This window comes from Bos taurus, chromosome 3, assembly GCF_002263795.3.
Source record: "Bos taurus isolate L1 Dominette 01449 registration number 42190680 breed Hereford chromosome 3, ARS-UCD2.0, whole genome shotgun sequence".
Classification (NCBI taxonomy): Eukaryota; Metazoa; Chordata; class Mammalia; order Artiodactyla; family Bovidae; genus Bos; species Bos taurus.
This window is the reverse complement of record NC_037330.1, coordinates 51,209,111-51,497,468: the sequence shown is the minus strand read 5'-3', so window position 1 is coordinate 51,497,468 and position 288,358 is coordinate 51,209,111. Positions and strand designations below refer to the sequence as shown.

General features: G+C 38.3%; 3 protein-coding genes, 1 long non-coding RNA gene, 1 other non-coding gene and 2 pseudogenes across 17 annotated transcripts; 6 read left to right on the top strand and 1 right to left on the bottom strand.

Moving 5' to 3' along the window:
• The first annotated feature begins 54,454 nt into the window (after positions 1 to 54,454).
• Positions 54,455 to 111,744, top strand: BRDT (bromodomain testis associated). 4 transcript variants are annotated; one of them, NM_001075852.3, is made up of 20 exons: positions 54,507 to 54,677; positions 68,712 to 68,855; positions 69,057 to 69,296; positions 70,232 to 70,369; positions 71,791 to 71,905; positions 75,717 to 75,886; positions 76,706 to 77,059; positions 79,220 to 79,348; positions 80,176 to 80,364; positions 80,972 to 81,144; positions 81,221 to 81,510; positions 81,597 to 81,710; positions 82,127 to 82,270; positions 89,594 to 89,652; positions 93,077 to 93,248; positions 101,112 to 101,218; positions 104,355 to 104,560; positions 105,082 to 105,256; positions 109,701 to 109,829; positions 110,159 to 110,679. In NM_001075852.3, exons 3-19 carry the CDS (start codon positions 69,108 to 69,110, stop codon positions 109,782 to 109,784), a joined length of 2,808 nt encoding a protein of 935 aa, NP_001069320.2. In that variant the 5' UTR covers positions 54,507 to 54,677; positions 68,712 to 68,855; positions 69,057 to 69,107; the 3' UTR covers positions 109,785 to 109,829; positions 110,159 to 110,679. The 4 variants fall into 4 exon arrangements, with proteins under 4 accessions (XP_059740559.1, XP_059740558.1, NP_001069320.2 ...); XM_059884577.1 differs by lacking the exon at positions 54,507 to 54,677 and adding an exon at positions 56,135 to 56,220 and having other exon boundaries at positions 110,159 to 111,744; XM_059884576.1 differs by lacking the exon at positions 68,712 to 68,855 and having other exon boundaries at positions 54,455 to 54,618; positions 110,159 to 111,744.
• Positions 111,745 to 125,087: 13,343 nt separating this feature from the next.
• On the top strand, positions 125,088 to 162,118 carry EPHX4 (epoxide hydrolase 4). 3 transcript variants are annotated; one of them, NM_001075855.3, is made up of 7 exons: positions 125,088 to 125,398; positions 127,530 to 127,615; positions 135,460 to 135,617; positions 140,605 to 140,733; positions 144,959 to 145,062; positions 147,572 to 147,720; positions 161,461 to 162,118. In NM_001075855.3, the coding sequence occupies exons 1-7, from the start codon at positions 125,168 to 125,170 to the stop codon at positions 161,690 to 161,692; spliced, it is 1,089 nt and encodes a 362-aa protein (NP_001069323.2). In that variant the 5' UTR covers positions 125,088 to 125,167; the 3' UTR covers positions 161,693 to 162,118. The 3 variants fall into 3 exon arrangements, 2 of the variants coding, with proteins under 2 accessions (NP_001069323.2, NP_001300985.1); NR_132766.1 differs by lacking the exon at positions 144,959 to 145,062; NM_001314056.1 differs by lacking the exons at positions 135,460 to 135,617; positions 140,605 to 140,733.
• LOC104971636 (uncharacterized) lies at positions 149,114 to 181,735 on the bottom strand. The gene is made up of 4 exons (XR_805541.4): positions 181,313 to 181,735; positions 154,673 to 154,960; positions 153,673 to 153,732; positions 149,114 to 151,013 (listed from the first exon to the last, which is right to left on the bottom strand). It is a non-coding gene; the product is annotated as an uncharacterized lncRNA (long non-coding RNA).
• On the top strand, positions 164,356 to 166,398 carry LPCAT2BP (lysophosphatidylcholine acyltransferase 2b, pseudogene; annotated as a pseudogene).
• Positions 180,431 to 274,358, top strand: BTBD8 (BTB domain containing 8). Of its 8 annotated transcripts, NM_001424789.1 has the most exons (18): positions 180,508 to 180,878; positions 188,443 to 188,637; positions 204,441 to 204,676; positions 210,902 to 211,019; positions 223,127 to 223,216; positions 233,989 to 234,069; positions 235,431 to 235,527; positions 242,547 to 242,635; positions 243,072 to 243,174; positions 254,951 to 255,133; positions 255,784 to 255,921; positions 256,823 to 256,952; positions 259,334 to 259,395; positions 266,661 to 267,366; positions 267,565 to 267,652; positions 268,085 to 268,224; positions 269,488 to 271,809; positions 273,087 to 274,358. In NM_001424789.1, exons 1-18 carry the CDS (start codon positions 180,730 to 180,732, stop codon positions 273,554 to 273,556), a joined length of 5,397 nt encoding a protein of 1,798 aa, NP_001411718.1. In that variant the 5' UTR covers positions 180,508 to 180,729; the 3' UTR covers positions 273,557 to 274,358. The 8 variants fall into 8 exon arrangements, with proteins under 8 accessions (XP_024844790.1, XP_010801607.1, NP_001411718.1 ...); XM_024989022.2 differs by lacking the exon at positions 188,443 to 188,637 and having other exon boundaries at positions 180,431 to 180,878; positions 273,087 to 273,948; XM_010803305.3 differs by lacking the exon at positions 255,784 to 255,921 and having other exon boundaries at positions 180,431 to 180,878; positions 273,087 to 273,948.
• On the top strand, positions 274,355 to 274,426 carry TRNAE-UUC (transfer RNA glutamic acid (anticodon UUC)). The gene has a single exon. It is a non-coding gene; the product is annotated as a tRNA-Glu (tRNA).
• Positions 274,427 to 279,984: 5,558 nt separating this feature from the next.
• Positions 279,985 to 281,865, top strand: LOC132344879 (small ribosomal subunit protein uS10-like; annotated as a pseudogene).
• Positions 281,866 to 288,358: the final 6,493 nt, after the last annotated feature.

Genomic DNA, 288,358 nt, shown 5'->3' with positions numbered 1-288,358 from the left:
AATCACAAACATCTTATTTTGTGACAGGGGGACCAAAAAAGACCAAGAGCCCCCTGCACATATATTAATATCTGTGAACATTACGAGTCTTATTACTTTCATTTAATGAATATGAGAAATGCTGAAACACCACTTGTAAAAATACCAAAATTTAATGTTGCCATTGCTATTGATCCTCTGTTATCATTGTTATTATTACCCTTTACTGAGCCCTCACTCTGTGTAAGCCCTTGTTACAAGTTTAGCCTTATTAAATTTATTTCCTAACATATTTTGAAAATGAATAACTCCATGTATTTGTTAAAATTACCTTTTATAACATTTCTTTATGTTACTCTCACAATGTTTTTTTTTTTTCCATGTAATCTAAGGAGGAGAGTTTCTCAACTGGGTCCTGTAGACATAGTCTTTAGAATTTAGTAATAAGTTGAATAAGAAATTTGCTTTCATTTTGCATTTTTGTTTTAATGATAATCTTAAAAAGCTGTGTTTATCCTTTTTTGGGGGAAGGGGGACAGGGATAATTAAAAAACAATAGACTTTCCCATAATAAAAGATTCTTGTTTCCCAGGTCAATGTTTTTTCTCTTTTGAAGTGGGAAATTCTTTCCCAGAGGTGCCAAAGAATTTTTTTAAGGGTCCTTAACTTCTTAACATTTGAAAAATTTGCTACAGAATTTTAAATTAAATTTTCCTTTACCATTTCCCCAGTTTACCCATTTAATTTCCGGAAGATGTTATCCTCTCTCATGAAAAACAAACCGATATTCACTGACATTTGCTAAGCCATATAAAGGGTCAAAAGATATATATAGAAGTGATATGAAATACAGTAAAAAGATAACTAAGGAATAGGAAAGTATTATATGTGAAGTATCAAATGTGACTTTTTTGCTAAAGAACTGAGATGATCCTTGGTCTGGGTTGATCTGAGAATATGAGAAGGGAGCCAAGGATGCAGCAGATGCAGAGGAGGGAAGGAACATTCTGAACAATGGCAAAGGGATGCTAAGGCTATAAAGCAGGAGCACCTAAGAGACTTGTCCCAAGAAAGAAGCCAAAGTAAGAACAGCCTATACACCTCCCCTAAAGAGACTAAGAGGACCTCTCATAGTCTGAAAATCCCGTTTCCTTCTGTCTCAATAAGAAATCCAAGCCTTCTTAGTCATTGCTCATCACCTGGATTCTTACCACTACATGGCTTTGAACATTTCTTAACTTATTCTGTCTTTCTCATTTTCTCAACCTTCCAAACCTTTCCAGTTTGCATCTGGAACTTATGACAAATTACCAGCAAAATCCCTTGTATATTCACCTCTGGAAAATTCAGTCACCAAAAATGAAAGTTATTTGACTGTCTCCCCTCCCGGGACCTGTTCTTCCATCCCACCTCAGTCGCCTGGAAACATGATCTTGTCCAGGTCTTTTCCATCAGAAATAAGTGCTCCACCTCCCAAATCTCAATTCCAAGCATTCTTCTCCAAGCATCAGCCTCTATTGTTCCAATTCACTGCCTCACACCTTGATTTCAAACGTGATTTGAGCCCATCAGGATCTCTAATCCATCATCCCTACTACTTTTTTTTTTTACCATCCGCAACCATGATTGCTCTCACTTTAAATTACGACCACAATCCTCAATGGATTCTTAGCACTGTTCAGCAACCCCACTATATTTTCCTTATCAGCTCACTCTCTTATTCTCCAGGAGGTTTATTTTACTTCTCTTTCTCTTTCCTCAAATCTTCAGTACCTTCTACCCCTTACCTAATGATGTTGTTTCTTATTTCTTTTTTGCTAAGAATATCAGAGGCCTCTGAAGAAAATATCCCCGGCTTCCCAACACCTCTGCCAGTGTATCTGTGTCTATTCTCTGCTCTGAAGTTCTCTCTTCTTGGCCCTTCTCCCTCCTGTATCCTGGATTATTTCTTTAGCTACTCAAAGACTTTTACACTGTAGTAATTCCTTTTTCACTTGCATCCTCAGATTTCTTTCTTTCTCTTTCTCCTCCCTCCCCTCTATCAGATCATTCCAGTCAACTTATAAACATACTATAATGTTTCTCACCTTAGAAAATTTTAATTGACTCCACATACCCATCTCACTTCAATTTATCTGCTCCCTTTATAATAAAATTCCAAAAAAGATATCTACATTTGTTGCCCATGCCTCTTCACCCATCACTTTCTCCTCAACCAGATCTAATCAGATCACAATTGTCAAGGTTACCGTGTGGCCAAACCAGTCGCCAATTCTGTTTTCATCTTATTTAGTCATGCAATAACTTATGACCCAGGAACTTACTCTCTTTTCACTGAGACATTTTCTTTGGCTACAGGAATACAGAGCACTAATAATATTTCTTTCCTTCCTCCTAGCTGAACCTTCTAAGTTTTCGATGCTAGCTCTTCTTCCTGTTCCCAGAATTTAAATGTTGACTTGTCCTGGGGCAGTGTCTTTGGTCCCCTTCTCTATTAAGACTCTCAAGGTGCTGTCAAGGACCACTCTCTTTAAATGTATCTACACATTGATAAAGCTCCTCTGGTGACACAGCAGTAAAGAATCTGCCTGCAATGCAGGAGCCACAGGAGACATGAGTTCAGTCCCTGAGTCGGGAAGATCCCTTGGAGGAGGGCATAGCAACCCAGTCCAGTATTCTTGCCTGCAGAATCCCATGGACAGAGGAGCCTGGTGGGCTACGGTCCATAGGGTCACAAAGAGTAGGACACGACTGAAGCAACTTAGCATACACACGAGCACACACTGGCAATCCTCAAAATTCTGTCTCCAGCCTGGACCTCTCCCCTAACTCCAAACTTGTGTATTTAGTTGACATCTCATCATCTTCACTCAATGTGTTCAGTAGGAAAATTGAATGTTACATGTGAAAAACTGAACTCTTGATTCCCATGAACACATCTTCCATCTCCTCATCTCAGTCAATCAGTTGTTGTTGTTTAGTCACTAAATCATGTCTGACTCTCTGTGAATCCATGAACTATAGCCCACCAGGCTCTTCTGTCCACAGGACTTCTCGGGCAAGAATACTGTAGTGCCATTTCCTTCTCCAGGGGATATTCTTGACCCAGGGATTGAAACTGCATCTCCTGCATTGGCAGGTGGATTTTTTACCATCAAGCCATCACAGAAACCCAAGATCCCACACGCTGCAGAGCTACTAAAGCCCACGCACCTCAACCCAGATCCCAAGTTCAGCAGCTAAGACCCAACACAGCCAAACGAATAAATTTGCTTTTTAAAAAAATTGACTACCAATACTATCTAACCTATACAGTTTTTCTCTTATACAAGTATGATAGCTCTAGTCTTCTTGCATTTGTAATCTTGCTTCCCACCCACTAATATACACACATGTGCACACACATACTTATTCAGTACTTTCCATGTACAATTCATGTTAGTGAATAAAACCCAGCCCCTCTTTAGAGCAGGCTGTCTGAGTTCACATTAGACTACAAAAACCACGAGGGCAGGGATCATGGCTGTTTTAACCAACATCGTGTTCCCAGCTCTTAGCAGAGCACAGTGCTCCTTGCCTCTAACAAGTGTCCAATAAACATTGAATTAATGGACAGCTTCCAGATAGATACCCACAGCTAGAGACCAAGAACAGTGAAGTTTTATAACAATCATTGAGACAGATGCCACTCTAGAGACTCAACAAGATACTGACCCAAGAGCTTTGGGTTGGGTTAAGCAAGCCAGGATTCAGGGAGCAGCAGAATACATCTGACTTGGAAGAACCAGCACCAGTTTGCCCAGGCAGGAAGCAAGTATGTGGTATAAGTAGCATGAATGAAGCTTCACCCGGAAGCCACAGGTTTAGCATGAGGAAGGGGCTTCCTGATCTTGGTCAGACCTGTTTAGCAAGGTGTAGGTAAACCAGGTGACCCGATTGAAGCAAATAAGGCTGCTGAATCCAGTTAGCTGAAAGGAGAGAAAGAGCCAGGAGCCACTAAGAGTAGAAATAATATGCAATGCCTTTGCATGTCACTCATATTTTATACTATATTGATAGAGACTTTTAAAAAATCATATCCACACTACTATTATCATTGCTGGAAAATGCTGGCCCTCTTGAAATGCTGAAGGCATGGATACTAAGGGATAATGAAGCAGATCTTTGGTCTTTGGCTGCTCCTGAAGTGAGAGAGAAAGGAAGGAAGCATTCATTAACTTAAACAGTCTCCTCCCTTCCCACTCACTTTTCCCTTTGAGAAAGGACAACACACTTCCTTCTTTGCCTCTGCTCTCTGACACTACACAGTCCCACTAGGATCCCCTTCAGCTTTCTCTGTAGAAAGAATTTCAACACTGTTTTAAAAATCAAGTAAACCAGTTGTTCAGGCCCTGTTTGAAAATCAAAAGCTTCACAGGTTTTGTGCATTCTACATGACCTTTGTTCCTCACTCTTGTTTCTTCTTTTGACCAAATTTTCTCCTACTTTTCCTTAAACATAATTTCACTAAATTTAAATGCCAAGCATGAGTGGGACGGAGGTTCAAGAGGGAGGGGACACATTTTGTATACACATAGCTAATTCACTTCATTGTACAGCAGAAATTAACACGTTGTAAAGCAATTATACTCCTATCAAATAAATAAATGCATGTATATTTTATGCACATTTGTAAAAATAAACATACAAATTAATAAATTTTATAGATTTTTTTCCTTCATATAAATTGTTTTCCAGTCTTTTGTTGTGGCTTTAGAATTTCAGTGGGTATTCTTTCAACTTTTCTCAAGGCCTGAAATTTTTCAAAATACAAAATTAAGAGGGAAGAAACCATTACTGGGAATGCTGAGTTATAACTTTGCATTTGACCTGAGATGTCAGTCTCAGATTTCATTCTCTTGGATAGAAACCCCTTTCAACTTTTTTTTTTTTCAGAGAGATAAGTGGTATGCACCTTAAAAAAGGGGGCGGGGAGGGGGGGCGCACTGAGACTCCCAAACTGGTTCTTCAAACATTTGACTTTTCTTAAATAGCTCTTCAGTTCACCTCAGCTGGAATTTTGAGTATCGCTGAGTGCACTTGTGTCCTTGCCCGGTTAGTTTTCTCTTTCCTGTGTTTTTTACTAACTGGTATTTCAACTTATGAGATTCCCTTTCAGAGGAGAATATAATGGTCATTTTAATAGAATTCTACAACCCTACTGCTTTAAAGATATTGTACTATCCAACTGTAGCCTGCCAAGATATAATGTGACATTTGGGTATTTATGTGATGGACATGCAGCATCAGTATTGAGTAGGGGGGGGATATACAACTTGGCTTGGAGAAGAGGTGTATTCATTGGAAAGGCTGATATGCCTGAAAAGCACGTTTGTTAACTTTAGGAAAACCTCACATAGAAACACCACATAGAAAACACCTCACATAGAAAACCTCACATAGAAACACCAGAGAAGTATCATGTCCCCAAGGGCTTTGCCATGGCATAGTTCTGGTTACAGCATATTTTCCTTGTATATGTTGGTTCATCAACTCAGAGCAGCCTCATAATTATGTGATTGTGACACAGTTAATTGATGGACAATCCAAAAGTCCTGAAGGTCAACAGAGGGACCCTCTATCCAACCCTACTTTTACTCTTCAGTTATTTTTAGGCCGGTAAAAATGTGCTAGGCTGCTATGCAGAGGATTACACACGTTTTGTTGCAAGACTCGTTCGTAATCATTGTGTGGGCTGAAATGTGCCAACTTACCAAAATCTAAGCACAGAGTAGAAAATAAAATAAAAAAGAAAACATCTTGTTTATAAGAAATTTTCAAAATACAGAAAAATACGAAGAATTTTAAAAACACCCATGTGTCAACACACAGAACTGATCATTTGTTAACATTTTGACAAATTCTTTATCTTTCTATACAAGAAATAAAATATTACATATAAAATCCAAGTCCCCTTAACCCTCCCACCTCAACTCCAGTCCAAACCAATTACCCTGCCAGTGTCTTCAGAGGAAACACTTTTATGAATTAGTGTGTATCCTTCCAGTGTATACCCTTCTAGTGCACTTTGTTATACTATTGCATAGACATATATGTGTGCGTGTATTTGTATAGTCATATGCATCTATGCAGGCTTCCCTGGTGGCTCAGTGGTAAAGAATCTGCCTGCAATGCAGGAGACAATGCAAGAAATTTGAATTTAATCCCTGGGTCCAGAAGATCCCTTGGAGGAGAGCGTGGCAACCCACCCCAGTACTCTTGCCTGAGAAATCTCACAGACAGAGGAACCTGGTAGGCTATAGTCCATAGGGTCGCAAAGAGTCAAACACAACTGAAGTAACTTAGCATGCACACTTGCATTCACATATACATACATATAGATAGAAAGCAATTCCTCATAATATGAGGGAACATATTTGTCCACTTTAAAATGTTACATGCTGCTACTGCTGCTAAGTCACTTCAGTCATGTCCAACTCTGTGTGACCCCATAGACGGCAAAGCATATAATCTACAACTGGCCTTTTTTATTCAACATTGTGATTTTTAAATCTATCTTTGTGGTATTTCGTCTAGTTGATGGATAATAGAATAGTCTATCTAATAGAATATCCATAGATAGTATAATAGTAGTCCACAGAATTACTATACCATTTTAAATTTAAGTTTCAAGTTTCCTTGAAGATGGTTATTGGAACCGTTTCTACTTTCCGTTGTTACAAGATTTCAACAAACAAGGATTGTTGTATCTGCCTCCCACTTCACACATGTGACAACTTCTCTAGTCTATGATGCATAACTAGAAGTGTAATTATTAGGTTGAAGGGTATAAACAATTAAAATTTTATAAGTATTACATTGTATACTCCACAGGGAGTATATTAATTTAGATTCCCACTGATGGAAGGGGCCATGGTGCTTGTCCAAAATTTTGCCAATAGTTAATACTATTAAACTTTCCAATTTCTTTTAATCTGAAAAGTGATTTGTTTTGCTCTGAATCCCAGTAAAATTGAACATGGGTTCATATGTTTAACTACTAGTTATCCTCCACTGAGATATATGTTCATTTTCTAGACAAGGCAAATCTGAAAAGAATTTGAAAACTAGTTTCTCAAAAAGATATCATACTAAAATTTTGATATATAGGTAGTTATTGTTTAAACTGGCATTTAATATATTTGTCTTCATTTTATTACATCATGGAGAATAAGGTGATTTAATTTTTTTTAATACAAATAAAAATATGCTTCTTAGATATGGTAGCAAAACAAATATCTTCAGTGCTCCACCCAATGTTTGGCAAATAGTAGGTGCTCAATAAATATCTGCTAAGTTGAAAAATAAAAGGAGTAGGGCAAGAGGTAATTTTAGAAGGAGTATTTCAGAACGAGTGCTCTAAAGATAAAACTATACACTTAAAAAATAAAAAATACACAGTTTATACTTCTTTCTACTAATCACACTATCTCTTGTAATGATTTAGATTCATTTGGTTCCACTTTTCAGGTTCAAAATCAAATGCTTCTAATGCTAATGTCTTAACCAAGGTGACTTACCGTGGACTTATCATCAAAGGTCTACACACAAGGCTTCCCTGCCCGCCCTCTGATGGTGTGTCCTGGCTTTGACTACAGATAAAACAAAGAAAGTTGAATGTAGTTGTAGCAACTCTGAGTTTTCAGCTGAAAAAGTAACACATGTAAGGACTCTGATAATATCAAGAAACTGCTTTGACTCTCTTCTTGCTCACTTGACTCGGATTTTATATGCAGATACTGGTAGTGGCTGTTTAAGATTTTGCAATATCCTCCCTCTAGAGATTAGTCCAGTCATATTAAACTCGGTTTTAACTAATCTGTTGACTGTTAAATGGGCCACTTCTGAGCTATCATCATTTTAGTAAGTGAAAGTGAAGTCACTCAGTCGTGTCCGACTCTTTGCCACCCCGTGGACTGTAGCTCACCAGGCTCCTCTGTCCATGGGATTCTTCAGGCAAGAATACTGGAGTGGGTTGCCATTTCCTTCTCCAGGGGATCTTCCCGACCCAGGGATTGAACCCAGGTCTCCTGCATTGCAGGCGGACAGTTTAACCTCTGAGCCACCAGGAAAGCAAGAGTCACATTTAAAATCTCTGTAATGAGAATTCAATATAAGCCAACTATAACTTCCTAATGCAGTAGCTAGCTTTTTCTTATAAAACAAAAAAGTACCTCATTGAAGAAACCACACACTTTAACCATTTTCACCTTGCAATATGTAGTCTTCTTGCTCACTCTTTTCTGTTGACACCCTTGCAAGATTGTCCAATGTTAATGCTCTGTTTGGAAAACAGCCAGTTAAAGAAAAGTTGAATCATCATATAGCTTTCAGTTCAGTTCAGTTGCTCAGTCGTGTCTGACTCTTTGCGACCCCATGAACTGCAGCATGTCAGGCCTCCCTGTCCATCACCAATTCCCGGAGTCCACCCAAACCCATGTCCATTGAGTCCGTGATGCCATCCAACCATCTCATCCTCTGTCATCCCCTTCTCCTCCTGCCCTCAATCTTTCCCAGCATCAGTCTTTTCCAATGAGTCAGCTCTTCGCATCAGATGGCCAAAGTAATGGAGTTTCAGTTTCAACTTCAGTCCTTCCAATGAACACCCAGGACTGATTTCCTGTAGGATGGACTGGTTGGATCTCCTTGCACTCCAAGGGACTCTCAAGAGTTTTCTCCAACACCACAGGTCAAAAGCATCAATTTTTCTGTGCTCAGCTTTCTTTATAGTCCAACTCTCACATCCATACATGACCACTGGAAAAACCATAGCCTTGAGTAGACAGACCTTTGTTGGCAAAGTAATGTCTCTGCTTTTCAATATACTGTCTAGGTTGGTCATAACTTTCCTTCCAAAGAGCAAGCGTCTTTTAATTTCATGGCTGTAATCACCATATACAGTGATTTTGGAGCCCCCCAAAATAAAGTCTGCCACTGTTTCCACTGTTTCCCCATCTATTTGCCATGAAGTGATGGGACCGGATGCCATGATCTTAGTTTTCTGAATGTTGAGCTTTAAGCCAACTTTTTCACTCTGCTCTTTCACTTTCATCAAGAGGCTCTTTAGTTCTTCTTCACTTTCTGCCATAAGAGTGGTGTCATCTGCATATCTGAGGTTATTGATATTTCTCCCAACAATCTTGATTCCAGCTTGTGCTTCCTCCAGCTCAGCATTTCTCATGATGTACTCTGTATATAAGTTAAATAAGCAGGGTGACAATATACAGCCTTGACATACTCCTTTTCCTATTTGGAACCAGTCTGTTGTTCCATGTCCAGGTCTAACTGTTGCTTCCTGACCTGCATTCAGGTTTCTCAAGAAGCAGGTCAGGTGGTCTGGTATTCCCATCTCTTTCAGAGTTTTCCACAGTTTATTGTGATCTACACAGTCAAAGGCTTTGGCATAGTCAATAAAGCAGAAGTAGATGTTTTTCTGGAACTCTCTTGCTTTTTCAATGATTCAGCAAATGTTGGCAATTTGATCTCTGGTTCCTCTGCCTTTTTTAAAACCAGCTTGAACATCAGGAAGTTCATGGTTCACGTATTGCTGAAGCCTGGCTTGGAGATTTTTAAATATCACTTTACTAGCGTGTGAGATGAGTGCAATTGTGCAGTAGTTTTGAGCATTCTTTGGCATTGCCTTTCTTTGGGATTGGAATGAAAACTGACCATTTCCAGTCCTGTGGCCACTGCTGAGTTTTTCAAATTTGCTGGCATGTTGAGTGCAGCACTTTTACAGCATCATCTTTTAGGATTTGAAATAGCTCCACTGGAATGCCATCACCTCCATCAGCTTTGTTCATAGTGATGCTTCCTAAGGCCCACTTGACTTCGCATTCCAGGATGTCTGGCTCTAGGTGAGTGATCACACCACTGTGATTATCTGGGTCGTGAAGATCTTTTTTGTACAGTTCTTCTGTGTATTCTTGCCACCTCTTCTTAATATCTTCTGGTTCTGTTAGGTCCATACCATTTTGGTCCTTTATTGAGCCCATCTTTGCATGAAATGTTCCCTTGGTATCTCTAATTTTCTTGAAGAGATCTCTAGTCTTTCCCATTCTATTGTTTTCCTCTATTTCTTTGCATTGATCACTGAAGAAGGCTTTCTTATCTCTCCTTGCTATTCTTTGAAACTCTGCATTCAGATGAGTATATCTTTCCTTTTCTTCTTTGCTTTTCACTTCCCTTCTTTTCACAGCTATTTGTAAGGCCTCCTCAGACAGCCATTTTGCTTTTTTGCACTTCTTTCTCTTGGGGATGGTCTTGATTCCTGTCTCCTGTACAATGTCACGAACCTCCGTCCATAGTTCATCAGGCACTCTGTCTATCAGATCTAGTCCTTTAAATCTATTTCTCACTTCCACTGTATAGTCATAAGGGATTTGGTTTAGGTCATACCTGAATGGTCTAGTGGTTTTCTCCACTTTCTTCAATTATAGCTTTACCGTATCTCAAAACAACAAATACTAAAACTGCAGCTGCCCTGCTCTCTGGGTGTTTCCCCACTGATGCTTATGGTGAAGGAGATGGGCTTCACAGCAAACTCAGGAATAATGAAAGAAAGTTACTATCTTAAAGGAAAGCAGATGACAAAAATATCATGACTTGTATGATGCAGGGGAGTATTCTCACAATGGTGTGCTGAGGACTGCTCCCTTGGTCATATGGGATTAGACCATAATATATTAACACGGAATATTGTAAAGTAATTAGCCTCCAATTAAAATAAATAAATTTAAATTAAAAAAATATATGTTAACATGGATATTAATCAATACATTAACATTAATCTCAACCTATTTAATAATAAATATTAACTTCTAATATTTAATATTGGTGTAGTAACATTTGGCAACCCACTCCAGTATCTTGCCTAGAGAATCCCATGGACGGAGGAGCCTGGTGGGCTACAGTCCACAGGGTTGCAAAGAGTCGGACACAACTGAGCGAGCAACTTAACTTAACTTAGTAACATTAATATTAATGTTAACATAGTAAAGCCTCTGAGAAGTTCTGGATGAAACAGAATCACATTTTTAACTCTTTAACCCTTCGTTTTCCAAACTTCGTGACCCCAGAACCCTTTTTTAAAATGTGATACCCATAGAACTAATGTTCTACAGAACACAGTTTAACAAACTCTGATACACAATTAAAAACACGATTCATTATTTAAATAATACATTTCATCAGTGTTTTTCATCAACAAATATTTCCTTTATTGATGACTGGCAACTACTAACATGAGGTCCTGGAATGCTTCCCCAGCTTACATGCTTCAGAGGAAGCGTTCTGGGCCAAAACTCAAATCCTTTTCTCTCCCTACATCTTCCTTTCCCCTCTACAAATGGCCTTGGATTTAGTCCTTATACACGGATAAGAAACTGTCTGACCTGGGACCCCACACCTATCCGTTGTTGTTTAGTCGCTCAGCGTGTCCAGCCCTTTGGAACCCCACAACTGTAGCCCACCAGGCTCCTCTGCCCATGGGATTCCCCAGGCAAGAATACTGGAGTGCATTGCCATTTACTCCTCCAGGGGATCTTCTGTCCCTCGTAATCTGACACAAATATCTAAGCTGCTTCTCCTGGGCCCCCATGTGAACATGCATTCCCATCAGGCCTGAAAAGATAATAAAGGAGCATTCTGAATCACCTCCTACATTAAACTGCATTCATATACAGTGTGTGTGTGTGTCTGTGTGTGTGTGTGGTAAAAAATACTTCACATAAAATTTGCTGTCTTAACCACGTTTAAGTTTACAGTTCAGTAGTGTAAAGTACATTCGCTTTGTTGTGCAACAGCTCTCCAGACCTTTTTTCATCTTGCAAAACTGAAATTCTCTACCCACTGAATAACATCTCCCCACTTCTCCCTCCCCTCAGCCTCTGACATTCACCATCTTACTTTCTGTTTCAGTGAATTTGACTACTCTATATTCTTCACAAAAATGAAATTATACAGTATTTGTCTTTTCATGACTGGCTTATTTCACTTAGAATAATGTCCTCAGGTCCATATATGTTGTAGTATGTGACACGATTTCATTCTATTTTAAGACTAATATTCCATTGTGTGGACTATAGTTTTTTAATTCATTCATTCACTGATGTACATTTGAGTTGTTTCCACCATTTGGCTGCAATGAACATGAGTGTGCAACTATTTCTCTGAAATTCTGCTGTCAATTCTTTTGAATGTATATCCAGAAGTGGAATTGCTGGACTATACAGTAATTTTATTTTTTATTTTTTGAAAAACCTCTATACTGTTTTCTGTAGGAGCTGTACCATTTTACATTTCCACCAACTGTACACAAAAGTTTCAATTTTCTCCACATGATCACAGCACTTATTTTCTGGCTTTTTTTTCTTTTAGATAGTCATATATAGTTTTATTAGGTGTATTTTTATTGGTTCTAATTCTGAGAAAAATATTTAATAGCTCTTCATTAATCTAAATATTTAATCACCTGGAACACATACACGGGGTCTCTAAAGAGAAATAAGTCATTTCTCCAGCATGAAAGAAAAGCACAGTAAGAACCAGTATCTACAAATATGTAATCAAGGGAATCTACACCCAAAACTCAGGATAATTTTCCAATTGCTTGATTTTTCCTATGTTTAAGATGATGAGGATTTAAATGTTTTCACTTAGCTATTTGTTTAAACAATAGCATTGTATATTTTAACACCACAAACACTATTGTATTCTGCATTGTAATGTGTTTGTTCTAAGTCACTTCAGTCGTGTCCGACTCTTTGCCACCCTATGGACTGTAGCCTGCCAGGCTCCTCTGTCCATGGGATTCTCCAGGCAAGAATACTGGAATGGATTGCCATTTCCTTCTCCAGGGGATCTTCCTGGGCCAGGAATTGAACCTGGGTCTCTTGCATTGAAAGCAGATTCTTTACTGATTGAGCCATGTAATGTGTTTAAAGATATTAAATTTTAAACTGACTTTTTAAACCGTTCATGAGACTTTATGGAAATAAACATATCAAAATGAATGGTGTGTGTTCCCTAATGTTCCAGGGATTTCTAGGAAGTTTTCCTGTCAATATTAACTTGATCCTTCCAGCACCTTTATGGGCTAAATATCATAATTGGAAAACTGAGATACAACAATCTGAGCAAAGATATATATTTAATAAGTGGTCAAAGCTAGGTGTTCTCGCTCCAAATCCCTACTTCTTCTCATTCCCCCATTAGAAAACATAATTTTGTTTGAATTAGTTCAATTTTGGAATTTCTTTTTACATAATTTTGGGGTCTCTAAATACACAAAACACATCTTTTCTTTAACTAAGGGCTCAATTAATTACATTTTGGACTGGGTGTCTGTGTGGAAAGTGAAAACAAACATGTGGTGCCAATACAGCTCCCAGCTGGGGAGAGTCAACATGAAAGCAAGGCGCTGTCACACATCCACACACGGGACTTGGATCAGGCAAGAAGGTTGTGACCAGGGCCGGGGCCAGGCTCTCCACTCCCTCCTTCCTGCCTCCTATGCCTCGGATCCCATCAGACCGGCAGAGAGGCCCTCCAAGTCTTTCAAAACCACCAAAGGTTTGTGCTTTCTGGGAAGAAGCAGCAACCCCACATTCTGATAGCAATCTACTGGATTGGTTGCCTGACTTTTTTTTTTTAAATGCCACTCTGGGCCTCTTTCTCTCATAACAGGAAGAATTTAAAATTCAGATATTGAATTGTTGATAGTAAATTATGATTTATTCATAGAGTTTTGCAATAAGATTGCCATGTGAATTTGTAATTCTTATACCTGGCTCAAGGTAAACTATACATATGTTTTATACATGTCAGTTATGTCCAACTGTGACCCTTAGACTGTAGCCCATCAGGCTCTTTGGCCCATCCATGGGATTTTTCAGGCAAGAATACTGGAGTGGGTTGCCAATTCCTCCTCAAAGGGATCTCCCCAACTCAGGGATCAAAGCTGCATCTCCTGTGTCTCCTGCATTGTATAGGTGGATTCTTGACCTGCTGAGCCATTGGGGAAGCCCATATATTTATATATATATATGTGTGTGTGTGTGTGTGTGTGTGTATTCATAAGAACTTATATCTACTATATATTATGTATTATATCTATATAGATATGTCTACCATTAGCCATGTGTATCTCCAAAATGTGTTGAAAAAATCAACAACGAACTTATGAACTTTGGAAACTTAAAGAGAAAACAGTGGTTAAAAGCACAGTCTTTGAAGTTAGACAAACCTGGGCTTGAGCACATTTTTTACCTTCTCTAAGATTGCTTATCTGTAAAAGGAAAACAATAACACCTACCTTTTAGACTTTCTGTGAGAATTAAACAAAAAATAATGACAGGTTTTGCACACTTCTTGGCACATAAAATGTCCCAATATGTTGTAGCTGTTATTAGCACCAAGTTTTGGATCATTTCTCATGGCATTAATTCTTGTAGAATAATCCTATTAATGTTGAAAATGTAGGTGATTAAGTTGAATCTATAATGGCACTCTGACATACCCTGAAATTACATCTTTGAATAATCCTTGGGATCAGTTAGTTTATTTAACACTTGTCTCTAGGGTACAAGAAAATGTTAGTTATTTGAGCTTTCTAAATTTAGGATCCCAAACCAACAAACACTTACTACTTATCCAAAAGAGATTTTGATAGGATTTTCTATTAGAACTGCTGGCAAGTTACTTTTGCTTGTACCAAGTTGATCATTCCCACCTTTAGATGGATAACAACATCCAAAGCTCTTTTGGTTGAAAATAATAGAAATATAACTCAAAGTAGCTTAAGCCAAAGGGAATGTACTGGCTCCAGTAACTGGACACTTTAAGGGTTGATTTAGCTTCAGATGGTGCTAAATGCTACCAGAGCTCTAGTTCTCTCTGTGTGCTGGCAAGCATTCTGCAGAGATCTTCTTCCATGAAGCCTGGGGTTAAGACCATAAGCTTCAGGCATATGTGATTCTTTCAGCTTGAGAACCCAGAGAAAAAGAACTCCTCTCTCTCCTAGCAGCTATAAATCTTATAGAAACAAATCTTGGAGAAGATTCTTCTTGTTTCAGAGCAGGTGGGACACGGTAGTCTTTTCACTAGGACCACATGGCCTAGGGAGAGGTGATTTCCAAAAGAAAATCAAGACCTGATTCCTGACAAATGAAGGTGGTAGATTGAGTAGGTAAAAACAATAGATGCCCACAGCAGAGAGTTTGAGTTGGATTGTCTGAGAAAGACTGCAGCATGGCCATCATGGCAACTATTAAAATATACGCTATTTCATGGAACCACTTAAAAATGTTTCAAAGGGATATTGGGGTGGGGCATTCTTGATTCATGCTTATTCTTTGTGCTAAGCTCCACATGTGGTAAACATCTGCAAAAAAAAAAAAAAAAAAAAAGGATAGTTATCCGCACATGTTCTCCATTCTAAGGGGTATAGTATGTGTAATTACATGAAACAAGGGGAGAATGTACCTTTCTGTATTGAAAAAGTAAATAAGACCATTAACAAATAATAATCATGTACAGTTTTGTGAAAAAGAAGAAAAGGGAAAAAATTTCACTGTATCAAAAAAGCAAATCAGACCACTATTAAATAATAGTCTAAAAATTTGCCAGTTTCAAAATAACATTTTCTAAGCAATTTATGTAATACTAAAAACAAAATAAAAGGAAGACATTAGCATTGTTTGCATCACCAAATGACTATTGAGTCAATTTTTCTAAGTGAAACAGAATTGTATTTGCAACTGAAATGAAGTTGAGTAGTAAAAAAAAAAAAGAAAACTCTACCTCCTTTACTTAGTCCGGATGCTGAAAATAACTTTTAAACTCCTGATTTCATTCTTTATTTTTTCAGCACATGAGCACGTAAAATACTGATGCCTCTCAAATTAGAAGATTCTTGCTGAGACCTCAGTGTGCACTACAAACATGATCTCATCTTTCAGCTTGGTCATGTTTCAAATCCAGGAGTGAGAGCAAGTTTATGATCAGGGAGGATAAAAAGGAAAATATTTACATAAGCTCCGTAATACAACTTTTTTAAAACCCCAAAGAAATCCACACTATATTTATATATGTACTCTCTGAACTTCACATATAGGGGTATACAATCCAAATAGGGAATCGTCACAGAATACAGGGAGTTAGAAAAAAGCAGAGATGTCTTTTGCAATGGAAGCAAAAAAAGAATGAGATGAGCTATCTGAAGATATTTTCCCAAGAGCGACACACCCAAAATTTGAAACTTTATTCCTGATAACATTAGAGTATATTCCTAAATCACCAGGATATTGCATAAAAAAACCTCATCTGATGCCAATCTCTTAACTTGCAGTTGTGTTGAAAACTGTTATGTTATGAAAGATCTTCTTTGGGGAATTGAGCAGCATGTAATAAAGTCTATGTTTATATTTTGCCTTAACAACAACAAAAAAATCTCATCTGGAAGGCATCAAATTCAAACATTAACTAATAATTAATTAATATATAATACACTGGCATTCAAGAAATGAAATATTGTCAAGATTTTTTGGTTTATATCCAGAGCCCTTGGAAAGGAGAATGGACATTGTATGTTGTATTATATGTGGTAGTTTACTAGAATCACTTTATTAAAATCTAGTTTTCCCTCTAATATTTCAAAGTATTTACTAAGCTCTAACATGAGAATTTCAGTAACTTACCAATGCCATACTAAATTACCTCAATAGGGTATAAATGTAATATCTTTCAGTGATGTTATCTAAAAGATATAATAAGAAAGGTTGTGCAATCTATTCAGTCAATATAATTAAGTTAGATATTTATTCTATCCTGGATAATTCTACATTAAATCTGTTGTTTGAATTATCAAGTTTCTTCTCTAAGCATTCTAATTTCATTGTAAACTCCCTGTTTCATTTTTTATTTAGATTTTTTAATTCATTTAAATGTGGACCAAGGTTCGATCTGTTGTAGCCTTTTTTCGCTTCCAATTTCCTGCAAAGTATACCTTTATGTCCTCCAATGTGTAGCACAGAGCCACTTCTACACTAGGTGTTCAGAAAGTATCCTTTAGCAAATGACTAAAAGCCCTGAAAAGTTAACAAAAAAGAGAAGTTACTGTCCCCAACACATATTTTCAGCCAGAATTTACACTGCTGCTAACTCCCATTTTGCTGTGCAAATGTGAGGAAACCATGTCTTATTCTTTCACTGGAACATTTAGGAAATGCTCATGACATACACAGAGAACTACTCCTTTCTGTTACCTTCAAGGTAAACACATCATTGGCCTTCCCTGGTGGCTCAGTGATAAAGAATCCACCTGCCAATGCCGGAAACATGGGTTCAATCCCTGGGTCGGGAAGATCCCATGGAGAAGTAAATGATAACCTACTCCAGCGTTCTTGCCTGGGAAATCCCATGGACAGAGGAGCCTGGCAGGTGACAGTCCATGGGGTTACAAGAGTAGGAAACAACAACAAAACACGTTATAGATCATCACTTCACCCATCCAGTCTACCACAGCCAGTTTCCAGCTGGAGCTTCCTTTCTTTAAGTCTCCTTGAATCAGATGAATGAATCCAAGGGCTGGAAAGAAAGGAACAGTTCATCTCACTGTGCATCCTATTGCGGATCCGTCTTTTTACCTATTATCTATTTGTATTCAGAAAAGTCTCCTCCTTTAAGAATTGTGTCTGATCATAGCTGCTTCTCCATGTATGTCAAGTACCTGGCTCATAGTAGATGCTAGGTAAATGTCAACTCTCACTCTCCAATTCAAAACAGATCACTCTAACAGGATTCTAAATTTAAAAGGACTAATAAGATCAAAGAGTAGCAGAGAAACATCAAAATCTATTACTAGCTCTGCCACTAATTGGGTAACAAACTTTTTGGCTTTCCTTTGTAAAGTACAGAGAAAAGCATAAATTTCCAAGATGTAGACAAATTCAGTTAAGTTATCAACTATATAGTAAACTTTAAGTGAGTTAACAGGATGAATCTCATAGTTTTTTAACAGAAAAGCAATATACTGTGGTACATTTATTCCATAGGTGTTTTTGAACTTAATCCATGATGAAATCTAGAGATATTTTCATAACATGTGATTGATTATTAGATTAAGACCTGGTTAAATTGAAGTATTTCACTTCTACCTACCAGAATAGAAGATCCCTAAGGCTAGATTTATCTCCTTAGTTCATTCATTTATGTATTCTCAACAGCTTGAATGGTGGTTGATATGTAGGAAGCACTTAAATATTTGTTCAATAAGTGAATAAAAGAGGGATGAAAAATGGTTCTTTATAACATGGACTCCTATTTCAGATTGCCTGATGTTTGAAGTTGTTGTCTTTCCATTTCTAGGCATTCTCTTCAATCCTTAAATGTTAGGGTCTATGTCGTTATAAACCTAAGTAGTACAGGTGAGATCTGTTCAAGTACACTAAAAAAAAAAAGTCTGTATGTGCAGATTATAGTATGATTTTAACAAGAAACAAAGTCTGAGGCTTTGATTCTGCAAAGTCAAAAATAACTAATTAAAAAATGTATTAATACTTTTACGGACTTCCTTGGACTTCCCTGGTGGCTCAGTCAGTAAAGCGTCTGCCTACAATGTGGGAGACCCGGGTTCAATCCCTGGGTCAGGAAGATCTCCTGGAGAAGGAAATGGCAATCCACTTAAGTTTGCTTGCTTGGAAAATCCTATGGATGGAGGAGCCTGATAGGCTGCAGTCTACGGGGTCACAAAGAGCCAGACACAACTGAGCGACTTCACTCTCACTTTCTGGCGGTCCAGTGGTCAAGACTCTGCACTTCTAAAACAAGGGTTATGGGTTCAGTCCCTGGTCAGGAAACTAAGATTCCACATCAGTTCAGTTCAGTTCAGTTCAGTCGCTCAGTCGTGTCCGACTCTTTGCAACCCCATGAATCGCAGCACGCCAGGCCTCCCTGTGCATCACCAACTTCTGGAGTTCACTCAGACTCATGTCCATCAAGTCAGTGATGCCATCCAGCCATCTCATCCTCTGTCGTCCCCTTCTCCTCCTGCCCCCAATCCCTCCCAGCATCAGAGTCTTCTCCAATGAGTCAACTCTTCGCATGAGGTGGCCAAAGTACTGGAGTTTCAGCTTTAGCATCCTTCCTTCCAAAGAAATCCCAGGACTGATCTCCTTCAGAATGGACTGGCTGGATCTCCTTGCAGTCCAAGGGACTCTCAAGAGTCTTCTCCAACACCACAGTTCAAAAGCATCAATTCTTTGGCGCTCAGCCTTCTTCACAGTCCAACTCTCACATCCATACATGACTACTGGAAAAACCATAGCCTTGACTAGACGGGCCTTTGTTGGCAAAGTAATGTCTCTGCTTTTTAATATGCTATCTAGGTTGGTCATAACTTTCCTTCCAAGGAGTAAACGTCTTTTAATTTCATGGCTGCAGTCACCATCTGTAGTGATTTTGGAGCCCCCAAAAATAAAGTCTGACACTGTTTCCACTGTTTCCCCATCTATTTGCCATGAAGTGATGGGACCAGATGTCATGATCTTCATTTTCTGAATGTTGAGCTTTAAGCCAACTTTTTCACCCTCCGCTTTGACTTTCATCAGGAGGCTTTTTAGTTCCTCTTCACTTTCTGCCATAAGGGTGGTGTCATCTGCATATCTGAGGTTATTGATATTTCTCCTGGCAATCTTGATTCCAGCTTGTGTTTCTTCCAGTCCAGCGTTTCTCATAATGTACTCTGCATAGAAGTTAAATAAGTTGCACTGGGACGGCCCAGAGGGATGGTATGGGGAGGGAGGAGGGAGGAGGGTTCGGGATGGGGAACACATGTATACCTGTGGCGGATTCATTTTGATATTTGGCAAAACTAATACAATTATGTAAAGTTTAAAAATAAAATAAAATTAGAAAAAAAAAAAAAGAAGTTAAATAAGCACGGTGACAATATACAGCCTTGACGTACTCCTTTTCCTGTTTGGAACCAGTCTGTTGTTCCATGTCCAGTTTTAACTGTTGCTTCCTGACCTGCATACAGATTTCTCAAGAGGCAGGTCAGGTGGTTTGGTATTCCCATCTCTTTCAGAATTTTCCACAGTTTATTGTGATCCACACAGTCAAAGGCTTTGGCATAGTCAATAAAGCAGAAATAGATGTTTTTCTGGAACTCTCTTGCTTTTTCCATGATCCAGTGGATGTTGGCAATTTGATCTCTGGTTCCTCTGCCTTTTCTAAAACCAGCTTGAACATCAGGAAGTTCACGGTTCACATATTGCTGAAGCCTGGCTTGGAGAATTTTGAGCATTCCTTTGCTAGCATGTGAGATGAGTGCAATTGTGTGGTAGTTTGAACATTCTTTGGCATTGCCTTTCTTTGGGATTGGAATGAAAACTGACCTTTTCCAGTCCTGTGGCCACTGCTGAGTTTTCCACATTTGCTGGCATATTGAGTGCAGCACTTTCATAGCATCATCTTTCAGGATTTGAAATAGCTTAACTGGAATTCCATCACCTCCTCTAGCTTTGTTCGTAGTGATGCTTTCTAAGGCCCACTTGACTTCACATTCCAGGATGTCTGGCTCTAGGTCAGTGATCACACCATCATGATTATCTAGGACGTGAAGATCTTTTTTGTACAGTTCTTCTGTGTATTCTTGCCACCTCTTCTTGATATCTTCTGCTTCTGTTAGGTCCATACCATTTTGGTCCTTTATCAAGCCCATCTTTGCATGAAATGTTCCATTGGTATCTCTAATTTTCTTTAAGAGATCTCTAGTCTTTCCCATTCTGTTGTTTTCCTCTACTTCTTTGCATTGATTGCTGAGGAAGGCTTTCTTATCTCTTCTTGCTATTCATTGGAACTCTGCATTCAGATGCTTATATCTTTCCTTTTCTCCTTTGCTTTTTGCTTCTCTTCTTTTCACAGCTATTTGTAAGGCCTCCCTGCTTTTTTGCATTTCTTTTTCATGGGGATGGTCTTGATCCCTGTCTCCTGTACAATGTCACGAACCTTATTCCATAGTTCATCAGGCACTCTATCTATCAGATCTAGGCCCTTAAATCTATTTCTCACTTCCACTGTACAATCATAAGGGATTTAACTTAGGTCATACCTGAATGGTCTAGTGGTTTTCCCTACTTTCTTCAATTTAAGTCTGAATTTGGTAATAAGAAGTTCATGATCTGAGCCACACTCAGCTCCTGGTCTTGTTTTTGCTGACTGTATAGAGCTTCTCCATCTTTGGCTGCAAAGAATATAATCAATCTGATTTCGGTGTTGACCGTCTGGTGATGTCCATGTGTAGAGTCTTCTCTTGTGTTGTTGGAAGAGGGTGTTTGCTATGACCAGTGCATTGTCTTGGCTAAACTCTATTAGTCTTTACCCTGCTTCATTCCGTATTCCAAGGCCAAATTTGCCTGTTACTCCAGGTGTTTCTTGACTTCCTACTTTTGCATTCCAGTCCCCTATAATGAAAAGGACATCTTTTTTGGGTGTTAGTCTAAAAGGTCTTGTCGGTCTTCATAGAACCGTTCAACTTCAGCTTCTTCAGCGTTACTGGTTGGGGCATAGACTTGGATTACTGTGATATTGAATGGTTTGCCTTGGAAACGAACAGAGATCATTCTGTCGTTTTTGAGATTGCATCCAAGTACTGCATTCGGACTCTTTTGTTGACCGTGATGGCCACTCCATTTCTTCTGAGGGATTCCTGCCTGCAGTAGTAGATATAATGGTCATCTGAGTTAAATTCACCCATTCCAGTCCATTTCAGTTCGCTGATTCCTAGAATGTCGACATTCACTCTTGCCATCTCTTGTTTGACCACTTCCAATTTGCCTTGATTCATGGACCTGACATTCCAGGTTCCTATGCAATATTGCTCTTTACAGCATCGGACCTTGCTTCTATCACCAGTCTCATCCAGAGCTGGGTATTGTTTTTGCTTTGGCTCTATCCCTTCATTCTTTCTGGAGTTATTTCTCCACTGATCTCCAGTAGCATATTGGGCACCTACTGACCTGGGGAGTTCCTCTTTCAGTAACCTATCATTTTGCCTTTTCATGGGGTTCTCCAGGCAAGAATACTGAAGTGGTTTGCCATTCCCTTCTCCAGTGGACCACATTCTGTCAAATCTCTCCACCATGATCCGCCCATCTTGGGTTGCCCCATGGGCATGGCTTAGTTTCATTGAGTTAGACAAGGCTGTGGTCCTAGTGTGATTAGATTGACTAGTTTTCTGTGAGTATGGTTTCAGTGTGTCTGCCCTCTGATGCCCTCTTGCAACACCTACCATCTTACTTGGATTTCTCCACATGGCATGCCAAAAAAAAACTTAGATTTAAAAGATGTAATTACATTATTTCAATCAAATGTTTTGACTTTTAGTTCTTCTAGACACTATTTTGTTTGGGCTGCATTAAAACTACCTTAGTTATGTCTTTTTGAGACTGTTAACCCAAGAATTCCATTTTGTTTGAGTTAAAATCTCCTTACAAATTCATCCAGAAGACAAGACATATTGCTTTTCTGTTTTTCTGTTCAGGCAACCACTGATAAGTAGCCTGCTGTTTATCCTCCAAACACTTAGGCCCCAAACAATGAGATCTATGAAACTGGAATAAGCCTTTTAAAAATGTGAATAATAAAGACAATTATGATAACAGAGTCCCCCTTTGTTGTTGTTCAGTTGCTCAGTTAAGTCTGACTCTTACCAGAGTCCCTCTAGTAAGCATTCAATGTTTTCTCATGCACACTTTTATTTTTTAAAGTACTCTACCAAAAACACGTGCTTGAAGTTTCAGCTTGCTGATTCAAAAATATCAATTGAAACACAAAAATAAGCACTTTCATTTATTTACATTTCTATATTCACAAATACATAGAAAATACAGCATCCATATACAGAATTTTTTAAAGGAAAGAAATATGTTCACAAAGGAATGTCTCTGATGTTTACATTAATAAGTGCAAATACTGATCTCTCAAAGGTTCTCAAGACTTCCTTTATGTCCTAGACAAAGAAGAATCCTCTGATTTAATATTTAGTTTGTTCATTAATCATCACAGTTCTGCATTTTTTTTAAGAAGGCCAATATATTTTAAAAGGGAAGAACTGCTCGCCTCTGGTTTACTTAAAATATGGCTGAAACAAGAATGAACGAATCACAGAAAATACATTTTAGTGATAAAAATATGGAAGATTAAAAACATACTCTGGCTACATTAATAAAACTTTCAAAGGATTGCAAACAATTCTGTTGCAGCTTCAGAAGTTCCTGTTTTGGCAGTTAAAAGAAGAACACGAAACATTTTGTGAATCTTTTTTCTTTGTGGATAATTAAACACAAGCCATGAGAAAACAAATGTACAGATGCACACCATATTTTCATCCTCTGTGGACTAGAGCCACGCACTGGAGACTTAATACTCAAAAGAAAAAACATTTAAACCACATTTGAGATATTACTGACTTTTCCCCCCTAAATTAATAGGTTTTGGTAGTTTTATCAAGCTTAGTCCCTGTGTTTTTTTTAAAGTGATTGAGTTTGGTTATCATCTTCTTTCCTCTTTCAGGGAGGCCAAATACATTCTCAAGTAATTGTTAAGGTGTGAGTGGGGGTGGGGGTGCCTCCAGAGAGGGAGGGATATTACCCTTCACTGGGGCTTTCTTTTCATTCATAAATGATTGCTGGTTGCTATCAAGAATTTCTCTTCTTCCCTTTGGGGGTAGGAACTGCTCATAAGTGAAAACTGATAGGTAGCATTATTCTCCTTCCAGCGCTCTGGGAATGAGCATTCTCCAAGAGCAGAGAATCAGACTCAATATCACTACTAATCACTTTTCAAACTCTAAAGAGCCACATAGAAAGGACCTAACCTGATCATTCCTAGAATTCATCTGGCAACTCAACTATTAGTGGCAATATATGTCCATTCATTTCTCTTCAGCCAACGTACAATGTGACTATGTCACAGACCAAGGGTGACCTGACACCAGGGAGGCCACCAAGAACAGGACAGAAGATCTGCCCTCATGAAGATTGTAAGTCCAGTAGGGAGAGACATTAATCAAATCATCTCACTAACAAAAATACAGATATATTATAAAAAGTATTATCTATACAGTTACAACTATCAGAAGGAATAGGCAGAAAAGGTATACGGTGCTTTAAGGCCAAAAATAGGGGGATTTGCTATGGTAGGGGGGAAGTCAGGACAGTTTCCCTAATGAAGTTGTGATGCTGTGTACTGAGGGCCGGGGTGGGAGATTGGTGGGGGAGGAGGAGAGAGGAGGTGGAGGCAGGGAGAATATTCCAGACTCAGGGAGCAAGGAGAGAGATAAGGAGCTGAAAAAAGAGAGAGAGCTATGGAGCTGAACGGAGGTCCCTGTGGCTGGATTTCAGACAGCAGAGTGGATAGGAGTGGGAGATGGTATGAAGCCATAAGTAGAGGCTTTATAATCTTTATGCAAGGAGCAGTGGGAAGACTGAAGGCGGAGGGGCGTGCTTTGTGTTAAAACCTCTCTCTGACAGCAGAACTAGCAGGAAGTTCTGGGGCAGGTGGAGGGTCTGCAGGGAGTCCAGCCAGGCATGAGCACCTTGGAGGTCCCAGCAGGCTGATGCTGGACTGATGATGGTAGCCATGGAGACAAGAGAAGGTAACATCAACAGGCCAGTGGAAGTAGCCTTCACCTTGGAGAGAACGGAAATGTCAGAACAGTCCTTATCTGAAGGCTGCGGAGTCCATGCAATAGCTTTATTTCCTCTTGTCGTTGTGGGAAACCATCTGCTGTGTGCCACTGGTGCTTCTCTGACTTTTCTCTTCTTTCTGGAGAAGGAGACGTCAGCTCAGATTCCATCAGTGGTACTCCAAGGGGTGAAGGAAGGAAGTCTGAATGTGAGTTTGGGGGCAGAGAAAGAATTTTCTTTCGCTGCTCTCGCCCTCCCTGGCAACGCAATGGAGCAGGCATGGCCAGGCTTCAGGGTTTCCCTTTTTCTGGTTGCCTGTTTCTACTTAGCTAGCCCAGCTTAAGCCCCAGGCTTTATGCTTTTGTTCTCTCACACTTCTGTCACCACCAGATCATAACCTGCTCTGACTAAAGCATCTGATAAACAAATGCTCATTGAAATAGATGTAAAGGAAAAGGTGGCACATGACTTCTTCGAAAGATTCTTTTCATTTCAAAACCTAAAAAAAATCTCTAATGATGAAAAGCCACCCATCTGTCAACAGATAAATTATTTGGGAAGGTAGAATGGCATTGTTTTGCCCTGAAGTTACACTGCCTTCGCAGTCAACCATGCTCTTTCTATCATTTGCCTCTCTTCCAACCTGTGGGCAGCAGAGGTGAGGGGAAAAAAAAAAAAATGAGGCAAAGGATTGAGGAATTTCCCACAAATGGACTGAAATATCACACACAGCCATTCACAAATCTTCCAAGATTCTATGGTTCACTCTCTAAGACAATGCATCAATTCCTGTGGTTTAAATTTAATCTGTATGCTGACAATGAGTTTATACCTTCCCTCTTGATCCCTCCTCTGAGCTCCAGACTCCTCCATCCATCCACCTACGTACTGACCTTTCTCTGCTTAGACATCTTGCAAGCATTTCAAATTTAACACATCCAAATTAGAACTTTTTTTGATCATATGATAATTCTATTTTTAATTGAGGAGGTACCATACTGTTCCCATAATAGCTGCACCAACTTTACATTCCCATCAACAGTGCACAAGGTCCCAATTTTCTACATCTTTGCCAACACTAGCTATTTTTTCTTTTATTTTTTTTTTAATTTAAATTGAAGTATAGTTGATTTACAAAGTTGTGTTAGTTGCAGGTATATAGGAGAGTGATTCAGTTGTATATACATATATTCTTTTTCAGATACTTTTCCATTATAGGTTATTATGAGATATTGAATATAGTTTCCTGTGCTATACCTTGTTGAAAGACCTTGTTGTTTATCTGTTTTACCAAACTTGAACTCTTGATGCCCCTCGAACAACCTGCAAGCCCATACTCCCTCAACTCAGTAAATGACATCAAACACCCAGAAACCCGAGGGTCACCCTGGATGCCTCCCTTTCTGTATTAGTTTCCTGTGGCTGTCTTAACAAATTGCCACAAACTTGATGGCTTAAAACAACAAACTTAGTTTCTTACTACCCTGGTGGCCAGAAATCTGAAAACAAGGTGTCAGCAGAGCTGCTCTCCCTCTGGAGGCTCCAGTGAGAATCCTTCCTTGCCTGGTCCAGCATCTAGTGGTTCCAGACATTCCTTGTGGCGGCATCACTCTGGTCTCTGTGACTGTCTTCACATTTCCTTCTCCTCTTTTGTCTGTGTTTATTATAAAATCACTTGTCATTGGATTTAGGGCCCATGCAGATAATCCAGGATGTTCACATTTGGAGATCCTTAATTATATCTGCAAAGATCTTTTTTTCCTAAATAAAGTCACAATCTCAGGCTCCAGAGATTAAACAAACTGTGGAAAATTCTTCCAAGAGATGGGAATACCAAACCACCTGAGTTGCCTCCTGAGAAATCTGTTTGCAGGTTAAGAAGCAACAGTTAGGACTGGACATGGAACAATGAACTGGTTCAAACTGGGAAAGGAGTACATCAATGCTGTATATTTGTCACCCTGCAAATTTAACTTATATGCAGAGTACATCATACAAAATGCCAGACTGGATGAAGCACAAGCTGGAATCAAGATTGCTGGGGAAAATATCAATAACGTCAAATATGCAGATGACACCACCTTTATGGCAGAAGCCAAAGAGGAACTAAAGAGCCTTTTGATGAAAGTAAAAGAGGAGATTGAAAAAGCTGGTTTAAAACTCGACATTCAAAAAACAAAGATCATGGCATCCAGTTCCATCACTTTATGGCAAATAGATGGGAAACAATGAAAACGGTGAGAGACTTTATTTTCTTGGCTCCAAAATCACTGCAGATGATGACTGCAGCCATGAAATTAAAAGATATTTGCTTCTTGGAAGAAAAGCTATGACCAACCTAGACACCATATTAAAAAGCAGAAATATTACTTGGCTGACAAAGATCTGTATAGTCAAAGTTATAGTTTTTCCAGTAGTCATGTACAGATGTGAGAGCTGGACAATTAAAAAGGCTGAGCACCGAAGAATTGATGCTTTTGAACTGTGGTGCTGGAGAAGATTCTTGAGAGTCCCGTGGATTACAAGGTGATCAAACCAGTCAATCCTAAAGGAAATCAATCCTGAATATTCATTGGAAGGACTGATGCTGAAGGTGAAGCTCCAATACTTTGGCCACCTGATGCGAAGAACTGACTCATTGGAAAAGACACTGATACTGGGAAAGATTGAAGGTAGGAGGAGAAGGGGATGTCAGAGGATAAGATGATTGGATCGTATCACCGATTCAATGGATATGAGTTTGAGCAAACTCTGGAAAATAGTGAAGGACAGGGAAGACTGCCGTGCTGCAGTCCATGGGGTTACAAAGAGTCAACTGAGCAACTGAACAACAATAAAGCTTTTCAAGGGCCCTCATTCAACCACTATACTCCCATTGTCCCTCACAGCCAATTCATCAAGTTCTGGAGCTCCTAACTTCAAATCTTCCCACTTAGCCAAGTCTATCTGTCTTTATTGCTTTGAAGATGTCATACTTCATGGCCTCATTGCTATGACCCCAATTCAAGATACCTTTGTCTTTCTTGAGAATTTCTGCCATGGTCCCCTAGTAGCACTGTTCCCTTGTTTCCATTCTTGGCTCTAGGACAAGGGCTCAGAAGTTGTGGATCACAGGCTTAGTTGCTCTGAGGCATGTGGGATCTTCCTGAACCAGAGATCAAACCTGTGTCCCCTGCTTTGGCAGGTGGATTCTTAACCACTGGACCACCAGGGAAGTTCCATATTCCATATTATTAATCTACCTTCCCTCTTTGATTTATACCATTTTCTCCTCTGCAATATCTATTCCTGTCTTCTGTTTCCCACATCTTAGTTGTTTTTCTACACCCAGTTCAAATCTCTCCTCCTTCAGGAAGCCCTCTGACACCACCTCCACCTCTGTTGTTCTCTCACCCCTCTGCTCTCTTCCACAAGTTCACTGCTACTCATTCCTCCAACCTGTCTAAAAGATACAAGAATAATTCTGTTTTTCACTTCACTGAATTGACATTATAGGAACTGAGACAACAAAACGTCCTGGAAACCAGCCACTGGCTATTTTTCTAGTCTCAGTTCCACCTACAACTAGCCATGTGCCCTGGAACACTTTACCTCATCTCGTGAGTTTATTTTCTTCATGGATAAACAAAAAGGTAGAGCACATTAGTTAAAGTCTCCTCTAGCTCTAAAATGCCAAGATGTTAATAATCAATCAATTTTAGCAAATCTACTTTAGAAGTGAATGTAGAGATTGAGTCAGTTAGTATGTAAGGAACTTAGACAAGTGCTGGACACTTTGGAATTCCTCAATAAATGAGTTACTGATTATTTTACCTGTCCCCACAAAAGCGGAGGTTCAGCAATTTGAATAAAGTAACCACTCAAGTTCAGCAGCTAGTAATGACAAAGCCCAAGACTTCTAGCTTTAAAAAACCAAACAACAAAAACAGCACGCTCCCCAACTCAATCTCACTGATAAAAGCAATCACTTTACATACAAGGATTTTAGTTGTACAAATATTTTGCATAACTACTATCTCATTTCATCTTTATAGCAACTCAGTGAAGCAGGTATTATTTTACTCATTTCCCAGACAAGGAAAGTGAGGTTCAGAGGGACTGAATCACTCACTAAAGATTACACAACCACCAAGTGGCTAAACTAGAACCACAATCCACAGTTTAGCCTTGTTGTTTAGTCGCTAAGTCGTTTCCGACTCTTTTGTGACACTATGGACTGTAGCCCACCAGGCTCCTCTGTCTATGGGATTTCCCAGGCAAGAATACTGGAGTGGGTTGCTATGTCCTTTTCTAGGGATTTTCCCAAGTCTCCTGCATTGTCAGGCAGATTCTTTACCACTGAGCCACCAGGGAAGCCCAAAATTTAGCCTTAAAACCTGTTATTTCTAAAATGCCACATGGCTCATGGTACTGTTCAGTTCAGTTCAGTTCAGTTACTCAGTCATGTCTGACTCTTTGTGACCCCATGACTCGCAGCACGCCAGGCCTCCCTGTCCATCACTAACTCCCAGAGTTTACTCAAACTCACGTCCATCAAGTCAGTGATGCCATCCAGCCATCTCATCCTCTGTTGTTCCCTTCTCCTCCTACCCCCAATCCCTCCCAGCATGAGGCAGGATCTTTTCCAATGAGTCAACTCTTTGCATGAGGTGGCCAAAGTAGTGGAGTTTCAGCTTTAGTATCAGTCCTTCCAATGAACACCCAGGACTGATCTCCTTTAGGATGGACTGGCTGGATCTCCTTGCAGTCCAAGGGACTCTCAAAGGTCTTCTCCAATACCACAGTTCAAAAGCATCATTCTTCAGTGTTCAGCTTTCTTCACAGTCCAACTCTCACATCCATACATGACCATTGGAAAAACCATAGCCTTGACTAGACGGACCTTTGTTGGCAAAGTAATGTCTCTGCTTTTGAATATGCTATCTAGGTTGGTCATAAAGCAAGGTGCAGTTAGTAAAGTTCATTTTGTTACATCACAATTCTGCCAATAGAAAATATTTTTACCTGTACTAAAATTACACCAAAGAACATCTAAGGCAATATTTAATGAATTTAAGTGATAGTTTTTAGGTGCAGGTGATATCCCTTGAATGTTCTTCCAGATCAAGCACACACGCAGTTCCCGTTGATACTAATGGGGATCACACACCCCAACCCTTCACAGAAAACACACCCCAAACCACCAACCATTTAGGAGGTGAAAACTTCCAAGAATCAGGTTCATGTTGTCATGTGCCTTGGCACCCTGCTACCCACTGAGACTATGTGCTAACACAGTGTGGAAGCTTCATAACTTAAACTATTTTCCCATCAAACATATTTTTAAGTCTGGGGAGACCTCCCTCCAAAAAAATGATACATTTTAGGATCTATCCCAAGCCGAAGGGGAAGGTTAGGAAGCTTTCTCATTGACTTATGAGTGCTAAGTCATGTCTGACTCTTTGCAACGCTATGGATTGTAGCCCGCAAGGCTCCTCTGTTCATGGGATTCTCCAGGCAAGAATACTAGAGTTGGTTGCCATGCCCTGCTCCAGGGTATCTTCCTGACCCAGGGATCAAACCAGAGTTTCTTTCATCTCCTGCATCAGCGGGCGGGTTCTTTACTACTAGCAGCACCTGGGAAACATATATATATATATATATATATATATATATATATATATACACTTCATTTATTTATTTGTTTGTTTTATTTTTGTTTGTGCTGGTCTTTCATTGCTGTCTTCAGGCTTTCTCTAGTTTCGGAGAGCAGGGTCTACGCTCTAGTTACAGGCTTTTTACTGCACTGACTTCTCTTATTGGTGGAGCACTGGCTCTAGGTGTGTGGGCTTCAGTAATTGCAGCATGAGGGCCCAGCAACTGTAGCTGGCGGGCCCTAGAGCATGCAGGCTTCAGTAGCTGTGGCGCACAGGCTTCATTGTTCCAAGGCACATGGAATCTTCCCGAACCACTGATCACACCTGCATCCTCTGCATTGGCAGGCAGATTCTTATCCACAGTGCCACCAGGGAAGTCCTCATTTACTTTTTAAAAGCTTAAGAGGATTTGTATTTTCAGGCTCTTTCATCACAGCAAGTTGAGACTCAATAGCAAATTTTCAGGAGGGTCACTTTCTCCCTCTTTGAGTGGAGTTATAAGAAGAGCCCTGGACTAGAAGGCCCAGGATATGGGTTCTAGGCTGTCTTTACTCCCTTGGGCAAATCCCTTAAACTCTGAGCCTCAGTTTTCCTATTAAAAATGAACAAGAATAGCAGCAACAAAAATACTTGTCTTCTTCATTTCACAGGGGGTTCATGAGATAGTTTTTGTGAAAGTGTTTCGTCTTCTATAAAGCAGTCTTCAAACATAAGTTATTAGTATCTCTGCTCCAAAAAGGTGAATCTGAGACAAAAGTCCATTTTAAAAGTATGTGTATATATTCTGCCACCTAGTGGGCACACAAAGAAATTATTTTAACTATACCATTATTGATATTAAGATAAAATTAACGAAATAAATTTTGTTAATATTTTTTAATTTTTGAATCAGTTCTCTCAGCATATCAAAATTTTATAAGCTTTTACTGACTTGATCAATGTTGTATCACTGAGGCAACAGAAAAAAAATCACCAGCAACATAATTACATAACTGTTATTTACTGGAACTAAATTTGTGATCTAACACATTTTTTCAAGTCAAATCTGTTTGTTTGTTTTCCCCCCAGTACATAGTCATTTACCCTGAGAGTAATTGCTGGGTTCCACTTTGTGCCAGAAGTACAGCCAAAAACCAAGTTCCAGCCGCCAGTGGTTTAGGGAGGGAGAAAGGCAATCAGTGGATGAATATGGAATATGTTAGTTGATGATGAATTCTATGAAGAGAAACAAAACAGAGTAGGGGTACTTAAGAGTGACCAGAAAGGCAGTATGTGCTCCACTTCAGATTTGGCAAAACTAATACAATTATGTAAAGTTTAAAAAAAAAAAAAACAAGCTAAAAAGGTGGAGGGGAAAAATCATACTAATATCTGGGGGTCAAGAGTATTTCAGGCCAAGAGAATAGTACAAAATCCTAGAGGTGGAATATACCTGATGTGATTGAAGAACAGCAAGCAGGCCCACGGAGCAGAGTAAGGAGAAGGTAGGGGTCAGGGTTGGAGAGATGGTAAGGATACCAGTTCAGTATAGGAATTCACACTTGGCATTGGGATATCTGAGTGAGACGGAAGGGCTTGGAGGGTTTTAAGTAGTGGAATGACCTAATAATTCTGAGTAACTCTCTAACAGCATAAAATACCAAATAACCTGACAGACAAGTCTAATGGAATGCCTGGAGAGAAATGTTTCCCATAAGAACATAAATTTTTCAAAACGTTTATAAAAACAGCTCTTTACTCACAAGGAGGGTTATAGAGGAAGAATGCATAGCATCTCTACACTGAAACAAGTTAAGTCAGGCAAGCCAAAGCTATGCTACTTTTATTTGATTGTCTCAAAAAAAAAAAAAGCTTTTATAACAATGGCACATAAATTCTCAAGACACTCTTCAATGAAGAAATATTTACTGAATGTCCATTATAGGCAGGTGACCTGAAAAGTTCACTTTGGGTTACAAGTCAGGGCTCTAACCTTAAAAGCACTTAAGATATATCTGAGGAGATAAAATGCATGCACATAAAAAGGTAACACAAGGTAGTATACAAACGCAGAAGAGCTGGAGCCAAGGCCACAGCATTGTGAAGAAGAGGCTGTGTTCATGTGTGAGCCACAGGAGGACACACGCCAAGCAGGAACTGAGGCAGGGGAAACGGTATGGGCAAGGTCCAGGAGAGGTGGTCTGGCTTCAGGACAGTACCCAAAAAGGTCCAGAGGTTATGCCTGGAATTGTAGACTCTGAAATTAAGTTCTGAAAGGAACTCATTACAAGAAAAAAATGTTTGTAATGATATACAGTGGTGGGTATTAACAAGACTTATTGGGATGATCATTTTGCAATACTTACAAACATTGAATCACCATGTTGGATGGCTGAAACCATACATATAATATAATGCTGCATGTTGATTTTTTTTTTTAAAGGAAAAGAACTGGAAGGAAATTTGGACATGATTGAATCCAGTGCTCTTGTTTCACAAAAGGAAAATCAGATCAAGATCGCAGTGGTTAGTGACATCTAGGCCTAGACCAGAGGCTTCTGTCCCTCACTTTTGCATACCACCATCAGGAAAATGACAGCGAGCCTACGGATTTGCTAAAATTACTAACCAAGTTAGGATGGAGCCTTGTGGAACCATGAGACCACGGAGAACACAGCCACTGTGGTGGTTAAAAGGATACAGGCCCAGGAGTTAGGTGATCAGCAAGGCAGAAAGAAGTAACTAGGTGGGAGATCCTGGAAAATATGTATCCGTCCCTGTCCCCAGTTCCTGACACAAGGCTCCTGAAACTCTTGTAACTTCCTGAGTGATGGAAGTGTCTTTCGTCCTAATGAGGCAACCCTGGTGGCTCCTGGACAGCCCCCTGAGTGGGGACTGGTCGCCAGAAAGAACAAGCCATGACTAGGAGCTTGGAACTTTCGGTCCCACTCCCCATTCTCTTGAGAAGGGAAAAGGGCTGAAAAGGGGGTTAATGATCAATCATGCCTGTGTCAGAGAAACCTTCATAGAAATCCTAAAAGTATGGGGTTCAGAGAGCTTCCAGGTTGCTGAACACGTGGATGTGCTGCAAAAGGGGTGCCCCTGGGAAAGCTCCACACCCCTTTCCAGGCACCATGGGTATCTTTTCCATCAGAATGATTATCTGTAGCCTTTATCCCCATGCTTTTTATTTAAAAGTAGGTAAAGAGTAAGTAAACCATTTCCTTGCATTTTGTGAGTCACTGAAGCAAATTTATCAAACCTAAAGGAGGGGATGGGGGGAACCTCTGATTTACAGTCTGTCAGAAGTACAGATGAAAACCTGGACTTGCAACTGGCATCTGAAGTTGGAGACGGGAGTTGGGGGTCAGGGGATGTGGGGGTAGTCCCATAGGACTGAGCCCCCAACCTGTGGAATCAGTTGCTGTCTACAGGTATATAGGATCAGAATTAAGTTAAATTCTTAGACTCCTCACTTATTGGTATGAGGGAACAAAAGCCCAACCCCTCACACTGGACTTAGGCATAGAACCCCTTTGGTCGGCCTCCAGATAGTAACTGACCAGTACTGTGAGGCATCAGTAACAATGAACAAGGATGAGGAATCCTGACCCTGCAAACATGAGCAGGAGGCTCAGAGACTGAGATGGAGAATTCAGACTATTACAAGAGGCAGGAGGAGCTCAGATGAGAAATGACAGGGGAGGGAGTCATTTCTCCCTCCCCAGGGGAGGGGAAGGTCTTTGGGGGAAAGGGGAGGAGGTAAATTAATATGCTTTGGACTTTGTTCTCTCATCGGCTACAATTCCTACATGGATAATGCTGGTAAATAAAAGATACAAACTGGGGATATCAAGATGTGTCATCTTTATAAAGTAATACCGAATAGCTTCTAAAAAAATATACCTGTCACTTTTGCTCTAGGAAGAAGTTGGTTTTTGTTTTTTCCAGTTTTACTGAGATATAGTTGACATATAACATTGTTTCAAGTTCAAGGTGTAGAACGTAATGATTTGACATATGTCAGATCAGATCAGTCGCTCAGTCGTGTCTGACTCTTTGCAACCCCATGAATCACAGCACGCCAGGCCTCCCTGTCCATCACCAACTCCCGGAGTTCACTCAGACTCACGTCCATCAAGTCAGTGATGCCATCCAGCCATCTCATCCTCTGTCCTCCCCTTCTCCTCCTGCCCCCAATCCCTCCCATCATCTGAGTCTTTTCCAATGAGTCAACTCTTCACATGAGGTGGCCAAAGTACTGGAGTTTCAGCTTCAGCATCATTCCCTCCAAAGAAATCCCAGGGCTGATCTCCTTCAGAATGGACTGGTTGGATCTATCACCACACATAGTGCCTTTTTTTTTTTTTTCCTTGTGATGAGAACTTGACAAAATTACTCTTGGGCTTCCCTGGTGGTCCAGTGGTTAAGAATCTGCCTTGCAATGCAAGGGACACTGGTTTGACCTCTGCTCCAGGAAGATCCCACATGCCTCAGAGCAATTAATCTCATGTACCACAATTTCTGAGCCCACGCTCTAGAGCCCTTGAGTTGCAACTACTGAAGTCCAAGTGCCCTAAAGCCCGTGCTCAGCAACAAGAGAAGCCAATGCAATGAGAAGCCCTAGCACAGCTGTGAAGAGTAGCCCCTGCTGACAGCAACTAGAGAAAGCACTCTCACAAAAACAAAGACTCACCACAGACAAAAAAAATTTTTTAATCTACTCTTTTGATAAACTTTCAAGTAGAAAAAGTTAATGTGGGGTTTTTTTCCCATTCCAGACTCCGCTGTTTTTTCCACTAATGTTCTTTTTCTATTCCAAGATCCGCAAAATAATACATTACTTTAGTAAAGAATCTTTTGACAACGTTCTTAATTTTAATATCATCTGGTTTATTTACATTTTCTTTTCATAGGTTTTTTGTGTGTCAAAACGTTTTTCCCTCAGATCACTTATCAGTTCAGTTCAGTTCAGTCACTTAGTCATGTCCGATTCTTTGAGACCCAATGAATCACATCACGCCAGGCCTCCCTGTTCATCACCAACTCCCGGAGTTCACTCAAACTCATGTCCATCGAGTTGGTGATGCCATCCAGCCATCTCATCCTCTGTCGTCCCCTTCTCCTCCTGCCCCCAATCCCTCCCAGCATCAGAGTCTTTTCCAATGAGTCAACTCTTCGCATGAGGTGGCCAAAGTACTGGAGTTTCAGCTTTAGCATCATTCCTTCCAAAGAAATCCCAGGACTGATCTCCTTCAGAATGGACTGGCTGGATCTCCTTGCAGTCCAAGGGACTCTCAAAAGTCTTCTCCAATACCACAGTTCAAAAGCATCAATTCTTCAGCACTCAGCCTTCTTCACAGTCCAACTCTCACATCCATACATGACTACTGGAAAAACCATAGCCTTGACTAGACGGACTTTTGTTGGCAAAGTAATATCTCTGCTTTTTAATATGCTATCTAGGTTGGTCATAACTTTCCTTCCAAGGAGTAAGCGTCTTTTAATTTCATGGCTGCAATCACCATCTGCAGTGATTTTGGAGCCCCCCAAAATAAAGTCTGACACTGTTTCCACTGATTCCCAATCTATTTCTCATGAAGTGACAGGACCAGATGCCATGATCTTAGTTTTCTGAACGTTGAACTTTAAGCCAACTTTTTCACTCTCCTCTTTCACTTTCATCAAGATCACCTATATTTTCTATTAAAAATTTTGAAGTATTGTTTTTGACATTTAACTTCTTAACCCATCTAGAATTGATTTTCAGTTCAGTTTAGTCACTCAGTTGTGTCTAACTCTTTGCGACCCCATGGACTGCCACACACCAGGCTTCCCTGTCCATCACCAACTCCTGGAGCTTGCTCAAACTCATGTCCATTGAGTCAGTGATGCCATCCAACCATCTCATCCTCTCTCATCCCCTTCTCCTTCTGCCTTCAATCTTTCCCAGCATTAGGGTCTTTGATGGATTTGATTTGATGGTGCAAATTAAAGATCCAGTGTCATCTTTTTCCAAATGGACTTATTCTCAGTTTTATCTGAGAATATATTTGTTTATATATTTTAGTATCTTCTTATTGAGTTCTATAAAAATTTTTTTGAGATATTGATTGGAATTTCATTGAAACTTCAAAACAATTTGGAAAAAAGTGAAACCATTACAATATTGAATCTTTCTTCCTTTCTTTGGTCAAATTTTATCTCTACATTTATTTGAGTCTTCCTTCTTTGATGTATCCTAGTTAAGTTTTATAAGTCTTATATGTCTTCCCTAAGTATTTAATATTCTCTGACACTATTGAAAATGGTGTCTTCTTTTGGAAACATTTTCTAATTGTTTGTTGTCATGTAGAATCTGGTATTCAGCCACCTTGCTAAAAGCTGTTACGAATAATGACAGACTTACTTCCTCCTTCCCAATCCTATGCCTCTTATTTCTTTCTTTTGGCATCTTTCACTGACTGTGCCCTACAGTCGAAGTGATGATGAGAGCATTATTGTCTTGATAGGGTTCAGGACACACTACCACAAAATACAACTCCTTGGCTCTTTGACTAACTTAAACTGAAGAAGTTTGAGAAAAAGACAGAAACTGGAAAGTCATGGTAGCTTCATCCCCTTGCCCTTCTTCCCTGAAACAGGTCTTAAAACTTCCAGGTGAGTGATACACTCCCTGTACCAGGAGGAAGGAAGAAATTCTTTTTTTGTTGTTTTCAAAATAAAACTTCAAAAAAAATTTTTAATTACTTTTTAATTGGAGAATTACAATGTTCTTTAATGAGCTTTACAATGTTGTGTTAGTTTCTGTTGTACAACGTGAATCAGCTGTAAGCATACATATATCCCCTCCCTCTTGAACCTCCCTCTCACCACCCTAATCTCATTGTTCTAGGTTATCAGGGAGCATCAAGCTGCTCCCTGTGCTATACACCAGCTTCCTGCTAGCTAACAATGCCAGGGTAGTGGATATGCTACTCTCTCAATTTGTCCCACTTGCTCCTTCTCCTTCTGTGTCCACAAGTTCATTCTCTACATCTGTATCTCTATTCCTGCCCTGTGAATAGGTTCACGGGTACTATTTTTCTAGATTCCATAGATATGCATTAATATAAAATATTTGTTTTTCTCTTTCTGACTTACTTCACTCTGTATGACAGACTCTAGGTTCATCCACATCACTACAAATGATCCAATTTTATTCCTTTTAATGGCCAAATAATATTCCATTGTATATATGTACCACAACTTCTTTATCCATTCATCTGTCGATAGACGTCTAGGTTGCTTCCATGTCTTGGCTATTGTAAATAATGCTGCAATGAACTTTAGATACATGGATCTTTTGAATTATGGTTTTCTCAGGGTATACACCCAGTAGTGGGATTCTTAAATCATATGTTTATTCTTAAGGAATCTTCATACTATTCTTCATAGTGGCTGTATCAACGTACATTCCCACCAACAGTTCAAGCAGATTCCGTTTTTTCCATACCCTCTCCAGCGTTTATTGTTTATAGATTTTTTGATGATGGCCATTCTGACCAGGGTGAGGTAATACCTCATTGTAGTTTTGATTTGCATTTCTCTAATAATGAGTGATGTTGAGCATATTTTCATGAGTTTGTTGGCCATCGGTATATCTTCTTTGGAGAAATGTCTGTTTAGGTCTGGAAAGAAGAAATTCTTACCACTAGAATCAGGGAATTTGAAACCAAGAAATTTATATAAGCAAGATTTTGATAATCACTACCCTCCTAGTCACTTATTCACCACTTACTACCCTTAGCTCAAACCCCTTTGTCTCATCAATTCTTCACAGATTTATTATTTCTTTGTTTAAAAGGTACAAAAGCTTTCTACTCTGGTCACTTCTTTGGGTTTTAATTCCCTTGTGAAGTCTCCCACATACATTAAAAATTCAGTAAAATCTGTGTGCATTTTTCCCATTACACTTTGTTATTTTAATTTTCAGAGCAGCCAGGGAACCCTAATTGTGGACTGAATTGCATCTCCCAAAAAGGTATGTGTAAGTCAGAAGCACACACATCCCCCATATCTGCAAGTGTGACTTTATTTAGAAATAGGGTCTCTGCAGACATAATCAAGATGTAAGGTGGCGTATCTATAAGACAAGGAATGCCAAAGATTGCCAGAAACACCAGAAGCTGAGAGAAGAGCATAGGGCAGTTTCCTCCCTGGAGTACATCCCTCTGGATGCCTTCATCTCAGACTCCAACTCTCTGGAACTGAGAGAACACATTTCTGTTGTTTTAAGTTACCCAGATTGGGGTACTTGGCTACAGCAGCCCTAACAGACTAATACAGCATCTCTTAAGAATAACGATCTTAAAAAGAGTAATGAGTCCACAAGACAAAGACAGAAGAATTTTTTACTTACTTTGAAATTATCATTCCTACCATTTCAATTTGTCAAATTGATTATTTGTCAAATAAATATCACATAATTATCCTTAAAGATCAACCAGAAAAGAGGAAAGTATCACCTTGATTTATGGCCTCACAACCTAAATTTACTCTTTCTGTGCGTGCTAAGTCACTCCAGCTGTATCCGACTCTTTGCGACCCTATGGATCGCAAAGGACCCTATGATCCTGCCAAGCTCCTCTGACCAGGGGAGTCCCCAGGCAAGAATACTTGAGTGGGTTGCCATGTCCTCCTCCAGAGGATCTTCCCAACCCAGGGATCGAACCAGGCATTATCTCCTGCAACTGCTGTATTGCAGGCAGATTCTGTACTACTGAGCCACCAGGGAAGCCCTTACTCTTTCCAAGGAGCATTTTAATCTACAGATAATGGCTTTATAAATGGTCTACCATCTTAGAAACTACTATTGCTTAGTCTTTTAATCCTAAGATGATGTTTTATATCCTTCTCCACTTTAGAAAACTGTTATGTTAATGGACCTTTGTTAGCCAACAACTGTTCATGGTAAATCAGTAAAGCACTTCTTTTGATCATGGTACATATAAAATATTCATTCTGCTTTTTTTCCCCTCTTTTCCTTTTTCTGAAATTGAAGTACAGGTGATTTACAATGTTGTGTTAGTTTCAGGTATAGAGAAAGTGATTCATACAAAAATATGTTGAAAATGTATTAAACAAATATAAAAAATATATTAATATATATGTATTTTATATTTTATAATATATATAAAATTCTGCTTTTAAAATGAACTTTGCTTGGATAAAAATTTCTGAATCATTGAAAGGCAGACAACCAGATCACTAGAGTTGCAGTCTCATGTTACATATTCACTTGTTAACTTTCACACCCAATAAGAAAGATAAAATTTAGAGGAATACTTTTAATTCACAAAATCCTGGCAAATTTTGTTTTTTTTTTTTTAAGTGAGATTATGGTATAATAAAAATTAAATACTTGGTCTTTGTTCCAGGTCCTGGCACAGATATCCTAAAACCCTTGGAATCTCTGGAGTGTGAAATGTCTTTTGTATGATAAAGAGATGATTCGAGTAGGAGCCCCTAGATAACTCCAAGATGGGATCCTCATCAAGAGAAAAACCAACCAGGTGGCAATAGGATTAGAACTTTTAGCCCTACTTCTCTGACCTGTGGGAAGATGAGAGGGACCTGGAGTTTGAGTTCAGTTATCAATGGCCAATGGACTTACCTGGTGGCTTAGATGGTAAAGCATCTGCCTACAATGCAGGAGACCCAGGTTCAATCCCTGGGTTGGGAAGATATCCTGGAGAAGGAAATGGCAACTCACTCCAGTATTCTTGCCTGGAAAATCCCATGGACAGAGGAACCTGATAGGCTATAGTCCATGGGGTCACAAAGAGTCAGACAAGACTGAGTGACTTCACTCTCACTTTCTTTATCAATGGCCAAAGATTTAATCAGTCACGCCTGCAAAGTAAAACCTAGCTTAAAATCCCTAAATGATGGGACTCTGGGAGCTTCTAGGCTGGTGAACACAATGATATGCTGGGAGAGTGGCATGCTTCCCACCTTGCCCTGTGCATCTCTTCATTTGGCTGTTTCAGGGTTGTGTCCTTTATGATAAACTCATAAACATAAGTAATGTTTTCCAGAACTCTATTATTTAATAAATGCTCTTCCTAGTTAAATTAGCTAGGGTAGATTCTGTTCTTTGCAATTAGAAACCCTAACTGATGCAGTGAGGTATCCTGGGCATAAGTAGGAGCTAACAATAGTACCCTTACTCCATTGTTCACTTTAAGTACATCACAGTTGCAATTAACATGGGCCTGGTTAACAGCCATATAGAGTATTATGTGGTATAAAATATATACATATATATTTGGTCTTTCCCATCCCTGGTGGCTCAGTCAGTAAAGAATCCATCTGCAATGCAGGAGACCCAGGTTCAATCCCTGGGTCAGGAAGATCCCTGGGTTGGGAAGATTCCTGGGTCAGGAAGATACTCTGGAGAAGGAAATGGCAACCCACTCCAGTATTCTTGCCTGGGAAATCCCGTGAACAGAGGAGTTTAGCGGGCTACAGTCCGTGGGGTCACAAAGAGTGGGACACAAACCACCATTCCTAACACAGAGCTCCTAAAAACCTTAGAATTTCTTCAGCAACTGAAGTGCCTTTTGTTATTCACAAGAGGCCCCCCAGGACCACACCTGAATTTATGCTAACAATGTGGCTCAGGGTAAGGCTCCTTAGATCCACAGCAGCTGGTCACCAGAAAGACCAAACACTTGATGAACAAAACACTTCCCATATCTCACCCTATGCATCTCTTCCTTGTGAGTGTTCCTGTGTTGTATTTTATTTATTTATTTTTTGGCCATGCTACACAGCATGTGGTATCTTAGTTCCCTGACCAGGGATCAAACCCATGCCCCTTGCTTGTATTAGAAGCTCTGAGTCTTAACCACTGGACCACCAGGGAAGTCCCTGAGTTGTATCCTTTATGAAGTGAAGTGAAAGTCGCTCAGTCATGTTCAACTCTTTGTGACCCCATGGACTGTATTCTGGAATTCTCCAGAATACTGGAACTGGTAGCCTTTCCCTTCTCCAGGGGATCTTCCCAACCCAGGGATCGAACCCAGGTCTCCCACATTGCAGGCGGATTCTTTACCAGCTGAGCTACAAGGCAAGCCCAAGAATACTGGAGTGGGTAGCCTATCCCTTCTCCAGAGGATCTTCCCTACCCAGGAATTGAACTGGGATCTCCTGCGTTACAGGCAGATTCTTTAACAACTGAGCTATGAGGGTGTATAATAAACCTTAAAATGTAAAGGTTTCTGTGAGTAGTTCTAATGAATTACAAATCTGAGGAGGGGGTGATGGGAACCCCTAAATTTGTAGCTGGCTGAGCAGAACTATGAGTAGCCAAGGTAACTCATTTATGGATGGTGTCTGATATAGAGGCAGTCTTGTGAAACAGAGCCCTTAATTTGTGGGGTCTGTGCTAACTACAGACACTAAATGGCAGAATTGAATTAAATTTTTGGAAATACGGTTGGTGTTGAAAAATTGGAGGACTGTGTCAGAAAATCCACACAGTATACTATCTGGTTTGACTTTAAAAGTTTTCTATGAAGGAGACACATATTAAAAATAACAATAATGCAAACAAATAATAATAATGTTAATAAAATGACAAAACTGACATAAACTCAAGCTTTCCATTAACCAAGAAAGAGTATGGTTAATTAACCAACCAAGACAGACTAATTAGATATTATAAGCAGTCATCCAACAAATAAGAAAGTAATCTGCTTTTTAAAAGAATTTCATGCTATTGAAATAAAGCTTGAAGATCGACGTTTGAAATTATTTCCATTGTTTGGTAATTTTATTTCCCAAAACATTCACTGAATATTCATTGGAAGGACTGATGCGGAAGCAGAAGCTACAACTCTTTGGCTACCTGATGGAAAGAGTCAACTCATTAGAAAAGACCCTGATTCCAGGAAAGATTGAGAGCAGGAGGAGAAGGGGACGACAGAGGATGAGATGGTTGGACGGCATCCCCGACTCAATGGACATGAGTTTGAGCAAACTCTGGAAGACAGTGAAGGACAGGGAAGCCTGGTGTGCTGCAGTCCATGGGGTCGCCAAGAGCTGGACACTACTTAGCGACTGAACAAAAATAACAAAGTTTACCTTTAAGGCATAGTATCAATAAAAAAGACTTGGATGCATAATTTATCACTTGTTTAGAAATTTCAAATGAGTTTTGAACCTGTTTGTTAAAAATATTAAAAATGCAAAATCTCCCAATTTACAAAAATATCGATTTCCACCAAGAGAGAAAAAAATTTACTAGCCAGATTTAACAAAACCTGCAAAATTGGTGGACTGAAATGAAGAATGAGTATCAAGATTCAGAAAGTACAGACAACTGTGTATTTCCATTTGACTCTATATCTTGGTGAGATAGCTCTATCAGCTAGGGCTATCCTTAAAACCAAATACCAAAGCAGACTGAAAGTCAGTTAAGTCCCTCAGTCGTGTCCGACTCTTTGCGACCCCATGTACTGTGTAGTGGGATTCTCCAGGCAAGAATACTGGAGTGGGTTGTCATTTCCTTCTCCAGGGGATCTTCCTGATTCAGAGATCGAACCCAGGTCTCCTGCATTGCAGGCAGATGCTTTAACCTCTGAGCCACAAACCCTCTTAAGCAGACTGAACTAGATCTTTATCACAAAGTGTTAACCAAGACTTTAGCAAATGTGTGTAAATATGTCATTGCTTTCATTTTATCACTCATTATGTTAAATATTGTGGGTGTATGCTAAACTCATTGTTTTTACTAATGGAGTATTTGATCATGCCAAAAAATTTTAGATGTGTCTAGGTCAGTGTTTTCCAAAATATGGTCTATAGACCTCTACATCAGAATCAGAATCCCACACAGTACTCTTCAAATGCTGTTGCGAGTACTGTTCAAGACAAACAGCAACAAATGGAGATATTCTCCGTGGGTATATTAAGAGGGACTGAAAGAGAAACATGGAACAATTTTATAACCATATGGATTCCCTGTAATTTAATGGTTTGTCTTTGACGAATTTCAAGACACTGGTGAAATGCTTCCAAAAATTAATTTAAATTTGCAGCACTTCAACATAGATTTCATGTTAAGTTAAAATTGGCATTAGTAAGAAACATGGATGTTATACAACCACCAACTTCATTTAAGGGGTTTTGTCTACTTAGTGAACTGGAAAAAGAAATCAGAGACAGGGAAGTCATGGATGGAAGGAAATGAATGAATGTGGCCAGAAGGAGAGCAGCAGAGATGGTCCTTCTACAGGATCTTCTTGCTCCCAGTTTCTGAAACTCCTAAAAAGAGACTTTCATTTCCACTGCCTTTTATCTACCCACCTTGAGTTACTGAACCAAACTTGGGTCCATTTGCCCAAGGCACAGCAAAGCCAATCGATTGACACCAAGTTGTGGTGAAGGAAAGTATAGCATTTACAAAAAGGCGCCCAATATGGGGCCAAGCATGGAGAATGAGCAGCTAATGCTCAAAAGATGGGAACTCCCTGGTGACTTTCAGGGAAGGATTTTTAAAGACTGTGAGGGGAAGGATGTGTGATCAGCTTATGCACAATTCTCTGATTGGCTGATAGTGAGGTAACAGGATGATGTTTCTGGAACCTCAAACCTCAGTAACCAGAACCTTGTTAACTTTCTGGTTCCAGCTGGTCTGGATTTACTTGCTGGTGGTCAGCAGGCAGGTAACTTCTTGCACCTAATGGGAGTTTTAGCATCTGCAGAACAATTCAAGCATATGGCTCAGGATATTATCTACAGCCCTTGAGGAGGAACTAAAGGTCCTTGACTTTGTTTACAGCTTTTGCTTGCTTGACTATTTTCCTTTGTTTCTGCATTTTCTCACTTCTCTGATTAAAATTTTTTAAAGAAATCAAGGAAAGCATAGGAGGCTAAATCTTTTCTACAAACAAAAGGCAGGGGATGTGGTAATTGACTCTCTGAATATCATACTACCTAGTAGCTCAGTGGTAGAGAATCCACCTGCAATGCAGAAGATGCAGGAGATATGGGTTTGATCCCTAGGTCAAGAAGATCCCCTGGAGGAAGAAATGGCAACCTACTACAGTACTCTTGCTGGGAAATTCCATGGACAGAGGAGTCTGATGAGTTATATAGTCCATGGGCTCTCAAAGAGTGGGACATGACAGAGGGAGTAAAACACACACATTGTACTTTTGAGAGACAACTTGTTTATTAGCCTAAGAGATCAAGATAACAGATTTATCTGATCATCAATAATTTGAATTGCATTATTTTTTTGTAAAGCTTATTACCAAGAAACATGAGCATTATTGATTCTGACTTACTTTCAAATCTCAGCCTTTCTAGGTAAATAAATATATAGATGTTATATGTTTGAGGATCTAGCTATACAAAAATTTTTTTTGGTCAAGTAATTTTATCATGTTAATATCATCAAAAATATTTTTACCACTAGTAATACTTTAAAATTTACCTGTGTGTTAATAATTATCCCTCAAAAGTACAATAAAACAAATTCAGAGGAAAACAAACCAAAATGAACAAGAATTTCTTTACCTTATCATGAGCTGTATTCCAGTTTGTCAAAATAAAATTCCTCTATTGTTTATTTGTTTCTTAGGAGCCTTTGTGTACATTATAAATTTTACCTATGTGTCAACAGTTTAAGAAATGGCCAAGTTAAAATGTACAGTCCCCCAACAGAAATTTATCCTTAAAATTTATTAGGTCTGAACAAAGAGTCAGAATTCACTAAAATTAACAATATAAAAGCTCCTAAGAAATAAAAGAATAAGCAATAAAAGAGTTTTGACAAATTGGTTTGCTTTTCTTTAAATTTGTTTTGAGCACTATAACTAATTTTGCTGTCTTAGCTCTTTCTCTGATTTGTTCAGAGGGGATTTTATTCTTTTTTTTCCCCTTTTCCTAGAATTGTAGAGAAATTCACTCAGTTGTGTCCGACTCTTTGTGACCCCATCAACTGTAGCCCGCCAGGCTCCTCTGTCCATGGAATTCTCCAGGCCAGAATACTGGAGTGTGTAGCTGTTCCTTTCTCCAGGGGATCTTCCCAACCCAGGGATCGAATCCAGGTCTCCCGCATTGCAGGTGATTCTTTACCATATGAGCCACCAAGGATGCCCCTTATGAACCCTTTCCCCCCTTTATGGACCACTTATTTTAGTTCTGATCAAAGAATTCAGTTATTGGAAAGACTCATTGGATTACTGAAAGAACTTTTTCAGCCCCTCTTACATGGATCATGATTGTCAAAGACAGTCAAAAGACTAGGTGTAAAGTTTTCCTCTGGTTTGTTCGCTTTCTCAATACAATAGAGAATACATTTGTAAACTTTCAGTCAATTAATGTGTTTAGATACATAGGGTTTATATAATTTCAATGATATTTGAAAGCTGGCTGCCCATTTAAATTGCTGGAACCCCACAAAGTATTAAGGGGCTCCCGAATTCACTCTTCCATACAAGATAGTCTCTTCTGCAATCAGTATAGAGCCCTGTCAGGGAACTTGAGGCTTCTTTCCAAGCCCAGTTAAAGGCACTGTCTCCTACTTTTACTTTGGCAAGTGGATTTCTCTGTTCCCTTTATCTCTTTGTCTCCTACATTTTCACATTTGGTGAAGAGTGGGTCTTTAGACCTGAAAAGATATTTTCCCAAAGAAGATGTACAGGTGGTCAATAAGTGCATTAAAAAAATGCTCAGCATTATTAATCATCAGGGAAATGGAAATCAAAATTCTCACATCTGTCAGAATGGCCATCATCAAAAGGACCACAAGTAACATATGTTGGTGAGGATATAGAAAAAAGGGAACCTAGTACACTGCTTGTGGGAATGTAAATTGCTACAGCCACTATGAAAAATAGTATGGAGGCCCCTCAAACAATTAAAAATAGAATTACTGTACGATCTAGCAATTCTACTCCTGGTTATATATCCAAAGAAAATGAGAACACTAATTCTAAATGATAAATGCACCCCAATGTTCATAGCCACATTATTTGCAATAGTCAAGATATGGAAGCTATCTAAGTGTAAAATCAACAGATGAATGGGTAAAGAAGATGTGGTATATAAACACAATGGACTACAACTCAGCCATAAGAAAGAATGACATTTTGCATTTTTCAACAACATGGTTAGACCTGGAGGATATTACGGTGAGTGAAATAAGTCAGATTGAGAAAGACAAATACTGTATGTTATCACTTATATGTGGACTTGAAAAAATAAAATAAACAAGTGAATATAGCAAAACAAAAACAGAAATATAGAGAACAAACTAGTGGTTATCAGTGAGGAGAGGGAAGAGGGAGGGGCAATATAGGGGATTAAGAGTTACCAACTACTATGTATAAAATAAGTAAGACACAAGAGTGTATTGTACAGCACAGGGAATATAGGCAAAATTTTATAATAACTTTAAATGTAGTACAATCTATTAAAAATATTTATTCCTGTGTTGTATATCTGAAACTAATATAATATTGTACATCAACTATAATAATAAAGAAAAGAGTAGGTCTTTAGAAACAAATCATTTATTCATTATTAGATCACTATTAATGAACATCTGCTATTTGTTGGCTATTCTACTGGGTTAAAGAGCAAAACAGATAAAAATCCACTCTCTGAATTTCCATTCAAGGAAGATATAGATATTAAAAAACAATTATATAAGGTGTCAGATGGTTATATGTGCTATGGAGACAATTTGGGAAATGAATAGGGAGTATAGGGGTGGTGGTGGTGGTTGCTTTTTAAATATGATGGTGAGAGAAGCTGTCACCAGTAAGGTGAGTAGAAAAGTGATGGATTAAGAAATACAGTATAGGGACCTCCCCTGGTGGTCCAGTTGTTAAGACTCTGCACTTTCATTGCAGGGGCCTTGAGTTCAATCCCTGGCTCAGTCCTAGGGATTGGTTAGTTCTGGTTGAGAACTATCTGGAGATACTGGCTGGAGAACTAATATCCCACATACTGTGGGGTGCACCCAAAGAAAAAAGGAAATACAACATAATTGGCCATTCGAGGTTCATTGTCATACATTTAAAGGAATACCTGACAGCATGGTTGTGCATTTTCCTTTAGCCAAACCAGCTGCAAGATGCAGGGCAGATGTAGGCTTAACAAGGATTTTATTTAAGCTTTAACAAGGGCTTAATAAAGGTTGTGATCTTGCCATGCATGAAATGAGGAGGAAGCAAGAGGAGACAGAGGAGTTAAGGGTGATCACAAGAAGGGATTATCATGATTGACCACACAGCATCAAGTTGGATAATAAAGGAAGAGAGGACAGTAGGTGAGGGATAGTGAAAAGGTGATCGCATTGATGGATGTCTGATCCAGTGAAGGTGAAGGATGGTTGGGTTCCCTAAGTTTCTGATTCTCTTCTAGAACAGAAATCAAAGGTCCCTTGGGGTTCAATCCTTTATTTTTATTTTAGAGAGTAGGGCTCACCAATGTCTCTCTTCAGTGCCTTTGGTCAGGAAGTGCCTGAAAATGCAATCAAGCCCAAACAACAGTCATTCAGTTGGTCAGTTGATTCAAAAGGGCTAGGAATTTCTGAGGCCATCCAGATTAGGTTATTATAGTAGTTTCACAGAGACATTTTTTGTAACTTTCTACTGTACATGATTTAGATTTTTTTGATAGAAATTCTTTGTGTCATACAGTTTCACCATTCTAGATGCAAAATTAACTTTCTTTCAGTGTTTTCCAGTGTTATTTTTCCACTAAAAAAAATCTTCATCCCTGGGATTAATGAGAAAGAATTTTACAAATAAATTTTCTTAATCTGATTAAATTCTTAGGCTTTGTATTATACAAAATTTATGGCTTCTCTTTTCACAGATGGAGCCCCTGTCAACTGCCCACCCTCCCAAAATTATTTCTTTGTAATCTTTACCTATTTGAAATGATTATATTAAAATAATTACTTACTAAACATGTTCATTCACATTCAAATTTGAAACTTTTATGGTTTAATGTATATATATATATATATATACACACACACACATATAAAATATATTTAATACTATTTCCAAACTAAATAAATTTGTTAGAGAAAATTGTAAGCTTATACCTACTGGTAAATGTTATACATTTTATTGTCAAAGTCATTTAAAATCTTGTATAATTTCACTTTTTAAAAAGTGAATGGATATATAAGAGCTAAAAAGTCACAAATAATATTGATTTCTAAGGAAAGTAAATTCAAAAATTCAAGCCAACAAATTGAATAGGCAGGAAGCAAGACTAGGACTAGTCACGCCTCACCTCGAAGTTAGGAAATGTGCTATTTGATACAAAACCCTGTTTCATGCTTTGTTGACTAACTGGCTCTGTTTCTTCAAACAATTATGGAGTAGCCTACAAGCATACACAGAAGAACCATACAAAAAAGATCTTCATGACCCAGATAACCACACTCACTCACCTAGAGCCAGAAATCCTAGAATTCAAAGTCAAGTGGGCCTTAGGAAGCATCACTAGAAACAAAGCTAGTGGAGGTGATAGAATTCCAGTTGAGCTATTTCAAATCCTAAAAGATGATGCTGTGAAAGTGCTGCACTCAATATGCCAGCAAATTTGGGAAACTCAGCAGTGGCCACAGGACTGGAAAAGGTCAGTTTTCATTCCAATCCCAAAGAAAGACAATGCCAAAAAATGTTCAACTATCACACAATTGCACTCATCTCACATGCTAGCAAAGGAATGCTCAAAATTCTCCAAGCCAGGCTTCAACAGTACATTAACTGAGAACTTCCAGATGTTCAAGCTCGATTTAGAAAAGGCAGAGGAACCAGAGATCAAATTGCCAAAATCCACTGGATCATTGAAAAAGCAAGAGAGTTCCAGAAAAAACATCTACTTCTGCTTCATTGACTACGCCAAAGCCTTTGACTGTGTGGATCACAACAAATTGTGGAAAATTCTTAAAGAGGTGGGACTACTAGACCACCTTACCCGCCTCCTCAGAAATCTGTATGCAGGTCAGGAAGCAACAGTTAGAACCGGACTGGTTCCAAATGGGGAAAGGAGTACGTCAAGGCTGTATATTGTCACCCTGCTTATTTAACTTACATGCAGAACACATCATGTGAAATGCCAGGCTGGAATCAAGCTGGAATCAAGATTGCTGGGAGAAATATCAATAACTTCAGATACGAAGAAGACATCACCCTTATGACAGAAAGCAAAGAGGAATTAAACATCTCTTGATGAAAGTGAAAGAGGAGAGTGAAAAATCTGGCTTAAAACTCGACATTCGGAAAACTAAGATCATGGCATCTTGTTCCATCACTTCATGGCAAACCGATGGGGAAACAATGGAAACAGTGACAGACTTTCTTTTCTCGGGCTCCAAAATCACTGCAGATGGTGACTGCAGCCATGAAATTAAAAGACACTCCTTGGAAGAAAAGCTATGACCAAACTAGACAGCATATTAAAAAGCAGAGACATTACTTTGTCAATAAGGGTCAGCCTAGTCAAAGCTATGGTTTTTTCCAGTAGTCACATATGGATGTGAGAGTTAGACTGTAAAGAAAGCCGAGCACCGAAGAATTGATGGTGTTGGAGAAGACTCTTGAGATTCCCTTGGACTGCAAGGAGATCAAAGCAGAGAATCCTAAAGGAGATCAGTCTTGAACATCCACTGGAAGGACTGATGCTGAAGCTGAAGCTCAACACTTTGGCCACCTGATGTGAAGAACTGACTCATTGGAAAAGACCCTGATGCTGGGAAAGATTGAAGGCAGGAGGAGAAGGGGACAGCAAAGGATAAGATGGTTGGATGGTATCACCGACTTGATGGGTATGAGTTTGAGCAAGCTCCCAGAGTTAGTGATGGACAGGGAAGCATGGCGTGCAGCAGTCCATGGGGTTGTAAAGAGTCAGACACAACTGAGAGACTGAACTGAACTGACCTGAGTAAAAATTGGCTTTTGGATTAAGCAATGCAGAAGTAACAAATATTTTTATTTATTTGTTTATATGTTGGCTGCACAGAGTCTTTGTTGTTGTGCTGGCTTCTTGAGTTGTGGCACATGGGCTCTAGAACCCTCAGGCTCAGTAGTGATCCCTGGGCTTAGCTGCAGTATGTGGTATCTTAATTCCCTGACTGACAGAACCCAGATCCCCTGCATAAGGAGTGTAGAGTTTTATCCACTGGGCCACCAGGGAAGTGCCACAAATATTTTTATTTTTAGTGATGAATCAACTCCTATGTCTATATATATTTTATGGCCTCCAAATTTCTATACAAAACCGTTTGTAAAATTAAAATTCTTTTCACTGTGAGTTCTGGGGATACTTATGACCCCATGGAAGACCAGAGAGATAAGATTTCCTTTTGTTGAACATGATGATGGAAAGAAGAATGGAAACTTTAAAATGTCTTTTAGCTACATTCATGTGATATCTGACTTTAAACTAAAATGAATATTTCATGGAACTATGTTTGATGCTTTTCTTAAAAAAAGTCTCAGTCTTTTTTTGTGTGTGTGTGTGTGACCCCCACCAGACTCCTCAGTCCATTGAATTCTCCGGGCAAGAATACTGGAGTGGGTTGCCATTTCCTTCTTCAGAGGATTTTCTGTACCCAGCAATCAAATCCAGGTTTCCTACATTGCAGGCAAATTCTTTACCATCTGAGCCACCAGGGAAGACCCCCAAAATGTAATTACAACTATTTCCACTTGTCATACAATATTCCTGTGATATCCAAGTCTTAAACTATACTTTCTTTTCAATATTTCAGAAGCTACTTTTCTCTATATGTCTTTCTATCACACGTTCCCGGCACATCTCAGTATTGGATAAAAGCAACTATCTTCTCCATTACAGTCACCAATTTCTCAACTGTCTCAAATATGTCTTACTAACACACCTTTCCCTAGTCAGCTTTTTCTCCTGTTCTCTATAATTTTTTTTTTTTTAAGATTTATTTACTTCTTTGGCTGGCTGCACTGGGTCTTAGTTGTAGAACAAAGAATCTTTTTTTTTTTTAAGTTGCAGCATGCTTCTGCATTGGGAGCTCAGAGTCCTAGCCACTAGACCACCAGAGAAGTCCTCGTCTATGAAGAATGAAAGTGTTAGTCACTCAGTCATGTCCATCTCTTTGCGACCCATGTACTATAGCCCACTAGCCTTCTGTCCATGAAATTCTCCGAGCAAGAATACTGGAGTGGGTAGTAGTTCCATTCTCAGGGATGGAACTGGAGAAGGCACTGGCAACCCATTCCAGTACTCTTGCCTGGAAAATCCATGGATGGAGGAGCCTGGTAGGCTGCGGTCCATGGCGTCGCTAAGAGTCGGACACGACTGAGCAACTTCACTTTCCTTTTTCCCTTTCATGCATTGGAGAAGGAAATGGCAACCCGCTCCAGTGTTCTTGCCTGGAGAATCCCAGGGACGAGGGAGCCTGGTGGGCTGCCATCTATGGGATCACACAGAGTTGGACACGACTGAAGCGACTTAGCAGCAGCAGCAGCAGGGATGGAACCTGCGTCTCCTACATTACAGGCAGACTCTTTACTGTCTGAGCCACCAGGGAAAACCTCCTAATTATTCTAAACCTTTTCACCTTCTTAAACCTCCTTCTTGCCTTCTCCCATATTCAGCCTGGATTGTGTTTCGAACTGTACAATAAACTTCCTACTCAAAATCTCTACTCATGTATCTTACAGGCACCCTGAATTCATCGCATTCAAAACTGCACCAATGCTCTTCCCTCCGTCTCAAACTTGCTCTTCCCTCCTACAATTCCTTTCTCAGTAAATGGTGCATTCCTTAAGCCAGAAACCCCAAATCATCTTTATGTCCAATCTAACACCAAATCCTGTGAAATATACTCCCAAATTAATTCATTCTCCATATTTTTCATTTTGCAACCATTTTAAGTTATTTAAAAAATAAAAACTCAAATCTGGTTTTGTCACTCTCCCTACCCACCCCTACCCTTAATTCAAATTGGATTAAGGGCTAATGTACTCAAAGAGAATACACTTTAGAGCCTTTCAATACTTTGCACTCATTGTGCTTACTGTCTAGTGGGGAAAATAAGATATGAAATATAACAGTGGCTATATAAGTACAATCTAGTGATAAGTGCTATATAATTAAGTTGCAATGAGAGTGCCTTAAACCAAAAGATGTAATCTAGTGGAGGCCTCCTTGAGGAAGTGACTTTAGGTTGACACCTGAGTGTGGGATGGAAGGAAAAGAGAGAAGAGCTCATTACAGAAGCAAAGAGAGAGAGAGAGAGGAAACAAGGCATTTACCAAAAGGAGATGGTAATGGAGAGGGAGCACTGCAGGAGGGGAGGTTGGAGCTGAACATAGATAAATCACATAAGACTTTGTAGTTCATCTTAAGAGTTTTGATCTCTATCTTTAAATAATGGGAAATAATTGAATGGTTTTAAGAGTGTCAACATGATGACATTTAGCTTTTCTAAAAAAGATCACTCAGGTTTCTCTGTGGAGTATGCTTTTATTCCTTCCACTGGTTCTCAGGAGAAGGAGAGCCAAAAACATGACAGTGAGCAAGATTTGCACTAAGTCATTCCTGGGTTTTATTTCCTTTGACCTCTCTTAGCTCTTTCATGGTGATGGTCACACCAGAGGTCTATACCTGGGTTACACCCTAAGTCTTACCTTTTTGCTGCATGATGAGATTTTATACAATAAAAACAAGTTCAGTTCAGTTGCTCAGTCATGTCTGACTCTTTGCAACCCTATGAACTGCAGCACACCAGGCCTCCCTGTGCATCACCAACTCCCGGAGTTCACTCAGACTCACATCCATCGAGTCAGTGATGCCATCCAGCCATCTCATCCTCTGTCGTCCCCTTCTCCTCCTGCCCCCAATCCCTCCCAGCATCAGTCTTCTCCAATGAATCAAATCTTCGCACGAGGTGGCCAAAGTACTGGAGTTTCAGCTTTAGCATCAGTCCTTCCAATGCACACCCAGGACTGGTCTCCTTTAGAATGGACTGGTTGGATCTCCTTGCAGTCCAAGGGACTCTAGAGTCTTCTACAACACCACAGTTCAAAGGCATCAATTCTTCAACACTCAGCTTTCTTACAGTCCAACTCTCACATCCATACATGACTACTGGAAAAACCATAGCCTTGACAAGTATTAAATCTAAATAAAGTAAATGCTGTGATATTAACTCTTTCATACAATTCTTGGTCATTGGGTTACTTGGAAACAAAGACTAAAACAAACAAGCAAAAAAAAAAAGAAAGACTTTCTTTGAGTAAGAGTCTTTCTAATGTAAAAATGCCTACAACTCATTATTTACGTTGACCTCTAGTAGTTGTTACTTTCTTGTGAACACTTGGTCCTGATGACCTTTACTCTCACATAAAAGAGACTGAATCCCATGCAAGTTGTTAATGACCCTCAGATTTACGATTCAGGAAACTGGAGGTTGATTGGGTTTTGATGGGTTTATCAGGCAGTTCTCAGCTGTTTTTTCTCCTCCCCTCCCTCATCCACTCTTCAATCTAGGAATGAATACTAAGGAATTTAGAAACATTGTTTGCAACTGGATCCAAAGGCAACTACTGTGCTGAATACACTTTTCGAATTCACTCCCACAAATAATGAGGAGGTACTGACTGGCCAAGACTCTCAAAATCCACACTGTCTCCTTACCCAGCTGTTGTGAAATAGATCATTAAGTGCCATTTTAAACCCAAAGAGCTCATGTTGGCTCCAACTTCAGCTTTTACCAAATGCTAAACACTCACTACTTTCAAGAGAATGGAGTTTTGGGGAGGGTGGAAGGAAAAGTATGAAAAGCAATGAAAACACCACAAGTCGAAACTCATGTATCCTCATGACAACATGGAAGCTAATCCGCTGATTTGTTTTGACGGTACACGCCTTTAGGGCGGCGCTCCTACTCCTATATCCTTAGCTCTCTGTACCGGGCCTGGCTCTCAGGAGGAAGCAAGCGATCAGCAAACTTGCACTTGGTGCGTGAACCACCCAGGCCCAGCCGAGGACCTCGGAGCTCAGACATCAGGCACCCTTCCAGCGGGCTGGAGCCAGTCTGAGTCACGTGACGTGCTCCAGCCAATGGGCCCGCCGCCGGTGGAGCGTCGCGGATAAAGGCGCCTGTCACTGCCCGCTAGCGGCCGCCATTGGGGTGAGAGCTGGCGGCGACGGACTGTGGAGAACTGCTTCCCTGGACCGCTTCATCTTGTGCAAGCTGAAAGGAGCGATCCGAGAAGTCCTTTCCACAAGGGGTAAGGGAACCCCAGCGGGAAGCACTACTCTGGAATCCAGGCCCTCGCTGTCACCCTGGGTAGGGAGTAACCGTTGTTTTTTTTTTTCCCCCCTCTCCTCCCCTCCCCCATCAACATTGTGCGACAGTAAAGGCAGTTAGAGAGGCCATCCCTGTGTGTGGCTGCAGCCCAGGTGAGCTGCCAGTTCCTTTCTTTTGGTCTTCCCAGCGGCAAGCTCCTTGCCCCATTGGACCTCTAAAAAAAAAATTTTTTTTTTTTTTTTTTTTGGCTTTTCTCTTAAACGCTTGGTTCTTTTTTTTTTTTTTTTTCCTTTCCCTAAGGAAGGAGTGGGAAAAGGGAGGTTGAGCGAGGGGTTAGGGGTCTAGTTGTGCAACCTCCTCCCATTTTGAAAAACACTCATGTTCTTTGTAGTTCTCGTACATCTTGGATTGGTGGAGCGCTGCTGGTACTGTAGTTTCGTGAATGCAGGAGAGAGCAAAGAGCTTTAGATGTAGCTGACGTTTAGTTGTGTTTATTCTGGGTGTCATCATTTGGGACAGGAGATTTCCCGTCCTTGATTCATTAATTCATTCACGTTAAGTTATCAAGTAAACCCTTGGAACATATTAAAGCCTCTGTTGGGTGTTGTGGAATCTGGAGATGGGCCTGGCTTCAAGGCGCTGCGTTGTGTTAAGAATTAAAATGAGGTATGTACAGGGTGCTTTGGGACCTGTGGGAAGCGCCCGTATGGTTGGAAGGCAGCAGGGGAGGCTTCTGGATAGGGGATTACTGATCTGGGTCTTGAGACCAATAGAAGTTAGTCTAAAGAGTAAGGGTAGCTCTGATGAGGAGAAATTTTCCAGAGGCTTGGACATGGTGTGAGTACAAAGTAGGGTGGGACAGTGGAGAAGGGCAGATTTTTTAATGTGGCTGGCACCATGTTGGGAGAGTAGCAAGAGATGAGTCTAGTGAGGTAGGCAAGGGGCTGTAAGAGGATTTGTCTTGTATCATGAAAGGCTGTGGGTTGAACAGTATGATCTTAAGTGGCTGAACAAAAAAATCAAAACATCCCCATTGCATTAATTCAGGTGGGAGATTATAAGTGATTGAAGGAAGGAAGTGGTTTAGAGATAGAAAATAGGAACACTTAGATATATTCTGAATATGTAAATTTATATTCAAATAAATTGTTTAGAGGTATTTGATACCATGAAGAGTCTGAGAACTGCAAAAAGGGAGTAAACAAGACCTCGGGGATATTAATGGGTTAAAGAAGATGAGATTATAATTCCTTTGAAATTCTAATCTGACCCACCTATTTGTTCTCTTAGCACCCTCTTCTTATCTCCATCGCAGCGATAATTGTATGTATCCTGTTGTAATTGCCTGTTTGTAGATCTTTGTGAAGAGATTATTGTATCCCCATTTCCTAGCTCAATCCACCATTGTAGGCACTTTGTAGATATTTAATAAGTGAACAAACAGAATCTGGGGAAAGTGGTATCCTGGAAACCAGCAAAGAGTTTAAAGAGAATCACAATAGACTGGTGACAGATATAGCTGAGAGGTCAAGTAAGGTATAAGATTCAAAAAAGTATCCATTGGATTAAACAAGTAAATATGGTAAGTATTAACTTTAGTGTAAGGGCAGTTTTGGGCATCGCTTGTCAGCTAGTAAAGAATCCGCCTGCAATGCGGGAGACCTGGGTTCGATCCCTGGGTTGGGAAGATCCCCTGGAGAAGGAAAAGGCAACCCACTCCAGTATTCTGGCTTGGAGAATTCCAGGGACTATAGAGTCCATGGGGTTGCAAAGAGTCGGACACGACTGAGTGACTTTCACTTCACAAGGGCAGTTTTAGAGGAATGGCAGGAAAAAGTCATGTTTGAGGTAGGGAGTAAAAATATCATTTTTCAAGGTGCTCTGATGTGAGATACAGAAGAGAAGATAGAGACCCCAAGGACAGAATAGGATCAAGAGTGGAATTTTTAAAAATTGAGAAAGTTTGTCTGGATGGTAAGCTAGTATAGAAATACTTAAGATGCAGGCAAAAGAGAGCAAGTGTTATTCTAGAGTATCTGGGGAAAGAGTTCAGACAAGAAAATTGAGGGACAAGCAGATGAGAGGATTGAATTGTTGTGAAGAATATACATCATCTACAAATCACCGTTTGACCTTATTAAATAAAGCCTGAAGAAACCATTTTCTCCCTTGAACTGGAGATGTCTAGTTTGAAAGTCAGTATTTGAGCTCATCACAAGGGCAGATTACTTTTGACCTGAGTCCTAGAGGCATCAGGGTTCAAAATCCAAACTCTGCACCGCACCCCCCCACCCACCCATTACCATCACTTTTATTCAGGATATACAGGAGATAAGAGTGTTTGAAAAAAAACTAAGGATTAAGCAGCCTTTCACAAACCTAATAAAGACAGAAAGCCCAAATACAAAAAAATAATGCTTTGAGGGATATAACACCAGAGGTGTATAAGCAAAAATAAAATAGGGAAGGAAAGATAGCTTAAATTTAAGGTATACAGTGTAATGATTTGCTTTACATACATCATGAACTGATTATCACAATACATTTAGTAAACATCCATAATCTCATATAGGTACAAAATTCAATGGAAAAAAAAATTTTATTTTCATGATGAGAACTCTTAACAGAATCCAAGTTCTTTATGCTGTACTGCTTCCTTGCATATGTGAGATCTATGAACTCAACCAGAAGTGTCACCATACAACAAAATAACTTATTCTCTGACATTTTTCAAAATAGAAAATATTTTTAAACAATCTTTATTCAAAGCATCAAAAAATTTCAACTCTATTTTAAATTGAGAAGTAAGTGTGAAAAAAGTTTCTAAAAGGATACACAAGTTGCTAAGAGTTTAAGGAGGGGCATCTGGTTAACTGGAGGACAAAAATGGGAAACTGTTATGTACTGTTCAAACCATGTGGATGTTAAAATTCAAATAAACTTCATTTTTATGAAATCCATAAATGGTATATTGTCTTAAGAATTTCTCCAGAATTCCCAAGGTTGTTTTATAATGGGCAAAATGGATCTGATTTTCAGGCAACTTGACCATGGAACCATAGAAAGATTGACAAGGTGGTGCTACATTATTTTGTGATTATCAGAATAAACCAGAATTCATAATCATTTATGATACATTGTCTTTTGAGCAGTTGTGATTGGTGGTTGTTAACACTCAATTCTTAAGTGATATGAGATTTCCTCTGCCCATGCTATGTATATATCTTTGTAGAAATATATCCATGAGTAAAAAATGTTTTAAAAAGAGAAATAAAATGACAACTCATCATAAACATTAGAAACAACAGTGAATTTTCACATAGGCAGAATAGGTTACAATTTATGCATAGTTGCCAGCAGACTTGTAACTCCATAGTTCACTGTGTTGAAGTATAAGTGATTTTAGAGAAGAGTGGTTACCTTAAACTAACCAATCTATTTAAGTGACAAATTACTTCTGACACCTTACTGATTGTGACCTACCATTATGTCAATTACGGTAAATCTTTTGGAGGCTCTGTTGCTAGACCATTACGCTGGAATTTTCTGTTTACTCATAGTTATTAAGAGTAAAAGCTGGAAAGAATAAACATCTTCAGAGAATGTAAAATAAAATTGACAGCTATCTGACAGAAATTCGCCAGTTATTTTTTAAAGCCACATCAGATCAGATCAGATCAGATCAGTCGCTCAGTCGTGTCCGACTCTTTGCGATCCCATGAATCACAGCACGCCAGGCCTCCCTGTCCATCACCAGCTCCCGGAGTTCACTCAGACTCATGTCCATCGAGTCAGTGATGCCATCCAGCCATCTCATCCTCTGTCGCCCCCTTCTCCTCCTGCCCCCAATCCGTCTCAGCATCAGAGTCTTTTCCAATGAGTCAGCTCTTCACATGAGGTGGCCAAAGTACTGGAGTTTCAACTTCAGCATCAGTCCTTCCATTGAACACCCAGGACTGAACTCCTTTAGGATGGACTGGTTGGATCTCCTTGCAGTCCAAGGGACTCTCAAGAGTCTTCTCCAACACCACAGTTCAAAAGCATCAATTCTTCGGCACTCAGCTTTCTTCACAGTCCAACTCACATCCATATATGACCACTGGAAAAACCATAGCCTTGACTAGATGGACCTTTGTTGGCAAAGTAATATCTCTGCTTTTCAATATACTATCTAGGTTGGTCATAACTTTCCTTCCAAGGAGTAAGCGTCTTTTAATTTCATGGCTGCAGTCACCATCTGTAGTGATTTTGGAGCCCAGAAAAATAAAGTCTGACACTGTTTCCACTGTTTCCCCATCTATTTCCCATGAAGTGATGGGACCAGATGCCATAATCTTTGTTTTCTGAATGTTGAGCTTTAAGCCAACTTTTTCACTCTCCGCTTTCACTTTCATCAAGAGGCTTTTGAGTTCCTCTTCACTTTCTGCCATAAGGGTGGTATCATTTGCATATCTGAGGTTATTGATATTTCTCCTGGCAATCTTGATTCCAGCTTGTGTTTCTTCCAGTCCAGCGTTTCTCATGATGTACTCTGCATAGAAGTTAAATAAGCAGGGTGACAATATACAGCCTTGACGTACTCCTTTTCCTATTTGGAACCAGTCTGTTGTTCCATGTCCAGTTCTAACTGTTGCTTCCTGACCTGCATACAGATTTCTCAAGAGGCAGGTCAGGTGGTCTGGTATTCCCATCTCTTTCAGAATTTTCCACAGTTTATTGTGATCCACACAGTCAAAGGCTTTGGCATAGTCAGTAAAGCAGAAATAGATGTTTTTCTGGAACTCTCTTGCTTTTTCCATGATCCAGCGGATGTTGGCAATTTGATCTCTGGTTCCTCTGCCTTTTCTAAAACCAGCTTGAACATCAGGAAGTTCACGGTTCACATATTGCTGAAGCCTGGCTTGGAGAATTTTCAGCATTACTTTACTAGCGTGTGAGATGAGTGCAATTGTGCAGTAGTTTGAGCATTCTTTGGCATTGCCTTTCTTTGGGATTGGAATGAAAACTGACCTTTTCCAGTCCTGTGGCCACTGCTGAGTTTTCCAAATTTGCTGGCATATTGAGTGCAGCACTTTCACAGCATCATCTTTCAGGATTTGGAATAGCTCCACTGGAATTCTATCACCTCCACTAGCTTTGTTCGTAGTGATGCTTTCTAAGGCCCACTTGACTTCACATTCCAGGATGTCTGGCTCTAGGTCAGTGGTCACACCATCGTGATTATCTGGGTCGTGAAGATCTTTTGAGCTCCTTTTAAAAAGTTTTTAAATAAGGAACAAGATAGGGATTGGCTTCCCCAGTGGCTCAGCTGGTAAAGAACTTGCCTGCCAGTGCAAGAGATCCAAGTTCTATCCCTGGGTCAGGAAGATCCCCTGGAGAAGAAAATGGCATCCCACTGCAGTATTCTTGCCTGGGAAATCCCATGGACAGAAGAGCCTGGTGGGCTACAGTCCATGGGGTCGCAAAGAGTATAAGCACACACACAGGGGACCCTGGTGGTCCACTGGTTAGGACTGTCACTGCTGAGGGCTGAGGTTCATCCCCGGTAGAGGCTGGACTAAGACCTCACAAGCCTTGTGAGGAAAAAAACAGAGAACTAACATAACTTTGAACACTAAGACTGGGATAATTATAAAGCAGTTTTATTAAGGGGATAATTCCTAGTCCTCTATTGCTGGATAGTTTCACCTCACACTAGAAACCAGGACCTCCAGCCAAGTAATGCAGAGCACTTCTGAGATAATTATCAGATTACCAAATATTAGCTATTGTTTTGCCCAGTGATGATTATCAGAGCTTTTGTCCATGGTCAGTCCATCTGCAGCATTAAGTAACAATGTACTTTATTATTAAAGATTGCTGATATAGAAAAATGGATAAAATAGTACAAAGGAACCCTCTATAACACCAACAGTGTCAACGTTTTTTCTGTTTGCTTGTCTATATAGGTTTTTCTCCCAAATCTTTAAACATTTCACAAATGTTACTATTCACACGGAAGTTTTTATTTATTTTTTAACTGAAGGATAATTGCTTTACAGAATTTTGTTCATTTCTGCCAAACATCAGCATGAATCAGCCATAGGTATACATATGTCCCCTCCCTCTTGAACCTCTCTCCCATCTCCCTCCCCATCCCAGCCCTCTAGTGTTGTTACAGAGCTGCTGTTTGAGTCCCTGAGCCATACAGCAAATTCCCATTCGCTATCTATTTTACATAAGGTACTCTCTCCGTACATCTCACCCTCTCCTCTCCCCTGCTCCCAACCCACGTCCATAAGTCTGTTCTCTGTCTGTCTCCACTGCTGCCCTGCAAATTTCAGCAGTATCATCTTTCTAGATTCCATATATATGCATTAGTATATGGTATTTTTCTTTCTCTTTCTGACTTACTTCACTCTGTATAATAGACTGTAGGTTTATCTACCTCATTAGAACTGACTCAAATGCATTTCTTTTTATGGCTGAGTAATATTCCATTGTATATATGTACCACAGCTTCTTTATCCATTCATCTGTCAATGGACATCTAGGTTGCTTCCATGTTCTAGCTGTTATAAATAGTGCTGCAGTGAACATTGGAGTACATGTGTCTTTTTCAATTTTGGTTTCCTCAGGGTGTGTGCCTAGTAGTGGGATTGCTGGGTCATATGGTGGTTTTATTTCTAGCTTTTTAAGGAACCTCCATACTGTCTTCCATAGCAGTTATATCAGTTTACATTCCCACCAACAGTGCAAGAGGTTTCCCTTTTCTCTACACCCTCTCCAGCATTTATTATTTATTGTTGTAGACTTTTTGGTGATGGCCATTCTGACTGGTATGAGGTGACATCTCATTGTAGTTTTGATTTGCAGTTCTCTAATAACGAGCAGTGTTGAGCATCTTTTCATGTGTTTGTTAGCCATCTATATGTCGTCTTTGGAGAAATGTCTGTTTAGGTCTTTTTCCCACTTTTTGACTGGGTTATTTGTTTTTCTTGTATTGTATGAGTTGCTTGTATATTTTGGAAATTAATCCTTTGTGAGTTGTTGCACTTGTTATTATTTTCTCCCATTATGAAGATTGTCTTTTTACCTCCTTTATAGTTTCCTTTGCTGTGTAAAAGCTTTTAATTTTAGGTCCCACTTGTTTATTTTTGTTTTTATTTCCATTACTATAGGAAGTGGGTCGCAGAGGATCTTGCTTTGATTTATGTCATCAAGTGTTCTGCTTATGTTTTCCTCTAAGAGTTTTATAGTTTCTGGTCTTACATTTAGGTCTTTAATCCATTTTGAGTTTATCTTTGTGTATGGTGTTAGGAAGTGCTCTAATTTGAGTCTTTTACATGTAGCTGTCCAGTTTTTCCAGCACCACTTATTGAAGAGGCTGTCTTTGCCCCGTTGTATATTCTTGCCTCCTTTGTCAAAGATAAGGTTCCCATAGGTGTGTGGCTTTATTTCTGGGCTTTCTATCTTGTTCTTGTGGTCTATATTTCTGTTTTTGTGCCAGTACCATACTGTCTTGATGGCTGTAGCTTTGTAGTATAGTCTGAAGTCAGGACGGTTGATTCCTTCAGCTCCGTTCTTTGTTTCCAGCTCCATTCTTCTTTCTCAAAATTGCTTTGGTTATTCAGGGTCTTTTGTGTTTTCATATGAATTGTGAAATTTTTTGTTCTAGTTCTGTGAAAAATGCCATTGGTAATTTGATAGGGATCAAGTTGAATCTGTAGATTGCATTTGGTAGTACAGTCATTTTCACATTATTTATTCTTCCAACTCAGGAACATGGAATATCCCCATCTGTTATTGTTGTCTCTAATTTCCTTCATCAGTGTCTTATAATTTTCTGTCTACAGTTCTTTTGTATCCTTAAGTAGGTTTATTCCTAGGTATTTTATACTTTTTGTTGCAGTGGTCACACTAAAATTTTTGAGCATGTATTTAAGGTAAACTTTTTTCCCTTACATAATTGTCCTACTGTTCTCACACCTATTGAACCAATTCCCTCATTGTCCCCAGAAATGTCTTTTTTTTTTTTTTTTTAACTACACCCTACAGCACACAGGATCTTAATTTCCCAACCAGGGTTGAACCTGTGCACCCTGCAGTGGAAGTGTGGAGTCTTAACTGCTGGACCTCCAGGGAAGTCCTCAAAAATGTGTTTAATAGTTGCTTCAAACCAAAATTTGACATAGGGTAGTAAGTTGAGTTCAGTAATTATGTCTTAATTCAGAGCACTTCCTAATTTTCTTTAAGTCTTGAGTTTTTATAAAAAGCTAGGCCATTTGTCTTATAAAATCTTCCATATTATAAATTTGTCTCATGATTTTTGTTTTATTCTAGCAGGTGTCAAAAAACTCTGCTGTGATGGCAGTGTTCTATAGCTGCACTGTCGCATACAGTAGGCACTAGGAATATGTGGCTATTAAGCACTTATAATGCAGTTGAATTTTTAAAAAACTAATTAATTTTTTGGCTGCACTGGGTCCTTATTGCTGTACATAGTCTCAGTAATTGTGGTACATGCGCTTAGTTGCCCCAAGGCATGTGGGATCTTCCCAACCAGGGATTGAACCCATGTCCCCTGCATTGTCAGGCAGATTGTCAACCACTGGACCACCAGGGAAGTCCCGAGGCTAAATTTTTAATCTTGGTAATTTTGGTTAATTTAAATTTAAAGTTACATATGGCTAGAGGCTATCATACTGGACAGCACAGCTGTAGCCATTGAATTTTCTGTTACAAAAATGTTAAATCTACAAGCTTGTTACACATTTTTGGCAAAAATTCTTTATAGATGCTATGTAGACTGTATTTTGTCTTGTCTGGACATATATATATGTGTATGTGTATGTGTGTGTGTCTTTATCCCAATACATAGTATTTAAGTCTTTACTAGTTCGTACTGTTTTCCTAAATAATACAAAAGCCTCAGTTTTGGATTTGACTAATTTGGTACAGATGTCTGATTAAAATACAATTAAGAAGATGTGGACAAGTGTTGAAATAAAATGGTCATATGAGGAAGTGGTATGAGTAGTTATGGGTGTATTGGATGCAAAAGGGAACAATTTTAAGTGTTGCTAGCCATTACAGATACTACAGAGGAGTCTGGGGAGATAACTGAGGAAGGCCAGTGAGGGATTTGGACTATTTCAAAATACTTTAGTGATCTTGGGAGAGCAGTTTCAAAAGAGAGCTAGAGAAATCGGATGGATATATTTGACCTTCACAAAATTTTTTGCACCCAAGGGTTTTTTTGTTTGTTTGTTTGTTTGTTTTAGAGCAGCTTTAGGTTCACAGCAAAATTGAAATATACAGAGATTTCCCATGTATTTCCTGCCCCAACACATGCATAGTCTCTTGTTAGGAGCATCCTGAAACAAAATGGTATATTTGTTACAGTAGATGAACCATTTTGTTCATCTCTGTACTTTTCAATTTTGTTGACACAACATTATAATTTAAAATCTGATGTTTGCATTAGGGTTCACTCTTTGTGTTATTCTTCCTAAGGATTTGGGCAAATGTATAATGGCATGTATCCATCATTATGGTATCATACAGAGTATTTTCATTACCGTAAAAATTCTCTGCTCCATTTTTTTCATCCTTTTCTCTCCCTGCCTCCTGGCAACCACTGAGGTTTTTACTGTCTCCATAGTTTTACCTTTTCCAGAATGTCATATGTTGTTGTTGTATTTAATATTCCTTTATGTCTTTTTGTGGTTATATAAATCGTTTCTTTTTAGCACTAAGTAATATTCCATTGTCTGACTGTTGCTTCACAGTTTATCCATTCTCCTGCTGAGGAAAATCTTTATTGCTCCCAAGTTTTGGTAATTATGTATAAAGCTACTGCATGCAGATTTTTGTATGGAAAGGTGTTTTTAAGGAAAATAATTTTAAGATGCTGATTAGAAGGTGTTTGTGGGCAGAGATAATCAGCAGAAGTTAATAACAGATAAACACATAGAAAATGAAACCTTAAGACAAAGCAGGAAGCAGAACCATGTGTTGCATAATCTTTATTTAAGTAGAGGAAAGTCTTCATAAACATAATAAAAAAGAAACATACAATAATGGAGATAAAGGAATAATGAAACAATAGGTTTCTGGGAAAAGGGAAAGAAGATCCTTATGGAAGAGAGGTGAGGCACTTATGAAATAAGAGGAAATGGACTAGGGAATAAAAGAAACCAAGAGATTAATGTTTAAATAAAGTTTCTTATAAACTGAGATCATTTGCAAATGGAGATAGTGAGTCTGAGGTTTTTTTTTGACTGTCATGTCCCAGTTGTAGCATGTGGGGTCTTAGTTCCCTGACCAGGGCTCAAACCCATGCCCCCTGCATTGGGAGCCCAGAATCTTAGCCACTGGACCACCAGGGAAGCCCTGAGGCTGAGATTTTGAGGAGTGGAACAAATTTGAGAACGGTGTTTTATAATTGATATACGTTCATTCATTCATTATTATTATTATTTTTTTGAAGACAGATTCCTGAGCAGCAGGAACTTAGATGTAAAACATTCTTGATTTCTCTCCCCACTTTTCCCTATATAAACAAGTCACATCTGCTCTATCTCTAATATAAAATTGAACCTGAACACTTTAATTCAGCATATGTGGGCTCTGTCTTATGCATTGAATCAATGCAAACAAGGTCCATAAGCTGAAACAGCATTTACATTTTGGGGATTAGGGGGAGGGTTGGATTGGAAGACTGACAGTGACAAGTGGGTAAACATAATAGTAGTGAAGAGGGTATTAGCTGATAAATTAGAGCTGGGGAGGAGCTAGTTAAGTATGCCTATTTAAAATGAGAATGTGAAGGAAAAGTCACTCTAAGGAGCTGACAGTTTTGAATAGATCTAGAAGAAGAGCATTTCAAGCAGAGTGTAAAGGCCCAAAGACTGGAACTGGCTTGATGCAAAGAAGTGAAAAAAGAGATTGAGCTGGGAGAGTAGGAAAGGAGGTGGAAGGAACAATGAACCAGACCTTGGAAGGTTTCAGCTCAGTTTGGCGGTGATGGTGTTAGTCTGTTAAAGGATGATCACGGGTTAGGGTCATAGTGGTGGAAGAAGTGAGAATTTGAGATTTATTTTGGAGGAGGAATCATCAGAGAAATAAAATCACAGTGAGATCCCATCTTACACCCACCAGAATAGCTAAAATGCAAGCTGTCCATAATAGCAAATACAAAGATATGGAATAACTGGAAATTTTAGACTATTGTTGTGTATATAAATTGGTACGTTTTGGAAAACTGGTGGTATCTACTAAGGTTGAACATATACATAACCTTTGTCCCAACAATTTTACTTCTGGGTTTATACCCAACATAAGGCATGTACATATACACTAAAGCATTTCATGGCATTATTTGTCATAGTTAAATATTGGAAAACCTAAAAGTCCCAATAGGAATGGATAAATTTTGATATGATTTTACAATAGAATACAACAGGCAAAAACATAGATAAATCTCAAAAACAATATTGGTAAAAAAGCCAGACACAATGTAATACATAGTAAACAATACTATATTTATGTAAAATTCAAAAAACAGTCACAATTTAATGTATGGGGATAGAAGTCATCTTAGTGGTTATCTGTGGAGAAGGAGGATGTAGTGATTTGGGTATTCAAAAGGTAGGCTACCTTTAAATAATTGCAAAGCCAGGATAAGAGCCAGTTTCAGTTGCAACACTGAAATAGCACCTTCTTTCTTTTCAATGACTTTTTATTGAGTTCTAGTGCATATTTGTATAAGATGAGAAAAGTGAAATGATGAGATAAAATTGTAAGACTGATAATAATCTCCAAGTTAATTCATTTTAGTGTAGTGGTTCTTTTGCTTAGTGGCTCAGTCGTGTCCGACTCTTTGGGACCCCATGGACTATAGCATGCCATGCTCTTCTGTCCATGGGGATTCTCCAGGAAAGAATACTGAAGTGGGTTGCTGTGCCCTCCTCCAGGGAAGCTTCCCAACCCAGGGATCAAACCCAGGTCTCCCTCATTGCAGGCAGATTCTTTACTGTCTGAGCCACCAGGGAACCCCAAGAATACTGGAGTGAGTAGCCTATCCCTTCTCCAGGGGATCTTCCTGACTCAGGAATCGAACTGGGGTCTCCTGCGTTGCAGATGGATTCTTTACCAGTGGAGCTACCAGGGAAGCCCCAGTAATGTTCTTAATCTTAACTATATATCAGAATGTCCAGGGAACTTAAAAAAAAAATAAAACTGATTCTCAAGCCATATCTCCAGGGGTTGGGACCTAGAACTGGGTTTATTTAGATACACATTCTGTAGACAGTGATTCTCTGAAAAGGCAAGACGGCCTTGGGAGAAATACACTCCACAGACAGTGGGTGGGCCATCTCAGAAGGCCATTGGTATTTTTTTAAATGATCCACAGTGCCTCACACCCATTACAATGGCTACTGCTGCTGCTGAGTCACCTCAGTCGTGTCTGACTCTGTGCGACCCCATAGACGGCAGCCCACCAGGCTCCCCTGTCCCTGGGATTCTCCAGGCAAGAACACTGGAGTGGGTTTTACAATGGCTACTATTAATCAAAAGAACAGAAAATAGCACATGTGAGGATGTGGAGAAATTGGAACCCTTAAATGGTAGGAATGTAAAACAGTGCTGCTGCTGTAGAAAACAGTATGGGATTCCTCAAAAAATTAAAAATTTCCATACGATCTAGCAATTCCACATCTGCACTTGTGGGGATATATCCCTACGAATTGAAAGCAGTGTCTTGAAGAGGTATTTATTTGTTGTTTAGTCACTAAGTCGTGTCCGACTCTTTTTGCAACCCCATGGACTGTAGCTCACCGGGCTTCTCTGTCCATGGGATTTCCCAGGCGAGAATACTGTAGTGGGTTGCCATTTCCTTCTCCAGGGGATCTTCCTGACCCAAGGACTGAACCTGCATCTCCTGCATTGGCAGGTGGATTCTTTACCAGTGAGCCACTTGGGAAACCCATATGTTTTTCTTATAGCAGCACTATTCACAATAACCAGAAGGTGGAAACTACTCAAGTGTCTGTCAATGAATGAATGGAGAAACAGAATGTGTATACATACAATGGAATATTATTAAGATGAAGGAAATTCTTACACATGCTACAATATGGATGAACTTCACACCTTATGCTAAGATAGATAGTGAAGTGAAAGTCACTCACTCGTGTCCGACTTTTTGCAACCCCGTGGACTATACAGTCCATGAAATTCTCCAGGCCAGAATGCTGGAGTGGGTACCCTTTCCCTTCTCCAGGGAATCTTCCCAACCCAGGGATCGAACCCAGGTCTCCTGCATTACAGCGGGTTCTTTACCAGCTGAGCCACCATAAGCAAGTCACAAAAAGACAAATACTATGTGATTGTACTTATATGAGATTACTGGAGTAGTCACATTAATAGAAACAGAAAATTAAAACAGTGGTCGCCAGGGGCTGGACAGAGGGGAGATTTAGGAATTGTTTAATGCGTATAGTATGGAGTTTCAGTTTTGTGAGATAAACAAGTTCTGGAGATAAGTTGCTCAAAAATATGAAAATACTTAATGCTTTTGAACAGTACACTTAAAAAGAGTTAAGATAGTAAATTTTACGCTGTATGTATTTTGCCACAATTCTACAGCAAGAGTTGAAAACTAACACTGCTTTAATGCAATATGTGTGTATGTGTGTGTGCATATACTGGCTAAATGTTAACACTGATCTCTAAAAATGGACAATTTATTTAATAATCATACTTTTCATTTTGCTGATACACTTGGTAGTACCTTTGCTCTTTTATCCTTAAAGTAGTAATGTTGTCTAGGGATGTTAGATACCATCTCTCTGAAATATTCATGAAGCTCTAAACTATTCTATGTTAGTTGTAATATGCGCTGAACAGTAGCATTTTAACATTAGTCATTTTTCTTCCTAATAATTCACTTTTAAAATAAATCACTTTATTTAAATTAGCCAGAAAAATTCCTTTGCCTTTCTCCCTTCACTAATTAATAGTTGTAGAATAAACTGTATACTCACATTACCTTTAACATTCCCTATTACTTCTTTTTTTTTAAACCAGGAATTTATAGACTTTTCCTGCTAAGACCTCAATTTGTGTTTAAGAAAGGCAGAAAGAAATTACTGTAAAACATTGGAGTAACTTAAATCACCCAAAACGAAGGCATACATAATGAAACCACTTTTAGTACTTACATAGAAAAAGGTTCGTGTTTGTTTTTCAAATTGAATAATTTGCTTTTTTTTTTTTCTTTTGCTGTCCTAATCATGATATGCTTTAAAATACGAAATCTACTTTTGAAGGAAACTTTTCTGTTCCTATAGAAACCATTTTAAAGGTGCTTTGAAAATAACTTCAGTTTTTGTTGTTGTTGTTGTTTTGGTTTCTTTTTTTTTTTTTAAATAGGATATGTACCTGTAGACAACACTAGAATATAAGGATTTGAAGCAGTTGAGAATGTCTCTGCCAAGTCGACAAACAGCTATTGTTAACCCTCCACCACCAGAGTATATAAATACTAAGAAAAATGGGCGATTGACGAATCAGCTGCAGTATCTACAGAAGGTTGTCTTGAAGGCTTTGTGGAAGCATAGTTTCTCCTGGCCTTTTCAGCAGCCTGTGGATGCTGTCAAACTAAAATTGCCTGTGAGTGTGTCTTATAATTATATTTGTTTAAAACAAATAAAGCCCCGTAAATGTCCACTGACAGACTAATATTATGAAGTATGTTTAATAAGTTATTCAGCACCACTAAAGAATATCCCAATGAATATTTTTTCCTTAGCCAAAAAATTCATTTTTCTGAGGATTGAAATTCTCATTTTAGTAATTTCTGGTAAATTATAAGTATATGCTTTCTTGTTTATAGCATATGTTCCTGATTTTTGATGTAAGGTTGTCTTAAATGTCCCCTTCTCCAAGAAGTCCCTCTTGACAAATCCTGGCAGACTCAGGTGCTTCACGCACAGAATTCAACTTTAGGTCTTAGAAATTTTTGTGCATGCTAAGTCACTTTACTTGTGTCCAACTCTTTAAGACCCCATGGACCGTAGCCTGCCAGGTTCCCCTGTCTATGGGATTTTCCAGGCAAGAACACTGGAGTGAGTTACCATGCCCTCCTCCAGGGGATCTTTTCCAACCCAGGGTTCAAACCCACATCTCCTTCATTGGCAGGCAGATTCTTTACCACTAGCACCACCATTTAGCCACCTGATAGTGGAATGCTTAAGAATTTGTAATATAACTAGTAAACTGTGGAGCTGAGATTGTACTCATAAATCCTAGTTTCTTTTTCTTCATGCCCTCTACTTGTTATTTTCCAGGATGGTTCTACTCTTTTATTATTTTGTTATGCTTTCTATTTTGTTATTGGCTTTTGTTTTTCTTTTCTCTGAAGAAAAATGTCATGGTAATCAACTTTGTTTCTCATCACAAAAGGTTTTATTTCCATATTATGGCTTTTAAAGGTAATCAATTTCTGTCTCTAGTTACAGGTGTATAGTTTCTTAAAATTCTTTATGTACCAATTGTTGTGAATTCATTCTTACAACTAACGTTTAGAATTTCTTCTTACACCATAGGATTATTATACCATTATAAAAAACCCAATGGATTTAAATACAATCAAGAAGCGCTTGGAACATAAATATTATGTGAAAGCTTCGGAATGTATAGAAGATTTCAATACAATGTTCTCAAATTGTTATTTATACAACAAGGTCTGTAAGCCTTATGCCATACATGCTAATTCTTTGCTCTTACATAGAGGCGATGTATATAAATAAGTGTGTTGACTTCAAATTTCAAGTCTTGATTTGGGGTACATTATATATTTGTAAAAATACTGAATTTTACTTGATTTCCTAATTTTCACATAGCAGTATTTGTTCATTTTGCTATGTTTTTGTTTGAATAGCTATAATGGCTTATTATGTTTTTAAAAAATAAAATACCAGTGATCCTGGTTTCTGTGAGTAAAGTGTTATTTCAAAATGTTCTCATCTACATTTCTGCCATTTTAGTTATAAGATGAATGATAAATCTTATTATACATTAAACTTAGTTAAATTTTTATGGTATGGATTGCTAGCTATAACCTAAGAAGCCAAATGAATGATGTACTTCATACAACTTAACTTAAACTTCAGACATGTTCTGTTTTATCCCAGCAGTAGTATTTGTATTTATGTTAATGTGTTAGGCTGTATGATAATATACGTGGACATTGTGAGCTTAGTCTTCACTTTTATTTTTATCCATAAAATTGGATTTGTGTATTCAGTTTTCCTCCATATGGGATTCCTGTTTCCCTAAGTACAGCATCTTTTTCAAGTGGTCCTATCATATCTAGAAATTTTTTAATTTATATCTCATTTATTCAGAATCACTAGTGACACTGAAATGTAATAGAAATGTTGGTTTGGTTTCCAAGGTAATCATCCGTGCCACCTTATATGTAAGAGATTTAAGACTATAGTCAATAATGAATTTTTTAAAAAATCATAACTAATAGTGTTCTGACAATACCATTGGTAAATTCATTTTAATTTAATAATTCTAAAGAGTCCTTAATTTTTTAAAAGAAAGTTCAGTCATTTTCCTGAACTGTTAATAGCTAACTTAGAAATGTGTCTCCACTTTAGGCTTTTGCTTTGTAATTTACTTTTTTCTCAGTAGTCAAGTAAAGCAAGTTGAAGACTTCTAAGCAGATAGTTAAGATTTAAAAACTTAGCTCTACAGTGTCACTTTATTACTTAGTTAATTGAAAATTGAATTACATCAAGTCAAACCATGAGGTACTTTCCACACCCATGAATATGTTTTGTTTGTAACCCATTTGTAAGGTGGAAATTCTGATTTCTAATACTTTAGTGTATAAGTAAGATTGGTTGGATTATAACCCTTTAGTGCTCAGAAAGGTATCCCCAGTCCTTTTTAGAAGTTAAAGGGGTAGGATGATAGAATTTTAAGTGTGAGCCGCTATACTGTTTTCTAAACTTAATTTAGAAGCAATAAATACTGTTTAGTAAATACTGTCTAAGAGTACTATGGCACTGCCTTCACTAAGGTAGCCTAAATTATAGAAATTTGATACAGTGGCCATACTGTGTAAACTCGTTGCATTTTGTGTATTTTCTAGCCTGGAGATGACATTGTTCTTATGGCTCAAGCTCTAGAAAAGCTGTTCAGGCAGAAATTATCTCAGATGCCACAAGAAGAACAAGTTGTGGGTGGTAAGGAAAGAATAAAGAAAGGTAAGCAAGAAAAAATTTATGTTCTGATTCTTTCTTTCTCTGTCATACATATTTGAATGCTTGTGTATGGGTGTATAAGTATGATGACTGGAACTAAATAATAAATCCCTGGGAATTCCCTGGTGGTCCAGTGGTTAGAATTTGGTGCTCTCACTGCCAGAGAAATGTGTTTGATCCCTGGTCGGGGAACTAAGATCTTGCAAGCCATGCAGTGTTGCCAAAAGTAAATAAATCCCTGAAAGGAGATAGACATCTAGAAGTCCTTCTACATCCTGTTATATTGGTATAAAATGTCCCTTTAAACAATCTGAACCTTGAGCACAAAGATGGCTGTCAGAATGATTGTCATACGAGATTAGGATTACATAGATTATGGCCTTGCAGCAGGTTTCCTATAGAATAGTGCCATTCACGTTGTTGTTGTTTAGTTGCTAGGCTTCTTTGTCCATGGGATTTCCCAGGCAAGAACAGTAGAGTGGGTTGCCTTTTCCTTCTCCAGGGGATCTTCCTGACCCAAAGATTGAACCCACATCTGCTGCATTGGCAGGTAGATTCTTTACTGCTGAGCCACCTGGGAAGCTTTATGCCATTCACATAGTGGGCACCAAATAAAGCATAGTTGCAATTGCTATTTGAGTGGATCATGTATCTGTGTTGTATTAATTAAGAGGGCTAAAATTGCCGATAATTTCTGTACCAAAAGATCCCCTAGCTAAGAATGAAAAGTTGCTGTTGGGTTTGAAGATTCTCATTTTCTAATTCTAAACTCAAAACTCTAGGAGGGAGGGGAACTTCCCTGGTGGTCCAGTGGTTAAGACTTTGCTTTCCAGTGCAGCAGGGGCAGGTTTGATCCCTAATTGGGGAGCTAGGATCCCACATGTCTTGTGGCCAAAATAACATAAAAGAGAAGCAATATTGTAACAAATTCAATAAAGATTTAAAAGTGATTCACATAAAAAAATTTTTTAACTTTAATGGGAAATGTTTTACAGCTAATATCATATTTAAATAAGAAATTAGAAAATTAATTTTAAGTGTTCAGAAGGGTTATTGAAGAGGTAAACGAAGACTGTCACAGTTCAAATGTTGGTTTATCTTTGGGTCACTGAAGCTATAAACCTTGGTTAAGTTCTATAATCATTCCATGTTTCTTCATCTATGATATCTGGAAATTATTTAGCTTTCATTTTTATAAATATTTGTAAGGTATATGTTAAGTGACTGGGACATAGGAAGCTTGTTCCCCTTTAGGGGACGGTTGAGGTTGTTTTATTGATAGTATGATATACTTTTTTCCTAGTTGTTAATAGATTTTTAGGGTGGATCATGACTTATAGCTTACTTTCATCCATCCTGTGAGGTAGATACTTACTGATTAATAACTTTTTATTTTGTTCTTATTTTTGAAGATTGATCTTAAGTCTTACAGAATAAGCCTAAGCATTATAAAACTTCTTAAAATAATAAGGCAGTGCATTAGAAAAACTGTCAGGTGAAATTACACATAGCATGTGCTGTGGTTCGAGTGAGAAATTGACTTGCACTGGAAAAGCTGAAGAAGGCGTTAGAGGTGATAGAACTCAAGTTTGGGAAGGTGTAGATTTCCAAGTGACTTTTAGTAGAAGCTTTCTATTGCTTGCTGCTAAGTCACTTCAGTCATGTCCGACTCTGTGTGACCCCACAGACGGCAGCCCACCAGGCTCCCCTCCCTGGGATTCTCCAGGCAAGAACACTGGAGTGGGTTGCCATTTCCTTCTCCAATTCTATTGCTTAAGTCATGTTATTTTTTTTATGCACATTGGTAGGTAAACTGCCATACGATGGTAGCTAGTCTAAATAATGTGATTACATGTTGATACTTTATGGCAAAGAAAAAACTCTGCCATAATTGAATTGGTGTTGATTTATTGATTGAACAGATATTTAGGTACTTCTTATGTACCAAAACACTATTCTGTATTAGAGTTTAGATTTTAGTAGTGAAAGAGATACATACATGATAGGTTCAAAGAACATTCCAGACAGAGGGGTCAACTAGGGCAAACGCCTATAACAGGATCTTTTTCTCTTTTGTTACTTTGGGCCATTGCCTTCATTTATGATATGAATCTTGCTTCCCTCCTTACTTTCTTAAGGATTTTATTGCTTTGGTTATCCCGTTTCATGCATCATTAATCTTTCATTCTCTATCAGGTTAGTTTTATTATGCTATAAATATGCTCTAGTATTTCATCTTTAAAACTCACCTTTTCCCTGTATCCTTCCTGTTTTTTTGCTTTCTTCTTACATACTCATGAACTCACTTCAGTATAGGTTCTAGCCATACTATATCACTAAAAAGGTTCTTATCAGTAGTCTTTATGTTGCTAAATTTAAGTAATATTTTTCTATTCTCATTTGTCAGTATTTGCTTTAGAAGGCTACTGTCTCCTGAAATGCCTTTGTTTCTTGGTACATATTAGTTCTGTGGGTTTACTTTCCATTCTGTAGTCCTTTTGGTCTTATCAATCTCTAAATATTGAGGTATTTTTCAGGGCTTGGTATTAGGTATACTTTTCCTAAATTCCATCTGTGTTCTATTAACTCCTAGATGTATAGGATTTGGAGAGTTAGGGATTCTTATATGTTGTATGTCAAATATGATAATAGCATGGAAAAAAGTGAACTAGCGACTGGTGGAATAGAGAAAGGGGGTTGTTTTATACAGGTTGGCTGGAGAAGGGGAGGTGATATTTGAGAATTTGAGTAAAGCCTGAAGGGAATCGTTGAAGTGAACCATAAGGCTGTCTCCTGACCGGTGGGACAAATAGTCTGCTTATGCTTACCAAACTTGAGGACAGCAGCCAGTAGTCTGGAGTGAAATAAGTGAAGGGGGTAGGATGATAGGAAAAAGAGGTTGGAAGGAGAGCAGACGTATGGGGAAAAGGGTAGCGAGGTCTTATGGGGTCCTGAGAAGCCGTTGTGAGGACTTTAGCTTTTACTTGGAGGAAAAGTTAGAAACCACTGGGCATTGAGCAGAAGTGTCTCAATCTTATTTGAATTTGATTGTTATTTTTGAGAATAGAATACAGGATGTAAAAAGCAGAAGGAAAGAAGGCCTCTTAGGATGCTAGTGCAGTAATGCAGGGTTATTACCACCTGTGATAGTTGAATTCTGGATAAGAAGATAGAGCAAAATAGTTTGCTGATGGATTGGAAATGGGGTTTGAGAGGGAGTGGAATCACAGATGACTCCGTTTCTGACCTGAGCAATTAGAATAGAGTTAACCCTGATGGAAGGATGGGCGTTTGAAATATAGTCATGCCTCGAAATCATGAGGGACAGGTTCCAGACCCGTCCATGGATACCAAAATCTTTGGATGCTTGATGCTTGCGTAGTACCTGGTCCTTCATATCCATGGGTTGCATCTGGGCATTGTATCCAAGGAGGTTGAATCCACATGTGCAGAACCTATGGATCCTGGGTACTGATTGTAATAGATTTCAGGGTGGTGTGATCCAAATGTCTCCAGTCTTAGCACTCTCTGGGAACATACAGGACAAAAAAACATGTACAGATATTCCTCTGATGAGAAAATCATGTTCACATCTGTTCTGTGTCAGCCAGTGATGGACTAACATGCAGAGCATTCTGAAGACCTCACACAGTACCATGTAGTTGTCTCCAGTGTATCTGAAATTTTTGCTCAGGTTTACAGCTACGTGAAGCTAAAATCACAAAAGTTGAACTAAATGTATTAAAGTAGGATGCTAAGAGAAAAATTGCTTTATGTCTTACTCAGATACTGACTCTTGTTCACATTTTACTAGGTACTCAACAGAATATGACAGTTTCTATTAAAGGAAAACAGTCCCCCAAAGCACTGGGAAAACTGCTTACACAGCAAGTAATTCCTTCTGTATTTCCTGAAACATCTGTTTCTCCTTCAAACCTGGCACAAGGTGCTCCACTCAACACTGTCTCACAAACAGTCACCCAGGTAAGTTTACTTTCACTTTAAAATGTTTCAGTGAAGTTTTTTTTGTGATATCTATACCTTTTTTTGAAGTTTATAGGAAAATTGGTCTTAAGCATAGCTCATTGGTCCCTCATAGCTCATTTGGTAAAGAATCTGCCTGCAGTGCAGGGAGACCTGGGTTCAATCCCTGGGTCGGGAAGATCCCCTGGAAAAGGAAATGGCAACCCACTCTAGTATTCTTGCCTGGAGAATCTCATGGACAGAGGAGCTTGGCAGGCTACAGTCCATGGGGTCACAAGAGTCAGACATGACTTAGCGACTAAAGAGAGAGAGAGATACAGAAGTCAAAAGTCTTTTTATCTGTACACATTTTGTGAACAGAGACCTGGGGTGCAAACCAGATTATTAGGTAGAATCTGAATCGATTTATTATCTCTGTAGTATTAGTATCAGTTGTCTAGCTACTTTTTGGTGTGTGGGGGTATAACTTTTATTGGTTCACAACTTGGTGGGTTAACAATTTTCTTTTTTAAATTGTGTACCCTAGCTGATTTCAGGTATTCAGAAACTTTTTTTTTTTTTTTTAATATAACCATGACTTTCCCCCACCTTTCGTTGGTCTCAAAGTTGACCAGACAATTCTTTGGGATGTGGGAAGGAAATATTTGAACTATTTATTTTACCTATGAAAGAAAATTAACTTTTCCTAAAAACATGGATGACCTGGTGCTAAATATCATTTCATTTTTTTAACTGATAAGGGTAATGATCATAGTTTGAAAACTGTTGCTCTGAACGTCACCTTAAATATAATCTTGTTTTCAAATTGTTTCACTTTAGGTTACAAAGGGTGTGAAGAGGAAAGCAGATACAACAACTCCTACAACTTCAGGAGTTAAAGCAAGTGGTGAATCTTCCCCAACACTTACAGAAAAAAAATCAGGGAAAATGCCACTTATAAAAGAAAATATGCTAAAGAATGTTTTGCCGGATTCTCAGCAACAATATAAAGTTGTAAAGAATGCTAAAGTAACCGAACAATTAAGGCACTGTAGTGAGATTCTTAAAGAAATGCTTGGAAAGAAACATTTGTCATACGCATGGCCCTTTTATAATCCTGTTGATGTTAATGCTTTGGGACTCCATAACTACTATGATATTGTGAAAACCCCAATGGATCTTGGAACCATCAAGGTAAATGTTGTCTTAATAAGAGGAACTTCTTTTCTTGACTATAAAAGTAATCTTGTCATCATAAAGAAATTTAAAATTCAAAAAAAGATAAAAAATCACCAGTCATACCACCTGAAGTAAATGATGGGAACATTTTTTAAATAATGGGAACATTTTAAAGTGTATCCTCTTATTTTCTTCAAGCACATTCTTGGTTATTTTATCACAGTGTGTGTTATAGAATGTAATATAACTCTGTACCCTAAACTTTCACTTTGTAGATATTTTATTGTTATATATTTAAAATATTTTTAGTTTGCATAATTTTAATACAAAAAAATTTTTTGGCAAGGCATTTATGTGGTTTCCAATCCTCTGCCAGGTAAGTTTTCTTTATTGCTGATTTGGAAACTTTAAATTACTGGAAAAATTTAGTTATGTATATTTATTTTAGGGAAACTACTAAAAGAATAGAACTATACCATTTTCAAAATGATGCATTATCTCAGTGCTCTTCCTAAATAACTACTCATTGTACTCCCTGTTCTTTATTATTATCTGGAAGTTTGGTTCTTCTTTTATTAAATAAACACAGTTTTGTTTTATTTCATCATCAACATTTTTTGTGAACATGTTACTAACTTTTGTGCTCACCCTTATTTCTTGCTTATTACTCTTTCCTGTCTTGGTTTTTCTTTTTGCTGAAGTGCAAGCTTTAGTGGTTCATCCATGAGCATTTATAGGTAGTAAACTTAATAGTTTTTTCTCTGAAAGTATCTGTGCTTTGTCTATTCTTGAATGGTTCCTTAACTAACTATGGCATTCTAGACCTAGTTATTTTCCCCCAGCACTAGGACAGTATCTTTTGGCATGTTTTGTTGTTGCTAGGAAGTCTGCTATCAGTCTGCTTGTCATCCCTTTGTAGATAATTTCTTTACTCTCTCCAATTGTGTGTTTAATTTTACTCTTCTTGATCGGAAATTAGTACTTTCAAGGTGAAGCTCATTTTTTAAGTTCTGAAAAAACAACTAACCATAATCAGTTCAAAATACGCTTTTCTACTTTCCCCTAATACTTAAACTAATTCAGACTGACAGGTCATGAAACAGTACCTGAAATAGGTAAACCTGAGCTGAGTCTTAAAGGGAGGACTTAGTAAGTTACAGGACATTTCAGGCAGGGGAAGCAACTTGGAACACCCTGAAGTAATAAAAAAAGAAATTCCAGAATACAATATTTAAGCCAACATGAATGTAATATGAAAAAGTGATTAGGAGAAAATGAGTCTGGAAGGAAACTAGGACTTGAAAAGCCCTCATCGTAAAGGCCTAGAGCTGGCGTTAAAGGTGAGGATTATGTCCTCATATTTGTTTCCTATAATGACTTCTCTAGTAACAATGTGAAGACTGGGCGATGAGGCTATTAAAGAATTCCAGAGATAAGAAGATAGTGACTTTAATTTAGTTCTTTGAAATCATTCCAAATTGCCAGTGATCTGAGTGGTAGAAAATTATGCTTCTTATTTTAGTTTTGTGTTTTTTTAATTACAAATAAAGTCTGGCATACTATATTTGTTTATTGGCCTTTTGTATTTGTTCATAGATTTTATGTTAATATACACTTGTTTTGCCCAGCAGTTTATAGGATTTTCTTGTCTGATCATTTTTCATGTTATAGTAATGCCTAACTGGCTACTCTACATCCTTCCTCACTGTTCTATCCACTTTCTATGCAGCTACCTAAAAATATAACCCATCCTGATATTTCTCTTCTGTTCAGTTTTTAATGTCTTTCCATTCCCAGGAGAATTTTAATATTATAAACCCTTCATTTAGATGTTCAAGGCTGATTTAAGGAGTTTATTTACTCATTGTTTTGCTACAATCAAACTAGTCTATCCTAGATTATCTGGAAACACTCCATTTTTCCCCTGCTTTTGTGACTTTTTTTTCTGTTCTTTTCTTTACTTGGAATGTCCTCCTTCACGTCTACTTGTCAAAATTCATTGGATCTTTTTCAAAGTCTAAAAATACAAAACATGTAGCAGAGTTTTAATTTTGTCAAATCTGGATGGTGGGTATCTGGTTTTGGTATTACCTATTATTCTATTGTATGTTGGAATTATTTTATAATATAAACACTTAACATAGGTGCTCAAAATTCTGTAATTTTTTAATTTAGGCAAAAATGGATAACCAGGAATATAAAGATGCATATGAATTTGCTGCAGATGTTAGATTAATGTTCATGAACTGCTATAAGTACAACCCTCCAGACCATGAAGTGGTTACAATGGCAAGGATGCTGCAGGTGAGTTTTTACTTGTGTTCTGAAAGTGAGTTTCCTCTGAACATAGCTTAAAATGTTTCATAACTCGAGAGATAAAAAATAACACCCCCTACCCCCACTAAGTAGTAAAGCATAATTTGTACTTTTAAGATTGTGGGGGTGGGTTGTTTGCTTTATGAGGTATAGTATCCATTAGTAGTAAATGTTTTAATGAAGCTGCCCTACATATAGAAGACATTGGGGAAATATTAGTGAAGAAAGGACAGTAGATATCTGAGACAGAGTTGACTGGAGTCAATGTCCCATTCAGTGAGCCTGAACGGAAGGCTCAAGGACTTTTGAGGCTGAGTCATTGGGGATTAGTAGAATGATGCAGTCACAGGGCAGGAGATCTGAAAAGAAGTCCCCCAGTTAATCTGAAAGATCTATCTTACCTGGAAAAACACAAAAGTTGGTAGTCAGGGAAGCATGAGGTCTTAACTGTATTTCTGGTAAATCTTTTTTTTTCTCCAGTTTTATAGGGATATAATTGACATTGCATTAGTTTAAGGTATATAAGATTATGATTCAATATATGCATATACAGTGAAATGATTACCACAAAGACAATAGAGTTCTCATCAACATATGACACTGAGGGAATTCCCTGGCAGTTCAGTGTTTAGGACTCCACCACACTTTCATTGCCAGGGGCTAGAGTTCAGTCCTGATTGGGGAACTGGGATACAGCAAGTTACACAGTGCAGCCGAAAAAAAGTGACACTGAAATGTGCATTTTCTTAAAAGATGTTATTGCTGCATTAAATCAGAAATGCAGAGGCCCTTAACAGTGTCATTTTCCATTATAGGATGTTTTCGAAATGCATTTTGCAAAGATCCCAGATGAACCTGTTGAGAGTATGCCTGTATGTTACGTCAAAACAGATACCACAAAAACCCTTGGTAGAGAAAGCAGTAGTGAAGCTTCTTCTGAAGATAACTCTTCTGGTGATTCTGAAGATGAACGAGTTCAGCGTCTTGCAAAGCTTCAGGAGCAGGTAGTTCATTTTACTGATAGAAGTTTTTATATTCTTTCTATGAGCTGCTGCTGCTTGCTGATGATCTAAAATCCTATTTGTAGATTAAAAGTAGTTTAAAAGCTGTTATATTTAGATCACTTAGCAACTGTGACTTTACTTATTGGCATATACTTAATGTTTAATAGTTTTTTCTACTCAAAAATGTATACATCTTAAAATTCTGTTATTTATATTACTAACCACAATGAGTTGATTCTTACTGAAACATTTATATAACATAACCTGGATAGTTTATGCATGGGATCTTTATTTAACATTTGTTACCTTTTATGATAAAGTGTTAACCTGCTATGAGTTCAATCCTGAAAAATCAATGATTTAAGACTTAAGACTACGTGGAAAAATAATGATTCTTGGTCTGTTTTTAGATGAATATTTAAGTGTATGGGTTAAATATATAATATTCTTTGAAACACACCCTTCAAAATGATGAATTTATGAAATGAAATATCAGTCTGAAGTAAATGAATTTCATAAAGGATACTGTTGACTTTTGAGTGCCTTCATTTTTTTCTGCTCTCTTTATTTAGAATCATTAATGTTTAAAGCATTTTTCCTTTATTAGCTTCAAGCTGTTCATCAACAGCTACAGGTTTTGTCCCAAGTACCTTTTCGTAAGCTAAAGAGAAAGAATGAGAAGTCTAAAAGGGAAAAGAAAAAAGAAAAGATTGATAACAGAGATGAAAATCCAAGGAAAAAGTTTAAGCAAATGAAACTAAAGGAAAAATCCAAGCGCAAGTAAGTATCTTTAATGATGCCTTATTAAGATAACATTATCTGAAATACATTTGATTAAATTTAACTTTTGTTACAGTCTGCCAAAGAAGAAGAAACCACAGGTCTTCACTATGAAATCTGAAGATGAAGATAATGCAAAACCTATGAACTATGATGAGAAAAGACAGTTGAGTTTGGATATAAACAAACTCCCTGGAGATAAACTTGGGCGAGTCGTTCATATAATACAATCCAGAGAGCCTTCATTGAGAAATTCCAACCCTGATGAAATAGAGATAGACTTTGAAACACTGAAATCATCAACACTGAGAGAACTGCAAAAATATGTTGCTGGATGTCTAAGAAAAAGATCACTAAAACCTAATGGTATGTATTAGAAAGCAGTCTAATATTTGTGTTGTCCTCACTCTTTTGGTTGTACTCACTTTTTTTTTTCCTTCTAAATCACATAGGTAAGAGAACAATGAAGTCAAGAGAAGAACTTCATTCAGAGAAAAAACTAGAGTTGGAAAAGCGGTTACTGGATGTCAATAATAAGTTAAATTCTAGAAAACGTCAAACAAAACGTAGGTATCTTTTTTTTTTAATTTACTTATTTATTTTTGGCTGTGCTGGGTCTTAGTTGTGGTGCATGGGCTTTCTCTAGTTGCAGCAAGCTGGAGCTACTCTTCTAGTTGCGGTGCATGGGGTTCTCGTTGCGGTGGCTTATACTGGTGTGGAGGACAGGCTCTAGGCACGCAGGCTTCAGTAGTTGTGGCTCATTGGCTCTAGAGCTCAGGCTCAATACACAGTTGTGGTACACAGACTTAGTTGCCCCACAGCATGTGGAATTTTCTGGAACCAGGGATCAAACCTGTGTCTCCTGCATTGGCAGGTGAATTCTTAACCATTGGACCACCAGGAAAGTCCCAGTAGCAGTTTTTAAAATGTTCCTGTGACAGTTTAATATCTGCCATTTTTAATGTCTTTTCTTATTTTGTAGCTGAGAAAACTCAATCATCCAAGGCCATTGGAAGTGGTTCCCGACTGAGTGAAAGTAGCAGCAGTAGCAGCAGCAGTAGTTCATCAGAGTCTGAAAGTAGTAGCAGTGATTCAAGTTCTTCAGACAGCAGTGATTCCGAATCAGGTTAGCTTACTTCTGCTTGTGGGAAAATATTTCTCATGTAATATTGAGATGTACAGTGTGAAAAAATGTTTGTTACTTACCCAGAATCTACAGTGGGATGCCACACTTATTTAATTGCATGTTGACAGTCTTACAACTTTTTCTTAAAAGAGATACTGTGTAAAGTGAAACTTCTTATTATACATATGTGACCTACAGGCTTGTAATATTGAAAATAAGCTTGTACTGTTGAAAATAATTTACTAAAGGTGGGATAATATCAATATATAATTCATATCGTAATACCAAAAATATCAAATAATAAAATGCTGATCTTTTAATAAAATATTATTTGAGGACATCTTTTACTTTGATATATCAAATCACTCTAATGTTGCAGTGTGCAGTGTTGTGACAATATATTCTGAATTGGATAATCATTTTGAATTAAGAAACCAGTCATCCTAGAAATGGTGTAAAGCAGATTTTTTTTCACTTCAGTGTTTTCTTCACTGTAGGTTATCTTCCATTTGTAGAAAAATATACCTTAAATTCAGATTCTCAGTTATGCTAAAGTATGATATTACCTCATAGAGTTTATCATCAACTATATCAAGCTTAACTTATTCATTCATGTTTTGTTTGTACTCTTTCATTGACATTTATGTAGTTGACAGGTAATTGCTGCCCTCAGGATATGGTCTTGGCAGAGGCATTCCATCATTGTTCACCAAAAGGCACATTCAAATATAGGACACTTTTAGGCCTCAAATTTTGCTTTATTTTAAATAAGACATTTCTTGTTTGTCATGAGATTCAATTCTTTTTAAAACATCCCACACAAAATGTTGTCACATCAGGAATTCTTACCATTTGTAAGAATATCCTTCTTATTTTGGTCTTGTATTAAGAGTCTGCTGCCTTGCAGTATATTGTTTCACTTCTGGTTCTTTTTAGTTTGTGGTGCTGATGGCCTCATGTTGTTTTAGATTTATAAAGTATATAGTGGTAAACATTTCTGTTAGAATAAACAGAATTTTTACTTTTATTGAAATTTGTCATCCTAGAAAATTTTTTAATAATTTAGGACTCCGTATACATTATTTCCTTGTAGTTGACTTTTAAGCAAAACATGCTGAAAAACTCTTTAAAGTATTTTAAATTGTGACTAGCATTTGTAATTTCATCTAATAAAGCATTTATTGCCTAAGAAGTTAGAGCACTTTGTCTTTTATTTATAGGATAAAACTCTTATTAAATTATCTAATTTTATATTGACTACTGATCAATAAAGACCGTGAGTATTAGCAGAAAGTACTTCAGAGTGCTTCAGTGAAGTACTTTAATTTGAATTATCAGTTTCTAATAGAATCTTACAATATGTTGCTTGAAGGAAAGAATGTCATCTACTGTGTTCTTAAAATAGTGTAGTATGTGTTTTCCTAACTTTCAAACAGAATAACTCAGCCTCAGAATTCTAATTTTAAAGCACTATTGAATTTTTATTTTATGACTGACATTCTTGTTTGATGTCATCTTTTTCAAATAACGAAGTGTTTTTAAAAACACCTGTTAAAATCAAAGAAGCAAATTTTTACATTTCTGTCTACTGTATGAAGAGTGTATAGATTTATAACACTAAGGTCAGTTTGTCTTCTAAAATGATAGGATAATAAGAGTTTTTGTTTATGTTTGAAATTTTCATTGTTTTATAAACCAACTATGTACTTCATTGGAAAAACAATATATATAAGTTGCAAATGCAATGCTTAACTTATGCAGTAATTAACTTTGCTTAATGAAATAGTAAATGAAGCAATAGGACCTTTTCTCCTATTAACTTCAGTTGTACCCTTAAAAATACTGTAAGGCTCTTGATTTCTAGTGTATAAGTTAACAACATTTTCTTTAACTTTCCTGAGAACAAAAACTAAGTAAAAGCACTGCAAATTGTGAAAAATAATTAATTCAGGCTATATCTTTAGCTATACCTATTGTAAAAATAAGCAAAGCATCTATCATTCTTAAATTATGCACATGATGTTATCAAGAAACAGATGGACAAATCCCAAGTCTTAAGTTTCAGGGTGAGGGGAAATGGAGATCCGGAGAAAATAATAATTTGTGAAAATTAGGTATGTTAGTAAAAGTTAACTGAAAATATAAGTAAGACTTTGTAACTTTAAAATTTATTATGATTTGTCAAGAGCTGAAACTTTAAAAAGGAATATCTCAATTATCAGAACTAGGGTTAAATAAGAGTTTGGATTATTCAAAATAGGACATATGCGTATAATTTCATTTCTTCAAAATTTTAGTAGTGGCATCTTTTCTGAAAGCTTCTCTGAGAAATTCTTCTCTGGTCTACAGCCATACCACCCTGAATGCGCCTGATCTCATCTGATCTCAGAAGCTAACCAGGTTCAGGCCTGGTTAGTACTTGGATGGGATAAATTCTTCTCTGATAGAAGAATATTGATCTCCAGTAATTTTTCTTAATCTATTTTTTAATACTTGTCTTCCTGGATTTTTATAGCAACTTGAGATCATATGCAGTTTTCTTAACCAAGTCACAATCAATTTCTGTTATCAAGGACAGATTTCTAAATTAATAGATCTCTAAATTAGATCTCTAATTTCTAAATTCCTTAACAGTATTGACTTAAAGTTCTCCTTATAGCTTTCTTGTATTATGAGTTGCTTTCTTTACTGCTGTATTATTCTCTTCTAGGTATATTAAAATGTTTTAAGGGTGACATCTGAAAAACATTTGTATGTTATAGATAGTGGTAGAGCTGGTTATTCCACATTAAATTGTTATGTTCTGCTGCTGCTGCTAAGTCACTTCAGTCGTGTCCAACTCTGTGCGACCCCATAGATGGCAGCCCACCAGGCTCCCCCATCCCTGGGATTCTCCAGGCAAGAACACTGGAGTGGGGTGCCATTGCCTTCTCCGTGTTATGTTCTATGTAATCTTAAGTCTTATGCATGTTTGAAAAAATGGACTAATTCTGCTTGGGCTAAAGAAATTGGATTAATTAAATGGAAGAGGAGTAAGTTATAAGGAAAGATTTAATAATTCTTTAATTATTATTTCAAACCAGATATTAAATCAGTTCTAAGATAGAGCTGTCATGAAATTCCATATCTTTGAAAAACATAAGAAATCTATTGGCTGGAAGCAGAACTTAATTGAAAATTTCAGTGTGACTTGATATTGCCATTTAAATTATCTTCTTCAGTTACATTGGCATATGCAAATTATCATGTGCTGATAAGTCAAGAACAATGATGGGGAATTCCCTGGCAGTTCAGTGGTTAGGCCTCTGCACTTTTCACTGCCAAGGGCCTGGGTTCTATCCCTGATCAGGGAACAAGATGCCACAGCCATGAGGCATGGACAAAAAAAATAATAAATCCTATCCCATTTATATTTATGCCAGTGATTAAACATTGGCATAAATATAAAACCTATTTTTCATAACTCAAAATATCATCAAATGGCAGATCAAAAGATACAAATAGGCTTGACGGTATAAATGAATTCCAGATGCATATATCCTGTGTTAACTAGGCTGTACTAGAATGTACACACAAGCAATTGAGTTTTTTTAATATTCAACAAAGGTTGGCTATCTTGAGTTATGTAATAAGGAGGAGTATTAACAGATTTAATAATACTGAGAAACCATCAAATGGAGCAGCTCATAGATAATACTGCTTTTTTGATTCTAACTTTGTAGGAAATACCTTTAGGAACTGTCCAGATTTTAGTTCAAATACCTGACTAGTGTGGAATATAATATTTTTCAGGAGTGATTATCATTTCAATTGTTAAAACAGTTATATACAAAGAAATTGAATGGTTATGGCAACAGTTCTTTACCTGATTAAGACAAAATGAATTTATCACTTCATATTTTGGATTTTTTGCTTTTATTGGCTTCAGTGTAATGTTCTGAAAGTGAAATTTATGAAATTCCTTAAGTAACAATTGTTCCTTTTTTTTTTTAACTTTCTTAGTTACACTGACTTAAAAGTAGGAATAAAAGAATCATTTCTCATTTTAGCTATATAAGCCAGGTCTTCTGTAGAAGTGACAATGATGCAGTTTGTTTTTATTTTTTTCATGCAAGGAAGAAAGGAAAACCTTGGTTAAAGTTTAGATTTTAGTTTACCTTTTAAGGGGGAGGATGGTTTAGTAAATACAGGAAGTATGAAATAATGGATTCTTTACCAGCTGAGCCACAAGGGAATATTGAAGTGGGTAGCCTATCCCTTCTCCAGTGGATCTTCCTGATCCAGAAATCGAACCAGGATCACCTGCATTGCAGGCAGATTCATTACCAACTGAGCTATCAGGGAAGCCATGAAATGACAGTTTGGAGTAATTTTTCACCATTCAAGCTAGAAAGTTTAAGAGAAATGATTAGTATTCATCATTTAAGTATTTTAAACTTTCATTAATTTCCTATCAATTAAGGTGTTTTTAAAGCCCCAGAAGGAAAAATTCAGAGACCCAGGCTTGCTTAAAAATTTGTACATATTGAGGTCTGTACTTGAGCCAGGAATCTCAGAAATAGGATAAATTGTCATGTGCCTTTTAAAAACTGGGTCTTACTGAATAAACAGGCTGTCTAGAATAATGTTTTTCAACCTTGGCAGCAGTGCATTAGAAATCACCTGTAAAACTTTAAAAATAGTGTCCAGATATGAATTGGAGAGTGGGACCAGATAAATACAGTGTCAAAAGATCCATGTGACTAATGTGCTGCCATGTTTGAGAACCATCAATCTAGGCGTTTTTGTTTGTTTCCACTTTGTAACTCTAGTTAAAATGACTTTGGTAAAAGAAAGAGACAGCTTATAATCAGTTTGTTCTATATTAAAATAAGTACCACACACTTAGATGAAAATGCTCAAAACATTCTTTAAAGGGGGCAAAATTTTTTTGTTCACAGTGCTTGATTTTTATTCACAGAATATTATATGATAAACTTGGGCAGATTATTTAACATCTCTGGATATGCTTTCTTTCCAATAAAATAAGGAAATGACCTCCAATCACTTTTATGTACCCAGTCCTTTATAACAGAAGTGTGATTTGTTTTTCTAATTTAAAAATCTTCAGTAATTTTTTTCTGCTATAATGGTATTACATTCTGGTTTTACATTATGTATGGTATTATATTCATATTCAGTTTATCAAGTTTTTAAGTCAGTATTGGCTTGCTGATAATATTTGGTATCTCTGGAGCATTGATCTCAGTGCTTTGATAGATGATGGATATTATTAACAAATCCTTCAATCAAATAGTTAACCCTAGATCTCTCTTCTTTTTGATTCTGTGATTAAAATTTGTTTAGTTGGAAGTGAAAACTTTCAATCAGAGTTTTATGTTGAAGTTTTTAGGGAAATATGAAAATAGCACACATTATATACTGTGCAAAATATTCATTTGTTCAGTAGTTAACATATTTTATCCAATTGGATCCTCATAAGGTAGGTATGTTATCACAGTTCCCTGGAAAAGTTGGTTGACAAGTGTATATGTTGTCACTGTAGTGCTCAGTTTTATTAAGACCTGGGAGGGCTTCTTCATTTATTGAAATGTGGTCTTAAGCTTGACAGTGAAAAAAAAAATATATATATATAAAAATAAATATATATATATCTTTTAATTCCAAAGGCCAGGAACTTATAAACAAACAGAAATATGCACTTTTATTTTGTTTCTGGAAAGTCAACTATGTAAGAATAGAAGGAGAAGCAAAATACTGAGTTTTAGGCTATCATTATTCATATATCTATAGTCTGTAAGACTTGTTTGAGGCATCCTGTACTTGGTGTTGGGTTTGTTTTTAATTAAAATTCTTTGATGCCTTTTGCTCATGTTTTTAGATTTTGAGGTGATAGTTTTTGTAATAGTTGTGAGCTTTAGTTTTATATCAGAAAACTAAGATAATGCCCTTAAATTTTTCATCACAACACTAATGTGGTATGTTGTATTTTTATTATAGTTAAGAGTTTATATCATTGAATAATTTGTTTAGGTGCATATTTGGATAATTAAGATAGATATATGGATGTACATATATGATCATATTAATGAAGTCTGTTTTTTGTTTTTTTTTGTTCAAAGCTGAAATCATAATTTCTCTCCTAAATGTGAAAGCTACCTGAATCTATACCCTCAGTCTTTGCAGTCTGTCTTCTTGCCTTCCCTTTCCACCTAACCCCTAACACTTAAAATAATATTTAGTGGAGTGACATTAAGATGGTTCATGTCATTTTAAATACTTAAATTTTTTAAATTAAAGCACGTCCTTGAGTGGCATTTAGCAATTTTAACAATGTCCAGCATCAAACATTTTAGGAAAGAACAGTAACACATCCAGTGGAAACTGATGGCATTTCAGGAAGCAGAAGGTAACTATTAAAATTAGAATGTTAAGTTTGAATAAGATTTGGTGTTGACCAGCCTTGGTGCTCTGAAGCCTGAAGCAAATGATGCTCAGGTGGCTCATGAAAGCTGGCTTGGAGAGATGGATCAAGGCATTAACTACCAATTTGGTGCTTTACCACACTGACTTAGGCTTGTGATTGGGGAGGATAGCACCAAAATGAATTGTAGGATCAAGAAAGAAGAACTTATGAACACCATGTCAGAGAGATCTCTTTTAATATCTACTCTACTGCCAGTGTCCCCTGTAAAGGTATTTCTAAAGGTAAAGGAAGTACTATAAAAGCCATTTGTTGCTATGTAGTTGAGGCTGTCAGATAGCGCAGAAGTAAATAGAGTATTAATTAGATGGGATCTTTATTATAATGCTTAGCAAGCAGAGCAGACTTTATCATGCCTAATCAAATAGCTTCACTTTTAATAAGACTGTATTCTCTCAGATACATTCCTTTCTCTTATAGTAAATTCTTAATTATTTTAATTAAGCCTCTTAATGGCTATTTGGTAAAAGATGGTTTTAGTATAAATGGTACTGCTTGTTTAAACCCTTATCTCTGCTGTAACTTGTTTCTTTTTAAACTATCACTTATTCAAGCGGTTTACTCTAAAGTAACACATCATTCTTTTTGCCTAATAATCCAAGTTGAAATTTGTGAGGAGATATTTATTCCATTAGGTAGAAAAGAAAATATCCCTTTTCAAAGCAAGTATCTCTTTAGAAATTTTGACTGATTCCAAGAGGGCAGAAACCTCGTAAGTGTAAGAATTTCTTGATTTAAGAAGTTGACCGTTTTCTTAAAATCACTTTAATATGCAAGACCTACAATTTAGATGATTTTTAAGTTAGCAAATATTAAAGTATTTTTATATACATTTGCAGAAATGTTTCCTAAATTTACTGGAGTAAAACAGAATGATTCTCCTAAAGAGAGATTACAGGTAAGTTAATTCTTCATTTTACCTTAGAATTTTAAGATTATATGGGTTATAACTAAATGGTTATAATTGTTTGATTTTATTTAAATGAAGAGTTGTCACTCATTTTTAAAAAATATTTTTTCTTATTTTTTTGTGTTGTCACTCATTTTTTCACTTAGATGTTCATAGACTTCTTCATAAAAAAAGATTGAATAGTGAAATGATTTGGCTGCATTTTTCTAATAGATGTATTTTGTTTTAATATTACATCAAACTGTAAGTAGAACAAATTACAGTTTTGGCTAAGTCTTAAGGCTCTAAATACAGAAGGAGAGTCTTGGTGTCCCCGTATGCATGCAGTAAGGTGTGCACAGTAAGGTGGAATTTCTCCCCAAAAATTCCCAAGTAGGGCAGTGGTAGTCAGAGTTTCTAAAACTTATAATTACCATTTATTGATTTTAGCACATTTATGTTTGATTAGTAGTTGATATGCTTTGAAAAGGGTAAAAGTAATTTTATCTTTTACTACTAATTCTAGTTGTCATCCTCATAAAACTTTTAATCCTTTGTACCCATTTCAAATACAGAATTATAGGTATATACCTTTTATTATTCCCCTGGAGAAGAGAATGGCAATCCACTCCAGTATTCCTGCCTGGAGAATCCCACAGACAGAGGCACATGGTAGGCTACAGTCCATAGGGGTCTCAAAGAGTCAGATACGACTGAGCAACTAACATCTTTTATTAAGGGCTCCTGGTAACTCAGACAGTAAAGAATCCACCTGCAATGCAGGAGACTGGGGTTCAATCCCTGGATTAGAAAGATCCTCTGGAGAGAGGAATGGCTACCCACTCCACTATTATTGCCTGGAGCATTCCATAGAAAGAGGAGCCTGGTAGGCTACCGTCGATGGAGTTGAAAAGAGTTGGACCCAACTGAGCAACTAGCACAAACACCCCTTTTATTAGATCATAAGCTTATGTAATAATATCTAACTCCAAGGGGAACACAATATAATACTATCTTGATGGAGCTCTTAATAAGACAGATAATCACACAGTTAAAGAGATTGTATGGCTAGTGCTGTAATCATCTATATTCATAATTTATTGAGAAAATGAAGGAGGAATATATATCTATCTATATACACACACATATACTACATGAAGAGGAAATGCTTAAAATAGGTTTTAAATTACAGAGAAAGGGAAGAAATGGTTAGTATATTGACATACTGATTAGAGACTTTTTTTTAAACAGAGGTAGTAGCATGAAGTGAGTCAAAAAGCATAGGAGGTGTGTTCAGAGAAATATGGTAGCAGATGGTGTTTGTATGGGATTAGTTGTCTTTGGAGATGTAATGGGGGGTGGGTTTGTACACCTAGGTAAAGTGTTAATATTTAATTTGCTAGGTAAGCATTAACTCTCAAAGGTTTTTGAGTGGGAAGAAGATCCAGATGATCTATCTTGCCATAGGTATTAGTGGAAACAAAATTATGTCAAGTTATAAACAAACTTTGGAATAATTCTCAATATAGCACATAGAATGCTATCTTTATGATCTGTTTGTGACCAAGTTTTTCTCAGTGTCACTCACTGAAGAATTTAATGCTTATTCAAGACATAAAAAGAAAGTATATTTATAGAATAATGAATAAATGTACATACTTATGTGTTTCATAAAGTAATGTTTTGCTGATTTAAATCTCAGCATTTGACTTTAAAACTTTGGGCTTGGGTCTCTATTATTGTTGAGATAAACATTCCTATGGCCTTAATTTTATTCAAGCTAGCATAAGTATTCATACACTTCATTTATGCCTTATCAACTAATGATAATCCTAACCCTTTTATTCAATGGAGGGGTCTGTAGTTTAGCAGATAAGGTACCTGGGCTTGGGCACTGTAACTTATCTTGCCACTGAATAAATATGAACATTTAAGTTACATCTAAGTCCTGTTGTCAACTGTGAAAATGAAAGTCATTCAGTCGTGTCTGACTCTTTGTGACCCTATGGACTGTAGTCCTCTAGGCTCCTCTGTCCATGGAATTCTCCAGGCAGTAATACTGGAGTGAGTAGCCCTTCCCTTTTCCAGGAGATCTTCCCAACCCAGGAATCAAACTCAGATCTCCTGCATTGCAGGCAGATTCTTTACCATCTGAGCCACCAGGCAAGCCCTCTGTGAACTATAAGTGGGGATAATAACTATACCAAACTCATATGATTATTGGAGAAGGAAGTGGCAACTCACTTCATTTTTCTTGCCTGGAGAATTCTGTGGACAGAGGAACCAGGTGGGCTGCGGTCCATGGGGTTGCAGAGTCGGACATGACAGCAACTAACATAGGATTATGGGCGTTCCTGGTAGCTCAGCTGGTAAAGAATCCGTTTGCAATGCAGGAGACCCTGGTTTTACTTTCACTTTCTCTCTTTTCATAGGATTATTGTGAGAATTAACTATATAAAAGGCTCACCCAAGTATTAAATAAATATTTATTATAATATAGTTTTTCTTAATAAGTAGTTAGTGAAGTGAAAGTGGCTCAGTCCTGTGCAACTGTTTGCGACTATATAGTCCATGGAATTCTGCAGGCCAGAATACTGGAGTGGTAGCCTTTCCCTTCTCCAGGGGATTTTCCCAACCCAGGGATTGGACCCAGGTCTCCTGCATTGCAGGCAGATTCTTTACCAGCTGAGCCACAAGGGAATCCCAATAAGTAGTTAACAGAATACTCAATCAGAATTTGTTGATAATCTGTGCGTCAACCACCATGTGATTTTTTTTTTAATAAACACACCCTCCATTTATATCACTAATTCACTAAGGAAAAGGAGGTAAAGAAAGTGGATTAGTCTCTGCTGCTGCTGCTAAGTCACTTCAGTCGTGTCCGACTCTCTGTGACCCCCATAGACGGCAGCCCACCAGACTCCCTTGTCCCTGGGATTCTCCAGGCAAGAACACTGGAGTGGGTTGCCATTTCCTTCTCCAATGCATGAAAGTGAAAAGTGAAAGTGAAGTCGCTCAGTCGTGTCAGACTCTCAGTGACCCCATGGACTACAGCCTACCAGGCTCCTCCATCCAAGATTTGGTATAAAAGCTCAGTTTTTATTTTCAATAAGTCACAGGAAAGCATTTGAAAATAGGCAGCACTGTTTAATAACATATGTGTTAAGTCTGTGTATGCTAGTAACTTAAGACCATAGACTTTAATGACTGACTCTACTTAAAAGCTATATAATGGCCAAGTTGTTTAATCTTTCTAAACCTTTTCTCATTTGTAAGATAGCAATAATTATACCTTATAAATTTATGTGACTTTAATAACATATTCAAAGACAGTGTTAAGTTATATTCTATTCTCTTGTATTTTTTTGTTGTTGTTCTTATACTTCTTCTGTGATTAAAGCTCTGAAAGATTTGTTTAACTCTGTCTTAACAGGTAAAGTCTTCTGTGCAAGATACAACCTCTGGGGTAACTAGCCTGGTTCATCAGACTGCATGTTCAAATGGAACACCACCAAACCACCACCAATTAGTGTTTAATCATCAAGAACCAAAACATTCACAGAGTGTGGAAAACATTTCACCTTTACAAATTCTGCCTCTTTTAGGTAAGAAATTAATGAGTAAATAGCTGTGATTGAACAGTTGACTTCTAAATGAAAATGCCAAGGTCATCCTAAATATTATGTATCTGAAATACTGAAAATCATAACTAGTAAATTCTAGGGTAGAAATAATCCCTGAAGCATATTCCTTTATACCCAAATGTATTCATTACATTTGAATGAAAGAAAATTGTATGAATAGTTCACACACAACTTACTTTCGTATAGAGTATATACACTGGCATATGGGCCATACATAAAAACCTGTCACTGCTGTAGTTCATGGGCTTTCCTGGTGGCTCAGAGGTTAAAGTGTCTGCCTCCAGTGCGGGAGACCGGCTACAATCCCTGGTTTGGGAAGATCCCATGGAGAAGGAAATGACAACCCACTCCAGTATTCTTGCCTGGAGAATCCCATGGATGGAGGAGCCTGGTTGGCTACAGTCCATGGGGTCGTAGAGTCAGACATAGCAAGCTCTGAGCAGACTTGTGAAATGTTGCTCTAATTTCCATGATGTCTCTGTGGGTTGGAAAGGTAGATTAGAATGGGGAAAAGATTGTTAGAGAATCTAGAGGTAGATAAATAGTTATAAACATTAAAAACAGTTTACAGTTAAAGAAACTTGAGCTAGAAATACTTGCCTAGTGGTAGTTCCCATTTACCAAAAACATCTTCCAAAACTAGAAATTTTTATAGTTAGATTCATTTGACTTTATCATTGTCTCATCTCTTAGTCTTGTCAGAAGTGAAAGTATCGCCTTTCTCATCATGGTTCTCCTGGGGATGTATGACACAGGGAGATGCTTCTCTGACAGTGGTGAGCCCAACTAATGGGGTGCCTGAACTTTGATAAATGTATTCAGGCCTAGACTAGAAGCAGATGTGAACATACCATATCCAGGTCTCCTTCTGTCTAGACTGCTCCCTGGTTTCCATTTGACCTTCCAAGGGCAGAAGTTTCTCCAAAGCAGAAGAAATTTCTAAGATGTTTTTCTGAAGCACAGATTAGGAGGAACATGATGGTCCTCCTTTATTGCTTCTAGTAAAAGCTCCCTACTGTTCTGTGTTAGATATTCCATTTTGTATTTAACTTGAGTTATAGCTCTTGACTGGAGGAGTGGAGATAAGGGAGAAAATATCAGAGGCAACACTGGGGGGTATCCCAGGAAGAAGAATAAATAAGATCCAAAATATGAAATATTTATATCCATTCTTTTTAGAAAAAAATATTTTTAAGGTCTTCAGGAGAGTAACTGAAGAGGTAGTTGTTCTAAGTCATATATTATCTTAAATACCATCGCTACATTTGGATCTTTTATTTTGCACACAATGAGCAGATTCAAACAAGAGCATGACAAAATCAGATTTTACATTAGGAAGAGATTGCTGCTTGCTATATAGGGGATGAACTAAGATGAAGATGCTCTGATATACTTGGGACCAAGTAAAGAAGCTGAGTGCTGTAGTCTAGGAAAGAAACTATGATGACCAAAACTAAGGCAGTAAGTACAAAAAGGCTGTGGCTAAATTAGATATTTCTGTGGCAGAATTACTAAGCTTTATTAGAATCAGTGTCTTCCAATAGCTGGCTTGAAAATAAAAGGGATTTTTCATTTCAGACATGTTTGTGTGCTAAGTCACCTCAGTTGTGTCTGACTGTTTGTGACCCTATAGACTGTAGCCCACCAGGCTCCTCTGTCCGTGAAATTCTCCAGGCAAGAATACAGGAGCGGGTTGCCGTATCCTCAACACTCCAGGGGATCTTCCCCACCCAGGGATCAAACCCATTTAAATTTAAGTCTCCTGCATTGGCAGGCAAGTTCTTTAACACTAGCACCACCACACTTAAGATATTGCAGAATATCTAATTGGAAATATATAACTAGAAATAGTTTTCTGGAACTAACGGTGTAACAAGAACTATATTTAGGAATATATAGAAGCTGTTTGAAGCCATAAGAATGAAGGAAAAGATACAGAGCAGGAAGAGAAAGGTTAAGAACAAATTCTAGGTAACCAGACTCCCTCAGTAAAAGTAGAAAAAAATGAATAAGTTAAAACAAGAGGTAATCAAAACCTAGAGGAAAAGGAAAAATGAATAGATAATAGAAATAGATAATAGAAACCCGGCAGATACATTTTAGGAGGAAATCATCACAGTTATCAGTCCAGTACAAAGCATTAAAGTACCATGAGGAATAAGGAGAGAAGGTTACAACTGGCAATATGATATGCTGGGTTTTTTGTTTTTGCGGGTTTTTTGTTTTTTTTTCTTTTGCTTTTACAAAAGCTTCTTTTGTGGCCATTGTGATCAGGCAGAGGCAGATTCTTATAAATTGAGAAGTAATGGAATCTGAATGTAAACCAGTCTACTAGGAAGTTTGTTGGTAAAGAGAATGGGAAGATGGCTATGGCTTTAAACAGAAAGATAGGTATTTTGTTTTTGTAAGACTAGAAGAGAGATTATTTTCTTTTGAATTTTGAATGTGAGAGATTTGAATGTGTCTGGAGATCATGGCATCTGGTCCCTTCACTTCATGGGAAATAGATGGGGAAACAGTGGAAACAGTGTCAGACTTTCTTTTTTTGGGCTCCAAAATTACTGCAGCCATGAAATTAAAAGACACTTACTCCTTGGAAGAAAAGTTATGACCAACCTAGATAGCATACTCAAAAGCAGAGACATTACTTTGCCAACAAAGGTCCGTCTAGTCAAGGCTATGGTTTTTCCAGTCGTCGTATATGGATGCGAGAGTTGGACTGTGAAGAAAGCTGAGTGCTGAAGAATTGATGCTTTTGAACTGTGGTGTTGGAGAAGACTCTTGAGAGTCCCTTGGACTGCAAGGAGGTCCAACCAGTCCATTCTGAAGGAGATCAGCCCTGGGATTTCTTTGGAAGGGATGATGCTAAAGCTGAAACTCCAGTACTTTGGCCACCTCATGCGAAGAGTTGACTCATTGGAAAAGACTCTGATGCTGGGAGGGATTGGTGGCAGGAGGAGAAGGGGACGACAGAGGATGAGATGGCTGGATGGCATCACCGACTCGATGGACGTGAGGTTGAGTGAACTCTGGGAGATGGTGATGGACAGGGAGGCCTGGCGTGCTGCAATTCATGGGGTTGCAGAGTCAGACACGACTGAGCGACTGAACTGAACTGAACTGAATGTCACTTGGATAGGGTAAGGTTGTTTTCATTATAGCAAATTCATAGAAAATGGTGGGGATAGCTTTGAAGAAGAACAGACACTGAAAAATAATGGAAAGATTGCGGTCTGAATGGTCTATGGAGACTTTCCTGGTGGTCCTGTGGCTGAAACTCCATGCTCCCAATGCAGGGACCTGGGTTCAATCCCTGGTCGGGGAACTAGATCCCACATGTTACAACTAAAGATCCCATGTGCTACAACTAAGACCTGGTGCAGCCAAATATATATATATATATATATATATATATATGGCTATGGGTGTGTGGGTCCACATTTATATTTAATGGTCTTTTGTTCCTATTTTAACATCCTATCTATAAAATGTCAGGCTTTGACTGAGTCTTCAATTGGATCAGTTTCTTGTATTTTCTTCAATTTCTGCTTTTTTGTGATTGTTCAGTTCAGTCACTCAGTCATGTCCAACTCTTTGCAACCCCATAGACTGCAGCACGACAGGCTTCCCTGTCTATCACCAACTCCAGGAACCTACTCAAACTCATGTCCATCAAGTCTGTGATGCCATCCAACCATCTCATCCTCTGTTGTCCCCTTCTCCTCCTGCCTTCAATCTTCCCCAGCATCAGGGTCTTTTCAAATGAGTCGGTTCTTCACATCAAGTGGCCAAAGTATTGGAGTTTCAGCTTCAGCATCAGTCCTTCCAGTGAAGACCCAGAACTGATTTCCTTTAGGATGGACTGGTTTGATCTCTTTGCTGTCCAAGGGACTCTCAAGAGTCTTCTCCAACACCCCAGTTCAAAAGCATCAATTCTTCAGTGCTCAGCTTTCTTTATAGTCCAACTCTCACATCCATACATGAGTGCTGGAAAAACCATAGCTTTAACTAGATGGACCTTTGTTGGCAAAGTAATGTCTCTGCTTTTGAATATGCTGTCTAGGTTAGTCATAGCTTTTCTTCCAAGGAGCAAGCATCTTTTAATTTCATGGCTGCAGTCATCATCTGCAGTGATTTTGAGCCCAAGAAAAGAAAAGTCTGTCACTGTTTCCATTGTTTCCCCATCTATTTGCCATGAAGTGATGGGACCGGATGCCATAATCTTAGTTTCTCTTAACGTTGAGTTTTAAGCCAACTTTTTCACTCTCCTCTTTCACTTTCATCAAGAGGCTCTTTAATTCTTCTTCACTTTCTGCCATATGGGTGGTGTCATCTGCATATCTGAGGTTATTGATATTTCTCCCAGCAATCTTGATTCCAGCTGTACTTCATCCAGCCTGGCATTTCACATGATGTACTCTGCATATAAATTAAATAAGCAGGGTGACAACATACAGTCTTGATGTACTCCTTTCCCAATTTGGAACCAGTCTGTTGTTTCATGTCCAGTTCTAACTGTTGCTTCTTGACCTGCATACAGATTTCTCAGGAGGCAGGTCATGTGGTCTGGAATTTTCCAGTTTGTTGTGATCCACACAGTCAAAGGCTTTGGCATAGTCAATAAAGCAAAAGTAGATGTTTTTCTGGAACTCGCTTGCTTTTTTGATGTTTCAGCAGATGTTGGCAGTTTGATCTCTAGTTCCGTCTATCTAGCTTGAACATCTGGAAGTTCTCAGTTCGTGTACTGTTGAAGCCTGGCTTGAAGAATTTTGAGTACTTTGCTGGCGTATGAAATAAGGGCAATTGTGTGGTAATTTGAACATTCTTTGGCATTGCCTTTCTTTGGGATTGGAATGAAAACTGACCTTTTCTGGTCTAATGGCCACTGCTGAATTTTCTGGCATATTGAGTACAGCAGTTTCATAGCATCATCTTTTAGGATCTTAAATAGCTCCACTGGAATTCCATTCCACCTCCACTAGCTTTGTTTGTAGTGATGCTTCCTAAGGCCCATTTGACTTCGCATTCCAGGATGTCTGGCTCTAGGTGAGTGATCACACCATCATGGTTATCTGGGTCATGAAGATCTTTTTTGTATAGTTCTGTGTATTCTTGCCACCTCTCCTTAATATCTTCTGCTTCTGTTAGGTCCATACCATTTCTGTCCTTTATTGTGCTCATCTTTGGTATAAAGTAAAAACATTTGCCCTAAAAGAAATGAAAGTAAAATTTAAGGAGGTGAAGAAGGTGGAAATTACCTGATCTTCTTGAAAGATTAATATTTCTGTATTTGTTGTTGTTTAGTCACTAAATTGTGTCTGACTCTTTTGCATGTCCATGGACTGTAGCCCACCAGGTTCCTCTTTCCATGAGATTTTCCGGGCTGGGCTACTGGAATGGGTTGCCATTTCCTTCTCGAGAGGATCTTCCTAACCTAGGGATGGAACCAGCACAGGGATTAACCTGGTCTCCTGCATTGCAGGTGGTCTCCCCACCATACCAAAGACCAGTCTTCATCCAAAGAAGGTGATGTTGTATATGTGGTGGGATTGGAAGGGTGTCCTCTATTATGAGCTCCTTCCAGAAAACCAAATGATTCCAATTAGACCAACTGAAAACAGCACTTGACATAAAGTGTCTGGAATTAACATATAGCACACACCTGCACGTGTGTGTGTGCTCAGTTATGTCTGACTCTTTGCAACACGATGGACTGTAGACTACCAGGCTTCTCTGACCATGGAGTTTTCCAGGCAAGCATAGTGGAGTGGGTTGCCATTTCCTACTCCGGGGGATGTTCCCGACCGAGGGATCAAACCCTCATCTCTTGCGTCTCCTGCATTGACAGGAATTCTTTACCACTGTGCCACCTGGGAACCTCAGAAAAAGCATAATCTTCTATTTATTTTGGTCTTTACAAAATTCTCTTAATGGAAAAAATTTCAATTCCCTGGAAGACTGTAAAAGTAACCTGGAAATGAAGTCACCTGAAAAATGGTAGAAGGTAGTAGAACAAAATGGTGAATATGTTGTTCAACAAAGTGCTTGGTGAAAATGAAAAATGTGTCTTCTATTTTTACTTAAAAACCAAAGGAACTTTTTGGCCAATAGATCAGGTTCAGGTCATAAAGAACCTTGATTTCTAGAGACCTTGGACTTAATTGTAATGGTATAGTTAGTGGGGAGCCAATGAAGATTTCTGGAACAAAGCGTGTGCTTAAGTGCAGTTAATCTGCCAGTATTGTGTAGGCCAGTTGGAGGGATGGGGAAGAAGAGACCAGAGAAGACGGCTAAAAATTAAGCTATTAAAGTAATACAAAAAAATTAAGCGATAGAAAAAGGGAAAAGTTGAAAGAAAGCACAAAGGTTGAGTGAGCAGGTCTTCAAAAGATGAATATATGCCAAGTTTTAGTAACTAAAGGTGTATACGCCTTGGGGCTCAGTCCGTAACCCAAGACTGGATATGGGTCCAGGTTGACAGACCTGGAACACAGATGAATAACAGATGTCTGATGAAGGATGAGTTTTGTAGTGTTTTAAAGTGCCAGAGGGCATTCCTATGAAGTTGTTTTTCAGTCAGATCCTTGATATACTTGGCTTCTGTGACACTGCTCTCTTGATCATTAACATCTCTGAATGTTCTTTACAGATACCTACTTTTATCTGCCTGCTGTATATATTGATAGTACTCTGAGTTACATCCTTAAGCCTTTATCATTTTACTTTACTCCAGGCTTTTCTAGCTAGATTCTGAAGCACAGGCTTACTAAGTAGGATCCCCTCTACCCTCAGCTTTCAGCAATAGGCTTGGAGCAGACTTCCTGTTTATTCAGGTATGCCATACATTGATCATCTTCCACTTATTATGGCATGTAAACCCCTTCATGGATCACAGCCTTGTCGTGGCGAAGGGGCTTGTGTAACTCAATGAAGCTATGAACCATGCCGTGCAGGGCCACCCAAGACGGACAGGTCATAGTGAAGAGTTCTGACAAATTGTGGTCCGCTGGAGGAGGAAATGGCAACCCACTCCAGTATTCTTGCCGTGAAAACCCCAAGAACAGTACGAAAAGGAAAAACGATATGACACCAGAAGATGAACCCCCCGGGTCAAAATGTGTCCAGTATGCTACTAGGGAAGAGCAAAAGCCAATTACCAATAACTCCAGAAAGAATGAAGCAGCTGGGCCAAAGCAGAAATGACACTCAGTTGTGGATGTGTCTGGTGGTGAAAGTAAAGTCCAGTGCTCTAAAGAACAATATTTCATATGAACCTGAAATGTTAGGTCCATGAATCAAGGTAAATTGGATGTGGTCAAGCAGGAGATGGCAAGAGTGAACATCGACATCTTAGGAATCAGTGGACAAAAATGGACAGGAATGGGTGAATTTAATTCAGATGACCATTATATCTACTGCTGTGGGCAAGAATCCCTTAGAAGAAATGGAGTAGCCCTCATAATCAACAAGAGTCCGAAATGCAGTACTTGAGTCAATATCAAAAATAACAGATGTTTTCGGTTCATTTTCAAGGCAAACCATCCAAAATGTCAGCTATACTTTATGTTGACTCCTCCCCACCCCCCAGCCAAAAAAAGAAAAAGAAGAAAAAGAAATATAGGGAGGTAAAATTTCCAGTGAAAAATGTTTATTTTAGTGTTACAATTCTCCAACTAATGATACCCCAAAATTAAGAAGCATAAAAAAAACTGGTTATTTTGTTTTCATAGTTTCTAACATAGAAAGGGGGAAAATGTCTAATTGTGGAGAATCAAGATGAAATATATTAACTTGACTGTACTGTTTAAAAATGTGTGCATCTAGATGATTCTGAACAACTTCTGAATGGCCTAACTGTGATGCCTCAGTCCAGTGATAATGACACAGTGATGTTAGAATCAGAATATCAAGGTCAAGTTCCAGTGCAAAAGGTAAGAATAATGTTATTTTTTTCTCACAGATCTTGAAGAAATTTACAATTGAATATAGAAATGGCACAGAGGTATTTTAAGTGCTAATTTGAATGAATTTTGGATCTCTTAAGACTAACTTTTGCCTATTTGTTAAAAAACAGAAGTTAAACTGTGAGCAACACCTTTCCCCACCCTCTACCATCAGTCCTCATATTTGTGTTTAATTTCAAATTCTAGAATGCTGGTATTTGCCAGCTATCCTTATTTTAAAACATGTTATAAAACTAGCTTTTACAATCTGTTGTAGGTGATTTCCTCATGGAGTCTTCTGGGTACTTAATCTCAGACCACACATTGATCAGTCTTTCAACAAGTATTCTAGATGTTTGGGATACATTAGATACATCAGGTACTATTCTAGACATTTGAATATAGTTGTTGTTTTTCAGTCACTAAGTTGTGTCCGACTCTTTGTGATCCCATGGCCTGTGGCACGCAAGGCTCCCCTGTCCACTGTGCCCCGGATTTTACTCAAATTCATGTCCATTGAGTTAGTGATGCTATCTAACGATCTCATCCTCTGCCGCCCTTTCTCCTTTTGCCTTCAATTTTTCCCAGCATCAGGGTCTTTTCCAATGAGTCGGCTCTTTGTATCAGATGACCAAAGTATTGGAATTTCAGCTTTAGCGTCAGTCCTTCCAATGAATAGTCAGGGTTGATTTCCTTTAGGAGAACTGGTTTGATCTCCTTCCAGTCAAAGTGACTCTCAAAACTAATTGTCAGAAACTGACCATGAATGAGATATTCACATATCCCCTCTTTTTTCTCTCCCTTCCTTCCTTCCATCATTTCCTATCGACATTTTGGACTGGATAAGTTTTTATTGAGAGTATGGTCTATACATTGTAGGATGCTTCACAGGGACCCTCACCTCTACGCACTAGATGTTAGTAACACCCTTTTCTTCACCCATATTTGACAACCAAAAACTTTACTGACATCACCATATGTCTTCCCTGGGCAAAGGAGAATCACCCTCAACTGAAAAGCACTGCCTTAATTTTACCTCGAATCTAGCTATTGCCCCATCCCTGTAATTTGCCCTATCAGAAGAATCGATGATGTCTAAAATTGCTGTGTCCCTCCCAAAGTCTTGAAGGTGTGAGGAAGTCAGGGTCTTCTACTAGTTCTCTCTCTGAACATCCACTGTGGTGCTTTCAGTTACAGTCTCTCTGCAGATGACTCAGATATATACTTCTAGACCTGGCATCCTGTGAGTTTTAATCCTTTTTGATTTCTCAGTCTCCTGAAGTCAAGGAATTGCTAAACTCTTTGGCTTTTATTTTCAAGATGTTTCCTTTTCCACTTCTACCTCATAGACCAGGCTTTATTGCCTTCAATGTAAGCTCTTTGTAATATTTATAATGCAGACTGACTTGAAACCCTCCTTGTTCTAATCTATTTTTATTTATTTATTTATTTTTGGTTGCACTGGGTCTTCATTGCGGTACTCAGGCTTCTCATTGCATTGTCTTCTCTTGTGGAGTATAGACTCTAGGCACATGGGCTTCAGTAGTTCTAGCATGCAGGCTCTGTAGTTACGGCATGCAGGCCCTAGAGCATGGGCATGGTAGTTGTGGTACACGGCTTTAGTTGCTCCGTGGCATGTGGAATCTTCGCAGACTAGGGATTGAACCCATGTCCCCTGCATTGGCAGGCAAATTCTTATCCACTATACCACAGTGAAGTCCCCATTCTGCTTTGAACATTCTTTTAACTGTACTTCTTGATGTATTGCTCTGATCGTATAATTATTATATACGAAACCTTCAATCGTTTCTAGCTTTGACTTCAAAATGAAGATTAAGCACCTTTACATTGTGACTCCAATTTAGCTTTTCCGTCTTAGGCATATGCCTATGTTTTTCCTTCTGTGAGGAATGCTTTCCATTCTCACCTCAAAATCTTATTCTTCTCTGTAATATCTGAAAAATTGTCCCATACTCCAAACCCAAATATGAACTTTCCTGTTTTAGGGTCTGCCAGAATTTTATTGCAGCTAAATAGGCATTTTAAGGACAAAACCAGAGACCAGGGTTTCATCCTGGTTTCATCCTCCCTTTATTTCCTATTAAGTATACTACCATGTTATGTTTCATGTCTCTATCTGCAGGCAATATTCTTTAACTGACTCAGTAGAAAAGTGAAGTGTGAAACTAGTATTTAGCCCATTCCATGGGTAGGAACAAAAATAGGTTTTATAGGTAACATATAAGAAAGACTTCATAAATACAACTGGGTGACCAATGGTGAAGGTTTGTATGTGTGTGTTAGGGGTGAGGAAGGATGTTTGACTCCTTTAATAAAATATATTATTAAAAGTTTACTTTTTTTAAAAAAATGTGGTACTGGAAGATTTTCAACTACATACATTTCTGTTGGTCAGCCACAGATCTTTCCCTTGGCCTGTTTCAGTTAAGAACAGCGATCACAAGCAGTTAATTCTTTTCTTCATACCAAAGAAAGGAAAACAAAGCTATGTCAGAGGGTTTTCAACAAATACTGTACCATTCTTACTTCTTACAGTCTTTTTGCCATCATCTTACTTTGCCTCTAGAGATTAATCACTTGTATACTTGCTTTATTTTTTGCATAGAATAATTTTTTTAAGATTGTAACTTAATTTTTATATTGAAATACAGTTGATTTATAGTGTTGTGTTAATTACTGCTGTATAGCAAAGTGATTCATATATACACATATATATATAATACATACACACACACACATTTTCCATTATGGTCATAGGGTATTGATTATAGTTGTCTGTGCTATACAGTAGGACCTTGTTCATAAATGTCTTGATTACAGTGACCAGTTAATTTTTATATTCTTTATAGATTATCATACCCTTAACATATGTTTCACATTAAATTGAAATAACTGTCAAGCATGCTGTTTTAATTTGGTCTTAGATGAATAATTGAATTTAGCTGATTTATTATCCTATTTTTTTCTACTTTAGTAACCTTTAACTTTAGTAAAATTACCTAAAGCCTTTGGAATCTTTATTTTTGATTTTTATCAAAAATAATATTTTTCTTCCAAATAGTTGACATCTTTAGATGTATACTGAATCAAATATTTGTTTTAGGATATAAAGATCAAGAATGCAGATTCTTGGAAAAGTTTAGGCAAACCGGTCAAAACATCAGGTGTACTGAAATCATCAGATGAGCTCTTCAACCAGTTTAGAAAAGCAGCAATAGAAAAGGAAGTAAGAGCTCGAACACAGGAACTAATACGGAAACATCTGGAACAGAATACAAAGGAACCAAAAGTATTTCAAGAAAATCAGAGGTCTGTAATTATTTGGATTAGTGGAGATTTGGGGAGATACAGACATGTATTTTAAATATATTAAATTTCTTTTTTGTAAGTGATTATATTCAGCTATTTAGTAGACCACTGAGCAAATTATATTTAGAAAAGTGAATTTTTACTGATTTTTTAAAAATTAAGTAGTAATACCTATTTTAAAGGGGATATAAATAATCAAGTGATTAAAGAAGCTATTAAAAATACTAATATTCCTAAATTATAATGGTATCATTATTTTCCAGAAATGTCTTAATATTGTTTCCATTCTATATATAAGAAGATAATGGTAAACTTTGGTCATAATTTTCCAAAACCTTCTCTTTGTTAACATATATTGCCCTATGTAAAATTTGACATCAGAAATATTAAAAAATAATGTCGTAACATATGAAGAAGGACATCTAGAACACTGCTTTATATTTGTCATTTGACAAATGTATCTTCATAATAAAAAGTTTTAAGGAGCTTGAAACCTACTTTTCACTTTACTGTTTCTTAAGGGACCATGGCTTCACTCTAGAATCTTTTCCAAATAAAATGCAAAACAAGTGTCTTGAAGAAGAACAAAAAGAAGATCAGCAGTCACAGGAAGCTCAAGATAAAGACAAACTGTGGCTTCTGAAAGACCGAAATTTAGCACGGGAGAAAGAGCAAGAGCGGAGGAGAAGAGAAGCAGTAAGTGAATTTTAGTTTACTGAATCTAACAAAGGAAAGATTTAACAGGGCAGTGTCTTTACATGTTCAAAGATGTATTCTAGGTGGTTCTTCAGTAACAATTACCTCTTTAGTGTGAGGAGTTACTTCTTTAGTGAGGATCAAGTTCATTCTAAAATTAGAAAGTAAAATTAAAATCTCATAGTTAAATGACACAAGCATAGCATAATAATAGAGTATCAATCCTCGAGCCTTTGGGTTTGGGTTTGAACTTTGGGTTCAAATCCTGGTTCTTCCATTAAATAGACCTTAGAGCCTGGGCTATTCATTTAACCTCCTTGTGCCTCAGTTTCCTTATCTGTAAAGGTAAAAGGTGAAATGAATTTACTTGTATTAAGCACATTTGAAAATGCCTGGCACAAAGGTAGAATCACTTACTGTTGTTATTCTTGAAAAACCTATAAACTACCTGTGAATTGTGGCCAAAAGATATGCCATCTTAGTCAGTGTTTAGTTCAACTCTGCATCAAGTTATATGTCAGTTATACCTTGATGAAACCGGAAACCAAAACAAAAAAAAAAAAACAAAAACACCATAAAATTTCTATTTAAGGTGTTCTTAATATATAAAAAGTATAGAATTCTTCCTTTTATCTGTGGATTATTTAGAAGTGTGTTATTTAGTTTTCCAAATATTTGGAAATTTTCTAGCTAGTGAAAATAATAGAAAATTAGTGATTTCTAATTGAATTCCATTGTGGTTAGAGAACACATAATATCTTGAATTATTTTAAATTCACTAATAAGACTTGTTTTATAGCCCAGATTATGATCTACCTTGGTAAATATTCTGTATGCACGTAGAGTTCCCACATGTTCCTACCCTTTCCCCTACCAATCACAGTCTCTTCCACCATTAACATCCCACTTTAGTGTGGTACATTTGTTATGCAATCTATGAATTAACATTGCCACACCATTGTCAATCTTGGTTTATCAAGCAAAGTCTATAGTTAGCATCCGGGTTCACTCTGTGTTGTAATTTATGGGTTTTGACAAATGTATAATGACATACATCAACCACTGTGGTACTCTCCTTTTGCTGAAAATTCCCTGTTCTCCTTATGTTCACCCCTCCCTCCTAAACCTTTACAGCCACTGATCTTTTTATTGCCATAGTTTTGCCATTTCCAGAATGTTATATAGTTGGAATCTTTAGTGATTGCAGTTACTTTTGTATTAGACCACTTGAAGTTGTCCCATCTCAGACATTAGTCATAATATCTAGAAGTTTGATTTGGGTATTTTTAATGTTTTTAGTAACTCTGTTAAACTTTTGAACAAATAGAATACAATTATCATAATTGTTTAATGGGTTCTCTGCTAATTCTAATATTTGTCACTTGCATGTTGGTTTCAATTGATTGATTAATCTCCTTTACAGATAATGTTTTTCTCCTTCTTTACTTAACCTGGTAACCATTGATGCCAGATATAAATTTTATCTTGTTGAGTGTTGGATATTTTTGTAATCCTGGAAAGGTCATGTGAACTCACAGGTCATACAGAAGTACTAGTTCCAGAAGAAAAAAGTCATTGCCCTTTGCTGTAGTGTTGACTGGGCTTACTAGATGGCTCAGTGGTAAAGAATCCGCCGGCAAATGCAGGAGACACAGGGTTTGATGCCTGGGTCTAGAAGATCCCCAGGAGAAGGAAATGGCAACCCACTCCAGTATTCTTGCCTGAAAAATTCCATGGAGGAGTCTGGTGGGCTGCAGTCCATGGGGTCACAGAGTCAGACATGACTAAGCAACCGAGCACACAGGTAGTATTGATTATGATACAAATGAATTTCCTAGGAAATAAAACACAAGTTTTATCAGCTTATTTATAATGTGAAGACAGAAACAAACTGTATTGACCAGTGTTGTAACATATGATGGAGTTTACTTTAGAGCAATATGCTCTTATACAACAGCAATCCCCAATCTTTTTGGCACCAGGGACTAGTTTTGCGGAAAACAGTTTTTCCACAGACTGGGTGGGGGTGGGGTGCTTACCAGATGATTCAAGTGCATTACACTTACTATGTACTTTATTTCTGTTATTACACTGTGATATATAATGAAATAATTGTACAGCTCACCAAGATGCAGAATCAGTGAGAGCCCTGAGCTTGTTTTCCTGCAACTAGATGATCCCATCTCAGGGGATGGGAGACAATGACGTCTGAAGTGTGTTGCTTATGTCCAGTCTACTCCATAATCTCCAGTCTGTGACCTGGGGGTTGGGAATCTCTGTTACAGAACTTTATACAGTTATAGGAATGTGCTTTACTCAATAAACTATAATACCAGCTGCTGCTGCTAAGTCACTTCAGTCATGTCCGACCCTGTGCGACCCCATAGACGGCAGCCCACCAGGCTCCCCCGTCCCTGGGATTCTCCAGGCAAGAACACTGGAGTGGATTGCCATTTCCTTCTCCAATGCATGAAAGTGAAAAGTGAAAGTGAAGTCGCTCAGTCATGTCCGACTCTTCGTGACCCCACGGACTGCAGCCCACCAGGCTCCTCCATCCATGGGATTTTCCAGGCAAAAGTATTGGAGTGGGTTGCCATTGCCTTCTCCATAATACCAGCTAGCTACATGTTATTAGGACTTAAAACGTGGCTAATGGAACTAAGGCAGTCAAATTTTCATTTTATTGAATTCTAATAAATTTAAATAGCAAATTTTTATATATATTTTTGAAGTTCTTTATTAAAATTTAATTAGTACTTTACTAGAAGTATTTCTCTAGTGACCTAGGAATTTTTCCTTTTGGTACTCACAAGGGCCTGACTTTAGCTACCCACAAGTAATATCTCAGCAACTTCCTGCTACCCAACAACCCAACTAGGCAATCTGGTATTTCTAAAATCCAAGCATTTTTTCTGGAACTCACTGGAACGTGACTAGAAGTGCCACCTCTAGCAGCTTGACAATTAAAAACTTGACTTTGGAGCTACCTACTATCATTCTTGACACTCCAGACTCTTATGCTGCAGCTTCTGGACCAGATTGGTACTGTAAATGGCAGCAATAACTTGACATCTAGCATAAGCTCCCTAGGAGAGCCTCTGCCAGTTCCCTTGACCCAAATTTTGATCTTAAGTTTGAATGGTTGAAGTGTATATTAGGACCACCGTAAAAGGAATTTCCAGGTTATAGTGTCAGCTGCAGAGAGCTTTAGTATTTAAATTGTGGTATCTAAGGTTAATTGGTACAGGCAGTATCCAGTTTGATATCAATCAATATCCACAAATTCAGATTTAGTCAAGATGGAAGAGAATCTAAAAGTACTTTTAAATAAAACAAATTTCATTACATATTTTTGGAACTTTGTGGTAAGCCTGGATACTTAGAGATAAGAGTATCAGTGATATTTAAACCAGGACAGTGTATCCAACATTCACTGGAACATTAAAAAAGAACTTCTGAGGAACTATTTGCTTGGGCTAGACATTTGGTATCCTAATAGCTGGTGCTAGGAAAATAGCTGGGGTTAAGATCTAAGAATTTACCCTTGTCTCTAAATCATATTTAAAGACATTTTCATAGTTTTTAAGAATCACACAACTTCTTATTAAATAATATCCTTTTGGTAACCAAGTCATAATTCTAAATCTCCCACATAATCAGAGAACACTGATTCTTATCCAGGAAGTCAACCAACTGGTTACAAACTGGTGCTACTACTGTGAGCTGCTACTGTTCACTGGTCTTAAAAAAAAATTGAACTTTCATAGTTGGTGTCATTTTAGTCTTTGTGGCAAAGACTAACTTTTGTCTCATGGACATTTAGAGAAGTCTTCAGAGTATAGTAAGAAAACATTTGTTTCTTTTGTCTTAATTTAGCTTTTCCTATACTTTAGCTTATTTTATTTAGTTTTTTAGCATATAATAAGCAAAACTGTGCTGAATGTTATACATTCAGTCTGGTTGCTCTTCATAAATACCTGTATATAAAATAAACTTGGTTAGACAATTTGCCTTAGGTTACACAGTATTGGGCAGAATCATGACTTTACCATTATATATTATAGTTCTCTCACATGGGTAAGATAGTAGTTCATTAAGAAAATAATTTTGTGTGTCTAGTCCTGTATTGGTTAGAGAGACACATCAAACCATGTAATCTTAGTTCATGTGTAGATTAACACTGAGAACTTTCTTACTTGGAGAGATAAGTTAAACTTGTTCTTTGTGTTCTTGTAAGTTTTAATTTTTATTTATCATGTGAAAGATATTTTAACAAAAATCAGTAGTTGAACAGAAATAAGTTATGTACAAACTCATTATGTTAAATGAAGTGCATTCATTTTCTGTGTTCCAAATATTGCATTATCATTTTCTTATATAGATGTAATACAGTGAAGGCATAAACTTTTAAAGTAACATTTATATTTTCTCTTCTTTTCTACAGATGGCTGGTACCATTGATATGACTCTTCAAAGTGACATTATGACAATGTTTGAAAACAACTTTGATTACAACTCAGTTTTTTGATTAACCATCAACTTAAATGAATTATAAAAGATTAAAAAGCAAATGGTAAAATGATTGCTTTCCAACACCAAGATACCAACTTAAATTGTATTTTGACTGCTCTAAGATGATTAAACAATTTTCACTTACATTTTTTGATAACTATATGTTCATTTTTTAATGACATAATTTATAGGAAATTTTATAGTTTTGAATACCTAAAAATTGAATAAACTCCCAAATGTTATTCATTTTACCAATATTCTACTATATATTATAGATCCTATCTAAGCAATGAAAATCCCAAAAGATGGTCCCTTCTTGTTTTGATATAGGGATCAAAAAAAAGAGTTCTTGTTGAGTTTCTAACTTCGTTTTTTTTTTTTTTTTTACAGGGAGTTGTCCTTAAATGGAGTTCAGGCCTCTTTTTGGAGTATAGGGCCCTTTTGTAATGTAAATAATGTTTCAATGAGCCATGATTCTGCCTGGGTTTCTTTAAATGACTGTGTGGCAAAATGTGGGGCCTACAAGCAGGGTTGTTTTGTTTTGTTAATTTATTATTTTATTTACTTTTAAAAATTGAAGTATAATTAATCTTTAATACTGTGTTAGTTCCAGGTGTACAACATAGTGATTCAATATGTCTGTATATTACAAAATGATCACCATGAGTTTGTAACTTTTAAAACAGATATTTGTCTGCCTTCAGAAATATTTAGAACCTCTAACAAATAACACCTGGTTTCTTGGAGTGTCAGATTTCATAAGGTTCTCCATTGGTTCTATATTCAAAATTTATATTTATTATCTATGGTTTGAAAGATGTTAAATTTGAGACAAAATAACAGTGAATATTAATTATGTATGTGTCTAAGAATCTATACATTTCTTAATATGCATGTGATAGCAATGGATGTCTAAATTTTTACTTAACTATACTAAGTATTTAAATCTGTGAAATATTTTGTTTCATCACCCTCAAGTTGGAATTATGTATAAATTATGTATATCAGCTTCATCTATTTTAAAATTTGGACTCTTGTAACATTCAGGCACTATTCCAGTATCATCTAAAGTGAAAATTCGAAGTGTATATGTATTATAGAGAGAAAGAGAAAGTTTTCTTGGCTTTATTTATTTTTATAATCAATATGATAATTTTTTGAAATATCTTTAAGCTGTCAACCATTTTAAAAATATGATTAACTCGAGGCTGAAATGGTGGTGATACCTTCATGAAACAGCCAGAATAAAAGTCATAGTCATACATATTATACTATATTTTTAACCAAGAAATTAATATGTATATATTAAACAGTATACATTGTTATTTTCCTAAAAGAGCATATGGACTTATCTATATATTCTAATTTATATTTCTATATAGTCTAATTTATATATATATATAGTCTTAGATACATCAGAAATGCATAGTGGTTACCTCTAGGTGATGGGGTTATAGGGTTTTGTTTTGTTTTTTTCTTTTTCTTTAGACCTTTCAATATTTTCTGGTTCATTTAAATATTTATTATGTAATGCTTTTAAGATCTATGGGAAATTTTCCATTTTGAAGAGAATAAAAATACTAAATAAGAATTTACTCTGTCAAATACACATTAACTCTTTTCAACAACTGCCTTTAAATAATAAAAAATTGCTCAGTGAATGATTTTTGTCTACAGCTAAAAAGAAAGTTCAGCTTCATTAATATCCTTTTACATTAAATGGTTTACTTGAGGTTTTTCTATAAACCTTTGGAACATCCCTTATAGAGAGCTATGTTATGGTTATCTTTTTAGTTTAACCAATTTAACATTTTAACCTTTGCTCAATCAGTAAGAGATCTGGCACATTATAGATAGTCAACAGAATTTTGGTAGGCTTAAGTCAGTTTTGCAGAGAAAATATTGATGTATAACTAACTGATCCTTCCTCAGTTTGTACATTATTTCTTAGTAAAAAAAAGCTTGACTTCTTTTAACTTCTTGCATTGGTTTTACTTGTTAACAACATTATCTATATAATCAACCTTTTTGCTTTATTTTTCCTCTTTTTTTCTTGAGTTGTTCTCGAAGAGTGGTCCACGGACCAGCTTCATCAGCATCATTTGGGAACATGCAGATTCTCAGACTTAAGACTCACTAAATCAGAACCTCTGGTATGGGGGCCAGCAACCTATAGTTGAACAAGCCCTCCAGTGATACTAATACACGCTGAAGTTTGCGAACCACTGCTCTAACTGAATCCTGGCTGTCTCCTGCAGGCTGTCACTATTAGCACCTATTTTTTCACTAACAGTTTTCTTCCCTTTGTAGTGTTCAGTTCAGTTCAGTTCGGTTCAGTCGCTCAGTCGTGTCTGCCTCTTTGCGACCCCATGAATCGCAGCACACCAGGCCTCCCTGTCCATCACCAACTCCCGGAGTTCACTCAAACTCATATCCATCAAGTCGGTGATGCCATCCAGCCATCTCATCCTCTGTCATCCCCTTTTCCTGCTGCCTCCAATCCCTCCCAGCATCAGAGTCTTTACCAATGAGTCAGCTCTTCACACGAGGTGGCCCAAGTACTGGAGTTTCAGCTTTAGCATCATTCCTTCCAAAGAACACCCAGGGCTGATCTCCTTTAGAATGGACTGGTTGGATCTCCTTGCAGCCCAAGGGACTCTCAAGAGTCTTCTCCAACACCCCAGTTCAAAAGCATCAATTCTTCGGTGCTCAGCTTTCTTCACAGTCCAACTCTTACATCCATACATGACTACTAGAAAAACCATAGCCTTGACTAGATGGACCTTTGTTGGCAAAGTAATGTCTCTGCTTTTGAATATGCTATCTAGGTTGGTCATAACTTTCCTCCCAGGGAGTAAGCATCTTTTAATTTCATGGCTGTAATCACCATCTGCAATGATTTTGGAGCCCCCAAAAATAAAGTCTGCCACTGTTTCCACTGTTTCCCCATCTATTTCCCATGAAGTGATGGGACCAGATGCCATGATTTTAGTTTTCTGAATGTTGAGCTTTAAGCAAACTTTTTCACTCTCTTCTTTCACTTTCATCAAGAGGCTTTTTAGTTCCTCTTCACTTTCTGCCATAAGGGTAGTGTCATCTGCATATCTGAGGTTATTGATATTTCTCCCTGCAATCTTGATACCAGCTCGTGCTTCTTCCAGCCCAGCGTTTCTCATGATGTATTCTGCATATAAGTTAAATAAGCAGGATGACAATATACAACCTTGATGTACTCCTTTTCCTATTTGGAACCAGTCTGTTGTTCCATGTCCAGTTCTAACTTGCTTCCTGACCGCATATAGGTTTCTCAGGAGGCAGGTCAGGTGGTCTGGTATTCCCATCTCTTTCAAAATTTTCCACAGTTTGTTGTGATCCACACAGTCAAAGGCTTTGGCATAGTCAATAAAGCAGAAATAGATGTTTTTCTGGAACTCTCATGCTTTTTCCATGATCCAGTGGATGTTGGCAATTTGATGTCTGGTTCCTCTGCCTTTTCTAAAACGAGCTTGAACATCTGGCTACTTGCAGACTATTCTTTCCTTCCCTAAATACCCCAGGTTTTAAGTTTTTCATGATCATCCGACAATACTACCCACAGTCATTTACCATCCCTGGTTCACTCCTCCTTATTCCCCGGAGGTCTTAGTCTCTGTTTCACTGTCACTCTCTTAGTTGACAACTTCTCAGTCCTTTGACTTCTCTGCTAATGATCTTGATTCTCATCAACTTTAGCCACTCTCTTGTCATTGCCAACAACTGTAACTCTTCTTAGTCTCAATTTCAAGTGTCCTTTCTCACTGCTTGCTCTTATTTTTTCTTACTTTGGATAGGCCGTGACTCCAGCAATCATTAGACCTCACTAGGACCCGCAGTCCTTTAATCCTAGTGCCTTTTCATAGTATTTCTCCTCTCTATCTCTCACTTACCCAGAGTCTATAGTATATTATTATTAATAATCGCTCCCTTGCATATACTGTCAACTCCGTTGCTCCATTCTTTGTTGAATTACTTGGCAAAACTCTAGTCTTTATTAATCTTACTGCCTGCTCTGCAGCCATGAAATTGGTTAGAGAAAGGCATAAACCTCCAAGAAAAAGGCACAAATCACTACAGATCCTATAGTCACTAAAAAGATAAAAGGGGATACTACAAATAACTTTATATTCATAAATTTGAAGAAATGGACCAATTCCTCAAAAAATATAACCATCAAAGCTCAATATTAAATAATCTAAATAGTCCTACACCATTAAAATTTTTTTAATTCATAATTTATAGCTTCTGAAAAAAATCACCAAGCCCATATGATTTCACTGAAAAATTATACCAAACATTTAAAGGATTAGTAACAATGTAAAAGAGACTCTTACAGGAAGAAAATCTATTTCAGAAAATGTCTCTTCCATAAATTGGCCTATTCTGTAATTTTTGTCAATAGGACAAATTCTATCAACAAGAATACTTCCCAACTAATGAGGCCACTATTACCCTGACAGTAAAATCAAAGACAGTAGCAAAAATAAGTAAAAGCTGCAAACTGTTATCTCTAATCTCCAGCAAAACACTAGCAAACCAAATCCCATAATGTATGAAAAGAATTATCAACCCCAAAACCCAAGTCATACAAATTGGAAATGAATAAAACTCTTGTTTTTGGTGTGGTTTTTTTCCCTAAATTTCTTTAGCTTTAATTTTCCAAAATATTAAATAATGGAAGCAGGAATCATTCATAATTCCAATTTTATTTTATTTTATTTTTTTTTACGAAGGCGCAGTGGCCTCGGACCGAGGGCAGTGGGGCAAGGCTGGGGCAGGCGGGGGCGGCGCGCCAGCAGGGCCGTTCGGCTGGGGCCGAGCCGGGCCCACGGTCCATAATTCCAATTTTAAAGACAATGGCTGCAGTATTTCACCATACACTATTTTGGGGGGTAACTATAATGTTAAACAGTTTCTAAATAAATTTAGCTTTCAGTAATAGCTGATGAATTTTTGCATGTGACTTTCTACACAAAAAAAAATCCCAAGAAATGTTAAACCATAGTTAATAAGTGATTTAAGCAGGGTCACAGGATACAAAGTCAACATACAAAAATGTGATCTCTATATGCTAATGAGAATGTGAAAACTTAAAAAACAGAATATCTAGGTATACACTTAAGAAAACATACAGGAACTGTATGCTGTAAAGTACAAAATGCTTATGGAACAAATCAAAGGAGAAAGACCTAACTAAATAAATGAAGTGACAACAGAGTAAAATGTCAGTTCTCAAAAGCACACCCTATCAAAAACCCAGCAGTTTTTCATAGACAAGTTTATGCTAAAATGTATATGGAATGGGAAGAGGACTAAAATAGTAAATATTGACCCCAAAAAAGAATGACATGAAGAGTCATTCTGTGTGATGTTAAGAGTTCCTGTAAAGCTATAGTAATCAAGAAACCAGAAATCAGTGGACTAGAATAAAGAACCTAGATGTTGACCATAAAAATATGCACAATTGAATTTTGACAGAGGTGCAATTCAGTGGAGGGTAAAGGAGGGATAGCCTTTACAACAAATGGTGCTCAGACAACTAGATATCCATAGGCAAAAAAAAAAAAAGAAAACCCAGAACAATCTCAACCTAAATCTCACATATTATGCAAAAATTAACTCAAAATGCATCTTGGACTTAAATGTAAAATAAACCATAAAACTTAAAGGAAAAAAAATCTTAAGCCTCTATGGTTAGAAAGATTTTCTTTTAGACTTCATACCAAAAGCAGGATCCATAAATGAGAGATTGATAAATTGGATCTCTTCAAATTAAAACTTTTGTCCTATGAAAAGATAAGCTACAGATTAGGAATAAGAATTTGCAAACCACTTATCTGACAAAAATACATACAGTAAAGAACTCTCAAAACAACTAAAAATTTTAACTAGAAAGTGGACCAAAAGACATAAAATTTACTTAAAGAGAATATACATATGGCATACACACATGAAAGCATGTTCACAATCACTGGCCATCGGTGACATATAAACCACAATGGGATACCACCATACACCTATCAGAAAGGTTAAAAAAGAAAAATAGTGGCAAGAATGCTGGCAAGAATGGAGAAAAACTGGGTCACTCATACGTTGCTCATGGAAATATAATGGTACAGCCGATGTAGAAACCAGTTTGCAGTTTCTTACAAACAAAACATGCAAAGCCATATGACCCAGCAATTGTACTGGGCATTTATTTAAGATAAATGGTAACTTACATTCACACAAAAACCTGTACATAAATGTTCACAGTAACTTTTTTTGTAATAGTGAAAAACTGGAAACCACCCAGATGTCATTTAATAGGTAAATGTTTAAACAAGTAGTATATACATACGGTAGAATACTACTCAGCAGCATAAAAAAAAAAGAATTATTGATATATACAATAACTTGAATTTATAAGGAATTATTATCCTAAGCAGGAAAAACAATCCCCTAAGGTCATATACTGTGTGATTTCATTTATATAACACTTTTGAAATGATAAAATTTTGGCGATGGGAGGACAGATTAGTGGTCAACAAAGATTAGGGACAGGTATAGGTATGGTTAATTACAGAGCAATGTGAGTTGTCCTTGGGGTAATGGAGTTTAACTTTGGTGGTATGTACACAAAGCTACATACTACATGTATGATACAATTAAAAGTGAAAAATACACTGGATAAAGTATATGCAAGTTCTATTATTTCTTTTATGACTGGATATAACTTTATGTCATTTAAAATGTCAGTGTAAAAAAGGGAATACTCAAAACTTAAAAAAATAATACTAAACACTGTGGTAATCATTTCAAAATATATACAAATACCAAGTCATTATGTTGTACACTTAAAACTAATATGATGTTATATGTCAGTCAGTCAGTCAGTTCAGTCGCTCAATCGTGTGCGACTCTTTGCAACCCCATGAATTGCAGCACGCCAGGCCTCCCTGTCCATCACCAAATCCAGGAGTTTACCCAAACTCATGTGCATCAAGTCAGTGATGCCATCCAGCCATCTCATCCTCTGTCGTCCCCTTCTCCTCCTGCCCCCAATCCCTCCCAGTATCAGAGTCTTTTCCAATGAGTCAACTCTTCGCATGAGGTGGCCAAAGTATTGGAGTTTCAGCTTCAGCATCAGTCCTTCCAATGAACACCCAGGACTAATCTCCTTTAGGGTGGACTGGTTGGATCTCCTTGCAGTCCAAGGGACTCTCAAGAGTCTTCTCCAACACCACGGTTCAAAATCATCAATTCTTCGGCACTCAGCTTTCTTCAGTCCAACTCTCACATCCATACGTGACCACTGCCTTGACTAGACGGACCTTTGTTGGCAAAGTAATGTCTCTGCTTTTGAATATGCTATCTAGGTTGGTCATAACTTTCCTTCCAAGGAGTAAGCGTCTTTTAATACCACCAAATGCTATATAACCTGGCAACAACAACAATAACAGATCATCTGAAAGTTGTAACAAATTGCTAAAAGCTGAGTGTGTGCTAGCTAGAGAATATAAAACCCTTGGGAGCACAAGAAAAATCTGTAATCACTTTCATGCTCTTCTCCACAGACCTCCTCAGTACTTACAGAAAAGATTTAGGTGGGGACAGTACAGGATGAGGGTTCTGAGTAAGCCATCCTCTTGATGCAGGCCTAGAAGAGCAGAGCAGCAGATGCAGGAAAAGCACAAAGACTGCCCAGAACCTTTTCTCCCATTTTCCCTAAAGACTAGCAAACTCTTAACAATTTTAGGGCATAAATGAAGATCCCCTGCAACTGGTGGGAAGGAAATAGAATTAAAACTTGAAATCTTGGGAGATGTGCCGGAAATCCATTGTGGGTTCAGACCATTAGAGAGATCCTGTCACTGAGGGCAGGGAAGGATCATTGAGAAGGCATCACTGATATCCAAAGACATAGTACCTGCTGACGTGGCTTAATTATAGGACAGCAGAGAATGCTCCTCACTGCCCTGCACTTCTTACCATTAGGATAAGATGCATTCAATAACAAGTAAAAGCAGTCTACTGCAATCAGAGGTGCAAGAGCATAGAGTATAACACTAAGCATAAAGACTTAAAGGCAAGCATGTAGCAGCTGTTGAGAAAAAAATCACCGGCAAACCAAGATCCATCCTCATGGTACCACCAGAGACTACTGAAAATCTGGTGTGCTTAGGATAACTGTAGCAACAATAAAATTCAATTCCAGCTCAACTTCTGACTAGATTGATTTCACCTCCACAGTTAAGGCTAGCAAAAGAAAACACTGTCAGTTTCCAAGCTTAAATATATATATACTTTTTGTCTCTTGTTTTATACACAATGTCTTTCAACAAAAAATTATGAGGCATAAAAAGAAGCAAGGAAAAAAAAATCCTACTGTTAAGAGACAAAGCAATAAACAGAAACAGACTTAAAGATGACACACAGTTGACTATCAGAAAATTTTAAATGACTATGATTATTACAAGCTGTAGAGAAAAACAATGTGTGATCAGATAGGTAATTTCAATAGACAGAATTATAGGAAAAAGAAAACGAAAGTGCTAGAAAAAAAACATGGTAATAGTTACGAGGAATGACTTTGAAGGTCTCATCAACAGAATCAACACAGCCAAGGAAAGAATCGGTGAAGCTGAGTTTAGATTAAAAGAAATTACTCAAACAAAAACGCAAAGAACATAAAAAAGTGGGGCATGGTAGGACCAACACAACAGAATATCCAAAAGCTGTCAGGCAATGTTAAAGTCTAACATACGTCTAACTGGAATCTCAGAAAGAGACGAGAGAGAGAATGGGAATGGAGAAATATTTGAAGGGACATCAGCTGAGAATTCTCTAAAATTAATTTGTATTGGGGAAAAAGAAAAACTAGTTTTTCCTTCTCTTTAGTAGGGAAAAACCCTCAGCTCTTCCTGCTGTGTGTCTAATCACCAAATGTGTGTGGGATTACCTACAAATGAACAATTCTCTGTGACATCATCTAGGTGTCCTACAATTTAACTCAATTCTAAATGTATTGGTATCTACCTGGAGATAGTATCAGATCCCATAGGTTAAGGGCTCAGTCCCACAAGACTGATGCACATTTCAGATGCCAATCATAAGGAGTAGATCCCTACATTACCCACAACTTGTCTGAGGTAGGCAAATCAGAGATTGCCATGACCTTTTGCCCCCTGGATTCAGTTATTTGCTAGAGCAGCTTATAGAACTCAAGGACACATTTATGTTTACCAGTTTATTAAAGGCTATAGCAAAGGATACAAATGAAGAACCAGATGATGAGATACATAGGGCAAGGTCTGGCAGGGCCCCAAGCACAGCGGTGTCTGTCCCTATGGAATTGGAGGTGCATCACCTTCCTGAATGTAGGTATGTTCACCAACCTGGAAGTTCCCCAAATGCCTTCATCACAGAGGCATGATCAACTATTAGCTCCATTTCCAGTCTCTTTCCCCTTTGGAGGAGGGAAGTAGAGCTGAAAATTCCAAGCTTTTAATCACATTTTGATCTTTCTGGTGACCAGCCCCCACCTGGAGCCATTCTGGAGCGTACCCAGAATATCCTCATTTGAACAAAAGATCCTCCTGGGGCTCTTATGACTAGAAATTTACAAGGGTTTTAAGAGTCCTGTGTCAGATATGAGTCAGAAACCAAATATTAGACTAACACATGCTCTTAGTGCTCTTATCACTTAGAAAATTACAAGGGTTTCAGGATCTATCTGTCAGGAACCAGAGGCAAAGACCAATATATTAATATATTTTCTATTGTCTAACATATGACAGGCTCAAAAGCACAAATTCAAGAAGCTCAGAGAATTTATCTTGTTTAGCTCAGAAGCTAAACAAGATAAATACAAAAAAAAAAAAAAAAATACCCCACACTGCTGCTGCTGCTAAGTCGCTTCAGTCGTGTCCAACTCTGTGCGACCCCATAGACGGTAGCCCACCAGTATCCCCCGTCCCTGGGATTCTCCAGGCAAGAACACTGGAGTGGGTTGCCATTTCCTTCTCCAATGCATGAAAGTGAAAAGTGAAAAGTGAAGTGAAGTCACTCAGTCATGTCTGACTCTTAGCGACCCCATGGACTGCAGCCCACCAGGCTCCTCCGTCCATGGGATTTTCCAGGCAAGAGTACTGGAGTGGGGTGCCATTGCCTTCTCCGTACCCCACACTAGATATATCATATTTAAACTGATGAAACCAAAGACCAACAGAAAATCTTGAGGCACCCAAAGGAAAAATAACACAATAGAGAGGAAAGAAGAAAAGAATACAGCAAACTTCTCATCAGAAATCATAAAAATCATGAGTGGAGTAATGTCTTTAAAGTTCTAAAACAAAACCCTGTCAACTAGAATTCTGTATCTATTGGAAATATCAAAATTGAAAGAGAAATACTTTTTCAAGCAAACAAAAAGTGAAAGAATTTATTGCCAGCAGACCTGCACTACAAGAAATGTTAAAGAAGGTTCTTCTGGTAAAAGGGATGTGATTCTAGAGGTCTCACCTATATCTATACAATGAATGAAGAACACTGATACGGCATTTGTTGTTGTTCAGTCACTAACTCATGTCTGACTCTTTGTGACCCCATGGACTGTAGCATGCCAGGCTCCTCTGTACTCCACTACCTCCCAGAGTTTGCTCAATTTTAGTCCATTGAGTCAGTGATGCCATCTAACCATCTCTCATCCTCTGCTGCCCCCTTCTTTTCCCTTCAATGAAAGTAATTATTAAATTCATTTTTATTGTTTATAAATGCTCCAAAAGATAACTGGCTAAAGCAAAACCAGTAGCACTGACAGAAGAGAAATGGGCAAATCCACCATTACAGACAGATTTCACCATTCTTCTCTCAGCAATTGATAGAGCGTAGGCAGAAAGTCACCAAAGATCTAATGGTCCTGAACAACATTGCTAACCATCTTTAACTAATTGACATTAATGTTACACTCTCACTAAAAACAGTAGAATATATTTTTCAAATGCAGTTGGAACATTCACCAAATAAACTATATTTAGAGGAATAAAGCAAACCTTGACAAGTTTACAAGAATAGGTAGTTCATAAGCTACCACACCAGGTTTAAAGTAGAAATTAATACTAAAAAGATACCTGCAAAATATCTGGAAATTAAGCTTTTCTAAATAACACATCTTAAAAGAGAAAAATCACAAGAATAATTAGAAAGTATTTTGAATTGTATGAAAGTTAAAATGCAACACCTTAAAATGTATGGGATGCAGTGAAAGTGGCATTTAGAGGAACTTTTTACCACTCAAGTGTTTACGTTAAAACAGAAGAAAAATCTCAAATCAGTTACTGAAGTTTCTACCTTAAGAAACTAGAAAAATCAAATCTAAAGCAGAAGAAAGAACAGGAAGAGGAGAAATCATTTACATTTAAATTCAAATGAAATCTTAAGCAAAAAAAAGAGAGAGAAATCAAGGAAACCAAAGGCTGTTTCTGTTTTTAAAAAAGACAATAAAATTGATAAGCCCTCTATCCAGACCTACCATATAAAAAAGAGAAGATGCAAATTGCAAATGTCAAGTGTGAAAGAGAATATTACAGATACACACACACAGAGATCTGCAGACATTCAAGATATAACAAGGACATATTATGAAGAACTCTATGGCCAGAGATTCAACAACTTACAAGAAATGGATAAAACTCTTAAAAAATACAAACTGTCAAAGAGGAAATAGATCGTATGAATAGTTCTATAAGTATTAAGTAAATTGAATTGTATTTTAAAACCTTTAAAAAAGAATTTAAACAATAATAACAACTCCAGGCCTACATGCTTTATTGCAGAATTCTACCAAACATTTAAGGGACAAATAATACCAATTTTATATACATTATTCCATAATATAAGAACAAATATAGATGCAAAAACTGTCAACCAAATATTAGCAAGATGATTTCAGCAATATATTAAAAATACACTATTTTATGATCAACTGGGATTTATCCTGGGAATGAAAGACTGGTCCAACATTCAAAAAATTTATAGGTAACCACATCAGTAGATTGAAAAGGAAAAACTATGATTATCTCCAGAGAAATAGAAAATCCTTTTACAAAATTCAACACGCATTGTGGGGAGAAGGAAAAAAAAAAAAAAAAACCTCTCAGAAACTAGAAATAAAAAGGAACTTCCTCGATATGAAAAACAGCATCTTAAAAAAAAAATCTTCAGAGAATTCACTGGTGGTCCAGTGGTTAGGATTCCCTGCTTTCACTGCCAAGGATACAGGTTCAATCCCTCCCTGGCCCCAGTACTAAGATCCCGAAAACTGTGCAGCATAGAAAAAAAAAAAAAACTTGAGCTAATAGTATGCTTAATAGTAAATGCCTAGTTTCCCCTTATGACTGAGAACAAAGTAAAAATTAACTATTTCTACTCAGTATTGTATTGGAGGTCCTAGTTAGTGCAATAAGTCAAGAAAAATAAAAGGCAAACATATTAGAAAGGAAGAAATAAAACTGTCTCTATTCACAAATGACATGATTTTCTATATAGAACATCCCAAAGAATTTTTCAAAAAGCTACCAGCACTAAAAAGTAAATTTAGCAAGGTCCAGGATCTGAGACAAAAAAAAAAAAAAATCATATGAGCGCCTAGAATTAGTAAGTAATTGGAAATTGAAAAAATAACATTTACAATAATATATTTTTAAAAAAGAAATAGGTATAAATCTTACAAAATACATGCAGTATCTGTATGTTTAAAACTATGAGAAACTGATAAAATAAATCAAAGAAGAATCTAAATAACTGGAGAGATGTATGTTCATGGGAATCCCGGCGAGCTGCAGTCCCTGAGGTTGCAAAGAGTTGGACATGACTTAGCAACTGAACAACAATGTTCTGAATAACTCAATATTGTTAAAATATTAGTCCTCTCAAAATTGATTAACAGATTCAGTGGATTCCAATCAACAATTTTTGTTAAAATTGACAAGCTAATACTAAAATTTGTATGGAAAAGTAACTAGAATAGCCAAAACAATATTGATAAAGAAGAACAAAGTTGAAGGACTCATACCACATGAGTCGTAGACTTACTATATTACTTTACTACTTTTGACAAGTGTGTATTGGGATTTCCCTGCCAATCCAGTGGTTAAGACACCTGTCCCCCAGTGCAGGAAGCACTGACCAGGGAACTAAAACCCTGCATGGCTCATCGCACAGCCATCAAAAAGGCAAGTGTATACTGCAGAAAATATAGACATATAGATCAATGAAACAGACTAGAGGGTTCAAATATAGCCCCACATGTAAAGTGATTTTCAACAGAGGTGCAAAGGCAATTTAATAGAGGAAGAATATTCTTTTCAACAAATGATACCAAAATAATTGGATACAGACTTGGGAAACATCAATGTCAACCCATACTTTGCATCTTATGCAAAAATTAACTCAAAATGGATTATAGACCTAAATACAAAACAGAAAATAAATCTTTTAGAAGGAAACACAGGTTGGGGGGCACGTGCTGACCTTAACTTAGGTAGAGATTTCTCACATGCAAGATCAAAACTACTACATAGAAAAGTGATAAATTGGATAAAATAAAAATTAAGAAATTGTGCTCTTCAGAAGTCCTTAAAAATGAAAAGACAGACTGGGAAAATATTTGCAAATCACATGATGTATGATAAAGCATTTGTATCCAAAATACATAAGGAACTTTCAAACTCAGTAAGAAAATAAGCAACCCACTTTTCTAAAAAATCGGTAAAAGATTTGGACAGCTGCTTTGTCAAAAAATAATATATTCAAGTGGCACGCAAGTATATAAACATGCCCAACGTTATTATCATTGGGGAAATATGAATAAAAATCTCAATGAGATACCACATTACACAACTCTTAGAATGGCTAAAATCAGGATTTTTTTTTTTTTTTTTTAACAATATTAAGTGCTCTCAAGAATGCTGCTGCTGCTGCTAAGTCGCTTCAGTAGTGTCCGACTCTGTGCGACCCCACAGACAGCAGCCCACCAGGCTCCCCTGTCCCTGGGATTCTCCAGGCAAGAACACTGGAGTGGGTTGCCATATCCTTCTTCAATGCATGAAAGTGAAAAGTGAAAGCGAAGTCGTTCAGTTGTGTCCGACTCTTCGCGACCCCATGGACTGCAGTCCATCAGGCTCTTCCGTCTATGGGATTTTCCAGGCAAGAGTACTGGAGTGGGGTGCCATTGCCTTCTCCGGCTCTCAAGAATAGGACCTAACAATAACTCTCACACATTGCTAGTGTGAATTAAACTCGCAGCCACTTTGGAAACCAGTTTGATAGTTTCCTATAAAGTTAAATGCATACCTACCTGACCCAGCAATCCCGCTTCAAAGTGTTAACCCAAGTGAAATGAAAACTTACATCTTCCCACCAAAAACTTTACATCAATGACTTTATTCATAACCACCAAAAACTGGGAAAAAACTCAAATATACCTCAACTGTGAACTGTTCCATAAGCAAGTATGGTACATCCATCTAACAAAAGACTAATAATAATAATAATAAAACAATATACCTAACAGTATAGTTGAGTCTCAGATACATCATGCTAAAAGAAAGAAGCCAGAAGCTAGAAGTTGAATACTACATGATGATTCTATTTACACAATCTTTTTGTAAAGGAAAAAACCAGAGGGACAGAAAAAAGACCAGGGATTGCCAGAGGCTTGACTTTATAACCAGACACCTAGCTGGTCAGATAACGACTCAGAACCTAGTTGGAAAATAGCAACACCTTCAGATGAGCTTTGGGAATGAATAAAGAAATGTCTTTCGGGTGGTATGAAAATCGTTTACTGCTCCTCCTCCCCCATGAGCCCCATAATTCAACGATCCAGAAAGAAGGCCTTAAATTGGGTGGGGAGGGGAGGGGGGGCGCAAGAAGAGGATATGAACACTGGTCAAAATGCATGGCTCTTCCTCCCACAGTATCTAGGATGGTTTGGGAAAGTCTCACCTTCATTTCCCCCACAGTTTATCAGTTTGAAACGGGGCTTTACTCCTTGCGGAGGAAGGTCGGCTCTCCACCCTTGCCTATCCAATGCGGACCTCGCAGCGCTTGGGGTCCGCGGTGCGCCGCTCCGGGGCTGGGCGCGGCCGTCCCGAGCTCTCACCGTGAGTGTGGTAGCCCGGGGCTGTGACAACGGACCCGAGCCGGGCGCTGCAGCACGGGGACCCGCGGGGAGGCGTGCGCGGGGCAGGCGACCACGGACCGGCTGGCGGGTCTGACGCACCGCCGCGCTCGCAGTCTCGCTCCGGCTCCAGAGTGCGCGCCGCTGCTTCCCGCGCCTCGGAAGCGTCGCGTTGCGGGCCGCGCCGCCGCCACCGCCCGATGGCGAAGCTGCGGGATTGCCTGCCCCGCCTGATGGTCACGATCCGGTCCCTGCTCTTCTGGTGCCTGATCTACTTCTACTGCGGGCTCTGCTCCTCCATCTACCTGCTCAAACTTTTGTGGAGCATCTGCAAGGGACCCTCGCAGACCTTCCGGCGGGTAGCTCGGGAACACCCGCCCGCGTGCTTGAACGACCCCTCTCTGGGTACCCACTGCTACGTGAGGATCAAGGTGAAGGCGGGCGCGGGCCCGGCGCTATCGCGAGGGAACGTGACGGCCATGAGAGCGGAGGCTGATCTTTGTATGACGCCCAGCCCAGCGTCCCCTAGTGTTCTCGGGGCTAGTAGGGCGCGCTGCAGGGACGGAGAAGACGCCCGGGGGATGCTAGAGGGGCGAGGTGCCAAGGGAGAGGGTCAGGGGGTTGTGTGTGTCGTTATGGTCCTTGCGTGTGTGTGTGAGAGAGTCTAATAATCTGGGTCCTGCTATTACTGTCCCCTACTCCTCCACCGCAACAACCTTCTCCAACTGTAAGGGGAAGCGGTCGTCTGTCACCTTTTTGCCCTTTAGAGCTCAGATAAGCTGTAGGGAATTGTTTCTGGTGGCGCCCTACTGTCTCAGGAGACGGTCCTTGCCCAAATTTTAGAGATTGGAACAGTAAATAGAATAAGTCATTGCAAATCACGAGTTTATTCAGATCAGCAGAATGGAGCATTCACAGATGACCTAAGCAACATCAAACAATAAATAAATGGTGCATGTTTGTGGAGAAGGAAGCAGCGCTATGATGCCAGAGACCAAAGGAATGGCACAAAAAGTAAATGTCAACTATTCATGCAGACTCTTTAATTGCCCATGCTTGTCCCAAGCTTTCTTACAGCCCACGATTATTCTATTTCCTGAGGCTCCAGGTGGTGAAGGGAGATGGCTTTTTGTGATGCACCCTACAAGTCTGACTCACAGGCCTTTCAAAAATAGCCTCCATGAAGGGATAGTTTTGTCACCAGGTCTGGGGTTCCTGTTAGGAGCTAGACTGCCCTGCAGCTGGAGTTCAGACCACAGAGGGGTATGTCCTTTATACCCTGCAGTTGACATGAGAATTAAATGAGTTAATATTTGTAAAAAACAAATAAGCTAAAACCAAAAATCTTATAACAGTGCCTGGTACATAGTAAAATGAAATGAAATATTTATTCAGTAAATCCAGTCAAGTTCCTACAGCCTTTCATCTTCCAAGACTCGCCACCAATAAAAGAAGTTATTGAACTTCCAGGAAGGCATTCTGCAGTAGAGGGTAGAAGTCAGAGTTGTTATGTACATCCTACCTGAGGGGGAAAATCAGTTTAAGAATCATTTGGAATTCATCACAATGACTCTCTTCTGACTTTGGCCACTTAAAGAATTTCCCTAGAGACCTAGAACCAAGGAACAGAAAGAGCGTTGTCCTGGGCAGTAGGACAAGATGGAGGTTCTAGCCACAGTCCTGCTCCCAACCATCTTAATGACCCGTAGTAACATCTTTGGACCTCAGTTTCTAACTCTGCAAAAATGATAGGGTTGAACTAGATGAGCTTTAAGATTTTTTTCACATCTGGAAACCCAATTACTTGGGTTATCTGATGTAAAACCCGGTTAGTCTCTGGGTTTTGGTTCTTGTTTTTTTTTAACCTTACTTCCTTCTGAGTTTTTGTGTTTCTTTCTTGCTCCACTTTCCTTTCTTCTTTTTACTTTGTATTTGCTATTTTTCTGTCTCATTTCTATGATTTTTGTTTCCCTTGGGCAATCTTGTCTCCCATACGCAGAGCAAAGGTTTGAGCACTCAGAGCATTCGGCTGTTAGAGATACACTGACATGACATGAGGAGCAGGCAGCCAGGGGAATGGTGCATGCAACTCTCAACTGAAAATAATGTGGGAGGGAGAGAACTAAAAATAAGGAAAGGAGGTGTGAATTATATAACTGATGGCACAGCTCTTGATGGGTAAGCTGAGAAAAGTATATGACTAGGAGGTAAATAATGGCAGGAATATAAATGCAGATCAGAATTATTTACTTGTCCTGCAGAATTTGAGTGAGACGAAGTGTGACACATCAGTAAGAAAATTATAACTGTTTCAGAAGCTCATAATATAGATAAATTGACAGCATAAGTAGAAGGTAATGTCAACAAAAGCGAATCTGTTTATTTAACCTGCTGATAAACAGTGGTTATTTTTTCTTTCTGAAAATTAACAATACTTATTTTATCTCTTGATATTAAAAATAATGCAAGTGAAATTTTTCAATGGCATGGAAATGCTAATTGTACTTTTACAGTCAACACAAAGCGTCACTGAAACCTCATGCACTGTATTTCCTATTGCAGGATTCGGGCTTAAGATTCCATTATGTTGCTGCTGGAGAAAGAGGCAAACCACTTATGCTGCTGCTTCATGGATTTCCAGAATTCTGGTAAACTTAGCAATAACTTTTTCTTTTGCACTAAAGATTTGGCTTACCATAGTGTCATTTTATTGTAGTGGTTTTTAATAGACCCCATGCTATGATCAAGTGCTGGCCTAGAGTTATTACTCCTAAGTGTTCCGCAATCACAAGAATGATATTCCTTCTGTTTTAAAGAAACATGCATATTGTTATCCTAAATTTATTTATTTTTGAGAATTAAAACAAGTATCATTTAGTGTTTCAAATTTTTGAAACAGTCAATTGCAAAACAGTTTTTAACTTTTTGTTTTATATTGTAATATAGCCAGTTAACAATGTTGTGATAGCTTCAGGTGGACAGCAAAGGGACTCAACTATACATACACATACATCCATTCTCCCCCAAACTCCTCTCCCATCCAGGCTGCCACATAACATTGAGCACAGTTCCCTGCACTGTACAGTAGGATTTTGTTAGGTATCTATTTTAAATATAGCAGTGTGGCTCAATGTTGTGTGGCAGCCTGTATAGGAGGGGAACTTAGGGAAGAATGAATACACGTATATGTATGACTGAGTCCCTTCATTTTTCACCTGCACCTATCACAATATTGTTAAAGACTAAATTAGTATAGCAGTGTGTACAAATCGATCCCAAACTCCCTGACTATCCCTTCTCCCTATTTTTCCCCCTTGGCAATCATAAACCAGTTTTTATAGTACCTACTGATGGACATGAGTTTGAGCAAGCTCCGGGAAATAGCGATGGACAGGGAAGCCTGGCATGCTGCAGTCCATGGGGTTGCAGAGTCGGACACGACTGAGCAACTGAACTGAACTGTGGACAAAATGCAACACTGGGTGGTAAAGGAGATTCGAAAGAAACCAAAGAATTAGAGTGCCTGTTACCTGGCAGCCTTTGGTAAGACTTGGGTGAGGGGAAGGCAGGAGGAGAAGAGGGCTCATGGAAACTGAAAAAAGACTCTTTCCTATGCACATAGTAACAGGCTCAGATGAATTCAGGACAAATTAAGGATCAGAATATTTCATGTGGAGGAAAAAACCTATAGCCAAAAATACACAGTTACCTACGGGAAAATACTCTGTTCCCCTTTGAACCCCACAGAACCAAATAAGTACAGATGAAACAACACATGATGAAACTTTAAAAAAATGAATATCTTTTAAAAGATGGTACATATTAAGGTGGTAAAAAGAAAATCAGATTTTTGCTAACTTAGGGTTATGATCTTGAAATGGAAAAATGGACCAAAAAATTATATTCTCTAAACTGACTTAAATGTAGATGTGTGGTATGTTTTTAAAGTTCTAGGAATTTCTCCTTTACTTTTGCTCTTAACACCTAGAATTCCACATTACATATTCCTCACTTCCTTTAGAATTCTAAAGATTTTGTGTCATCCGAATTCCTAATTTAAAATGCATCTAGCTCTGAAAGAATATTTAGTTAATACTTTTAGAGTAAAAGGGCCTTTATTAATAGATTGCTAGTGCACTAGGAAGTGTTAGGCATTGAAGAAGAGAATGGAGGAGGGCAAAAACCCATCTAGTTCATCATTTTTCTAGAGCAAAAAGTCTATGACATGCCAGCATGCTAAGTCGCTTCAATCGTGTCTGACTCTTTGCAACCTCATGGATGGTTGGCCACCAGGCTCCTCTGTCCATAGGATTCTCTAGGCAGGAATACTGGAGTGGGTTGCCCTGCTCTCCTCCAGGGGATCTTCCCGACCCAGAGATAGAAACTTTGTCTCTTACATCTCCTGCACTGGCAGGCAGGTTCTTTACCACTGGCACCACCTGGGAAGACCCTATGACATGACTGGCTTACAAATAAAATGTTAGTCTAAAGTATTAATCAAATCTGCATAAAGTAATATGGGCAGTGAATTCTGGCTCAGCCGCTTAGTTGCTGAGACTTCTGTTTGTGTAAGTCATACCCTAAACCGAGATCTCTATGTTGACATTTTGTCTTCCTTCCGAATTACCACTGTTACTCATTATGCAATCTAGTCAATTCCATTAATGAACTCCATTCAGGAAAAAGTCAGTTCAAATCAGAATTTAGGATAACGGTGTTTTGATTAAACCATTTCAAATCTCTCTTAGACTTTCCTTCTTCTGTTTCCAAAAGCCCTTTCTCTTGCACTTTTCCCCTATTATGCTTGCATGCTCAGTCTCTCAGTCATGTTCGACTCTTTGCAACCCTGTGGACTGTGCCCACAAGGCTCCTCTGTCCATGGAGTTCTCCAGTCAAGAGTACTGGAGTTTGTTGTCATTTCCTCCTCCAGGGATCCTCCTAACCCAGAGATCAAATCCAAGTCTCCAGGGATTCCTACATGGGCAGGCAGACTCTTTATCTCTGAGCCACCTGGGAGGCCGTCCTTTTTTTTTTAAGAGCCAAAAAGCTTTGGCATTTTGAACCAATTTCAATTTATATTGCCCATGTAAATATCCCTTTATTAATCAAGTTTTGCCTAAATGCACATAAATTTATAATATTGTAGATCAAGTAGGTCAGATTATTTGATACAGTGAAAACAAAATAATCATAAACTGGCAATGTGTGTAAAAATGCTTTTTAAACAGAAAATCATTATACAAATATAAGGTATTATTTGCATTTATCATCATTAACTAAGAACAGCTGTTGAGAATTGGTGATGTTTAATATATACTATTAGATGTTACACAGAATAAAATTCTGGGTCTTCTTAAAATATAGAGGAAACATCAAACAATATACAGATCTATGAGTCCTTTAGCTAAATTAGTGCCAAATAAGGCGGTCACAGATGATTTTCTCCCCCCTCCATCTCCACCTCAATTTGCATTGCTTTTAAAAATATTTTGAGCTGATGCAGGCAGTTTCTGGCAATAACACCAGCTGTATGGGACACACTCGTCATTACTCAAGTGCTCAGGCAAGTAAGGGCTCTTCATGCATGCAGCTGAGCACAGAGGCTGGTGACTGTGGCTTTTTCTCCATTGTAAAAGGGAAGAGTATACTCTGCATCTCAAAGAGGCTAGCCTGGTAAACTAGGAGCCCTCCTTGTGTTAAGAATAACTAAGAAAGAAGTTGCTTTTTGTGAAGTGTCCTCTGCTTGAGCTTCCCAGGTGACTCAGTGGTAAAGAATCTGCCTGCAATGCAGGAGACTCAAGTTCAGTCTCTGGGTGGGGAAGATCCCCTGCAGACAGAAATGGCAACCCACTCCAGTATTCTTGCTTTCGAAATTCCACGGACAGAGGAGCCTGGTGGGCTACAGTCCATGGGTTAGCAAAGAGTCAGACACGACTGAGCGACTAAACAACAACAGAGCAACTGGGTGGGGAAGGAGGGGAACAGTGTGCATGAAAATAGCTAGTTTTGTTTATTTATAATATTTTCAGGAGTTACTGATTTTATGTTTCATTTTTGTATCAAGGGGGTTATTTTGTTTTATTCATGTGAATGACATGCTCATCAGTCTATCACTGGGGTGATTTCTTTTTCAGTTTAGAGTTAATGTGTAAATCAAATATGCTTTATTTATGAACTCTAGGAAGATTACATTTAAAAATTATTTTGTAATTTATTAAGATAGCAGTTGCAGCCTTTAAATATCCCTAGAAATGTTTAAGATATTGTTTGGCCCCACTCATTGATACTAGAAATATTTGGATTTATTTGGAAGGCAATTTAAATTATTAATAGCATAATAATATATGCAGGTATTATGTTTACATTAAATGTAAAATGCTATAGGACTGTACACATTATTTTGAGTCAAATTTCTACCTTGACATCTCTACTTAAATGAATTCTAAACAAAGACACAGGTACTTAGGATATTAAAACAATGCACATTTTAGTAGAAATTGAATATAAATTCCCCCAAGAGGAATCTGGGAACTTTAGTTCAGAGTTGTCTCAAGGTTTGAACTTGAGTTTGAACTTGGGACAGAGTTTTACTGAACAACTGGTATCTCTAGCACTATCATAATTCAGTGCTTTCGTTTTTCCATTGTTTTACTCAGTCGACAAATCTTTATTGAGCATCTTCACATCTGCCAGGCAATTCAACGAGCTCACAGTCAAGTGGCACAGTCCAGGCACCCACAGATTAGTGTAAAGCACATGCCCAGTGCACTGAAGAGTGTGCAGACAAATGGAAGAATATGGAAGGGGCCAGCCAACCCACCTGTGAAGGAGGGAACCTGGGAAGTCTCCTAGAAGAGAAGATGCCCAGCAAGAGGAGTTCAGTGAGGGGTGAAGGACAGGGGTTGTGGGGAGGAGGGAAATGCTGAGGAGCGACGAAGTTTCAGAAAAAGGAAATTATGTAAACGAAGTCATGAAAACAAGACCCGTGTTTATTCACTGCAAGCAGATAAGTGCTGCAGGGGCAGCATAGCATGGGTTCTCAGGCCAGACCACCTGGGTTTGGATCCTGGCTCTGCTATTTGCTAACTCTGACTTTTAGCTCATTCACAAACCAATCTGTACCTTGGTTTCTTCATCTGTAAAATGGGGATAATAATAGTACTTACTTTAATACTACTATTTTGAAGATCAGCATCGCTATATGTGAAGCACTTAGAATTGTGCCTGGCATGTAATAAGACAGATATAGATGTTAGCCCTTTTTTATGATATAGCAAATGATAGAGGGTATAAGGTAGTCAAGCTGGAAGATTAGGAAGGTCAATCTTAGAGGTTTTATCTGCCAAAATAACCTGCTTGGGCTTCATGTCATGAGTAACTGAGAGTCAAGAAAGAGTTTGTGTTTTTATTACGTCACTCTGGTTTTATAGAAAATAGAGCCAAGGGGAATGAAACACACAATTAGACCAATCGATGGCTGCTGCATAAATGGATGCCCGAATGAAGGTAATGATATCAGGGATGGATAGGAAAAGTGATTAAGGAAATATTAATATTTAAGAGGTTAAATTTATTGAACTTTATTGATTGGGTATGAAGGATTATAAAGAAGAAAGAATTAGGCTTCAGTTACAAAGACATAAAAAAAAATCAATTCAAAATATTAAGTAAGGCTATGAGAAAATAGGTGCATGAGTGCTTCAGTGGCAGAATTCTCGCCAGCCACATGGGAGGCCCAGGTTCGATTCCTGGCCCATGCAGCCATGGCATCCCCTTTTAGGGCTTCTCTGGTGGCTCAGAGAGTAAAGAATCGGCTTGCAATGCAGAGACTGGGAGTACAAACCCCTGGAGACGGTGAGGGACAGGGAAGCCTGGCGTGCCACAGTCCATGGGGTCACAAAGCATCAGGCAAGACTGGGCAACTGAACAACAATGACAACATGAAAAAATAAAATCACATGTGTTGACAGATGAGCATCTTCTAAGGAATCAAACTGCTTCTGTTGTTTATTACAACCCAGAGAGATTATCTAGATTATTAAGAAAGACACTTTTGTTAAAGTTTTCAAATCCATGTTCATTGGCAGTGCTTTTGCAGATTTTCACAAATCATAGATATCCTAGTAATAGACCAAAGACTCTATCCATTCATAAATCCTAATATGTGTCTGACACCTTTCCTGATAATCTAGCTGTTGATGTAAAGTGGTCGATTTGTTTCTTCCTTCTCATTGTTTTGTGTATTTTTCATTGCAGTCTCCCTTCATTATTGGTTTATAATCTCAGATCACTCTGTTCTCTTTCCTATTGTGCTCCAAAAATCTTCCCAGACAATGATCTACCATTTGTCTTTGTCAGATAATTTTATACTGTGTTTCCATGAACAGATGTGCATGCAGATGCTTTTAATGCATATTTTGAGTTCTATAACACAGTGAGTCACTTTGAAAAATCCAAGTCTTTTTTTCTGTTTATCCATAATGATTTTGCTTCTTAGAAGAAGGAACTCTCATGGAGCTCTGTATTTCAATTAATTCTGCAGTTTTATTATCAAGCATAAGGGGAACACCTGGTCTAGCAAGCTTCCAGGACCTGGCTGTCCCTGGGGCCATTCTAATTGATCAGTGCCTGGGCCATTTTTGTTGTTAAATGTTTTTAACCACACACTTGCTTGTCTTTATAGTTCAGGATCTTCTCAGAAGAATTTTGTTTTAACAAGCAGAGGTTTATCTTTTTTCTTTTCTTTAAATTTCATGTATTTATTTATTTATGGCTGTGCTGTGTCTTCACTGCTACGCGTAGGCTTCCTTTAGTTGTTGTGAATGGGGGCTGCTCTCTGGTTGTGGTGTTGGGGTCTCTCATTGTGGTGGCTTCTCTAATTGTGGAACACGGGCTTAGTTGCCCCTCAGCATGTGGAATCTCCCCAGACCAAGGATTGAACCTGTATCTCTGGCACTGACAGGCAGATTCTTTTTTTTTTTTAATATAAATTTACTTATTTTAATTGGAGGCTAATTACTTTATAATATTGTAGTGGTTTTGCCATACATTGACATGAATCCACCACGGGTGTACATGTGTTCCCCATCCTGAACTCCCCTCCCACCTCTCTCCCCCTCCCATCCCTCTGGGTCATCCCAGTGCACCAGCCCCAAGGACCCTGTCTCATTTACCACTGGGTCTCCAGGGATGTCTCAGAGATTTATCTTAAGTAGTTGTTTTATCGGAGAAGGCAATGGCACCCCACTCTAGTACTCTTGCCTGGAAAATCCCATGGATGGAGGAGCCTGGTAGGCTGCAGTCCATGAGGTCGCTAAGCGTCTGACATGACTGAGCAGCTTCACTTTCACTTTTCACTTTCATGCATTGGAGAAGGAAATGGCAACCCACTCCAGTGTTCTTGCCTGGAGAATCCCAGGGACGGGGGAGCCTGGTAGGCTGCCGTCTATGGGGTCGCACAGAGTCGGACACGACTGAAGCGACTTACCAGCACCAGCACCAGCAAGCTGAGTAAAATCCCCCTTCTAGGAAAATACATTTTCATCTTGCAAGTTTTTTTTTTTTTTTTCATACTGAGAGTGTTTAAGATCTACTCTTGTAGCAATGTTCAAGTCTCTGATACAGTATTTTTATCTATAATCACCATGAGATCCCAGATACTTGAGATCCCAGAACTCATTCCAGCTGGAAGTTTATACCCTTTGACCAGCATCTCCCCACTTCAAGGCGTGACAACCTCTCAAAGACCGATCCCTAGGCAGGTCAAGTCGTGATGACCTCCTGGGACCCCCCGGACTGGAGTTTGGGTGTCCCCAAGATCTCCAGTGTTACCAATGCTGCGTAGAATTAAGAGATTTGTAACTCATTGCTAGTTTGCCCACCGTGGACAGGAATAGATAATTAAGAGGTTTGTTTTGCCCACCGTGGACGGGAATAGATATGATGTAAGTTCATCCTACCCAGAACTGTTGCAACCTGAGAGCCAGGCATCCCCGGGTCAAGGTGCAGATCCCCAGGCAGACTGAGGCGTGACAGCCTCCTAGAGATCAAATCCCCGGGCAGGTCGAGGTGTGACAGCCTCCCGAGGATTGGGTCCCTGGGCAGGTCCCAAGTTTTTTGAAAGAATCAAATGGTACAATATACAGAAGCACTTATAGGCACAGACTAAGTGATAGTGGTAAGCATTATATAAGCAAAGCTTAGAAAATTGACTTCTTAGGTACATTTCTTAAGGGTATCTGGTATTTTGTAGTTTCAGTAAATTCTCGCCCTTTGTTACATTCCCACTGGAGCTGGTTTAAAAAAAAAAAAAAAAAGTCAATTTTAATAATGTGAGTGCTTTCTTTTCAAACAGGTTTTTTCTTTCCTGCCCACACATGGCTACATAACCTTTCTCCAAAATGAGAAGTTACAGTTTTCCACTTAGACAATCTGTAATGGTATTCTTTATATTCGTTAGTGTGGTATTTTTAACATATCTTATTTTCTGCAGGTATTCATGGCGTCACCAACTAAGGGAATTTAAAAGTGAATATAGAGTTGTAGCACTGGATTTGAGAGGCTATGGAGAATCAGATGCTCCTGTTCATCGAGAGAATTATAAATTGGACTGTCTAATTACAGATATAAAGGATATTTTAGAATCTTTAGGTAGGTTTTAAAAAATAGTATTCATTCTTTTTAATGAACTAACATTCAACAAATTGTGAATTGATAAGCTCATTTCTTGGGATGGTACTTTCCATTTACCTGAGCTGTTATCTGGATCCTGTCATTTGGCGTATACAACTCAAAATATCTATAGAAGGAATTTAAAATTATACATCCAGAATAACTATTCAGTTACCAGCCAAAAGTGACTCTCAAAATTTGTTTTTAAAAACTGACTTAATGTATACTATTTATTATTTTCAGAACTAATTATTAGAAATTTGATTCTTGTTCTCAGAAAGTTTATTTCTTTAGAACCCACACTTAAATATTCATTTAAACATATTGTTAGATGCAGAAACACTTGCATTATCTTTTATTGATCAGTTAGTGCCACAATAATATTGTGTAACAAACCACCCCAATCTCAGTGACATACAGTCAAAGGCATTCATTCCTATGCTGGATCTGCAGGTCAACCTTAGGCTGAACCCTTCTGGGTCTTAGCCTCAGGCCACAGGTCCAGCTAGGATTGACTTCTCAGAGTGAATTGGGTTGCAGCCCCAGCTAAAGGAGAGAAGCTGCCTGGAGGAAGCTCTTCTTCTCACTGTGGTTGAAGTGGCAAGAGGATGAGCCCCATAGCAAAACATATTTCAAGTTTCTGGTCACTGCTCATTGGTCAAAAGCAAGTCACATGACTGAGCCCCAAATCAAGTCATACAGCCACCAAGAAACCAAAGCAAATCACACTGCCAAGTCTAATATGAAATGGATAGTAAAGAAACTTCCCTGGTGGTCCAGTGGTTAAGACTCCATGCTTCCACTGTAGGAAGCACGGGTTCTATCCCTGCTGGGGGAACTAAGATCCTGCATGCCTCAGGCCAGAAAAGGTGGGGGGGCTTGGTGGTAAAGTATACTACCTTTATGCACTGGGAAGACGAAAAGGAGGAGTAAATATTTTATAGCAATAATCTAATCCACTGCATCCCTTTTGACTAAAACCCAGTGTGTTTATAGAGCCAGTATAGTGAGAAACCCATGAAACCAAAGACCCATTTCTACAAGAGTCTAATGAGAGCATGCTGCTGCTGCTGCCAAGTCGCTTCAGTTGTGTCCGACTCTGTGCAACCCCATGGACTGCAGCCTACCAGGCTTCTCCATCCATGGGATTCTCCAGGCAACAACACTGGAGTGGGGTGCCATTTCCTTCTCCAATGCATGAAAGTGGAAAGTGAGAGTGAAGTCACTCAGTCGTGTCTGACTCTTAGCGACCCCATGGACTGCAGCCCACCAGGCTCCTCCATCCATGGGATTTTCCAGGCAACAGTACTGGAGTGGGGTGCCATTGCCTTCTCCCAATGAGAGCATAGATCAGGTCAATATTTTTAGAGGAGAAAAAATGGATGCAGTCTGGGGGTGTCAATACAGCATTGTAATTTAGTGTGATTACAATAAAATCAGAGACAGTGATTTCCAACAGCCATATATCATTCATATTTTGTGGTAATTCAGTCAGACTTGGCCTAATTTTGTCATCATGCAATTTTCTAGTCAAATGAATAATGTAATCTTGCTTATGACCTAGGTATATGTAGTCTTTACCATGGTTTTCCAAACTCAGGTTTATGTAACCAGAGCTGAACTATTTCAGACTTTTTCTTTAAGTATAAATTCCCAAGAGAAGTTCTGAATCTTTAGGTCTATAATGGACCTGGGCATCTAAATTTTCAAAAAAAACTACACTAGTAATTTTCTGGTTGAATCTTTAGGGTTTTCTATGTAGAGGATCATGTCATCTGCAAATAGTGAGAGTTTTACTTCTTCTTTTCCAATTTGGATTCCTTTTATTTCTTTTTCTGCTCTGATTGCTGTGGCCAAAACTTCCAAAACTATGTTGAATAGTAATGGTGAAAGTGGGCACCCTTGTCTTGTTCCTGACTTTAGAGGAAATGCTTTCAATTTTTCACCATTGAGGATAATGTTTGCTGTGGGTTTGTCATATATAGCTTTTATTATGTTGAGGTATGTTCCTTCTATTCCTGCTTTCTGGAGAGTTTTTATCATACATGGATGTTGAATTTTGTCAAAGGCTTTCTCTGCATCTATTGAGATAATCATATGGTTTTTATTTTTCAATTTGTTAATGTGGTGTATTACATTGATTGATTTGCGGATATTGAAGAATCCTTGCATCCCTGGGATAAAGCCCACTTGGTCATGGTGTATGATTTTTTTAATGTGTTGTTGGATTCTGATTGCTAGAATTTTCTTAAGGATTTTTGCATCTATGTTCATCAGTGATATTGGCCTGTAGTTTTCTTTTTTTTGTGGCATCTTTGTCAGATTTTGGTATTAGGGTGATGGTGGCCTCATAGAAGTTTACCTTCCTCTGCAATTTTTTGGAAGAGTTTGAGCAGGATAGGTGTCAGCTCTTCTCTAAATTTTTGGTAGAATTCAGCTGTGAAGCCGTCTGGACCGGGGCTTTTGTTTGCTGGAAGATTTTTGATTACAGTTTCAATTTCCATGCTTGTGATGGGTCTGTTAAGATTTTCTATTTCTTCCTGGTAGAGTTTTGGAAAGTTGTACTTTTCTAAGAATTTGTCCATTTCTTCCACGTTGTCCATTTTATTGGCATATAATTGTTGATAGTAGTCTCTTATGATCCTTTGTATTTCTGGGTTGTCTGTTGTGATCTCTCCATTTTCGTTTCTAATTTTGTTGATTTGATTTTTCTCCCTTTGTTTCTTGATGAATCTGGCTAATGGTTTGTCAATTTTATTTATCCTTTCAAAGAACCAGAAAATTACTAGAAATAATCAATGACTATAGTAAAGTTGCAGGATATAAAATCAACACACAGAAATCCCTTGCATTCCTATACACTAATAATGAGAAAACAGAAAGAGAAATTAAGGAAACAATTCCATTCACCATTGCAATGGAAAGAATAAAATACTTAGGAATATATCTACCTAAAGAAACTAAAGACCTATATATAGAAAACTATAAAACACTGGTGAAAGAAATCAAAGAGGACACTAATAGATGGAGAAATATACCATGTTCATGGATTGGAAGAATCAATATAGTGAAAATGAGTATACTACCCAAAGCAATTTATAGATTCAACGCAATCCCTATCAAGCTACCAACAGTATTCTTCACAGAGCTAGAACAAATAATTTCACAATGTGTATGGAAATACAAAAAACCTCGAATAGCCAAAGCGATCTTGAGAAAGAAGAATGGAACTGGAGGAATCAACCTACCTGACTTAAGGCTCTACTACAAAGCCACAGTTATCAAGACAGTATGGTACTGGCACAAAGACAGAAATATAGATCAATGGAATAAAATAGAAAGCCCAGAGATAAATCCACACACATATGGACACCTTATCTTTGACAAAGGAGGCAAGAATATACAATGGATTAAAGACAATCTCTTTAACAAGTGGTGCTGGGAAATCTGGTCAACCACTTGTAAAAGAATGAAACTAGACCACTTTCTAACACCATACACAAAAATAAACTCAAAATGGATTAAAGATCTAAACGTAAGACCAGAAACTATAAAACTCCTAGAGGAGAACATAGGCAAAACACTCTCTGACATACATCACAGCAGGATCCTCTATGACCCACATCCCAGAATATTGGAAATAAAATCAAAAATAAACAAATGGGACCTAATTAACCTTAAAAGCTTCTGCACATCAAAGGAAACTATTAGCAAGGTGAAAAGACAGCCTTCAGAATGGGAGAAAATAATAGCAAATGAAGCAACTGACAAACAACTAATCTCAAAAATATACAAGCAACTCCTACAGCTCAACTCCAGAAAAATAAACGACCCAATCAAAAAATGGGCCAAAGAACTAAATAGACATTTCTCCAAAGAAGACATACAGATGGCTAACAAACACATGAAAAGATGCTCAACATCACTCATTATCAGAGAAATGCAAATCAAAACCACTATGAGGTACCATTTCACACCAGTCAGAATGGCTGCGATCCAAAAGTCTACAAATAATAAATGCTGGAGAGGGTGTGGAGAAAAGGGAACCCTCTTACACTGTTGGTGGGAATGCAAACTAGTACAGCCACTATGGAGAACAGTGTGGAGATTCCTTAAAAAACTGGAAATAGAACTGCCTTATGATCCAGCAATCCCACTGCTGGGCATACACACTGAGGAAACCAGAAGGGAAAGAGACACGTGTACCCCAGTGTTCATCGCAGCACTGTTTATAATAGCCAGGACATGGAAGCAACCTAGATGTCCATCAGCAGATGAATGGATAAGAAAGCTGTGGTACATATACACAATGGAGTATTACTCAGCCATTAAAAAGAATACATTTGAATCAGTTCTAATGAGGTGGATAAAACTGGAGCCTATTATACAGAGTGAAGTAAGCCAGAAGGAAAAACATAAATACAGTATACTAACGCATATATATGGAATTTAGAAAGATGGTAACAATAACCCTGTGTATGAGACAGCAAAAGAGACACTGATGTATAGAACAGTCTTATGGACTCTGTGGGAGAGGGAGAGGGTGGGAAGATTTGGGAGAATGACATTGAAACATGTAAAATATCATGTAAGAAACGAGTTGCCAGTCCAGGTTCGATACACGATACTGGATGCTTGGGGCTAGTGCACTGGGATGACCCAGAGGGATGGTATGGGGAGGGAGGAGGGAGGAGGGTTCAGGATGGGGAACACATGTATACCTGTGGCAGATTCATTTTGATATTTGGCAAAACTAATACAATTACGTAAAGTTTAAAAAAAAAAAAAAAACTACACTAGCAGATTCATACATACAGGTTTTGTAAACACCAAACTCAATATCTGCAGAAAGTACATAATTATGGTAGGAGAGTAGAAAGGTTAGTTTTAGAAACATATCTAGTATATATGCGGTAATGATGCACCCACCATTTCAATGATGTCAACATTCATTTCTCAATTACAGGGTATAGCAAATGTGTTCTTATTGGCCATGACTGGGGAGGCATGATTGCTTGGCTAATTGCCATCTGTTATCCAGAAATGGTGATGAAGCTTATTGTTATTAACTTCCCTCATCCAAATGTATTTACAGGTGAGTTTAAATTTCCATTAAGACATCTTTGATAGCATGACAACTCACTGTTGTCACTGACACTTGGATTAAAAACAGTAAAAGTCAATTAATGTAATATTTTTTAAATTAAGTGACTAAACTATGGTATTAGCACACATAAATATCAGTTATCTTGGCTTTAAATGTTCCTGAAGAGTCAAAGGAAGTGTAGCTTTATATTTGCTTGCATAATCTTATTTTTTTTAGAAGACATTTTACTGCTAACTTGGGGAGAGTTAAAGGAAAAATGCAGTAACATTACTTTGACAGTAAAGAATCTTGACAGCCTAGAAATAAATTTTCCTCTTGCTTGACTGCTTTGAATATCAAGAATGGCAGCGTTCTTTAAAGCAGCAGTTCTCAAATTTTTGGTCTCCTTTATACTTTTAAATGGAGAAGGCAATGGCACCCCACTCCAGTACTCTTGCCTGGAAAATCCCATGGACAGAGGAGCCTGGTGGGCTTGCGGTCCATGGGGTCGCTAGGAGTCCGACATGACTGAGCGACTTCACTTTCACTTTTCACTTTCATGCATTGGAGAAGGAAATGGCAACCCATTCCAGTGTTCTTGCCTGGAGAATCCTAGGGACAGGGGAGCCTGGTGGGCTGTCATCTATGGGGTCGCACGGAGTTGGACACAACTGAAGTGACTTAGCAGTAGCAGTATACTTTTAAAAATTATTGAAGACCCCACTGAACATTTGTTTATATGAGTTATACCCATATGCATTGACTGTATTGGAAATTAAAAATGAGAAATTTCTAAATGTTTATGTATTCATTCATTAAAAAATAATTAATCCAGTACATATTAACATGTATAACATTTTACTGAAAATGAACTACATCTTCCAAAACAAAATTTTAGTGAGAAGAGTGTCATTATTTTACATTTTTGCAAACCTCTTTAATTTTTGGCTTAATAGAAGACAGCTGGATTCTCAGACCTGCTTCTACATTCAATCTGTTGCAAATGTTTGAATTGAAGTATATGAAGAAATCTGGCCTCACACAGATTTGTAATTGGAAAAGGGAGGAGTATTTTAATAACCTTTTCAAATAAGTGTGGATATTCTCCTTTAATACTACACCAAACTAAAAAAATTGGTGATTTCTTAAAGGTTAGTAACAATGTGCAATCTGATGTCATATTAATGAACTTTTCATATTCTGTCACATTAAAATCCATTGGTCTCTCTAGCCCTTTGAATGGATTTTTTTTTTACCTATGCATGATTTTGCAGTCATCATGCATTGAAAGATGTTGGTTCATTGAGTTATGCAGGTCTTCGATAAATTGACACATTTCAGTATATGATATCAAAGAATCACTTTCATTAATATCACCCCAGTTTCATCAAAAAAGTCTTTATAGAAAAGCTGTCAAGCTCACAGTAGCAGATACAAGTTTCCAAAATTCTGATTTTCATTTGAAAGCTTGAACTTGATAATTGACAACAAACACCGATTGTTTTCCCTCAAATGACAGGCTTGCTTTGTTCATTTTCAGGAGACTATCTGCTAAATACCCAAGTCTGACTGATGATAGTTTGTTAGTCATTCTCTCAAGTAAAAATGATATTTTATTAAAAAGGCAGCTAATTCAACTTAACAGCTGAAGAATTGCTTTTCCTCTAGATAATCGTTGATTCTGGTATTCAACAGAACTGCCTTATATATATATTATATATTTAAATATGTATATATATTTTCTAACTGCATCACAAGACACATACAAAAGGTAGAAATTTAATAAAATTAATAATTTTTGCTATTTCATCAAACACATTCATAAGTGAAACTGCCACTTCACTTTATGTATTTATTTACAGCAAGTGTGTGGTGTGAAGAATACGATGTATTATAAACAGTGTGGTATTGTTTCGTGCTACGGCTTTGATTTGTGCTCAGGCAACAATGGCTTTATCTACTATTGCCTTTGTACCATATGTGCAAATGTCAGAAAAAATGAGAAAAACTAATAGTATTGTATTGAAATAGTTTGACCACCTGGATCTTTTGAAAGGGTCTTGAGGATCCCCACGGGTCCACATGGGATATGTTTCAGAACCTCTGCTATAAAGAGAACTCTTAAAAGAATGATTTAAAACAAACAAGCAAACAAAAACAAAACAACCACCACCTGTGAAAATGGCTAGGCATACTTTTATTTGGTTTTGACATAAGTTATAATTTTGTCCTCTTTCTTCTTGTCAAATTTTCTGAGGTTCAGTACTGGCACAATCCACAGTATTGTCCCCCAAGGAAAAAAATTCAGAACAACATTATTTCTTCTTCAAAATTAGAGAAGGTGAAGGAGAAATGGAACATGACTACATAAATATTGTATAAATATGTATAAAAGTTAAATTTTAGGTACATATCCAATTATCCTATCTTGGTTAAGGTAAATAGTGCGACTGCTTAGGAATCAAATATCAAACTGAGGTTCATCATATTTCTCTCAGTTGCCTTAGGCAATAGAAGTTGTGCTACATGCTTGTTCAGTTGATCAGGACCCTAGCGTAAATGTAATTTTGGTGGTACTGCTATACGGGAGCTTCCCCGGTGGCACTAATGGTAAAGAACCACCTGCCAATGCAGCAAACATGAGAGATGTGGGTTCAATCCCTGGGTCGGGAAGATCCTCTGAAGGAGGGATGGCAACCAACTCCAGTATTCTTGGAGAATCCCATGGACAGAGGAGCCTGGCAGGCTACAGTCTATTGGGTCACAAAGAGTCAGACACGACTGAAGCAACACATGCACTGCTATTGTGCATACTGTAATTGATCATTGTAATTGTAATTATAATTGATCATTCAAGTAAGAAAATACTTGAATATTTCTGGAACTATTAATAATAGGTTCAACCCCGGTCAGGTCAATATGAGGTCTTTAAGTCATATGAATATATTTTCCCCTTAATGGTACTGATATCTCTTAATGCAGGGCTAAGTAAATCTTACTCAATGATGACTTTACAAAAAGTATAAGCATAACAGTGCTCTACTTATCTGAGAAATATAATTTTTAAAAATCCAACCATGATGAGTACAGTTACAATATTAGAAATGAGGGGAAAAAATCACCTCTATAGTGAGGAAAATTTAGTACACAATACACAAGTATGCACATTTAATGTGTGTGTGTGTGTGTTAGTCGCTCAGTCATGTTCAACTCTTTGCGACCCCATGGACTGTATCCTACCGGGTTCTTCTGTCCGTGGAATTCTCCAGGCAAGAACACTGGAGTAGGTTGCCATTTCCTTCTCCAACATTTAATATGTATGATCACATTATTCCCTAGTTTTAAAACTTCAGTGTCTTCCCAAAGCACTTAAAATTGTTATCATTCTGGCCTTACCTAACTGGGCTTCTGCTTTTCTTTCTGACTCATCTCATACCATCTCCTCTCCTCATTCACTACATACCAGCCACCCTGGCCTTCTTTCTGCTTCTTTAATGTGCCAAGCACAGGACCTACTTTCTGTTCCTTGACATTCTTCCTACATCCCCAGAGAAGCCTATTTCACCACCTTTACTAAATAATAGTTCCTCTCCCACACCACCCAACCATTGCTTTCAATCAGATTACCATGTTTAATTTTCTTTATGGTATTTTTGCTAACCAAAATGATCTTTCAAGTATTCTTTACTTATTTATTATGTAAGTTCTTGGTGAATGGGAACCTCTTTTCTCTTGTTCACACTAAATCCCCTCACACATAGTAGATATTCAAAAATTCATTAAATGAAGGCATTTTCTAGATACATGAATGAATTTAAAGGAAATGCTTTAGTTTCTGTTGAGGCCAAATGAATAAGATATTTAAATCAGCCTGCCAGGAAAATCTTTTAAACAATAGACATTTCCCCCATGTATCCTTAGGAAAAGTGTTAAGTCACTGATAATAACCTTGGAGAAAAGGCAATGTTGTTTGAGTTTTCGTATTCCTTTTGAGTCCATACTTCACGAAGTGGAACTTTCTTTTTATTCAAAGTGCTATAAATATTTAAAATACAAAAAATATCCAAAATAAAATATACGAACATAGAAATTGTTCCAAAGAGAAATATACGGAAGCCTTATTTGTGAATACTTTTATGGGATCATCTCAAAGGTGAAATTGTCTTAAAAAGAAGTTACTTCAATAGTAATTCATATCACTTGGATAAGGTCTAACATGGCATTTTAATTTCAGAATATATTTTACGACACCCGGCCCAGCTGTTCAAATCCAGCTATTATTACTTCTTCCAGATACCATGGTTCCCAGAATTTATGTTCTCCATAAATGATTTCAAAGTAAGTCAAATATGGTGATGGATATTAGCCAGACTTACTGTCTGTGATCTTATTGTTTATGATTATTTTGAAGTATATACAAATATTGAATCATTATGTTGTACACTTGAAACTAACATAATATGATATGTTAATTATACCTCAGTTAAAGTAAGAAAAGATTGGTGCCCAAGAGGATAACAAATTAGGAAGTTAAGAATAAAACAAAGATAGACTAAAGCATTGAAAACAAACAAAAAAAACAACAAAACCGGTCCTCCTTATGTTGTTCTGATTTTAAATAATCATTTATTGTATATCTGTTATGTGTTATGCACTGTCTTAGGCATCTCCTCCAATGCAAAAAAAAAGAAATATAGTTCCCACAGAATGGCAGGATAAATGCTTCATAATTTCCCTTTATAAACAATGCCCAGAGTAATGAGTTGGTGCCCTCGAAGCCCCCAGTGATGACCAATGCAGGTTTTTTCCATATCATTATGAGTTCATGATTTTTGAAAATCTGTTTGCTATGGATGGCATCACTGACTTGATGGACATGAGTTTGAGCAAGCTCCCAGAGCTGGTGATGGACAGGGAAGCCTGGCGTGCTGCAGTCCCTGGGGTCGCAAAAAGTCAGACATGACTGAGCGACTGAACTGAACTGAACTGATGTATCAACTGATCACAGTCTTTATTCTCTTTGATGCCCAAATTTTTACAAGTCTGTGTGCTCATGACACAAGAGCCCTTTGTCAGTAGTAGCTTGCCTCCTTAACGTCCTAAGTTCATTATTTATGTCCTGTTCCAGATCTGGAATCAGTCATTTACTGAAGGAGCTCTGGCTCCTATTAGCAGGATATAGTATTTAGAGACCATGATTTAGGTGATCATTGTTACTGAATTTTCATTGCTCCTGGATCTTTCCATTGGACAGGATTTGGACATACATATTTTTTGATGCTGATTCCCTGGTAGCTCAGACGGTTAAGCATCTGCCTACAATGCGGGGGATTTTTTAGACAGAAAAAAAATTATGAGTTCTTATCCACATTTCCAAAGCAAATTTAAGACTACAGAATTTTTACATAACTTCCATGATGTTATATGAAACATATATACGGTTTTAAGTTAAAAGTCTAATAAAACAATGTACATTCAGAGGAGTCTTACTTATCTCTGTTTCTCTATCTTCATCCTATTTCTTCTTTCTCCCATAGGAAACCATTTTGGCTAGTTTTGTTTCATCTTTTTATTTTTTCTATTAAAAACATAAGCAAATGTGCATATATTTGTTTTCTCCTTTTTTCACAAAAGATAACATTCTATTAACATAAACACTATTTTCCACCCTTGCTTCGTTTTGCCACTTAACAGTATATCCTGCAGATGACTCCATCATCAGCATAGAGATTGTCTCCATCTTTTCTTAGAGTCCTAAAAACACTAATATGCCATTGTGTGGCTATGCCATAGTTTATTCAACCACTACTACCCCACCCACTGATAAACATTTGTTCCCATTCTTTTTCTGTCACAAATAAGGTTGCAATGAATCACCTCCTGCACATGTCATTTAATATTTTTGCAAGCATGTTTTGGGGTTGAGGGTCTAATTTTAAATAAGAATTCCAAATAGCCAGTGGAAATCTGCTGTATGACTCAGGGAGCTCAAACCAGTGCTCTGTGACAACCTAGAGGGGTGGGATAAGGTGGGAAGTGGGAGGGAGGTTCAAGAGGGCGTGGACATATGTATACCTATGGCTGATTCATATTTTTATATGGCAGAAACCAACACAATATTGTAAAGCAATTACCCTCCAATTAAAAATAAATTTTTTACAAAAGAATCCCAATAATTCTGATTCAGCTAGTTACATATTTTGAGAAATGCCGGTATAGAGATTTCAGATTGTAGGGGGGGCCCATTTGTGAGTCATGATATAAGTTTTGCAATTCAGTAAAGTGACTTGCAGTTTGAATTCTTAAATATAAAGTGGAACAGAATTGAAGATATCACTACATGCTGTAATAAGTATGAGAATTATTTCTTTAAACTTTTGTTTTAGAAATATATATGTAGATCTATGAACTGGATCATGATGTAAAATGTGTTTGTTACTCTAGGTTGTGGTCAAAAAGAAGTTCAAACGGGGTGGTGGTGGATTGGTTGTCAGTAAACAGATAAACAGTTGTTAGCTGGAATATTAGGGTAGGCTTTAGGATAGAGATAGTACTTAGCTCAGCAGAATGTGAATACACACCAAGAAAACAGGATGCTTTTCATAAAGGTGAAGTGTGGAAAAAAAGGTGAAGCGTGCATGGGGGACTAAAGGGAAGAATATCAAAAATAAAGCCAGGTCGGCAGAAATGTATAAAATGTGCTTGTAAACAATGAGGTCTCCAACCTGGCTAGAGCAGAAGTTGGGAGCAGTCACTGCACACTGACCATCATTCTCTTTCAAAAGCCAAATATTTAGTTACTGTGAAGTAGCTGAAAAGTCTTAGTTATTCTTTTCTCACTTACCAGGCTTTGAAACATCTGTTTACTAGTCACAGCACTGGCATTGGAAGAAAAGGATGTCGACTAACAACAGAAGATCTTGAAGCTTATATTTATGTTTTTTCTCAGCCTGGAGCATTAAGTGGTCCAATTAACCATTACCGAAATATCTTCAGGTCAGTATAATTTGTTCTTTTTAGTTAAACAAAATATTTATTCCCTACAGAGCCAATATTCGATTTTTAAAATTAAGTTCACCATTTATCCAGATACTCAAATTATTTTGGTTTTTATAAGTTGCATAATCTTTTTTTTTATAGAAAATTAAACATATGGAAAAATAAAGAGAATACACTAGATATCCCATGTAGGTGTAACTTGTTTTATCCATAACTCTATCCACTTCTGTCCCTTTGGACTTTGAATAGATGTATATTTTTAGTTATATTTTAAAATAATCATTTAAAAAATATCTGTTAAGCACTTTCTATATTCTGGACTATGCCAGCACTCAGAATACTATAATGAGCAAAATGAGACAAGGTCCTTGATCTCACAAAACTTGTAGCTGAGTAGAGAAAACAGCATCAAGCAAACAACTGCAGTAATGAATGTATAGTTACAAACTAACATGAAGACTTTGAAAGAAAGGGATGAGAATGGAAGAAATAATGTTTGAATGAGGAAATAAAGGATGAGTTTGGTATTGACTGGATAAAGTTTAGGGTAGGGAGACTGGCATTCCAGAAAAAGAAAATAGCCTCTTCCAAGGCTGTGCAGGAAGATGGAAGGCTATGGTTTTAAGTAACAAAGTGGCAGAGCACAGAAAGTGAGGATGCATAGAAGAGAAGGGAATGAGAATAAGTCCGAGAGGTAGGCAGTGGCTGGTTAAGCAGAGCCAAGGAGACCATATTAAGAGCCATGAATGTGAAGCCAGTGAATGAGAGTTTCAAGCAGAAAAATGATCCAATTTGTATTTGGATATATTCACTCAATATGGAGAATGTGCTGAAAGAGTGAATGTGGTGAAACTTCAGAAATCCAGGCTAAAGAAGATGGCAGCTTGAACTATTCTGAAAGCAGTAGAGATGGGGAGAGTGGGTAGATTTAAGAGATATTTAAGAGATAAGTTGACACAGTTGATAACGGGTTGGATGGGGAACTGAGAAGAAGACAGATGTCAAAGATAACTCCTGAATCCCTGCCATGAACAACTCTACAGATAGGCCAATCACTGAGACAGAAAGTACTAGAAGAGAACTCATTTTGAGGTCATAAATTTTATTGATCTTAGACTAGTTGACTTTGAAATGGTGTCTTAGATTATTCAAGTAGTCAGTAGGCTACAAGGGTCTGGAACTCAGAGGAGAGAATCTGGGGTGAGGATATGTGATATCTTGGAGTCACTAACAGATAAATGAGGCTTTTGTTTCAGAAGATATTGTCTAGACAGAAAATCAGAGAAGGCAATGGCACCCCACTCCAGTACTCTTGCCTGGAAAATCCCATGGACAGAGGAGCCTGGTGGGCTGCAGTCCATGCGGTCACTAAGAGTCAGACACGACTTACCTTTCACTTTTCACTTTTATGCATTGGAGAAGGAAATAGCAACCCGCTCCAGTGTTCTTGCTTGGAGAATCCCAGGGATGGGGGAGCCTGGTGGGCTGCCATCTATGGGCTCGCACAGAGTCGGACACAACTGAAGTGACTTAGCAGCAGACAGAAAATATAGTGTGAAAGATAAGACATGGAAATTTGAGTTCGGACGTACATAGGAGAAAAAATATTCTCTTTGAGTATTAGCAGCCACAGCCTGCCTTAAAAATGTTTAGGGGTTTGAATTTATGCTACTACCATAATACTAGAATTCTTAGGGGAAAAATTCTATTTTAACATCCTCATAGGCTGGTAACACTCCCTAGGAAACCTAGCAGAAACAAAGACAGAATCTCTCTGGAAGGTACACCTCAATTCAGACTCACAATATCCCCACAGATAAGGTCCACTGAAGATGAGTTCATAATCCAAATTACAAAAAATACCAACCCACCAATAGTGAGTCAGAACACAATTGCAGCAGAACTCCTAAAATTTTCAAATAATAGAAGTAATAAAGACTGTAAAGTAAGTTTAAATTATTAAATATGAAAGAATAAAAATATGAGTAAAGAATAAGGAAAATATCATGACAGGATGGAAAGGACTGGAAAAGAACCAAAAGAACTTCTAGAAATGAAAAGTATGTTATTGAAGTCTTAAAATCCATAAGTAAGTTAAATAGCAGGTCAGACAAGCTATGGAGGGTTATGAATTGGAAGGTAGATCCAAAAAGAATTACCTAGAATTTCACTTAGATAGATAAAGAAATGAAAACACAAAAGACAGGTTATATTTGACATGTACAATGGAATTAGGAATCATATAGATAGATAAATTATAGGTAGATAGATAAAGTTGGAAATCACTCACATATAATATATATGTAATAATTTGTTTTCTAGTAAAATAAAATAATAGAAATAGAATATTATTTCCAAAGCAGTAGAAAGGGACTGCTGCTGCTGCTGCTGCTAAGTCGCTTCAGTCGTGTCCAACTCTGTGCGACCCCATAGACGGCAACCTACCAGGCTTCCCCGTCCCTGGGATTCTCCAGGCAAGAACACTGGAGTGGGTGTTCTTGAAAATTGCCATTTCCTTCTCCAATGCAGGAAAGTGAAAAGTGGAAGTGAAGTCACTCAGTCGTGTCTGACTCTTAGTGACCCCATGGACTTCAGCCCACCAGGCTCCTCCGTCCATGGGATTTTCCAGGCAAGAGTACTGGAGTGGGGTGCCATTGCCTTCTCCAAGAAAGGGACTAGAAACTATCAATTCAAAAGAAGGCAGGAAAGGAGAAAAAGGAAGCAAAGCAGGGTAAATAGAAAGCACAAAATAAGAAGTCAAAAACAATTTCAATATGTCAATAAACACAATAAATATTAATGTGTTACACCTACCAGTTAAAAACCAAAATGTCAGATTTGACTGAGATACGAGTAAATCACAAAGACACAAAAAGGTTGAAAGTAAGAGGATAGAAAAAAGTTGTAGCAGGTGTTACTTTAAATGAAACAAAATCTCTCAAATTCTTTGAATATGAAATCCATGAGACTATATGAATGAAAAGAGAGGTAAATCCACATCTTCTTTTTTGACTAACAACAACAACAAAATGTACAAGTATAAAAATATATGTGTATTTTTTGAAAAGTAGAGATGTTGATTTAAAAGGTACTTGTGTTAGTCACTCAGTCGTATCCTGGACTCTTTTTGACCCCGTGGACTGTGGCCCGCCAGGCTCCTATTTCCATGGAATTCTCCATGCAACAATAGTGGAGTGGACTGCCATTCCCTTCTCCAGGGAAACTTCTTGACCCATGGATCCAACCCAGGTCTCCTGCGTTGCAGACAGATTCTTTACCATCTGAGCCACCTGAAAAGTCCCAAAAGGTACTTGTAGGTAATAATTTATCAAGCAAGGCAGACAGACATTGCAAAGGCTACAGGTTACATTTTATAGGATATAGCAACATTGTCTGAAGCTCATGTTTTGTCATTTGCTTTTCACAAATAACATTTAAGAGAGTTATTATGAGAGAAAAATACATTTTCACACCAGTCTAAATTTTGGACAGGAGATAAGAATGCTGGTTTTAAAATGTTCTCAATTTATCCCTTTATCAGAGGGTTAGCTTTGTGATACAAAACAGTATGTTTTAAGTAGCTATAAGGAAAGAGGGAAAATATTCTCATATTTTGAGATTCTTTTACTAATGATTAATCATTCATTAGGAGGACTTGCATTCCCAAGAGTAAGCTCTAGAATCCTGTTAATTATCTTGGAGAGAAAAAAAAAAAAAAAAAATGGAGGCCTGTGAAGTTCAAAACTCACAGTTTTACATACAGGCAAAAGATAATTTTAAACTAGATTGTTGTAGGTTAATGTGAGGTGCTCGGTCGTGTCCGACTCTTATGCGACTCCATGGACTGTGGCCTGCCAGGCTCCTTTGTCCATGGAATTATCCAGGCAAGAATACTAGAGTGGTTTGCTGTTCCCTTCTCCAGGGTATCTTCCTGACCCAGGGATGAAACTTAGGTCTCCTGCACTGCAGGCAGATTCTTTACTGTCTAAGCCACCAGGGAAGCCCCTGATGTAGGTTAAATCTAGCTCAAACCTTCTGAAAGCTCAACTGACCCCTTGACTCTTTTTACGTACAGTAATCAAGTTAATACAAAAAAGTAATACAAAAAAGATCTTCATGACCCAGATAATCACAATGGTGTGATCACTCACCTAGAGCCAGACATCCTGGAATGTGAAGTCAAGTGGGCCTTAGGAAGCATCACTATGAACAAAGCTAGTGGAGGTGATGGAATTCCAGTGGAGCTATTCCAAATCCTGAAAGATGATGCTGTGAAAGTGCTGCACTTAATATGCCAGCAAATTTGGAAAACTCAGCAGTGGCCACAGGACTGGAAAACGTCAATTTTCATTCCAATCCCAAAGAAAGGCAATGCCAAAGAATGCTCAAACTACCACACAATTGCACTCATCTCACGCTAGTAGTGATGCTTAAAATTCTCCAAGCCAGGCTTCAGCAATACTTGAACCATGAATTTCTAGATGTTCAAGCTGGTTTTAGAAAAGGCAGAGGAACCAGAGATCAAATTGCCAACATCTGTTGGATCACTGAAAAAGCAAGAGAGTTCCAGAAAAATATCTATTTCTGCTTTATTGACTATGCCAAAACCTTTGACTGTGTGGATCACAATAAACTGTGGAAAATTCTGAAAGAGATGGGAATACCAGACCACCTGACCTGCCTCTTGAGAAATCTGTATGCAGGTCAGGAAGCAACAGTTAGAACTGGACATTGAACAACAGACTGGTTCCAAATAGGAAAAGGACTATGTCAAGGCTGTATATTGTCACCCAGCTTATTTAACTTATATGCAGAGTACATCATGAGAAATACTGGGCTGGAGGAAGCACAAGCTGGAATCAAGATTGCCTGGAGAAATATCAATAACCTCAGATATGTAGATGACACCACCCTTATGGCAGAAAGTGAAGAGGAATTAAAAAGCCTCTTGATGACAGTGAAAGAGGAGAGTGGAAAAAGTTGGCTTAAAGCTCAACATTCAGAAAACTAAGATCATGTCATTGGGTCCCATCACTTCATGGGAAATAGATGGGGAAACAGTGAAAACAGTGGCTGACTTTATTTTTCTGGGCTCTAAAATCAATGCAGATGGTTATTGCAGCCATGAAATTAAAAGACACTTACTCCTTGGAAGGAAAGATATGACCAACCTAGACAGCATATTGAAAAGCAGAGACATTACTTTGCCAACAAAGGTCCGTCTAGTCAAGGCTATGGTTTTTCCAGTGGTCATGTATGGATGGGAAAGTTGGACTATAAAGAAGGCTGAGTGCAGAAGAATTGATGCTTTTGAACTGTGGTGTTGGAGAAGACTCTTGAGAGTCCCTTGGACTGCAAGGAGATCCAACCAGTCCATTCTAAAGGAGACCAGTCCTGGGTGTTCATTGGAAGGACTGATGTTGAAGCTGAAACTCCAATACTTTGGCCACCTGATGCAAAGAGCTGACTCATTTGAAAAGATCCTGATGCTGGGAAAGATTGAGGGCAGGAAGAGAAGGGGACGACAGAGGATAAGATGCTTGGATGGCATCACCGACTCAATGGACATGGGTTTGGGTGGACTCTGGGAGTTGGTGATAGACAGGGAAACCTGGCGTGCTGCGGTTCATGGGGTCACAAAGAGTCGGACATGACTGAGTGACTGAACTGAACTGAACTGAACTGAGTCAAGGTCAAGTACATCATTAAAAACAAGGTTATACAAATATAATGACTACAAATAAAGTATAGTACATTATATTCAGGTATGAAAATCACCCTAAGGTCTCCCCAGGACCATACTTCCATCCAAGGACTCTCCAAAATTTGGACCCAAGGAATCATAATGAACTTGGAATTGGACTAGTTATAGGAATAGCCTGAAAAAACATTTTTGAAAGCCTAAACTGATAAAGCATCACATAACAAAGCAAAATTTGACAGACTTACTGGAAAAAAACGGCAAATCCACAGTTACTATTGGAGATTTTCATCCACTTCTCTCAGAAGCTGATCAATCAAGCAGAAAATTAATAAAGATATAGATTTAAACAATCCAATTAACATCTTTAATGTGATGATCAACTCTAGAATCCTGCGCCCAACAATTAGAAAATACACAATATTTTTAAGCACATATCATATTTATAAGGATTGATTTTTGCATACTGGACCATAAAGCAAGCCTTAACCAAAGGATCAATATCATATAGATTGTGTTCTCTGAACACAATGTGGTGGGAAATTGACAGCAACAAACTTTTAGAAAACTCAATACAGTCAGAAAAATCTCAAACTTCTATATTACTTGTGGATCAAAAAAATCATATCAGAAGCTAGTAAACACAGAAAAAAGTATTACAGCCTGTAGAATACAGTTAAAACAATACTTAGAAATATATGTATGGTTTTTCATGCTTATATTAAGAAAAGAAGATTCAAGTCAAGATATTTGGAAAAGAACAACATGTAAACAAAAATAAATTAGAAGGAAAATAAAATTAGGTAAAAAGCAGAAATTAATACAATAAATAACAAAGACACAATAGAGAGAATCAACAAACGCAGATTTTTTGAACACTATTAATATAGGTAAACTTTTGGCAAGACTGGTGTAAAAAAGGCATGAACAAACTATATCAGGAAGGAGAAAATAGATATAAGTACAAACATAACAGATATTAAAATATAAAGTTTATGTTAATAAATTTGAGAATCTTGACAACATGGGTAGTTTTTAGGAAAAGCTTAACACACAAAACTGACTCATGAAGATAGAAAACCTGAATAGATATACACATTAAAGAAATTGGGTTATTAATTTAAGCATATCTATAAACTACATATACATACACACCCACACAAAGAAGCCTAAGTGGTTTTACACATAAATTCTACCTCAGAAAACCCCACTCTTTTTAAAAAAAATTATTTATTTATTTTTGATTACCCTGGGTCTTCGTTGCCGTGATGTCTTTCTGTGGTTGCAATGAGCGGGGACTTCTCTTTGTTGCAGTGCGTGGGCTTCTCACTGTGGTCCCTTCTCTTGTCACGGAGCATGCACGGGCTCTAGAGTACAAGGGCTTCAGTAGTTGCAACTCATGGGCCTCATAGCAAGTGTGCTTCAGTAGTTGTGGCTTATGGGCTCTAGAGTATGAGCTCAGAAATTGTGGTGCATGGGCCTAGTTACTCCATGGCATGTGGGATCTTCCTGGATCAGAGATCAAACCCATGTCTCCTGCATTGGCAGACAGATTCTTTACCAATGAGCCACCAGGGAAGCCCCAGAAAATCCCACTCTTAGACTCGGCTCTTTCAGACATTATAAAAAGAAGGTATATACTTCAGCTCATTTTCTCAGGTTGGTATGACTTCCATAACAAAACAAGACAAGGATTGTATAACATAGAAAATTAGATCAAGTTATGTTGTAAATATAGATCCATAAATTCAAAATAAAATACTATCAAACAGAATCTAGCATGCATTAACAATTAAACCTAACAGCATTAAAACCCATTAACTTACCACATTAACAGGTTAAAGGGAAAAATAAGATCATCTAGGTAAATTAAGAAAAAGCGTTTATTAAAATCCAACACATCTAACTACTATGTAGACTAGAAGCAGAGGATAGAAGGTGGACCTCAGATAAACCTGAATTGCCTGCAGGGATATTTCTGGGGGAAAGACATTTGCTTTACTCAGTTGTCTAAGAAAAAAATCAGGGGTTTGTACTGGTTATTTGCACCTGGAGCACTGGCAGGCATATAAAAATATATTCTGGGAATCAGAGCCAAGAGGATCAAAAACCTCCACTAAAAGGGCAAAATTCTTTGTGGTGCTGTTCACAGCTGTATTTTCATGGGAAACTGGGGGACCTGACAAGTCCTAGTTCTATCTAAGAGAATAATACATTATTTCTTGCTTTATAAAATCATCTTTGTAAGTTTTCTTCTCATTTGCCATTAAACCTGATATCTCTATGTGTATTAGTGTCTTTCTGTTAATCATATTAGGCTTCCCTGGTGGCTCAGATGGTAGAAGAATCTGCCTTCAATGCAGGAGACCAGGGTTTGATCCCTGGGTCAGGAAGATATCCTGGAGAAGGGAATGGCAATCCACTCCAGTATTCTTGCCTGCAGAATTCCATGGACAGAGGAATTCTGTTAATCATATTATGGTTTCATTATGACAGCAATGCAGAAGGTACTTCTGTCTACCAGAAACCTGTAGTAAACATCATACCTTGTGATGAAACACTGAAAACATTCCCTTGAAAAATAAAGACTAAGGGTAACTTGTCTGCTATAACTGCTTCTCTTCTCTTCACCACTGTATTGAAAGTCTTAGCTAGCACATTAAAAAAAAACAACTGAAATTTATGTATAGATAATGTAGTTATATGGGCTTCCCCGGGGCACTGGTGGTCAAGAACCCACCTGCCAATGCAGGAGACATAAGAGATGCTGGTTCAATCCATGGTCAGAAAGATCCCCTAGAGAAGGGAATGGCAACCCACTCCAGTTTTCTTGCCTGGAGAATCCCATGGACAGAGGAGCCTGGCAGGCTACAGCTATGGGATTGCAAGCAGTTAGACATGACTGAAGCAACTTAGCACACACCCACACACAATGTAGTTATACGGGCTTCCCAGGATGGCGCTAGTGGTAAAGAATCCGCTGGCCAGTGCAGGAGACATTAGAGACGCAGGTTGGATCCCTGGGTAGGGAAGATCCCCTTGAGTAGGAAATGGCAACCCACTTCAGTATTCTTGCCTGGGAAATCCCATACACAGAGGAGCCTGGCGAGCTACAGTCCATGGGGTTGCAAAGCCTTGGACATGACCGAGCAACTGAGCAGGCAAGCACGCAATGTAGTTATATATTTAGAGAAAGGGAAAATTTACAGGAAAAAATTATTAGAACAAAAACAGTTCAGCAAAGTTGGCATACATAAGGTTACTATACAAAAATTACAATCTTATAAACCAACAACAGTTATAAAACACTTTAAAATAGATATACCTATGATAGCAACAAAAATATTAGGTATAAAGGACTGACTCTAACAAAAGATGACCTTTATGGATTATCAAAATGTATTGGAAGCAATAAAGAATATGAGCTAGGGGCCTTGTCTATTTACTAACCTATAGAGAAGTATTTCGGAGAAGGCAATGGCACCCCACTCCAGTACTCTTGCCTGGAAAATCCCATGGATGGAGGAGCCTGGTAGGCTGCAGTCCATGGGGTCGCTGAGAGTCGGACATGACTGAGTGACTTCACTTTCACTTTTCACTTTCATGCATTGGAGAAGGAAATGGCAACCCACTCCAGTGTTCTTGCCTGGAGAATCCCAGGGACGGGGGAGCCTGGTGGGCTGCCAGACGTCTATGGGGTCGCACAGAGTCGGACACGACTGAAGCGACTTAGCAGCAGCAGAGAAGTATTTTAATGTTTTAACATTGATACAGACTTGCTGATGTAAACTACTGAAAATAACCCTCGTTTATCATCTTTACAAGTGGAAAACTTCAATATCATAACATTGTTGATTTTTCCCAAATTAATCTATAAACTTAATAAAATTTCAATCAAAACTGTCAGAAAGTTTTTCATGAAACATAACAAGCTGATTTAAAAATTTGTATGGGGGAGCACAAGGCTGAGACAATTTTAAAGAATTCAATTTTAAAGAAAAAAATAGGTAGGTAACTAACCCTGTCAGGAGGCTTCCCTGGTAACTCAGCTGGTAAAGAATCCACCTGCAATACAGAAGACCCCTGTTTGATTCCTGGATCTGATCCCCTAGAGAAGGGATAGGCTTCTTCCAGTATTCATGAATTAATATGGCACCCCACTCCAGTACTCTTGCCTGGAAAATCCCATGGGTGGCAGAATCTGGTAGGCTGCAGTCCATGGGGTCGTTAAGAGTCGGACGCGACTGAGCAACTTCACTTTCACTTTTCATTTCATGCATTGGAGAAGGAAATGGCAACCCACTCCAGTACTCTTGCCTGGAGAATCCCAGGGATGGGGGAGCCTGGTTGGCTTCCATCTATGGGATCGCACAGAGTCGGACATGACTGAAGTGACTTAGCAGCAGCAGCAGCAGAGTTTATAAAGAATGTCTCCAAATCAATAAGGAAAAGACAACCCAATCAAAAATGAGTAAAGGATATGAAATGGCAATTTGCAGAAAAGGGATCTAGGGGCTTCCCTGGTGGCTCAGTGGTAAAGAATCTGCCTGCCAATGCAGGAGACACAGGTTCAATCCCTGGTCCCAGAAGATCCCACATGCCTTGAAGCAACTAAGTCCATGTACCACAGCTGTTGAGCCTGTGCTCTAGAGCCCGGGAACCACAACAACTGAGCCCACCACTGCAGCTACTGAAGCCCATGTGCCCGAGAGCCCGTGCTCTTCCACAACAAGAGATGTCACCACAATGAGATGTCTTAACACTGCAAAGAAGAGTAGCCTCTGCTCACTGCAACTAGAGAGAAGCCTGCATAGCAACAAAGACCCAGCACAGCCAAAAAAAAAAAATATATATATATATTTTTTTTTTAAAGGGATCTTCAGTAACATGAAAGATGCACCACCTTAGTAGTGGGACATAGGTTTTACTGCTTGCAATAGAGACCTAAAGTAACAGTGGCATTAAAAACGTTAATAGTCTAAGGCTGATATGGTGGCTATATTGTGTGCAGTCATCAAAGCTGTTAGGTCACTCTTTGGTCAGAGATCTCGGTCTTTCTATTTTGTTATTCTGCCATCCTTCATATGTTGTCCTTATCTGTGTGGTTCAAGATGGTTTAACAACACATCTGCATTTCAGTGAGTGGAAAGTGAGAAAGGGAAGGGGCAGGCATATTGGACACAACTTAGATGATGCCCAAATCATTTCTCATAAACCACATACCCTCACTTTACTGCAAGAACCCTGGGAAACATAGTCAGTCTTCATTCTGGATGGTCCTTTGTCCAGCTAATAATTGGATTTTCTATCACTGTGGTAGAAGGGAAGAAGTTTGGGAAGCAGTCTCTACCATAACAGGTAAACAAAGTATTTTACACTCATTTGATTGGGAAAAAAAAAATTAAACTTTTGAGAACAAGTGTTGGCAATGATATGGTACAAAGCAAATTCTTATATGCTGAGAGTAGAGCATATGGTCAGTTTGTAAAAACAACTTGTAATATTGATGATGTGCATATTCTCTGAGGTAGCAAGTCTGTTTGGGGGATATACTGAAAGAAACCTCTCCCACATGGGCACAAGTGGATGGTTACAAGAATGAGATCAATATTATTTAAATTATCAAAATAATTGGAAGTTTTAAAATGCCCGACAAGAGAATGAATCAATTGTGATCCATTGTATATGTAGTCATACAATAGAATTGTATACAACAGTGAAAGTAAATGAAGTAGAACTACCTGTATCAAAAAAGAAAAAGAACTACATGTATCATCAATAGATGAATCTTAAAAATATAATCTTAAGGCACAGAAGCAATTTGTGAAAGGATATCTGCAATCTGACACTATTTAATAAAGTTTTTAAACTATGTACTGTTTGAAATACATATGCTGTATTTGGGGGGACCTGACAAATAGCATCCCTTTTTCCTGCCCAGTTTCTGAATCAGTTGAGAAATCACATAGGAGTTAGCAGATGAAAACCAAAACATGAACTTCATGACCCATAAAGGATAGATTGAAGACTGTGGCCTTCATATTAAATGAGAACTGAAATGGTCTTGATAACTGTTGCCAGTCTAAACTTTGTTCACCTGTGGGAAAATTTGAAGGGTAAACTCACATCTCCTCAGCCCCCCAGTCCGTTGGCTCCCTCGAATCTGATAAGCGAGGGAAGGAAAAAGAGAGTAAATCTCACCTCAGGACATATTATTTTATATACTCTCTTTAGTCCAGAACCCTGAATCAACAACTATCACTCAGCAGCCAGGGACGGGGCAAGGATCAAGGAGGGTTTAAGGAAAATCTCTCCTAAAGGAAACTAAAGAAATGAATGAGAAGTATCCTAACACTTATAACCGTCTCATGGGGATGGTAAGAACCAGATTTGACCTAGTTACTATTCCTAAGCCCTGTCTAACTCCCCAGGGACTGTAGCCCTCCAGGTTCTTCTGTCCATTTACCTATTCACAAAGAATTTAATTTTTAGGAGCATTACAACCAAATGATGGCCACTTGCATGGAGTCAAAAGTTAAGTCTTTGGTGGACATATATGATATCCTGCACATTCCAATAGCATCCTATCAACCCCAAATAGACACACATTAGGGCTTTTCTATAACTAGTAAAAATATAATCCAGTGCTGGAGAGTGTCTAGTTAGATGTTCATTCTCATTCTTAGTTAACAGCAGTGAAATTAAGACCATCCCACCTTTCTGAAAAACAGCTTAGCAGAAGGTGTCAAAAGCTTTAGAAATATAGAATTCCAAAAAAAAAAAAAAGAAAGAAATATAGAATTCCACTTCTAGGGCTCTGGCCTAAAGAGGTTATCTGAAATGCCAATAAAGATTTGGGCACAAAATGCTCATTGTAGCATGTAGCTTCACGTAAAACATCCTCCTCTTCTTTTAACTGATGCTATAATCTAAATATTCAATTATACAGGAAGAGTCAAATCATTTATGGGTTATTATGCCATAAAGTAATGTTTTACAATTATTTTTGAAAAACCTTGTGAAATAAGAAAGTTATAATATAATATAGAATTTGTATATGTATATTGTGTATAAACTGTATATTTGCTGTACTTATGGTTTCAACTATATGCATAGAAAATGACCATCTTTTAAATGATGCAATTATGCATGTTTTTATTCTTTATATTTTTTAGTATTTAAGAAAATATATAATGAAAACTTTATATTTTAAAAAGAATCTCCTTGAAAAATAACTATAGTATCATGTAATATTTGAAGCTCATTCCATATATATTTTTTGTCTTTTCAGTTCTAATTTTCACATAAAATGCATTAGATTATCCAACAATTAAAATATATTTAAACAGTAACACTGCTTAAAAGCTCCCTTTTATCACACCATTCAGAAATTCTGGTTTCCTTTTAAAGGAAATTATTCTTCAAGTGATGAATTTCATATTTAATTTATAGCCTTCATTATCAATTTTGCCATCCTCATCCAATTAAAACTTTTATCTGGCCCTTTGCTAAATAGACCTTTAAATTTTTTATGACACAGATTGATTGCCTAATGCAGTGTTTCTCAGTCATGTATTTATTTATTATCTTTCTTTGAGGCACACAGGCTTCACTCTAGTTGTGGCACAGGCTCAGTAGTAGCAGCATATAGGCTTCTTTGCCCTGTGGCATATGGGATCCTAGTTCCCCGAACAGGGATCAAACCCACGTTCCTTGCTTTGGAAGGTAGACTACTAATCATTGGACCACCAGGGAAGTCCCCTTAATCATTTTTTGTCATCACCTCCCTTCAGAGCCTTTTTAGACATTTTTTCATAGTTGCCCCCATCCCATAAAATTTTAATATATGTTTATGTGTATATTCATGGTTTATATCTAAAAAAATGTAAATTTTTTCACTCTCCCAAGAACTAATTTTCACCCCTTTGGTGGTGATAGTGCCTTCCTTAAAAACGTATGGCCTAGAGAAACATTTTGGGAAAATGTTATTTTAACTCTTACAATGAGTCTCAAGCCCACGTGTTTTGTTTTTATAGCTGCCTGCCTCTCAAACATCACATGGTGATCACTCCAACATTACTGCTGTGGGGAGAGAAAGACGCATTTATGGAGGTTGAGATGGCTGAAGTCACAAAGATTTATGTTAAAAACTATTTCAGGCTGACTATTTTGTCAGAAACCAGTCATTGGCTCCAACAAGAACAACCTGACATCGTGAACAAATTGATATGGACATTTCTGAAAGAAGAAACACGAAGAAAAGATTGACTTTTTCTATGAGGAATCTATAATGGAATCTCCAAATAATTTTTAAAAATTGTTCATCAACTTCTTTAAGCTTCATTAGGAAAAAATTGTTTTAATGTGCTTGTATCCTGACAAATGATATTGAAAAAAATCTGAGAATGTGTGAACTTGTAACATACTGTTGATTTTCTTTTGTTGTATTTTGCACAGAAAAGCATTTGCCTTAAAATGTATACACTTGGACAAAAAGGAAGTTGGAGAAAGTGGCTCAATTTTGGTTTTTTTTTGCATTCTTTACCTTGTTAATATATGGTGCCTTTTACAAATGTATATTAAAGATTAGCTGTGCCATATTAAAAGGCAAACGTGCAATGGTATAAATTTTCATTTTATTGTTCAAAAGTTCTTTTTACTATTTTTTAACCATTAAAAAATTCTGTTATCAAATATCTTGGATTTATAGTATATTTATTAGTTTGAAAGCAAATATGACAAGGTGAATGTGCATCTTAAAATAGGCCATAAATACTACTTACACTGGGAAGAGTAACAAGAGAGGATATGAAGATTCTTATATTTACATACATAGTTATTAAACATTATAGGGAAGCAAGTCCATTAAATTATTCGCCTTAATTCTCTAGCTAAATGGGTGAGAGATTAGGAAAAGGATGAAAATGTCCTTCTGCCCCATTTAAAGCAAGAAGAAATGAATACTATACTTCCTGTATGCACTAGAATCTCAGCTCCACAGGGCAGAGACTTTTGTTTCATTAACTGACACAATATCCAGCATCTAGAATAAGAGCCTGATTCTTTGTGTGAACTCAAATATTTGCTAAATGAATAAATAAATTATCTGATACACTGTTAGGCACTGTGGGGAAAATATGAAAGAAAAGTAACATCATAATATTGATCTTTCCCTTAAGAAGTATACACAGAATGCATGTGTGCATGCTAAGTCGCTTTAGTCATGTCTAACTCTTTGTGACCCTATGGACTGTGGCCCACCAGGCTCCTCTGTCCATGGGATTCTCCAGGCAAGAATACTGGAGTGGACTGCCATGCCCTCCTTCAGGGGATCTCCTTGACCCAGGGATCAAACCAATGTCTCTTATGTTTCCTGCATTGGCAGGTGGGTTCTTTACCACTAACATCACCTGGGAATGTAGTTAAATTAAGCAATGGTTCAAAAGAGTAATGAACATTACAAATAAGAGTGGGAAAGGATTTCCCTGGTCCAGTGGTTAGGACTTGACCCTTTCACTGCTGGGCCTAGGTTCAATCCCTGGTCGGGGAACTAAGATCCCACAAGGGTGTGGCCAAAAAAAAAAAAAAATGGGAAGAATTACAAAATAGAGGATGATGCCAACTTAAGAGATTACTACTCATTCTCTTGGGCTGCTCTCATTTGGAATGGGAGACAGTAACAATGCCAATTCATGGCTTTTTAGAGTCTACAACTGTGTTCCTAATGTTTCCCTCACTAAGCATAGTTCTGAGAAGTGACAGAAGTGGAATGTCTTTAAATATTCTTATTATCGTATCCTAGCAACATGTGTTTACCAGTGAAAGCCCAGTTTTCTATATACACTGTGGTATATGAGGTATTTCTACCTCCTAACATTGCAAGGTAGGGAGTATCACCACTTTAGAGATGTAAAAATGAGATTGATCACTGCCTACAGCATAAGAGTCAGAACCAGGATCTGACCTAGATCCGTTTGGTTGTAAAGTCCATAATCTTTCCACTTAGATCACTTTCTGTTTAACAGTCTTTGGTATCCATACTGCTTTTCCTATTTTATGGGTAACCTGGTATATTCTAATAATTAGAAACATCTTTCAGAAACCTACAATTTGACTTTGAATTCTGAAGGAATTTAAATTAGCAAATAGCAAACAGGAATATTTGATATAGCAGATGCTACAGAGAGCCTGTTTCAACCAACTTTGATTATGCTTCCCTCTTGATCATTTTCAAAGGGCAGCAACTAAGGTACAAGACTTTATTGACTATGTGTTGTGACACAATAAAGTAATCCTGACTTATTTTAACGAAAACCTGTTTCTGACAAATGTGATTTTAAGGTTTCTTGTTGTTGTTACTTATGTCACTTTGGAACGCTGACCGGTTCATCTGGACTAATATTAAGAATATGGGTCAAAACGTGCCATGACTGATCCTGGCCTATGATAATGGTGTTTTCTAATTTTCATTGTATGTTTCCATAGAAGAGTGCTTGCAACAGATATAAAGCCTCAAGGGTGCCATCAGTTAAACATAGTATAAAGAGACAGTCCAAAAAAAAAAAAAGAGAGAGAGAAACAGTCCTGTCTCTGCAGAAATCAATTTGTAGGAAGAGTAAATAAATTTGACTTACCAATTGCCAAAGCATCTCACAGTAAGCAAACTTGACTGGTAAAGGCATTTAAATTAAAAAAGTTGTGATTAACAAATATTCATCTATTTGATAGATCCTTAGTAGGTATATAATAGACAACAGAAGTTGTTATGTGAAAATAATTTACTAAGCATATATGTCAAAAGGAGGCCATTTACAAAAAAGCAGAAAAGATTGTACTGTTGACATGGTTCTAATTCTACTGTTACATCATTTACCATTTTTGATTCTTCTGATTTTAAAGGTAATACATCATTTCCTATTAACTCACAATTGCCTCAAAGCGTTCCAATTATGTGCAAACAAAGAGCACTTAAATATAGGGAAGGGGTGCACTCCGGGGGCTGCCCCCAGATCCAAGCTACAGGCACCCTGAGACCGGAAAAGTTGGCCTCATGGCACAGCCCACTTTGGACTTCGAGCCTGGGAAGTTGGACTCGGAGCCTGCGATGTTGAGCTCCAGGTCTCCGCCCTCGGACCCCGAGTCTGCGGTGTTGAGCTCCACTTCTCCGCCGTTGGACTCGGAGCCTGCGATGTTGAGCTCCACGTCTCCGCCGTTGGACTCCGAGTCTGCGGTGTTGAGCTCCAGGTCTCCGCCGTTGGACTCTGAGCCTGCGATGTTGAGCTCCACTTCTCCGCCGTTGGACTCGGAGCCTGCGATGTTGAGCTCCACGTCTCCGCCGTTGGACTCTGAGCCTGCGGTGGTGGACCCCAAGGCTGCGTTGGAATCCGCTTTCAGCCGAGAGATGAACAAGTCCCTGTTCCCGCCGGCAGTGGAAAACCCCTTCGTGCAGCACACGCATATCAGCGCATGGCGCTGGGCCTACATCGTCCTCATGGGGACCGTGTTGGTGCCCGTGCGGGTGTCCTGCATTGCCTTCCTCTTCATCTTCCTCTGGCCCGTGGCTGCGCTTTCCACCATAGGCTGTCGTGCTCAACCAACCAAGCCGGCCAAGAACTGGAGAAGACTGGCGCAACCAACTTTAAAGTTCTTGTTTCAGGTGACTTTTTTTTTAGCAGGGTTCCTGGTTAAAGTGAAAGGGAAAAAAGCCACCCGAGATGAAGCCCGCATCTTCGTGGCAGCCCCGCACTCCAGTTTCTTTGATGCGATCGCCTGTGTCGTGGCAGGGTTACCCTCAGTGGTCTCTGCGAGTCAGAACGCGAATATCCCGGTGGCTGGGAAATTCTTATTGTCGACGCAGCCGGTGCTTGTGACCCGAGATGACCCCAATTCCAGGAAGACCACCCGGGAGGAAATCCTGAAGCGAGTGACATCTAACAGACAGTGGCCACAGATCCTGATTTTCCCAGAAGGAGTGTGTACCAACCGCAGCTGTCTGGTCACTTTTAAACTAGGGGCCTTCTCTCCAGGGGTGCCTGTGCAGCCCGTGCTGCTCAGGTACCCAAACCCCCTGGACACGGTGACCTGGACCTGGCAGGGGTTTACGGGCTTCCAGGCCTGTATGTTGACCCTGAGTCAACCATTCACCAGGGTAGAAGTTGAGTTTATGCCTGTTTATATTCCAAACGTCCAAGAGAAAAAAGACCCTGTCCTTTTTGCCAATACAGTGAGGATCATCATGGCCAATGCTCTTGGGGTGCCCGTGACAGACCACACTTACGAAGACTGCAGACTGATGATTTCTGCAGGTAACCTTCAACTACCTATGGAAGCTGGTTTGGTGGAATTTACAAAAATTAGCCAGAATTTAAAGTTAGATTGGGATAATATTCATCAGTGCTTGGATAAATATGCTGAAATTGCAGTTGCCTCCAAAGGAGGGAAGATAGGAATTGAGGAATTTGCAAATTATTTGAAACTCCCAATTTCAAAGCCCTTGCAACAACTTTTTGCCCTCTTTGACAGGAACAACGATGGCACCATAGACTTCAGAGAGTATGTGATAGGTCTGACCGTCCTATGCAATCCTGTCAACACTGAAAAGATTCTGCAAATGTCATTTAAGCTTTTTGATCTTGATAAAGATGGTTTCATAACTGAACAGGAATTAGCTGCTATACTTCGGGCAGCTTTTGGAGTACCAGATCTTGATGTTTCCACACTCTTTCGGGAGATAGCTGGACCAAACTCAGACCGCATTTCATACAGGACCTTTAAGAAATTTGCCCTGAAGCACCCAGCATATGCCAAGTTATTTAGTTCATACTTAGACCTCCAGGCAGCCTATGTCTATTCATTACCACAACCAGTACAGGCTTGATGATTGCATTCAGATGTTAAAGTCAGCCCTGAAAATGGTGAAAGTAACATCCAAGTTAAAACTATAATTGAAATAAAAATTATCCTTTGAGGAAAAATACAATGGTTTTTATTCTAAGTGGCCTGTACACTTAATTATGATATTTAAAGTTTACTTAAAGAATATATATTTCAATTTGATTTTATAGTACGTAATTTTCTTCTTAAGATAGTAAGTTTGTTTCAGTGTGGTCTAAAGGTAGAAAAATAAGAAATCTCCTTATAACTTTGTTCACTCAGCATGGTGCCTTTATTAATCTACTTCAAGTAAGTAAAATAAGTAAATAAGTAAAAATGAAGTGTCTTCTTTTGCTAAAGTAAAGCCAGAGGAACATTATAGCCCACCACCTCTCCCTCATTGTTGCAGAGAAAATATCTCATTAAGAGCTCTATTAGCAATAAATACATTCTTGCCATCATTATTCTCTCCAAAAAGGATTGGATCTGCTGCATAAAGCCTTCTTTGCTCTTTCTCAGAGTGGCCCAATGCCATATTTTATAAGACAAAATAAAAATAAACATCAGGAAGATACAGTACTGGTAGTACCATTGAAACAGTTATAAATGGCATAGCTGCCTGAACTTTTTATTTATTTATTTTTAAGCTATGAAAGTGATTATTGAGAATGTGAAAAGATATCACAAAAGACTGCAATATCTGGAAAGCTAACTAATAGACATCAGATCAGATCAGATCAGTTGCTCAGTCGTGTCCGATTCTTTGCAACCCCATGAATCCCCGCACGCCAGGCCTCCCTGTCCATCACCAACTCCCGGAGTTCACTCAGACTCACGTCCATTGAGTCGGTGATGCCATCCAGCCATCTCATCCTCTGTCATCCCCTTCTCCTCCTGCCCCCAATCCCTCCCAGCATCTCAGTCTTTTCCAATGAGTCAACTCTTCGCATGAGGTGGCCAAAGTACTGGAGTTTCAGCTTTAGCATTGTTCCTTCCAAAGAAATCCCAGGGCTGATCTCCTTCAGAATGGACTGGTTGGATTTCCTTGCAGTCCAAGGGACTCTCAAGAGTCTTCTCCAACACCACAGTTCAAAAACATCAATTCTTCGGCGCTCAGCCTTCTTCACAGTCCAACTCTCACATCCATACATGACCACAGGAAAAACCATAGCCTTGACTAGACGAACCTTTGTTGGCAAAGTAATGTCTCTGCTTTTTAATATGCTATCTAGCTTGGTCATAACTTTCCTTCCAAGGAGTAAGCATCTTTTAATTTCATGGCTTCAGTCACTATCTGTAGTGATTTTGGAGCCCAAAAAAATAAAGTCTGACACTGTTTCCCCATCTATTTCCCATGAAGTGGTGGGACCGGATGCCATGATCTTTGTTTTCTGAATGTTGAGCTTTTAGCCAACTTTTTCACTCTCCACTTTCACTGTCATCAAGAGGCTTTTTAGTTCCTCTTCACTTTCTGCCATAAGGATGATGTCATCTGCATATCTGAGGTTATTGATATTTCTCCCAGCAGTCTTGATTCCAGTTTGTGTTTCTTCCAGGCCAGCGTTTCTCATGATGTACTCTGCATATAAGTTAAATAAACAGGCTGACAATATACAGCCTTGACGAACTCCTTTTCCTATTTGGAACCAGTCTGTTGTTCCATGTCCAGTTCTAACTGTTGCTTTCTGACCTGCATACAAATTTCTCAAGAGGCAGATCAGGTGGTCTGGTATTCCCATCTCTTTCAGAATTTTCCACAGTTTATTGTAATCCACACAGTCAAAGGCTTTGGCATAGTCAATAAAGCAGAAATAGATGTTTTTCTGGAACTCTCTTGCTTTTTCTATGATCCAGCGGACATTGGCAATTTGATCTCTGGTTCCTCTGCCTTTTCTAAAACCAGCTTGAACATCAGGAAGTTCACGGTTCACATATTGCTGAAGCCTGGCTTGGAGAATTTTGAGCATTACTTTACTAGCGTGTGAGATGAGTGCAATTGTGTGGTAGTTTGAGCATTCTTTGGCATTGCCTTTCTTTGAGATTGGAATGAAAACTGACCTTCTCCAGTCCTGTGGCCACTGCTGAGTTTTCCAAATTTGCTGGCATATTGAGTTCAACACTTTCACAGCATCATCTTTCAGGATTTGAAATAGTTCAACTGGAATTCCATCATCTCCACTAGCTTTGTTCGTAGTGATGCTTTCTAAGGCCCACTTGACTTCACATTCCAGGATGTCTGGCTCTAGGTCAGTGATCACACCATTGTGATTATCTGGGTCTTGAAGATCTTTTTTGTACAGTTCTTCTGTGTATTCCTGCCATCTCTTCTTAATATCTTCTGCTTCTGTTAGGTCCATACCATTTCTGTCCTTTATTGAGCTCATCTTTGCATGAAATGTTCCTTTGGTATCTCTGATTTTCTTGAAGAGATCCCCAGTCTTTCCCATTCTGTTGTTTTCCTCTATTTCTTTTGTTATAAATACAGAAATTCTGATAAATTCTGTTATGTATGATTCTCAGCAAAAGCAGAAAAGTTTATAGTTGCATGTTCTGCATTACTGAGAATATTCCTTCCATTCTGACTAGGCACTCATGAAAACTGAGGCTTCTGCTTACTTTTTTGTACTTTCTTCATTATCCACATACTCCCAGCATCCTTTGCTATAAATCTTCACAGAGTGATGTGATCTTGAGCCCTAACCCTTCATGTCACTTTGTAGGACAAATCAGTGAAGTATTCTTAGAAGCCATTCCTACACCAGGACAGGGAACTACAACTTATCCAGATGTAGAAGTGATTTTGAACCAATAAATATGCCTTGCTAACTCAAACTACTGTATCCATAACTCAGATTGTGGCTGAATCCCCAAAATGCCTACAGCCACTCAATGCCACCAGATATGAAAGGACATTTGACTAAACAGAGTCTTGATCACTTGTAGTCAAAATCTCTTACTTTTGCAAACCTTACAAAAACATACCCAAGTAGACACATTCCTAGGGCTTTGCACCTACTAGAGCTTTGCAAGGGCTTGTGCAAGTGGGGTCCCTAAAGCTTAAATGTTATTAGTTAGCTTCCTGGTATTTCAAAAGAGTAGAAAGAAGAGATAAGAATGGGAGAAAGGTAAGCAGATGGAGAAAGCTTAAGGAAAGGGAAAGAAAAAAATCAGATTTTGAAATAATTTCCATGCAGTTCAGATTTGAGAAAAGAAGATGGATAAGTGGCATTTCATAATCCACACTATTTTAGTCCATTCGGGCTGCTCTAACAAAAATACCATAGGCTGGGTGCCTTAAACAACCAAAATGTATTTCTCACAACTCTGGAGGCTGCAAGGTTTAAGATCAGTGCACTGGCAGATTCATTGTCTGGTGACAGCCTGCTTCTTGGTTCATAGATGTCTTCTCACTGTGTACTTACCTGGCCAAAGGGGCAGAGGGAGCTCTCTGAGGTCTCTCTTGTTTATTTTTCCTAATTTTTATTTTTGGTTGTGCAGTATAGCTTGTAGAATCTTATTTCCTCTAGAAGTGCTTGAACCAGTGCCCTAGACAGCGAAAGCACATAGTCCTAATCACTGCACCTCTGTGGCATCCCCTGGGCACTAATCACTCTTAGGCAGCCTCTTCCCTTGAGACATAATCATCTCCCCCTGGGGATGATCTCCCCTATCCCCAAATACCATCACATTGGGGATTAGGTTTCCACATATGAATTTTGGGAGGACACAAATATTCATTCTCTAGCAATCACCTAGCTTGATAGTCCCATGAAAATAGTGCATACATATGTAATTAAAATACAGTAATTTTGTTTTAATTTTTATTTATTTGGCTGTACCGAGTGTTAGTTGTGGCATGCAGGATCTTTAACCGTAGCATGTGAACTCTTAAGATGTGGCATGTGGCATCTAGTTTCTCAACCAGGGATGAAATCTAAGTCCCTTGCAACAGGAGCCAGGAGTCTGCTTAACTACCAGGGAAGTCTCTACAATGATCTTTTTAAATGTACTGGAAATTACTCATTTAAATAAGAGATTTCACTTAAAAAAAGTTACCAAGGTGTATTTTTATTCAAACAATGGTACTATAACTCAAATATTCAGTAAACTTTGAAATTATTTCTAATTAGATAGTGAGCTTTACAAAATATGGGCTTTCCTGATGGCTCAGAGGTAAAGAATCCACCTGCCAATACAGAAGACATAAGAAATGAGGGTTCAATCCCTGGGTCAGGAAGATTCCCTGGAGAAGGAAATGGCAACCCACTCCAGTATTCTTGCCTGGGAAATCCCATGGACAGAGGAGCCTGTTGGGCTGCAGTCCATGGGATGGCAAAAGAGTCGAATACGACTTAGTGACTAACAACATACAAAATATCAGAGTCATTATTTCATTATACTCTACAAAATGTCAAACACAGCTTTATCTAAACTCTCTAACATAACATTTTTTTATTAAAGTATATTTGATATACAATATTATAAATAACAGGTATATATATATAGTGATTCACAATTTTTAAAGGTTATACTCCATGTATAGTTATTATAAAATATTGGCTATATTCCCTGTGTTGTACAATATATTTTTGTAGCTTATTTTATACATAATAGTATACTCTTAATCCCCTACTCCTATTTGCAACCCCTGTCTCTCTCCCCTATGATAACCACTAGTTTGTTTTCTATCTCTGTAAAAGGTAACACTTAAAATAATCTTTTTATTGTAAAATGCATACAGATTAAAAACTATATCAAACAAATCTGTTATATATTATAAATATAATCTATTTTAAGATAAACACTGTTGCAGCTAACTCAGATCCGATATTAAAATTTTTCCAGCCTACAAGTTCCTCTATGCCCCCAGTCATAATTACAATCTCTTCCTTCTTCCCCAAATTAGATTATTTTCTTGATTTTTATAGTTTCGCTTCCTGTATCTCTTTACATTTTTATTACCTAAATATGCATACTTTGATACTGTGATGGTAAATTATATATGTTGTGAAATAATAGAAAATATGTATTGGCCTTTGCCCCAGTCCCTAACACAAAGTTTCTAAAAACTCTTATATTTTCCTAAGTGATAAGAGGATTAGGTTTCCCAGGTGGCAGCTAGTGGTAAAGAACCCATCTGCCAATGCAGGAGACATAATAGATGAGGGTTCAGTCCCTGGGTTGGGAAGACTGCCTGGAGGAGGGCATGGAAATCCACTCCAGCATTCTTGCCTGGAGAATCCCACGGACAGAGAAGCCTGATAGGCTAGAGCCCATAGGGTCACGAAGAGTAGGACACAACTGAAGCAATTTAGCACACGTGCAAGAGCATTAGGAGCATCCTTAGTTTTAATATTTGGTCTTCGATTCCCATTCTTGACATAGGGTTTTTAAATCCCTTGGGATTTTGTGAGTGATAGGAGACTCTTTTGTTCTTTTGAGGTGACTCTTGGGCTTCTGGATGGGGGCTAGTCACCAGAAAGACCAACCCATGATTAGAAGCTTGAAATCTTCACCCCTTCATTCTCTAGAGGGGCTGGAAAGAGAGTTAATGATCAGTCAACTTATGTGATGAAGCCTCCATAAAAAACTTCAAAGCATAGATTTTGGAGAGCTTCTGGGTTGGTGAATACATGGAGGTGCTACCAGAGATGCACAGTCAGAGAGGACATGGAAGCTCTGTGCCCTTCCTATATACCTTGCCTCTTTCCACTGGATGCTTACTTGTATTTTTTATCACATCCTTTTATAATAAACAGGCAAACAGTAAGAAAACTATTCCCCTGGGTTCTGTGAGCTGCTCTAGCAGATTAATTGACCCCAAAGAGAGGATTATGGGAACCTTCTATTTCTAGGTGATTGGTCCGAATCACAGCAACAACCTGGACTTGCAATTGGCATCTGAAGGAGGGAGCAGTCTTGTGGGACTGAACCTTTAACCTGTTGGATCTGATGCTACCTCCACATAGTGTCAGAGTTGAGTTAAATTGTCTGGCATCCAGCTGGTATCACAGAATTGGTTGGTGTGTGTAAAACGCTCCACACATTTGGTGTCAGCAATGTTGCGAATGTGGTGGTAGTGTGAGAGTAAAAGAGAGACACACAAGAAGAGAAGAGTGAATATCTTCTAAACATATGTCTGCTTGGTTAGGCCATGGTACCCATATATCAGTATTTGGTCAGTCATTATTCTAGATGTAAAGGTATTTTTTTAGATGAGATTAACATTTAAGTGAGTAGATTTTGAGTAAAGCATATGACTTTCTATAATATGAGTAGGTCTTTCAGAAAGGATAATTTACATAAGATAATTAAACATTTATTCTGCCTTGGCAGTATGAAATGTATATCTGAATATCCAGTATTTCTAATAGATGAGGGAGAATTCTTCTTTACAAGAAGATTTCCAGCAAATTTCTATCAAATAAATGTAGAAAGAGTGATAGAATTATAAAATGATTTTACTCCACAGTTAACTGATTAGAGTGAGTCTTCAACAGATAAAACTATCAGATGAAAATTAATGATATATTTTAGCAACATTAAACTGGGGATAACTAAAAATTATGTCCCTTCTGATTTGATTCAAAATGAATTACTTCTTGTAGAAGGCAGAATAATGCCTGCTCCCTCTGCCCCGAAAGATGTCCATGTTCCTAATTCTAGCATCTGTGAATGTGTTAGGTTACATGGCAAAGGGGAATTAAGGTTGCAGATGGAATTAAGGTTGCTAGTTAGGTGGCCTTAAAACAAGGAGATTCTCCTGGATTATCTACTTGGTCCCCAGTAATCACAGCAGTCCTCAAAAGAGGGAGCAGGAAGGAGAAGAAGACTTCAGGATGATGCAATGTAAGGACTCAGCGGGTTAGCTTTGATGATGGAGAAGCAAAGCCAAGCACTGAGGAACATAGGCAGCCTTGAGAAGCTGGAAAAGGCAAGGAAACTCTGCCCTAGGGCCCTCAGTAAAGGATGCAGCCTGGCCCAAGCTGGATTTTAGCCCAGTGAGATCCAAGTGGGACTTCCAACTTATAGTAAAAAATATGTATTGTTTTTAAGCCACAAAGTCCATGGTGATTTGTTAAAGCAGCAATAGAAAACTAATATATCACTTATAAAATTGTTTTTGCTAAAAAGTTGAACTTGAATATAATGAACCAGAGATCAAATTATCAACATTCGCTGGATCATGGACAAAGTGAAAGAGTTCCAGAAAAGTATCTACCTCTGCTTCATTGACTACCTAAAGCCTTTGGCTGTGTGGATCACAACAAACTGTGGAAAATTCTTAAAGACATGGGAATACCAGGCCACCTTACCTGCCTCTTGAGAAACCTATATGCAGGTCATAAGCAACAGTTAGAAGTAGACATGGAACAACTGATTGGTTAAAAATTGGGAAAGGAGTACGTCAAGGCAGTATACTATCACCCTGCTTATTTAACTTATATGCAGAGTGCACTCTCCTGCGTACTCAGTCGGTCAGTCATATCTGACTCTTTGTGATGCTGTGGACTGTAGCCTGCCAGGCTCCTCTGTCCATGGGATTCTCCAGGCAAGAATACTGGAGTGGGTTGTGATGACCTCTTCAGGGGGATCTTCCCAACTCAGAGATCAAACCTGATTCTCTTATGTCTCCTGCATTGGCAGGGGGGTTCTTTACTGCTAGCGCCACCGGGAAGCCTGTATATGCAGAGTACATCATGTGAAATGCCAGGTTGGATGAGTCAACCATAAGCTGAAATCAAGATTGCTGGGAGAAATATCAACAACCTCATATGCAGATGATATACCACTCTAAATGCAGAAAGTGAAGAGGAACTAAAGAAACTCTTGATGAGAGTGAAAGAGGAGAGTGAAAAGGCTGGCTTGAAACTCAACATTAAAAAACTAAGATCATGGCATCTGGTCCCATCACATTATGTCAAATAGAAGAGGGAAAAGTGGAAGCAGTGACAGATTTTATTTTCTTGGCTCTAAAATCATTGCGGATGAGGATGGCAACCATGAAATTCAAAGATGCTTGCTCCTTGAAAAGAAAGATATAAAAACCTAGACAGCATATTAAAAAGCAAAGGCATTACTTGGCTGACAAAGGTTCGAATAGTCAAAGCTATGGTTTTTCCTGTAGTCAGGTATGAATGTGAGAGTTGAACCATAAAGACGGCTGAGCGCCAAAGAATTGATGCTTTCAAATCATAGTGCTGGAGAAGACTCTTGAGAGTAGAGTCCCTTGGACTGCAAGGAGATCAAACCAGTTCATCCTAAAGGAAATCAGTCCTGAATATTCATTGGAAGAACTGATGCTAAAGCTGAAGCTCCAATACTTTGACCACCTAGTGGGAAAAACTGACTTATTGGTAAAGTCCCTGATTCTGGGAAACACTGAAGGCAAAAGGAAAAGGGGCAGCAGAAGATGAGATGGTTAAATAATATCATGGACTCAATGGACACGAATCTGAGAAAACTGGGAGACAGTGGAGAACAGAGGAGCCTGGCATGCTACAGTCCATGGGGTTGGAAAGAAGAGACACAACTTAGCAACTGAACAACAACAACAAAAAATAAGCCTCTTATTCATTTTTTACAATTTCCATTTACAGGAAATATATGGGATAAATGAGCATACCAAATGATGCTTGCAGAAAGCAGTCAAATGTAAAATGTGGCATACTCTACAGCTCAAATTGCTTAGGCTTCTGCCACAATGTCAATGTCATGAGGGAAAATACAGGAGAGGGAACTCTTTTAAATTAGAAGAAACTCAGGAGACAAAAGAACCAAATAAAACCCTGTATCTTGTTTGAAAACTGATCCAAACAAATCAACTGTAAAATATAGTTTGTACAATAGTTGGGAAAATTTTACAATGGGCTATATTGTAAATGGAATTATTGTCAATTAATAAGGAATACCATTAGTGGTTTGGTAATATAAGGCAATGGCAACCCACTCCAGTACTCTTGCTTGGAAAATCCCATGGACAGAGGAGCCTGATAGGCTGCAGTCCATGGGGTCTCTAAGAGTCAGATACAACTGAGCGACTTCACTTTCAATTTTCACTTTCATGCATTGGAGAAGGAAATGGCAACCGACTCCAGTGTTCTTGCCTGGAGAATCCCAGGGATGGGGGATCCTGGTGGGGTGCCGTCTATGGGGTTGCATAGGATCAGACACGACTGAAGCAACTTAGCAGCAGCAGTTATACAAGAAAATGTACAGATTTTTTTAAGAGATGCAAACTGAAGTATATAGGAGTAAAATGAAATGATGTTGGGTTTTTACTTGGAAAATTTTTAGAAGAAAGGGAAGAAAGACGGAGAAAGAATGGAAAGAAGAAAGGGACTGAAGGAGAAGGGAGAAGGAGGGAGGAAGGAAAAAAGGAAGGAAGCAATAAAAGATGAAAAAGGAAAGAAAAATTGGTACAGCATATATACCCAAATCTTCATAATTGCTGATTTCTATTTATTTGTTAATAATAGCCACAGCCTTGTCTAACTCAATGAAACTATGAGCCATGCCGTGCAATCCAAGTCTCTGCCCCAACCAGTAATGCTGAAAAAGCTGAAGTTGAACAGTTCTATGAAGACCTACAAGATCTTCTAGAACTAACACCTAAAAAAGATGTCTTTTTCATTATATGGGACTGGAATGCAAAAGTAGGATGTCAAGAGATACCTGGTGTTAACAGGTAAATTTGGCCTTGAGTTACAAAATGAAGCAGGTCAAAGGCTAACAGAGTTTTGCCAAGAGAACGCACTGGTCATTCCAACAACACAAGAAAAGGCTCTACATATGGACATCACCAGATTGTCAATACCAAAATCAGATTGATTATATTCTTTGCAGCCAAAGATGGAGAAGCTCTACACAGTCAGCAAAAACAAGACTGGGAGCTGACTGTGGCTCAGATCATGAAGTCCTTATTGCAAAATTCAGACTTAAATTGAAGACAGTAGGGAAAACCACTAGACCATTCAGGTATGAAGTGAAGTGAAGTTGCTCAGTCGTGTCCGACTCTTTGCAACCCCATGGACTGTAGCCTACCAGGCTCCTCCTCCCATGGGATTTTCCAGGCAATAGTACTGGAGTGGGGTGCCATTTCCTTCTCCAGGAGATCTTCCCGACCCAGGGATCGAACTTGGGTCTCCCACATTGTAGACAGATGCTTTACCATCTGAGCCACCAGGGATGCCCTAAATCAAATCCCTTAGGATTATACAGTGGAAGTGACAGATTCCAGGGATTAGATCTGATAGAGTGCCTGAAGAGCTATGGATGGAGATTCGTGACACTGTACAGGAGGCAGTGATCAAGACCATCCCCAAGAAAAAGAAATGGCAAAAGGCAAGATGGGTGTCTGAGGAGGCCTTATAAATAGCTGTGAAAAGAAGAGATGCCAAAGACAAAGGAGAAAAGAAAAGATACACCCATTTGAATGCAGAGTTCCAAAGAATAGCAAGGAGAGACAAGAAAGCCTTCCTCAGTGATCAATGCAAAGAAATAGAGGAAAACAGTAGAATGGGAAAGACTAGAGATCTCGTCAAGAAAATTAGAGATACCAAGGGAACATTTCATGCAAAGATGGGCTCAATAAAGGACAGAAATGGTATGGACCTAAGAGAAGCAGAAGATATTAAGGAGAGGTGGCAAGAATACATAGAAGAACTATACAAAAACCTTTATGACTCAGATAACCACAATGATGTGATCACTCACCTAGAGCCAGACATCCTGCAATGTGAAGTCAAGTGGGCCTTAGGAAGCATCACTACAAACAAAGCTAGTGGAAGTGATGGAATTCCAGTTGAGCTATTTCAAATCCTAAAAGATGATGTTGTGAAAGCGCTGCACTCATTATGCCAGCAAATTTGGAAAACTCAGCAGTGGCCACAGGACTGGAAAAGGTCAGTTTTCATTCCAATCCCAAAGAAGGGCAATGCCAAAGAATGTTCAAACTACCACACAGTTGCACTCATCTCACATGCTAGCAAAGTAATGCTCAAAATTCTCCAAGGCAGGCTTCAACAGTTCATGAACTGTGAACTTCCAGATATTCAAGCTAGATTTAGAAAAAGCAGAGGAACGAGAGATCAAACCGCCAACATCCATTGGATCATCAAAAAAGCAAGAGAGTTCCAGAAAAACATCTACTTCTGCTTTATTGACTATGCCAAAGCCTTTGACTGTGTGGATCACAACAAACTGTGGAAAATTCTTCAAGAGATGGGAATACCAGATCACCTGACCTGCCTCCTGAGAAATCTGTATGCAGGACAGGAAGCAACAGTTAGAACTGAACACGGAACAACAGACTGGTTCCAAATAGGAAAAGGAGTACATCAAGGCTGTATACTGTCACCCTTCTTATTTAACTTATATGCAGAGTACATCATGCAAAATGCTGAGCTGGATGAAGCACAAGCTGGAATCAAGATTGCCAGGAGAAATATCAATAACCTCAGATATGCAGATGATACCACCCTTAGGGCCGAAAGTGAAGAACTAAAGAGCCTCTCTAAAGAGTCTCTTGATGAAAGTGAAACAGGAAAGTGAAAAGTTGGCTTAAAACTCAACATTCAGAAAACTAAGATCATGGCATCCATGATGGGCGGTCGATCCCAAGTGATCTGATGGACGATCTGAAGTGATTGTCCCATCACTTCTTGGTAAATAGATGGGGAAATAATGGAAACAGTGAGAGACTTTTTTTGAGGGGATCCCCAAAATCACTGCAGATGGTGACTGCAGCCATGAAATTAAAAGACGCTTGCTCCTTGGAAGAAAAGCTATGACCAAGCTAGACAATGTATCAAAAAGCAGAGACATTACTTTGCCAACAAAGGTCGGTGTAGTAAAGGTTATGGTTTTTCCAGTAGTCATGTATGGATGTGAGAGTTGGACTAAAGAAAGCTGAGCACCAAAGATTTGATGCTTTTGAACTGTGGTGTTGGAGAAGACTCTTGAGAGTCCCTTGGACAGCAAGGAAATCCAACCAGTCCATCCTAAAGGAAATCAGTCCTGAATATTCATTGGAAGGACTGACGTTGAAGGTGAATACTTTGGCCACCTGATGGGAAGAACTGACTCACTGGAAAAGACCGTGATGCTGGGAAAGATTTAAGGCAGGAGGAAACGGGACAACAGAGGATGAGATGGTTGGATGGCATCACCAACTCAATGGACATGAATTTAAGTAAGCTCTGGGAGTTGGTGATGGACCAGGAACCCTGTCGTGCTGCAGTCGATGGGGCCGCAAGTAGATGGACGTGACTGAGCAACTGAACTGAACTGAACTGAACTGAACTGATTTGTTTGTTTGAAATACTTCATAGAAAAACATTTTTAAAGAAAGAAAAAACACTTTCAAGAGAATTGCTTTTCATGAAATCATAGTGCTTGGAGTGCTTTTTTGCCTTCCAAGGCAATTTTACCACATGAGGATCACAATTAAGGCCAACCCTAAATAAAATTATGAGTTTAGTACTGTTTACACTCAGAAGTAGGACTTTCTAGTGTTCCTGATCATAAAGCCTCTGAGGGAAAAATTTTGATAATTTCACTCCTATTAAGATATGAATGACTGCATTTGTAAATATATTAAAATAAGAATAATATTTTAAATAAAAAATTTCAGATTGTGGAATACATAGCACCATTAACACTATTTTTGTTTTGTTTTGAAAGAGGGTACTTTTTCTTGAATTACTTCACAAACTTGACTAAGCTGCCTAAGGCAGTTTAAGAGAATTAAATTTACATGGACCAGAAACCATGTGTTTATCCATTCCCAACCAGAGAGTAGACTAATTTTAGCTTCATCAGCATATAAAGGGGCATGGTAGAGATGTTAGGGGACTTTGAACAGAAAGGATCTGATGCTGAACTGCCTGGTTTTAATACCTGTACCACCCATACTGGCTGTGTGACCTGGGCTAAGTTACTTAGCATCTCATGCCTCAACTTCCTCATTCCATCTGTAATGGGGCTCATAGCAGTACCAACATAAACAATGGTTGTAAAAATTAGTTGAGTTAATACATAGAAAGCAGGTAGAGCAGTCTTCTCACCTAAAAAGCACTCAATAAACATCAACCTATTATCTCTGACACTCCTTTCTACAGGAATAATTAAGAATCAATTAGCCACTATGTTTTTCAGAAATAAGGTGTCTGAATAATTTAGGTCATTATTCTGAGAAATGGCTACTTCTTGGCTAATATTATGGTACAAGATCCATGTATTTTCCAAGCAATTAGTACCAACTTGTTATTACTTGTTACCTTGTGCAGTTTCTGAATGAAGCACAAAGATTGAAGCTTCTTCCTTAGGAAGAAGTAATCAAATAAAAAAATACCAAAAGACTTTTAAAGTGATTTCGATTTAGCTCTTTTCTTCACTCCAAAATATTCAAAACTCTGTAGCTCATCAATCCACCCACTTCCCCGCGAAATTCAAGGCTCTGCTCCTACAATCTTACTTCCTTTTCCCACCTCATACAATTTTACAGGTTTATACGCAAACCTCTGCAATATTACTGACCATTGCTCAGCTAAAGTTCAAGGGCAGTTATATGAGCCACTCCCTGGATTAGAAGGGAAAGGAGTCTTCTAGAAGCTGTATACACCCTTTGCAGGGAGCTCAGGAGTGTTGTAACTCCTGTTGATTTTACGAAGTTCCTTCCTCAACACACTTGTGACCCCGTGGACGGTAGCCCGCCAAGCTCCTCTGTTCATGGAATTCTCCAGGCAAGAATATTGGAGTGGGTTGCCATTTCCTTTTCCAAGGGATCTTCCCAACCCAGGGATCGAACCCTAGGTCTCCTACATTGCAGGCAGACTCTTTACCGACTAAGCCACCAGGGAAGGCTTCCTCAACACTCACACCCCCAATTTTTCTTGCCCAAAGCGGGTAAATGACGGAGTGTGACTCGCCGCAGGAAACGGCCAGTGAACTTGTCTTTCCTGGGGGGAAAAAGCGCTGACACATCCAGGAAGATAAAGTGCTGAGAGACTGCACTGGCTGATTTTAACGCTGCTCTCAATAAAGCATTCATTTACCCGACTGGTTAGCACCAACCAGAAAGCAGAGGGACAGGGATAAACAGCAGAACCGGCGAGTCCCGAAGAACAGTTCCCTCCCTGGGCAATAGGGGTCGGACTGCCTGCTGGCGGGGGTAAACAGAGCTACCGCGCCTGCGCACACCCTCCCAGGTCACGTGCCGGCTCCGGCCCGGCGTCAAACATTCTCCGGTATTGAGGTCTGGCGGCCCTAAGGGACCGTCAACAAACAGACGAGAGGACGTCAACCTTTTCTTTTAGGGGGCGGATTCCGGGTAGGAGCCGAGCGTTCGGTTGGAAACGCCCCCTTCTTCTTGAGGCTGGGAAGTGAGACCTTGTCCTGGGCCTGCGGGGTGCCGCCGTGCTTCTCTGGACATGGCCCGCTGTGGGGAGGATAGCGCGTCCCCCGGGGTACCTCTGGGATCCCCCGGAGTTTGCAGTAAGGGGTTGCAAAGGAAGGGACCCTGTGAGCGGCGCCGGCTGAAGGCGATGGTGTCGGAGCAGCTCAGCCAGGATCTGCTCAGGTAGGAGGAGGCGGGAACTCAGGCTCCTTCAGTTCTAAACGCTCCCCTCTCTGGACCAGAAACCGTGGCTCCTTCTCTGTTTCTCCATCCCTTCCTTCTTTGTTCTCCTCGCCTCGGGCCACCGAGGGAGGCTCTCTTGTCTCTTCACTAACTGGCGGGTTCGCTCCCCCTGTATAACCAACCTGGAGACCATGTACCAGGTTCAAGAGGAAAACCAAAGTTACTATCATAGTTCTGTGCGGCATCAGTTGATGCCAAAATACTCCGAACACCGGCAGACTTAGGTCTTGAAAGGCTTTCGTTAATGTCGGGGTGGACCCAGGTTTCGGGGTCCTGAAACACAACTTTATATAAGCTTAAACGGTTCTAAGAAAAAATGATGAAATTAGGTAGAAGGGTGAGTATTTACAATGAGTAAAAACGGGACAACTCACCTGAGCGTTGGAGGTATCTTTCTTCTTAGCTTTCTTTAAACGGTTTAGCAGAAATGCTTACATAGAAATACTTCCTGATTCGAACCTGACTTCCCCTCTCCTCCTAGAGGCTCCCGGCAACTCCCAGCTCCCGTGAGGACTTAAGCAAATGCAGAGTTGTTGTGAAGCTTAACTCAGGCTGTGATGAATCTCGGGAGAGTCATCCCTGTTTTTAAAGAAAATGAAGCTCAGAAATATTCCCTAGTTTCCATTTCTACCAAAATATTGATTCTTGAACGTTAGTGTGCATCAGAATCACCTGGAGGGCTTAGCTATTCTGGGGCCCAGACCCTTGTTCTGGTACAGTTGGTCTGGGATGGGGCCTGAGATTTTTAAATGTCTAACAAGGTCCTAGGTGACTTTTGCATTTTTAACAAGGTCCCATAGGGTTGCAAAAGTCGGACATGACTGAAGCAACTTAGCAGGCACGCACCCCAGCTAATGCTGATGCTGCTGGCCTGGGTCTCTGGTTGAGAACTACTCAACCAATGTACACCTAATTACTGTCAATACTAATAACTAACAGTTGTGCAACATTTAAAAGTACTTACTGTGGCTCACAGTTAAAGCTCCAGAAGCTATTAATATAAACTGAACTTTATAAAGTTAGGAAAAAAAAAGTCCTTTTAATGTGGGCATTTCCCTGAGAGATTCTGCCTTGTCTCCATCACTGGGGGAATTGATGTAAAAGACAGAAAGAAAAAAAAAAAAAAAGAGTGATTCATCTGCTTCTAGGATGAATCTCTTAAGGATGAGGCATGCCTTTTCTTAAGTGGCTTTATTCTTCTGGCTTTATTGTTAGCCTTGACGTTGTCATGAATTTAAGGAAAGTAATACTCCTAATTTATATAAAAATGAAGTTAAAAGTATAGCAGGTGATGGATATTGCCCTAGAGTTACTATAGCATTTATGGAGACTTAGTTGTACTTCCCAATAGATAGGAACTGACTCCAACAATAAATTTGATAATAAAGAAAGTATAGCAGATGAACAATTTATCCTCATACAGCAAATAAGGATAGGATCCTGAACTCCCAAGTTCTTGTTACAAGCAAAGGTTTTGTTTTAAAAACAATAAAAAATTTTCATATGCTCACCCAGCCACCTTGAATGCTATGTTAAATTCGTCTTCAAGCACAGCAATATCATTGATTTATTCTACAAATATTAATGAAGTAGCAAGCACCCATGTACTTAACACTGTATTACGTTTTAAAGAATCAAAGGTTAGTAAGATATGACTTTGACATTATGCTTGCACTCTAGTGAGAGAGATAATAGCCAAAGAAAAGGAATGGGGAAGGGGGTGACTTGGGTGAGGCTTTATAGGTGATGGTTGAGTGATCTCTTGGGGATTGATTAAAATTTTATTAGGTAGAAATTAGGAAAGGAGAAGTTGGAGAGTATCTAAGGGAGGAGAATGGCTTTTATAAGGGCATAGAGATTTGGAAGAGCTTGATTTATTTTGGGAAAGCAAGTTATATTGGATTGTACCAAACAGCAAGGAACAGAGACACCTCTGGGTTACTCAAGGCAATAGGATATATGGAGAAGTGAGGAAAAATGGGAAACAGTTTCAGTTGTCAAAAAGCTAGATTTGATGTAGAATTGGAAAGTTGCTTGGGGTATGACAACAATTCTCTTATAAGACTTCATTGAGATATGGATGATTGTTCAAGACAATTGTAATAAAAATACCTAATACTTATTACCATCCTACTGGACACTGGGCTGACATGCAATGTTTTATTTATTCCAGTGTGAGGTAAATCTTGTTGCTGGTCCCATTTAACAGATAAGGAAACTAAGCATCAGGTTCAGTTCAGTTCAGTCGCTCAGTCATGTCCAACTCTTTGAGACCCTATGGATTGCAGCACACCAGGCTTCCCTGTCCATCACTAACTCCCGGAACTTACTCAAGCTCATGTCCATCAAGTCAGTGATGCCAACCAACCATCTCATCCTCTGTCATCCCCATCTCCTCCCACCTTCAATCTTTCCCAGCATCAAGGTCTTTTCCAATGAGTCTGTTCTTCACATCAGGTGGCCAAAGTATTGGAGCTTCCGCTTCAGCATCAGTCCTTCCAATGAATATTCAGGACTGATTTCCTTTAGGATTTACTGGTCTGATCTCCTTGCAGTCCAAGGGACTCTCAAGAGTCTTCTCCAACACCACAGTGCAAAAGCATCAATTCTTCAGCACTCAGCTTTCTTTATAGTCCAACTCTCACATCCGTACATGACTACTGGGAAAACCATAGCTTTGACTAGACGGACCTTTGTTGGCAAAGTAATGCCTCTGCTTTTCAATATGCTGTCTAGGTTGGTCATAACTTTTCTTCCAAGGAGTAAGCGTCTTTTTATTTCATGGCTGCAGTCACCATCTGCAGTGATTTTGGAGCCCAAAAAATAAAGTCTGCCACTGTTTCCACTGTTTCTCCATCTATTTGCAATGAAGTGATGGGACTGGAGGCCATGATCTTAATTTTTTGAGTGTTGAGTTTTAAGCCAACTTTTTCACTCTCCTCTTTCACTTTCATCAAGAGGCTCTTTAGTTCCTTTTCACATTCTGCCATTAGGGTGGTGTCATCTGCATATCTGAGGTTATTGATATTTCTCCCGGCAATCTTGATTCCAGCTTGTGCTTCATCCAGCCCGGCATTTTGCATGATGTACTCTGCATATAAGTTAAATAAGCAGGGTGACAGTATACAGCCTTGACGGACTCCTTTTCCTATTTGGAACCAGTCTGTTGTTTCATGTCCAGTTCTGACTGTTGTTTCCTGACCTGCATACAGATTTCTCAGGAGGCAGGTCAGGTGATCTGGTATTCCCATCTCTTGAAGAATTTTCCACAGTTTGTTGTGATCCACACAGTAAAGACTTTGGCATAGTCAATAAAGCAAAATTAGATGTTTTTCTGGAACTCTTCTTTGCTTTTTCCATGATCCAGCGGATGTTGGCAATTTGATCTCTGGTTCCTCTGCCTTTTCTAAAACCAGCTTGAACATCTGGAAGTTCATCTGGAATATGCCAGCAAATTTGGAAAACTCAGCAGTTGCCACAGAACTGGAAAAGGTCAGTTTTCATTCCAATCCCAAAGAAAGGCAATGCCAGAGAATGCTCAAACTACTACACAATTGCACTCATCTCACACACTAGCAAAGTAATGGTCAAAATTCTCCAAGCCAGGCTTCAATAATATGTGAACCGTGAACTTCCAGATGTTCAAGCTGGTTTTAGAAAAGGCAGAGGAAGCAAAGCATCAAGAGAAGTGGTTAAGTTTGAATAAGAACCTTGGCAGTCTGGTTCCAGGACATTAAAGTGATTTGCCCAAGGTCTCACGGCCAGAATACAGATCCAGTCAGTGTTCTTTCTCTGAAGTATGGTAGTTATGTGAAATGATCTTCCAGTACCTTTATTCCTTCATTTCTGCTTCTCTCCTTACCCATTCCCTTTTCTTACTATACCTTGGATTTTCTTTAAAACTCCCTTAAGAGTTCCATCAGTTGGCTCTTGATTATTATAGAATATCTCTGCTAGAGTTCACTTGTTTAACTACCACATTGGCTAGTGGTTAACCTTGGCTCAGTTGCTTATCCATTCAGAGGTGACTAAGAGCTTCAGGGGCATGTGGCACAATTTGGTAGCTTTATTTGGGAGGGGACTGTGGGTATGGCAAGCAAAGTGACAGTACATGAGGGTGAATGGGTAAAACTAAGACTAGATCATAGAGACCTTTGTTCAGTGAAGAATTTGGAATGTATTCTGGAAGCAGTGGAGAATCATTGATATTTTAAAAATACAGGATTCGCATAATTAGATCTTGAATTGAGGAAAGAAATTGGAAAAAAATAAAAGGAAACCAACTAGATTTTTGTGATAGTCAGGGGATACATAACTGCAGTGAAAAAGGAAAAGATAAAATGGATTTCTGTGTGCAGTTCATGGACGTGGTGACCAATTACATGTGGAAACACAGAGAAAGAGAAACAGAAGATGGTGCTGAATCCTAGGACCTTCAAAAGGAAGGAGGATGGTGAATGTTCAGGAAACCTTATCCAGGGGACAATTGAAAATATGTCTGGAGTTTAGGAGGGAAGTTGGCATAGAAGATAAAATGGCTGGTGACATCACCAGCCCCCAGCTGTCTAAGCTAACTATGAGAGAGATCCTAGGTTATTTCCTTGCCTTCACCTTCTGCATCCAGTTACCAACTCCTGTGGCACCCCACTCCAGTACTCTTGCCTGGAAAATCCCGTGGGCAGAGGAGCCTGGTAGGCTACAGTCCATGGAGTCGCTAAGAGTCGGACACAACTGAGGGACTTCACTTTCCCTTTTCACTTTCATGCATTGGAGAAGGAAATGGCAACCCACTCCAGTGTCCCAGGGACAGGGGAGCCTGGTGGGCTGCCATCTATGGGGTCACACAGAGTCGGACATGACTGAAGTGACTTAGCAGCAGCAGCAGCAGCCATTGTATTACCTAAATATATTTTAAGTTAATCCCTCATTTTCTATCACTGTTGTTTCTCTCCTGGCTCAAGCCATGTACATCATTCATTTGTGTTGGGCAGTAGTTTTTCTCCCTCCAGTCTCATTTTCCCTTAATTCCTTTTCTACACAATAATAGATAATATTTTGAAAAATAAAATTGCCCATGTTTTGAACTATTTGGTCATTCCCCATCAGCTGTGAGATAGAGTTAAGCTCTTTGCCTCTTACCCATCTTTATCCCTGCAGCTTCATCTGTCACTTCTTATCTCTCAGTACTCTATTGACCAATTTGTAGCTCCACACTCACACAAACCTTTGTGAGGAACATGGAGGCAGGAATCCCTCCTACTTTGCATTGCTTTCTTGACCAACTCTTACTCAGTCTTTAAAATTCCATATGGTTTTCCTATCCTCTATAAGGTCTTCTCTTATAACTGTCCCTGAAAAAATTTTACTAGTTTGTCCTATTGAATATTTCATACTTTTTATTTTTCAGACCTGGTCTCCATCTCTTCTATAAACTCCTTGAGGGCAGATACTATATTTTAGTCATCTTTCTGTCCCCAGTGCTTAGTTCATATTACATGCTCAATAAATTTTTAGTGAGAAATTTGGTTTAATCAGTGGACTAAAATGCTTTTGATAGGTGAGTACAGTACTTGACAGAGAAATAAGATGCAAGAAAGCTGGGTCTGGACACCACTGAGCCTTTCCTCCAACCTGTCCTTCCACTAGGGTTTATTATTAGATGAACCATAAACCTCCCCTTAGTCAGATACTGTTACTTTTAACGGATAACAGGGGCTTCCCTGGTGGCTCAGTGGTAAAGAATCCTACTGGTAATGCAGGATTTGATCAAACTCAGTTTGATCCCTGGGTCAGGAGGATCCCCTGGAGAAGGAAATGACAATGCACTCCAGTACTCTTGCCTGGGAGATCCTATGGACAGAGGAACCTGATGGGCTACAGTCCATGGGGTCGCAAAAGAGTCAGACCCAACTTAGCAACTAAACAACAGCAACAGATAACAGGATTTACTTGTAATTGATCCAAGTGGTTTTATAAAATAAAAAGCACTGCATTTTCACATTAACATTTTTAAAAACACATTGACTTTTTTATTTGACAAATACTCCTGAGCATCTATTATAAACAAGACAGATTCCCCAATGAGCTGTATGGCTGTCAGCTCCCCCAAGTAAATGCTTGTTTATTTATTTGGAGAGGAGCAGGGGAAGGGTAGAAGATGGGTGGGAAGGAGAATAAATGGAGTATTTGTACAATTTGAGTTTTTGTTAATGTTTGGAAAATCAATACATTTTTGTGTAAATTTAACAATCACTTATGAAAATAACTTATTAAAATATTAACTAAAATGCGTCTTGTTTGGTCACTGTTTCCAAGGTTCTAAAAGCTTTGTGCTCTGAAACATTTGTTTTGTTTAGCATAAAATATAACAAAATCCAAAAAGCAGAGATTGAGCTATCTAATGAAGATACACAGTTTTTGCCTTTAGGGAGTTCATTATCTGGCAGGGAGAAAGATATATAAAAATAATAATGATGCGATGACAAAAGTGCTGTGAACAGAGGTATGTACTGAGGGACCAGAGGAAAGAGCTGTTAACTGAGTCTTGGGGGAGTGTGTCAGTGGCAGCATTCTAACCTTTCACTGTAATGAGGTCTTGATCCATACTTGTACCTCCTGTAGTGTTTTAGTGTGATCACCAGTTATATCCTGCAATTCACAAGTCCTCTGAGAATGCATACCTTGCTGATGATAATGTTATGTAATCTGAAGTATTATTTAATGTTGCAGAGTAAAAATACAGAGTTAGCACACAGAAAAAGAGATTGTATGACAGTTTTCTCTTATGATGCTGATTTCTGTTCTTCTGTCACTTTACATGACAGCTTTACCATAACTATGTCTGCACGTTAGTTCTGTCCACATTGAATGGGCTTTCCACATGAGTCCATCATTTTGATAATAGAGATTAGAGCATGATTAGTTCTTGTTTTTGGGGGGGGGTGGTTGATGGAAAAGGGCTTAAATGTCACAGTCTTGACAGCTAAGCCTGCAATTCAGACTTGTATTTAACAATAGAACACAATAGTGTACCAGTTTCTGGTCTGAATTGTCTATTATAACCACATCTGGTTTGCTGTTTACTTTTTTGGCTTCGGTTTTAGTAAGATTTTTAAAAGTTGATTCAGTAGTCAATGAACACATTACTTTGTGTTCTCTTTCCAAAATAAATCTAAAGTATGTACATTTTAAAGGAAAATCAATCTATGTAGAAGATAACTTTATTGTTAGAAGGAATTAAAAAGAAAAGATATTTTTTGAAAAGTAGTCTTTCTCTTTCAGTGTAATTACCCTTGTTTTCATTATAAATTTTAGAAAATTGCATTCTAAACCAACATTAAACAATGTTCTTTGAATGAGTTGAGAATAAGCTCATTTTCATATTATTTTGTTATCTGTATTTTTAGTGTATGTGTTATGTTAAAAATTTATTTTATAAAAATGAGTGTATTGTATGTTTCTAAGCATCACTAATTAAACTGTGGTTCCTTTTTATTCCTTATAGGCTTCTAAGAGAAGAAGTACACACAGATGTTACTTTCTCTATAGGTTGTACTTTGTTCAAAGCACACAAAGCAGTCCTTTTAGCAAGGGTTCCTGATTTCTATTTTCATACTGTTGGACATACAGATAACTTAAAAAATCATGAACATGTCACTGTGGAGAACTTTGAAGCTTCAGAATTTAGAACATTTTTACAGTAAGTGCTTTCTTTATCTTTTTTCTCTTATTTAAATCTAGTATGTATTTGTTTATTTTTTAAACATATGTATGTGTTTATTTCATGTATTTTCATAGCTGTTTTATAGCCTTCTAAGAAATCTATTCATTTAAATTCCATATTATCTTAATAATTAGTGTTAGTAGAGTCTAAGTATTAGTATTAAGAGTTTTTAGAGGATTAGTATTCAGAAAGGCTAATTTCTCATTTGAGATTGATCCTGAGAGAGGAGAAACGGTACTGTTGTCCAGTAGTTTGAATGAATTACTCTATGCTGAGGTTTCTTAACCCTGGCACTATTAAGTTGGATAATTCTTTGTTGGGTGGGAGCTGTACTGTGCATTTTAGGATGTTTAGCAGCATCTCTGGCCTTCAGCCACTAGCTGTCATTGGCACTTCTTCTCCCTAGCCTTCCTGAGCCCTGACCCCAAGTTGTAAATATCAAAATGTCTTCAGATCAGATCAGTCGCTCAGTCATGTCCGACTCTTTGCAACCCCATGAATCGCAGCACGCCAGGCCTCCCTGTCCATCACCAACTCCCGGAGTTCACTCAGACTCACGTCCATCGAGTCAGTGATGCCATCCAGCCATCTCATCCTCTGTTGTCCCCTTCTCCTCTTGCCCCCAATCCCTCCCAGCATCAGGGTCTTTTCCAATGAGTCAACTCTTCACATGAGGTGGCCAAAGTACTGGAGTTTCAGCTTTAGCATTGTTCCTTCCAAAGAAATCCCAGGGCTGATCTCCTTCAGAATGGACTGGTTGGATCTCCTTGCAGTTCAAGGGACTCTCAAGAGTCTTCTCCAACACCACAGTTCAAAAGCATCAGTTCCTTCGGCGCTCAGCCTTCTTCACAGTCCAACTCTCACATCCATACATGACCACAGGAAAAACCATAGCCTTGACTAGACGAACCTTTGTTGGCAAAGTAATGTCTCTGCTTTTGAATATGCTATCTAGGCTGGTCATAACTTTCCTTCCAAGGAGTAAGTGTCTTTTAATTTCATGGCTGCAGTCACCATCTGCAGTGATTTTGGAGCCCAGAAAAATAAAGTCTGACACTGTTTCCCCATCTATTTCCCATGAAGTGATGGGACTGGATGCCATGATCTTCATTTTCTGAATGTTGAGCTTTAAGCCAACTTTTTCACTCTCCACTTTCACCTTCATCAAGAGGCTTTTTAGTTCCTCTTCACTTTCTGCCATAAGGGTGGTGTCATCTGCATATCTGAGGTTATTGATATTTCTCCCGGCAATCTTGATTCCAGCTTGTGTTTCTTCCAGGCCAGCGTTTCTCATGATGTACTCTGCATAGATGTTAAATAAACAGGGTGACAATATACAGCCTTAACGGACTCCTTTTCCTATTTGGAACCAGTCTGTTGTTCCATGTCCAGTTCTAACTGTTGCTTCCTGACCTGCATACAGATTTCTCAAGAGGCAGATCAGGTGGTCTGGTATTCCCATCTCTTTCAGAATTTTCCACAGTTTATTGTGATCCACACAGTCAAAGGCTTTGGCATAGTCAATAAAGCAGAAATAGATGTTTTTCTGGAACTCTCTTGCTTTTTTGATGATCCAGCGGATGTTGGCAATTTGATCTCTGGTTCCTCTGCCTTTTCTAAAACCAGCTTGAACATCAGGAAGTTCACGGTTCACATATTGCTGAAGCCTGTCTTGGAGAATTTTAAGCATTACTTTACTAGCGTGTGAGATGAGTGCAATTGTGCAGTAGTTTGAGCATTCTTTGGCATTGCCCTTCTTTGGGATTGGAATGAAAACTGACCTTTTCCAGTCCTGTGGCCACCTGCTGAGTTTTCCAAATTTGCTGGCATATTGAGTTCAACACTTTCACAGCATCATCTTTCAGGATTTGGAATAGCTCAACTGGAATTCTATCACCTCCACTAGCTTTGTTCATAGTGATGCTTTCTAAGGTCCACTTGACTTCACATTCCAGGATGTCTGGCTCTAGGACAGTGATCACACCATCGTGATTATCTGGGTCATGAAGATCTTATTTGTACAGTTCTTCTGTGTATTCTTGCCATCTCTTCTTAATATATTCTGCTTCTGTTAGGTCCATACCATTTCTGTCCTTTATTGAGCCCATCTTTGCATGAAATGTTCCTTTGGTATCTCTGATTTTCTTGAAGAGATCTCTAGTCTTTCCCATTCTGTTGTTTTCCTCTATTTCTTTGCATTGATTGCTGAGGAAGACTTTCTTATCTCTTCTTGCTATTCTTTGGAACTCCGCATTCAGATGTTTATATCTTTCCTTTTCTAGATTGCCAGATGCCCTCTGAGAGGTAGAATTGCCCCCTGTGGAGAACCATTGCAACATACTGACTTCTGTATTATTGTTATGTAAAGCATTAAATTCGGAGAAGGCAATGGCACATAATCTAGTACTCTTGCCTGGAGAATCCCATGGACGGAGGAGCCTGGTAGGCTGAAGTCAATGGGGTCACTAAGAGTCGGACACAACTGAGCGACTTCACTTTCACTTTTCCCTTTCATGCATTGGAGAAGGAAATGGCAACCCACTCCAGTGTTCTTGCCTGGAGAATCCCAGGGATGGGGGAGCCTGGCGGGCTGCTGTCTATGGGGTCACACAGAGTCGGACATGACTGAAGCGACTTAGCAGCAGCAGCAGCAGCAAAGCATTAAATTAAATATGTTTACAAAAATATGAGGTCATAACTTTTTAATCTTCTGGCTTGTGTGTGGTCAAAATTTTTGAAGAGGACATCCATCGAACTTCTTAGTAATTTGGGGTACTCATGTTTGGTGAGTTGTCATTAGCTAAATCATGGGAGACACTAAATTAATCCCTGTTCTAATTAAATAGAATTCCATTTTAATGCTTTACTGTTTTCTTCATAGATGTGTAATGATTTGACCCTCATTCTTTGCCAAATGTATCCATAAGGGAAATACGTTCTAAGGTAGTTCTTCAGAATTACATCTCTTTTTAAAAAAAATCTATTTCAGTTACTTTAGAGCGGACTTTTAACACTTTAGAGTTTAAGAACATGTACTGTAGAGCTAGATTGCCTGGATTCAGATTCCCTGCTCTGCTCTTTGGTAGCTGTGTGCCTCAGACTTCATCCCTCTTGCCTAGAGTTTCCTCATCTGTAAAATGCCTGGCACACAATAAGCACCATAAAAATTGTTAACTAAGTTTTTGCACTTGTGAAGTTTAAGGTGCTTATCTGTACCTCATTTCAGTTATTTAATTCCTGCCCTCTCACAATTTCTTACCTTTCTCCAATATATGAAAGGTAGTATTGTTCTAATGATATTCTAAGTTTTTCTGTCACATCCCCATCACATACACTTATTCAGCAGATATTTATTTGGCCCTGTTTGTGAGGTCTAAGTATGTATTGATTAGTGATTCTTGATTTTAGTGTTTAATAATGGTGTTGTGTAAATGTGGAACTAAGTTTTGAAGCCAGTACTGGCAGTTGTGTCATTGTATAGTACTATAGGTTTGTCAATTACTGGTTTTTAAAAGCATCTTTATTGAGGTATAATTCATATAGCTCAGATGTTTCACTTGTCTAATTCAGTGATTTTAGTATTTACACAGAGTTATAATCACAATTTAATTTTGGAGCATTTTCAGTATCCCCAAAAGAAACCCCTTACCCGTTAGCTATCACTCTACACTCTCTCACCTCTTGCCCTAGGTAACACTAATCTATTTTCCGTGAGTGTTCTGGACTTTTCACATAAAGGAAATCATGCAATTTATGGAGTTTGAGCCTGGCTTATTTCATTAAGCATAATGTTTTCTGGGTTTATCCATATTGCTACATATATCTACTTCATTTCTTCTTATTGCCAAATAATATTTCATTGTATGGCAGTGCCACATTTTATATGTCCATTCTTCTGTTGATGGACATTTATGTTGTTTCCACTTTTGGTTAATGTTTCTATGCATATGCCTATGCAATTTGTGTGTGTGTGTGTGTTGTGTGTGTGTGTGTGAACCCGTTTTCATTTCTCTTGAGTATATACCTAGGAGTGGAATCGCTGGATCATATGGTGTTATGATGGCTTCCCTGGTAGCTCAGCTGGTAAAGAATCCGCCTGTAATGCAGAAGACCCCAGTTTGATTCCCAGGTTGGGAAGATCTCCTGGAGAAGGGATAGGCTACCCACTCCAATATTCTTGGGCTTCCCTGGTGGATCAGACAGTAAAGAATCTGCCTGCAAAGCGGGAGACCTGGGTTCTATCCCTGAGTTAGGAAGATCCCCTGGAGGAGGGCATGGCAACCCACTCCAGTATTCTTGCCTGGAGAATCCCCATGGACAGAGAAGCCTGGTGGGCTACAGTACATGAGGTCACAAAGAGTAGGACACAACTGAGCACTAAGCATAGCACAGCACATTGTGCTATGAACATTCCTATGCAATGTGTGTGTGTGTGTGTGTGTGTGAACCTATGTTTTCATTTCTCTTGGGTCAGTATACCTAGGAGTGGAATTACTGGATCATATGGTAATTCTATGTTTAACTCTTTGAAGAAATGCCAAACTCTTTTTCCAAAGAGGCTATACCATTTTACATGCCTTCAAACAATGTATGAAGGTTTCATTTTCTCTACATCCTTGTAACACATGCTGTTATTTTCTGTCATTTTTATTATAGCCATCCTAGTGTATGTGAAGTGATATCTCATTGAGGTTCATTTGTGCTTCCCCAGTAGCTAATGATCTGGGCATATTTTCTTGTGCTTGTTATTTGTGTCTGCTTTGGAGAACTGTTTATTCACATCCTTTGTCCATTTTTCAAATGGATTATTTGTCTTTATATCATTGAGTTATAAGACAGTTCATGTATTCTAGATACTAGACTCATATCAGACATGATTTGCAAATATTTTCCTCCATTCAGTGGGTTGTCTTGATGGTGTCATTTACAACACAAAAGTTTTAGATTTTTAATGTAGCCTAGTTTATCTAATTTTCTTTTGTCACTTTTGCTGCTGGTATTATAGATGAGAAACCATTACCTATTCTAGGGTCACAGAAGATTTATTCTTACACTTTTTTCTACAAATTTTTTGGGTTTATGCTTTTAGCTCTTACATTCAGGTCTATGATCCATTTTGAGTTAATTTTTGTATATAGTATAAGGAAGGGGACCGACTTTATTCTTTTGTATGTTGGATATCTAGTTGTCCCAGTACTATTTTTGAAGAGACTGTTCTTTCCCCGTTGGATTGTCAATATATCCTGTTGAAAATCAGTTGCCTATTGCTGTGGACTGAGTTGTTTCCCCTGAAAATTCATGTGTTGAGGCTCTACTGCCTAATGTGATGGTATTTGGAGACTGTGCCTCTGGGAGGTATATTAAGATTAGATGGGACCTCATGATAAGAACCAGAGAAGGCAATGGCACCCCACTCCAGTACTCTTGCCTGGAAAACCCCATGGACGGAGGAGCCTGACAGGCAGCAGTCCATGGGGTCGCAAAGAGTCGGACACAACTAAGTGACTTCGCTTTCACTTTTCACTTTCATGCATTGGAGAAGGAAATGGCAACCTACTCCAGTGTTCTTGCCTGGAGAATCCCAGGGACAGGGGAGCCTGGTGGGCTGCCGTCTCTGGGGTCGTACAGAGTTGGACACGACTGAAGTGACTTAGCAGCAGCAGCATGATAAGAACAGTACCATTATAACAAGAGACACCAGAGAGAGAGTTGTTCTCTCTTTGTTTATGCCATGTAAGGATACAGTGAAAAGGTGACTAACTGCAAGCCATAGAGAGTTCTCACCAGAACCCCGCATGGTGGCACCTGATCTTGATGTCTAGCCTCCAGAACTGTGAGGAATAAAGTTCTGTTTAAGTCACCAGTCTATGATTTTTGTTATGGCAGCCCAAGGTGACTAATACATAGACATTAGGGTTTATTTCTGATCTCTCAATTCATTTCCTTTGGTCTGTATGTCTATCCTTAATACTAATACCAATTATAAGTTTAACTTTTATGAGAAATCAGAGTTGGATTTTTGTGTTGTTATGTCCTGAGTCCTAGGTATTTTTTAGATGCTAGTCTTTTAGTTATTTGCTAACACACTTTTTGCCTATAATAAAAATCATGTTGACTTTAGTGTAGAAAATTCTTTTGGATAATTAAACTTTAAATATATGTGTGTGATTTGGCTTATTTTTCTTCATTTTATGCTCTGACAGTTGCTTAAATAATCTGTTTTTATTATTTCAGTTTTTTCATATGAAGCTACAATAAGCATAAACAGAAAATTGTCTAACTTTGGCTTTCTGTTTGTAAGAACAGTATGATATGCTGTAATTTAAACAGATACTTTAAGTGTAATTTAGAAAATCATTATCATTTTCTAGTATAGATCATTGGTTCATTGTTGAGTTCCAACCATCAATTTAAAAATACTGTATACACTTTTGTGTTTCTAGTAGGTGGTGGTGTAGTGGCTTTGTTGTAGAGTAGGCGCTGTGGTAAGCAGGTCTACCATTTCTAACTGTGTGAATGTGGATCACACTAATTGCTTCTCATTAGTTTTATCACCTTAATAAAATGAATATAATGACAATACCTACCTCATAATGTTGTTGCGAAGGTTAAATTAGATGCTTTTAAAGCACTTAGCACAGTGACCTGGCATATAGTAAGCACTGAATACATTTTAGTAAGTATTATTCCTAGTAGTAGCCATATGAAATTATACATTTCTCCAGCTACTGAGTGTACGTTTAGAAGATGCTTGGGAAAGGTCAAATTTTGTATACTAGAGAAAGAGAAATTATATTAATGCTACCCTTTATTTATTATCATTGAAGTGTTAGGGAAAAAAGATCAAATGAGAGACAGTATGGTAGAGTGGAGGAAGCACTGATCCTGGCAGCAAGACAGAGCTGCCTTTTGCCTGTGCATTACCTTGTTTTAGTAATGTTTCCTAGCACTTCACAACCCTCTATTTTAAGTGTTAGATTTCTGTTTCATGTTAGATTAGTGATGTATGTCTGAAGTATGTTAGGTAAGGTCCTTGAGATTAAATCTGCTCATCAGTGTGAACATTGCTAATGATATCTCATCAGATCAGATCAGATCAGATCAGTTGCTCAGTCGTGTGACTCTTTGCCACCCCATGAATCACAGCACATCAGGCCTCCCTGTCCATCACCAGCTCCCGGAGTTCATTCAGACTCACGTCCACTGAGTCAGTGATGCCATCCAGCCATCTCATCCTCTGTCGTCCCCTTCTCCTCTTGCCCCCAATCCCTCCCAGCATCAGAGTCTTTTCCAGTGAGTCAACTCTTCGAATGAGGTGGCCAAAGTACTGGAGTTTCAAAGTACTGAATGATGCTTTAGCATCATTCCTTCCAAAGAAATCCCAGGGCTGATCTCCTTCAGAACGGACTGGTTGGATCTCCTTGCAGTCCAAGGGACTCTCAAGAGTCTTCTCCAACACCACAGTTCAAAAGCATCAGTTCTTCGGCGCTCAGCCTTGTCTTGCGTATACAAAGTTCTTGTAACATGCCTCCTCCCCCTTTTTTAAAAATTTATTTTTTTATTGAAGGATAATTGCTTTGAAGAATTTTGTTGTTTTCTGTCAAACCTCAATGTGAATCAGCCATAGGTATACATATGTCCCCTCCCTTTTGAACCTCCCTCCCATCTTCCTCCCTATCTCACCCCTCTAGGTTGATACAGAGCCCCTCTTTGAGTTTCCTGAACCACACAGCAAATTCCCGTTGGCTATCTCTTTTACATATGGTAATGTAAGGTTCCATGTTACTCTTTCCATACATCTCACCCTCTACTCCTCTCTCCCTATGTCCATAAGTCTATTCTCTATGTTTATTTCTCCACTGCTGCCCTGTAAATAAGTACCATTTTTCAGTACCATTTTTCTAGATTCCGTATATATGCATTAGAATATGATATTTCTCTTTCTCTTTCTGACTTACTTCACTCCGTATAATAGGTTCTGGGTTCATCCTACCTGATTAGGACTGACTCAAATGCGTACCTTTTTACAGCTGAGTAGTATTCCATTGTGTATATGTACCAAAACTTCTTTATCCTTTTATCTGTCAATGGACATCTAGGTTGCTTCCATGTTCTAGCGATGGTAATTAGTGCTGCAATGAACAATGGGATACATGTGTCTCTTTCAGTTTTGGTTTCCTCAGGGTAAATGCCTAGGAGTGGGATTGCTGGATCATATGGTGGTTTTATTTGTAGTTTTTTAAGGAATCTCCATACCATCTTCCATAGTGGCTGTATCAATTTACATTCCCACCAACAGTTCAGGAGCGTTCCCTTTTCTCCACACCCTCTCCAGCATTTATTGTTTGTAGACCTTTTGATGATGGCCATTCTGACCAGTGTGAAGTGATACCTCATTGTAGTTTTGATTTGTATTTCTCTAATAATGAGCTGTGTTGCGCATCTTTTCATGTGTTTGTTAGCCATCTGTATGTCTTCTTTGGACAAATGTCTGTTTAGGTCTTTTTCCCACTTTTGATTGGGTTGTTTGTTTTTCTGGTATTGAGTTGTGTGAACTGCTTGTATATTTTGGAAATTAATCCTTTGTCAGTTGTTTCATTTGCTATTATTTTCTCCCATTATGAAGGTTGTCTTTTCACCTTGCTTATAGTTTCCTTTGCTGTGCAAAAGCTTTTAAGTTTAATCAGGTCCCACTTGTTTACTTTTGTTTTTATTTGTGTTACTCTAGGAGGTGGGTCATAGGGGATCTGCTTTGAATTATGTCATTGAGTGTTCTATCTATGTTTTCCTCTAAGAGTTTTATAGCTTCTGGTCTTACATTTAGATCTTTAGTCCATTTTGAGTTTATCTTTGGTGTTAGGAAGTGTTCTAATTTCATTCTTTTACATGTAGCTGTCCAGTTTTCCCAGCACCATTTAATGAAGAGGCTGTCTTTGCCCCATTGTATATTCTTGCCTTCTTTGTCAAAAATAAGGTACCCATAGCTGCATGGGTTTATATCTGGGCTTTCTATCTTGTGCCATTGGTTTATATTTCTGTTTTTGTGCCAGTATCATACTGTCTTGATGACTGTAACTTTGTAGTATAATCTGAAGTCAGGAAGGTTGATTCCTCCAGCTCCATTCTTCTTTCTCAAGATTGCTTTGGCTGTTCAGGGTCTTTTGTGTTTCCATATGAATTGTGAAATTTTTTGTTCTAGTTTTGTGAAAAATGCCATTAGTAATTTGATACGAATCACATTGAATCTATAGATTGCACTTGTTAGTATAGTCATTTTCATAATATTAATTCTTCCTACCCAAGAACATGGAATATTTCTCCATCTGTTTATGTCATCTTTGATTTCTTTCATTAGTGTCTTATAATTTTCTGTGTATAGTTCTTTTGTCCCCTGAGGTAAGTTTATTCCTAAATATTTAATTCTTTTTGTTGCAATGATAAATGGGATTTATTCCTTAATTTCTCTTTCTGATTTTTCATTGTTAGGAGGATATAGAAATGCCAGTGACTTCTGGGTATTGATTTTGTATCCTGCAACTTTGCTAAATTCACTGATTAGCTCTAGTAATACCTCCTCCCCTTTTAAAAAGAAGATTGTATTGAAATTTGTCTGTGTTAATATAAAGCTTAAGGAGAGGAATATAAAGTATTGAGATTATGATTTTTTAGTAAAAATTCTGATCAAAGAGTCTGAAAAAAAATTTTATATATAGCAACTTCAGATACGGCTCAAATGATTGGCAGTGGAAAGTACTGATAGTTTTTTCTTTATGACCTCGTGATAAAAATCTTTGATTTCTTAAGACTTACCGCACTATAGTTGTCTGAAAATGTGTGTTCATGTTTTTGTGTGGGTAAAAAGGGAAGACCTTTAAATTTTCAGTTTAACATCAATGCTAGGATAAAATGTCAACCAAGTAAACACATAGAACAGCAGCACAGCATGAACGATTCCATTTCCCCTACAGCTTTCTCAAATCCCTTATACTAGTAGGGCTGAAGTGGGTGGAACAGGTACCTTGTAATATTAACTATGTGTATAGACAGCATGGCAGTCCACTCCAGTGTTCTTGCCTGGAGAATCCCATGGACAGAGGAATTTAGTGGGCTGCAGTCCACGGAGTAGCAAAGAATTGCACACGACTGAAGCGGCTGAGCACAACAGAGCACATATATATAACTTGGACCCTCACTGACTGGGGAAAGACTGCCCCTCCCAGAGTTAGCTAATTCCCATAGTGTGCCTTTGATATGCAAACCAAGTAATCCTGAATCCATTCGTACACCCACTTTTCCCTCTGGTTCTTACACTCTAGAAGGCAACACTCCTCTGCCCTAATCATCCCAGAGCCAGATACCAGACAACCAGAGACCACCTTTATAGCTCAGAGCCCCCTCATACCCAAATTATTCAAACTCTTTAGTCCTAAACTTGCTCACTTGCTTACTTTGCCTCACTCATTCCTTCCTCCCAAAACCACTTTTGCTCCCTCCTTTTGCCTCCAAATCGATCCTGTTGCTCAGTTCTACCTGTTGAGTACTTTGCTTCTGACACTTCCGGTCACCAGATTTGTAGTTTTTTCCCCCTCGCCAAGCAATTCTCAGGTTCTCCAGGTATCAGTTGGGTGTCCTACAGATTTAATTCAATTCTGACACTGTCTACCTGGAGATTGTTACCTGTGCTTCTGACCATCTGAATGCAGATTCTTGTGGCCCCTCCCTCAGGTTCACCTCATTTGCTGGAGCAGCTCCTAGGACTCAGGAAAATATTTTACTTGACATATTATTGGTAAAAACTCAGAAACAGCCAGATGGAGGTGATGCATAGGGCACGGGTTATGGGAAGGAGCTTCCATGCCCTCTCAGGGTTCACTACTCTCCCAGTACCTCCATGTGTCCACCAACCCAGAGGCTCACTGAAACCCATCTAAAGATGCAGGCTTCATTACATAGGCATGATTGATTAGTGTGTGTTAATAGCTCTGCTGCTGCTGCTGCTGCTGCTAAGTCGCTTCAGTCGTGTCCGACTCTTAGCGACCCCATGGACTGCAGCCTTCCAGGCTCCTCTGCCCATGGGATTTTCCAGGCAAGAGTACTGGAGTGGGGTGCCATTGCCTTCTCCGGGTTAATAGCTCAGTCGTGTCCAAATCTTTGTGACCCCATGGACTGTAGCCTGCCCAGTTCCCATGGAATTCTCCAGAGAAGAATACTGAAGTGGGTTGTCATTTCCTTCTCCAGGGGATCTTCCTGACCCAGGAATCGAATTGGGGTCCCCCACATTGCAGGTAGATTCTGTACCGTCTGAACCACCAGGGAAGCCCAATCATTGGTCGTTGGTGGTTAATTTAGCCTCTCCCCTCTCCAGAGGTGGAGGGAAGAGCTTAGTTCCAACCTTCAAAGCACTTGGTTGGTTTTCCTGGATTCCAGTTCCCATCCTTATGGGCTTTCTAAAAGTCACCTACCTCCCTAATGTAAACTCTGATGTGGTTTAAAGGGGCTTGCTATGAATAACTAAAGACATACATTTCATTTTTATCCTTCTGGAGATATTTCAGGAACTGGGAATAAAATTAAGTGCTGTAATAAAGTTCATGCCCCAACCAGTAATGCTGAAGAAGCTAAAGTTGAATGGTTCTATGAAGGCTTACAAGACCTTCTGGAACTAACACCCAAAAAAATGTCCTTTTCATTACAGGGGACTGAAATGCAAAAGTAGGAAGTCAAGAAATACCTGGAGTAACATGCAACTTTGGCCTTAAAGTACAAAATGAAGCAGGGCAAAGGCTAACAAGAGTTTTGCCAAGAGAACACACTGGTCATAGCAAACACCCTCTTGCAACAATGCAAGAGAAGGCTCTACACATGGACATCACCAGATGGTCAATACTGAAATCAGATTGATTATATTCTTTGCAGCCAAAGATGGAGAAGCTCTATACTGTCAGCAAAAACAAGACTAGGAGCTGACTGTGGCTCAGATCATGAAGTCCTTATTGCAAAATTCAGACTAAAATTGAAGACTGTTGGGAAAACCACTAGACTATTCCGGTATGACCTAAGTCAAATCCCTTACAATTATACAGTAGAAGTGATAAATAGATTCCAGGGATTAGATCTGATAGACAGAGTCCCTGAAGAACTATGGATGGAGATTCTGACATTGTACAGGAGGCAGTGATCAAGACCATCCCCAAGAAAAAGAAATGCAAAAAAGCAAAATGGTTGTCAGAGGAGGCCTTACAAATAGCTGATAAAAGAAGAGAAGCAAAAGGCAAAGGCAAAGGAGAAAAGAAAAGATATACCCATTTGAATGCAGAGTTCCAAGAATAGCAAGGAGAGACAAGAAAGCCTTCCTCAGTGATCAATGCAAAGAAATAGAGGAAGACAATAGAATGGGAAAGAAAATTAGAGATACCAAGGGAACATTTCATACAAAGATGGGCATAATAAAGGACAGAAATAGTATGGACCTAAGAGAAGCAGAAGATATTAAGGAGAGGTGGCAAGAATACACAGAAGAATGATACAAAAAAAGATCTTCATGACCCAGATAACCACAATGGTGTGATCACTCACCTAGAGCCAGACATCCTAGAATGTGAAGTCAAGTGGGCCTTAGAAAGGATCACTATGAACAAAGCTAGTGGCGGTGATGGAATTCCAGTTGAGCTATTTCAAATCCTGAAAGATGATCCTGTGAAAGTGCTGCACTCAATATGCCAGCAAATGTGGAAAACTCAGCAGTGGCCACAGGACTGGAAAAGGTCAGTTTTCATTCCAATCCCAAAGAAAGGTAATGCCAAAGAATGTTCAAACTACCACACAATTGCACTCATCTCACACACTAGCAAAGTAATGCTCAACATTTTCCAAGCCAGGCTTCAATAGTACATGAACCGTGAACTTCCAGATGTTCAAGATGGATTTAGAAAGGCCAGAGGACCCAGAGATCAAATTGCCAACATCCATTGGATCATTGAAAAAGCAAGAGAGTTCCAGAAAAGCATCTACTTCTGCTTTATTGACTATGCCAAAGCCTTTGACTGTGTGGATTACAACAAACTGGAAAATTCCAGACCACCTGACCTGCCTCCTGAGAAATCGGTATGCAGGAGCTGACTGTGGAAGCAGCAGTTAGAACTGGACATGGAACAGACTGATTCCAAATCAGGAAAGGAGTACGTCAAGTCTGTATATTGTCACCCAGCTTATTTAACTTATATGCAGAGTACATCATGCAAAATGCCAGGCTGGATGAAGCACAAGCTGGAATCAAGATTGCCGGGAGAAATATCAATAACCTCAGATATGCAGATGACACCACCCTTATGGCAGAATGTGAAAAGGAACTAAAGAGCCTCTTGATGAAAGTGAAAGAGGAGAGTGAAAAAGTTGGCTTAAAACTCAACACTCAAAAAACTAAGATCATGGCATCCAGTCCCATCACTTCATTGCAAATAGATGGGGAAACAATGGAAACAGTGACAGACTTTATTTGGGGGGGCTCCAGTATCACTGCAAATGGTGACTGCAGCCATGAAATTAAAAGACGCTTGCTCCTTGGAAGAAAATTTATGACCAACCTAGACAGCATATTGAAAAGCAGAGACATTAACTTTGCCAACAAAGGTCCGTCTAGTCAAAGCTATGGTTTTCCCAGTAGTCATGTATGGATGTGAGAGTTGGACTATAAAGAAAGCTGAGTGCTGAAGAATTGATGCTTTTGCACTGTGGTGTTGGAGAAGACTCTTGAGAGTCCCTTGGACTGCAAGGAGATCAGACCAGTTAATCCTAAAGGAAATCAGTCCTGAAGATTCATTGGAAGGACTGATGCTGAAGCTGAAGCTCCAATACTTTGGCCACCTTATGTGAAGAACGGACTCATTGGAAAAGACTTTGATGCTGGGAAAGATTGAAGGTGGGAGGAGATGGGGATGACAGAGGATGAGATGGTTGGTTGGCATCACTGACTTGATGGACATGAGCTTGAGCAAGCTCCGGGAGTTGGTGATGGACAGGGAAGCCTGTCCTGCTATGGTCCATGGGGTTGCAAAGAGTCAGAAATGACTGAGCAACTGAACTGAACTGAACTAAACTGTAATAAAGATAGCCTATGGCTTTTACATAGGAAGTTAGAAGGGTTTTGGAATCTATGTGCTGGGAATGGTGTACAAAGTTCATATTATAAATCACAGTGTCACAACACCCCTGTCAAAAATCAGTTGCCTATAAATGTATGTTCTAGACACTCAGTCCGGTTCCATTGATCCATACATCTGTCCTTATGCCAGTACCACACAGTATTGATGGCTGTAGCTTTGTAGGAAGCTAAGAATTCAGAAAATGTGAATCTTCTAAATTTCTTCTGTTTAAAGATTGTTTTGGCTATCCTAGCATTTCTATTTGAAGATTGGTTTGTCAATTTCTGCAGAAAACTAGCTGAATTTTAATAGGTGTTGCACTGAATCCATAGATTAATTTAAAGAGTATTGCCATTTAAAAAATATTAGATTATCAGTGGAATGTATTTCCATTTAATTGCTTTCAGCATTGTTTTGTAGCTTTCAGCATATAAGACTTGTGCTTTTTGTGAAATATCAAGATATTCCTAAGTATTTTATTTTCTTGTTGCTGTTGTAAATGGAGTTGTTTTCTAATTTAATTTTGGATTGTTTGTTGTTTGTGATTTTTGCATATTAATCTTCTATTTTGCAACTTTGCTGAATTTGTTTAGCAGACAGTTTAGGGATGAATTTCCAAGGATTTTCTATGTATATGTTTGCTATTTGTAGTTGAAGATAGCTTTACTTATTCTTTTCTAATCCAGCTATTTATTTTTCTTGCTTAATTGCTCTGGCTGGAATCTATTTAAATGTTGAACAGAAGTGGTAAGAGCAGACAGACATCCTTGCTGATCTTAGGAAGAAAGTATTCAATTGTTTACCGTTAAGTCTGATGTTAGCTGTGGGTTTTTCATAGGTATGCTTTATCAGGTTGAGAATGTTTCCCTCCATTCCTAGTTTGTTGAATGTTTTATGACAGGGTGTTGGATTTTGTCAATATATGATTTTAGGGGACATAAACGTTCACACTAGAGCATATGGTATATAACTTTGATTTTCATGTGTTTAATTACCCTTGAATTCCTAAAATAAAACCCAGTTGATCATGATGCATAATTCTTTTTATATGTTGTTGGATTCACTTTGCTATTATTTTGTTGAAGATTTTTTTCTCTACATTAATAAGAGATATTGGTCTGTAGTTTTCTTGTGATGTCTTTGTCTCGTTTTGATCCAACATAATACTGGCTTCACATAATGAGTTAAGTGTTAGGTCTTATATTTTTGGAAAAGTTTGTAAAGGATTGCCATTAATTAATTTTCTTTCATTTGGTAATGTTCACCAGGGAGGCCACCTGGTCCTGTGTCCTTCTTTGTGAGAAGTTTTTGAATACTAATTCAATCTCTTTACTTGTTATTTGTCTATTCAGATACTCTTTCTTCTTAAATCAAGTTTCGTAGTGTGTGTCCTTCCTAGGAATTGTCCATTTCATGTAGGTTATATAATTTTTTGGCAATTACACATTCCTTTTTAACATTGTTTCTTTATACACTACTTTTCAAACTTCCTGCTATTTTAGATGGACCTTTCTTTAGTGTAGATTAAGAAGATTTTCCAACTATGTGGCTGTTATCTATGAAAGCCACACATTGGGAAATGAGGTTTTAAGAATAACCAACATTATTTTTATTAATATTTTGCATTTTGTCTTTTAGGATTGTATACTCATCAAACAGAAATATAAAAAGCTACGAAGAAGAAATTCTTAGGAAAAAGATAGTGGAAAGTGGAGTACCACAAAAGAAATGTGACTTCAGTGTTGGAAATTGTACTGACCATGATAGAAGGTTATCTGTAGAGTTCTTAAGTAAAAGATCATCTGATCATTCTCTTCTGAAACATGAAATTCCAAAAGATATCAACAGCAAAGAGGAAAATGTAATTTCCACTGGTGAGGTATTTTTTGTGGATTTTTATAAACTTTTATAGCCATGAAAGTAATTATATTCTAAACACTTAGAGAAAAACATACTTCAAAAATCAGCTCTGTTGAACATTTTTTTATAAGTAGATGAAAGTCAGTATAAATGAAAGTATATAATTTATGAGTGAATGGAAATAATAATATGGCCTACTCCCAGTTTTCCCAAGTAATTAGAGATGGAGTTATTATTAATAAATACAGACATAATTCACAATTTTCCTTTTAAGCTTCTATATATTTTCACTCTTATTCTAATCTACACAAGCAAAAGCTTTAGCACACTGTAGAATCAGTTCTAACACAATGTATGCGTTCCTTAAAAAACTCCATGCAACACAAAAATCACCAATACATTTTGTCGTGACACATTTTTAAAAGATCGGAACCTTAAAAAACTAGGAGCATAGTTTTATCCATGTTAAATGATTCAGCAATATATAAATACTACAATAAATATGGCATTTGACCTTGAAAAAGAGGTCTAGTTTGTTTGTAGAAGTGGGTGTCAAAAGGGTTGCAGCTTGTGAATTGCTGTGAATTGGTGGAAGGAGTATGTTAAGGATGTAGATATAGATACAGTAGATATTCCAACAGGAGACTCAAGAGCCTTGGATAAGAGAACATAACTGTTTATTACTTATAGAGCATCTCAGAACCACTTCTCAACCCTCAGTTCCCATGAGGGCTTAATGTTACCTGCTGTTCACATGCAATGGAGTTGCACCATAGGAGGGGAACCCCAACTTTATGAGACTTTTATAGGCTGCTGGCAGACCTGCTCATCCTCCTCCACAGAGGGAGAGATCTTTACTTTGGAAGGTAGATAAATCTTGTCTGGTGAGGGGAAGGTAGGAATGTAAGGAAATGATTTTGAGGAGAGGATAGTCTCTGAATCTTTCTGGAGCATCTCATTATCTCTAACTTCCAAGATGTATTTGTTGTTTAATCACCCTTGATCCAAATTTGCCAGTGCTCTGCTCAGAAAGGACAGACCATACAAAAACAAAAATATTCATAGAAAATGGTCTCCCAGTAGCTGTTATCTGAAATCAGATGGAAATTTGTAACACCAGAAATGAGTAGGCATGGGTGAACTGAGGTTTCTGGTAGGTGTCTTAGGTATTTATGTTTTATGTATATTCTTTCATGGCTCAGTCCAACTGGATACAGTTCCTTGCATTGACTTAGTATTTCTTATGGATTACCTTGCACCTAAGGAAAGGAAAAATTCCCGTTATGCAAAAATTGTTCCCTAATATGTCAGTTGTGTTGGATCAAACTCATGTTTTCAAAACATGTGTTACAGTTGAATTGACTGTACATGATAGTATCTGTTAACTAAAAGATTTTTATTACTGATGTTTAGTGCAGCAACAATAAAAACAAACTGATTTAAGCTCAGTTAGGTTTCTTTTGTATATGTTCACCATATTGTATTATGGTAAATGAATGCATGCATGCATGCCTCTTTTAGGCTTGAGATAGATCTGTTCATTTTTTAAACTATCTCATTTAGTCTCAGCCCTACAAAGAAAGTGGTTACAGACTGATTTTATAGATGAGGACAGTAAGGCTCAGAGAGTATAAGGGACTTTCTAAGGCCACACAGATGGGGCAGTTGACCGAGCTGATATTCGATACCCATTTTTCTTGCCTCTAGCCTAGAACTCTGCCATGAGCCCACAATAGCCGATTAAAGTGGCCAAACAGATTTTTAGTGTAGATGGAAAGAGTTCATTTACCCCTCAACCCCTTGCCTTTATCTATTTTCTCCTCCATCACTCCATGGAAATCCCACCCCACCCCACCCCATGTTGATCAGTTTAATAGACACTTGTTTGCCACATCTTATAAAGTCCTTTGCCATCCTCCATACTGTCCGTGCCACCCTCCTTGAAACTTCCTCTGTCTTCTTGACTCTGTGCTGTCTGGATTTTCCCTCTCAGTCACTGCTCAGTCTCCTTCACCAGCACTTCCTCTTTAATTTTTTTTTTTGAGGTTCATATCCAACCACTGACCAGACATATCTGTCTAAATATACCTCTAAATATAAATATCTCAAAATTTAACCTGTGTCAGACTGATCTAATCACCTGCCTTTCCCAGCCTGCTCTTCTTTTAAATACTGCATAATGTGAATTATATTAATTATATTACTATCTTTCTTTCTTCCTTTTTTTTATACACTCTTTTATTTCTTTATTTTAGACCTCACCATGTGACATTCGGGATCTTTGTTCCCAGCCCAGGGATCAAATTCATGTGTTATATTGTTTCCCACACTTCTACCAACCCAAATTTTGTGTTAGAAAAATGTATATAAAATATATGTTAATGTTGCAGGCTTTATGGTCATATCTTTTTGCCTTGTCATGCTGTTCATGGTGCTCTCAAGGCAAGAATGCTGAAGTGGTTTGCCATTCCCTTCTCCAGGACATCATATACCTTCCAGTTATATTCATTTATTGATGCTTCGGCTTATAGGACTAGAAGTTAGTAAACAAGACTGATAATGGCATTGGAACTTTAATAATTCCTTCCTATTATTGCACTGTAAGTATTAAAAGGGGGTAGATTCTGCCCCCACGATTATGTGTCTTTGGCATAAGGTTTATCGTGCCCCCTGCAGTGGAATCATGGAGTCCTAGCCACTGGACTGCCAGGGAATTCCCTATATTAACTATCTTTCTTCTCAGTTACTCTTTTATCCTTCATTCAATTCATGAGCATGTCTGTTGATTTGCCTCCTAAATATTCTTAAATACTTCTCTCCTTTATCCTCCTGCCATTTCTTTATTTCAGTAAGTTGCTATTTTCTTTGAGAATTTGAACCTCAACTGGTCACCTGACTTCTTGTGCCACCTTCCATTTCTATTGTATAGAACAAAATTTGTTCATTGCAAGCCTGACCATGGCACTTGCCTTATTAAAATTCTTTAGTAGTCTCCCACAGCCTTAATATAAATCCCAGCTTCTTTCCCATGGTATAAGGGGATTTGGGGAACTGACTGCCGCCTAGTACTCTGCTGCCTCCTATCTTCACAACCCCTCACACCCCCTGAGCTCTGCTCTTACTGACTTGGCATTTCATCTGAAAGAACTGTATTTTGTTACTTCTGTGCTTTTATACTTGGTATTTGTTCCTGGAATGCCATTCTAATCAGCACATTATTCAAATACCAACTTTTGAAGATTTGATACAAAGATTGAACAAAAGATTTGATACAAGATTGAAGAAAACAGATAGTGTTACTGTTTTGCAGTTTAGAGAAGGTATAATCAGGTTGGTTATGTACCAAGTGTGTTAAGGACTCAAATAGGGCACATTAACCTAGACGTAGGCCTTCAGAAAAAACTACATGGAAGGAATAACAGGCCTTCAGAGAAAGCTGTGTGGAAGGAATAATATCTGAACTGAATCCTGAAGAAAAAGCAGATGTTGACCAGACATAGAGAGTTTAGGGAAGAAGTAGTCCAGGCAAAGGAAACGACAGTCCTGGAGGCAAAGAACCAGGCACATAGCAAATTTGGAACACCATGCATGGTTTGTTGTGGGTCTAGAGTAAAGGAGGGGATAAGAATAGTCACAGTAAGGGATGAACCTGGATATATAAGCAGAAGACAGACAATGAAGAGCCTTATTATATAAAGGATGACTTAAATTTTGTGGTCCAAACAAGGATTCTTTTGAAAGAGTAAAAAATGAAAAATTATCATTGCTGTTGAATGTTATTCTAGGGGAACAGGCATTAACTGGAATGCCCCCAGGCAAACCAAGAGATGTGGTGGCCTTATTCATAAGGCATTTAAGTGGTACTATTTTGCAGGCTTAAAGAGTATGAACAGAGCAAGTTTAAGGTAGAATGGAATGATGACTTCAGGTTGAGGAACAGTTTTGGGTTTCTGTAATTGTGTGTTGTTGTTGTTTTCTTTTCTGGGTACCACTTCTGACTCCAAATGTGTGTGGGTTGTTTTTTTTTTTCCCCACACATAACCAATTCTCCTAACACCAGCTGGGCATCCAACAGTTCAATTCTAATGGTAACTATCCAGAGTTAGCAACAGATAAATGCCACAGGTTAAGGGCTTAGTGCTGCAATATTCTCCCCACTTCAGATGTTAAATGCAAGTCAGGTGCCTAGGCTACTGTTGGGGAGGAAAGAGTTCTTTCTACCCTCTTAGGTTCTGTGACTGGCCTAAGAATTAAATTGAAATAAGACAGATTAACAGGAGGGGGGAGAATGGTTTTCATCACTTATTTTTGCACCAAGAGTTTCACCAAAAAAAGGAGATTCAAGAAGATGGCTAGATAATCGAGGGTTATTTATCATCTTGACTTTCCCTGGTGGCTCAGCAGTAAAGAATCCTACTGCATGAATCCACCTGCAATGCAGGAGACGTGGGTTCAATCCCTGAGTCAGGAAGATCCCCTGGAGAAGGAAATTGCAACCCACTCCAGTATTCTTATCCTGGAAATCCCATGGACAAAGGAACTTGGTGGGCTACAGTCCACAGGGTTACAGAAAGAATTGGATGCAATTTATCGACTAAACAACAAAATATTATCTTAGGCTAAGTGAAAGAAAGGCATTCTGGGCTACTAGATGGTGGAGGCAAGTTATGGGAAGGTGAGAGGAGAAAATGTATAGTAAATAAGGGTTGTCTTGTTATACAGATAATAGTCAAGTGAAGAGAATAGTTTCTTCCTAAGAAGGAGATAGCTTTGCACATGGAAATTTCCTTTACAAAAGGGAAATTTTTTACTTTTATTTTTAGGCAGTTGGGGGATGTAAATAGCTTTCCCTGCATCTGCTCCCTCTCAAGTACCTTTAGCTCAAAATAATCCTCATGCCAGAGTGGCATGTTTTGGGGTGACATATCCCCATTACTACCCACTCTTGTGCCCAGCGACTACAAATTTCAGAGTTCCCATGACCACCCTCCTACAAAGTTCAATAATTTTCTAGAATGACTCACAGAACTCAGGAACACATTTCACTTATATTTACCTATTTGTTATAAAAGATATAATTTAGGAACAGCCAAATGAAAAAGATACAGGGCTAGGTATGCGGGTTGGGTAGAGAAGGGAAGGTATACAGAACAAATATCCATGCCCTCTCAAGGTGTGCTATCTTTTCAAAAGTTGGTGTGTTCACCAACCCAGTAGTTCCCTGAATCTTATTGTTCAAGAATTTTTATAATTCAGTCTATAGCTCCCTTTCCCTCCCTAGAGGTATGTGGAAGGGCCTGAAACTTCCCCCTCCCTGATGACATATTTGTCCTTTCTGGTGACCAGCCCCCATCCTGAAGCTCTTTAGGGGCCTTAACCCAGAGTCACCTCATTAGCATTCTGGTTTCTAAATATATACATTTGTAAATTGGTTACTGGGAATCTGTTCCCAGGGACCCATCCTCAACAGTTATACTAACAAAAATTTCCAGACTGATAGAGCTATAATATACAATGTAGTATTTTTCTTTTTAAATATATATACATGTTTTATATTTCACTTCCCAAAGCCTAAATTATGAATCTTTTGAAGTAGAGGTAGTTCTTAAAATATTTTCTATAACTCTCTATACTGTATATGGTACTAGACTCATAATAAGTGCTCTATAAGTCCCATTGATTTTAGTTGAATTTCTGTTGGTTCACAGATCGTCCTAGCCATAAATCCGTGAACAGAAACAGGAAGAAACTAAGTGATGAAAAAGAATATCAAACTTGGGAAATTTTTTAACTTTTTAAGTCAGATGTTTGTGAAGTGGCTTCAATTTTGGTGTATAATTTATAATAGTATTACTATATTTAAATGTGTATCTATATTTAAAGGTATATCTACATTTAAGTATAAGTAGAAATATATATTTCAGAGCAGAAAGAATTGATGATTTTAAAGTTTCATTTAACTTTGAATTTACCACTTAAAGATTTCACTCACTGTTACTTTCTTTCAGTAACTAATCAAGATAACCATGTGGAAAAACATTTTGCTAGTTTTAGAATACAATGGACATGAGTTTGAGCTAACTCTGGGAGATAGTGAAGGACAGCCTGGCGTGCTGCAGTCCACGGGGTTGCAAAGAGTTGGACACAACTGAGTGACTGAGCAACAACAAGAATACAAAATTTTGAAATATATATACTATTAAAGAAACTATTTTTTGTCTTGTTTTTCTCTTTTAAAGATATTTATGACTTGGAACCTGCATCTGAATTAGGAGAAGATTTACTGAAGCTTTATGTGAAACACTGTTGCCCAGATATTGATATTTATGTTGACGGAAAAAGTTTTAAAGCTCACAGGTAAATAGGCATGTGATTAATTTGGTATTCTGGTTGTGACAGTAAAGTGTCAGGGTGGCTGTCTTTTTCTAGCACAGTGGTTTTCAAGATCTGATTCACATAGGCTGCAGAGGTTCCATGGAGATGCCTCAGGAGGTCTCTGACGGGAAGAGTTTGGACCATAGACAGGATTTTCTATCTGCAGTTTCACACATGCACAGATGACCCACTGAGACATGTGCACATGCTCAGCTAGAGCAGATCTGTGCTGTGCATTGGGCATGAACCTAAGATTTCATTAGAAGAAAATATACTGTTGCCTAAAATGGATTTGAAAGCCACTGAAAATGTCATTAAATGCAGTTTTTAATTTCATAGTCATTATGGTATTGAAAATGATTATTGCTACATGAATGACATTTTCTCTGAATGCATTTTGGCTCAAAGTCTTTAATTCTAAATAGATGATTCTCATGAATAGCATTGATTAGGAGGTTTAATTTTTCAGTGTACTTTTTAAAAACCATTATTCTGTAGAATTGGGTTGCTTAGGCATTCCAGGCTTTTAGAGTTTAAATTAAAGCCTGCTGCCTGTTTAGGTCAGGCTCTTTTTTTGTAAGTAACTAAAATCTGCTTAAAGAAAGAAGAGACGTTAATAAGAAATAGAGATTTTTTTTTCTTGGAACTCAAGGGAAAGAGGTACAGCTGGGCCTCACAACAGACTAGAATTGGAAAGCTGAGGAACCCAGAGTTATCCTCCCTGCCTCTTTGTGTTTCAAATAGAATGTTAAGTTATTCTGGTACTGCGGAAGAGGAAGAAACAGACTATTTTTGCAGAGGCTAGAAGCAGTCTTGTAGGTTCAAGGGTGCACAGCCCTTAATGAAGTTAGCAGTGGGTTTAGATTACAGAAATCCAAGCCAAACAGTAGCAATGTTTGTACTCTCATACTGGTTTTGCCACTTAATTGACTGAAGTACATTGCTAAACTCTTAAGACTGCCAGTTTCCATCAGACTGCCATCCAAAGTTTGAATTCTTCTTTCTGAGAACACATATTTTTAAAATATATATACACATTTTCCTATTTTTTATGAAATCCCCATTATATATAGTAAAATACAGAGTGTGATAGAGATTTATTTATATATTTTCCATATTATGGATCTGTATTCTCCATATGTGGGAATATAAATATACATATTCCCAAATTGTATGTGTGCATGCCTTTCTTTCTTCTTGGTTAGTGTAGAGCGACAACACAATTTTACTTTTAAAATTAATTTGCTTTGAGTTTGTTTTATGCCAGATTTTTCTTGAAACTTATGGAACCCTAGGACTATTGTTGTCATACTGGGAAAGCAGGACTCTGTGACCATTTGCATTATGTTTTCCAACACTGTCTATATTTGGCTTCTCCCTGTGTACTGCCTGACAGTGGACTGTTTTAATAGCTGCATCTAGAATATTAGGACAGCTCTTGCTACATTTCTGGCTTATTTTGTTCACCTAGTGATAAAAAAGAAATTTATATTAACTAGAAAGGCAATTTCCTGAGGATATGTTTCAAGAAGATCTGGCTTAAGTTCTCTTACTTGGTTGGCACCCTTATATGAGTTAAAGTGACAGATTCTAAATCCTAAGATTACCTTCCTATTCCAAACTTGAACGTTTTTCTGTTTGTACCTAAAATTTTATTATTCAGTTCAAAGATTATTATATCAGTAGTTCAGAAAACACAGGCATACTTCGTTTTCCTTTATTGCACTTTGCAGATAATTGTGTTTTTTATGACTTGAAGATATGTGGCAGCTCTGCATTGAGCAAGGCTGTCAGCACTATTTTTCCAACAGCATTGGCTCACTTCATGACTCTGTGTCACCATTTTAGTAATTCTCACAACATTTCAGACTTTTGCTTGATCCACAGCCCAATACCTGGAGTCCTTTATTTGCTGCAAGATGATCTGATGCCAGTCACTTGCTTGTGGTGGCACAACTAAGCTAAAGAAGTCATTTATAACTGGGTAATTACGAGTGTGTGTTCTGTGTTGGAACCTGTCTGCCTGGGTTTGAATTCCAGCCTCACCATCTTTAGCTGTATGAATTTGGGGAAGTTATTTAATCATTCTGTGTTTTAGCATCCTCAGCAAAGATGGAGATTATAATAGTACCCATCTTAGAGAGTTATTACTGGGTTTCCCTGATGGCTCAGTGGTAAAGAATCTGCCTGCCAGTGCAGGAGACTCAGGTTCAATCCCTGGATCAGAAAGATCCCCAAGAGAAGGAAATGGCAACCCACTCCAGTATTCTTGCTTGGGACATCCCATGAACAGAGGACCCTGGTGGGCTATAGTCCATGGGGTCACAAAAGAGTTGGACATGACTTAGCAACTAAACAACAATATATAGGGTCATTATGGTGATTAAATTACTAAAAGCATTTAAAGTACTTTGAACAATGCCTGGCACGTAGTAAGTACCATGTAAGTGTTTGCTGTCATCATCCAGGTAATAGGCCTTTGATATGAGCTTTTGTATAGATAGTAGCAACAGCTTGAGTGTCCTTTATTTATGTGGGACATGCAGAGAAAGGTGATTTGAATCACTTGCATTTCTCCCCAACCCAAGGAGCAAAGGGATAGCAGTAGACTTCCTACACTGTTCTGTCTCTACACAGGCCTTACCCTCATCACAGTGTTACTTCTCCACTCTTCCCACATCTTAGTTCTTGCTTATCTCCAAAGGAGATAAGAGAGCTTTTTTCTCCTGCTCAAAGGAGAAAAAGAGAGCTCTGTTTATTTGCAGGCAGAGAGATTATAGTAAAAGGACTCATTAGAGTTCATGGATCCCATTTGTTAGTTACTGCTTTTCTGAGTGTTGCTTCCTGGAGTACTACAACACATTACTCCTGTTGTGGATTTCTGTGACATCACTTTTCTGCCTGAATTGCTGTCAATCACCAGATGAATACCATCTGTATACTTGGCATTTCTCTCTACTTGTATTTCCTCCTGTCATCTTTCAGTTCAGTTCAGTTCAGTTCAGTAGCTCAGTGGTGTCCAACTCTTTGCGACCCCATGAATCGCAGCACGCCAGGCCTCCCTGTCCACCACCAACTCCTGGAGTTTACCCAAACTCATGTCCATCGAGTTGGTGATGCCATCCAGCCATCTCATCCTCTGTCGTCCCCTTCTCCTCCTGCCCCCAATCCCTCCCAACATCAGGGTCTTTTCCTCTTCGCATGAGGTGGCCAAAGTATTGGAGTTTCAGCTTCAGCATCAGTCCTTCCAATGAACACCCAGGACTGATTTCCTTTAGGGTTTAGCCTACCTCAAATTATCCACCTGATCTCTCATTTTATCGTGTCAATTATTATCCTATTATTTTCTTAATGAAATTTAATCTATATTTTAAAACTCATTTATTTGTTGTACTTCATTATTCCATAATTAAGATTCTCTCATATTACTTTATTGAAAAAGCAGGGCAGTGATTTCCTAATTTTAACTTTCTAACACTTAAGATCCTATATCCCTTCCAAATACCTTTTTTATTTTTTTCTTCAGTGCCTGATATTATACCATCAGACTTTCATTCATGGGGTTAAGATGCTATCAAATCTCCCTTTAAAATGTAGATTCTCTAAGGCTTCTCTGGTGGGTCAGTGTTGAAGGGTCCACCTGCCAATGCAGGGGACACGGGTTTGATCCTTGGTCCAGAAAGATCCCACATGCCATGGAGCAGCTGAGCCCATACACCACAATTGTTGAGCTTGTGCTCTGGAGCCTGGAGCTGCAACTACTGAGCCCATGTGCCACAACTACTGAAGTCCCTGTGTCTGAGAGCCCGTGCTCCACAAGAGAAGCCACCACAATGAGAAGCCAGCACACTGCAGCTGGAAAGTAGCCTGCTCACCACAGCTAGAGAAAAGCCTGTGCAGCAACTAAGACCTAAGGACAGCCAAAAATAAATAAAATTATTATTTTTATTTTTTTAATGAAGATTGTCTGAAACTACAATTTAATAAGTCAGCACTGAGTTAGGAGATGAGTGTCCTTCAGTCAGTTCAAGACACTAGAGTCACTCAGTCGTGTCCAACTTTTTGCAACCCCATGGACTGTAGCATGCCAGGCTTCTCTGTCCATCATAACTCCCAGAGTTTGCTCAAGCTCATGTCCATTGAGTCGGTGATGCCATCCAACCATCTCAATCGCTGTCATCTCCTCCTCCTGCCTTCAATCTTTCCCAGCATCAGGGTCTTTTCCAGTGAGTCAGTTCTTCACATCAGGTGGCTAAAGTATTGGAGTTTCAGCTTCAACATCAGTCCTTCCAAAGAATATTCAAGACTGATTTCCTTTAGGATTGATTGGTCTGATCTCCTTGCAGTCCAAGGGACTCTCAAGAGTCTTCTCCAACACCACAGTTCAAAAGCATCAATTCTTTGGCGCTCAATTTTCTTCACAGTCCAACTCTCACATCCATACATGACCACTGGAAAAACCATAGCTTTGACTAGATGGACCTTTGTTGGCAAAGTAATGTCTCTGCTTTTTAATAAGGTTGGTCATAGCTTTTCTTCCAAGGAGCAAGTGTCTTTAAATTTATGGCTGCTGTCACTATCTGCAGTGATTTTGGAGCCCAAGAAAATAAAGTCTGTCACTGTTTCCATTGTTTCTCCATCTATTCACCATGAAGTGATGGGACCGGATGCCGTGATCTTAGGTTTTTGAATGCTGAGTTTTAAGCCAGCTTTTTCACTCTCCTCTTTCACTTTCATCAAGAGGCTTTTTAGTTCCTCTTCACTTTCTGCCATAAGGGTGGTGTCATCTGCATATCTGAGGTTATTGATATTTCTCCCGGCAATCTTGATTCTAGCTTGTGTTTCATCCAGCCTGGCATTTCACGTGATGTACTGTGCATTTAAGTTAAATAAGCTGCGTGACAATATACAGCCTTGACATACTCTTTTCCGAATTTGGAACCAGTCTGTTGTTCCATGTCCAGTTCTAACTGTTGCTTCTTGACCTGCATACCGATTTCTCAGAAGGCAGGTCAGGTGGTCTGGTCTGGTATTTCCATCTCTTTCGGAATTTTCCACAGTTTGTTGTGATCCACACAGCCAAAGGCTTTGGCGTAATCAATAAAGCAGAAGTAGATGTTTTTCTGGAACTCTTTTGTTTTTTCAATGATCCAGTGGATGTTGGCAATTTGATCTCTGGGTCCTCTGCCTTTTCTAAATCCATCTTGAACATCTGGAAATTCACAATTCACATACTGTTGAAACCTGGCTTGGAGAATTTTGAGCATTACTTTGCTGGTGTATGAGATGGGTGCAATCATGTGGTAGTTTGAACATTCTTTGTCATTGCCCTTCTTTGGGATTGGAATGAAAACTGCCCTTTTCCAGTCCTGTGGCCACTGCTGAGTTTTCCTGATTTGCTGACATATTGAGTGCAACAATTTAACAGCATCATCTTTTAGGATCCTTAGTCTATGCAGTATTAACTATTATAGACCTGTGTGTGCATGCTAAGTTGCTTCAATCCTGTCCGACTCTTTGCGACCCTGTGGGCTGTAACCCATTGGGCTCCTCTGTCCAACGGATTCTCCAGGCAAGAATATTGGAGTGGGTTGCCATTGCCTCTTCCAGGGGATCTTCTCAACGCAGGGATTGAACCCTCATCTCTTTATGTTTTCTGCATTGGCAGGTGGTTCTTTACTACTAGCACCACTTGGAAGCCTAGTCTGACTAATTAGCTATATAATCCTGAGTTGCTGTTTAGTCACGAAGTTGTGTCTGACTCCTTTGCAACCCCATGGACTGTAGCCAGCCAGGGTCCTCTGTCCTTGGAATTTCCCAGGCAAGAATACTGGAGTGGGTTGCCATTTCCTTCCCCAAGGGATCTTCCCGACCCAGGGATCAAACATGAATCTCCTGCATTGGCAGGTGGATTCTTTACCACTGAGCCACAAGGAAGGCCATATTCTTGAGTACATCAGCTGAAAACTTTTTTCAGAAGTATACACTTTAGTAGTTCAGAAGTTAATCTGAGTTTTGATTCTGGTTGCACCATTTATTAATTGTTGAGAAGTTACTTAATCTCTCCAAGTCTCAAATTCTTTATCTGTAAAAGAAATAATGATAGTAATTATAGCATAGGATGGCTGTGAGGATTGAATCAGGTAATGTACATAAAGTACTTAGCATGGTACTGTGGCACATTGAAGCATTCAGTGAACATTAGTTGCTAAAAGTATGTATTAGCTATCTGAGAGGCAGGCATTTTGTTGTCTGTTCTACCTTATCTTACAGTGGAGGTTGGCAAACTGTGGCCCAACCTAAAGAATAATATGCAACAGGGACCTGAAAAACCTAATATACTTATATTTTTATTTACTATCTGGCCCTTTGCAGAAAATTTTTGCTGTTCCCTCCCTTACTAGGATTGCCAGGGAGCATTAATGAAATAATTATAATAAAATTCCAACTTATCATGCTATAAAGTGGGTTATGAATCTCTCAGTATTAATTACTTTATTAATGATAAATGGTGAACCCTATCTCTTAAAAGGTTTAAAATAATAAGTTAGATGTGGGAGCAATAGAGAGAAAAGAGGTGAGATTCTAGAGTACCATGGGCCTTTGAGAGAGGCTGCAGTGGGGAACCAAAGCCAGAGAGAGTGGATGCCTAAAAGGAAAGAAGTCACCTAGAGTAGAAGCGCCTTAACGGAACATGACTAAACCTGCTTTTCACATGGTCTCTGCAGAACATGCTGACATGGTAGGCAGAACTCTCAAGACTAGGATGCCATTCTCTAGTATATCTGTAACATTTCCATTCCTATCATTGAGTTTGTGTCTCTTGAGTCACTTGAGTTTATTCCCAAACCTGTTTGATGCCATTTGAATTTCTTATTTTGATAGCACGACTTCATGATATATCATATAAATCAATGATACATGAAATATAAAAGAATTGTTGTTCCAGTGAAAACTAGAGTGAATGTTTTAGAAAGCTTAATAAGGGAGAGGCATTTTAAAAATTGTTATTGAATTCAGTTTAGATGAAACAATACAAAAACTTGAGGGGAAATTATGAAAATCTTAAATGATTCTATACTTCAGATTGCTTCAAAAAGTTTTAAATTTCTTTTTTCATTTTAGAGAAGTTTGAATTTGAAATCATAGACAAGGTGTATAAGTGTAGTTTTTGCAAGACATAAGAGGCATAAATCAGCGAATTCACATTAAAAAAAATAGATTGGCTTTATGGTCAAAGATTTGTGAATAAATGCATACTTATTTTCTAAGTTAGAATAAAATGAATATGATATAGACAAATCATTTAAAAAATTCGCTTCTAATTTTTTGATTAACCAGACAACTATCAGTCTTCATTGTACTAGATAACAAGGCATCCACTCTATTTTTACAACTCACTTTTAAAACTTAGGTAATCCTATGAAAGCTGTAGTCAGTGTATGTTAAGATGAATGTCTCAAGAGAACGCTGACTTACCATTTTTAAAGTTTACATTCTTTAAAATATTTCCAGAGTGTCATGGGTGACAGCTCCAAAAAGTTTGGATTCGCTGATGTGGGTTTAACCCTTATTCAGTTATGTGGAACTGACAGAAAAAAAAAAAAAAAATATATATATATATATATATTTTTTTTTTTTTCCCTTGGAGCAAGAGTACTTAAAAAATAGTCCTAGTGAAAAATTCTATATTTAGAGTTTCTCTGAGTAATCCAGGCCATTATTATGCCTGGAGTAATGAATCTGGTTGAGCTAACATCAAGAAGTATTGAATAGCAATGTACTATAAAGCGAGAGTAAGGGGGAAATTAGGGCACCTCTATAGAGCCAGAAGCAGCCTTGTCAGTTGAGATTACATTTAGTCAAAAGGAGAAAATAGTTTTTGGTGTGTTGGAAAATAAAAAATCTGCTAAAATTTTAACACATGTATCTACAACATATTTTTTTTTTAAACTGAGGCTTGAATCCAATTAAATAGGAATGTTTTCATAAGTTTCTATCTTAAGAACAGTGTAATTGTTTAAGCCTCAGTCGCTCTTAGTCTTACTTAAATGGAAATGGCTAGCATGCAGCAATTAGTTCAAGTCTTCCATTTAACTGATTTTTTTGTGTACTTGTCCTGTTAATTACTGAAAAGAATGTTGATGTCTCCATCTCATCCTCTGTTGCCCCCTTCTGCTGCTGCTGCTGCTAAGTTGCTTCAGTCGTGTCCGACTCTTTGCGACCCCATAGATGGCAGCCCACTAGGCTCCTCTGTCCCTGGGATTCTCCAGGCAAGAATACTGGAGTGGGTTGCCATTTCCTTCTCCAATGCATGAAAGTAAAAAGTGAAAGTGAAATTGCTCCGTCGTGCCCAATTCTTAGCAACCCCATGGACTGCAGCCCACCAGGCTCCTCTGTCCATGGGATTTTCCAGGCAAGAGTAGTGGAGTGGGGTGCCATTGCCTTCTCCTCCTCCTGCCTTAAATCTTTATACTCTGTGACAACCTAGAGGACTGGGAAGGGGAGGGAGGTGGGAGGGAGGCTGAAGAGGGAGGGGACATATGTATCGATTCATGTTGATATATGGCAAAAACCATCACAATATTGAATTCTGTATGGAACAACTAATTGGTTCAAGATTGAGAAAGTAGTACAACAGGGCTGTCTACTCTCACCCTGTTTAATCTGTATGATGAGCACATCATGAGAAATGCTGGGCTGGATGAATTACAAGCTGGAATCAAGATGGGTAGGAGAAACATCAACAACCTCAGATATGTGGATGATACCACTCTAATGGCAGAAAGCGAAGAAGAACTAAAGAGCCTCTTGATGAGGGTGAAGGAGGAGAGTGAAAGAGCTGGCTTAAAACTAAATATTAAAAAAAAACTAAGATCGTGGCATCCGGTCTCATTACTTCATGGCAAATAGAGAGGGAGAAGGTAAAAATAGTAACAGATTTCCTCTTCTTGGGCTCTAAAATTACTGTGGATGGTGACTGCAACCATGAAATCAAAAGACAGCAGAGACATTACTCTGCCAACAAAAGTCCGTATAGTCAAGTCTGTGGTCTTCCCAGTGGTCATGGATGGTTGTGAGAGCTGGACTGTAAAGAAGCTGGAGCACTGAAGATCTGATGCCTTCAAAAACCGTGGTGCTGGAGAAGACTCCTGAAAGTCCCTTAGACAGCAAGGAAATCAAACCAGTCAATCTTAAGAGAGATCAACCCTGAATACTCCTTGGGAGGACTGATGCTGAAGCTGAAATTCCAGTTTTTTGGTCATCTGATGCGAATAGCTGACTCGTTGGAAAAGTCCTATTGCTGGGAAGGATTGAGGGCAGAAGGAGGAGAGAACGTCAAAGGATGAGATGGCTGGATGGCATCACCGATGCAATGGACACAAACTTGGGCAAACTTTGGGAGATGGTGAGGGACAGAGAGGACTGGCATGCTGCAGTCCATGGGATTGCAAAGAATCAGACACAACTGAGCAACTAAACAACATCACAATATTGTAAATTATCCTCTATTAAAAAAAATGAACTCGAAAAAGAATTCATATACAATCAAATGCACACAACTGAGAGTCTAATTTGATGAGTTTTGACAAATACTTAAACCTGTGTAACTCCCACCACAATCAAGATACAGAGAATTTTTATTACCTAAAAAACTCTGCTGTGTCCATTTGCCATTAGTACTGTCCTTCTCTCTGTTGTTGTTATGTAGTTGCTAAGTTGTGTCTGACTCTTTTGGGACCTCATTGCCCACTAGGCTCCTCTGTCCATGAGATTCTCCAGGCAAGAATACTGGAGTGGGCTGCCATTTCCTTCTCCAGGGGATCTTCCTGACCCAGGGATTGAACCCATGTCTCCTGCATTGGCAGGCGGATTCTTTTCCACTCAGCCAGCAGGGAAGCCCTCCCTCTCTCTATCCTCAGGCAAAAACTGAGTTTCATATGCTTATTTTCCATCTGTATTTCTTTGGTGAGTTTTCTCCTCATATCATTTGCCCATTTTTAATTGGACTTCTTTTGTTTTCTGATTGTTGTGTTTTCTAAATTATAGTTTATTTTACCTGTCCTAGAATTTCATATAAATGATCTCAGACATATTATTGAACTTCTTTTGCTCAGGAAAATGTTTTTGAACCTCATCCTTGGATATTATGTATATCATATTTCATTCAGTTTTTATTGCTGAGTAATACTTACATTGTGAGCTTCCCTGGTGGCTAGCAGTACAGAATCCACCTGCAAATGCAGGAGACATAAGAGACACGGATTCAATCCTTGGATCAGAAGATCCCCTGGAGTAGGAAATGGCAACCTGCTCTAATATTCTTGCCTGGAAAATTCCATGGACAGAGGAACCTGGTGGGCTACAGTCCCTGGGGTCACAGAGAGTCAGACACGACTGAGCAGCTGACATACACACTGTATTTAGGCTAGGTGTAGATCACTTTAATCCAGTCAAGGATTGAGCTCATTCAAAGCTGGACTTCAGTTCTAAAAGCGGCTTATCTATTTCCTGTTCATTCTTCTTTCAAAGATGTAGTCCTTCAGAGTCCAACTGAAATTCTGGGACATCCACCAAAGTCTCTCCTCTTTTTTGTTGCTATTGTTCAGTCACTAGGTCCTGTCTGACACTCTGTGTCCCCATGGACTGCAGCATGCCAGTCTCCTCTGTCCTCTACTATCTCCCAGAGTTTGCTCAGACTCATATCCATTGTGTTGGTAGTGCCATGAAATCATCTCATCCTCTGTTGCCCCCTTCTTCTCCTGCTCTCAGTCTTTCCTAGCATCAGAGTCTGCCTTTGAGTCAGCTCTTCACATCAGGCGGCCAGGGTATTAGAGCTTCAGCTTCAGCATCAGTCCTTCCAATGAATAGTCAGGATTGATTTCCTTTAGGAGTGACTGGTTTGATCTTCTTGCAGTCCAAGGGACTCTCAAGTGTCTTCTCCAATACCACAGTTTGAAAGCATCAATTCTTCAGCACTCAGCCTTCTTTATGGTCCAGCTCTCACATCTGTACATGACTACTGGGAAAATCATAGCTTTGACTGTATGAACCTTTGTCATCAAAGTGATGTGTCTCCTCTTTGCTGGATCCCAAATTCCAATTTGTGTGCCTCCAAGTCTGTAAAGATTGCCAGAAGCAATCTAGATTCAGCTTCTTAGCTTCTCAACCTTACTTTTGCTTTCAGATTGTGTGTGTGTGTGTGTGTGTGCGCATATATTTTTTTCCCCCTTATCTTTCCAAGCTATTCAGCAGGAGGGTTAGTCAGAGACAACCTAGTAAGCCATTGCCAGAAGTGTCTTTTTATTCTTCTTCTCCCCTTCCCCTCTTCAATCCCAGCCCCTGCTAGAATATTCACATTTTAGCTGTACCTAATTTACTGTTATAGTCCTTAGACTAGTGCCTAGCACAGAATAGAAGTCAGTAGGTATTTGTTGAGTTAAATAATGGATGAATTAACATTCTATCTGAGGAGATAGAATGGACATTCAAAACAAAATATTTTTCCTATAATTTTTAGAATTTAATAGAAAGGTATCCATGAGCATAATTATGCTGAGTTTTGAACTGGTACTCAGGACTTTTAGAGTTCTAGTCTCTTATTGATATTTCCCCAAGGTCTTAACATCATTTGGTCTTTATTTATCCATTTGTAAATAATCTGTTATTCTCTCACTCATGAAAATTGTTATTTAAATTTAAGAGCTTTCAATAGAAAAAATTAAATGGGATTTCCCTGGTGGCCTAGTGGTTAGGATTCTGGGCTTTCACTGCTATGGCCCAGTTTCAGTCCCTGGTCAGGGAACTGAGCTTCTGCAAGCCACATGGTGTAGCCAAAAAGAAAAAGAGAGAGAGAAAAATTTAAAAGATGAAAAAAAAACCTGGAATTAATATTCTAATGAAGCCATCAAAATACTTTGGTATAAGTTTAGGCTTGTAATTTCTATTATTAAAACCTACCAGTGAATACAAATGACAGGTAAATTGTTATCATGTTTTAAGAGATAAAGATGAAAATTTTCATAAAAAATTATATTTTGCAATTATGCATAAATGTTTGTCTGTGTTTTCTCCCCCTCTTCCTTTAGAGCCATTTTAAGTGCCAGATCTAGTTATTTTGCTGCAATGCTGAGTGGCTGTTGGGCTGAAAGCTCCCAGGAGTGCGTTACTCTCCAAAGGTAAGCATAATTTTACAAGGAAGCTTGACTGCAAATGATTGCAAATAATACTTCATACAGAGCGCTTTTCATGAATCTGATTTCCCTGTCTGTTCAATGAAATGTTTCTCATGTGATGGAATTCAGCAAGTACACTTTCTGAAAATGAGAGGAAGTTGGGAGCATTTAGTGATAGAGATAATGTATTACTCTTCTCAGACATCCATAACAAAATACCACAAACTGGTTGCTTTAAGCAACAGAAATTTGTTTTCTCACAGTTCTATAAGGCACCACCCAGCAAGGTTGGTGCCTGATGGGAGCTCTTACCTTAGGTCCGTTGAATGTGGACAGGCACCTTCTGCTGTATGCTCCAGTGACCCTGTTTTTAGTGCATGGGGCTGGGGGGCCAGAGAGGGGAAAGGAAGGTGGAGGGAGAGAGCTCACTCTCTGGTGTTTCTTATAAGGACACTAATCCTATCAGATTGGCTAGGGCCCTACCCTTATTACCTCATTTAACCTTAATTATTTCCTTAGAGAGCTTCCCTGGTTGTTCAGATGGTAAAGAGTCTGCCTGCAATGCAGGAGACTGGGTTTGATCCCTGGGTCTGGAAGATCCCCTGGAGAAGGGAATGGCTACGCACTCCAGTATTCTTGCCTGTAAAATCCCATGGACAGTGGAGCCTCGTGGGCTATGGTCCTTGGTATTGTGAAGAATTGGACACAACTGAGCGACTAACACACACACACACACATTTCCTTAGAAGCCCTATTTCCATATTGGGGTTAGGGCTCCAATATGTGAATTTAGGTGTATGGGGGAACACGGATTTTCAGTCTGTGATAGGTAATTTCTTTATTAAAGAATAATTTGGATAGGTGTGGATTTCAGTGACCTATGATAGTGCATTGGTGAATCTACACAATTGGTGCAGTTTATATCAACTGCTGAGACAGTTATTAAGAGATGAACTACCTCCTTACATGTGAAATGGAATATTTTTTGGTCACAGATGATCACTGTGAGAATCCAGAATGTACAGTAGTGGGGAGGGCTTTTTCAGTAGGAAAACTGCCTGGGAGTTCTGAGGGAGAATTCCCGGCTTTCATCATTCTCACTGTGGATGGTTCCTCAACTGGGTCAGTCTTGGCTAGAAGCTTCGATGTGGAATGGTGGTAGTGATGATTCCGTAACAGTGGATGTGTGAAAAATATTGATAAACTCTCACTGTTTTTCACACTAGTCTATAATCTTGAGCCTTGTAGGTTACAGCTGTCTGGTTTCCTTACTAACTAAAATCAATCCCCAAATGCCTCTCATTTGTAATTTCTCACTCTATTGAAAAATGGAAAAATGGAAAATTAAAACATTATTTTTAAGAATATGTTATATGTTTTTATCTCTTTTCATGTTTCATTTATTTAATAGAAATGAGACATATGCAGAAGAACCTAAACCTCTTTTCTTTCATACCACGGTTTCTAGAGAGTTATGCTTTAGTTATATCACCTACTGTTTTGATCTGGCAACCACCAGGTAGTTCTTGATTATGGAAGATTTTATATGCCAAGCAAATAGTTTATTAGCCTGTGGGTAAAAAGAATGTGTAGTTGAGTCAGTCAGTGAAATTTTATCATCACTGTTGAAAAACCCTGTTGAAAAACAGCCTGAAAAAATATGTTTCCTGCCAAAAAGATTTCTTCCTTTATGGTGAATTTAAAATATCTGCTGAATATTGGAAGAGAAATAATGCTTGCAGAGGCCAGAATTTCTGTAAGTGTGTCAATTCTAGAGGTAATCATCATTCTAGTGTATTTTGGAAATGTGTCCAGGGATTATGTTTCAGATGTTTTAGATATCTTTTATAAAAACTATCTACTCTCATTAGAGGTGAAGTCACTAAAAATTTAAATGGAGAGGTAACCATGTGATTCTGTGTGGTGAGATAAATGTCAAAAGAAGTGTATGATTATTGGACCTTATTTGACAGCAGGGGAAACATAGCTTTGATTCTATGGACCTTTGTTAGCAAAGTAGTGTCTCTGCTTTTTAATATGCTGTCTAGGTTGGTCATAACTTTCTTCCAAGAAGCAAGCATCTTTTAATTTAATGGCTGCAGTCACCATCTGCAGTGATTCTGGAGCCCAAGAAAATAAAGTCTGTCACTATTTCCATTTTTTCCCCATCTATTTGCCATGGAGTGATGGGACTAGATGCCATGATCTTAGTTTTTTGAATGTTGAGTTTTATACCAGCTTTTTCACTCTCCTCTTTCACCTTCATCAAAAGGCTCTTTAGTTCCTCTTACTCTCTGCCACAAGGGTGGGTTCATCTGCATATCTGAGGTGATTCATATTTCTCCCAGAAATCTTGATTCTAGCTTGTGCTTCACCCAGCCCAACATTTCACATAATGTACTCTGCATATAAGTTAAATAAGCAGGGTGACAATATACAGCCTTGACGTACTCCTTTCCCAATTTGGAACCAGTCTGTTGTTCCATATCTGGTTCTGTTGTTACTTCTTGACCTGCATACAGGTTTCGCAGTGGGCAGGTCAAGTGGTCTGGTATTCCTATCTCTTGAAGAATTTTCCACAGTTTGTTGTGATCTATACAGTCAAAGGCTTTAGCGCAGTCAATGAAGCAGAAGTAGATGTTTTTCTGGAATTCTTTAGTTTTTTTCTATGATCCATTGGATTTTGGCAATTTGACCTCTGATTCCTCTGCATTTTCTAAATCCAGCTTGTACATCTAAAAGTTCACAGTTCACATACTGTTGAAGCCTGGCTCGAAGGATTTTGAGCATTACTTTGCTAGCATGTGAGATGAATGCCAATTGTGTGGTAGTTTGAACATTCTTTGGCATTGCCCTTCTTTGGGATTGGAATGAAAACTGACCTTTTCCAGTCCTGTGGCCACTGCTGAGTTTTCCAAATTTGCTGGCATATTGAGTGCAGCCCTTTCACAGCATCATCTTTTAGGATTTGAAATAGCTCAGCTGGAATTCCATCACCTCCACTAGCTTTGTTCATAGTGATGCTTCCTAAGGCTCACTTGACTTCCCTTTCCAGGATGTGTGGCTCTAGGAGAGTGATCACACAATTGTGCGTATCTGGGTTTTGAAGATCTTTTTTGTATAGTTCTTCTGTGTATTCTTGCCACCTCTCCTTAATATCTTCTGCTTCTGTTAGGTCCATACCATTTCTATCTTTATTGTGCCCATATTTTCATGAAATGTTTCCTTGGTATCACTGATTTTCTTCAAGAAATCTCTACTCCTTCCTGTTCTACTGTTTTCCTCTATTTCTTTGCATTGTTCATTTAAAAAGACTTTCTTATCGCCTTTCTATTCTCTGGAACTCTGCATTCAGATGGGTATATCTTTCCTTTTTTCCCTTGCCTTTCACTTCTCTTCTTTTCTCACCTATTTGTAAGGCCTCCTCTGCTGCTGCTGCTGCTAAGTCGCTTCAGTCATGTCCGACTCTGTACGACCCCATAGACAACAGCCCACCAGGCTTCTCTGTCCACAGGATTCTCTAGGCAAGAATTCTGGAGTGGGTTGCTGTTTGCTTCTCCACAGACAACCATTTTGTCTATTAGCATTTCCTTTTGTTGGGGATGGTTTTGATCACCGCCTCCTATACAGTGTTACGAACTTCCATCCCCTTCAGGCACTCTATCTATCAGATCTAGTCCCCTCTTGTATTACATATCAAATTGACTGTCAAATTACCACCTAAAATGTTATTAGTGTCATGGTGTATAAAGCTGTCAGAAGGTTAAAGCATATTTAGGAATTTTACTGTTTTAAAAAATCACATCTTTTAAGAATTTTTATAATGTAACAAAGTAATCTATAAAACAAATTGCCTTTTCACATTAACTTGTAAACCTGAGTAGATGTTTCAAGGGGTAGTGTCGTATAGTAAAAAGATCATGGACTCTGGTGTCCTTATAGGAAGTCCTACATCCAGGCCCAAACTGTTACATGACTTTGGGACATTGCTTACCTTCCCTGAGGTTGTTGAAAGGAAAAACTTGGCATAGTGTTTGGTGTATAGTCTGTAGTGCTGATTATTATTTACCTTTTTTTCTTTCCCTAAATGGTGCTGTGCTCATTTTTCTAGAGAGTAAAGTGTTCAAGTGAGCACCATTTCCAGGACTAGGACAGCAACACCTGCTTTGCTTGGTCAGTAACCTCTTTTGGAACTGTGCCACTGTTGCATATCTGTAGGATGTTTTCTGCAATAGATTAAAATTGAAATCTTATCTGTCCTTACGGAAAAGAACCAATTGGTTTTTGGTTCTTTTTTGAGTTGGTAGCTCAAAGATGTAATGCATGTGACATTTTAAAATGAGACAGCCTTCAATAAATTAAGGTAGGAATAGTGGAATCCTATTATCCTAGTTTTAGGGCTTCCCAGGTGGCGTAATGGTAAAGAATCTGCCTGTCAGTGCAGGAGATGCAAGAGACATGACTTCGATCCCTGTATCAGGAAGATCCTCTGGAGAAGTAAATGGCAACTGGCTCCAGTATTGTTGCCTGGAATCCCATGGAACCTGGTGGGCTATAGGCCACAAAGAGTGGGACATGACTGACCAACTGAGCACACACGTTTAATCCTAGTTCTACCCATGTCCCAGAGTTGGAAGGTGGGAGGATAAAGCTGAAAGGAAGTTCCCCTGGTTGGCAAGGGGACGTTTTCCACATCCAGTACTGGAAGTTGAACAGCCAATATTTCCATAAAGAAACCCCACGTGTTTCCATTTTATGTAAACAGAAGTCTTCCGGTGGTGGCTTGAGACTTTAGAGTATAAATTTGGATTTTTTCATCTTCCTTCAGAGACTCCTGGCTTGCTCTGAACCTTCAGGATGACCTTTTCAAATGTAAATCAGGTCATATTTCTCTTCTGGTCAAAATTCTTCAATGCCTTCTCATCACAAATTAGAATTAAACCCAAATCTTTATCATAAGCTATAAGAACCTGTATGATCTGACCCATAAGATTCTCCCAGACTTCCCCACCTAAAGGAGCTACAGCCCAACTCTCCAGTTACTTTTTTCTATGTTATTCTGTTAGATTGTCTTCACTTTTCACTGTTAAAATTATCTTCGTATATTTGTTGACATGGGCTTCCCTGGTGGCTCAGACAGTAAAGAATCTGCCTGCAATACATGAGACCTGGGTTCGGCCCCTGGGTTGGGAAGATCCCCTGGAGGACAGCATGGCAACCCACTCCAGTATTCTTGCCTGGAGAATTCCATGGACAGAGGAGCTTGGTGGGCTACAGTCCATGTGGTCACAAAGAGTCCAACTTGACTCTTGAGTGACTAAGCACACACATTTGTTGACATTTATTGTCCATGTCCTCTCTCTAGAATGTAAGGTCCAGAATAGCGCCTGTCATTCAATAAATATTGAATGTAAATGAATGATGAATGAGTAAATGAGGCCCTATGTTACCTTAGCCCACATATGTAGAAACCTGAAACTTTAGGAAGCACATATATAGCATAGAGGTTTTAGACTGGGTACATGTTATCTCTGAGCCTAGTGCTCTGTCCTCTCATGGTCTTTTATTTTTTCTAACTGTTGAGTGTATGTAATATTTTCATCTCCTATAGGATTTTATTCTGATTTGCCTAGAGGGTCCCATGGACGGAGGAGCCTGGAAGGCTGCAGTCCATGGGCTTGCTGGGGGTAGGGCACGACTGAGCGATTTCGCTTTCACTTTTCACTTTCATGCACTGGAGAAGGAAATGGCAACCCACTCCAGTGTTCTTGCCTGGAGAATCCCAGGGACAGAGGAGCCTAGTGGGCTGCCGCCTATGGGGTTGCATAGAGTTGGACACGACTGAAGCGACACAGCAGCAGCAGCAGCAGCAGCAGTGCTTTAAATCTTTCCATTTATTTAAACTGTGGGTTATTGCAGTAATTTGTTTTTTGGCAAGTCAGTTGATCATGTCTTTATAAATACTTTTCATAAAAATACAGATGACTTATAATAATGAGGCTGCAGTTTAATAAAACAGCTGTCAAGACAGCAGGAAAACAGTTTCTTGCTGTTTTTATAGCTATCATATATATTGATATATAAGCTCAAATGTCCAGATTTTGCTGTTTATTTTAATAAAAGTTTTATTTCTACCTAGTCATTATTTTCCTTTGCTTAAATATGTCAAGTCTTAGAAGAAACTATTCTTATAACATAAATATTCAATCCTCATTAACACTAATAAGAATGGCTCTTGAAATTTCAAGGAAAAGTGCATGGAATGTAACTATTATGCTACTGTTTTATATGAACAGACTACAGATAATACAGCATAATTATACTGAGATCAACTCTTGTCATATCCATGTATATAAATGAGCATATTTAGAGATTTGACTTTTTTCTAAATATTAAAGAAGAGATATGGAGTTTTGAATCAGCAGAAACCATTGTATAAGCCATACAATGTTAGCCATTGTATAAGCCAGTAAATATATATTAAGTAAACTAAAAAATATTTATATGTTTTCAACTCAATATTCTTTCTGAAGGTTCAGGAGATGCTTGTAACTACCCTAATAAGCCATTCATTAAATATTCATTAAACATTTATTGAGCATATATTATTTAAGGCCAAAGAATCAAAGCAAACACCTTTCTGAGTCCTACCCTGTGGAACTCCCTTTCTTTTCTTCTTGCCTTTCTCCTTGTCTCCCTTTAGCAGACATTAGATACTGTGCTTAACAAACTGTGAATGTCTTATCAGCACTGTCCCCAGCCTGCTTCCATGCAGAGCTCCAGTATTATGCAGGGAAAGGAAATTTTGATCCTGGGGATATTGAATCAATGCTGACATTTGCTTCTACTAGAGATGCAAGGGTAAATAAGACACAAATCCTGCCCACACAGAATTCAGTTTAGAAGGAGAAACAAATATGTAAACAAAGATATTATAAATCCGTTTGATAAATGTGATAATGGAAGTGTGTGTGTGTGTGTGGGGGGGTGTATTATACTGCTTAAGAGCCCAGGCATTGGAGTATGGATTTAAATTCCAAATTCCAATGCAGTTTGCCTGGATTTAAATTCCAGTGCATCACTAGCCATTTGATGTTGGGCAATTAATTTTTTTCCCAGCACCCACCTCCATGAGCAAGTTACTTAATTTCAGGTTTTTCATTTGTAAGATGAGACTAATAATAATAACCTCCCATTGAGTTGTTACGATTAAATGAGCTAATTGCATTGAAAATGCTTATTAGCTCAGTGACTAAATCATAATAAATGCTCAATAAATGTTAGTTATTATTTATGTTTAACGTTCAGTGATTTCCTTTTTTCCCCCCCTTGGGAGTGTTAAGGAAACAATCAGAGGTAAAGAGCCACGTGTCTTGTATCTAAAAGATGAAATAAATAGAGAGGGAGAGAATTTTAAGCAGAGTGAACAGTATGTGATAAGGAACGGATGTATAAGGAACTGTAAGTCGTTCAGGTATAGGAAATGGTAGTTTGCTTATCCTGGAACAGCTGCTAGAGAAACCAGAGATCATATAATAAAGAACATTCTGTACCAAGCTAAGGAATTTGGGCTTTTTTTCCTAGGTCCTATGGAGAATTGCTAAAGGGTTTTAGAAGTCAGGGACTGTATCAGATTTACATTTTAGCAAAGTCACTCTGATTGCAATGTGTGAAATGGGATGTGAGGAGGTAATTTCAGGCAAGAAGCCCTCAGAGTACTATGATGAAGTATAGTACAGATGAAAGAAACTGAGAGGCTAAACTAGGGCAATAAAAGGGGGAAATATATAGCAAAAGGGCTTCCCTGGTGGCTCAATGGTAAAGAATCTGCCTGCCAATGCAGGAGACAAGGGTTTGATTCCTGGGTTGGAAGATCCCCTAGAGAAGGAAATAGCAACCTACTCCAGTATTCTTAGGTGGCTCATCGATTAAGAATCTGCCTGCAATGCAGGAGCCACAGGAGTCCTGGGTGCCAACCCTGAGTCAGGAAGATCCCCTGGAGGAGGGCATGACAATCCACTCCAGTATTCTTGCCAGAAGATCCCTTAGACAGAGGAGCCTGGCAGGCTACAGTCCATAGGGTCTCAAAGAGTCAGACATGACTGAAGTGACTTAGCACACACCAGTGTTCTTGCCTGGGAAATCCAATGGACAAAGTACAGACCGTGGATCACAAGAGTCAGACACGACTTAGTGACTAAACAACGACAGCAACAGACGGCAGAGGCTGAATTAAAAAACATTTGAAGGTATAAAATGATAGGATATAATGAGAGAGAGGATTAAGATGAACCTCCAGCTCTGACTTAGGCAGACTTATTCTTCAGTCTTCTTTTTGTTATTTCTGTTTTGTTCATAGCACTGTTACAGGACTCCTTGCATTTGTCCCACCTTCTATTCCTCTGTACCAAGAAGAGTGAATTACCTAGTAACCACTGGGCATTGGTCAGGACGAACTCTGACCTGAGGGTTAATTTGATGATGAGAGGTAATTTGATTTCTTTTCTCCTTTCTTCTCTGCTGAATCTGTGGAAAGAGGTGATGTAAAGAAGGGTATCTGTTATCCATCTTAGCTATCTATTGGAGTTCTGAGGGGGGCCCAATAAATAGTATACTTTCTTCCTGCTCACAATAAGACAAAAGAATCAGCAGGTGAAATTAGAAAACATTTCCTTAATTTTTGATAAGGCAGTAAAATGTGGTTTTACGCAAAAGCCAAAGTTGATTTGCTTGCTATGTCTACTCTAAGACAGCCTAGAGAGAAAGTCTGAATCTGGATAGCAGTACGCTTCTCTCTCACCACCTCTTACTGCTGGTTCAGCAGCGAAAAAAGGAGAAAAGAAATCAGTTTACCTCTCATCTAGAAAGCTGAGCGCCAAAAATTGATGCTTTTGAACCATGGTGTTGGAGAAGACTCTTGAGAGTCCCTTGGACTGCAAGGAGATAAAACCAGTCAATCCTAAAAGAAATCAATCCTGAATATTCATTAGAAGGGCTGATGCTGAAGCTCCAATACTTTGGCCACCTGATGAGAAGAGTCAACTCATTAGAAAAGATCCTGATGCTGGGAAAGACTGAAGGCAGGAGGAGAAGGGCATGATGAAGGAGGAGATGGTTGGATGGCATCACCGACTCAATAGACATGAGTTTGAGCAAGCCCTAGGAAATAGTGAAAAACAGGGAAGCCTGGGATGCTGCAAGCCAAGGGTTGCAAAGAGTTGGACACTACTAAGCAAATGAACAACAACACGTTCCTCATGATCAACAACCAGTGGTTGTTGTCCACCAATCAGATAATTAATCTTCCTTGATACAGAGGAATAGGGGAGGGCCAAGATGCAAGAAGTCCTGTAACAGTGCTATGAACAAAATATAAGAGTAATAGAAGACTGAATCTGGGGTGCTGGGAGAAGTCATGAGAGTCTGAGATCTAGTAGTCCATGAAACATAAATATTATCACTTCAGACTACTTCTTTAAGTTATGTCTTTTAAATCTGTAATATGAGGATGTTGGCAGAGCTAGAGCTGCTGGATAGGTATTACAAATTAAGAAATATGTATGCACAGCAAGAATCTTTCTAGTGAATGGAGTAGTTGTCCATCCCAGGCTTTAAGCAAAATGAGAGGCCATTTTTCAAAGATGCTGAAGAGGATTTCTTAAGGAGCCAGAGATTGAACTATGACCTCTAAAGTCCTTTCTAACTTTGTCTATCATGGAAGATGCCCAACAAAGAATTAATTATTTTATCATATACTAATCACCCTTATGGCAGAAAGTGAAGAGGAACTAAAAAGCCTCTTGATGAAAGTGAAAGAGGAGAGTGAAAAAGTTGGCTTAAAGTTCAACATTTAGAAAATTAAGATCATGGCATCTGGTCCCATCACTTCATGGCAAATAGATGGGGAAACAGTGGAAACAGTGTCAGACTTTATTTTTGGGGGCTCCAGAATCACTGCAGATGGTGATTGCAGCCATGAAATTAAAAGACACTTACTCCTTGGAAGGAAACTTATGACCAACCTAGAGAGCATATTAAAAAGCAGAGACATTATTTTGCCAACAAAGGTCCGTCTAGTCAAGGCTGTGGTTTTTCCAGTGGTCATGTATGGATGTGAGAGTTGGACTGTGAAGAAAGCTGAGGGCCGAAGAATTAATGCTTTTGAACTGTGGTGCTGGAGAAGACTCTTGGGAGTCCCTTGGACTGCAAGGAGATCCAACCAGTCCATTCTAAAGGAAACCAGTCCTGGGTGTTCATTGGAAGGACTGATGCTGAGGCTGAAACTCCAGTACTTTGGCCACCTCATGTGAAGAGTTGACTCATTGGAAAAGACCCTGTTGCTGGGAGGGATTGGGGGCAGGAGGAGAAGGGGATGACAGAGGATGAGATGGCTGGATGGCATCACCGACTCGATGCACATGAGTTTGGGTGAACTCCAGGAGTTGGTGATGGACAGGGAGGCCTGGCATGCTGCAATTCATGGGGTCGCAAAGAGTCGGACACGACTGAGTGACTGAGCTGAACTGAACTGAATAACATTTTACAATATATAAAAACCCATGGCTGCAGTTATAACTTCATTTTTTTTTTTATAACTTCATTTTTAAATTAATGGCATACCTCATGGATGTTATTTGAAAATTGTATTCTTCAGATAAAAATGAGATTAGAACTTTATCTTGACTGAAAATTTATGGGAAAATGGAATGTATCATTGATATCAGTTAAACCTTAATTATTTCTGGATTTGAGTTTAGTTTTCTTTTATTTTTCAGTATAAGCCATGTAGAAATGAATGTTATGATGCACTTTATATACGGAGGAACTTTGGACTTTCCAGTCAAAGCTAATGTTGGGTAGGTATTATTTTTTAATGATTTTAAATATAAAAATATTGATATTTTGTGGCTTCTGCTTTATTGAGCTTTGTTTAAAAGTGTCAGTGAAGTAGAAGTTTCATTTTTATTATTTTGCTGAATGTTGTACATATTTTGGCAATATCTAAAAACAGTAAGTCACCTTATTTAGAAGAAAAGATGATCTAGCATCTTTTAGATAAGATTAAGATTAGATAGATTAAGATAAGATAGATAGATTAAGATAAGAATAAGATTAAGAAAAGTCTTTATTAGACTTAAATAGAAGGAAATGGCCACCCACTCCAGAATTCTTGCCTGGAGAATCCCGTGGACAGAGGAGCCTGGCAGGCTACAGTCCATGGCGTCCCAAAGAGTTGAACACGACTAAGTGACTAATTGCTGCTGTGTTTGAAAAACTTAATATTTGTTTTGGAAAATAAATGACAGATTTTATAAAGTTAATTCAACTTTAGTCAAATTTGGAATTTTATAAATTTTTTTGCTACTTTATTTTTAAATTTTAGGATGTCAAAAGAAAAAAACCCAAAAGTAATTTGAGAATATAGGCATCCTAAAGATCAACAATGGTATGGTTCTTTAGTACTCTATGGCGACATGCCATCATCTAAGCTGCTGAAATCCTAAATACATCTTGCTCGTCTAATTTTCGGGATGTTCTCTCCTTTTATTGCTATTCTAACATCACACAAATGAAGGCTGCTCTTTTAATTTTAAATATTTATTAGTTCTTTTAGTTATAAACTGAATGAATATGATTTGAGGGTGAAAGTATCCTGAGTCACAGGGATTAAATACTGGAAACCCGTATGAAACTTTATCATGGAATTGAGACTTGTAGGTTTCCTGAGTACCTAGCGTATGTGTGGGTGCTTAGAAATACTTGCCAATTGAAAGAAGCAACAGAAGCCCTCTGAGTCATTGGATGCCACCTCTAATCTCATGGTACTCTGTAGGCATTTTCAATATGATAAACATCAATTAGTTGCCCTCCCCCTAAATTTTTATTTATTGTGAAGAGTTGTAACTTTTATAGCCTTTGAAGCAGTTTCCTGGGCCTTGTTGTATATATCACTGAGAATATGAGGGGAAGTTGTAAAACATCTCCAAATTTACTTTGTGTTATTCTCCACAATTCAAATCAAGTTACAGTGCTTTCAACTTTTGACCTATGTTCTTCTTATAACCTGTAAAGAGTACTATGTAGGGCAGAAAGTTAGAATTAAAATAGTTAAGATTATTATTTTCTCTAAACAAACTATTTATCATTAAGAAATTATTGTGTATTATGCCTTGGTATTTAAATTGAAGAATTAACAGTGCATCTATTTTTATTTTAGTCAGATACTCAATATGGCTGATATGTATGGACTAGAAGGATTAAAAGAAGTAGCAATCTATATTTTAAGAAGAGATTACTGTAATTTCTTTCAGAAGGTAATTATTGAGTCTCAGAAATCTTTTACCTAATACCTAAAGTAATCTATGATTACCTCCTAGATTCTTAACTCTGTTAGTATTGTCGTTTTAGCTAATGGTAACTCTACTGAGAAATAACTCTTAGGATGTGCTTGTAGAAAACAGAAATCAATTCAGATCATTTTAAATAAGATAAAACTGAGGTAGGGGTTTACTGAAAGGATATGGCAATATCCTATATAATTCAAAAGTGGAGTACACAGTTGGAACTCTGTTAGTTAGGGTTTGGAACTGAGAGAAAGGAAGCTGGCAACTAGGGTTACTTTCTCCATTTATCAAAGGGCACCACAGTGCTTCATCAGTTTTTTCCCCTGAAGGAAAACTCCTCCTTCCTACCACTTCTCTTTATAGCATGTACTTGGAGTGGGATATAGTTCTCTTCTACTTCTCCAGGTGCTATATGAATACTGACTTTCTAATTTTAGTTTATGCAAACTTAAATTTGTTGTCTAAAGAAAGGTATTGTACTATTTATTTCAAAGCCATTTGTGCATTGTTTTAATTTTCTCTTATTTTTAATTTTCTTATTTATGCTTTTCTTTGTAAACAATGGTCATGTATTATGTTTATAATCATCAAAAAACAAGTATTAAAAGGATTGTTTACATAAATAGTCCCCTCTTATTGGATACTTGAACCAACAATATGCATTGTAATGAGGTAATTTTAATAATTTTAAGCATATTTAAATTTAGATTTTTATGTTGGGTAGGACTTTTCCTATCTCTTTATAAGTTGTATCTGAGGTATCACCCCATGGGTTAAAACAGAGGCATAAACTGGGTCTACCACCACTACCAACCCTTCCTGTTTTACTGAGAAACGGTTAAACTCCTCAGGTAACCTTTATCAAGCCTTTAATCAGTTACCGTTCATTCCAGCTTTTATAAGGAAGGGAACTAGAAGAAGGGGCATAGTCTGTGGTATCCTCAGCACTGTAGAAAGTAAAGAATCCTAGTAAAAAGACTTTTCCTTCTCTTTCATATTTTTTCCTCATCTTCCCTGCCAAGTGAAAGTTAGCAGGGAGATCCAAGACTATCCCAGATAAACATTAAAGATAGGGATATTTGCAATGAGGATATAGTGTCCTCTCAGCCCTGAGATGGACATCTACCATGGACATCTATATAACCGGACCACTCTGGAATTTCTATCAAAGAAGAAAATACTAAGGGATTTCTTGGAAGAGCCTAGAGTATATCTCAGGAACCAGTGAGAATATACTTGAATATGGAGATTTCTAAAAGGAGGAGGAGGCTTGCTGGAGAAGCCAGTACTACCCTGGTGACTAGAGACAGTAGTTATTGTCATAGACAGAAAAAAAATAAAAGTCCATTCCATACCCCAAGTATACACGATATGCAAGAAAAGAAAAGGACCTTAGTGGTTCAGTGAAGATTAGAAGAGGCTGATACAGGGTCAAATAACACTGTGTCCCATGTAGGGAGGCATTGAGCATCATGAATCCTAGAAGGTTCCTTCGTCCACCGAGAGGCTGGGGAGAACTTCAGTCTGTCACTTAATGAGCCACCACATTAGCAAAGGCCACCAACATCTGGATTAGAGCGTTCAAGGACATCTTCCTATTACCCTGCTGGTCACTGGTTAGTTACTTAAAGTGACCATACCCAACCACAGCCCTATTCCAAAGGAGTTAGACCCACTAAATGGCAGAGCAAGGGATCATGCTCTATTTGCATTCCAGATCTCCCCAACTAGAAGTGTAGTCAGTGATGGGGAACAAAAGATTTAAATTAAGTGTGAAATAGGTGTTTGATTTTAAATACCAAAAGTAACCAGAAGGTACCAGAATGCACCTGTAATCATTAAAGGATGGAAAAAAAGTGAAATTGACACAGCTTGGTTGATAGCACTAACTGGGGATAAAAAGTTTGATGTTAGTATCTGCTTTAAACTGAGATTCCTCAATAAACCAATTACATGAAACATTTTAAGACCAATCTCTATTATGGATTGTCCTTGGACCATTGCTTCTACTTTTTAGTATGTTCAAGAGTAGACATAGGTTACGTGCAGCTTCCTATATGTTACTTTAAAAATTCCCCTTAATTTTAAAAAATACAACATATTTGTTGTCATTAAAATAACAGAAGGTGAAATTCTTTTGAATTATCAACATGGTGTTTTGTTGAAAACTTTTTTATTCTATTTTAATATAGTCTATATTACTGTAGTAACAGATATTTAAGAGCAAACTTTTTATTGATCTGATCTTGAAATTGTTTGCTTTACTACCTTGACACTATATATTTTAATAAATATATATTTTTGAATATATAATTTTTAACTTCTAGATCTCAATGATACAGTTTCTTGGCAGTGACTTAAATATAGTAAATCTATAATAGCTCATCCCACAGTAATATATGTAGGGGTATAATGTGGTGGTGAATTGGCCCCAGAACTCTTGGCAAGCTAGCTTCAGTCATTTCATTAACGTCATAATCTTGCCATTATTCAACTAAATTTTAGAACTTCATTTATATGATTATAGTGGGTTTTACATTACATGCTATTTGCCACTGATTTACATATATATTTTAGGTTATGATTTAAATAGATGTCCTCCCAAATTTTATACGCAGGTTTTGAAAATGACTATAAGACCTGTTATCCTATTATAAAAATACTTAGGAAATCAGCATTTCCATATAAGTAAAATTCTTAGAAAGCTACAGTTATCACTTTAAGTCAGGGATCAGTAAACTTTTGCTGTAAAAGGCTAGATAATTAGTATTCTAGGGTTTATGGGCCATACAGCCTCTATCACAGCTACTCGGCTTTCTGTTGTAGACCAAGAGCAGATATGGACCATCTATCTGTAAATGGAACAGCATAGCAGTGTTCCAATAAAACTTTATTCACAAAAAGAGTGATGGACTAATTTTGGAGCACAAGCTGGTTTGCCAGCCATTGCATTTAAACAGCAAATTATTTTGCAGTTTAATATTTTTTATGGAATATTATGGAAATTATGGAATTTTATGGAAATCCAACATCTGTTGGATCATAGAAAAAGCAAGAGAGTTCCAGAAAAGCATCTACTTCTGCTTTATTGACTATGCCAAAGCTTTTGACTATGTGGATCATAACAAACTGTGGAAAATTCTTCAAGAGATGGGAATATCAGACCACCAGACCTGCCTCCTGAGAAATCTGTACACAGATAAAGAACCAACAGTTAGAACTGGACATGGAACAACAGTCTGGTTCCAAATCAGAAAGGAGTACGTCAAGGCTGTATATTGTCACACTGCTTATTTAACTTATATGCAGAGTACATCGTGTAAAATGCTGGGCTGGATGAAGTACAAGCTGTAATCAAGATTGCCAGGAGAAATATCAATAACCTCAGATATGCAGATGACACCACCCTTACGGCAAAAAGCAAAGAGGAACTGAGGAGCCTCTTCATGAAAGTGAAAGAGGAGAGTGAAAAAGCTGGCCTAAAATTCAACATTCAAAAAACTAAGATCATGGCATCTGGTCCCATCAGTTCATGGCAAATAGATGGGGAAACGATGGAAACAGTGACAGGCTTTATTTTGGGGGGCTCCAAAATCACTGCAGATGGTGACTACAGCCATGAAACTAAGAGACACTTGTGCCTTGGAAGAAAAGCCATGATCAACCTAGACAGCATATTAAAAAGCAGAGATATTACTTTGCCAACAAAGGTCCGTCTAGTCAAAGCTATGGTTTTTCCAGTAGTCATGTATGGGTGTGAGAGCTGGACCATAAACAAAGCTGAGCACCAAAGAATTGATGCTTTTGAACTGTGGTGTTGGAGAAGACTCTTGAGAGTCTCTTGGACTGCAAGGAGATAAAACCAGTCCATCCTAAAGGAAATCAGTCTTGAATACTCATTGGAAGGACTGATGCTGAATCTGAAGCTCCAGTACTTTGGCCACCGCATGTGAAGAACTCATTCGAAAAGACCCTGATGCTGGGAAAGATTGAGGGCAGGAGGAGAAGGGGACGACAGAGGATGAGATGGTTGGATGGCATCACCAACTCAGTGGACATGAGTTTGAGCAATCTCCGGGAGCTGGTGATGGACAGGAAAGCCTGTTGTGCTGCAGTCCTTGGGGTTGCAAAGAGTTGGAACTGAACTGATGGTGGAGGCATTTCTGAAGAAGCTTTTGCCCTTCTCTGAGGGCACAGTATCTTCAGAAGTACATATTTAGATACTATATATACAAATGGGCTGATTGCTGGTCTTTATTAAGTGTATAAATTCAGATCACAACTAGTGAATGCGTACAAAAAGAAACTGAATTGTATTCACCCCAAAAGGGCAATAGATGTGCCTAGGAACATAGTCCAAAACCTGAAAATACATGGCACAGGCAGTATGTAGCACATATTAAGGCTTACCATTCAACTATGACTTAAATTAAATCCCTTACAATTATACAATGAAAGTGCCAAATAGATGCAAGGGGTTAGATCTGATAGAGTATCTGAAGAACTATGGACGGAGGTTTGTGACATTGTACAGGAGGCAGTGATCAAGACCATCCCCAAGCAGAAGAAATGCAAAAAGGCAAAATGGTTGTCTGAGGAGGCCTTACAAATAGCTATGAAAAGAAGAGAAGCCAAAGGCAAAGAGAAAGGGAAAGATATACCCATTTGAATGCAGAGTTCCAAAGAATAGCAAGGAGAGAGAAGAAAGCCTTCATCAGTGATCATTGTAAACAAATAGAGGAAAACAATAGGATGAGAAAGACTAGAGATCTCTTCAAGAAAATTAGAGATACCAAGCGAACATTTCATACAAAGCTGGGCATAATAAAGGACAGAAATGATACACAACCCAACAGAAGCAGAAGATATTAAGGAGAGGTAGCAAGAATACACAGAAGAACTACACAAAAAAGACCTCCATGACCCAGATAACCACAATGGTGTCATCACTCACCTAGAGCCAGACATCCTGGAGTGCGAAGTCAAGTGGGCCTTAGGAAGCATCACTACGAACAAAGCTAGTAGAAATGATGGAATTCCAGTTGAGCTATTTCAAATCCTAAAAGATGATGCTGTGAAAGGGCTGCACTCAATATGCCAGCAAATTTGGAAACCCAGAAGTGGCCACAGGACTGGAAAAGGTCAATTTTCATTCTAATCACAAAGAAAGGCTATGCCAAAGAATGTTCAAACTCCACACAGTCACACGCATCTCACATGCTAGCAAAGGAATGCTCAAAATTCTCCAAGCCAGGCTTCAGCAGTCCATGAACTGTGAACTTCCAGATGTTCAAGCTGTATTTAGAAAAGGCAGAGGAACCAGAGGTCAAATTGTGAACATCTGTTGGATCACTGAAAAAGCAAGAGAGTTTCAGAAAAACATCTATTTCTGCTTTATTGACTATGCCAAAGCCTTTGACTTTGTGGATCACAACAAACTGTGGAAAATTCTTCAAGTGATGGGAATACCAGACCACCTGACCTGCCTCCTGAGAAATCTGTATGCAGGTCAAGAAACAACAGTTAGAACTGGACATGGAACAACAGACTGGTTCCAAATCAGGAAAGGAGTACATCAAAGGCTGTATATTGTCACCCTGCTTATTTAACTTCTATGCAGAGTTAAAATGCAAAATGCTGTGCTGGAAATAAAGCACAAGCTGGAATCAAGATTGCCAGGAGAAATATCAATAACCTCAGATATTCAGATGACACCACCCTTATGGCAGAAAGTGAAGAACTAAAAATCCTCTTGATGACAGTGAAAGAGGAGAGTGAAAAAGCTGGCCTAAAATTCAACATTCAAAAAACTAAGATCATGGCATCTGGTCCCATCAGTTCATGGCAAATAGATGGGGAAACAATGGAAACAGTGACAGACTTTATTTTGGGGGGCTCCAAAATCACTGCAGATATGACTGCAGCCATGAAATTAAAAGACACTTGCTCCTTGGAAGAAAAGTTATGACCAACCTAGACAGCATATTAAAAAGCAGAGACCTTACTTTGCCAACAAAGGTCCGTCTAGTCAAAGCTATGGTTTTTCCAGTAGTCATGTATGGATGTGAGAGTTGGAGTATAAAGAAAGCTGAGCACCAAAGAATTGATGCTTTTGAACTGTGGTGTTGGAGAAGACTCTTGAGAGTCCCCTGGACTGCAAGGAGATTCAGCCAGTCCATCCTGAAGGAAATAAGTCCTGAATATTCATTGGAAGGACTGATGCTGAAGCTGAAGCTCTAATACTTTGGCCACCTGATGCAAAGAACTGATCATTGGAAAAGACCCTTATGCTGGGAAGGATTGAAGGCTGAGGAGAAGGGTATGACAAAGAATGAGATGGTTGGATGCCATCGCCAACTCAATAGACTTGTGTTTGAGCAAGCTCCAGGAATTGGTGATGGACAGGGAAGCCCTACATGCTACAGTCCATGGGGTCACAAAGAGTTGGACAAGACTGAGCAACTGAACTGAATTAAACTGACTGACTGAGGTTTAATACGAAGAACAGTGAGTTTTTCAATACTTGTGTCTACATTTTATTTATTTATTGTTTTAGTTCATTACTTCTGTATATGTACTTTTTAAAATATGTTCATATAATCATGATCTAATTAAATTCTGTCATTTTGCCTGAGGTCAGTGTAGGATCTCCCATTGCACATGTACTTACATTTCTACTTTAGGAAGCAGATTAGACCCTATGGTTGTGTTGCATTGTGATGTGCTAGGAATTATTATACTACATTTAGTCTAGAAAATATTTATGCTAAAAGAAATTAGAATAAAAACTATTCATTCTGGCAGCTAAAAGAACTCAAATGCTATTAAAACTAAAGGTTATCAGTGATACTTAATTTTAAAAGAATAAATACTTTGTATTACATATATTTATTCTGTAGTTTAGGTATATAAATCAGATCATTTTTATGAACCACTTTTAGCCTTATAAGTTGATAAAGAGTAAATGTAGTGTTTTCTGTCAATTTTAGCCTGTTTCCAGAAGGTTGGCATCTATATTAGAATGCCTGATTATTGCTCATTCAGTTGGAGTGGAAAGTCTTTTTGCTGACTGCATGAAGTAAGTGATCTGAAATAGTACTGATACTATTGATTTAGGGGTTTTGTTTTTCCATTCTCCTAAGTTTCTGGGAAATTTTAGACTTGGCCTATTTTCTTAAGCACAATGTAAATAGCTTAATGCTCTACTAGTTACAACAATTGAGAAGAAGTATTGACTTAGATATTACTCAAGATGCTTGGGATCGACTTTTTTAGCTGACCCATGGTTACTTACATTAAAATCCATGCACATAACCCAAAGTGCGTTTAAAATATGTGTTTACAGAAAAGGAAACATACTTAAGTCCATTACAGCACTCACAAAATTAACTGTTAGGATTAGTTAAAACATACATATTTAAAATTTATATCATTGAAAACCAAAATGTTATTGAATATATTATAATGAAAAATATTTTCATTTCTTTAACTTGAGATTCTTTTATTTTCAATAGGTGGATTGTAAAGCACTTTGCAAGGTTTTGGTCTGAAAGAAGCTTTGCAAATGTACCTCCTGAGATTCAGAAAAGTTGTTTTAATATGTTGATTCATTCTTTAGTAAGTATAACCTGAATACTTTGTGTTTGTCATCAAAAAGTTTACTCAATTTTATATAAGTACTTTCTCAGTGTTTTAAATACACAAGTAAAATTGTGTTACAAAAACAAGATGAAAGAGCCAATTCCAGATAACCCAGAACCAATTCTCAGAACCTGTCTTTAAGACTGTTCCTCCATACCAAATGGAGAATTCAATCAGAGAAGCATAATCACTAGAAAGTATGTATTTGTTGATGAACAAAAGGGGCAAGGGGCATTGTCTCAGTAATATGTACCTCCACTTACTAAGGTAGTTTAGGGGACAACACTGAAACAGCGGCACCATTCTCCAAGAGGTGGCAGATTAATTACATGCCTTTCATCATGGCAAAGGCAGTGTTTCTGGTAAAACTGCTGTCCATGGACTTACTGCCTTTTTCACCACCGTACTATTCTACACAGCATCATTTCTGACTAAAAAACTCACTTCACTGCAAATGAAGTGCAGCAGTGGGCCCGTGTTTACCAGTTTCACTTGTCCTAGCATCGCCCTGTCACCCTGAAGCAGCGGGCTTGAGAACATGGAGGAATGGCCTTTTGAAGACTTGGTTGCAGTGCAGCCAGGTGGCAGAGCCTTGTAGGACTGGTGCAGTGTCCTCCAGGAGGTTGTATATGCTCTAAATCAGTTTTTGATTTATTGTGCTGTTTCTTGACATAACTAGGATCCACAAGTCCAGAAGTCAAGGTGTGGAAGTGAAAGTGGCTTCACGTGTAATTATTCTTCGTGATCCACTACCAAAATTTTTGCTTCCCGTCTCTGAAACTTTAGGATCTGCTGGTCTAGAGGTCTTAGTTCCAAAGAGATAAATGCTTCTACCTGAGGACACACATGATACCATTGAAGTGGAAGTTGGGACTGCCTCCTTATGGCCACCGTGTAAATCAACAGATAGAGAAGAGGAATTCTTGTTAGATTGAGCCTATTAGGGAAGAATTGGGTTGATACTATATAATGTGGGTAAGGAAGAGTACATCCGGAATGCAGTACTCCCCTGTCTTGTGATTAAATCAGTTAAAAACCCCAATTTAAATAGCACTTCAGGAATAAAAGTTTGGGCCACCTTACCAGATAAAAGAGGTATAAATAGCATAGGTACTTGTTGAGGGCAAAGGAAACATGGAATGATTGTGGGAAAAGGTAATTATAAATACTCGGTATGACCACGTGACCAGGTTCAGAAATGAGCATTGTAGTAGTTGTGATATAAACATATTGATTCCCACCTGTTTTTTTTTTTTGGCTGTGCTGGGTCTTCATTGCTACATGTGGGCTTCCTCTAGTTGTGGTGAGTGGGGCTGCTGTTTAGTTGTGGTGCATGGGCTCCTTATTGCAATGGCTTCTCTTGTTGCACAGCATGGGCTCTAAGTTCTTGGGCTCAGTGGTTGCTGCTCATGGGCTCTAGAGCACAGGTGCAGTGGTTGTGACACACAGGCTTAATTGCTGGGAAGCATGTGCAATCTTCCCAGACCAGGGATTGAATTCGTGTCCCCTGCATTGGCAGGAGGATTTTTAACCACCAGGGAAATCCTCATTTCCCCTTTTTATATGAATGTTTTTGTATATATTAACCAAGTATTTTTGTTTTCTACCACTGTCTCATTCCCCTACCATTTAATATAAGACATGTTAATAATAGTTAATTTTATATATCTTAGTATCTCAGGATACCAAGGGGGAGTTTGGATCAGTTTGAAGAACGTGAACATCACCCAAAGGCAAAACAAGAGACTTTGTTTCCTATTTTACGGAAAGCGTTAGCATATTTGTTGTATAGTTGTATTTGTCAGGCTTTAGCATGACTTTCTGTCTCCATTTAGGAGTTAACTATGATTTAAAGAAATTGTATGGGTGCCTAATTAACAAGGGATGGACTGTGGTGTCTCTGCAGTATGTCAGCTTGGTTAGGATAAACTGTGCTTCCCAGAATTTCCTTCTTTGCACTGCTTCACTTTGCTCCCTATCCTCTTTGCTTTCTCTTACCCCTGGGCCAGGGACATGTTTAGCTCTGTGATGAAGGGTCCTAGCATCTCCTGAAGGACACTCATTGCATCCAGGTTGGAGGCAGTGAGACCTGAAATGAGCCCATCCATGTGGGTTATAGCGTGTGCTCTTGGGTGTCAGCTTGTCCTTATCCCTCCATCATCCCTTCTCAACTGCTTTCCTTGTGGACTTCAAACTACATCATCATATACAAAGATTGCTCAGCCAGCTCCCATAATAGCATACGGTCAAATCCCTTTAATAATACTTTATATATATATATGTATGTGTGTATATATATATATATATACCAGAGAAGGCAATGGCACCCCACTCCAGTACTCTTGCCTGGAAAATCCCATGGACAGAGGAGCCTGGTGGGCTATACAGTCCATGGGGTCGCTAAGAGTCAGACACGACTGAGCGACTTCACTTTCACTTTTCACTTTCATGCATTGGAGAAGGAAAAGGCAACCCACTCCAGTGTTCTTGCCTGGAGAATCCGAGGGACAGGGGAGCCTGGTGGGCTGCCGTCCATGGGGTCTCACAGAGTCAGATACGACTGAAGCGACTTAGCAGCAGCAGCATATATATATACACACCTCTTAGTGGTTCTGTTTCTATGTTGAACCATGAACAGTATGTCATACTGGGTTATATAGAAGATGATATCTAAATCTATCTAAAGAAATAAGTTCAGGCCATCAGCTGATGAGATACCACTGTAAAAAGTAAATCTAAATCTGTTTTATGAAGGACTTTATAGTTTTGTTACTTAATGTTTTGCATCATTTGGTATAATTGTTCTGCAGTTTGTGGGTCTTCTGCTCAGCAGCTCTATGGTGGGGTTAATGGCAACCTCCTCCAAGAGTGCTTTTGCCATATGCTCTATGATCCAGGTCTGCTGCACCCAGAGCCCCTGCCCCTGAGGCAAGCCACTACTGACCCATATTGCCACAGAAGACATTCAGACACTCAAAGGCAGGTCTGGCTCAGTCTCTGTGGGGTCTCTGGGTCCTGGTACACAAAAGGTTTTGTTTGAGCCCTCCTAGTATCTCTGGTGCGTATGGGGTTTGATTCTAAACGTGATTTCACCTCTCCTACCATCTTGCTGGAGCTTCTACTTTGCCCTTGGACATGCAGTATCTTCTTTTGGTGGGATCCAACATTCTCCTGTCGATGATTGTTCAGCAGCTCGGTGTAATTTTGGAGCTCTCACAGAAGATGAGCGCATGTCCTCCTACTCTGCCATGTTGTTTTTAAAAAAACAAGAACTATTTTTGAGCTATTTCAAATCCTAAAAGATGATGCTGTGAAAGTGCTGCACTCAGTATGCCAGCAAATTTGGAAAACTCAGCAGTGGCCACAGGACTGGAAAAGGTCAGTTTTCATTCCAATCCCAAAGAAAGGCAATGCCAAAGAATGTTCAAACTACTGCACAGTTGCATTCATCTCACACGCTAGTAAAGTAATGCTCAAAATTCTGCAAGCCAGGCTTCACCAGTCCATGAACTATGAATTTCCAGATGTTCAAGCTGGATTTAGAAAAGACAGAGGAACCAGAGATCAAATTGCCAACATCCTTTGGATCATTGAAAAAGCAAGAGAGTTCCAGAAAAACATCTACTTCTGCTTTATTGGCTATGCCAAAGCTTTTGACTGTGTGGGTCACAACAAACTGGAAAATTCTTCAAGAGATGAGAATACCAGACCACCTGACCTGCTTCCTGAGAAATCTGTGTGCAGGTCAAAAAGCAACTGGACACAAAAGCACAGACTGGTTCCAAATGGGGAAAGGAGTATGTCAAGGCTATATATTGTCACCCTGCTTATTTAACTTCTATGCAGAGTTAAAATGCAAAATGCTGGGCTGGAAATAAAACACAAGCTGGAATCAAGATTGCCGGGAGAAATATCAATAACCTCAGATATGCAGATGACACCACCCTTATGGCAGAAAATGAAGAAGAACTAAAGAGCCTCTTGATGAAAGTGAAAGAGGAGACTGAAAAATCTGGCTTACAGCTCAGCATTCATAAACCTAAGATCATGGCATCTGGTCCCATCACTTCATGGCAAATAGACGGTGAAACAATGGAAACAGTGACAGACTTTATTTTGGGGCTCCAAAATCACTGCAGATGGTGACTGCAGCCATGAAATTAAAAGACGCTTGCTCCTTGGAAGAAAAGCTATGACCTAGCTAGACAGAATATTAAAAAGCAGAGACATTACTTTGCCCACAAAGGTCCGTCTAGTCAAAGCTATGGTTTTTCCAATAGTCATGTATGGATGTGAGAGTTGGACTATAAAGAAAGCTGAGCACCAGAGAATTGATGCTTTTGAACTGTGGTGTTGCAGAAGACTCTTGAGAGTCCCTTGGACAGCAAGGACATCCAACCAGTCCACCCTAAAGGAAATCAGTCCTGCATATTCATTGGAAGGACTGATGCTGAAGCTGAAGCTCCAATACTTGGCCACCTGATGCAAAGAACTGACTCACTTGAAAAGGCTCTGATGATGGGAAAGATTGAAGACAGGAGAACGGGACGATAGAGGATGAGATGGTTGGATGGCATCACCAACTCGATGGACATGAGTTTGACTTGAGCAAGCTCTAGGAGTTGGCGATGGACAGGGAAGCCTGTCATGCTGCAGTCCATGGGGCTGCAAAGAGTGTGACACAACTGAGCGACTGAATTGAACTGACTGATTTTGTATTAGTTTCTTTAGTCATTGAATAGTTAATCTCTATTCATGAAGGCAAATAAATGGCCCAGTTGTAATTCAGTTCAATAGAAGTAAAAATGTCATTTATTACTATTGCAACTATTATTATTATTTAGTGGATTTTTAAAGGACCTCTGTGGTTCAAAGTATACTTTTTATTTTTTGAAATCATGTATAACATAGGTACTATTACCTCCATTTTGTATATGAAAAAACGAATCAGAAAGGTTAATGCTTTATTCACATTCACAGTGTTGGTAAATGACAAAGCCAGGTATTAAAACCAATTGCTGCCATTCTAAAGGTAATATAATAGATGTTCAACATGGGCAAAGAAGCTTTTTTTGGAAGTGTGGGCCCTGACTTCAAGGAACTCACAAATCTCTGGAAGAATAGGCACTTAAATAATGATGCAAAGTACAAGTTAGACTATGATGAATATGAACATTAAGTTCCCTGTGAGTCTTATTTACCTTTGTAGCGCCAGCCTTAGGGTAATGCCTAGAACATTGTAGGTACTTGGTATATATTGATAGGTAAATAAATGAATAAGTATAGTTTATAATTCAGGTATATACATGGAATTACAGAAGTAAAAAACAATTGATTCTGATTAGAAGGATAGAAGTAACATGAGATGAACCGGAAGATAGAAGACAGTTTCAAAATTAAAAAGTATGTTAGGGCATTCCTGACAGAATTTTAAAATGTGACCATGGCCCTAGAGACCAAGCAGTGCCAATATTGTGTTGTAACTAAAATAATGAGAGAAGATAAGTCTGGGGAGAGGCTAAGGCCAGATTGGGAGGGATCTTAACTGACTGTCTCAATAAGTTTTTTTTTTTAAACAAGTGTTAAGTATATTTGAAGAATAAGCTCTTCATACTGTGCCTCTCCCTCTCCTACAATATTTTATTTTGGTTTTATAGCTCTAATCAGTTTCTTGTAAGCTTTGTAAATCCTTGATTTTTCCTTTTAAGACATATAAAAATGACCATCAGAACAACCAAACATTCCATATGATTAAAAGCCTTTTGACATCACGGTGATTACAATGAAAATGTAAACTTTTGTCTTTCTTTGTGGATATTCAAACCTTAATGTAATCTTCATATTTTATTATATAAATAAAATATATTTGCTTTTTTTTAATAAAATAGAATATTTTTAATTTTTTCAAATTAAAATTTAAAATATGTTATCCAAAAAAATGAAAGGTTAAGCGGTTTTCTTTTCTTTGGCTCTAATACAGTTCAATGGCAGGGACATTACTCCATCAGTAATGTGCCAAACACTGTCCTATACCAGTGGAGGTAAGAATGTGCTGCATTGGACTATTTACGGAGAATTTTTTTTTAATTTTAATATGAGGGACTTCTTCTTGGTCACTATGTTGCAGTTCGGTAAGAAATGGCTGCTCCCTCCTACCAAGTACAAACTATTGCTTTGGGGAAGAAGAGACAGCAGGGTAGAGAAGTGAGTAGAAGGAGAAAGGTGTGTGTTAGGGCTTCTGACTACTTGAGCTATTTCAAAGCATGATTAAATTTTCTGTTTCAAATGTTTTGTTTAAGCCTTTTTTTAAAAAAGCAAATTATGAATCATTCTTAAATATAGAAAAATTGAAACAAAAATAGTTACTGGGGTAAAACTGAAGGGGTGTGTGTGTGTGTGTGTGTGTATATACATATATAAAATGCTGTTAGTCCTAGACCAAAAGATAACTGAAGTTTATTTAATTGACACAGTATCAAAAGAATTAAATAGTATGAGTCAGTGTTTATTCAGTATATGATGTTAGGACAACAACCAGGAATTTTGCTGCAAAAAAGCTGGATCTATATATCACATCCTGGTATGCTGGTATACATTCCAAATGGATCAAAGATTTGAAAGTAAAGAAAATGAGGCCATTAAAAGACTACAGTAAGCCCTGGAAGAATTAGTTTATAACCTCATCAGGGCAGTGAGGATACAAAATTTAGAAGCTGTAAAATAATTTAGTTCCATAAAAATGCAAAATTTCTATATATTAAAAATTATCATCAGTTCAGTTCAGTTCATTTCAGTCGCTCAGTCATGTCCGACTCTTTGCAACCCCATGGACTGCAGCTCACCAGGCCTCCCTGTCCATCACTAACCCCCTGAGTTTACTCAAACTCATGTCCATTGAGTTGGTGATGCCATCCAACCATCTCATCCTCTACAAAATCAAAAGGCAAAAGACTGTTTATATCATACTCTTACTCTAATTTTTCTTTTACAGAGAGTTCCTACCAGTTGATTTTTTAAAAATAGCTAAATGTAGGATAAGATTAGGTAGTTCACAAAGCAAATACATTGCCTCTTATTTGATGAACAGTCCTCAACTTCATTTAAGAGAAATGGACATTAAAATTACAGTGTCTCGACTTCCCTGGTGGTCCAATGGCTATGACTCCATGCTCCCAATGCAGGGCACCCAGGTTCAATCACTGGTCAGGGAACTAGATCCCACATGCTGCAGCTAAGACCCAGTGCAACCAAATAAATACATTTTTTAAAAAATTACAGTGTCAGACCATATTCTATAAATGCATATCTATCAATTTAGTAGGGAGCAAAATAAAGGAAATTTGTACTATTTTAACAAGGATGTAGGAAAGAAGTACTCCATTCCTGGAAAGGGAATATATTGGTACAATTTTCGCTGTGTTTTTCAAACTTTTTTGACTGACCCAGAGCAAGTTCTTTTTATATTATAACCCAGTACACTCACACATGTAGAACTGAAACAAGTTTCCAAAATGAATACATACCATATTAAATATGATGTTCTGATATTTTATATTTTTCTCCTTTCTCTTTCTTGTTTTCTAATGCTGATTGTAAACCACTAAATATATTTCTCTAGGTTGCTAGGGGAGAAAACTACAGTTTGGAAAACAGCACTGCGTTGAATATGTGCTAGCAATATTTATATCCTTCTGGTGCCCCACCTCCTGTCCTCTTGACCCATGTGTGTTCAGCCATTGCTGCAGCGTGCAGCTGCACGCGGGTGTGACCTGACAACACTTTCCTCAGCCACATCACACATACTTCTCAGTTCCTGTTCTGAGGCTTCACCGCTGCTCCACCCCGGGTACCCACAGTTATGCAAACCGTGAAAGGGAATATCCCAGGGCACAAACCTTGACCAACAGGAGACGGGAACCAGTAACTAAGTATATCCCTGATCTAGCCCTTTAGGTGAATAATTCAAATTGTATTCTCTGTAGCTCTTCAGGGGATACCAAGCAAGACTGATCCCCTGTTGCCTGCAACAACAATTGCTATATATTATTGCTTCTCAAACTGTATATACAAACACTTCAGGATCAGGAATTCCTTGGCGGTCCAGTGGTTAGGACTCCATGCTTCCACTGCAAGGGACACAGGATTCAATCCCTGGTTGGGGAGCTGAGATCCTACATGCAGCATGGCACAGCCAAAAAAAAAAAAAAAACCACTTCAGAGTCTTGGTCAAATGTAGATTCTAAATCAGTAAGTCAGGGGTGGAGCCTGAGATTCTGCATTTCTAACAAGCTTCAGGTGATGGGTATTGCGGATCACACTTTTGTTAGCAATCAGCTAGGAAACATATCCTTCCATTGACTTTCTCTCCTTCCCTATTTCACTCTCTTGGGATCACTGGCATCCAAGCCTATTCCTTAGGCTCAGTTATTAGGCAGTTCCTAGATAAGACTAGTATTGATCCAGCAATATTGACCCAGCATATTAATTTTATCCCTTAGATATATTTACATTCATGTGAAATAATGTTATCTACATGGTTCTTCATTACAACATTGTAATAGCAAAAACTGGAAACAACATAAATATCTACAAGTAGAGGTCTGGTTGTATCTTATGTCCATATTAGGGACTGTTCTGTAGATGTTGAAATAATAATAAGGCTCTTTATATTCTGATAACAAAAATATTTAAGGTGTACGCTCAGTATAAAAGCAAAGTACAGAGTACTGTGCATATTAATGCCTCCATTTGAGGAAAATGAGGGAAAAATTACCTTTTTTATTTGTTATACATAAGATAACTCGGGAAAAATACAGAAAATAAGTAATATTGATTGGGACAAGGGAAAATAGGTGGCTCGGGACAGGAGTGGGAGACTTCTTAGTAATGCCTTTTATATATGTTGAAATTTGAACCATGTAACTATTGAATTTAAAATTTTATGTTTGATCTAGCAGTATATTACATTTCCTTCCTTCTTTGAACCTCAAGCTACTCTTAACATTTAATATTATTATATATTCAAATCAGTATGGAATAAGATGACATACCATCTGTTAGCATTTATGTCCATATTTTAGTTTTCCAATAAATTTCAAGCTAAATTATGACAACTATACATCTATATTTTTTAAAAAGATTACTGTCAGAGCACATAACATTATGAATATAGTAAGCATTTAATAGATACCTGCCAAGTTTATTTGATTATACTTGTCTCTAATACTAGAACAGTCCCTATAATAGAACAAATTTGGTTTATTGCCTAAAACTCTTAGTAATTGCACAATTACTCAGGAAGTCATCAGTGGAGGAAAGGATAACAGTAAATTATAATAAATATGTAAATTTTTTAAAGACTTGAATTATAGCATATTACAATTTTTTTTACTCTAAATAAAGCAGGGGAAGTATATAATATGTTTTGAAAGAATTCTTAGTAAATGGGTGAAATTTTTAAAGTTTTGATGTTCAAAGTTTAAACTTAATTTAGCTTAAGAATTCACTTACAGACTCTAAGTCTCTGATGTGCTTAGAGATCAATAAACATTTGAGTGTCTGCTATGACCCTGTTCTATACTAGGCCCTGTGGATACAATGATGTGTAAAAGGAATCTGGTGTAGGTGTAGAGATCAGGGAAAATTTCCAGGTTTTCTAGTTATTTATTGCTGTGTAGCAAATCACCCCAAAACTAAGTGGCTTTAAACTATTGATAAAATTTATTCTCCTCTTGAGAAACCTGTTATTTATGTCAGGAAGCAACAGTTAGAACTGGACATAGAACAATAGACTGGTTCCAAATAGGAAAAGGAGTACGTCAAGGCTGAGTATTGTCACCCTGCTTATTTAACTTATATGCAGAGTACATCATGAGAAATGCTGGGCTGGAGGAAGCACAAGCTGGAATCAAGATTGCCAGGAGAAATATCAATAACCTCAGATATAAAGAAGACATACCCTTATGACAGAAAGCGAAGAGGAATTAAAAAGCCTCTTGATGAAATTGAAAAAGGAGAGTGAAAAAGTTGGCTTAAAGCTCAACATTCAGAAAATGAAGATCATGGCATCTGGTCCCATCACTTCATGGCAAATAGATGGGGAAACAGTGGAAACAGTGGCAGACTTTATTTTTGGGGGCTCCAAAATCACTGCAGATGGTGATTGCAGCCATGAAATTAAAAGATGCTTACTCCTTGGAAGGAAAGTTATGACCAACCTAGACAGCATATTAAAAAGCAGAGACATTACTTTCTCAACAGAGATCCATCTAGTCAAGGCTATGGTTTTTCCAATGGTCATGTATGGATGTGAGAGTTGGACTGTGAAGAAAGCTGAGCGCCAAAGAATTGATGCTTTTGAACTGTGGTGTTGGAGAAGACTCTTGAGAGTCCCTTGGACTGCAAGGAGATCCAACCAGTCCATCCTAAAGGAGACCAGTCCTGGGTGTTCATTGGAAGGACTGATGTTGAAGCTGAGACTCCAGTACTTTGGCCACCTGATGCGAAGAGCTGACTCATTTGAGAAGACCCTGATGCTGGGAGGGATTGGGGGCAGGAGGAGAAGGGGACGACAGAGGATGAGATGGCTGAATGGCATCACCAACTCGATGGACATGAGTTTGGGTAACTCCGGGGGTTGGTGATGGACAGGGAGGCCTGACGTGCTGTGGTTCATGGGGCCGCAAAGAGTCAGACACAACTGAGCGACTGAACTGAACTGAACTGAATTCTCTGTGAGTCGACTGGGTGATTTTTTTGCATATCTTGCCTGAGCTCAGTCCTGAGTCTGCTTTCAGCTGATGGCCAAGTTGGAGGCTGGGCCTCCTGCACCCTTGGGCTTTCTTACCAGGCTTCTTTTTGGCTTTGTGGTCCCAGAACCAAGAAGGTAAAGATACAGGCTACAAGGGTATTTGAGATCTAGGCTCTGAAACTTGCACAATATCTTTGTTTGTGCCAGCAAGTGAACTAGCTAGTTTAGAATCAAGGGATGAGGAGTCAAGTCCACCTCTTGAAGAGCTGAGCTACAAAGAATTTGTGGCTATGTTTTCCGTCTACTACAATTGATCAGATAACTATTTATTCAGTAAATAGGTATGTTCTATTTAAGGATTGTTTAAGAATTAAAAATGAAATGAATAAAATACAGTAATTTATAAGTTGCCATTTTTTCGTTTTCCTTGGAGCACATGGTATTTGTGAATTGTCATTCCATTTTTTTCATAGAGATAAATATTCATAATATTCTTTCCTATGGTGTAAAAATGAATCATTATTAAATAAATAAAATATAAAAAGAGTCTTAGGAAGAAGCAAGTCACTTGGATTTGGAAGTAATTTTTACCCTTTCTAAATTTGTAATAAAGAACATGTATTTTATAGTCAGAAAAGAAATAATACTGTGTCAGTGTATCTCCATGCAGCTATGAATATCTGTAAGCACAGAAATTAATTCAGTAGTGAAAAATCTCAGGGAAGTCAGGCTTTTCTTTGTAGTTATTTTGTAACTTTGCTCTCATGTTTCTTTTAACTTTGCTTTAAAGGTGATTTGTTTCCAGCTCAAAGTTTGCCCTTTTAGGATAATTTTGAATGAATGAATAAATATGTAAAGCTAATGACAAAGATATTAGCTATCTGGAATTTTGGTTTTTTTGCAGGAAGCATCGCAAGAAAATGAAAGTATTTAATTTGCTTGAAAAGTTTTTTTTATGAGCAGTAATCTAACTTTTTTCCCCAATATTTTCAAAATTATAAGAATGATAAGAATGCTGCTTTTCTTCTGATGGAAAGTGACAGGCTAATCGTCAGTTTACCCAGAGTGAAGTGGACAGAGTCAGCATTGATCATGGCATCTCAGCTCCAAGAAGAATGCATTGCATTTATTATAGAAAATTTCTCCAAGATCATTCAAAGTGAAAATTTTGCTCTTCTGTTACAGGTACTATGTCTAAAATTATATCCTATATTTAGTCCCATCTTTGTGTTTTGATTATAATTATGTAAGAGTTTTCAAATGCAGGCTCCCTTTGATTAAATTAGTATGACTTAAGTAAATTCCATACCAGATGGCATGTTTGCCTAGGATTTAGGGCAGTGATGGACAGGATTTTTGGCTCGTACATAAGATAATGAAGGGAGGAAGGGACAGGTTGGAGTGCCCTGGCAAGGCACAGTGTAACTATAGCCAACTCCAGTCCTCAGTCAGCTAAGCCGTACTTTAGAAATTGAAGTCATAAAGATGTTTTGAGCAGTAATACAATTATGGTCCATGAAAAATTCTCTTACTGGGACCCACATTCTCTAAATTTAGTTACTAAAGGACTTTTATTACTTATTTCTAGGCTCTGTCTTAGTACTGTTTTGGCTCTTAAGAAGTGTGTGTGTGTGTGCACACGCAGATATTTTTAACAGAGGAAAGGGTTTAGTATAATATTTATTATTATAATTATAATAATTATATTATTATTAACAGAAGAAATAAGTTTTCTGATTGAATTCATATAACCAGTTATGAATGGCCAGATGCATGCCAGACTTCCACATTTCTTACACATATTCCTATTATATGTCAATTTCTGTGTTTTATAGTCACAAGCAATGAGTAGCACATCTGATCTGTTGGACAAAATTTTTAAAGCTGTTGAAGAAAACATTACCACTGAGAATAGTTGCTCGCTTCTTATGGCTCTGGACACATTACTGAACTCTGACAGTACAAAAGAAATGGTATTAAATATCATAAAAATTAATTAAAATGATGAAATATTTAAAGTATTATAAGATTTTTAAATATATACATATTTTAAATGTTGCATGATTCATTAAAACTAAGTGTTTGATACCTGGGGGTTGGTTATAGTCTGAAGTTTTATGTATATTTGGGATTTCTTGTCATGCATAATTTTAAAAATTTCATTTACCTCTAAATGGACTTACTATAATTATAGAAGTTTAGAAATTTAGAAGTTTGGCTGGCTAATTCTAAGCATAGTTTGGTAGCAATATTAATTGGTACAGCATAACTTTAGTATTTCTCCCCAGTCTCTCCATTAAATTTCCTAAATATAAAACTTAAAGAATTTTAAAGGATGTTTTAGAGTTTTAATCATCAGTATCTTTTAATTTTATAATATATTTTTTAATTCCTTTTTGTTTTAAGAAAAAAATCAGTTAAAGTTGGATTGACTGGGAAAAGGCAAAATTAAAATATATTTTATTTTTAAACAATTCATGAATGGTAATAAATAAGCTAATTGCAAATATTGACAATTTTTTCAACAAGAATGACAAAAAATTGTCATCATATTTATTATTACTGCATAGGATATTTGACCTTGTAATGTCATAGTTGATTTGAAAAGGATGTGGAAGGTATTTATATAAAGGTTATTGGTAGTTTAAAACAGTGGTTAAAAGGACAAGAGTGAAAGAGTAAGGTTCGTGTTCACTATAAAATTCTGTTATTGAAGAGTAAGCCTTCATAAATATCTTGTACCCTACGATCTTAAAAATCTAAGTGATGACATCATTGATCTAGCTTAGGAGTAAGTAGATTCGGAAAGGAATAATGACTGGTTGCTATGACAATGTGGCTCTCACCAGCTGCTGATTTGTTGCCTGAACACAGGGTTTTACGTGCAAGATCCAGGCTCTGCGTGATAAGCTGTGGATCTTCCTGGTTCAGTCTTTCTATGCTGTTCGTCACACAGAAAGCTGGAAGCTGATGAGCACAGATGATCAACAGAAAATCCAAGCAGGTATGTTAGCCTTGAGATTTTTTATTCCTATAATTGTGACAAGGGATGTTTTAAAGGAATTCCAGTAAGTGGTAGGGTTAATGTTTATTTGCTTCCGTTCGGTAACAGCCTGCTAATTGAAACTAGTGATAGTATGTTTAGGCAGTTTTAATAAATCATGCTTTTTTTTGTTTGTTTTTTGAAAATGAAACTCATTTCCTTTATACATACATATATAATTCTACTTTGTATTAGCAAGTGTTCTAGCAAATTTGCTTAAAAGCATTCTTGTAGAGAGATTAGAAGTATAGAAAATGTAACCCATACAGAACAGATTACCAAACATACTTTCTCTCCCTTTCAAAATATATTTTTCCATAAAGCTTTTCCATCTTCTTTTGCATAAGATACCCTTCCTTGTGGTTTTGCTTAGATTAGATGGCTTTATTTCACGATCGATTGGTTCAGTGATATGATGTGTGCTATTGCGGAGTGTCCCGCAGGAGCCGCACAGTCGTCTTTGACATTTAATAGGTACCATTTGAAATGTTAGCATTAAACAAAGGAGGTATACTGCTCAGAATGTGTTCAAAATGTTACAATAGAAAATTGAGGGTGTGGAACTAAAAATGGCTTCATGACTATTTTTGGATTAAAGCAGGTACCTTAGGAAAAATATTGACAGATTCAGTAAGTTTATTTTTCAAAACATTTTAAGAGACTGTATTTTATGAAGCAAACATTTCTGTACTATAAAACATGGAAGACATATATGATATAATATATTCTTGATAACACATGGATATATTAAATTCTTTAATGGTTTAGTCAGAATATGATCTGCTCTGTCTTGTGTTAGGAGTATAATATGCTAGTGTAGCTAGATGTGATCTCAGGAATACTTTGCAAAGAAATCCAACAAAATAATAAAACAACAAAATCTATGAAACAACAAAAGTCATGAGAAGGTCTTTATAAATTGAAATTTTTTTCCTGTGACTATTTCTGTTCTGATTTTTAGATGACAGTTCATCTGTATGATTCAGTGTGAAAAAATAAGATCAGCATTCCATGCGTAGGTGTCAGTCAACTCTCTTCTGTTTGAAAGTAAACTTTGTTTTTCTCCGTTTTTTAAAGGATTTCATAGTTGGGTCCCAAACAATCTTCTTTATCTTAGTTCTGCAGAGTGCTAATATAAAATACATGTAAATACAAACACATACACATACCTACAACAAAATGTTATTGGCATTCCAACTAATTGTCAAAAAGAACTTTTCAATCTACTACATCAGTGTAAAAATAATTTTTAAAATCTTAAATATGTTGAATTATAATGAGTCCTGACCTATGCATAATTACTGCATTGGGAAATCCCAGATAAAGGAGTAATTCTGGGTTCTCTTTTTTATAACACTTCTTATGTTCTAGTTTGAGTTACTGATCTTTGGGAGAAATCTTGAATTAATTTCTACCTGTATATTTTTGTACAGTCATTTGCTGACCACAAACCAGTCCTTGTAATTTTATTTCTAGGAACCTGCTTTGTCTTATAATTCCTATAGAACAGAGATAGTAGAAGGTGTATGGTAGAATTACAGATAATTTAATGTATTTTTCATCAGCTATTTTAATAAAAATAAAATTGGAAATTATATATATCTCTTCAAAATATATTTTAAAGCTATATAACCTTCAAAAGGAAAAAATCCATTAGCTAAACTATATTTACAGCTCTTGTATCATTATTCCTATATTTTTCCCTGACGTCATTTAAATTCTTATTTAAAGAATATCAACTGAGTTCCCCAATAATTTCCATATAAACCTAAATCTATAAAATGAATTTTTATGTAATTCTAAAAAGAATGATATAAAGTTTAAGGACTGTCTTATGTTTTATTTTCAACAAAACCATATTTTTTCTCTTTACTCTTTCCTCCTGACATACCTGCAAAATTAGAAAATTTTAACAGTGTTTTTATATTTTTAGGGTAGAAATTTTCTCATATTTAATAGTTTATAAAATATTACATTTGCCACAATCTGTACTTTTTTTTAATTTGGAAAACCAGCTAAAAGGAAGTTATCTCTAAAATTTCACACCTTGAGAAAATTCTAGGTTTTTGTAAATGTACAAATCTTCTCCACAAGGCTATATGTTTCTCATGTATTAATTTTAATAACATAAAATCATAGGAACAAGAAAATAAGATTCAAAATAAATTTCTTTAAGATAACTTCTAAAGCAGATAGTTATTTAGTGTATTAGATTGTTTCAGCTTTTTAAAAGTTATTTCCATCAAAATATAGCCATTTTCTGCTGATATATTATTATCCCTTTACTTCTGTGGTAATAAGAGTGCTTCCTATAAAAATAAATTGCTATTTTTCCCCTACAGCTGCATTTGACAAAGGTGATGACCGAAGACTTGGCAAAAAGCCTATATTCAGTAGCTCTCAGGTAAACTTTTACAGTTTTATAAGCCCAGATGAAAAATAATTTAAATTTTATTATTTTATATTTCAGAATAATTTTTTTAAATTTATTCATTAACTAAAGCTGTTCCTGGATGGAAATAATTTTGACTCTTTTTTAAATCAAGTAAACAGTTTTAAATTTTTAAGTGATAATCATTTTTTATATCCAGTTGACATGGGAAGTGAAATATTGTCTACCTTTTTTATTTCCTTGAAAACCTTTTTGGCCACTAGCACAGTGGAACTATTCCAGATCAGAAATTGTCCAGAATTCTAAATCCATTTCCATGTCTATTTTTCTTTCTTTTTTTTTTATGTCTATTTTTCTAATTAACCTACTTCTTAAAAAGAAGATTTTAGTTGTCCCAGTTTTCTCTAAACTAAGATTTTAATCCACATAAGGTATTTTTGGTGTGCAAAAGGCAATTAACATCAAGAGTACAGTTGTGTTCACTTTAAAAGTTACTTGGTGTACTTACATGCTGCTGCTGCTGCTAAGTTGCTAACCAAAATAGTCAAACTCTCTTTTTTTAATTTATTTTATTCATTTATTTATTTATTTTTGGCTGTGTTCGGGTCTTTGTTGCTGTGCGAGCGAGTAGGGGTAACAAAGTAGAATGGTGGCTGCCAGGGTCTGGGGAGACAAGGCAAAGGGGAATAATTGTTCAATGAGGATTAAGTTTCAGTTTTGCAAGGTGAAAAAGTTCTAGAGGTTTGTTGCACAGCAAGGCATATATAGTCAACCTGACTGTACTACACACTTAAAAATAATTAAGATGGTAAGTTTTATGTTATTTGTTTTTTAGCACATTTACACATACACACCGGAGAAGGCAATGGCACCCACTCCAGTACTCTTGCCTGGAAAATCCCATGGACGGAGGAGCCTGGTGGGCTACAGTCCATGGGGTTGCTGAGGGTCGGACACGACTGAGCGACTTCACTTTCACTTTTCACTTTTCACTTTCATGCATTGGAGAAGGAAATGGCAACCCACTCCAGTGTTCTTGCCTGGAGAATCCCAGGGACGGGGGAGCCTGGTGGGCTGCCGTCTATGGGGTCACACAGAGTCGGACACGACTGAAGTCACTTAGCAGCAGCAGCAGCACACATACACACACATACACACACACATTATTAATGATGGTTAGAGTTTCAGTCTAGCTAACTTAATATATGTGAAAATTATACTAACCTAGACATGCATTCCAATGATATGGAGACATACACTGAGAGTTCCAGTTTGAAATGCAAAGAGTATATTGCCCTTGCAAGAATGGAATAGGGAATCTTTTGTGCCTTATCGGCTAGTAGATAGGAACTCATACAGCTTCAAGCCACAACCAGTAGCTCTCATGGCTGTGGCAGAGGTCAAGCTCCAAATGTCTAGGGTGAAAAACTGTGGGACACTGGAGCTTTTTGCTAGTACACCTCCTAGCACTATTTCCCTAAGCCTATTTCATAACATACTAGCTCCATCATTTAAAAAGTTAAAATATAGTAAAAACGATGTAAAGGAATAGTACTAGACCTGAAAGTGTGTCTAAGAGGAAGGCTTTAGAGGGTTACTCTTCTTCTTTATCATATGGTGAACATTCCTAAATGGTCAATTGTATATAAGAAACATATGTAAACTTTGTAGATATAAATCACAGATTGTCTAAAAATGCATATACATTGAATTCTCACCATGTAATGTTAATGCTGAAATTTCTAAAGGACTATCAGTTCAGTTCAGTTCAGTCGCTCAGTAGTGTCCGACTCTTTGCGACCCCATGAATCACAGCACGCCAGGCCTCCCTATCCATCACCAACTCCCGGAGTTCACTCAGACTCACGTCCATCAAATCAGTGATGCCATCCAGCCATCTCATCCTCTGTCGTCCCCTTCTCCTCCTGCCCCCAACCCCTCCCAGCATCAGAGTGTTTTCCAGTGAGTCAACTCTTTGCATGAGGTGGCCAAAGTACTGGAGTTTCAGCTTTAGCATCATTCCTTCCAAAGAACACCCAGAACTGATATCCTTTAGAAAGGACTGGTTGGATCTCCTTGCAGTCCAAGGGACTCTCAAGAGTCTTCTCCAACACCACAGTTCAAAAGCATCAATTCTTCGGCCCTCAGCTTTCTTCACAGTCCAACTCTCATATCCATACATGACCACTGGAAAAACCATAGCTTTGACTAGATGGACCTTTGTTGGCAAAGTAATGTCTCTGCTTTTTAATATGCTGTCTAGGTTGGTCATAACTTTCCTTCCAAGGAGTAAGCATCTTTTAATTTCATGGCTGCAATCACCATCTGCAGTGATTTTGGAGCCCCCAAAAATAAAGTCTGACACTGTTTCCACTGTTTCCCCATCTATTTGCCATGAAGTGATGGGACCAGATGCCATGATCTTCGTTTTCTGAATGTTGAGCTTTAAGCCCACTTTTTCACTCTCCTCTTTCACTTTCATCAGGAGGTTTTTTAGTTCTTCTTCACTTTCTGCCATAAGGGTGGTGTCATCTGCATATCTGAGGTTATTGATATTTCTCCCGGCAATCTTGATTCCAGCTTGTACTTCCTCCAGCCCAGTGTTTCTCATGATGTACTCTGCATATAAGTTAAATAAGCAGGGTGACAATATACAGCCTTGACATACTCCTTTTCCTATTTGGAACCAGTCTGTTGTTCCATGTCCAGTTCTAACTGTTGCTTCCTGACCTGCATATAGGTTTCTCAAGAGGCAGGTCAGGTGGTCTGGTATTCCCATCTCTTTCAGAATTTTCCACATTTCATTGTGATCCACACAGTCAAAGGCTTTGGCATAGTCAGTGAAGCAGAAATAGATGTTTTTCTGGAACTCTTGCTTTTTCGATGATCCAGCGGATGTTGGCAATTTGATCTCTGGTTCCTCTGCCTTTTCTAAAACCAGATTGAACATCTGGAAGTTCACGGTTCACATATTGCTCTGAAGCCTGCTTGGAGAATTTTGAGCATTACTTTACTAGTGTGTGAGATGAGTGCAATTGTGTGGTAGTTTGAGCATTCTTTGGCATTGCCTTTCTTTGGGATTGGAATGAAAACTGACCTTTTCCAGTCCTGTGGCCACTGCTGAGTTTTCCACATTTGCTGGCATATTGAGTATAGCACTTTCACAGCATCATCTTTCAGGATTTGAAATAGCTCAACTGGAATTCCATCACCTCCACTATCTTTGTTCGTAGTGATGCTTTCTAAGGTCCACTTGACTTCACATTCCAGGATGTCTGGCTCTAGGTGAGTGATCACACCATCGTGATTATCTTGGTCATGAAGATTTTTTTGGACAGTTCTTCTGTGTATTCTTGCCACCTCTTCTTAATCTCTTCTGCTTCTGTTAGGTCCATACCATTTCTGTCCTTTATTGAGCCCATCTTTGCATGAAATGTTCCCTTGGTATCTCTAATTTTCTTGAAGAGATCTCTAGTCTCTCCCATTCTGTTGTTTTCCTCTATTTCTTTGCAATGATTGCTGAGGAAGGCTTTCTTATCTCTTCTTGCTATTCTTTGGAACTCTGCATTCAGATGCTTATATCTTTCCTTTTCTCCTTTGCTTTTCGCTTCTCTTCTTTTCACAGCTATTTGTAAGGCCTCCCCAGACAGCCATTTTGCTTTTTTGCATTTCTTTTCCGTGGGGATGGTCTTACCCCTGTCTCCTGTACAATGTCATGAACCTCAGTCCATAGTTCATCAGGCACTCTGTCTATCAGAGCTAGTCCCTTAAATCTATTTCTCACTTCCACTGTATAATCATAAGGGATTGATTTAGGTCATGAAAAGACTCTGATGCTGGGAGGGATTGGGGGCAGGAGGAGAAGGGGACGGCAGAGGATGAGATGGCTGGATGGCATCACTGACTCAATGGACGTGAGTCTGAGTGAACTCCGGGAGTTGGTGATGGACAGGGAAGCCTGGCGTGCTGCAATTCATGGGCTCGCAAAGAGTCGGACACAACTGAGTGACTGAACTGAACTGAATGGTCTAGTGGTTTTCCCTCCTTTCTTCAATTTAAGTCTGAATTTGGCAAAAGGAGTTCATGATCTGAGCCACAGTCAGCTCCCGGTCTTGTTTTTGCTGACTGTATAGAGCTTCTCCATCTTTGGCTGCAAAGAATATAATCAATCTGATTTTGGTGTTGACCATCTGGTGATGTCCATGTGTAGTCTTCTCTTGTGTTGTTGGAAGATGGTGTTTGCTATGACCAGTGCGATCTCTTGGCAAAACTCTATTAGCCTTTGACCTGCTTCATTCCGTATTTCAAGGCCAAATTTGCCTCTCTTTCCAGGTATCTCTTGACTTCCTACTTTTGCATTCCAGTCCCCTATAATGAAAAGGACATCTTTTTTGGTTGTTAGTTCTAAAAGGTCTTGTAGGTCTTCACTGAACTGTTCAACTTCAGCTTCTTCAGCATTACTGGTTGAGGCATAAACTTGGATTACTGTGATATTGAATGGTTTGTCTTGGAAATGAACAGAGATCATTCTGTCGTTTTTGAGATTGCATCCAAGTACTGCATTTCGGACTCTTTTGTTGACCATGATGCCTACTCCATTTCTTCTGAGGGATTCCTGCCCACAATAGTAGATATAATGGTCATCTGAGTTAAATTCACCCATTCCAGTCCATCTTAGTTCTCTGATTCTTAGAATGTCGACATTCACTCTTGCCATCTCCTGTTTGACCACTTCCAATTTGCCGTAATTTATGGACCTAACATTCCAGGTTCCTATGCAATATTGCTCTGTACAGCATCGGACCTTGCTTCTATCACCAGTCACATCCACAACTGGGTATTGTATTTGCTTTTGGCTCCATCCCTTCATTCTTTCTGGAGTTATTTCTCCACTGATCTCCAGTAACATATTGGGCACTTACTGACCTGGTGAGTTCCTCTTTCAGTATCCTATCATTTTGCCTTTTCATGCTGCTCATGGGGTTCTCAAGGCAAGAACACTGAAGTGGTTTGCCATTCCATTCTGTAGTGGACCACATTCTGTCAGACCTCTCCACCATGACCCACCTGTCTTGGGTGGCCCCACAGGGCATGGCTTAGTTTCACTGAGTTAGACAAGGCTGTGGTCCATGTGATTAGATTGACTAGTTTTCTGTGATTATGGTTTCAGTGTGTCTGCCCTCTGATGCCCTCTTGCAACACTTACCATCTTACTTGGGTTTCCCTTACCTTGGACATGGGGTGTCTCTTCACAGCTGCTCCAGCAAAGCGCAGCCACTGCTCCTTACCTTGGACAAGGGATATCTCCTCACCACCGCCCCTCCTGACCTTGAACGTGGAGTAGCTCCTCTCAGCCCTCCTGTGCCCGTGCAGCCACCTACTCCATATACTATATAAATACTTTAAAATAAATAGACTCCAGGATAGAGTAAATTATGTAAGATTAGTTTTAAAGGTGGGAAGAGGTCTAACATCAGAGTCTTCCTGGTCTTAAGTATTAAAAATAGAGAAATTTATTTTTTGAGCTAAGATTTGATCAAGAAAACAAAATCGAGGACCAAGCCTATTTGAAGTTTACAAGTATTACACAGAATCCTAGTACACTGCACTGAATGGGACCAGTCTGTACCCCTAAATATGCATAATTTGAGGCCCAGAGACGTTAATAATGAGTTCTTAAATATCTGAGATTTTTTTCTTCATTTAGAAGCAAAGTTAGAGTAAGAATCTAATTATTCTTTATACCTTGCTTTTTGCTAAACTTAACTAGCTTATTTATTATTTATGTATATATGTATGTGTATGTGAACATAAACACACACTTACCTATGTTATTTCTATCTTAAACAAATTTTCATTGTAAATAGAAGCTTTCTATATTTTGAAATAACTAGACCTTGAACTGTATATCAATATATGCTCAAGGTAGATAACCATCATCACACGTTCTTTGAGTACCCAGTGTGTGAAGGGCCTGGTGCTAAGGGATCAAAGAAAACAACACAGGTTCTGCCTCACACCTCTACAATTTCATAACAGCCTTCCAATGGAGGGGGGGCAGTATTTACATAAAAAATGGCAATATATTCTTAAATTTTTATTCTATAATTCATACCAGTTATTCACTTCCATACAAGGTTGGTTCTAACCAAAATGATAAAGTAGGTGAATTGTCTTTAGTGCCCTTCTATTTTCCTCTTTTTACCTATTTCATTTGTTTTTAGGACCCCTGTTCTTTTCTCCAGACAACCAATACTGTATTAAGATGCTGTGGGCGATATTTATGGGTTTGGGTTTTTTTTTGGTTTTTTTTTTGCTCTTCCCCTGCCCCCAAAACCAAACTTTTCAAATGTCAGTGTGTTATTTCCCAGAAGTTTCCCTCTGGCCCTTGCCTCCAGAGGACTAAATATTCAGTGATAAAGTTTCTGGCATTTGGTAAATAGGATTGAAGAGAGAATTTTTGGTGAAAAATCATTATGATGTCCCTCACAGCTTACCATGTGATGACTACCTGCTTAAAGCAGTAAATCTTAAGCTCAAGTCCTAGTTCAGTCCCTTTTCATCATGTGCATGCATGTGAGTGCTAAGTCGCTTCAGTCATGTCTGATTATTTGCGACCCTATGGATTATAGCCTGCTAGGCTTCTCTGTCCGTGGGATTTTCCAGGCAAGAATACTGGAGTGGGCTGCCGTGCCCTCCTCCAGGAGATCTTCCTGACCCGGATACTGAACCCTTGTCTCTTACATCTCCTGCATTGGCAGGTGGGTTTCTTTACCACTAGCATCATCTGGGAAGCCCATGGCCTTGGGTAAATTCCATACCTGCTTTAACCCCTGGTTTCTTGTCTAAGAAATGGAGATAGCAGCAGGAGATATCTTACAGAATTGTTGTGAGGAATACGTGAGATGATATATGAAAAGCATTTTAGCACAAAACCTGGGAGTGGGCTTTCAAAAAATATGGGATACTATTGTTTACCCAAGGCATCCTAATACTGTTAAGTGTTCATCTCTACCGTAATTTCATAAAGTTAAACAGTATGCCTTTTTAAAAGTAGAATTTTCTATTAATTGTTGTTTGTTGTATTTCAGATTTGATTAAGGTAAGGTGATCAAAGACACATTTAAGTGATCCAAGATAATTCAAGTTTTAAGTGGCCCTAAATCATAATGTGAATTTTGCGGCTTTTTCCTCTTTGAAAAACTGGTTATTGAAACATAAAGCATTACGTGTCAAAGACTTGTCAAAATACAAAGTATTTTTTTTCCTTTTTGTAGCAAAGAAAACAGGTTTCTGACTGTGGTGCTATAAAAAACAAATCCGCTGGAGGAAGTAACAAGAAACAGTGTCTGAGTTATCTCTCTGCTCATCAGAAGATGAAATCTGATGGATTAGGAGCCTCTGGACATTCATCAAGTACTAATAGAAATTCTATAAATAAAACTTTGAAGCATGATGATTTAAAGGAAAAGGATCCAAAACCAGCATCCAAGAGTACAAAAGAATTAAAAACTGTGGAAAAAAATGTTTCTGGAAAGCCCAAAGCTATCATAAAGCCCAAAACAGAAAATAGTGATAATGCAAAGTCAACAAACCTGTCACCTAGACAAGCTGTGGAAAGATCAGCAACAGCAGCAGCAAATGAACAGAAAAATTCAGGAAATGGAAAAGGAGTGAGAAATCAGGAAGAGCAAATTACAGGTGCCAGACCCAAGGTACTCACTGGAAATTTAAATGTGCAAGCCAAAGCAAAGCCTTTGAAGAAAGTGACAGGCAAAGATTCTCCACACCTCCGAATGGCAGGGCCCTCCAGCAGATCTACAAATTCAAGTATGGAATTACTGACTTCCACTGACTCTCTAGATGAACCAAAAGAAAATGGGTCAATGAAAGAGAAGCTTCCTGGTCATAAACCTTCCTCTTGTGACTCTCGAGGACAGACTGTGAAAAACAGTGTAGAAGGTATCAAAACTTCCACTGTAGGTGAGTTTTAGCACTCTGATACTTTTATTTAGTTTCAAATGCCAAAAAGAATTTAGTTACATATATTTATGCAAACTGAGGAAAAAGTTTTTCTCATTCTAACATTTAATTTTGTATATATTGTATGACCAGTGAATTTATACATAATTATTACATAGTTACTGTTCAATCTCATGACTCACTCATCTTCATTTACAGCAATGAAATATCGACCTGTTTCAAAAGATACCAATGGAATTTCCAATAAAAAAAGCACTCATGAACAGGAATCTAATACACATAACAGGTAAGTCTTCATTATTTTACCTAGACATTAGCTTTCTCTGGAAGTCAATCATATACCAACTTCTAGCTAAATATTGTTAAAATATTTTTCCTTAGAAAACTTAATATATTTATATAATGATACTTTAAAACTTATTATACAAAATGATAGAAGAATAATGTATCCTTGTGGCACCTAATTATGCATTGCTTTCCCATAATTGAGCTACAGTTTTATAAACTTAAACACTTACAAACATATGACTTTTTCTATTTTCAGAAAAGAGATATTTTTTACTTCTTTGAGAAAAAGTGTTTTTCTTTTTGCCTTTTTTTTTAATTGACATTTAATTGATGTACAGTGTTGTGAAAAACTGTATTTCATGCATGGGTCTTTTAAAAAATTATGTTTCAGAGTCTCAGTGTAATACTGAACACAAATAATTTTTCTTAGTGTGCTAAAGAAGATCACCAGCAAAGGATACAGTGATCCAGTACCACAGGCAATTTTAAAAAAAAGGGGAAATGGCAATGGATGTGCTACAGCTCCGCAGAGGACAAAGAATGCCACAGCTAATCTTGCTAAAACTCAAGGTAAAGTTGAAATACTCCTAGGTTTTACTTCTTTGTTTAAATGGAATAAGCAGAACTCTGATTCTGGAACTTCAGCAACAGATAAGCAAAATATAACATGACTTCAGTCATTTTACATTCATTTCATACTTCAGAGACAAGATTTTATTCTTCCACTTTTCAGACAAGTATTTTGGTATTTGGGGTATAAGTTTACTCTTTATTTTCTTTTGTGAAAATCATATTAAGGGAGTCACTAGGCTATCTGCATTTCTGGTCCTTGTGTATATTATGCTTGTGTTTCTTCAAAGCTTCACTGATAACTCTAATTCCATCTGCAAAGCCATCACTAAAGAGCTCTTTAAAAACTAATGGTACAGTCTAGAGAGCTGTCATACGTAGGAAGGAAGAATTTTCTCTCTAGACTGTGCTGTGCCTGTTGTTTTCCATGTTCTAAGAAAGAGAAGAATACTGATCAGATTGCATAGTTTGCTAATATAATAACAGATTTTAAAAATTAATTTGCTTCATGCATTAAGCATTCACATATGTAAGAGCAGTTTGTAAAATGCTAAACACAGTTCTGATGTAGGTAATGAATTAATACTGAAAGTAAATTTTAAAATAAGCCAGAGAAAAATTGTTCATATTCTAATAACAGATAAAAATTAAACATTTAACAAGATTTGGTAATTCTGTTTGACAGTTTTAAATGCTCAAAATATCATCTCTAGAACTTCAACCATTATAACAAGTGAATTCTCAAAATCAATCCTGTTTCCTTCCAGTAACCAGCTTTAGTTTCAACTGCAGATCTAAGTTGTTAACCCTAATGAGCTATAATAATAATGATCTGGTTATGAGAAATAAATTATTTTTTTACTGTTGGAAGAAAAAATTGCAGCAATTTCAACATTTCTATTTTGTATTTAGTTTGATTCTCCTTTTCAACTGTGTGGAACAGTCTATTTTCCTCCCCTAGAACTTCAAAGGGAAGACCCTTATTACTCTCTTGGCATAAGAAAACCAGATTTTTCTACCTGCATATATTTATGCAAATCCAATTCTGGCATAAGATTCAATGCTCTTTGCTTGAAGAAGAGAGAGCCTATTTTAATAATTTTACTTAAGATGCTGCAATAACTCCTAATTTGTAATTGTCCATTTGATCTTATGTTACCATTTCATCATGTTATCTTTTTGTTTCTTTTAAAGGATTTTAAAAATCATATTGAATTTCACTCACAAACTGGAAGATATATTTTTTTAATTTTCTTTTCTTAGGATCCCAAGGATCACCAAATTCAGTAAAATCTTCAGTCTCTTCAAGGCAATCTGATGAAAATGTGACAAAATTGGACCACAGTGTAACTACAGATAAACAGACGCCTAAGAGAAAAATTGTCAAGCAAGGACAAACAACTTTGCCTAAGATTGGTGCAAAAAAGGTCACAATGCCTAAAAACCCAAATCAACCCAAAAGAGGTGAAAATTTGAATAATAAAGATGCAAAACCGAAAACACTTCCTGAACAGGTTATACTGAAGACTCTGCCTTCTTCTCAGAGACCTTTAAAAAGTGAACCATCTGTTGTCCAAAAAAGTGTGTCTCTTGATGTGTGTGACAATAATAACAAAGGCAGTGTTTCTGAACAGAAGCCTCATGAACCTCTAACTAATCTCACAGCCAAAACCAGTGATGCAGAAGCATTTCAGTCACCATGCATACTCGACTCACAGAAGACACTGAACAATCAAGAAAAACAGAAGTTGGTGTTAGAATGCCAAAATATTTCAAATCTGGATAAATTAATAAAACGTGAACTGGAATCAAAACAGATCTGTTCAGTTAAAAGTGAAACAAATGTTTCTGGCCACAAAAAAATAGATCACTGCACCACAGCTAAAATACCTTGTCATTCTGATGAGACTGATAATGTCGATCCAAAATTTTATAGTACCACTGCTCTAAAATCCATGATTTCAAATCCTAAAGAAAACTCTTTGAACTCTAATCCAGTTTGTGACTTAGACTCAGCACACGTAGAACAACTCCATTCAGAATTAGATAGGAAGAAGCAAGTAGGGAGAAAAGATACAAACCAAAAATTAAGCATTAAATGTGTGAAAGATGTTTTACCTTGGGTTCCTGAAAAGACAAATGGTACCTTAAATTCTGGTCAAGATGACAGAAAATCTAAAATTCATGTAGAAGAACAGACAGTTCCTAGTCAGTTGTCTGATGACTCTGCCATGAATGAAGACAATCATGCTACAGTAGAGTCACATATTTCCTCCAAGTGTTTTTTGGAACAAATATCAGGGAAAAATTCTAAAGATACGGAAACAACAGAAACTTCAGAGAGCCACGAAACTCCAGAAGCACCATTCATGAGTCACTGGAATTTGAGTACCAATGTTCTGCATCAGAGAGAGAGTCCTGAATCAGACAGTGGCAGTGTCACAACATCCTCTGATGACATAAAGCCCAGATCTGAAGACTATGATGCTGGAGGGTCTCAGGATGATGATGGGTCAAATGACAGAGGGGTTTCTAAATGTGGCACTATGCTGTGCCATGATTTTCTTGGAAGGAGCAGCAGTGATACCAGTACTCCTGAAGAATTAAAAATATATGATAGCAACTTAAGAATTGAAGTGAAAATGAAAAAGCAAGGTAGTAGTGATCTTTTCCAAGTTAATTCAACAAGTGATGATGAGATTCCCAGGAAAAGGCCAGAAATTTGGTCTCGATCTACAATAGTTCATCCTAGGGAAAAAGAAAATATTCCACGAGGCAGTGTCCAGTTTGTACAGGAGGTAGATCAGGTTTCTTCCTCAGCAGATGAAACAGAAGATGAAAGGTCTGAAGCTGAAAATGTTGCAGAAAATTTCTCTACATCTAACCCAGCTCTTCAGCAGTTTCAGGGGATAATTAATCTAGCTTTTGAAGATGCAACTGAAAATGAAAGTCATGAGTTTCGTGTAACTAAAAGTTTTAAAAGGTCTGTTTTACTTTCCGTAGATGAATGTGAAGAGATAGGATCTGATGAAGGGGAGGTCCATGCTCTCTTTCAACCTTCTGTAGATTCTCTCTCACCTTCTGATGTTTTTGATGGCATTTCTCATGAACATCATGGAAGGACCTGCTACTCCAGATACTCACATGGAAGTGAAGGTGGTGTTTTAGAATGCAGACAAAAGAAAAGCAATACTATATATAAAAACAAAAGCTTTCCCTTGGGTCTTAGTAGCGTTGACTCATCAAGAAAAGATAAACAGAGTGCTTCAGCCACAGAAAAAAAGGGTACAACAGATGTCCTGTCCAAAGGAGGCATACAGCTTCCTCCAGGAGATAAAGTATGTAGTGGAAGCAATGTGGATAATGACTTTGAGACACACAGCAAATTTTCAGATAGTGATATAAAATCTCAAGAAAGACCATGTCATTTGGAACTTCGTCAAAGAGAATCCAATTCCGACATACCAAAGAACAGCTTCACAAAGTCTCTGGACTCCTGTCGGAGTCAAGTTCTGCCTCAGGAAGGTCAAGTGAAAGAAAGCCATTCTACAGCTACCGAAAAAGCTAATATTGCTTTATCTGCAGGTAATGTACAGAAATAGACATGCTAAATTCATAAGAAAATGAGTTTATAGAATCTTAAAGTTGTCGGTAGCCCCTGAATGTTATATTTTAGTTAGGATAACTGCTTAAGCAACAGATTCAAATTTTAAATGAAAACTGGAATTTCTTAATAGAATGAAAATTAGCTAGTTGCTCTTAATTGTTCACTTAAAATCTTAGTGAAAAATTAACATCTAATAAAAATTTTGGTTGTTTATAGAGCTAACCTACTAAGAGATTTTGAGTAAAGAGAAAAACATAGTTTGCTATTATTTAGTTATTTATGTCTAATTTAACATAGGAATTCTTGACTATTAGAAATTTTATTATACATTGGATATGATTTATGAACTATGCTAATATATATCTAAGAGGGCTGTGCAATAAGTATAGTAATATGTAACTAAAAACACTGAACTATTTTAACTAGATTAATTATTAAAATTTATATGCATTTTACAGAGATTAAGACTTTCAGGATCACTATAATTCAGTTCTAAAATTTTCAAGTAAAAAGATAAATTTCTTTAAAGAGATTATATTTAGAGAAATGATAACATATGAAAAAAGCCCAGGCTTATTTCATATGTATAGATGGTTTCCTGTCTAATTGTTTTGTGTGTTTGTCTTCCTTATTATTGTAATTTGAACTATGACCCACATTTAAAATATGCAATAGTGGCTGATTGAGTAGCTATTGTATACCAGAATGAAGAAAAATACTTACCGATAGTCCCTGTTCAGCAAAATCACAAGAGCAGGGAGCTCTTAAAGTTGTACCTTTTTGTTTGTCCTTGCTTGCATCCTTCTTTGCATGTGCAATGTACAAGGAAGTCTTTAGATAAAATGTATTGATTCTCCCTTTGAAACTGACTTACCTTAAACATCACCATCAAATAACCATGTCCTTTTTTCTCTTTAAGTTTCTATTGTAGTGAATTAGATATATGTGTGCATTCTGTTTATGTTTAAATAATTTTTGTTTTCTGTATCACAAGCTTTTACATTAAATTATGGAGAATTATTGTTAGTTTCTTATGTTGATTTTCCTGTTAAACATTACCTTCAAGTTTTTTTTTTAAACAGAGAAAAAGAAATGCCTCAAAAATCTTCTCAATTTTGTATAAATGTTATTTTTCCCATTCTGTGGGGGTTTTTTTGGACTATAACTGTTATATTGTGTTAATAGTTCTACAGAACTCTGAGGGGGTACCAACATGTGCAATTTTTACATTGTGTAGTATTATGAATTATTTCAGGAGACATAGATGGTTGTGACACAGTGGCACAAATCTACATGTATGACCATCGGCCTTCAAAAACCCTGTCTCCAATATATGAGATGGATGTAACAGAAGCATTTGAGCAGAAAATGGAATCAGAAACACAAGGTACAGACATGGATTTTGAAGATGAGCAACACTTTGCAAAACAAGACTGGACACTATTAAAGCAACTGCTCTCTGAACAGGACTCTAACTTAAATATCACAAATTCTGTTCCTGAAGACTTAAATTTAGCACAGTATCTAATTAATCAGACACTACTTTTAGCACGAGACAGCTCAAAACCTCAGGGTAAAGCACATGTAGACACTTTGAGCAGATGGAGTGAACTAACATCTCCATTTGATGATTCCTCAGCAAGCATTACCATGGCTAGTTTTTCCTCTGAAGAATGTTCACCCCAAGGGGAATGGACAATTCTGGAACTGGAAACTCAGCATTAAGAGTGTTAACACTTCAGAAAATGTTAAAATATGCCGCCTCTTTATTTTTTTGATGTTTCTATTGTATCCAAATGATAACCGCATTAGCCAGATTTAGTCTATCCTTACTATTGAGGAGGTCTTTCCAATTTAGTTGGTTTATTAATATGATATCATATGTAGAAAAAAGTGTTTTTTCCCCTAAAAATCTTGAGCATGTTTTCTATAATTATTGGAGAATTTAGAAGACCTATAAGGAAACCCTTGCTTTAGTTTTCCTTTCCTAACTGGTCAGTTACTTATTTATCATTCAATAATTTAAAATGTGAATGCACAAGTAGAACAGTCCCTTTTTTCTCTGCATATGGTAACAATAATTTAACAATAAAAAAAACTTATCATGCTTGTGTCAATTTATGTAGAGTTAATCTGTGACGTTCAAACTCAAGTTGATGTGGTTAGGCTGATAGCTAGTATTACGAAAAATCTTCACTTTTCCAGCCATTTAGATCCAGGAAATTGTTAAGTAAATGCATCTCAAATTTCATTGACATTTTTACTAAAACAAGAGAAGCAGAATTTCCTGTACCTCTTTTGGGGGATATATCCAGAGAAAGGCATCTGCTGTTATTCAAAAGAAGTAGGAAAACTGTCCATCAGTTTTATCTGTACAGTAATTCCTTTGGATGATGGGATATAATAGAATTGGCATCTCTCAAAGCTTTGAAACTGACTCATAATTTCTCTAAAATATATCAGAAGTAAAAAAATCTTTTGGTTTAGAATTCCTTTAGTAATTTAACAAAGTTTTGGGGGAATTCCCTGGTGGTCCAGTGGTTAGGACTCCGTGCTTTCAATGCTGTGGCCCAGATTCAATCCCTGGTCAGGGAACTAAGATCCCATAAGCCAAGCAGTGCAGCCAAAAATGAAAATAAATTAATTCACAAAGTTTTCAACAAATGATAACAATAGAGATAATCTGTAACTATTTTGAATATCAACACCTATTAAATATACAATCATTTGGCATTCTTACACATTAGTTAATGTTAGCTACTAACCTGTTATACCATAAATTCGGTATGCTTTTTTTTAACTAGAAGCTCTGCAGGGGGCACTCATTCATTCAGTCAAGACACACATTTGTTCTAGGCTCTGAAGTGTGAAGATAAAGTTTGATTCCTGCTCCTCAAAACTGAGTTCAGTTTCTAATGAGAGGAAACCATATAAAGTCAAAAACAGTATTATAAGAACTTTGTATCTTAAAAGCTGGATGGGAATTTAGAGGTTAGTTTAATCCCTTCAAATTCCCAAGGAGGATTCTGAAGCCCAGAGGAATTTTTAAAGTGCCCAAGGTCCCACACTGATTTGTGAGCCAGAATCCAATATTCCTTAATTTCAGTTTGATGTTATTTCTACTCCACAACATACTTCATTTGGTATATGATAGAGTCAGAAACAGCACAGATTCTCAAGACAGTGTGTTATTTTCTTTTTCTCCAAATGTGAAACTGTTATTTTAATAAACTACCTCAGAAGTTTACAAATTTATTACTGAAACTTCATTTCTTTCATGTCATACATGCAAATAGATAGTAGGGAATGAGATTTGTATAGTATGACACCTTAGGTAATTTCAGGAGTATGCTTTCTTATCATGGGCTTTTATGAACAACATATCTACCAGTCTATTTCCTGTGGGACTCTGGACTAGTTCTTTATCATTCAGGAAACATATATTGAAAAATAATTGCTGAAATGTACTTAGCACTTATTAGATGTTAGACACTATGCTTGTTGTCGTTCAGTCACTCAGTCCTGTCCAACTCTTTGTGATCCCATGGACTGCAGCATGCCAGGCTTCCCTGCCCATCACTGTCTCCCAGAGTTTATGTCCATTGAGTCAGTGATGCCATCCAACCATCTCATCCTCTGTTGTCCCCTTCTACTCCTGCCTTCAGTCTTTCCCAGCATCAGGGTCTTCTTCCAGTGAGTCAGCTGTTCGTATCAGGTGGCCAAAGTATTGGAGTTTCCCCTTCAGCATCAGTCCTTCCAATGAATATTCAGGACTGATTTCCTTTAGGATTGACTGGTTGGATCTCCTTTTAGTCCAAGGGACTCTCAAGAGTCTTCTCTAGCACCACAGTTCAAAAGCATCAGTTCTTCAGCACTCAACCTTATAGTCCAACTCTCACATCCATACATGACTACTGGAAAAACCATAGCTTTGACTATACAGACCTTTATCAGCAAAGTGATGTCTCTGCTTTTTAATACACTGTCTAGGTTTGTCACAGCTTTTCTTCCAAGAAGCGTCTTTTAATTCCATGCCTGCAGTCACTGTCTGCCGTGATTTTGGAGCCCAAGAAAATAAAGTCTGTCACTATTTCCATTTTTTTCCCATCTATTTGCCATGAAGTGATGGGACCAGATGCGGTGATCTTAGTTTTTTGAATGTTGACCTTTAAACCAGCTTTTTCACTCTCCTCTTTCACCTTCATCAAGAGGCTCTTTAGTTCCTCTTCACTTTCTGCCATTAGGGTGGTGTCATCTGCATATCTGAGGTTATTGATATTTCTCCCAGCAATTTTGATTCCAACTTGAGCTTCAACCAGCCTGACACTGTACTAAATGCTTTAAATATGCATTAACATTTAATTCTCACAACAGTTCTATGAGATATGTGTTCTTACCTTTTTTTTTTTTTTTTTCCAAAACAAGAGACACCGTGGGAAGGGGCACCTGGCCAGAGAGCAGCAGGGTGAGGGAACCCAGGAGAGCTGTTCTCTTCATCATTTTACACCTGAGGAAACTGATGTAGCATCCTTACCTGAGATGAGCTATCCCAGTGGAAGGAACTAAAAGAGAATTAACACATTATACTGTCGTTTGGCGGATAACAATTGTGTATGGTCAGAGTTGTAAGAGCTCAGAGAGAAAAGCTATGAACAGATTGTCAGGAAGGAAAGATTAGAGAAAGCTTCTTAGGGCAAATAATATTCAGTGAATGACTTTATAGAATTTATTTAAAGAAAGGGCTTGATGGCTACAATCTTATTGGAAGTGTAGGTCAGGCAACCTGACTTGAAGATGCACTTTTATTGAAAGTACTTTGCTTTTTCTTAGATTGTGTGTTACAGTCAATAAAAATATTGAAATGTTTTAAAAAGATGCTTTTATCCATAGTTTACCTAAGACTCAAAAACTCCATACCCCCCCCAAAAAAATCTAACTTTAAAAAAAATTTGAGTTCTTGGTACAGAACTGATAAAGATTGCCAAGAGAGAAGCAACCAAAACTCATATTCTTTATGAGTATATGAGTTTGAAATGTCAAGGTGCACACTGAGACTAGTCCATTGGATTTGGACATGAGGACTTTATTCATAGTTTTTGTCAATTTTCTTTAAAGTAGTAGCAAGTACAGTATATACTCATATTGTGGGAATGCAATCTGGTACATTCTCATTCAAAAACTGACAGATATAACTAAACATATTCAAGAAAAACTAGTGCATACGCTGTAAATAAAAAGTACCTGTACTAAATGATTTGCAGCAGTAATGAGGTATTGCCTCACACCAGTCAGAATAGCTGTTATCAAAAAGTGTACAAATAATAAATGCTGAAGAGGGTGTGGAGAAAAGGGATCCCTCATACACTGTTGGTGGGAATGTAAATTGGTGCAGCCACTATAGGAAACAGTATGGTGCTTTCTTAAAAAACTAAAAATAGACTATGGGAAACAGAATGCTGTTTCCTTTAAAAACTAAAAATAGGCTAACATACAAGGGAGGAAGAGTCCAGAGAGTAGAGTAGCAGGAGGATCGGGTTTGCATTTTAGAATGATCACTGTGGAAGCAGTATTCAAGGCAAGGAGACTAGTGATGACTGTAAAAATAACCAAGGCTTCAACTAGGGCCATAGCTGTGGAGACAGGAGTGGACATATCTGAGAGATTTAAGATGTGGGTTGGAAAAACTTACTGATTTGGGGACAAGAGGAGGGAACCATCTTAGAAGACTCAGGTTTCTGACTGAAGTGCCTGGGTAGTGGATGATATCATTAGCCAAAAAAAAATTAAGCAAGCTCAGGAGTGAGGATGAGTTTAATCTAGGACATACTGAGTCTGAGATGCCTGTAAGACATTCAAGAGGCTTGACACTATACTGTGGAAGTGTCAGAAAAACATGAAGACCAAAAAGGAGTGTTCAGAAGTAAGAGAACTAGGGAGCCAAGGATAAGAGGAGACAAGTGGTGAATATATAATCACCACTCATTGGAGATGGGCAAATCAAGGCTGAGATTCTACTCTAGCCTATCAAAGTGGCAAGGACTTTAAAAGTAATTTGTAAAAACAAATTCAACGTTAGCAAGAGAATTAGTAAGTTTGGGGTCTTCCAAATGTTGGAATGGGAGTGTAAATTACCTTTCCAGGAAGTAGTTTGGCAGTCTATGTTAAGAATGTTCATAACTTCATATCCTTAACCTAGTCCTTTCCCCTCATAGGATCTACCATTAAGAAATAAGAATTTGAGACAAAATTTGTCTACAAAATATTTATCAGAGAGATCTATAAGTGAAAACTGAAAACCAGCTAAATGCCAACAGTAGGAGAAAGGCTAAATTATGATACAACTATATAACACATTATGCAATGATTAAAATTGCTTTCAAAAAATTCTGTTTAACGTCAAGAGAAAAATACAAGAAAAAAACCAAAGTATTTATTTATAAATAAAATATCCAATTTTGTATACTAACAAGTACATAGAAGGGACTAAGTGTTAACAGTGATTGTGATTAAGTGGTGATTACTGTTTTTTATCTTTTAACTCATATTTTCCATGTTTTCTACAAGGCACAGAAGAATAGGTAGGGTTTTTGTTTGTGTTTAGGTAAGTTGTAGTGGTTAATAGTGCCAAACGCTGTTTGAAACGTCAAGGTGCACACTGAGACTAGTCCATTGGATTTGGACATGAGGACTTTATTGATAGTTTTTGTCAATTTTCTTTAAAGTAGTAGCAAGTACAGAAACTAGACTACAGTGGGTTGAAGGGTGAACAGGAAGTAAAGAAGTAGAACTTATCTTTTCAAGGAGCCTAACTGAAAAAGAGACAGTGGTAGCTTGAAGTTACTGTTGTTTTTAAAAGTAATTTCAGCACTTTGAAAATAAGAGGTTGAGAATAATCAATGAATCGGGAGCAATCAAGGAAGAGGCAGGAGGAGGTGGGATCAAGCACAAAGAATACTAACTGATGCAGGGCATTTCAAGGAACTTCAGGTGTTTAAATAAAGCACTGGACGCCTGCGGGACAGCAGTGGAAGGCAAAGCTGGGAAAGTACAGGCAGGCCAAGACACGAGGAACCGGAAAGCCATGCCAAGGTCTGTGGGAAAGCCATTAGGCAAAGACATTAAATATTTCAATTTATTCTCAACGGCAGACATATAACTATTTTCTAAAGATTACTCTAGCTGCACGTGTGTGCGCTAAATTGCTTCAGTCGTGTCTGACTCTTTGCGACCCTGTCAGGGGTCTGTCCATGGGAATTTCCAGGCAAGAATACTAGAGTAGGTTTCCATGCTCTCCTCCAGGGCAACTTCCCCACACAGGGAATGAACCGTTTTCTCCAGATTCTCCTGTACTGGCCTACAGGTTCTTTACCACTAGTGCCACCTGGTTTGGAAAAATAGAGAAGAGACTGCAGGAAGGAAGAGTCATGCTGTGCTGTGCTTAGTCACTCAGTTGTGTCCGACTCTTTGCAACCCAGTGAACTGTAGCCCACCTGGCTCCTCTGTCTATGAGGATTGTCCAGGCAAGAGTACTGGAGTGGGTTACCATGCCCTCCAGTACTCCCGAGGGGAACCTCCAGGTTCTCCCCAGGGGAACCTCTCAACCCAGGAATTGAACCAGGGTTTCCTGTATTGCAGGTGGATTCTTTACCAGATGAAGCCCATTGGAATAATTAAGGAGAAAAAGAGGCCCAAACTAAGGAAAAAATGGCCAAGTTGGAAATAAGAGGATGGATTTAAGAGATAATTAGGAGGAATTTTGATAGAATGAACAAGTTCAGTTGAGTTCAGTTTGGTTCGGTCACTCAGTCATGTCCAACTTTTTGCCACCCCATGGACCGCAGCATGCCAGGCCTCCCTGTCCATTACCAACTCCCAGAATTTACTCAAACTCATGTCTGTACAATGAACAAGAAGTGGTTACAGATTGAGTGTGAAGACCTGCAAGAGGGGATGAAGGGGACCCCTTCTCATATCCCAGATTTTGAATAGGTAAAAAACAGAAGGCTGATGGTTTGTAGTTGGAAAAAAGATAATTTTCAACTTGAATACGTCTTATTGGAGATGCAGTTGAGATAACCAAGGTATGCAATATGTCTTTAAAAATTCAGAAACCTAACTAGTGGTTACCAGGGGGGGAGAGGGGAGTGGGGAGGGGCAAGATAGGAGTAGAACATTAAGAAGTACAAGCTATTATGTATAAAATAAGCTATTATGTATAAAATAAGCTACAAGGGCTCTTTGAGGAAATCACGGTCGCTGCTGCCACAGCGTCCCAAGGCCACCCGCTCCTGCTCCTGACTCACCGCTGTTCGGGCAGCCATGGCTCTTACAAATACTTGCAAGACTCCTGTGGACCCAGAGGTGGCTGTTCACCAGATTAGGATCTGCCTTACCAGCTGCAACTGTGAAGCCTCTGGAGAAGGTATGTGCTGACCTGATCAGAGGCCTGAAGAAAAGAATCTCAAAAGTGAAGGGATGTGTTCAGATGCCTACCAAGACCCTGAGAATAGCTACAAGGAAAATCCCTTGTAGTTAAGGTTCTAAGACCTCGAGATCATTTCCAGATGAGGATCCACAAGTGACTCATTGACTTGCACAGTCGTTCCGAGGTTGTCAAACAGATAACTTCCATCAGTATTGGATCATAAATGGAGGCTGAAGTCACCATTGCAAATGCTTAAATCAACATTTTTAATAAATGAATAATCAGTTATCCATAATCTACAAGGATACACTATACAGCATGGGAATATAGCCAATATTCTATAATGACTATAAATGGAGTATAATCTTTAAAAATTGTTAATCACTGTATTGTACACCTGTAACTTATATAATATTGTACATCAACTATGAAAAGTGAAAGTGAAAGTTGTTCAGTCATGTCTGACTCTTTGCAACCCCATGACCTATACACTCCATGGGATTCTCTAGGCCAGAATACTGGAGTGGGTAGCCTTTCCCTTTTCCAGAGGATCTTCCCACCCCAGGGATCAAACTCAAGTCTCCCTCGTTGCAGGCAGATTCTTTACCAGCTGAGTCACAAGGGAAGCCCATACATCAACTATACTTCAATAAAAAGAAGAAAAATAAAACATGTAACATATGACACTTTAATATAATCTTGCAATAAGAAAGCACATGAAACCCAGAAAAACACATAGAACTCCAAAACAGAAAACATAAAATATGGGGTCTTTCCTTGTGGTCCAGTGGCTAAGACTGAGTTTCCAATGCAGAGGGTCTGGGTTCAAAGCCTGGTCAGGGAACTAGATCCTACAGGCCAAGACTAAAGATCCTGCATATAGATCTCTCATGCTCCCAGCACAGCCAAATAAATAAGATATAAGATTGTTCATTTGGTTATTTAAACTTTAGAACTAATATATGTCCGAGATATCACAAACAGAATGAAGGGGCAAAAGATAAAATGAGGGGTAATTTTTTCTTTTTAAGAAAAGTTAAAGGGCAAATAGTTGGTAAATGATCAAAAGATGTTTAACAAGACTCAAAGAAACATCAGAAAAAGAACCATAAAAGTTTTTGAAAATAACTGTAGATTAATAAGTAATAAATTTGATAATTGAGACTATTATTACTGACTACCCACTAAACATTTTAATTACTTAGGAACTATAAATGAAAACTAGACACTTAGGCAACATAAAAAATTATTGGAGTTAATTATATTTAACTGAGCAATTGAAATATATTAAAGTAGAAAAACAATTCCAAGTATTATTATAGTATACAAGTTTACATTATTGGTCAAATCAGATACCTTGCTTGCAATTCAATTTCACTTCTAATTTTGAAAATCAAGCTAAAATTCTGGGCAGATTACATTAAAATCAATCCAAGAACAGTGTGTGGGGTGTATTTTTCATTGTCAATGAGACAAGAAGATCTACTAAGGAGGAAATGAAAGCATTTTGGGCTGTTGTGTGTGGCACAAATACCTGAGTCAGTTTGTATTACCACACAGATCTACTTACAGCATATCAGTTTCGAACAGCTATTACTGCCATCACGGATTTAACACCCGTATTTACTGCTTTTAAATATTTTTAAGAAACAAATAAATTATAAGATCCTTGTTCAACTCCTTTTGCCATAATTTTTTTTCTTAAAAATTACTGGTCAATTTAAACTTTATTTAGACATAATGTTGACTTAACAACTTAGAAACAATAATTCAGTCAGTAGACCCTAAAGTTAGTAATACTACTGCTAACTGAAGAAAGATATTACATAGGTAAGAATTCTTAGGGGAAAAACATGAGTTTTCTCAAATGCTTTTTTTGGAAAAATATGACTAGATACCTGACTCATCTGTGGGAGTGATGTTTCATTTGTGTATGAAAATATAAGTCATCTCATTATCATGTTTCAGTCCCCTTTATTTTAGTCACCAATAATATGACTGTGTCTTTATCAATTTTTATTGACTATTTACCCTAAGTGAAAAGTTGAAGTATATATAGTTTCTTTCTTTAAGTAATTTGTATCCTAAAAACTTCATAAAGAAAAAAAGTAGGAAAGCAAATTAGGAATATTTACAAGAGATGTGACAAAGATTTATCTTCTTAATATATATATATATACAACTCATTTATCAATCAGAAGAATGCTAACAGCCCAATAGAAAGCTAGGTTAAAAGTATAAAAAAATTAAGAAAAGAAGAAATAGATGGTCAATAAAAATACAGGGATGATATAATATATTCAGTTCAGTTACTCAGTCATGTCTGACTCTTTGTGACCCCATGAATCGCAGCACGCCAGGCCTCCCTGTCCATCACCAACTCCCGGAGTTCAACCAAACTCATGTGCATCGAGTCGGTGATGCCATCCAGCCATCTCATCCTCTGTCGTCCCCTTCTCCTCCTGCCCCCAATCCCTCCCAGCATCAGGGTCTTTTCCAATGAGTCGACTCTTTGCATGAGGTGGCCAAAGTATTGGAGTTTCAGCCTCAGCATCAGTCCTTCCAATAAACACCCAGGACTGGTCTTTAGGATGGACTGGTTGGATCTCCTTGCAGTCCAAGGGACTCTCAAGAGTCTTCTCCAACACCACAGTTCAAAAGCATCAATTCTTCGGAGCTCAGCTTTCTTCACAGTCCAACTCTCACATCCATACATGACCACTGGAAAAACTATAGCCTTGACTAGACAGACCTTTGTTGGCAAAGTAATATCTCTGCTTTTTAATAGGCTATCTAGGCTGGTCATAACTTTCCTTCCAAGGAATTACATACTAGTTAGTTCAGTTAAGTTCAGCTCAGTCATGTCCGGCTCTTTGTGACCTGCAGCATGCCAGGCTTCCCTGTCCATCACCAACTCCTGGAGCTTGCTCAAACTCATGTCCATCGAGTCAGTGATGCCATCCAACCATCTCATTGTCTGTCATCCCCTTCTCCTCCTGCCTTCAATCTTTCCCAGCATCAGGTCTTTTCCAATGAGTCAGTTCTTCGCATCAGGTGACCAAAGTGCTGGAGTTTCAGCTTCAACATCAGTCCTTCCAATGAATATTCAGGACTGATTTCCTTTAGGATTGACTGGTTGGATCTCCTTGCAGTCCAAGGGACTCTCAAGAATCTTCTCCAACACCACAGTTCAAAAGCATCAATTCTTTGACACAGTTTTCTTTATAGTCCAACTCTCATGTCCATACATGAGTACTGGAAAAACCATAGCTTTGACTAAACAGACCTTTGTTGGCAAAGTAATGTCTCTGCTTTTTAATATGCTGTCTAGGTTAGTCATAACTTTTCTTCCAAGGAGCAAACGTCTTTTAATTTCATGGCTGCACTCACCATCTGCAGTGATTTTGGAGCCCCCAAAAATAAAGTCTGTCACTATTTCCACTGTTTCCCCATCTATTTGCATGAAGTGATGGGGCCAGAAGCCATTGTTTTAGTTTTCTGAATGTTGAGCTTTAAGCCAACTTTTTCATTCTCCTCTTTCATTTTCATCAAGAGCCTCTGTAGTTCTTCACTTTCTGCCATAAGGGTGGTGTCATCTGCATATCTGAGGTTATTGATATTTCTCCTGGCAATCTTGATTCCAGCTTGTGCTTCATCCAACCCAGCATTTCTCATGATGTACTCTGCATATAAGTTAAATAAGCATGGAGACAATATACAGCCTTTCCCAATTTGGAACCAACACTGGAGTGGGTTGCCATTTCCTTCTCTGATGCATGAAAGTGAAAAGTGAAAGGGAAGTCGCTCAGTCGTGTCCGACTCTTCGTGACCCCATGGACTGCGGCCTACTAGGCTCCTCTGTCCATGGGATTTTCCAGGCAAGAGTACTGGAGTGGGGTGCCATTGTCTTCTCCTAAATCAAAGAGGACACTAATAGATGGAGAAATATACCATGTTCATGGATTGGAAGAATCAATATAGTGAAAATGAGTATACTACCCAAAGCAATCTATAGAGTCAATTCAATTCATTGTCTTTAAAAGATAGATGATAGTCTTTAATACTATCATTAAAATTTTATGCACTCAAAACAAGTCAAATGAGTTTAAAAGCTTAGAATTAGGAAAAGAACCCATTCATTTCAGTTATTTTCATCAAAGTTATGTATGCATTTGAAGATTGAAATAGTTCTGCAAATTTTAGTAAAAAACAATCAGTCCCCTGCTCTCCTCCACCTTGCCAAATCCCACTTCCTATAGCAACCACTTTCAATTGTGTGTGTCTTAGTCACTCAGTCATGTCCCAATTCTTTGCGACCCCATGGACTGTAGCCTGCCAGGTCCCTCTGTCCATGGGATTCTCCAGCAAGAATACTGGAGTGGGTTGCCATTTCCTTCTCCAGGGGATTTTCCTGACCCAGGGATCAAACCTGGGTCTCCTGCATTGCAGCCAGATTCCTTACCATCTGAGCCACCAGGGAAGGTAAGCTATTACTTGTTTGCTTCTGTTTTCACAAATAACATGAACCACCCCCACCCTACCCCACCCCCACTATGACAGAATTGTTATGTTACAAATTGACTTTAAAATTTCAGGTATTATTTATTGTCTCACTCCAGAAAATGAGAATTTGGTTCTCATTTACCCACACCTATTACCCAACATAGTGGAATAGTAATTTTAATTGTATCAGAATTTATAACTTACATTATTATAATTATGAAAAAAACTACTTACTGCTAAGTAAGTTAGCAGTAAAGAAAGTAATATTATTACTTTCCCTTCCATTTGGCTTTTTTTTTTCCCCTCTGGAGTTTTAACTGTTGCTCTTGTTGAGAAGTCTGATACTATTCTAGTTCTTGATTCTTTATAAGTAGTCTGGAGAAGTTTAGGATTCTCTCTTTGTTCTCAGTGTTGCAGAATAGTATGTTCCTGTGCTCGATGTGGGTATATATTCATCTGTTGTCCTAAGCATTTGGTGAGCCTTTTCACTTTGGAAACACATCCTTCAGTTCTAGAAATATTTTCTAAATTAGTTGACACTTTCTTCCTCCTCTGTTTTTTCTGTTCTGTGTTTTGGGAACTTTTAGACATGAGAACATTAAATACCTTTTTCTTCATATTAATCTCTCCATGTTTGTGCTTTACTTCTTGAGGTATTTCCTTGTTTATCTCCCAGTCCTTCCATTCAACTTTTAATTTTTCATTATTGCTATAATACTATATTTTTTATTTTGTTCTTTGAAATTTCTCTTCCTAATAGTATTTTGTTCTGAATCTTTGGATGTAACATTTTCCCTACCTATCTGAAGATATAAATTATCTTTTTACTAGAATATAATTTCTTCACAATGTTGTGCTAGTTTCTGCTATACAATGAAGTGAATCAACTTATATGTATACATATATCCCCTCCCTCTTGACACCCCTGCCCCCGATTCCACCCATCTAGGTCATCACAGAGCCCCAAGCTGAGTTTCCTGTGCTTATTAGCATGTCCCCACTAGCTATCTGTTTTACACAAGGTAGTGTATATATGTCAATGCTAGTCTCTAAATTCGTTCCACCCTCCTGTTCCCCCACTGTGTCCATATGTCCATTCTCTATGTCTGCATCTCTATTACTCTCTGCACAATGAGTTTCTCCAAATTTTCTTTTTTCTATATATCTGTTTCAGTCTCTATTTTTCTTTTTTCTTTTTTTAAAAAGATTGCCCAGACGTGCGCGCGGGGATGCCGGACTCGGTCGGGGGTTGACGAGAACGGCGGGCCTCAGGGACCGGCCACAGGGACCGCGACTCGGCGGCTCAAGCGCGGCGCTTGAGGAATCTGGGAAACGCCGCTGAGGAGCCTCTATTTTTCACATTAGAGAAGTTCCTAGGCTGTTTGCTCGTACTTTAGGGACTCAGAAGCTTTTCTGAAAACTATGTGTGAGTGAGTGGGGTTGCTGCTGACAGCAGGCCTCTCTGTAGGGTCAGTGATGGGGCTCAATTGTTGTGAAACACCAATGTCTGCATCTTGAGGTCTTTTCACCCAACCTGGTTCAACTCCTCATAGAGCAATTTTCCTATCTCCTGCCTGGAGGAAATGACTTTTGATATGAATATTCTAGGATGTGACTATAGAAGGGCTGGGGTCTCACTTGCCAGGTGTAAATGTTCTCTTATCCTTCTATTTTCAGCAAACTCCACTTCCAAGCTTACCTGTAGGGTCCTGGTCAGAGACCTTCACGTTACCCTGTCCAGAGAAAGAACCTCTGGCTCTGCTGAAGCGAGGGAGGTAGAGTCACCTGGGTGCGAGGAGGGCATCTTAGGTTCTAAGTGCTTCTTAAACAGACTTTAAAAAATTCTTCTGAATTTCTGTCACACCTCTAGTACACCAGAACCTCTGGGACAAATTCCTAAGCCTTGGGGATTTCTGAGTTGCTTTTTGACTCTCCCCATTGCTGGCCTAGTTTTTAGCTTTCTTGAATTTATTAGGTTAGTTATCATTCCCTTTGTGTCCAGATTCACAAACGTGGTTATCATCCCCTCTACAATTCTCTTTAGTCTTTGCTAGTGTATATTTCTATTCTTATTTAAATATCTTAAACATCATTTATAAGATTTAAATGTATTACTTTTGTCATTTTATTTTAGATTAGTATGGTTTATGGTTCCTTCTTGTTTTCTTGTCTTTTTCTGTATAAGATCAGATTTTATTTGTTTTTTTCTAGTTTTTGAAAAGTCACCATTCTATTTTTTTAAATACATTTAATTATTTATTTTGGTTGCACCAGGTCTTCATTGCAGCATGTAAGATCTTTAGTTGCAACATGCAAACTCTTAGCTGTGGCATGTGGGATCTAGTTCCCCAACCAGTGATCAAACTCAGCTCCCCCGAATTGGGAGTATGGAATCTTAGCCACTGGACCATCAGGGAAGCCCCTTAATATTCTATTTTTAATTCTCCAATCAGTTAACCTTATTTTCCCGAAAACACTCTTAGACTTCTATTTCTCCAATTTACAAGAATCAAATGTGTAAGTCCACTTCTTTAGTTTCCCCTATTTAAGATAAGGAATTAGTACACCTCTCTCTCCATCACTCTCCTCTGTTATGTCCTTTTCTTCTTTCTCTGATACAGAGATATTTTGAATGTTTAGATCCTGATTATCATTCAGAATTTTTACATATCTTCCCTTTTAAGAGTATTTTGACTTGTTTTAGCCCAGCTCCCCAGAAAACAGAAGCTAAGGAAAAGCTTGGGGAATTAATGTTTTGTTGGAGGGTTCAATCCCAGGCAAGCAATAATGAGGGAAAAAGTAAAACAGAGAAGGAAGCAAACAGAGGGTGGCAAATTGTGCTCAGCTTTATCAGAAATGGGTGGTTTCTTGGTTACACAGGACAACTTTGGAGAGGCTAAGGGAAGTTCTGATGTTTGGAACAATCAGGGAAGAAGAGTGAACAATTTATGTGCTCACTCCTATCTTTTCTCCCATTGCTCAAAATATGCTCAGTGGGGGCTAACTACCCCTCAGTTCTGGATTGTGACAGGGCCCCTACTGGCAGCTACTGGAGAATCCAATGCCTACATGGATACCACTGGGCCTTACAGCTCCCACTGCAGCATGTATGACAGAACCCATGACAAAGCTGGCCTGAGAAGGCTGAACCAGCTGGTGTTGTCAGGAGACAGAATGCAATTGGAGCAATCAGGATTTATTATTGAGGGAATGGTGAGAGCCCTTAACAGAGTTGCTTGGGCTGGGAAGCAGAGCAAGTGTTGAGCCTTGGGGGACAAGAAGTGGAAAGGATCTGAAGTTGTGCATAAGTGAGTTGCATTACATTTATGCAATGCATTTATATCCTCATTTAAGTTGTCTAGTACCTGTTGTCAGTCCTTCTTATCCTTCAGTTGACAAAAAAATAGCATGTAGTAATTAACTTGGTGTGACAGCAGAGAAGGGCAAAGCTAACATGATTTTTTGTTCTTTCTAGGTATAATTTGTTTCCTTCTCAGATGTCTGAACTGCTTATTCTATAGCACTGTAATTTAAAAATCGTTGTCAGGCCATGTCTAGATGTAGGTATCTGTCATTTATTTTTGCAAAAACATTGCTAT

Excerpts from the sequence above, each read along its gene's own strand:
- BRDT (XM_059884576.1), top strand. The coding sequence starts at position 69,108 with ATGTCTCTGCCAAGTCGACAAACAGCTATTGTTAACCCTCCACCACCA. Across the intron at positions 77,060-79,219 it reads TGGATCTTGGAACCATCAAG|GCAAAAATGGATAACCAGGA; the intron begins GTAAATGTTGTC and ends TTTTTAATTTAG. Across the intron at positions 101,219-104,354 it reads GTCAAGTTCCAGTGCAAAAG|GATATAAAGATCAAGAATGC; the intron begins GTAAGAATAATG and ends TATTTGTTTTAG.
- EPHX4 (NM_001075855.3), top strand. The coding sequence starts at position 125,168 with ATGGCGAAGCTGCGGGATTGCCTGCCCCGCCTGATGGTCACGATCCGG. Across the intron at positions 127,616-135,459 it reads CATGGATTTCCAGAATTCTG|GTATTCATGGCGTCACCAAC; the intron begins GTAAACTTAGCA and ends TATTTTCTGCAG. Across the intron at positions 140,734-144,958 it reads TCATCCAAATGTATTTACAG|AATATATTTTACGACACCCG; the intron begins GTGAGTTTAAAT and ends TTTTAATTTCAG.
- BTBD8 (NM_001424789.1), top strand. The coding sequence starts at position 180,730 with ATGGCCCGCTGTGGGGAGGATAGCGCGTCCCCCGGGGTACCTCTGGGA. Across the intron at positions 223,217-233,988 it reads GAGTGCGTTACTCTCCAAAG|TATAAGCCATGTAGAAATGA; the intron begins GTAAGCATAATT and ends TTTATTTTTCAG. Across the intron at positions 259,396-266,660 it reads CTATATTCAGTAGCTCTCAG|CAAAGAAAACAGGTTTCTGA; the intron begins GTAAACTTTTAC and ends TCCTTTTTGTAG.